This window comes from Haemorhous mexicanus, chromosome 2 (genome assembly GCF_027477595.1).
Source record: "Haemorhous mexicanus isolate bHaeMex1 chromosome 2, bHaeMex1.pri, whole genome shotgun sequence".
NCBI lineage: Eukaryota > Metazoa > Chordata > Aves > Passeriformes > Fringillidae > Haemorhous > Haemorhous mexicanus.
Window position 1 is genome coordinate 94,142,134 of NC_082342.1, and position 256,549 is coordinate 94,398,682.

The following is a 256,549-nucleotide window of genomic DNA, read 5'->3' on the forward strand; positions in this document are numbered from 1 at the left end:
TTCTGTTTTGTGGCTGGCTTCCTGTCAGTGGTCTAGCGTCTCGGATGTATTTTGTGCAGTTCCAGTTGCTAGGAGCATGTGTGTGTTGGTGTGTGTTAAGGAGGGGTATGCAGAACTGCACTGGAGTAATAGCATCATGCTGCTTTTGCTTGGTAGCAGTCCTGTTTCCAGGCTGGGATGCTTTCCAGCCTTCCATGTTTCACCTACCTTTCCCCAAAGCTGGAGCTGTTTTGCTATCCGTTGTAGCACGTGGGAGGCAAGGTGCAAGCTGTGGTGCTCCTACTGCCTTAGAATCATCAAGGCTGGGAAAATCTTCCAAGACCATCAAGTCCAACCTTCAACTGAATTCCACATGCACATTAATTGTATCACAAAGCACCATGTCTGTGGTTTTTGAACACTTCCAGGGGTGGTGGGTGACTCCACCATTCCCTGGGTGTCTGTTCCACTGCTTTACCACATCCAGTCAAGAAAATTTTCCTACTACGTGGCTTGAACTTCCCTTGTCAAAATTGAGGGCTGTTTCCCCTTGTCTTATCACAAGCTGCCTGAGAGAAGAGGCCAATCCCCACCTTGCTATGATCTCCTTTCAGGCAGTTGTAGAGAGCAGTAAGGTCTCACCTCAGCCTTCTTCAGGCTAAGCAACTCCCAGCTTCAGCAGCTTCCGTTGCCCTTCAGCTCCACTGCCCTTCTCTGGATGCACTCCAGCGCCTCTGTCCTGCTTTGTAGTGAGGGGCCTAAAACTGAGCACATGACTCAAAATGTGCCTTCTCATCAGTGCCAAGTACAGGGGCACTAGCCCTTTAGCTCAAAGGAATCTTTCTTCTCTCAGCAAAGCACTAGAGCAGAGTTGCAGTGTGCTGGGGGATTGGCAGACCCCTGAGGAGAGGGTGAGGTGTTTGCCCTCCTTTCTGAGGTGTGGATAAAGAGGGATTTTTGTGGCTATTGCTGCAGCTTTCAACATAGAATGAAATCACCAAGGAATAGAATTTAGTCATTCACTGAGTTCTGATTAGCACAGTGTGCACTTCAAAAATGTCAGCCAGCCAAGTTCTTCAAATGGTATGCAATAAACTAAATCTGATCTGATACATCTATTTAGATGGTTGAATTAGTGAGAGGGGAATGACCTGTGAGCACTTCACACTTGGTACTAAGAGACAAACTCAAGGAGCAAACTTTTCCCTACCCAGTAGCACACAAAGTATATTCCTAAATCTTAATTTCACATCTGAAGATTTCTGTAGGAGGTGTGACATATTTCTTTCCTCCTTTTTCTGAACATAAATTAATTCTATCTGGAAGGTGTACTGGGACTGTGCATGACATAACATGGCCATATTTCTCGCAGTTTGCTTTGGGAAAAGATTTATCTTCCTTTGTATTATTTCCTTTTGGTGTTACTGTTTTGCCAGCATGCTATTGCTGACAGTTGCTGCTGTAGCAAACATAGCAGAAATTATGCTACAAGAAAGAATATTACATATCCCAATAGAGAAGGAAATTAAAGGATGCCCTACTATAGAAGTTAAACTTCTGACTTTTGCAAAGATGGAAGGATGTCTATCGAGTTGTCTTGACCTTCTTGCTTGCTGAGAAGAAAAATATTCTGGGCTTGAGTTTAGAGCCTATGAATACATTTTTATCAGCTGCAGTTAGTAGAGTGTGTGGTTTCACAGACTTGTTCATTTTTGTTGGTAGTTTTCCCACTGACTTCAATTAGTAAAAGGCTATGTTGTACAGCAGGGCCCTTCTGAGACTTGTCTAAACTTCACACCCCCCAAAACTGGGTGCAAAAAGGGTTGTGTTTGTATGCATTGTGTTTCTTCAGAATGTGCAAACATTTTTATAAATATTCTGGAAATACAATTAAGCCACAATAGCAGTTTTCTTTTAAACAGTTTTATTTTGAAAAATACAATGTGCAGTGTATTGTCGACTAACTGTAATACTGACACTGTTGATCAGAACGTGTACTTCACACAATGATCAGCTAGACATGCAATAAGATATGTACCTGTCATGAAGCACTCCCACTTCCACTGTTTCATCATTATCTTTTTATGGCATGTCACAAATCCATGTACATTGAAACACACTCTACTTTTGCAGTCTTTCTACAGACTTGACAGCACACACTTGTCACATAGCTCAAGAACACAGGGGTCACACCAGCCTTATTGGAACTGAATGGCCTTTGCCATTGATTTCAGTGGGCAGAAGGCTTCATCCTGAATATCCACCTATTAATGTATTGTGTGCGGCTGTTGTCATCCTTGAACTGTATCACTTGCTTGTAACTGGAATATTTTTTAGGAAAGAAAAATCTTAAAAATGGTATGTTATGTCAAAAACAGCCAAATAGTTTTACATCATGGGTTTTGCGTTAGTTTTTGTTATTGGTAGAAATCTTAAACACTGACTCTGCTATTAGAGATTCTCAAGCTGTTTTCCCTCCAGATTTGGAGAGTATAAAGTAAAAAGTTAAGAAATGTTAATAGTACAATGAGACACAGAGTGGCAAAGCTAGCTCTGAACATCCATGTGTTTCAGACTATATATTGCAAGCACGGCTTTCCTCCCTTCTTCCTCACCCCTTAGTTTGAGCTTTAAATATCCTTTCCACATTCAGGACAAAGGATGTCATCCCTTTCTGTGAGGAAGCCACGACCCACCAATGAAAGGGAACACTTCTTACAGTTAAAGCAATCATTATGCCACTGCCGTTCTTCAAAAGAGATGTACTTGGTTCCTCCGAGTCCTGTTGGAAAAGCAAAATTGTTCTGTTACAAGAAAACAATAGCAGGTCAGCCATCAGATCATGCAGACTGACATGGGGATCTGACATACAGCAGTGAAAAAATGCCATTGTGACGAATCTGTTTGTTGCTGTGCTAATTTTGCCACCCTTATTCTGTAGTGACAGATATTTTCATCCTCAAATTCTTCTGTTTTTTTCAGCAAAGCTAATGAGCAAGGCTGTTATCCCTTGTGATAATGGCAGAAATGAACTTCCAAGGAACTTCTGCTACAACATGCAGCAGAAGAAAAGCGAAGCACCTGCCTCTGAACAGAATTCTGGTAGTTTTTTACAGAAAGTTTTATGGCACCTGAGCATATTAATTTATGTTTTGTAGAGGTGCAATTTAGATAATTAAAAAAGAAGTCTGTATGTGTCATGACTTGATTCATAGCTCTGAAGGAAGAATGCCTCAGGAAAAGAAGCAGGTTAGTAAAAAAGCATTCCAGAGTTTGAGGCTATGGCAGTTATCATCAGGTGCATTGAAGTTGTACAAACGGAAAAAAAGAAAGGGAAAAACGTCTCTTAGTAGTAATTGTCTTTTGCTTAACCTTGAAAATGACTAGCTGGAGTTCCATGAAAAGATTTAGTTGGGCATCTCTTGTACCAGGTCAGACTTTTTTAGTTTTGCCTTTAGTGGCAACTCAACACACAAAACAGCCACAAAATGTAAAAGCACCAGCCATGAGAGACCTACCACTGATTGGGTTGGTGCATCCAGCACACTTTTTGGCATAGAGGTTGCAGAAGCAGCTCAAGCAGTATGCAAACTCATCCCTGGAGGTAAAGCGCTGTCCAGACAACTGCTTCTTGCACGCAGTACACACAAAGCACTCCTTATGCCATGGTTGCTCCCGGTAGGTAACGCCTCCTGTGGTGATAGCCTGTTTTAGGGAAAAAAAAAAGACAAGAAAGTGTTTTCTTAAGAGTGGCAAGTTTGTATTTTGATTTGGTAAAAAGGAAGGTTGATGATTTTTTTGTGTGTGGGAGGAGGGGAAGAAGGCTTAGCAACAGCAATTTTGCTTGGAGTTGACCTTGAGAAAATCATGCAAGGGCTTTATTGTAATTTCCTTATTCATAAAAAGAGCTCCCATGCTAAAAGTACTTTATTCTGCATATATTGTAAAATCTTACTCTCAATTGTACTCTGTTTTTCAAGCTACTCTTTGTATGTTGCTTTTCATATGCATGTACCAGAGTTTGTCTCATCACTGCTCCTTCACCTGTCCCTTTCTTCATGGTGGGGGAATTACCTGATGTGTTTCAACTTCCTTTCTTTGGGAAAGACTGGTTTATTTCTTATTTTAGATGAAGTATTTACTTTCTGCTTCTCCTGACTTTGCCAGGGAGTTGTTTTTCACTTGTAAGTGGAACTGAAATGGTATCATCTCTTAAAACCAGTTAATTCCTAATATTTTTACACATACAAAAATGAGATATTCTTCCTACTTGGATATAAAATGGGAAGGACTTGAATCCCTGAAGTTTCACATAAGCAAAATAAGAGCACTACCTTCTTGCACTGGACACATTGCATGGCAAACTGCTTTTCATAGCAGGGTACACAAAAGTTTTGATTGTCCTTGGGGATGAAGCTCTTTGTCCCAATAGGCTGCTGGCAGTGGTAGCAGATAAAGCAGGTCTCGTGCCAGCTGTTGCCCTTGTATTCCATCTTCCGGGTACCTGTAATGAGAGCAGAGCACAAAGTGAACTTCTGGATGAGATAGATGCAGTTCGTAGCTCTGGTTTGCCTGGCAGCTGTCTGTCAGTCAGGAAGCATTGAGCTAGAGGCTATTTGTTCCTACCAGCTTTGCATGACATTTGGTACCATTTTAGGTTTTTGGAGATCTCTCCTCCTGCAAAGAAAAGAAACACTTATTGCAAATAGCTACAGCCTAGAGCAGTTTTTTGTGGTATTATTAGGCAAATAAATAATTCCAATGCACAGGAAGATTCAAGGGAATTGGACAGACACCAATATAAGTTGCTGTTGGTGCTGAGTGGAGGTCAGGCCATTCCTCATTAAAGACTGACTTCATTAATTCCATGTCTGTTTTGTATCTTTTTCAAATAGCAGCAAAGTACCTGGTTAATTTCAGACTCATAGAATGGTTTGGGCTGAAATACACCTTAAAGATCATTTAGTTTTAAACTCCCTGCCATGGACAGGGACAACTCTCACTAGACCTGGTTCTCAGGGCCTGATCCAACCTGGCTTTGAACACTGTCAAGGATGGGGCACACAATTCCTTTCCTCCCTTTCCCAATGAAATACAGTCTCTGTCTGAGACAAAGGATTATTTCATATCTGCTCAGGAGCCTTTTTCTTGTTCTCATTGAGGTGTATTATAAGTTTGCAATTGTTTCCAGCTCAACAGAACCTATCCTCAATGTTTTTCTGTCTCTTGAACCTTCCAGTAAGAAAAGAGCTTTCTCTCTGTTTTCAGTTGAATTGAAAATATGGTTGAAATGTGGAATTTAAACAATCTTTTTGTTGGAAAGCAGAAAAGTGGTATGGTAGTTAGGAAATAAACACACTTCTCTAGAACAAAGTTTTAGGGTTCCGATAGTGTTCTTTGGAGATTCAGTCCACTGTATGGCAGGTGGACTCAGCCCCTCCAGGAAACTGGAGATGCCTGATTATACAGATAAATTTATTTGCACACAGTATGATTTCTATGTATCAGTTTGAGTCAGAGTATTTGATACTGGCCAGAAGGGTAAACAAACAAATGTTATTCCTACAGTTCTGCATCACTCTTGGAGCCTGTAACAGCAAACATGAAGTCAAATACTTGGAAGACTGACAAGCTGATTGAGTTGGCTAATGATAAAGAACCACACTAATGCCTTTGATGCCAATTCTCTCTGCCTCTATTACTGCAGGGTGAAGTTTAACCATTTTTCCCCTTCTCAAGCATTAATTCATCTTTGTTTACTAGTTGCATATTTTTCTTCTTTTATGATCTCATTAAATTCTGCTGAGAGGCATACTTCAGGATTTATTTGGCGGGTTTTTTTGTTCTTTTAAATTGACTTGCATCAGTACTAAGTGAACTGTAAGCATCTTTCTGATGCTTACATTCTTGAATATTTTTGTTCAATTTTATTAGCAGATACCTTCTAAAAAATATGCCCTCTCTATACTGGTAACTTCCTATATCATGTCAAGGAGCAAATAAATCAGTCCTTGAAAGAATAATATTCTGGAAAAAGAAGATGTGGATAATTTTTTTTAATTGTCCAGAAATGTATTTTTACATTTGCAGCTGTGCTCTCTTTGGGATGGTGTTGTCATTGAAACTCAAAGCAGGGAGAGCCCTGTTTGGTTAGCTGCTAGACTGAAGTCAGTGTGAGTTGGGTTTGCAGAAGGACTGAAAGAACAGACTTGTAATCACTTAAATGGGCACATCTTGGTAAAGTTTCCATGGCTTGGGCAGGAGCACTCTTGGCTGGGTTAGGAACTGGCTGGATGGCCAGGCCCAGAGAGTGGTGGTGAGTGGTGCTGCATCCAGCTGGGGCCAGTCAGCAGTGGTGTCCCTCAGGGGTCTGTGCTGGGGCCAGATCTGTTTCATATTTTTATTGATGACATGGATGAGGGAATTGAGTCTTTCATTAGTAAGTTTGTGGATGACACTAAGCTGGGAGCATGTGTCAATCTGCTGGAAGGTAGGAGGGCTCTGCAGAGAGACCTGGAATGGTTGGATGGATGGGCAGAGTCCAATGGGATGAAGTTTAATAAGTCCAAGTGCCGAGTCCTGCATTTTGGCCACAACAACCCCCTTGCAATGTTACAGGCTGGGGAGGGTGTGGCTGGACAGTGCCCGGGTGGAAAAGGACCTGGGGGTACTGATGGCCGGCTGAACATGAGCCAGCAGTGTGCCCTGGTGGCCAAGAAGGCCAAAGGCATCCTGGCCTGCATCAGGAATAGCGGGGCCAGCAGGAGCAGGGAGGTCATCCTTCCCCTGTACTGGGCACTGGTGAGGCCACGCTTTGAGTGCTGTGTCCAGTTCTGGCCCCTCAGTTTGGGAAGGACATTGAGACACTTGAGTGCATCCAGAGGAGAGCAGCAAGGTTGGTGAGGGGCTTGGAACACAAGCCTTGTGAGGAATTGCTGAGGGAGCTGGGGGTGTTTAGCCGGGAGAAAAGGAGACTCAGGGGTGACCTTATCACTCTCTACAACTCCCTGAAAGGTGAGTGTAATCAGGTGGGGGTTGGTCTCTTTCTCCAGGTAGCAGCTGACAGAACGAGAGGACACTGCCTTAAGCTGCACCAAGGGAAATACAGGTTGGCTGTTAGGGAAAAGTTTTTTGCAGAAAGAGTGATAAAGTACTGGAGTTGTCTGCCCAGGAAGGTGGTGGAGTCATCGTCCCTGGATGTGTTTAAAAAAAGACTGGATGTGGCACTTGGTGCCACGGTTTAATTGAGGTGTTAGGGCATGGTTGGACTTGATGATCTTGAAGGTCTCTCCCAACCTAGTGATTCTGTGATCTACATTTTACATTTAGTGGCTCAAAGCAAAGGGCAAGTTTAGCACAAACAGTCTCCACAAAAGATAGCCAATCACTTGCTGGTTCTTTCAAAATAAATTATGCTTTCACTGGTGACTATACTCTTCTGCTGTAGCTCCTGTACTACCACAGTGTGCTGTGTAAGCAGAAAAAGCATGGTGAGTGTACTGCTCTTCCAGTGTGGGGACATCTCAGCTATCTTGGGTAAGCAGCTAGAGACCAGTGGGTAGCTGAAAAGCTTACAAAAATTAATTTCTTCTCTTCTGGATTATAAGAGAAGCAGGGATTCTGTGTCCAGCCCCCATTACTACATATCAATGCAATCAAAATCAATTAGCTGGCATAACAGACAAAAAGAGATCTGTTCAGTAAATCACTGATAATGGCAATGAATCTGATGAGCAGTACTAAAAATATATATACACATAACATTATAGAATCATAGATTCATAGAACAGTTTTGGTTGAAAGAAACCTTTAAATGTCATCTAGTCCAAGGCCCTTGCAGTAAACAGGGACATGTTGATCAGGTTGCTCAGAACCCCACCCAAACTGACCTTCAATTTTTCCAGGCATGGAGAATCCACCACCTCTGTGGGCAATCTGTTTCAGTACTTTACCTTTCCCCCTCATTGTAGAAAACTTATTCTTTATACTAATCTAAATCAACCCTCTTTTACTTTAAAAAAAGTTACATGTTGTTCTCTTGCAACAGGCCCTGCTGAAAAGTTTGTCCCTGTCTTTGTTACAGGTCCCCTTTCAGTACTGAAAGGCTGCAAACAGGCTTCCCCAGAGCCTTCTCCAGGCTGAACAATCCCAGCTCCCTCAGCTTGTCTTTATAAGCAAAGTGTTTCAGCCCTCTTTGTGGCCCTCCTCTGGACCTCCTCCAACAGTTCCATGTTCTTCTTATATTGGGGTTCCCAGAGCTGGATGCAGCACTCCAGGTGGGATCTCTCAGCAGCAAAGGGGCAGAACCACCTCCCTTGACCTGCTGCCCACGCTGCTTTGGATGCAGCCCAGGATACAACTGGCTTTCTGGGATGTGAATGGGCTTCCTGTGTCATGGAGTTCCAGCTTTAAAACTAGCACTGGCTACTCCCAAGCATGTCAGTTTTTATTTCTGTGTCAGCAAAATGGCTGCACATGGAATAATAGAAGATGTTTAAACTCAGAATAGATAGGGTTGTCTGCTTTTAAATATTGTTGTTCTATTTCATCATCAAGCCTTCATTTTCACACCCAAGGAGCAAAATGTGGTTTCCTCTTTTATCTGAGATGTCCAATGTCTGAACCAGCTGACAAAATAACTAGTAATCATTACGGAGTGTGTATTCTTCAAATTGTCTTTTAATATTTTATTTCTGCACTGATAGCACTTCAACATTAAAGCCCTCAAATCATCATAGAATGCTATAGTATTGTTGTAAGAAGAACAGGTTTTAGCAATCTAATACTATAACCTCGTGGTTCATGTTAAAAAAAAAAAAAAAAATCTCTCTTTCCTGTTCCTTCATATCTTTGTGCTCAAGGAAGACCTCACAGGCACTTTGACCAATTTTTCATCTGTCTTAATAGAAGCTAAATTTTGAGTAATTAGACAAAACTCTCATGTGAATGAAAGTTCTTCCATGACCCATTATGGACATTACATGTTCTGGTCATGGAAGTGGACTAGAATGCATCATCACCAATTTTTTACATAGTTCAGCATGACCTAGTAGAGACAGTCAAGGAGAGACATTTCTCACAAATATTGCTGAGTTTGTGCTTGATATTTAGTCCAAAAAGTGAGCATCCTAACCTGGCATAATGGTTTTCTTGCACTCATTACATTTGGAAGAGTATTCATTGGAGTAGCAGTCAGTACAAAGTAGATGTTCCTCTTTTGCAGCAAAAGGTTTGTCCACCAAGGAATTCTTGCACTGGAAGCAGTGGAAGCAGGTTTCGTGCCAGTGGCGGTCCTTATAAGACAGATCCTGTAGAAATCCAAAACCACAGAGTAAGTGGAATGAATAGTTTGCACAACAGGAAGCTCAGAGAATGCAAACACATCCAAATCTGAACTCCAGCCAGGAGCTGGGGCTGCTTTGAGGAAAACAAAATGTTCTGAAAAAGGTGAACTCATTTTGCTGCAATAGCCAAGAGCAGCTCATGACAACTGTCAACCCTTTTTCAGTTCAAGGTAACCCTTTTTGTTGGTGATGGAGGAGCAGCTAATTTCACCTAGGTACTTCCTTTGAGAATAAAGACCCACTTTTGAGTTGGATTAAAACTTGTTAATCTGATAGGTATGATAGTCTTCCCCTATCTGCCTTATCTATTGCTGATTTCTAGCTCATTTCAGAGATATTTGCTCCTGAAGAGAAATATTTTTTCACAATTGCATTCTGGTATTTTTGGACAGATTTACACCGAGAGTGGAATGAGCCTGATCTCTTTTGGGTTTTTTCCACTACGACAAATTTTTACTGACTCTTGTGTTTTGGTTTACCTGTATATCAGATGTGGATTGTACTGAAAGATACAAGACCACATTATACCTGCATCCCATGATCCGGAGTACTGGCCAAGAGATTAGTGGAGGCATGTTAGTACTTAAAATACTCTTCACAGTGGTTCCTTTTATTATTTTAAAAGAAACAGTCCTTCTCAAAATTGTGACCTAAAACAGTGGATTTTTAAAATTTAAATTAGGTGGCCTGTACATGTAACACTTGAACAGTGTCTTTGGACTTTGAACAAAATAGAGCTTGGATGATTACAAGAAATAGTGTCTACCCCAAAATATAAAGGCTCTGGTATGGGCTGGGAATGTGAAAGGCTAGAATTGTCATGAATAGGGAGCATAAAAGTTCAGCTGAAATAAGTTCTCAGGTTCTAGCTCAAGATCTGCTGTGTATTTATTGCAGGCACTAAACTAATCAGATTAACTGAAGGAAAAGAGCAAGTGGTAGAATAATGAGTTCCAATTTTGCAGTTGTGTGAAGCATCACAAAGGACTCATACCTGATCTGGCATAAGCTGTGCTGTGTCAGTCAGTACAGTCACAGGTAACTCCAAATGTGCAGTCTTAGGCCAGAGCAAGATACCACAGATTTAGGTTAATCTAAAATAACAGTTTGACTTTGGGAACCTTGTTCTTATAAACAGCTAGCTGGAAACACTGAAACAGTTTCATCTAGCTCAGCTGATACGTGGTTGCTTGTTAAACTTTAGTAATTTGTGTCAAAATTTGACTATGCAATTAAACATTTCTGTTTGAACATCTGTGCCACTCACCTAATTTTTTTGAATCACTGTGAGTAACAATTTTTATCTCTGAGATTGGACTCCATGGTAGAATATCTTAGACTTCCACTTCACAGCTTTCAGACAGTTGTTTATCCAGCTTATCTACTCATTTCAGCTAAATCCTTTTGAAACAACACACATTTCTGACTGTAATATTTTAATCTCTTCTGATAGCAAATGCAAAACAATCTTCTTTGGACGTTACTTACATTTCTTTTCTTCTCTTTGGGAGAAGTCTAATAGCCTAAATCTGGTCTCATATTATATTTTCAACAGAAAAAATACAATATACAGTGCTTTCCAAAATAACTGAAATTTGACTTTTAGAAAGTAGAACAACAGATCTGATCTTCTGTCTCTTGTAACATGATGTATTCAATTATTTTTCCTCACTACCTATCATGTCCTGTTTTTGCAATTTTCAACAAGCTATTTTTAACACCCAAAATTCATGTGGTGATGTATGCATATTTTATCAATGAAATGATACCCTGAAGATGGTGCATGCTTTTTAGAAGAGGGGTAATGAAGACAAAGATTAGGTGTCAAAGATGAAAGATTTGATCCCAGAGTCAGTTATGATGGCAAGATTTTATAGGCAGTAGCTGGATAGATGACAGTAGCAGATTTTTAATCATGACAAAGTCATGAAGAAAAACGACAACAAAAAGTACCCAAGATAAAAAGTGGATTGAATATTCTTTAGCTTCTCTGGATTACTATAACTCTACATTGAAGGTAGAGAGAGTCTAAGATGTCTGACTTTGACAGTAGAATATTAGACTGATGAAATGGATATTGCTTTCTCTCTCTGAATCTGTCACATCGGAAAGCAAGGAAGCCCAAGGTACTGATGAAACCATTTATGCATCATGAATGGTCTTAGGTCACTGACAAGGAGGTTTGATATATTTCCGCATGTTGTATATATTGCTGGAGCCTTTGACTTGTTCATAAGCTGTGGATGTATTGATCTGGAGCAAATTCTAGCCTGGAAAAGCATGTACAAAACCTGCCTTAAAGCTTTCTGAATATCAGGCTGCTCCTCTGTTAAGCTGAAAGAACATCAGATTTAGTCTAGGCATGTGAATTCTAGTCTATGCTAGCTGATTGTAACCCAAATAAATCTGTTCCAGCAGAAGGTACAAGTGATATACAACTAATTCCTGCTGTATTTTCACTTATTTTCATTACGACACCCACAAAGAAAACTTTGACAAGATAACTGTTAACATTGGCAAGATCAAGTTTTACAGCTTCTCCACAGCTCCGTACAGTTTTGCTCCAGCATGGTTTATTTGGCCTCTAGAGGGGGACTGCATGTGACTTAGAAAAGTGTGGTTTTTAAAAAACAACCCAGAAGACCCCCTTAGACTAGGGTTACCAGTTAACTGGGTTAAGCTTGGGCTCCTCATACCCTGCATTTATATTGTCTTCTCCTCAGGCTTTTTAAGTCTATGCAAACTGAAGCCATTAATGCAGAACCATTTCTCTTGAATGACAGGGTTTCAACTTCTCTGGGTTTCAACAGGGACCCAGTAGGAAGAAGGAGATTAGAGAGTTTATTACCAGAACAATACCTGTATATGCTGTTCAGGGCTTTTTTTACCACAGTGGTCTTTTCAGAAGGTTGAATGTAGGAATGGGCTATGCCAACTAAATGCTGTGCAGGTTTTAGCTACACATACCCTGTAGCAAAACACTTAAGTATGTTAGTTTGGCACATACCTATAAAAGTATGTTGAGAAAAGGTAAAAACAAGTGATATTGTGCTGTACTCAGCCCCTTACATGTATGAGAAGATATTAAGGTATCCACCTCCTTTACCATTTCACTGTACAAAAACTAGCCTGAGATTCAATAATGAGCTGAAAAAGTGTTGCATGTTGGGACAGGGTTTAAATATTAAAAATGAGAAAAATGATTATTTTTTCTCTTTCCTGATCCTCATTACTGGTGGGTTTATTCTTTGTTTAGTTTATGTGTGAGAATGACCCTTTTGAGCCATTTTTGGCCTGTGTGCTGACACAGTAGCTGTATCTCACAATCCACTCATAATTTAATTTGCACATTTCACAGGGAGAGTTTTCACCCCCTTCTGCCTGCCAAGGCCAACTTGTGGACTGCATTAAACATAGGATTACCAGAGGTATTTCCTGTATTTGCAATGGTTTCCATACCATAGGATCTGCAAGGAAAGTATTAAAAAAGCCAAAGTCAACCAAAACTAACCCTTCAGCAGTTAAGCAAATGGGTGCAAGATGTATGGATTTACAGAAACAGGCATGAAACTGTAGGTGTGGTGAGCATTCACCAGGGACTTAGCCATTAAAATGCCTTTTTTTTTTTAGAAAAGTAAATTTCTCCCATAACCTGTTGGCATATGGATAATGTGTAATAGGTGTGAGAGAAATGACTCAAGAAATTTCTCCCCTGACTTGAATTCAAGGTAAGTTTCTCTACAGAATTGTTGTCTTCTGGGCTCTCTGTGCTATAGCTAATGCACAGTGTGAAAATCCAGCACCACTTTCATCCTCTCAGAGTCTAGTGCTGTCAGAATTCGAGCTTTACAAGTGTCCTCTTCTCAGCATCTGTACTTTCACTTTGTTGTAACCCTGTCTGTTATAGGAGGTTTGTTTGTAATTGGGAGGGTGGGAAAGAAGAAAATTAAGAGCATCTGGTTCTCAGTGCAGCTTTTATAAGTGAAGAGAAATAATGGTGGCCAAGAAGGGACTTGTGAAGGAAAATCTGATGTGAGAACTTTGTGGGACTTTCCAGGTTGTAATGTGGATGTAAGTGTGGACACTGCTGCCAGATGCAGAGGCCTGGATGTGACCTTTTCTCATGACACTGTCACTCTGTTATATTTTTTATTCCAAATTTTACAGTTTTAGGTTATGTCAAGCATACAAACAAACTGGAGTCCGTTTCTTACATGTAGAAAACACACTAGTGTAATTCCCAAACAGTACAGTTTATCTTTTTTGTTCAGGTGAAAAAGCAAATGCTATGTGTAAAAAGATTTATGTAAAATGCATATATATATGTGAGTGAATGTGTATGTCTTATGTATTTATATACCTACATATTAATACAGTTTAATGAGGAGAAGCCTGATTTTTTTGTGACGGTTTCATGGCTGAATTATGCTCAGACACAGTGCACACGCTTCATCTGAAACTTATCTTGTGGCTGAAGCACTTGTAAGGGCTCTCTCAAATGTGTTCTCTAGTGTCTATTATTGTCATTGAAAAACTACTTTAGTTTTATTCTCAGTGAGAACATTCATAGGATCTCTTTTTCTACCCAAACACTTTTTTTTTTCAGAAAACTTGCAGGAATTTAAGTTTGAACTTTAATCCATCTATCAGAATTTGCTAAAATTGCTCAACAGCTTCAAAAGCTACATCATGAACAGGCACAAACAGCAGTCACAGAAACAAAAAAAGGACATGTTTGTTTCTGGCATGCTTTATAGCTCTTTGAGAAATCTTTATTTACTATCTCTTAGTTGTGTTTTCCACATATAGTTCTGGTTTTTACATAGATAAAATATTCTAAATATTCTTAGACTGCAAACAGTTGGGGCTTTTTCTTTTTTTTCCCTATCTGTTATTAGAGTGTGCTTCACTTAAAAGAAAAGAGAAGCAGTATATTGGATAACACCCACACTCCCTAAATACATAAATCTGGGTTGAAAAGTTCAGCCTGATTAATTCCTGAATACTTTGACCAAGATTTGTTGAAGCTGGTCCAAGTTTTTAAATTCTTGACTATCAACACATGGAAATATCTTCTCAGGGGATTAGAAAGGGACCTTAAAACAAAAGCACATTCTGGAACGGGGCAGGAATATTTTGCTTTTTCAGGTCAGGCCAGGCCAGCTGTATCTCATCTCTAACCTGAATATTTATGAGCTGTAGGAAAGCTGGCAATTTTATACCTTCTTACAGATTATTGCCAGTTCCCAGTCTTGGTGGTGAAAAATTTTTACCTTTTTAAGGCTTCTGAAAGGGACTTTCCTACTGATTTGCCAATAGGGTGTTGTAGATCAATTTGGAAGGCATAAGACATTTGTTTTTTCCAATCTGAGTAAGCATATATTTTTATATCTCTGAACTAGGGATTGGGTGGTAGTATCACTGATGGGAATTAGTTTATCTTTGTAAAGGTATGGACCAGCAGTGGGAAATCAAAAATCAGATCTCCTTGCGTCAGTGAAGAATCCTATGGCCATGCAAAACAAATTGCAGTTCTATGGCAATATCATTCTGTCAGTGAAAATTTGAACAGGCCAATTTTATGCAAAGAGGATGTATATCAGATGAAGTCTGTTGGTAGCTGTGTAACAGACACTTCACTGAATGGCTCCTCTGTCCTCATACAGGCGGGTTGGAACCGGCATGAACTCCAGTTGTTTTAATTAATTTAAAAGAAATACAACTGTATTTCTTTCAAATAACTAATTTAAAAGAACTAATCTGTACCAGGCAGGTGTTTCCATGTGTTGTAGCAGTGCATAATTCAAGCAAGCAAGGCCTCTGCTCTGTCCATCCCATTCTTTAATTAGACTCCACTATCATCATTCTGTATTTAAAAGGCTAATTTTTCTAACTCTGATTTATTGCTTGTGTCAGCATTAGCTGGATTTCTGTGACCTCCAAGTTAGCACCTTGAGTTTGTGTCTCTTGATGACCGCAGAAATGTGGTCACTGCAAAGCCAGCAGTGGCTTAGCTCCCTCTGACCCAAAAGTAGGCACAATCAGCTTCTGTCACCCTTTCAGATTCCAGCTGGCCCTGAGGAAAGGCTCACCCAATGAATTAAAGAGAATTTCTTACATCAGAGCATTGGATCATTCTGTGCTTTACAGGAGTGCATTTCTGTTACCATGCCAGGTAAAGAAGGGTTTGACAAGTGAAATGATACAGGACAGATACAGGGGTCCAGAAAACATGCTCTCCCATCAAAAGAAACCCCTGTGTAGCTGTCAGGATCTTTCTAGATCTCAGAGCTCTGTATCCAGGCTGCTGTCAAGATTTCTCTAACAAGACACAAATCCAACATACCTTGCAGTCAGCGCCAATAGGTTTTTTGCACTCCTCGCAGGTGTTGGAATAAAGATTTTCATAACATTTCACACAGTAGGGGCTGTCCTCCTTCAGGATGTACTTCTTACCAAAAAGAGACTCTTTGCAGTAGTGGCAATCAAAGCGTTCAGTCATGTTGGTGTCTGGAGTCCAGCTATCCTGCCACAAAGACAGGAACAGGCACACGTCAGACTGAGCTGCACTTGACCCAATCCCCCAAGAAAGGTTTAGCAATTCTTGTTTTTCACATTGTACCTCAGTTTTAATCCGACTTTCAGTCAAATAAATTAACACAATAGGAAAAAACTGGGCTATAAATTTTGCAGTGCTGCCCATCTAAATTAGCCATCTGTTGATCCATCTTTGGCCAGACCTAGTGCTAGAGATGAGAGGAAGGATTAAACTCCGAGTGTGAAGAATTCTCATGGGATTTGTAAATTGAATTTGACCTATAGGTTTGCAACAAGAAGGTGTTTCTCTAGGGGATGGAGGGAGTCAAGTCCATTAAGAGGATGAGCCAGCTAATCTTCCTTCAGAAGCAACATCTCTTGGATAAGGCAAGAGAAAGGTTTCCATTGCTAGTAGACTTCAGTCATGCACAGACTATCAGGCACCTCAGTTATGTGCTTCTGCACCTTCCTTCTCTGCATTCTCAGTAGACCAGTGTCTCTGGCAGTCATTCCCCCACAGGCAGACACCAACCCTCCACCTCTGCTTGTGCATGGGACTATGGGGGTGGTAGGTGACTGTGTATCTCATTCTCCTCTGATGCACCTGAAGAAGTTATCCCTTAGCTGTAGTGTATTGGGACACAAATGGGAGCTGGCTCCTGGGTGTTCTGGCTCAGACAAATTTAAAAAAAATATTATGGAAGGGAAAAATCAAGTAGAATAAACTGTATATGGTGTTTCATCTTGTCTGAATTAGGGGCAATTGATGTTTGCTCCTCAGGTCTTGTTACATCTCTATCATTTTCTGGATGCACACACAAGCAAAGATGACACAAATGCCTTTGATGAATATTTATTATTGCCTGGGACAAGTTATTTTGGATTTCTTTACAGTCATCACCTTCTTTCTTAACCTGAGGCTTGAAGAGTGTTGCACCTGAAATCTGTTTGGAAGTTACAGCTGGAGCAGGGCATACCTGCCTGCTCAGGAAAGGGAATTTCCCAAGCAGAAAGTACATGCCACCTGGACTGCATGATCTTAACTGCCTGCCAGGCTGCATCTCCTCTTTAAGGCACATCTCATCTATAAATCCTTAAATGTTTTGAGTACTAATAGCTTAAGTGTCTACCTCTCTCTCTCATGTACAAGTGACATTTACAGCATCTGCAGTCCTTTTGCCAACTTCAGCTCTCAGTTTTAAACAAAATGTTACTTGCTTAGTGTTCTTGGCACTGGTTGATGATTTCTGGAGTTTGTCCTCTCCCTCTGGCAGTGGGAGCCACCCACAGGGCATTCTGAAATCCTGAGTTCTCCTCAGGATTTCAGTTTTTACTATTATCGTTCATTCTGTCTAGCTGGGATGTGATTAAGGCTTTAGGGCTGTCTGAATGGACAAACTTTATTTTGATGGCTAGAAAATGTTTGTTTTTTTTTTTTTTTTTTTTAAATGGCCAATCCACTGCTGAATTTTGTGGTGCACAGACTGAGGGGTGAGTGTGTGAAGTAGGTAAGTGATGTCTCAACTGCTGAAAAGTCTTATGAATTCCAAGTAACTACTAAAGAAGAGAGACAAACCAGCAAGCCCCAAAATGTGTCTGGAGAAAGAACAAATCCTGGCAGCTGGTCATCAGTGCTTCTGACAACCCAGGACTAGCAGGGCAACTTGCTTTGGCCTTCAAAATGATCTAGGAACTAATTAACTTTCTTATCCCATAGGGGAACTGGGAGTATGTGGGGTGCCCTTTGTCCTTAAGGAGTAGAGAGGATCATAGGACTGATAAGAAGACAGAAAGTAAGAAGATGTGCTGGAGAGAGAAGTGCAATGACCACCCAAAGCTCCCCTGTAGCCCATTTCCAGCAGCAGCAGTGAGCAATGGAAGTATAAGGCAGGAGAATAGGGACAATACATAGGGACATTTCCTTAACAATTACTTCCAGCAAGTTAGTCTTCTCTTGAAGTACACCTGCAGTCTTTACCAGAACATTTAATAGATGATCATGGATTTTCCTCTCTGTTTTGAGCCTGTTTACACCCCTAACCTATTAACAGGTTTGGACTTTCCCAGGAAAGAACTAGTCAGGACTTAATTTCCTTCTGGAGTAATCTCAGCAAAATGCAGTCAGGCCAATATACACTGAGTTATATGTGTAGATGTATGACTAAGTCTGAGAGGCATAGCTTTTGTTCAAATAATCTGTATTTAGGACAAAAATATGTACTTTGTCCTTGACTATATTAGGGTTTTTTTTTTCCAAACGATAGGATTTTGTTGCCCATTTAATGTGCATTATTGCTAAGTTAAAATGTGAGCAGAAACCACTCATGAACTTGCATTTTTCACCCTTCTTCAGAATTATTTCTTTCTAACCCTGATTTAAAAGTAGATGTGAGATACTGAAGAGTAAAAAATTTCTCTGCAGTCTTGATGTGTAAAAGCAAAAGATATAGAGTGTGATTCTTTTACAGGTTTATAGCTTTTCATCCAAAGCTGCTAAATGTAAAATATAGAAGTGCTTTGTGACTGGGAGAAGGACTGTTCCCTTAGAACTGGGCATTCCTGTCTCTTGGTCACAGGACTTCCCTCTTGAGTGCTGTATTGTCTTCTGGGTGCATTTCACTGGAGCAGAGGCAAGCATCATGTGATAGATGTATTTAATAATTCATATAATAATTCAACAATTCAAAATAATTCAGCAATTGTTTAATAGTTGCTGCCGCTATTTCAGAACATACCAGGGCACAGCCCTGCAAACCTGAAAGAGATTTAGTTTTGTTAACTGTGCTCTAAGACAGTCCCAGGGGATTGTGCCCCTCACCCTGAGCAGGGAGAGGCAGTCCTCATTTCTACATCTCAAACAGATTTAGGGATGAACTCTGGTCTATGAAGACAGTGCAGGAACAGCTCTGGATGAGATTTAAGGAACAGCTCTAGAGATCTGAGAAACTGAAAGACAAGATCTGCATTTTGGCTTTTGTTATGTGAATCTTTTATTGGATCTGGGACCAATTTTGGATCTTTAAATATCTTTTAAAGTTAGCAATTCACGTTCATGTGGTTTCATTCAGTAAGCTGGAATTAAGGTTGAAGCATCCCAAAATTTCAGGCTGTTTAAATCTAGGTCTTGGACTGAATCTCATGATCTACTGTGTGGTATTTTGAGCATATTGTACAGAGTTTTTTCTGCTCCAGAGAGAATTAAGTGTGAGGTAATAATGGGTCATATCTACTAAATACTAGAAGGAATTTCAAACAAATAATTTCACTGTTGTCTTACAATCAAGGAATGTAAAATCATACTGAGCAGTATTTTTGCCAGTCACTGTGTACACATGGTCCTTTACATTGCCAGCCCATTAATTCCTGTTATATAAAATCCCCTCCTGTTTAGCTTAGTGCAGCCTTTATGCACTGTTTTGGACTTTAAGGGGAAAAAAACCAAAACTGTTTTGGACTTTAGGGAAAAAAACTTGCACAGCTGTGGATGAACACAAATTGCAATTCAACCTCCTTGCCATTGATCTATTTCTTTCTCTTGTGTTTGATACTTGTTGACCATAAAGTGCCGTGGGACAGAGGCTCATCATTATTATAGCTCTTTGTGGTTAAAGATCTTTAGATTTTATTACCATAGTCATTCTATACTTATGCTTTTTCAGATTGCTCTAAACATAATCATGATGAAGAAATTGATTTTTTTCTGCCATTCAATCTCCCTCCTACAGCATCAGACATAGCAAGTACATCTCCAAAAGGAAAAGAGCTTTCTGTTGCCTGCCCAAAAGAGAAGCTACAGCTTATGCCAAATGTTAGTACTACCCACACTGTGTCTCACAGGAAGAAAGAATTGGCAGGAAAATTAACAAAAAGTTAGTAGACTGACTCAAAATCTATGCTTCTTTCCTCTTCTTTCCCTGTTGGCTCAGTCTCATTTTACTGGCAGCAATTCCTAAAGTTGTCATATAATTGCATAAATATTAAGGCTCATCATGTCATTAAAAAATTATCCAGTGTTCCCCCATCCCATGATACTACTGACTTCTGAAAAAGCAGACCTTGCCTGCTTCTTCAGCTGTCACTATGGGACACGAAAGAATACAAGTGCACACTGCTGTTCTCAAGGTGAATAGAAAAGGGAAGTTTATTTTCTGACTCCAACATTTATAGTTTTCCAAAAGTGACAGTGTATTAGAGGGTGACAGTGCCACCTCTCCAATGACACTGGACAAACCAACAGTCCATCAAATTTCTCCTCCTCCATAAAAGAATGTAAAACAATGAGGTATTTACAGAAAGTGTGTGAGAAAGTTCTCTACAAGAATGTCAACATCAGATGACTTAGAAAATCTTCAAAAATCAGAGCAACATCCAGCTATGTCTGCAAGCCTAAGAAATGCTGTCGTGTCCATCTCTTATTTCAACTTTTCATAGGGGGTGTTGAGCACAGAGATGTGCAGATGCACACACACAAGAGAGAGAAAGAGGCCAAGGGAAACTGTCTAAACCATGTAGGAGTTGTTCAGTTTATTCAGTGAAGTTCTGACCTCTTGTAGCAGCACCTGGAGACAGAGAATTAAGCCCCTGTAGATGCCAGAGGGGGCCTTGCTGTTGGCTGAATTAGCTGAGGAGTGCTGGGGCTTTGCCCGTGCCCCTGGATCAGTGTGTTGTGTTAGCCACCTGCACAGGAAACAAGAAGCCTTCCTTCAAGATGTACAGGCATTTCTCCCACCTGGCTATTTTTCCAGAAGAACAGTACACATGGAGAATTTTCTATCTGTTTATTTCTCTTCCCCTGAGGAAGGAAGATTTGTGTCTGGCAACTCCAGTGACATGAGCCATGCAGGTCTAGAGCATTTGGAAAAATTTAAGTTAATGCTCCAAAGGCTAAAATGAAAAGATTTATTTACAACCATGAACTGACAGTTCAAACTATGCTGGTCTTTTTGGCAAGAGGTGATTTTTTTCCCTGCAACTCAGCTGCTCTTACCACATTCATTATCTATCATCTTGTTGCAGCAACAGGAAAACACTCTTGGAAGACCTAAGAATCTTTCCAAACTAGAGCATAAGGCCATGCAAGGGGAAAAGATGAAATCCTAATTTTATTTATTTTTTAATTACTTTAGAAAAATCAGGAATGACCATTTTCTCTTCATCAAAAACCAGGAAAATTGGTTTAATATTTGAAAATAATAGTAATAATTAAAAAAAAGTTTCTTTTTTTAAAGAAAAAAAATAATTTTTAATAAAGTTACCTTGCAATATTCTTCAAAATTACACTTGGATTTTTCCAAGGACTCACCTTCCTTGGAAATGGCTGACTTATTTTGTATATGGTATAGCATTCTGATCTCTTTTTTAGAGTTTTTTTTAAATCTCTGTAGTGTAATTTTCTGACCAGACAGACTGCACTAACATATGCAGATAACTATAGAATACCTGGTTCCTGTCTGGATTGCACAGTCAGCCTGTCATGAACTGGAAAGTGGATAATGTGCTGGGTAAGATTGTATTCCTTAGCAGAACATAAATAATAATAATAATAAAAAAAAGAAATAGAAAATGTTTCTTGTGTGGCAAGGTTCCTCATGCATCTGGCTAAAGTAATCCCAGTTACAGCAGTGGAGAAGGAACTCTCCACTTGTGGTTTCTGTGTGGTTTATTGTGTTTGGCAGTCAATAAAGATCTGCTACAGTCTAGAGCCACTCCAGGAGAGCAAGGGCCAGTAGTAATATCTACAAATGCCAGAGAGGAACTGAGCACTGACACTTGGAAATTGTGCCCCACAGAGTTTGCTCTATGGTTATCTCAGGCTGATACTGAAATGACTGGAGGGTCTATGGTCTTACCCATATTCCTGCACACAATTCAGTTACAAAAGAAGAGCGTTGAAATAACATGGAACTTGACTTAAATCTCCCACAGCAAGGAGGAGCACAGTTCAAGTGGGATGGCTTGCTTTTATTTTCTGTTTTAAAGCCTTTTGAAATTGCTGTCCTCCTTCTTTTGCTTGCAAAATAAGCAAATGCTTGTTCAGAGGAAAGGTCAAGGACTTGATCCTGCTTAAGAATAAAAATTTATATTCCTAATAAAAGCATTTAAGCAGATAACAGAAAATTATAGTGGAGAAAAATATATAAGATTAATAAACCTTTTTATTATTTCTGGCACTATCCTGCAAAAGTAGTGTATAAGTTAAATGTCTGCAGACACTAAACTCCAACAAAGGTTTGTTTTTCCAGAAAAGGATTGCTTTCTCTTATTGTCAGGAACACTGCTAATCTCGGAGAAATTAGACAGAACAATGTCCCAAATAGCCTGTGTTTCCCTCTTTAAAGAGAGGATAGAAGAAAAATTGGGATGATTCCGTGGAAGAAGAATGCTTTGTTTTTTGTTCTGTCCTCCAGCAGCACGGCTCTGGCTCTGCTGGCTGAGGTAAGACCACAAAGCTCCCTTGTGTCTAAGACGATTGGCACACCTGGTTTGGGGGATCAGATAATGCAGGTCTTACAGCTGCTGGATAAAACTGCTGTGGCACTGAATGCCTCAGGGCTGTGAGGTATCCCCACTTCCCTGCCCAGCTGCCATGCCATGGCCTTCCAAAATGTGACAAAGGAGGCTGCATAAACCTTGGGGACACCCATTCAGCTGGGCACATCTTAGCAAACCAGATTGATTGCACCTGCATGAAACCAGTTAGGCCCAGTTTGGGGGGCTGTGGCTGAAGACTGGACACAGAGAGCAGAGAGAGCATCGACTAAGGTTGAGCCAAAGTACCTGTGGTGTGTGAGAGGTACAGAAGAAAGCACAAAGACATAGAGAGCCTGTTGACATGGACGTAGGCAATCTTTTTGTGGGCAAGATTATTTGCTGCTGAAGAAGGAAGATGTTGAATCCACCATGGAGAGCTGCATGGCATGGTAGGGAAAGGTGGAATTCATCAAAGGCAAGATCCTGGACTCTGAAGACACTTCTGCTCTAAATCTCAAGGGTGCTTCAGAGCAATGACAAAACACATCTATGTAAATGATCGCAGGTATTTCATGGCTTTATGCAATTTGCTGCTTTTATTATGCAAGATAAGTGAAGAAACAGTGGTGGGTTTTGAGCCCTTACACTTATGCTTGCTGAGAGTCTAGAACTAACATCATCAGAGTGATTCCTTAGACCTTTCTCTGTAGTGGTTGATATATTTGAAACTTTAAATTCAGGAATTTTCTGTGAAAGGGAATGGTGAATATGCTTATGTCAGTGTTATGCTCACCTGCATTCTCCTTATGGCATATTATTATATGTACAGTAACCATTCAGCATTCTAGTTGATATAATCCAGCATAATATAGAAGGGTAAGTGAAAAGGAACAAAATTAACTTTATCACCTGGCATGAATATTTTGATATTCATTCTTAGGAGAAGGCTCTACTGGTTTATAATCAAATTCTGTCTATATATAGCTAATTAATATTGTTGAAATGTTAATGCTTCAGTGGCTGTCAATGTATCCAAGATTTATTTTCATGAAACCTGTCATTACCCTGCCATTTCACACTCTCACTTGTGGTGAATCTGCATCACAAATAACTGTGCATATGTAAATTAAATATTAAAACTAAACCATTAGAATTAATCAGTCTAAAAATGCAAATTATGAGATTCCCCCGGTCTCTGAAGCAGTACCCAAGTGAGGGAAGATGATTGCCTACAACACTACACCATTCAGAGTTTGTCCAGAGATGCTCAGGACAGATTTATGCATCAGAGAAACATGGATGAGACTTAAATCTGAATGTTCCTGGTCCCTGGGGACCCTGAAAGACTGTGAGCATGCTGGCCAGCAGCAACAGGAATTGCTTGTGGCTGATAGTGTTAACACTTATCTGACCTTCCCTTAACTGAATATCCTGGCCCCTGTGAGATGAGGCAAGGCAGGGAGGTGAGGACATCAGCAAGTAACACATTGCTTGGCTCTAAGGCTCAGAGCTCAATGCCCTGGAGAACTAAGCCAGGGGTCTCTCATGAATAGAGGTCTTTGCAACCCTCCTTATCCTTTTTTTTTGGAATGAAAGCTTGAATTTGCAGTGCAGTGCAGCAGAAACTGTCATTAACCTTTACAATTATAGGAGTTGTACTTTGTCACCAATGTTTTGAGGTTGTTTTCTTTTTTTGGCTTCTGACATTCAAAGCGTGATGGAATCCTGGCAGACTGTGTTGTATGTGATCAAAGGAGTTATCTGATCTCTTTTCTAATGCAAGGTGTGCCATCTGGGAGAGCTGGTGCCTGTATGGACAGGAAAGATGTCATTTCAGGGACAGTGTTATCTAGACTTCTCTAAGGAGTGGGAAACAGATCATTATTTGTTCCTGAGTTCTTCAGTTGGGAATCACCATTACACGCTCTATGTGGTAGGAACTTCACATGGACAAACAGTATCTGACACAATATAGCCACTGCTGGGAGATAACTGTGATTTCACAAAAACTAGTAGCATTTTCCTGTAAATCCAAACCACCTGGAAGTGGCTATTTGGTGCTTGCATATGTAGCACTGCCGCTATCTGTGGGAGGACATTCAGCAGAATGGTGAGAACCAAAAATAACTGCATTTTATCCCAGCACTTTTGCCATCTTGGGCTTTTTCAAAAGACCACAAGAACTGGTGTTCTAGCCTCAGGCGTGTTAGTTAGATGGATATGTCAGGTGGGAACCCCAGGTAACTTTTACAAGTTTGAATCTTCAACAACATCATTTTATGTCTTTTCAGCTGCCCCACTCACCTCAACCACATGTTGGTTCACAAGCCAGAGATCATCTTACCCTATGTCTAGGGTAAAAGACAGTTTTATTGGTGCTCTGATCAGATTTTGATAGCAAAGCTATGCTGTGTCAAGAACTGAGTTTTCAATACAGCAACTCATATCCTTTTAAAAAAACTTTTCTCCATATGTCCCCAAGAATTGGTCAGGTTTTATTGAAAAAGCAACATTTAGAATCCATCTTTTCCCAGTTATGTCTACAGGTGCGCAAAGCAGACCTAAATTTTTGTAAAATAAACAAACACATGTTTTTGTTTTGTTTTGTTTTATTTTTGTTTTTTTTTTCTTTTTGGCCTTCCATATCCAAATGCCTGAAGCAATCATGTTCAAAGTTTACCATCTGGCTCATAAAAGGCAAGGAAGATTTTGGCCAGAAAGCTGGAAGTCCCATAAATTGATGTACTGATGAAAATAGGGTTCACAGCAGAAACCCAGAGACAACCTTAATTGTAGCATTCTTTCACATTTGGATGAATTTGCATATCTAATAACATAGATGGGACCAGCAGATAGATGTTGGTCCCTTTTAGAGCAATTCCTTTTCAAGACAACATATAAATACACATAACCATCAATAAATGTTGCAGCTACTGACCCTGACAATCTCAATGTCAATTAGCAATCTTAGTTAATATACCTCCAGACTGGAGTCAGGGGAGTGGCAATCACAGACTGACTTGCTGGTATCTATATTTTTATGACATTTGCTGTACTCAGCAAAGCTGTGTGTGTCTCCAGACAGAGCTAAGCTGGAATATGCAGGTATTTGGTCAACTAAATAAAAGCCATATCCCCTGGAGTAAAAAGTTTGGAACAGCCATGAATGCAGACAAAGTTAGTATTTCCTTTATTACATACACAGAGAAATCCACGTTAGCATACAGTAAGGACTGGGTTATTGTGGCTGCACACACATGCACACGGAGAGAAGCACAGAAAGAAGGAATGCTAAGCTAATAATTGGGATTTGTATTCTAATTTATTCTCTCCACATAAAAAGAAGAAATACAACGCTGACGGCCCCGTTTTTCCCATACACAATCTATCCACGCTCTCCGCCTGCAAAGAGGAGAGGCTACCTTTGTTTCATGTGCATCTGCTCTTGCTACAGTACCAAAATGCTCCTTTGTTGAGATCGGCAGCAGGAGCGCACGGAGATGTAAGGAATCTAAGACCCCATCTTCTACTTTTTATCACCTTCCCGGTGGATTACACACGCAGCACAATGCAGTCATTAAAAACAGTTACACATGAAAAGAGCCGGTGCCTCATCAGCTCGCTGATGTGTCACTTTACTGACGGACATGCAGCAGTAATTGCTGCGATAAGGAATTTGTCTTTTTGTCCTCTTCACACCCCTGCCCGTGCGCTCAGGAGAAAGGGGGACCGGCAATCTCTCTCCTCGCATCCTTCCCCAGCAACCCCCAGGGATATTAAACAACCCTCTCCTCCTCTCTGCCCCCTTTGTTTAAAGCGACACCTCCAAAGATGTGTTCTGTGGGTAGTGGGGGGAAGGGGAAAAAAGGGATATTTACTTACAGAGCAGTAGCGGGCAGTTAATGCCACCTCCCGGACCGGGGACAGGGGGTCACATCCATTAACAAAAGTGCAAAGAGCACACTGGCCTGCCTGCAGCCGAGAGCTGGGCAGCCACTGGGGCTTTCCACTGCCGGCAAAGAGCGGCTCCGCCGAGTGCAGCTCTGCAGTCAGCGTGTGTGGAAAGAGGCTGCTGCCTTCCCCAGCCTAGTGAAACCCCTCGCTATCATTTTACCATATAAGGAGACAAAAGCATCGGAGACTCTCATTCTTTGAGGCGCTCTGCAGCTGGCATTCGACACTTTCTCTATTCCAAGGGTGTCAATACTTCCCCCTCCTAAACATCTTGTCTTTCTTGGCCCTCTTCCTAAAATAAGGCTCCCTCTCCCCTCCTCCAGCCTTTGTTTCTCTAAACCACTGAAGCTTATTAATAACATGGTTTTCTAAATCCTAGAGCTCGCTCTTTGCAGAAGGAGAGGTTTTACAGCAACTCAAGCCCAAACATTTGTAAGGTTCTTCACCTGGCTGAGAGAATAAAGTCCTTGGTTAAAATCAGTATGAGGCTTTATGTGCTTTGGTCATTTTGCCTGCTGAGTGTCTTGCCAAAGAAGAGTGAAACAACCTGTCCTTCTTCATCTTTATGGAGAGGTGCACATTTTTACAAAGACCACGTGTGCAGGCATTTCTTTATGAGCATCCAGACCCCAGTCTGGTTTCTCTCCACCCTTCTTTCTTGCCAAGCTTCCCCATAATCAGGAGGAAAACGAACAAAAGCAGGGGAAATCAATGAAACCAAAACCAACCATCTTTTTCTAAGAGAAAGCCAAAGGAGCAGATTGTCTCAGCACATGCTCAGTACCCAGTCGAGAGCCTTGCCAGTGTGCACATGGTAAGGAGAGGGGAAACGATTAATCCTACTATACCTGGAACTACTTTTTCTGCTACAAAATCCAATTTCATTTATCAACCATTCTAGCAGAGACACATTCTGCCAATCAAAACAATGAGGGTCCTGGGAAACCTCCTAGAGGGAAGAATTTGGATCAGAAGCACATGGGAGAGCTGCTGTCTGCAGCTTGAGGGGTAGGCTGGGGAGGCATTTCAGGGTAATTCTTCAGTAGTGTCTGGTGCTTGCCAAAGGGAGGTGCTTTAATATGAATGCTTTCAATCTTAAGGGAAAACAGAAGGATAAATATGTAAAGCCCATTGTCCCGAGAGAGCCTTGTTGTTGTTTTGCATCCAGAAGATGCCAGGCAGTCCAGTTTTGGGTACTGGGTTCTGGCATGTGCCTGAGCAGTGGTGTAGATGTGCACATGGGTTAGATCACAGCTTCTACTGCAAGACAAACTTGTGCCAGAACCATGCCCTGTACTTGCTGTCCTCTTACGCACCCAGATGTGGTCAGATTTGGAATGGGGGTGAAATGTGCTAGTTGGCCTCAGCGTTACTCCAAATCTAGAAAAGCAATGGTTTTAAAATAGTGGGAAAGGGCCATTCCTATTTCTTCTCTCAGAAGCCAACTTTCCTTTACAGATGTGAGTTATTTGGATGACCAGCAATGATCTGTTTGTCAGCTGATCCAGCCTTTGCTGTTGAGATTTCAAAACAGGCATCATGCCCTGGAGGGCTGACCATGAGCATACAGGATTAAGGATGCCATGGCAATTAAATCTTATTTAAATCAAAGCTGCTGCACTCCCCAGCCACATGGGGAGTCCCTGACTCTTCCCTTGAATTTGCAGTGGCACTGTAAAATGAATTAAACCAGGGAGTGAAAAATTTTCATTGAACCAATGAGCTACCTTGGATCTACACCTATATCTTGGGAGAGCTACTGGTTGGGTTTCCAGTCCCATCAGTGACTTCCTGGATGCCCTTGGACAGGAGATTTCATCTCTCTGTTTGTTAGCTTCATTGCCTGTAAATATAAAGCTCAGGACAGCCAAACTCATGTGTAAGTTGCTAGGAAGTTTTCCAAGGACTAGCTAGAGCATAAATATAATAGGAGTGATAGTTTCTCTCTTTTAGGTTAAACTATTGCACAGTGGCAACAATAATAATTTATTTCCATCTTAGTTACTGTTCTTACCTCAGCTCTGATTTAGTAGTGTACATAAAAAAGGAAAAAGGCCTTCAAGGTAATTAGAATTGGGCTATTTGGCTCCAAACTTTTCTAAACAAACTAAATATTCTGAATGTGTTGATTTTTCTCAATTTTCATGATATTTTTATTTTCCCATCTGTCCATTGACAGCTACTCAAGCAAGTCTGACAGAGATTTTTTTGGTGATCCCTGTGGTCATACAAGACAAGTGTTTCTCACAATTATGAGTTTAAATATATACTGGCTGCAGCTGAAATGATTTAGTTTATCTGTTGCAGGTCAGGGTTGACTTAAGGAAGATAAGGGAATTTTTGCATATTTTAATACAACACCTCTGACTCTTTGAAGGCAGAAGAGCCTCTGCTGATTTAAAACCCATTGATCTGTGGGCTCACTATGGGGCTGGACCCTCAGCAGTCACATCAAGACTGTGTGGGGTTGTGAAACGGATGAGGAAGGTGACCAGGCAGCACCTTTCCTCATCCCATGATGAGGGGTGTGCACTCCATCAAACACTACTAGGGAAGGTACAGGGAATTCAGACACCTTATCCCCCCCACGCCCCTTCAGGACCACTCATTCCACATTTATCTGGCAAATAAATATTCATCACTGATTGGCAGCCCTCCCCAGTCTCAGTTCCAACAGGTGTGGGTGGGTGGGAGATCCACAAATTTCATTAATTTTCAGAGGGATGGGGAGGAAAGGGCAGAGGTCCTTTCACTAACAAATGTAACCCACTTCATTATCAATAGGTATATTTTATATTTTATTTTTAGTTCGTTGGTTCTCTGAAGAACCCAGCAGAGATCAGGCATCTTCAAGGCTTCAGAGGAGTCATGGCAATGAAAACAGGGGCAGTGCTTCCAATAGGGGGCCTAAACCAAGAGTGGAAATGCAATTTCCATACAGTGATTTAGAGACTTATCCTATGGTTTATATTTTCCTCATGTGTATAGCATTTACATAGCATTTGCTGCTTGTTCTTCAGTGGCCTATGTGTTTAACAGGTTAATTCTATGTGTTGAATGCTGTACATCCATATGGGTAAAAAAGGTGGAAATAGTACCATTCTCATAGCAGGATTTCTCAATGATTTTACTAAGCCTCCATAAGTCTCACGTCAGCTACTGGGCTGATGCTGGAATAACTATAATTTCAGCACTTATCTCCTTTCCTGGCTGAAAAGAATGAACAAAGAAAAGTAGTGGAAAGAGACAGCTGGAAGTGGAATATTTTTACTTCCCCAGTTTGAGACATGAGAAATAAAATGTCTCTGAGAGAGTAGGGGAGGGGAAAATATACACTTTAAGGTTTGAAAATGGCTAAGCTACTGGCTGATTCCTTACTCCACCAATTTATCCTGGAAACTGTTAAGTTCATTTATCAGAATTCAACTAATCCCCTTTTTGATGCTGGAATCTGTGTAACACAAGCTTCAATTGAATATGAGAGGGTGCCTTTAGGAGAGCTGCTATTTTTGGCACTACGTCTTAGGAAGGAGTGTAGACTAATGCAGAGGTTGCATTTTAGTTCATTAAACCTAAAATAACAGCTAGGCAATATTAAATCTTCCTGAAATTTCATACTCATAAAATGCTCACAGACATGTATTTTCTCTAAGATTATGAAGAATTTGCAAAGGTTTAAAAGATATTTTCAGCATCTATTTTCTTTCCTAATTCAGTTTCCAAGTCACAAGATTTTGTGCAATATTCTGATCTTCCTTTCTTCCCCTAGGAGACTCAAACCTCAAGTAGAAAGACACTTCAGGTAAGAAATATCAGAATTTCACAGATTTTAATGGGGACATCTTTGGACAACCCAATAAAACCATCCCAGCCAAGGCAGAGAGAGAAAGTCTGTCTGCTTTTGGATGATTTAAGACTTCTATTACTGACGTTTAACCTAAATCAATGAGGAAACTTTAGTGATTTAGAAACTCCAATCTATTCTGTAAAAAAAACAAAAACCAAAAAACTTCCATGTTTATTTTCTTAATATGTTATAGTTTTCACATGCAGTGTTAAACAATTTTCTTCAGTAATTTAGAGAAAGGTGCCACGGTTTAGTAGCATCAAAGAACTCATGTTTTTCATAGGAAAAGTTATCTTTAGAAGGATAATATGATGCTATGTGGTAAGACAGATGACTGAGACTCAAATACAAGTGTGTCTCTGTGATAGCACAGTCTGGGATAGAGATGAAAGCATTTTAGACCATTATGGTCAGTTTGGACAAAGATTTCATTTTTTTTTTTTTTTAAGTTAGTCAGGACTTTTGATTCAGTTAATCCCAGTTTCATTCAGGAAAATCTATCTCCTGGAAGAGGTGTCCCAAAGTGAATATGGCAGTGAGACACCTGTGGTCTGTCCCTTTCTGTGTAATTGCTCCCATACCCTTCTCTCTGTGAACACCTAAGATATAGGAGAGGGCTTGCAATGGATGACCCAAGCAGAATGACAGCTGTGTCCCTTTTTTGGCTGCTTTCCTCTCTCCCAGCTGAGTAGACAAAGAGCTTTTATCACTGATGTGCAGAGGAACACAATTTGATCACGGAGGAGAAGTGCAGTGGTGCTTGAAGAAGCAGACAGAATACCAGAGGAAGCTTCAAGGATCAGCCCAGGGCTGAAAGGAATGGTATCTGCTAAGGAAAATCCTTCTTGTTGCCAGATGAGTTTCCAAAAGCTTGGAAAGCTGAGGCACCGTTACAGGACTGACAGGTCATTCACTGGACAAGCATTGTCAGAAAATCTATCCCAGGACCTCATGGATTAAAAAAAAGCCATACAGGCCCATTGCAGGATAAGGGCAGCCCATCAAACAACTCCCCAAGCAGTAGCTGCCTGTACCATGTGGGGCAGCCACGCTGAACAGCCCTCAACAGGCTGTGAACTGCGTGAAGAAATAATGAAGATTTACAACAAAGAGAGTGGAAGGCAACAATTCTTATGGAATACAGTCTTCTCCCTACTTTTCTTAGCATTCTTTCTCATTCTTTCCCCTGACTAAGGAGGGCCTTTCCTTTTAAGAAAACTATAGTGAAACATTCTGGTCTTTGCCATCTTCACACTTCTTTGGCTTCTAAGTGTTCACTAAACCCCTCAGCTCCACAGTTTGTTCATCTGTAACCAAGGGTAGAGACCTTGGTGGCATGTCTGCAGAAGTGCTTTGGGATAGAGAGATATCCTCTCTAACAACAGGTGGGGGGTCTTCATATGACTCTAAATGATAATAGTTCAGGGACCTCTGCAGAGGAGTTCTTGCTTCTTTCCTTTCCTCTGGATTCAACTTGGCTGCCATGTGGGCCCTGAATATGACTGATGGGAAGAGCCTTTTGGGTTTTCAACCCCTGCAGATGGAATCTGGGATGTCAAATTACTACAGAGGTTGCAGTAACTGCTGGTCTTCTGAGCTGGCAAACACTACCCCTTAATTTAGGATTTATTAATTCTCATAGAATCATGATTTATCTTTCCCTGTTCTAGATGCATGAAACAAACACCCTGTGATTGTTCCAAGAAATTAATGACTCTGTGTTTCTGAAAGCACCAGAGACCTGCTATTCTGTAAAAAATAGTTCCCATTACCTGTGGTGTTCCCAGCAGCACATTTCTGCATTTTTAGGCAAAATCCCCTTTCCATAGTCTTTCTCCCTCCCACTACTCCACTGCTCATGGCTTCTTTCCAAAACCTTACTTCTGGGTGTATAATTTGCTTCTGTTCCCCTTAGCACTTTTTCTGCCTGCACTCCTGATCACCCTGCACTGTTATCACCCTCTGGAAATAACCAGCAGCAACTTTTGAGTACCATTTCCCTTTATCAGACAGCCAGAGGCCTCAGGAACTCCTGAACAAAGACAGGTTTGAAAAACTGAGCAGTTGGCAGGCACCTTAAGAACTGACCTAACTAATTTAAAAGGCAGAAGTGACAATGTCCAAGTCATTCCTGGCAATCTCTGTCTAATTTGCCCCTAAGGAGTAACAGTAGGACTGTACAACCTCCAAAGAGGGAGGGAGGAAGGAAGTGGCGGAAGTGGCGGAATGGCAGAAGTGGCGGAATGGCGGAAGTGGCGGAATGGCGGAAGTGGCGGAAGTGGCGGAAGGAAGGAAGTGGCGGAAGGAAGTGGTAGAAGGAAGGAAGGGGTGGAAGGAAGGAAGGGGCGGAAGGAAGGGGCGGAAGGGGCGGAAGGAAGGGGCGGAAGGGGCGGAAGGAAGGGGCGGAAGGAAGGGGCGGAAGGAAGGGGCGGAAGGAAGGAAGGAAGGGGTGGAAGGAAGGAAGGGGCGGAAGGGGCGGAAGGAAGGGGTGGAAGGAAGGGGCGGAAGGAAGGGGCGGAAGGAAGGGGCGGAAGGAAGGGGCGGAAGGAAGGGGCGGAAGGAAGGAAGGAAGGAAGGAAGGAAGGAAGGAAGGAAGGAAGGAAGGAAGGAAGGAAGGAAGGAAGGAAGGAAGGAAGGGTGGTGTCAGGAGAACTTGTCATTTGTAGTTATTCAGATCACACCATAGCAATATGAGAATCACTGAAAGCAGGGCTCCTCCAATTTGTTATGCTGCTCTTGGGAAATATTTGGGAAGAAAGTGAGAAGAGAATGTAATGATATCTCTTCATAATACTCTGCCAGCCTCCAGCAACTTTTGGCTTGGGGATTTCTTAACCTGGGGGCAGTATTCATACTGAATATCACTTTCATGAACTTGCAGCTCCCTCCTGATTGCCTGAAAGGAAATTCACAGTTTCCAGCAGGCTAAGATCAAAGCTGATGAGTAGGTAGCTCTACTGTGTGTAGCTGAAGAACCAACTTCCTTGTGTTAATTTTGAACATATTACCCACAAGTTTCATCAGAGGGCTCCTAGGTCTCACCTTTGGAGATATAATGAGAAACTTTATTCATATGTTGCAGTCTGTTCATGTCTTTGTCAATCTTTATCATATCTCCCCTCAGCCACCTCTCCTAGGCCAGGGAGTCCCAGTCTGCCTGTTCAGTCTGTATGAAAGCTGCTTCTCATGTTTTATCATTCCTCCTCAAACTTTTTCAATATGACAATTTAGTTTTTCAGGTGATGTGGCCAAAATTTTCAACATTCAGTATGCATTTTGGCTGCATGTGTTCTGTTATTTCTGGGGTTTTTTTGTCAACTTATATAACCTCTAAATTTCACACCCAACTAAACATCTCAGAACCACTACTTTATAGCTAAAGTTCCATTTCCCCTGCCATGTTCACTGTTTTATGCTCATCTACATTTTGTATGAGATGCTGTTCTAGTGCCCACTCATCTTTTTGCTTAAGATCTTTTTCTCTCACCTGGTTTTTCAGTCTTAGAAGAATTCCCACTAATAATGTCCTATTAATCTCTTTACTGTAAAACCTATCTTTCAATTGTTTTTATGCCATACATGCAAATATCTTCCCTCTTATCCTATTACTGCTTGGGTGTTTTTAAGGTTTTGTGGTGAGAGCCCTTATTGAATACATGGGAAAGGACAAATAGGCAGATGCTGTCAACCAAAGATCTCCTGCATCTCCATGCAGTTTATCATCTCACAGGAACCTGATGGATTTGTAGGACATGGTTTCTTCTTACCAAGGTATATTGAATTTCTCCCAATGTATCATATTTACCCATCTTCTCTACCCTGCGTAGTGATTTCTACTAAATTTGTCAGTCTTACCAGGCTCTATTTCTCCCATTCTCTCTTGGAAGCATTTGAAAAGGCTGATGCTGTGTTGGATACATTCAGGTGTTCAGTTCTAAGTCTGTTTTAAATAAGAGGCCATGGACTATTATTATTATTATTATTATTTCAGCTAATCCATCCTTCAGTCCCTTTAAATCTGTTGGATGAACACCATCTGGTTCTAAAATTTTCTTCCTATTCATTTTGTTTATTTGCTCCATACCTCTTCTACAGACACTTCAGCTTGAAATAGATCCTCTGGAAATACCCATAAGGAAGCATTCTGTGCAGGAAGCTCTCCAAGTTCCTCCCAATGAATGCAGAAGCAAAAAAAAGAGATCATTTTGCCTCTTCTGTTACAGCCATCTCTTGCTCAAGGACTGGTTATCTGTTGGCCCAATCATTCCCCAAGCCCTTCAACTTGCCTAATATTCAAAAGAGACATACAGTTACAAATCACTTCCCAAATTACTTCAGACCCATAATATTTTGATGTTAGTAGAAACAGTCACCCTCTCCATTATGACCATGACTGGGGACATCCTGTTTTGTAGAAAGATCCTTCTGTATGGCAACAATTATTTTTCTTCTCAACTACTGTTTGTATATACTACAGATAAACTGAGAGGGTCTGAGATGTAGGCTCAGACATGTATTATGATTGAGTACATGAGCTTAGATTGTGCACTTTGAAGTAGAGTCCTTGCTGTTGATCTTCTTAGGCCCGTGCTTACTTTGAGCACTATAAGTGCTCAGGCCCTTTAAATAATAGGATTAAAGTAAACCTTTGGTTGCTGATGTGAATTTTACGTCTACCACTTCACACAGAGCTGAAAAAATATACCATCCATTGTCAGCCTGATAGCAATATGGATTGTGTTGGTTCCTGCCAAGTTCATATTCCCATGGCTGTCTAGTGGAGTTGCTGTCTTAATGTCAATAAAATTCAAATGTTGTGAGTAAAACAAAGGAAAAACTTGTACCAATGGCTTGTCTTGAACATCAAGTGTCTCTTGCTGGAAGATAAGTAACTTTTATGAATCATTAGAGAGGAGTCAGAACCCAAATTATGGAGCAGTGCTTATCCCTAATGCTTATCCTTTTGCATATCCATCATGTCTAACCATAAAGTCCAGTGAGTCCTGGCTGGGTTGGTACAATGTAAATGCCCGGCATGACTGAGCACTGCCCATCTGTGTGTCCCTGAAGAGCCCGTCCACAAGGATGCTGACTCTTCCTTGCATCCAGAAGGATTTCCAGGAACCCAGACTCCTTATTTGCAAGGAAGAGTTTCTAACACTTGAACATCCAGCAAAAAATGTGGGGAAGGGGCTGGCTTGTTTGGCAGCAAACACAGCACTGGCAGGCAGTGGGAATCACTTTCAGGAGAGGGCAGAAGACCTGTGAGGAAGGCAGACTGCTCTGCCTGAGTGCCTGCAGCCCTTCCACAGCCATGCCCCCACTGCCTCTCCTGCCAGCTTTCTCTGTGAGCATGCTCTGGGCCCAGCACTCTTTGCTTTTTCCTTCAGTAAGCTGCAGATCCACCCCACATTTGCACTAGTAAACACTGGGCAAAAAGGCAGAAAGGAAACATGGCTGCCCTCAGATCTGGTTCTTAGAAGGCCCTTACTTATTTTTTTTTCTGAATTAGGAAAAAGTGCTATTTCTCTCCCCTGAAAGGATGTTGAGAGAAGAAATATTCACCAGTGAATTGCAGGCCATGTGAGTGCATGACACACAATGTGTTCAACGTGTGCTCACACAAATTCCTGACTGGGGCTTTTGTGCTGGAGCTGAAAAGTACGACAGAGCTTGTTCTGAGAACTTCCTCTCTGTTGTTGTTCTGTACCAAAAGTGCCATGCTGTATCTCTCTCTGTCTTATATTTAGTGCTCTAAGCCCCTGAGTGCCCTGCTGCCTTCTACACCCAAGGCTGGAGGCAGGGAGATGTCTTGCAATGGAAACCATGCATAGGGAATTAGGATACCAAGCATTTAAAAAATGGAATAAATAACAGAATAATGGGCTTCTGTGTGATGGCATCTATGGCTTGCAGGTATTTCTGTTTTCATATGGTAATCTCTAGGCGTGTTGGGCTTTGCTTCCCTAGACACAGACTACCAAAAAGGAGCACTAGTCAATGCTGTCAATGCTTCCCTCCTACAGAAAGCATGCAAATTTCTAGGAAGACCTTGGTGAAAATCTGTTCAGTTTGACAGGAAATACACCGATCTGAAAGCCCACTAACTTTGTTTATGGAATCTGTGAGACAGCTTCTGTCCCCACTTATGTGCCCATTTTGTTCTCATGACAAAGCACTTATTTTCCTTTTTAAAGGAGAGTTTTACTCTAATTTGTTGTGATATGGGAGTTACACAGACACTGCAGGAAAAAGAAAGCATATTATAAAAGAAAACTTGCATAAATGGCTTCATAAAAAATATTACCGAAAATATGAAGTGAAATTGAGGGAAATATTTTTTCTTCTAGCTCTTTCAGTGTCACTAATTCTTGGTAAGTGTGTTTTAACAGTAGCCAGCAAATCAACCTGCAGCAGAAACATTTTGAGTTTTCTGGAGTTGATGGATCCCTTTGAAATATCTGTGGTAGTCCTCCTCCTATGTTGGTCAGAGGGAGTTGAGCAAAACCAGGCAAAATTGCTCCAGCTGCTTTTGGAAAAACTAGGACTCTGTGCAATATGACCTATGCTTCTCAAAGCTGATCAGTGTTGGATGATGAACGTTGTTGAAGCAGTCTGAGATTTATTAGCATGAAACTGTACTCACTGTGATATAAAGCCAAAGATAAAATATTGCAGTCAGTAATAATTCATCTCACTGAAAAACAACTGTGTCAGAGTGTCTGTGGTTTGGTTAGACAACAGACAAAGAAGGAAAAATGGTAAGGAAAAATATGCAAATGCAATTTTTTGGTACAAATCTACACGAGTTTGGTACTATTAAAATTAGGAGGAAAAGAAAGAGATCTGGGTTTTGTTAAAGTAATCTGTGGATGCATCTGAGAGAACTCCCATTGATATCTATGGGGCCAGGATTACACTCCCAAGTCTGTATTCACATCCACTTCCTCCTCTGGTTTTTTTCTTTATAAAATAGCCTTTTACATTTTCTGTATTAAAGAAGTGTTTGAATGAGGCTGCCCCCTCACAGCCTCTTGCCAGCTGCAGTCAAAGGTCTGCCTTGTTCTGATGGCTTGCTGTTTGCAAGGGAAAAAGTAAAGTTATTCATCCATTAATCATATTTTTAAATGCTAGGTAAGAACAAAGTATTATTGTTGGAGATAGCCTTGAGAATGGCTTCACTTTGGAAACAGGCTTTGGGTCTTTTTGTTTAATTTCACTTTAAATTCAAATCCTATAAAAAATCACAGCATTAGTATGTGTGTTCCTGTATTTTGTTCCAGCTAAAGACTTTTGGCCAACACAGTTTTTTTCAAAGCTAATGCTTTGCTGTACATGATTGGAATGCTGCTTCTGCTTCTTGTTTTTAAAGAGAACACTGTCAATACACCAGTGGCTGCAATATTTTAACACTAAGTCCCCAACCAGGATGATTTTCCCATTTTTATTGTTTTAGCCCGAGGCTTGGAAAATAGGCAGAGAATTTGAGGACATGAGAAAATTTCTAGCATGCCAGAAGTGAGACTACTCTATTAAAAAATACTAGTTTTGTACACGTTTTCTTTACTGCACAATTTACTGTGGAAGCACATCTGTTTAGCTTAATAGCAAGATCTCGTAATAACCAGATGAGTGAAGGCAGCTTCCATGTCCCACTGGTGTCCCTCTAAAACACTGCAATCTCTGGTGGGACACACTGCCTTTGGGCTCCAGGTAACAGGGGACTCATCTCACCAGTGCTGGGGAGCAGAAGGTGGAGCTCTGTGCAGGTCTGACCAGACCGTGGTGCAGTGGCCAGATGGTTATGGCTGGGAACAGGGAAATGTGTGAAGTGCTGGCTGCAGTGTCTGGAGCCTTCCGAGGCACCCACAAAGCTCCAAGATAAGTGCATGTGCAGATAATTTGGTATTTTACATTACTTTATTCTTCCACTTAGGCTATGTGCTGTTCTTGACATGAAAGTTGGAGCGAACATGTCCCTGTGCATGTTGTCTCAGCACTATCTACACTGCCTGTCACAGCCCACAGCAGCACAACCCTGGAAAGGTAAGCCAGACATGACATATTACCTGAGGACATCAGCCCTGGCAGTGAGTGCCTGTCACAGGTGAGGTAGGGGACAACCCCAGAGGCCATGTCTTTACTCATAAATCAAACAGGACACCAGGGTGCTCCCAGGCACTGAGGTTCACTCACCCATGCTGGTCTGCTGACCTGTGTAGGGCTCTCCCTCCTGGGCATGGCCTAAGAGCAAATCTTATCCCTAGGAAGTGTTTTGGATGTGATCACTTGATTTCAGAGACCATGGGTTGTAATGTCCTTGGCACAGCCCCAGGGCTGCATTCTCTGCAGGAGCACTGCCAGGCACATGTTGCCATGGCAGAGCCCAAGAGACAGCCCTGGGACCAGATCAAAGTGCTGCACCAATGGCACCAATGTGAACACCACCTCTCTTCTTCAGTCAGTGCGTCTCCATCAGCTTTAGACCAAGTAATCATCTGACCTCCTGCCTTTGAAATCCTCACCTAAGACCTGACCTCAATCCCAAACCCTTTGAAGCAGGCTGTCCTTTCCTACAAGCACTGGCTTTGGGTCAGGTCCAAGGAGTCCTGCTCCTCGGGGTACCAGGGACCTGAGATCCTGCCAAAGCCTGTGAAAGACTCAGCATCTGAAAAAAATCTTTCTTTCATTTAACTTCTTGAATAATGGAATAGTAAACAAACTCTAGTGCAATGTGTGATAGCTTTAGCTTTTAGGCTAAAAGTAAATTGATATTTCTTACCTTTGTGTCATATTTTGTGATCCTTGGATTTAAAAGCTTTTGGATATAAAAATATTTATAACAAAAATGTATCTGTAAATGCATCCAAACAAATGTATGCACATGAACAAATAATCTTATTTTTCCTAAGAGGTGTTCTTTTATTGGCTTCATTTGAAAATAAATGTTCCCATGAGATGAGGTTAAAAGTAATTTAATGTAACAATATCCTGATAATTGGCATTTGGCAGTTATTGCTACTGCTATTTTACAGGCTAGTTTTGATGAATTCCTGCTTTGACACATAGTTATGATTCAGTGCTTTGCTTTCTTTTTCCTTTTCCATCAACTGCTGTAATCCATAGCAAGTAATTGCTTAAAATATGAAATCAGCAAGCACCACCTCCAATTTTCCTTTTCTTCTTTCATTGCCTCATCTAAAAGACGAGAAAAAAGGAAAATGTTCCTTCTGCCTGTCCACTTTTTTTTTTCCCACTATCTCTTCATTTTCCAAACATTCAACATAAAGAAGAAGATGCTAATAGAGGGGGAAAAGCCTCCAAAAGCTAATGAAAAGTTTTCTGCCTGAAATAATTCAGTTTGCTATTCAAACCAGGGAAGTGTTTACACTATAGTTAGATATGGTTGTGTTCCTTGAGAACATGAAAACATGACAGTGTATTATTAGTGAAGAAACTAAAGAGCAGCTGTTAGTCAGCACCTGGTTCCCAACAGCAGACTGGGAATACAAAGAGACACTCTCTGTGTGTGCCCTGGCAGCAAGAGAGGAACAAACATCTTAAAGCCCGCTCTTCCCCTGAGAAAGCAGCACTCCCCTCAGGGGGTCAACAGAGCCCTGAGAAGTGATGGCAAATTGCAGGTGGAAAGGAGAAAAGGGCTCAAAAGACAGTGAAAACCAAAACAAGGCACTATCTTACCTTGTTGCAGCCCAGTGCTGCCTCTGCTCATGAGTCTGTGAACGAGAGAGGACAGGACAGCCTTGCCTCTCTGTTGGATTGCCCAAACTATATGTTTCGTAATTAGACAGTTGGGCATCTGTGCTGTGGGTGATCTATAAATATAATATCTCCAAAGCAGCAGCCATGGGCAGGAGATAAGGACTGCAGCATCTCTGGGCTCACCAGCCTTTTAAGGCATCACAGCTAGAGCTGCATGAGGGCCCCCATGGAAAGGGCTGTTGTGCTCTTGAGCAGTGCCAGCCCATCATTTTGCTGCATTTGGGAGTGCCTTCAGGAGGTGCTGCAAGGCACCCCGAGGAGATGGCGATATTTCAGGGCTCAGTATTTTGTCTGAGATATGAGCAACTCTAATTTATCAATTGGATTATTTGTCAGGCCTTTGGGATTGACAGAAACACCTTAAGAAACGCTGACTGCTCTGTGGATGTCACAAACCCCAACACTCCTTCATCCATCCATCTGTCCACCCCAGGTGTGCAGCCCTCTTGCAGTGTAGTTTGTGTCTTATGTCCTGCCTTGGTTTTGCCCTGCACCTCCTCCTGCAGGAAGCTGTAGTGCCACCTCACTACAAAAGACAGCAGCTTTAGAGATTAGCCTGAGATCACAAAGTAAGTCTGTGGTGGCAGCAGGACTGCAGCTCAGGGGTGAACTTTCTGCTTAGGGCTTGTCATACCCTTCTTGCTGCAAGGTAAATGTGGTGCTGGGTGAAGGGGACACTGGTACATTAAAAAAAAAAAAAAAAAAGGCAAGATGTTTGAGGTGGGAAAAACATCTTCTAGTAGCTCCCATGGGGACAATCTTGCTGGCTGGGGAGGAAAACCTGTCCAAGCAAGGCTCAGTGTAGAAGTGGGGTTACAATCTGCCTACCTCCTTGGCAATATTGGATCCATCTCTGCATTTCAATGTACTTCTGCAGAGAAAGGTGTAGCAGAGACATGGTCCTTGGTACAAAGTTGAGCTATTTTAAGGGGAGGAAAAGGAAAACCTCTCTGTAAGATGGTGTGGTGAAGAAACAACATCAGGCAGACTCTCTGTGCAGGCAAAAGACTCTCTACAGCAACATACTTATCTGGAGAAGTGCTGTGCTGTCGAAGTGAGGTTGCAGGTTGTTCCTCCCCCTGGCTGAAGCAGCAGTACTTTACAAGGGATTCAGCTCCTTTGCTGATTTATTTATTACTTCCACAGTGCTTCATTCCCTTCATCTCCTGTTTCTCTCTCTTTTCTTCAGAACTCTGATTGAGCAATAGTCCTTAGGAGAGAGCATCACCTCCCAGCTTGTCTCTGAGCAGTTGGGACAACAAGTGTAGATCAAGCTGCAGAGGCTGGATACTAACACAAACTGTGTGCCAGGCTTTTTGGCTTGACAAACTAATTTATGGCTTGACATGGAGCCCAGTCAAGTTTTATGGTTTTAACTCCAAACCAATGAGAAGTGGGCATCTGAGGCATTCATCCTACCAATTAAAAAGTTTGCAACAGCATGTCCTCAGCCTTTGCCAAGCAACATGATTTGACAGCCTGATTCAAGCCTCTGGCAGAAAATGACTTTCACACATCTCCTTTTATCCCTAGCTTCCAAGCACCACGGGTGAGGAGCATGGCCTAGAGACTTGGGTTAGAGAGATAAGAGAAATATACCACAGAATTCCTGGGGAAAGTATTGTTCATCCCAGATCTAGTGGCCTTTTGCCTCATATTTCTTTAGCTACCTTGTAAACAGCCCTTTCCTATTTCCCAGAACAATAAACAGTTCTGAAAAGCTGTTTAAGCAGCAAAAAGGGGGAAGTTAAGACATGTGTTTTGACAGCTCTGGAAAGCCTCAACTTTTTCAGGTTAGCCAATTTTTTTGTTTGCATGATTCAAAGGTGTGGCTGATGTTGTAGAAACAGCCTGGGTAAATGATGGTTGTCCCTGGCCCAAGCCCATGTTCTGGGCACTAATGGCATCTCTAATCCCCAGGTGTCAGTCTGACTGCAGAACATTTTTGCATCTGGTGTGCACATCCAGCAACCAGGGGACCAGCTTGAGGTAAACGGTGCCTTCCAGAACACTTAATCTAAAAACTTGAGAAGGTGGATTACAGATCTTCTAGTGCAAACTTTACTGCTTTTCTCTCTGATAAGAGCACATGCTGTCTAAAGCTGGTTACCCCACATTATCCTGCTGGTTAAACTGTCCCAGTTCCATTTTGGGTGTTGCTTTACTCTCGAGGACCCTCAGCAGGGAAAGGACTCCTTGAAAAAGGATGCTGCCAGAAAGCTAAATCATCAGCAATGTGTCAGGCCATGATCCTGTGCTCCTGGCAGCAGGTAACAGCTGAGACACTTCCTCGAGACAGGCAGGGGAATGCCCCCACACTGAGGGGACCAGCACTTCCAAGGCACAGAAAGACGGCAGGCTAACTGGAGAGGTATTCATGTGGATGTTGTCAGAGGCAGAGACACAGCCTTTATGAAAAAGAATGGAGGCTGAGGCTCTCTATCCCACAGCTGTGATGGCATTGCTTGGCACAGACCCCCTTGTCATTTCCACAGGGCTGTAGCCCCAGAGCCAGCCCTGCTGCTTCCATGACTGAGGCACAGCAGGAAGCAAAGAAAGAATTTCAACCAGTTCCCTATTCCAAGGCAATGGGATGTGTATGTACAATAACAGCTGCTTTATAATCATGGAATCATTTAGATTGGAAAAGATCTTTAAGATCATTGAGTCCAAATGTGTTTTAGAAATGGAAAGGAAATGCTGCAAGCTGTAAAGCACAGCTCCCTTGGAAAGCATACCAAGGTGCCATTAGCCATCCATTGTAGTGAGGTTAGAGGTTTTACCACTAATCCCTCACAATCAGGATTTGCCCTGCCATTCTCTGCAAGTCACAGAAGGTGCCAGAAATGTGGGCATCCAAGAAGAACATAAATGTTCAGGATAGGTTTAACAAACCAAAATCTATCCGGCTTGCACTGGTAGTGTGTTTACTAAAAGAAGAGCTCTACTAACAGATATTTATGGGAATCTGCCCTTGTTGTTCTGACATTTGTGTTCATGGTAGGTAGCACAGTGATTAAAACTGTGTTATGATGTTGTTGAGCCTTTAATCTAATTTGGGGTATTTAGACCTGGGTTCTGTACATATGATATTGACTGCCAGAAACTTAGCAGCAGAGCCAGAGGGGAAGAGGGCACCTGTGGAGATTGTGCTGGTAGTCAATATTTTGCCAACCCTTCAAAGTCAGGTTCTCACAGTGAGAAAGATGGGATTAACATTTGCTGGTATGAGCAGGGGATTTGGCTGTGCTAGCAAGATGTCAGCCTGCTGGCTTCTTCTAGCCCTTCACAGCCACAGGTCACACCAGTGCCTTCCAAATTAGACACCTTGTCCTAGGGTGATGTTGTGATGTTTGTATCCCCATTCAAGTGTGTTGTTTATTCTGGATATTATGTTCTGTGCCTTCAAGACTGGCTCTGAAGAGTGAATGTTTTGTTTTGGTTTCTTATCAGCCGCTCCCCCACGGCTGGCAGGACACAGAGACGGGACAGTACCTAGTGCGGTTTTTGCTTTTTGCCTGGCTTTTCGCTTTGCTCTCGCTCTTGCTTCTGCTTTGCTTCTGCTTGCTCTTGCTTTTTGCTTCTGCTCATTAGTTAGTTTAGCTAAACAGTCCAAATTTCTTCCTGGACTGTTACTCCTTTCCTTTTTTGGACCTACTTGAACCTGCTCCGGACTGGGACCTGGGAAACACCGAGAGTTTGCACCCTGTGGCTGCAGCAGCTGCCCCAGCATCAGAGGGACTGATAACAGCGACCACCCCCAGGAGAGACTTTCTGAATTTGTCATCTTTTTCAGAGCGGTGAAAGAGTGGTGTCATCTGGTCTTGTTCATTTTGTGCTGGGGGGTGCTGTGCTTGTCAAATAAACAGGTTCTTTCCACTTCCCTCCGAGGAATTCTTCCCGAAACGGTGGGGGGGGAGGGGCCATGTGGGTTTGCTTTCTGGAGGGGCCCCTTTTGGAGGTTTCATCCCAAATTTGCACGAAACCAGGACACACCTGCACATAAAACTCTACACTCAGCCCTCCCCACACCTAGGGAATACCTGGAGGATCCCAACCACACCTCCCTCCTGGTGGGCAGCTGTCCTCATTGCCACCATTGTGCCCAGACTGTGGAGCACAGGTGAGATGTAGGTGCTTTCATATGAAGCAGCAAAGCAGGGTGATTTCCAAAGGCCTCATGTCAGCTGAATTACCCTTCTGCTCTGTGCTTTGAGCTGAAGCTCCAAGAAGATGTCATTGCTGCAAAGATATGCTCAGACTTGAGAGCAGGTTGAAGTACTCAGAGCCCTGTGACATGTGTGTTTTCCATGGATGCTCTCATCAGCAGTTCACCTCTCACTGGTTTTGCCATCAAAAGCTGGCATCTGGTGTGAGCCAGTTATCTGTGTGCTTTCTGTGGGGCTGGAGGTGCCTATCTCTTGCTGCTGACTACCTGGTGAGAGAATATGGCTCACACCAGATTTTCCTTCAAATAAATTTTGTCACCAGCTAATTTCTGGTCACTGAATTTATGTGAACTATGCCTCACTCAGCATGAGATGCCTTTGCTTTGAGTAGTGTGCCACAAAAATGCCTCTGTTGGGTGAGATGTAAGTTGACCTAGCCTATTTTCTTGCCCCTAGCCAGTAGTTTGTGCTTGTGAATATATATATCCCAGAACAGTTTTTCTGAACTCCCACAGGTTTTGGGTTGGGAACTCTCGGAGACAGAAGCAAATTATATTTACTGACCTTGATGCATTATTTCTCTTTTCTTCCTGTGAATTTCCTGCTGTTTCTTATCCCAAGTGCTTGAGGTGTGTGCTCTGTCCCATGCCCGGTCACCACAGCTCGCACCCCTTGGGCGTGGTGGCTGTCAGAGCTCAGAGCACAGGCTCTGAGCCTGTGCCAGTTCTTCCCCTAGCAAACAATGTCACATTTGGGTAAATCATGAAGGTGAGCCTGAGTTTGAAAATTCAGACACCCAACTCTCTCCAAAACCTCTAAAACCAAACTTTGCATGGAAAACTTAGGAAGATTTTCCATTTCTCCCCTTCTTCATCCTGGGTCCCACTCACACTGAGGGAGATATATCCAGTCCCCAGGCTGCCTTTCTTTGCCTACTAAATGGTCCCATGTTTCAGGGTTCATTTTGCAGACCTGATGACACAGCACTGACAAATGAAGTGAAGAGAAACTGAGTGAAGAGAAACTGAGTGGTGACTCTTAAGCCAGAGGGAGTGCTGGATGTATTTTCAGAGCACAAACAAAGCTGGAAAAGCAGAAATCATTTCTTCTTCACTCCTCCACTTATATGCCAAGCAAATATCACAGCTCACAAAAGGCCACTGCTCTTAGCAGCTGTTTCATGGCCCCATCTCTGCCCTTTCCCATTTTGGCTGAAATACTCATTCAGTATACTTTAGCTGCTGGTTTTGGATCATGCTAAGGCTTCTTCAGTCCAAAACTAAATCTACCCTCATAATCCACCAAAATAAGTCCTTAAAAAGCTAAGCAGGCTTCACTTAACAACAATAAAACCTTTTGTGGTTTGTAGTGACAAAAGGATCCAAGTGAGCTGCCTGAGTTCGAAGCAGACTAGATACGCAGTCCTGGTAACACTGAATTTTGGTGCCCTGTTTGCCCACTTATCTGCCTGTTTGAACTAATGCCTTTACTCCACTCTACCTAACTCCACCAGTGAGTATATGTGCAAAAAATTCTTTCAGGACTCCTTTAGAAGAGAGGAATTTTCTCCTGAGGTAACTCTTATCTCGGAGAAGTACAGTGCTGTGACCCCAGCAGCAGGAGTCAGGAGTTGCCACTAGCAAAATGAAGAAATCAAGAGCCTAGCCCACTTCACCTGCCTCCAAGTATGAGGCTGCTTGTATGGGTCAGGAATTTTACACTAAGGAGTTTTATTTTGGCAAGGACAAACACAAAAGCAGACTTTTGTAATAGAAACTATAGATTGCCTTAAGCATAGGTGTACTGACCAGCCTGCCCATAGTAATAATAATCCCAGTATAATAATCCTGCCCAGTAATAATAATCCCAGCTCTGACATTAATTCATGGTATGACCTTGGACATGACATCCACATCCATGCTATCCAACCTGGCAAGTAAATGCAAGTCCCAGTGACAGACAGAGATGGTGCAAGTGCCAAGCACTTTGAAAAAAAAAAATCAAAATATTATCCCAAGGGCTCAGGTTTCCTGCTTGTAGGGGAAACTATGAGAGAAATCTTGCTGAAGAGCAAGATCTGAAAAATATACTGAGATGATAAAAAAACCCAGCCCCCAGCAGCCTTAGAGTTTTCCACACCTCCACAATAAAAGGATCTTTCTGTCAGGAGCCCATTTCCCAACCAAATCTCCCAAGACCAGCTGTGATAGCTCTTTCCTCACCTTTGACTCAAGTTTCATGCTGAGCGAGGGGTACACAAATAGAAGTGCTTCAGCACCTCAAAATCATCCTGTCTGCACCCATTACTACATTGCAATCAATAGATATTCTTAGGCTATATAAGGTAGGAGTTCAAATGTAAAATTCTATGACATTCTACTACCTTCAAAGGCACTTCCCAAAACATCATGCAAATAAAAACTAGGATAATGCAGCTGGAAATGATGATAAATCTAAAATCTTGCACAAAACTGTTTAAGCCCTGTATTGTGCCTGCACATTGTGGAGTCGGGCAGTAATCCCCTTTTTTGACAATGCCCTAATGCAAGCCTGGTGGCTCAGGTCAGCCTGCTGAAGGCCATCATGTTCAATTTGAAACAAGCCCAGCGATATTAAAAAGTTGTGTTTACAAAGAGCAGCTGTTGCTGTTACAGAATATATCCTTCCCCTGGCCACATAATAAACAGGTAACTCAATCTTTGCTAGAGCTTTGCTGACAGAAGCGCAGCCTAGGGCTGCCATGTACCTCTTAGGCTATTTGGCACAATGAGAAGAATTTCACTGTAAAGCCCAGATTGGCCTGGATGCCAGTGCTCAGATGAATGTCCAACCTGCCACCTGCCACTGCCCCTTACCCTGATCCTGCACGTGACTACAGTAAAGCTCAAATGCTTCTTTTCTCTTTATGTTGGGTCACCCATTTTCTCCTCCATGACTTAAAAACCTCTGAAGATGAGTGAATTAATGCTTCATCTGTTTCAGTGATGCCTTTTGTGAGAGCTCATAGTGATTTCACTGGTGGATTGAAAAAGTTACATATGTTATAACTGCCTTAATTTTATGGTCGAGTTTAAGAGAGAACATGACATTTACCAGGAGGACAGCTCTTTATGGCGCCTGAGTTAAACAATAGCTATTTCTGACATCATTGGGGCTGCTCAGACTTTTTGAAAACAATTCAAAGATGAATTATCAGCACTATGGACATGCATTAATTTGAAAGATTTGACAGACATGTTCAGCTATTAAGTTGTTGCAGCACAGAAATCAAAACCAAAGCATGCTGAGCAAACACATGACTTGTCTCTGCTACATAGGCCTTCTCAGCCAAGACTAGCTACATTTTTACATACTGATCAAAATGCACAAATAGCTCTGATATTAAATTTTTGGGGAAAAAAACCCCACAGTGTCTTTTTTTTATGTTTTAAAAAGATGCATTTACATTCAGTATGACTGAAGGACAGTGAGATTAGAGTCTTTATCATGCAAAATCTGCATTCTGTTTTTGCAGATATTCTGACTATGAATTTGCTGACCCTTTTCTGATGCTGCCTGTATGCACACCTCAGAAAACCATCATCCAATGTAATACTAGACCACCTTAGTATTACCATTATTTTCTGTGCATTTCATTCCATGTTCCACCACCTCTTTTCCTCTTACATGTTATGGCTGGCACACCATATGTCTCCTCTGCTTCCTTTCTGCCCCAAACATCTGCAGTATCAGCAGTGTGGCCTTCCAACCTCCCTCTCCGCTCAAGCCATGAAAACTGCAAAGTAATCCTTTCAATTTATGCCTCCTTAGCATTCTTGCCACCATTTCTTTCCCCTCAAGGATTAACAGATGTTTCCTCAAAACATCTGCTGTTTCTCACCTTCTCCTCATTCCCCTCACCTCCCCATTTAACCTTATTTCTCTAGAGCACTTTATTACTCTTTGTTTGCCGTTGACAAATGTCCTTGTGTTATTCCTCACCTATCCAGCACTACACAAGCATCACATCTGGCCCCGTTTTGGCAGGGTGTGCTAAACCAGGGCAGGAGCTGTGGCCATCCAAACCAGGGCAGGATCTGCGGCCATCCATCTATGGCAGCTGTTGTTTCATGGCTCCTTGCCGTGCTGGAGCAGCCCCAGTCTCTCAGGCAGGAGGGCTGCAGAGAGCAGTTGAAATCCATAAATCACCCAGACACGCCAGGTATGCCCAGGCACAGCAGTAAAGGCAGCTGCTGAGCACAACCCAAGCGCCTCTTGGAAAACTCTTCTGTAAACAAATCTGCCATTGAATTTTTGGGCACAAATATTAAACATTCTGGACAGCACCCTGCAGAGATAGAGATGAGAAGTTCACAGCTCTCTTTGATCTGTGATCATGCTAAACTTGGCTCCTGCTCAGCAGACAGCAATGCTTCTTTCTGTGTTTTAGGAAGAATCTGCTCTTTTGCTAGAGTGTATTGAGAAGGTGTTTTTCTGAGTCTCTGCATGAGCCATGGGCATCACCTCTCATTTGAAATTGAGCTTGGGCCTGAACATATTCAATAGTTGCCAAACCTAAAGAAATATGAAAAGAAAGACCTCCTGGCATTGAAGAGTCTAGAACTAAGAGGGATTAACAAGTAGAAAGAAAGAGAAGTTATTTTCTATGCCTTGCATGCTGAAATGCATTTAGAGCATTCAGTTCTACAAATCATTTCAACAAATCCTAAAGTAAGAGTGGATCCCAGACTGAGGACTCTCACTCTGATCCTGCTCTGGTCTTGATTTATTGTGTCAGGAAGGGCTCTGGGGACAACTTTGCCTTCTAGAAATCAAATTTTAAGAAAAACAGATATTGACTATTGACAGATATTGCTGATGATTTTGATTATGATGAGCAGGAGAAGGAGGATGAAAAGTAAGAGGAAAAGAAGAAGAAAGTGTGGTAAAGAAAGGCCAGGGGATCCCAGAAGCACAGCTCTCAAAGTACCCTTTCTGGCACAGTTGTGTTAGAGGACTGAATTGAGAAGCCTTTCCCATGTGGGACCTTTGCTGCCATGATGAAAAATGACTTGCATCATCTCTCAATGTGACTAGAGCAGTTCTGCTCCTTTTTAAACATGTCAACACCTCAAATTGCCCAGCTTTTTCTTGGTAGCTCTGTAAATAGGAATGCCAGGATCTTATTAAGGACAACCATTCTGTATAAAACTGTCCAGCCATCATTGTTTGTGCAAAAAAAAAAAAAAAAAGTTATTTTCTAAAGTTATTGTCTAAGTCAAAACCATTTTTCAGAGATGTGATCACATTAATGTCAAGCAACCCAAGATTATTCCTCATGTTCATGTGACCATTGCAAGGGTATCTACAGTACTCACAAAAGAAGTAAAAACTTTTGCCATCAGAGACCAGTTTTTAAACTTTGCAAATGAAGATTTTTACCACTGTCCCGTATGAAAATGAAACACAGGGACTGCTTGATGCTTTGGCTAATGTGACTCCAGGATTTTGGAGACCAGATGAAAAATAAATTTGTGTTAATAGAATATGGAGTATAAGGAATATAAATTACTTTTGGTTTTAATGTTTTCCAGAAGTCTCTCATCCAGTACATCCCCACCTTTGAAGGAAGAGGATGCCATCTTGGGGTACTGCACGGGCATAGTTCATGCCAAGCATGTTCATGTCATTTTCACCCTGAAATAATTAGATTGCCAGTAATTTTTATCGCAATACAGTCAAGATCTAATTAACTACATGTTTATACCTATGATTTTTAGCTGATTCATATGTACTAGCTGGTGTTTTCTCTATATAAAAAATTAATACAAGGAGGCCTGAATCTTGCTCTGCCTTTCAGGAGAAGCTCTCCTACACAATCAGCATGCATGAAGCTAAGCACCATGATATTTTGTCTGGGCTGAAGAACCCACCTATCCAGCAGGCACAAATGCTTCCCAGCCCAGGCAATGCCATGTGTAGGAGTGAAATAGCCCAGGGGAGAAAAGATGTGTGCAAGGACATGCATACCCCTTAATAAACATCCCTTCAATTAAATACATGCTGTGGACCAGGTCTTGCTTAAAGACAAGTTTCAAGCTGAAAGGTATGCAAGCGTGCTGAGAGCATTTCAACAGCATAACACAGATAACAGAATAATCTGTCTGCAGCTCTAAGTTTTCTTTTCTTTATGCACAGCTGCCTCCAAATAAGGAGATTGTAATGCTGATCTTTGGATTCCTGAATAAATTCATTCCTTACTTTATCTTCAAGCCTGTCTGGTGGTAGGGATGATTTAAGTGTAACTGGCAAGCCACTGTCATTCCATTCCCATATAAGCCACAATTCAGTAAAGGGGTGGACTGTTCTCCTACGAAACATACAAAACCAGAGGTAGCCAGATGCTTCTTCACAAGTTGCATGAGACATTGTGAAATTTGATAATGAGGCTTGTAAAGGAAGTCTTCTTGGGACACAGTCTTTATCTCTGGAAAGCTGGAGAAGTGCCTCAGCAAGGATCTCCATCAAGGTTAGGGTGCTAGAGCTGGCTGAACTACATGACCTTTAGGATGCAGGTGAGGCTGCTGCAGCTCTGTGTGCATGGGTCCAGCCTGTAGTGAGGCTGAGCATGTTCCTGATGGGCAAACACACACATGCACCCCAAATGCACATGGCTGGTTACATGGAGCAGCACAAAAGGAGCCATGGCTGTATTGGCATGGCTGACTCCACAGGGGATACCTAAACACAATAAAATTACTTAAGCACAGAGAAATAGCTGGATCTCCAATTCTGCTTGCATGTGTAAGACCAGGTTTCCACAAGTAATCTTGATGGATTCCATCTTGGAATAGCCAACTTGAAATACATAAAAGAAGCATGATTTCTAGAGAATTCAAATGTTGATGAAATTCAGTCCTCTGAAAGCTTCATGTTTCCACAGAACAGAATCTCTCCACTCCCTGGAAAGCACAAATGCTGTCTTTATCCTCAGCATCTCTGCCTCACATTCTCCTGGAACTGAAATAACCCTAATTGCCATAATTTAATTAAACTATCAGTTTGAAAAGTCTGAGTGTTGTATTGAGACTGCATGGAAAATATGAGCACAGATAATTGTGTTAGCTAGAAATAATCAAACAGCTTGAAGTAAGAAGGGGCTGACGTTAAATGTTATCCAAGCTGACCAATCCTGAGGCTATGGCTTTAGGCTGGTCCTGTTGTGGACTGCTGAAGAACTGAGGCTGTAAATGTTTATTTTAAAATGGGCATCCAAGGATGTGTTCCACATGATTTGTTACTCCTTACTGAGGTTGTGTGTATTCCCTCAATAACCATTATAGATATCAGCCCAGCCAGTGCTTGATACTGCATGAGCAAAGCCATTTGTAAGGGAGAAAGCACAAGACCTGGGCTTACTGTTGGCAACATCTGGATCATGGAGATGCTTAGAGATGCTCCCTCACAACAGCTAAGGAGGCTTTGGCCCCTTTAATTTATACTCAGATGGCTTTTTTCTTTACTGGCATTATTGAGAAAGAAGGGACATGGGGGCAGTTGCACAATACTCTCCACCTCTGAGAAAGGTTTATCAATCCCCTGTATCCCAGGTGGCAAGCTGTGCTGGGTGGCTTTCACTGAGCTTTCCACTGTGCTTTAGCAGCAGAGAATTCTGTGACAGGGCTGTAGCAATAACCTTCTGCTCCATCTTCCAGGCCACTTCAGCCCTACCAAGTGCTCTCCTCACCCTCAGCGCCTCCTGGCAGCTCCTGCCCAGGCAGGTGGGTGACACAGCAGATCTGATATTTGAAGTGGCACAGCTGGAGGTGGCTGTTAGTGGGGAGAAAGCAGCACCACTATGTTTGCTCATGCCTTATCAAAGCACTTTGAATAAAAGACCGTAATCCTTGTTGATTATATTGACATGCATTAAAAAGAGCCTCTACCAAGAGATTGGGAAGTCATGGCAGCTAATTAGTAGAAAAGCCATTAAAAGGCATTTTATCTTAAAAGTAGCAAGGTGTGAAAACTCATTTTTGTTTTTAAGGCTGATCAGTTGTGTGTTAGTTCTAAGGCAAGATCATAAAGCAGGCTGCTAGAGGCAATCATTAAAAAGGAAAAATCTTGATTTTCCTTCTCTTCTGAGGATTTTATTTTTAGAGTGCGTGTTAAGTGCATCTGTGTGCTTCTAAACTAAAAGCTGTGAAAGGAAACAAATGTGAGACTTGTTTCACATCAGCAGCTTGGCTCATAGGGCTTTCACAGCAGGAGGCTGCTCTTTGGGCTTTCTCAAAAATGGAAAAGCAAAGCTCAGCTCACTCTGAACACAGCCCACATTATAAAAGACTGACTTTGGACCAGGCCCAGACTAAAACAAATCACAGCTCTCATTAGCCCAAATCAAACCTCTGCCTTTCCTGGGATTTGCTCACCAGCTCCTGGGACAGTCACAAGGGCTGCCATGGGTTTGTAACTCCCCTGTGAGTGTGTGGGCTCAGGGGTCACCCCACTGCCTCATGCTGCTGCACCAGCTGCTGCTCACCTTCTGCCCCTCATGGCAGCATCTGCCCAGTGTGCACTGGAAAGGGGACATCTGAGACAGCTCTGCAACCCCATCCTGCCCCAGGGCTTCCTGCTTGCCCTGGCCCTTCAGCAGCCCTGGCTGACAGCTGAGTCATGGACCTCATTTCTCTGCAGGAGCTCCTGCTGCTCCATTCCAGCTGCCTGATGGGCCCTGCAGCCAAAGGCCCTGGGGGCTGTCCTCCTTACAAATCAAAACAGGAAGAGAAATGTAACATTAAAAATAATCCAGGCATTAGACTATGGGTTGCTATGGGGAATCGAAATCCAACCAAACAACAACAACAACAACAACCCCAAAATGCCCTCAATGCCACAGTATCCTAATTATCTCTGTTGAACTCTTTTCCTGGATCTCTCCAGCAGAAAGAGTCAGTTTATCTTTTGCCCTTCCAGGCTGTTGGGTAGCTTTTGGACATGACACAAAGTCCCCTGAAGTCAGTGAAAAGTTTCCAAGGTCTCTGAATCAAGCCCCAAAGGCAAGGTGGTGAAAAGTGTGAGTATCCTGCCTTGTACTCAGGTGAAAATACACACATTCTACAAGTGCCAAACATCAGAACTCAGTAAATAATTCTTTCCCTTTCCCTGTTTCTCCAGTGCATGAGCAAATATCTCTGATACAGTAGATGAACTTCTTCTCAGAAAGAAGGACAGGACTGGCTCCCTTCTAGCAGTGAAATTGCTGTTGGCAGTGGAGCTGCACATCACAGGAGTGGTCCTTCTCCGGTCCTTGATTGCATCATTTCACACAAAGCCCTGTTTCAGTCATTTTGTGTCCATATGAGACACTTTACCTGGTAACACTGTAGGTCTCTGAATAGTAACCCCCTGCTTCTGGTCAGGCTGAAGAATTGTGCACGATCTCTGAACAGTCACCCAACTGTCCACATGGCCCAGGCCACCTATGTTCTAAACAGCCAGCCTTTAAGTTACATTCTCCAATCAGCAAACAACCCTAGATAGCACAATTTCAGTGGCTGCCTAAGAGATGAGACACTGACTGATGCCACAAGCAGATAAACTTCTGCAGACCTGAGTGCCTACCAGTCTGACCCCTTGCACCAAGGTTTTTAAAGAGGACAGGTAAGGATCTGGCCATAAAATAGTTGCACAGGCAGAGAGACAGAGCAGTAGAGGATAAGAGGATGGGAAACATTTTAAATCCTCTAATTCATCCAAATTGCTGTGTGTTAGATCAACTCTGCTTGCAAATAGCTGAGGTGAATGCAAAAATCTTACCTGTGACTTCATAAGCTCTGTTCAGCACAGTTTGTGCCAAGCACAAAGACAAGGTTTGCCAAACTATCTCATGAGGGTCTATCATAAAGACATTGAATTTTGTAGCAAGGAATCCACACTCCCCTCCTCATTTAGCACCATCTTCTAGTGAAAATGAACATCACAGAGACGTGAAGATAACCCCACATCAAGCCACTACTTGCTGTATCAGCTTAGTTTTTCCAGAAGTGATGCCTCAGGCAAGTTTCAAAATTCAAATTTCTGCTACTCTTCATTTTCCCAAAGCTATCTTTTTTTTTCCTAGGCTGTTACAACTCCCTGAGAAATTCAAGTTCTGTGTGATTTCCTCCAGCTTTCCTCCTCCTGACCTTGGGACTCACTGAACACCACAGATTCACAGAAAAACAAAGTTGGCTCTTCTGCCCCTGGGCAAGATCAGCTGCAGACATACAATTTCTGACACATGTCCTGACAAAATGTTATCTTGTTCTTATTCAACAGCCTTTCTGAACTGTGTCAGCCTTTTCTGCTCATGCCTGACTCAGATCTTTAGCTCAATCCATAAGTAAAACTTCATGAGTCCTTCTGCAGTCAGTGGAGGCCTCCAGAAGGTGGGCCAGAGGCAGCTCAAGGAGGGGCAGAGGTGCCCTGGGCAGGTTAGACAGCATGAGCACCCTGCTATGTGCATTTCCATAATGTGCCAGGCTGACTTGGAATAAAACTCTTGCAAGGTTTTCCTCTCAACCCCTGTGTAGCGGTAAAGGCCAAAGGCGTGAAGAACATCTGGCCAGCTGTGTTGTAGGCACTCAGAGAGAAGAACCAGTGGTGGCAGCATAGATGGAGACATGCAAAGATAAGAAAGATTTTTTTTTTTTGTCCATGAAAGCTGGCAGCCATTGTCAAAATTCCTCTTCTTGGTACCAGTTATTTTGAAAGTTTCACATACACACACACCACAAGACAATGAGAGTGGTCTAGGCCTCATCCTCAATCCTTACATCTTCACTTCCCTGCTATGGGCAGCCCATCCCACACTGATTATTTATTGCTATTATTATTGTTATGATTATTGGTACTATTATCAAAACTGCTAACAATGGTAATAAATATAGCACCTGGTTTAGATTGGCTTCTATCAGCATCTCCCTTTGGAGTGGAGTAAGGTCCTTGTTGAAACTTCTTCCTGCCTAAAAAATATTATTCTGAACCCCTTCTTCCGTCATGCTCCCAACAGACACTTTCTAAATAATTTAGTTCACCAGTCACTCCTTGGAAATGTCAGATGTGTCTTTTGTGAGGAGCTTCTTTTTTAACAATAGATTCCTATTTCAAGCAAATACTTGGTGAGTCTCCAGGTTTTGCCAGTGGGTCCTGGCATCTTTTGAATGAAAAAAAAAGGATATTTATGAGCAGTGCTGGTGGGTGGAGGGGTGTACATCAGGCATGTAAAAAGCATACCTTGTGGTTTTAGTGCTGCATGAATTGTAATCATTGAAGGTAGTGAGGTGCATTCCAGTCACTGTGACAAAGATAAAAGGCAAAGATTTGCCTTCCTAATTATTTATGGAAGCTGGGTGCTCAACTATGCAATGCTGTCATGGATAGATTTCCTTTCAGAAATGCACTGCAACATTAGCTGTCCCTCAACACATCACTCAGTCATTTTTGCATAGATGAATGGTGACATGACAGGAGTGCTATTTGCTGTGCAGGTGTGACTGGAGTGTAGGGCACTTGGGAGCGGCTCCCTGTGCTCCCCAGGTGCAGCATGTCATACCTCAGAGACTCCATAAAGCAGGAGCATGTGTAGCTGCCCAAAAATGAGTGTCTCAGCCATCCTGGCTGAAACTCCAGATGGGTAGAAGTCTTCTCCCTCCTGCTCTTCCTTTTGGTTTTTCTCTCCTCCTTCTCTCTTCACTCCAGATTACACTCTGGTCAGTTTTAACATGACATCTGCCAGGTATCTTTTAGCTAACTATTATCAGATGGCTTAGATAAATACTGCCTTGTCCTGGTTTTGGCTGCTCATTCTTACCCACAAACTACCTCTCTTGCTAGGCTGAAATAATTTTTATTTTCAAAAATGTGTCCGATTTTTGTCTGAGTGAATCACCTTAGGCCCATGGGGCCCAAAGCACCATTCAGCTTACCTGAATGTGTAGGGACATCCTCACTTTTTAAATAGCCTCACTATTTTAGATAGTGAGCACTGCTAAAGAAAACAAGACAAAACCTCCCAGATATAAACCATAAAGACTACTTCAGAAAGTGTTGCTCCAAGTCAGCCTTCAAGTGGAAATCATCCCTGGTGGAGCTGGATTCAGAAAGGGAAAAAGGCAAGAGAGCCTATGATCCACAAATAACTTATAGTTTTCCCCTTTTGCCACTCAGGGCTTTTCACCCAGCTGTGGCAGCACAGCGCTTAAGAAACTACAACTCTGCCTGCTAAAGCAAAGCTAATCCATGCACATGCTGCTCTGAGCTGACATGGGATTGCAGCAGGAGGCTTTAAAGGAGATCTGCTTAAAGCCTGCTAGCGGCTGGCAGGTCATTTGCATGTCAGAGAACACTCCCGATGGAAACAAGCAAGCATAAACACCTACCCTTTACAAGCCTGCTTCCATGCTCAAAGAAACCTGATGCTCAGTCATGTGGAGAAATCATTTCTTTCCTCTCCACAGCATAAAGTTCACTGAAATGGGAAACAGCTCTTACAGCTGAGTGCTCCAACTGGAATGATTAAGTATTTTTAATAGCTAGCAAAATAAATGATGCATTCACTTTATCTGGTACCATGTAAATACTCTGTATTGAATACAGAGTATTCAGTCATTTTTTGCAAGATTAGTTTGGCTTAGACACATACTATAATAATTTTAATGAAAATGTTTAGGTCTGAAAAAGGATTTAAATATTATTTCCTATCACTTTAGTGCCTTTGCATAAAGGTGAATGTGATCCTCTATGTTTAAATGGTTTAAAGCACCCAGCTTAAACTGCATTATGCAGGAAGTTCCGTGTTGCTTAATTTGAGGTACAGAGGAAAAATAATAATCAAAACCTGAATTTCCAAGCATCATCTAGTTTGAACAAATCTCAATCTCACTTATATTAAAAATGTGATTTTTTTGCTAGGTTAGGAGAATCTTTAAAAAAAAGACACTGAAAGCAGAACTCATAAAGCATATAGCTTACCTGAGCTGTCTCAAGGAGTCTCTCTACAACACACGCTTGCCTGGGCTTATCCTTTAAAACTGAGTTAATAGGGATTTAATGGGAAAACAATGCCACACACTCACCAGACTGGCAGCCATGGCTCTCTGCAAGAATGCCCTCCTTCTGCATCCTTTTCACTGCTGTCCCTGCAGACAGTGGTGACCTCTTTCTCCACATAAGGCTCGCCCAGCACCAAAGCAGTATCAAGTGAGTGGGAGGAAATGTTTTCTGTCTGCAGGTCAAGGAGACCACTTTATTTTTAGTACCTGGATCCTTGCCTATCCCACTGCCCCTCTGGGATCAGCTCCCTACCTTGGATTTTGAGCCCATGATAGAACAGACCCAGGAAGAGACAAAAACCTGTTTTCAGCACTAAGAACTGTGCATGCTTATGGCATGTTTCAGCCAATAGGCATTTACACACATTTAAATATTTTTCTGGCCCGGGGTCTTAGGCACGTGCTAAGACTTTAGGAATTGGTTCCAGGGAAATCAGTTTCATAATTTGGAAGCCACTGCCCAGAAGAACTCGGACATTTGTTGTCCTTGAGCTATTGACACTCAGCCTGAGGACTCTCAAGTAAAAGTTTAGGGTGGTCTGAAAGATGAATCTGGGAGGGAGCCACTGAGTTGTTCACATTTGGTCACAACCCTTTTCTTTTCAGGCCAGAGGCAGGGGCTCTCCACAGTGAAGTTATGACCCCAGCAGGAGCTCTAGCACCCCCTCACCAGTGGGGTGACAGGATTTAACAACCCTCAGGCCTCTGCTGGAGGTTTTAGTGTTTTAGTGGGGATTCTTGTCACCCTTCAGTACATTTTATTCTGAAGTAAATTAAACCACTTCTATCTATATGCTTCAATGATTTTAAAATATGATTTTACATTATCTGAATGATTGGTTAATACTGTGCAAGACTTCATATCCCAAAAAAAAGTCTGCATTCTTCACCAGCTATCAGCCCTGCAATGACTAACTCCCCAGAGTTGAAACCACTTTATAGCCACCCAGCAAGGTGATAGGTGTGGCTCTTGCAGCAGGAGCCACCTGCATCCCTCTCTTCTGTAACCCTGGTAAGGCATGGCCAGCAGGGCTCAAGTGTTATGGCTGGGCCATCCCTGCTGGGTCTGCCAAGGACTGAGTCTGCCCTCACACTTCCTTCTCCTGTATGATAAACAGCCCTCTGTTTGCAGTTCTCCTCTACTGGAGAAGATGATTCTTGTTCCATCACCTTCAGTCTTCTATTAAGGGGTGGTACAGGAGAGCAGAAAACCTAAACTGTGTGAGTTGAGCGTGGGTGGCGAGGGCCACAACTGTGATGGAGGAGTGCCTGCTTCAGAAAAAGGAGCCAAGCATGTCTATCCTAAAAATAAACAACTTTGGGGCCCAGGCTTTCAGACACTTGTATATGTCACAGAAATGCCTGCTACAGCTCTTCAGCACTTCAGAACTGAAGTTAATAGCCACAGGCACATGATGGGGAGCCAGAGTGTAGAAGACCTGAGATGTAGAGCAGGTCACATATGACATTTGTAAATTATGATAGAGCAACTTTGCCCACACAGACAAATGAAAGAATTAGCAGGAAGTTACCCATGTCTAACCTGTCAGACTGCAGCTGTCTTATTTTGGGCCCACAGATACTGCCTCTTAAGGTGGTAGCTGTAACCTAGGCTACAGAAATCTGTCATACTCTAGCTGCCTCAGTTTCCCTGCTGTCTGCATGAAGAATGCAGCCCTGAGCACTCACAGTGATGACCACATTCCTGAGGGATCAGTCACTTTCCACAACTATCAGATAAAGAAAAAGGATGGGTTAAATTGTCACTAAAAAAATGCAGCAAAGGTCTGATTTTGTCATTTGTCAGCTCAGCCTCATGTGTAGAGACAAGCCTGAAGGTTAGATGGACTGCCAGTGCTAATTTCTCCAAGGGTGTGCTCGAGATGAAGCTGTCCTCTACATCATAATCTCCTTGGCCAATGTGTGAAAAGATGTCTGGGTTAAGCCAGCACAGGTATGCAGGCTCAGGTAAACCTCACACCTTCCCCTTGCACGAAGATTTACTACTAGAGAGTGCTGCCTGAAAGCTTGTATATCTTACTTGTTGGAGCTTAGACAGAATCACAGAATGACAGAATTATCAAGGCTGGAAGGGATCTCCAAGATCAGCCAGTCCAACCATCAACCTAACATCACTATTATCACCCCTAAACCATATTGCCAAGTGCCACACCTCCTATTTGGTGTGATTTCAGAAAGAAGGAAAAGCTCTGAGAAATTTTTCCTGAAGCAATTAATTTGCCTTTTTCCAGTCTCCTTAAGCCATTCCTGTGCTCACTGACAGATTCATTTCCATTCACAAAGCAGCATTCATAGGTGGCAAATCTAGCTGGTCTTTTCAGTGTGGTGCATGTTTCCATGGATAACTCTCCCCGTGGCTACACCACTGTCAGCAAAACCCACTCCACCTCTCCAAAACTCTCCTCCTGCGTGGGCTCCCAGATGCCCACCTCTGCTACCACAACACAGGACAGAGCTAGCTCAACTGAGTGAGTACATCTCTGCCTGGGTCTGCACTGAGACAACTAAGCCACCTTAAAATACTCTTTAAAAAATCTTAATAAACCCAGCTTGTTCCCCTGCTTGGTTCAGTGTGTGCTTACCCCCAAAAAAATGTAGCAGCACAAGTAAAGTGGGAATGTGGCATTGGAAACTACTAGGGAAAGGGGGAAGGTTGGCAGAGGATCTTCTAGCTGGAGTCACCATAGAAAGAAAATTTGTGGTATCACAGAAAGCTTCCTCCACCACTGGAAGCTGTCATGGTCAGAAAGTTTCAGGCTAAGTCTCTGTGTTTCCAACCATCTACTTCCAAGAGATTGTGAGAAAAATCAATACAGGCATTAAGAGAGGTGGCCGGAGAGCATGGTGCATATCTGTGGGTTTTTCCACAAAAAGATCTTGTCCAACACCACAGAGAGATCACAACTTACACTATAGAGCAGCATTATTTGGTGTGAGAAGGTGGAGAAATCACTCAAATAAACAGGACAGCTCAACAGAAACCTTCTGCTACATTTGGGGCATAAAATGATCTTTGTGGTTTTTTTTCTTGACAAGAGGGCATGAAATCTGCCTGAGAGACTCAAGTAACAAGAAGAGTTCAGTCTCATGATTAAGGGAAATAAAGTATTGGGACCAGTCTGTGCATGGGGAGTAGTACTATTTGGAGCACAGTTTGGGAGAGAGCTTGTTCAGTTCCATGGTTTAGGAATGGTACTCCCCAAATCAGTACCCCTGCCAAGACTTTCTCAAAAAACTGCTCTTTCTTGGTCCTACTTCCCCTCCTGCTTCCCACTTGTTGTGGGATGGAATTGAGAATTGCAGGCACAAAAGTTGAAGACAACAGCTTGAGGTAAGAACAATTTACTGGAAACAGCAATGAGATAAGAAAAATAAACAGCAAAAGTATTAATAACAAACTTACACAGAGACAACAATTCACATGCAAAAATGTTCACCATGAAGACTGCAACAATAAAGAATACCAAAGAAAAAAATACAGTCTTTCCTCTTTCCCTCATCATTTTAACAGAGGCATATAACAGGAGACATTTTTTAAACAAATGCAAACACAGAGTTACTACAGAGTAGTATTATCTCAATAACCAGTTATTATCTGATTATTGAGACATGCTTCTACCTCTATAAATGAACATTGGTTATCACTTTAAAGATTTCCATGTTAGCTAAATAATGAATTCCAGTACTCCTCATTTATTCCTTCAATATCTCATGTTTTCATGCATTAACAATGGAGAGGGCTGCATTAATCTGTGAAGCAGCTTTGTGCCTTTCAGGACTTGTGGCATCAGTGGATTGCTATCCCCTTTCACATCCTGACAAGTTCAGTTTAGGGAAGTGTACCATTTTGGACCCAGACTATTATTCTGCTTGCCATCATGGTCTCTGAACAGCTGGCATCACTTGTTCTTGTGGTCAAGTCCTTAGACTTCCTGGAGGCAGGCTCTGCTGTGCCATAGCCCTGTATCTTACAGCAGCCCCCTCAGCAGGAGAGCAGGGACTGTGGCCCCTGAAATGCCTCCTGACTGCTGCTGCAGAGCTCGGGGCTGCTCCTGCAGAGCCAACTTTTGCCATCCCTCCCCAGGAGCTGAGTTTCTGAGAACACTCTCTGCTGCCTACCAGCCCCACTTCAGAGGTGATGAATTGTTGTTGAGAGCCCTCTTCAAAAGAGCCAAACACACCAGGAGGAGCCCTGTGAAGCCTGACTTAGATTAAGGCAGGTAGTGGTTATCCATCATCATGTGTCTGTCATTAGCTATTAATTAAACTAAGTAAAAGATAAATATTGTCTTTAGGAACCATTTCCAGGTATTGAGAGTTTGCCCTCACTGTATATCCATACCCTAGCACCTGCCAAAGGCAAGTTAAGTAGCTCTTAAATTCTTTGAGTATATGTTTCACACAGTATTTACTCTTAATTTTAGAAATGCCATCCTGCTTTTGGAATGGCTGAAACTTTATGTAATGTTCAATTTTTAGCAACCTGCCTACTGTCAGTCTACACCAATGACAGCAGCTAAATCTGTCTGGGAACCTGAAAAGGATTTCCAGGAAAACCCTTGAAAAGATGATACAGTGCATTATTCAAGTTGGTGCTGGTCTATCTTCTTGGCTCCAAAGCCAAATGAATATTTTGGCTGATATGGGGCTTCCCCCATAGTCACTGCTTCTCATCCCTTCTGCAGCACATATGATGGCTCCTAGCAGTCCCTAGGCTGTGGCAACCTATGGGAATGGGCTAGACACATGCACACCCCCATGAGAACCTTCCAGTCCAGCTGCCTACTACTCTGATCCTCACATCCTCTGATCCATGCAGTCCCCAAACACAGGTGTGCCCATGGAAGCAGAAGCTCAGCCAGGATACGTGGGTGGCTGTTCTAGCACCACATGGACTTGTTTAGCTGCCTTAGATCTCCCTCAGCCCTCAGTTAGTGTGCCTCTGTTCATCCATCCCAGGAGCTGGAAGGTGGCTGGGGAGTTTTTGCAGGACACCACATGATCCATCTGTTTGCATCCAGACACAGAGGTGTATTCCTAGTCAGAACTTAGCCAAGGGCTTGGCTTTCTGCTGCTATGTCAGTGGGCTCCAGCACCCTTCTGGTAACACAGGCCATTATTCCAAAGTCTAAAAATTAAGCATCTCTTTCTGTGCTATGTGGTTTTTTTTCACTGAGGCATCAATATCAAAGTCAGATAGGGAGGAGACAGATCTTGGCCCAAAAAGCAGGAATATCTCCTGTTGTCTGCTATTTAGACAGCAGTCTCCGGTAGTGTAAGCTTAGTCTGTATTTTTGATACAGAAATTCTTGGAAAATTCCAAAACTGCAAAATCTGAAAAAAGCTTTCTATGGAAAGGAAATAGTTGCTGATTAAAAATTATGGTGTGTATTCAAATAAGGGCTACACTTTCAGGAGTCAACAGAGGATAATGCCATTGCCTTAAACCTGAGTGAACCTAAAAGAGGATACAAAGATACGCTTTAACTGGTGATGTTTGTCATCATAAAAATCATCCTAGTGATGTCTCAAAGGAAAAATTCTTCTGTGTCTTCCTTATTCTCTACTCTCATGTTCTTTCCCTGCTAATTACTAAGTGTTCCTACAAGTCTGAAGAGAGGAATGCAAAGAATAACTTTATTCTTAAGACACTGTTCTCTTCTTTATTCCTTTGCAATCCCCTTGCCTTTCTTCAGCACATACAGTCAATTGTTTAATGTGTTTACAGTCAGTTGTTTAATCTGTTTAGCATATAGAAAGAAAATATTTATAAAATTGAACCTAAAGGACATCTTCATTTCTACTATCTTGGCAGAGTCAAGATACCATATTTTTTAAGATACTAGATTTTGAAACATCTGTGCTCTGAATATCCTTGAGTCCTGGGTATGAAAGAAGTGAAGCTATAGATTTCATCTCAAAGGGATTTAGCAAAAATTATGTTCAGAGTTTTTTCTCAGCCTCTCACCTCATAGACTTTTTTTCTATATTCATCCACCATGAAAAAAATTTAAGCGGCCACCTAAACTAGCCTTATATATTTGTGGATCTCCTGGCTAAGGCTCACCAGGTGAAGTGGTGCTTGCTCAAGTCTAGCAAAGTCTCAGCAGTAGCCATGAACCATTTTGCAGTGCAGGTTCTGCCTCAGATGTGAATGAGTGAACTTTCAGCTTTGGGGTTTCATTACTGCCAAGACTCATGCACCTCCTCTGCCACTTTGCTAGTGGTGCCCAGGAAAGCAATACAGCTAGAAGGATTTTGTAAAAAAGAAGTAGCGTTAATTGTTTTGCTTGGCAAGTACATGAGCCTTTGATCTAATGTATGTGTGCCTGTCTCAACGCATGGTATCTACCCACCACTGTTTTCCTAGCTGTGCCTAGACACTCCCCTCTGAAACAATTCCTTTTTAGAGCGTCTCCTTGCTTTGTGCCAGGCACTTCGCTATCCGCCTGAGCAGATGGAAATATGCATGCCTCTAACAAATGTGACCTTGTTAAGCGGCTCATCCTTCATGTCTGAGCGAGAGAGAGCAGAAAAATGTTACACCCACCACCTTCCAGAGGGCAAAAAGCCTCCAACGACGTGGCTTGCCGTGCTGTGAGGTGTCTCCTGGTAACGCTGCCTTGATATGATCAACGTTGCAGCTACTGCTTCTCAGCATCTCAGCATTGCTATAAAGCATATGCTTGCCTGCACACCAACGCCTGCTCCCTCTTCAGCTCCTGGAAAACGCACCTGGGGGCTAAACGTGTGCTCTGGGAAGGAGCTGTGGCACAGCAGTAGCTGTCATTTTGGCAGCCCTTGAAAAGGTAACGTGAGAGATAAGCACAAAAATAGAAAGGTAAAGTGTGTATGGAAAAAGAGGATAAATGGAGGTTTGTAAATAGCTTTGATTTCTGACTTGATCCTAAAAGAAAATTCTAAAAAATGACTGCAACTGCTGCAGCATAAATGGGGTTTGTCTCGCTTCATACATGATATAAGAAAGGTGTAAGTCTAAAGTCTGTGAGCGTGACCAAAGAAGTAGAACACAAACCTCCAGAGAGTAATTCATCTGACCTCTCTTAGGTTGCTTGTCCTCTGGAGCAGCCTATTCATTCTTAGAAGAAGAAATTATATTATTCTTAGCCCTTGAGGGCTCCAGTCAGTTGCTCACAGGGAGCTGTTTCGAGCTACTGAATATACCCTGGGGTCTCTGGGACACCTGCGTGGGGCAGGAGGGAGGACACAGGAGCTGGAGGGGGCCTGTGCTGCTGTGGCTGCATGAAGGAGCCCAGGGCACCACACAGGGCATCAGCCAAGGTGTGGGCAGTGGAATGAACTCCCTAGCCTTCAGGTTCTTACATCAGGGCTGACGAATCTTCACAAAAATACAACACCACCACTCAGCCCATTGTCTTAATAAGGATAAAAAGTGTGCCTGTTATAACTCCATGAACTTCAGGCAACCAAGCCCCACCCCTGCTCCTCTGCCAAAGTGCTCTGCAGAATGTGAGGTCCAAGGGCTGCTCCCAGTGGGAGTCACAGCTGAGGGCCACATTTCAGTACCTTACAAGTTACCTTCTCACCTTAAGCATCATCCTAGTAGAGGAAGATTCTTGAAAAGTGGCAGGGGAATCCAAGGGAATGGCTTCAGAGATGTGAGGTTGGAGAGAGGGGAGGGTTGACAGTGAGCAAGGAAGGGGTTGCAATGACCTTTGGTCCATCCTAAGCCTTCTCTCCCCTCCTCCATGCCTCTTTATAGCTTTCATACCCTCTTTATCTACTACTGGCATTTCTTTCCAAGTTTTGTAGCAAGGGAAGGAAGAATATGCAATTAGAATATACTAATAGCATATATCATTAGGGACACATAGGAATTTTTGTCTCTGTATTCACATAAGATGCATCTGGCACCACAGTCATTTGAAATTGAATAAATCTAGGCCCTTCCAGCATATTTAAGACTGTTGAAGCCTGACAATTGGCAACAGAATGACTTGGCTTTCATCATTCACCCTTTGTCTTTGGTGGCAGGATCCCTCTGATGCAGTGAGGTAAGGAGTGAGCTACCAAAACCCCATGTCTGTTTTTCAGGCAGGGCAGTGTGGGTGAATGAGCAGCTCTTAAAAAGTATTGGCTCACTGAGCAGTTGCTAGAAATACACAAGAAAGTCTTAGCAGACAGACAGCCTAAAAATCAGAAACAAGTTCACTCTTGGGACAACTTAAAAGCAGCTACAGATACCCAAAATCTCTCCTTTGTTGGGGTAGTGAGGTGGCTGCCAGCCAAGTGTGTGTTCTCTCCTTTTAGAGTCTAGGTCCCTGCTATCAGCAAATTGTTTTCATGTTTGGTAAACTAGCCAACTTGTGACCTATTAGCTGCTGAGAAGTGAAGAGGGTGCTCTTCTGTCCCTGGTATAATCAAAAATTAACAGGCCAGATTATCAAATCTGGTCTGGTGCTTCTGTGGTGTTCACGAGATGAAAAGGAGCTGGCAAACATCCATCTGCAAATGACCAGCTAAAAATGCCTCTCCTTGTCACCCCAAATCACAAGAAGAACAAAAATTGAGAAGAAGCAGGTAGAGATGTTCCTCATGCAAGGCTAAGCTTAACCCAGGTCCCTGCATCAGTGTTAAGTGAGGTGTCTTACCCCACAGGTACAGACTGTTGAGAAAACACAACTGGACTTCTCCTGGTAGCATTCACTTTCTGAACCAACCAGATTAGACTGTAGGTCAAACAAGCAACTGACCACAGCTTTTTGCCAAGCAGTATTTCTGGGGTAATCCTTGGTGGTACAGTGCTGTGTCTGAAGAGGGGCAGAGAGAAGCTATCAGCAGCTTCTGAGTAATGTTTCAGAAGTGAAAAAGAGAAGACAGAAGAAAACAGAAGACTGCCCTAGATCCACAAAAAATTTATAAACTGTGATTTTTCCTTCCTTTCCTCTTGAAAACACCTCTCTTTAAAAGGGGCATGAGATTTTTGTCTCTTAGCTGCTCTCTCCATAGACAAGGGAGGAAAGGCAGCCTCAGAGTGGGAGGTACCTCCAGGCTCCACTGGAAAAAAACAAAAAAACCCCTTCTTTTCTGGCAAGGAAAACGTTGGCAGTGTTAATCATTGCCAGTGCCAAGTGTTAAGAAAAAGACAAACAATGTGGCAGATTTCAACAAACATAAGATTAAAAGCAGTGCCTCTGGCTTATGTTAATGGCCCCCTGATACTCAAGCTTGTGGTGTTAAGGAGAGGTTGCATATGTGTGGGATGGGAAAGATTAGATGTTACCCTTACAGGTTTGCTTTATCTATCACGTCTTGAAGGTGTCTTTTTAAAAAATGAAATCTGGGATTCTTACTCAGCCCGCTGGTTTCAGACTGTGAGGCTTGAAGTAAAAGATTAACTCATTGAACAAAATTATAATGGTCATCAGGTGCAACATGTTGTGGCCTTTTTCTCTTTCTAGGTGTTTCTGTTTAAAGTATCATAAAGTAATCCTCTGCCACAAGACCTAGACAAGGTTCTCTGCCTAAGACCTGGGACAAGCATGCAGTAATTGTCTCAGTTTTGGACCTTGTGGCTGTGTAGACTCTTGTTTCACCACAAACTCTACTTTTATAGAGACCAATACTCTACTATATGTTTAAATTATTCTCCTGGCTCCATCAGGACAGGTGCAATTTCTGCAGTAGCTGGGACGGGCCATGGTCAGTAGCTGGAGGTTGTTCTATGCCACCTCATCATTGCCAGTTGTGGGGAGAAGAGACTTTCTCTTCCTGGGAGAAAAGCTTCCTTCTGGTGAAGGCAGCATGGCAGGAGGAGCAGTGGGGTCACACTGGCTCTGAGCCAGAGGGGCAGTGGGGGTGGCATGGAGGAGGGGGCAGTTGGGTATTGTCTACTGTGGGGAGCAATAATGTCTGTTTTCTTCTACCCTCTGTCATCAGTATTGCTGTTCTTACTGTTTGTTTTCTTATCTCATTGCTGTTTCCAGTAAATTCTTCTTATCTTAACCCATGATCTTTATTTTCTGTGCTTCCAATTTTCCTCTCCAGCCCATCCCAGGGGAAGGGGGAGAGGGACAAGGAGGAGGGTACCAAGCAAGTAGCAGTGTGGTTTGGAGAGTCTCAGTGGGAACACTAAACTGGGGAGTACCATTCTTAAACCACAATAATTGTCCAGAATCTTCCTTCAAAACTGTTTTACCAAGGTAACATTTATTTTCCTAAGTGTTTGCTTTCCAAGATGAATATTTAATTTATTGAGAAAATAAATTTAATTAATTGAAACCTTGACCCTAGGACCTTGGCTGTGGTTCAGTGGTTCCCCTGCATCAGCTTGATTCCTACTGTGTTCCACTGCTTCCCCAGGGAACACCACTCTCTAGCAGCAGAGTTGCAAGGTCACAGGCATCACTTGCCCAGCAAGCCTGCTGTGTGTGGAAAGGATGTGGATGTGAGAGAGCTAATAAACAAATCTCAATAGTCACTGCAGAGATATTTCTAAAATACCTTAGTTCTTGGTGGAGAGATTTTTAAAAATATAAAAAAAATAACATAGATACTTCTGTTATTTTTTTTCACACAATCAGATTTTGCTTGCAAAGTGAGGAGGAAGCATTTGTTTTCTCTCAGCTGGTACAGACTATTTTTGCACCTGTGTAATTTGGCACTCGATGCATTAATTGTTTCTGTATTGCCATAGTGCCTGAGAGCCCTGACAGAGACCAGAACTTCAGAGAAACCAAAACATTTCTTTCTTGAAGCTGAGGTAGCAGATGTCTAGCTGACAAATAACAAATCCTTAAATTTATTTTTAAAAAATTCTTAGTATCTTTCAGACCACAATGAGAATTTAAAATACAGACAAACTAAAATAGGGATGTGTTGAGATTTCTGTCTATAAGATGACAAATTTTAAAAACTGCCAGTTTAGGTGCAACATGTACACCAGACATAACTAGAAGCAGAGACTTTTAAGCAATTAAATACAAGAGCAGAGTCCTACTGTTCTATGCAAATAAAAAGTTGAAAGTAGTTATTTATGAATTTGTGTTAGATTCAGCATTATCAAACAATACCTAAGCTCAACCCACAATTTCTCCTTTGTTTGGTGTCAATTCTCTGATGTCTAATGAGGAGATAACCTCAACCCTACATCCCTCTAGGGTTTTGTTCCTCTAGTTAATTGCTTATTTGCATGACTCCTGTGAGGAAAAAAAAAAAAAAAAAAGAGTTCTATTTGAGAGCACCACCCTTCTAACAATGTATATGGAAATTATCAGAGTCTTCAATGGTTGTTGGGTGATACACACACACAGTGTGACTGGACAGAAGGACATCTGCAACAATGTGCCCAACAGGATGTTTTCCCTCTTTCAGAATTTTGTGACATCCAGCAGCCTAAAAACCTTTCCTGTCAGGCTCCTCTCTATCAGTTTAAGTAGGAAAAGCACTTGAAAGTTAAGTTCCTATTTTTGCCTTTATGATGGCATTTCAAAACTTTCCCCAGAATCATCTCTCATATGTTAAAGAAACTCCTGTGTGGGAGGAGAGAAATAGTGCTGAGCAAGTCCATGAACAGCATGGGAAGGCTGTCTGCCAGATTTTGCCTCATCATCCTCAAATTCAGTTCTGAGGGAGTCCTGAGTCACTTTCATGGATATAAAAGTAGAATATTTGCACAAACCTAAGTAAAGATATGGGATTTTACTTCCACTTTTCTGCTGGCTTCTCAGCTCTATATTTTTCTTGCCCACTTTTCCGTTTCATCCTTGGATTTTCTCAGCCTTGATTTGCTCAGTAATTCTCTGGTTTATGTCCACAGCCTTGTTAGTGCTGTCACTCAGATGCTGCAGGAAAAGACAGCATGCTGATGTCCAGAGGAAAAAGAGGAGAGTGGGTAGGTCAGATCACACCTCTGCCACATTCATATCTTTGCTGTGGCTGACCTGTTATATTGTCTGGGGGTGTCTCCCTGCTGGGTAACCCAGAGAGTCCCAGCCACACCAGAGGAAAGGCTTTCATCTCTCTGACAGTGTGCAGGAGAGAGGGGAGAAGAAAAAGGAGGGAAGTCTTCAGGCAGAAGAGAAAATGAAATGGGAGATGTCCCTGTCTCTGGCAAAGAGAGGCAAGTAACCTGGTAAAGGTTAAGGCAAGTCCAGACAGGGACAGGAATCTCATTCAATTGTTGAGAGAAAGAGAGATAAGAAAAAGAGTAATACCTAATCTGATATGGTTGTTTGTGGTCCTTGAGTAAGGAAGGCTCAGCTGTTCCCAGTGCAGGTATAGATGGGCTAGGCAGAAGCACAGGCAGTGTTGGCCAAAAACTCCTCAGTCATCAAGAGACCCCAAGTCTCTTCCATGGCCAGGAAGAAGGGCAGTTCTCTCCCACCAGTGCCATTCCCAGCCTGTTTGACTTCCAAAAAAGGGTGGCTTGACCCTTACTCATTGCCCTGTTAGATAATAACATAAAGGTCACCTCTGGTTTTGACAGCCTTTTGAAATAAAAAAGTAAAAAGGTCACATGGACTCCAATATATGGTTAAACTTTGATCATTCTGCAGCGCTTTGCTGTGTCATGGGACAAAAGGAGGAAATGGCTGCTGGCCTTTTCTCTTTAAATTCATAAGGGAGGAGATGGAAGCTTTTCCTTCATCTACAGAAGTAACTTAAATGGTCTATCAGGAAAAAATTCTGTATAGAGATGGTTTCACTGTACTACTGGATCATATGAATAATCTCCTCCTGCTTTTAGCAGGTTTTATTTCAGGTTACAAAGCATGGTAACCAAGTTCTTTTTTTGTTGCTCTGGTTTTACTGATTTACCTTTTCTTTCTTTTTTCTTCCTCAAAGTTTACATAGCAGTCAGTCATCTGCATCACCTCACCTAATTATATGAGAATGTCCAAGTCTTCTGAAGAGAAGTAAAAAGTATTATTAGGGCATTCTTCTTATTTATTACTGATACCCATTTTAATACTTTAATTAACAAAGTAGAGGGAATACACTCAAAGGTCAATATGAAATTCAGAACTAAAGCAATAAGTCAATAATACATTTAAGGTTTTCAGGTGGTCGGTAGGACTGAATTTTAGACAGTAATTTCATTTAAGGAATGGTAGCTGATTGAAGATTATAAACTGAGTGGAGGTCATAAAAGTTCCTGCCATACCATGGCTGGTCATTGTGAAATAAAACCTTTTTGATCCACACATACCACTATTTCAGGATATCCACCTGGGAAATGTGGAATAAGGCTTACATGCTACTGATGTAAAATTACAGCTGCTTTAGAGAAGAATGTTCCACAACTACTTATAATCAGGATCTCTCCATCCTTGCCATTATTTAGAAAACAGCTTTCTTTTGGGGGGAGGAAATTACAATGACATAATCTGCCTCCTAAGGTGTCTGACAATAGATATAAAGATGTGAGTACAAGAACAATCCTCCCCCATAGTATCCTTCCAGTATCCATAAATGACTACAAACTGTTATTACATTGATCTTAAAAAAACCCCAGTATAATATGTCTAAACAATATTTTTAAAAAAAATAAGATGCTGTAGTTAGTTAAGTTTAGAAATGTTGCACTGTAGGAGTAGCAGCAAGAATGACAATTTAGCAAGAAATACCCCTGTGAGTTGCAATTTTGTGTATTTCTGACTACAGATGATGACAAGAAAAAAAAAAAAAAGTCTGTTGGAAGAAACCTGATTGGGATCAGATATTTATAACATTCCAAAAGGCACATCTCCCCCACCTCCCTCTCATCCTACAGCTCATTTCAACAATCAGAAGGCCATCCCCAAGCTCCTGCTGGACAGTCAACAGTGAGCATCATCCCTCTGGGCCTGCAGAGAGGCCAATTCCAAGTCAGCAAGCACATGTCCAGGAAAAACATCTTTATTTTTTCAGTGTGGCCACTGTCCCTTGGCCTCTTTTTTGAAGTTCACTGCTTTCAAGAGCTGTGAGCATCCAGATGTCTCTCATCTCAACTGAGAGAGCTTCCTGAGCAGTTTTCCTTCCCTGCCTTTCCATGGTTCATAATTTTGACATGAGCCATCTTTCCATGGTATAGAAAGTCACTTCATGAAATCAATAGGACAACATTTCGTGGATCATTAGGCACCCCAGCACAGGAGGATTGTTTGGAGGGACAAGGAAAAATGGACAGTACAGTGACAGACAATTTTACTCTGTCATATCCTAAAGCCTGAATGCTTGAATAATTTATGCTTGTGCACAGATTCCTTAGTGAGAAGACAAAACAAAATCTGATAATGTTTCTTTTAAGCAAGTCTCAACAAAATCAAAGATCTTGCTTGCCAGATAATGAGGTTGCTGTTTTTTCCTTCTCTTTTTTGAAGGCATTGTATGAATTTTTGTAGTCTTGGGTTATTGCCCTGGAGAATGGCCCATAATTTGAGTTACTGAACATACAGTCTTTGTTATGACTTTGAATGGGGTTGGTTCTAAATAAATCATGAATAACAAGAAAAAAACACAGCAAACAAATACAGAAGCATCCATGTGACCAGACCAGAAAGACTAGCCTTTTGTATCCAAGTAAATAATGTGGTGGGAAGTGGATCGGCTCCCACTGAAAATGACAATTAAAAGTCCTGGTAATGGCTGCAAACCTTGCGTGCCCATCACGGTGATGGTTCGTGTGCTCCCTTACACTTTTCATGGTGGGCTTTCTCAGGCACCAGAGAAATCCCTGCCTCAGTAGGAAGGTCACACAAGTTCAGAAGAGGAAGCCACATGAGGCCTTCAGCATGAGAGCAGGGAGCTCATGAAGGTTTGTAGGACATTCAGGCATATTCCCCACCTGGAGCAGTGAGATGAAGGTGGTCCAGGTCTAAGGCTAAATTCCTTAGGAAAAGTATCAGCAACAGACTATCTGGCAGTTGTGTAGGCACAGCACTATCCATGTAATGAGACAGATTCACTTTTCCCAGCTGGCATATCCAACATCCAAAGATAATTTGTGGGTTGCCATCATTTCATGTCTGTCAGTCAGACTGTCCTGGTCTAAGCATTGCTCATTGCTCAGCTGGTCATGTGTCATCTGCACAGAGACATGCTTCTCTTGGCCACTACAGATCATGCTTCTTGCCACCACTGCATGCGTGCCCAAAAATATGGCATGCTGGTCCTACATGGCTCTGTGAATGTTCTGGCCAACTTGAGGGACTGCTTCCCAGCTTTCCTCCCCCAGTTTTTGTACCAGGCTGGCAGCTGCAGAAGGAGAAGCTCCAGTGGTTTCCCACCTGGAGATACTTCTGGAGCCAATGTCTGGTATACAAAAACATTCAAGGGATTAAAAAAAACTTACTGTAATACAGAAAGAAATATTTCTTCATTAACTTTGGTAAAGGCCTACAGACTTCAAATTAATAAGAGCTTTATCCCTGTTTTCTGCTTTAGAACTGATCCAATTAGGGTTCAGACCTTTCCTGGTTTAAACAAACCCTGTGCTACAAATCCTAAAGTGTAGGCGATGTGCTGATATGTGGGAATGAAGGGATATGCTAAAAATATAAATACACTTAAGGGAATGAAAAAACAGGGGAGAAATACAGGATGAAACGATCACTTAAATGCTAAAAAAGTAAGCAATTATTTGGTTCACATAAAGTAGGAACAGAAAATAGTTCAAGTGTAATTTTTATCTTCGTAATATTTCTTTGAAAACTGTGAAAGTGTTTGTAGCTGGCTGAAGATCCTCTGGGAAAACATGTACATTCTAGCGGCATTATCTTCTCAGTCTGTTCCTATGACTGTTGTGTACTGCTGTTGTAGCAACAGATTAGCTGCAGCTATTCCAGTTTGCAATTGAATTTGGATTAATGGGTCATTTTAAGGTCTTCTCCAAATCTATTGCATACTCTACATAAATTATATGAGAGCTGGGGTATTTTGGAAGTAAAGAAAATGTTTTCAAAACCCCATAAATTGGTACAGTTTGGGTTTTTTTAGCCTCATGCCTTTGTCATTTTTCCAATGGAAAATGGAGAAAAATGCAGTCCAGGACAATGTACAAACTCTTTCTGTTTAGCTGTATGGTGTTAATATTTAATTCTAGTCCTTCACAGTGTATAAACTTGAAGCTCAGTGAAATAAATGGGGTAGCTGGAATTCACAAACATAGCTGCAAATTCTATTAGCAGTTAAACACAACAGGTCTGAAATGCACCCTAGTGTGCATGAAATCTCCTGTGCAAACACAAAATAATCACTTTGGGTTGAGTGACATTTGCAACTTATAGGTAAAAATATCAGAGAAATTAGTGTATTTAGCAAGTCTGCCCTTTCCTGAAAGCATCTACTAAGTCACTTGAAACTTAACATTTAATAGAAGGGAGAGAAAACCAGCCAAGGAGATGTCCTGGTCTAGTACAAGGTTGGATTGTGACAATAGAAGGGCCTGTTACATGGCAACTAAAGAAAAGCAGGAGGGTGTTTAGCTTCCAGCAGCACTAAAGTAAACAGGTTAGAGTGGGAGGCTGGATGGGGATGTGCCTCTGTTACGCACTGGAAACTGCTATCCAGGATATCTAAACACATTCCTGGTGCTCTTCCAGCCAGCACCTGTCTCTTACATCCCTGCCCAGGTCTAACACACTCATGTAAGCAACCTTGTTCCAGCTGCTCTAACTGTCGCCACGCAGGAAGAAATACAGTCCATTTTTAAAATTATCCATCAGTCCCAGAGGCTCAGCAGGAGACACTGCATGGCCATGAGCTGCTCAGTCTTTGTAGGACCAGCTCTTCCATTCCATCCTAATGTGAGGAGGGCAGGGCAGGAGAAAGGAGAAAGGAAAGGGAAAAAAAAGCCTTCCCACTAAAATACTTCCCCCGACTCAGAGGTGGCTAATGATGGCAAATGCAGCATTTACTTTTGTAACTTATTCCAACAATGAACAGCCTCACAGCCAAAGACATCTATTCCTGTTTCTGGTTCGAATGCCCTTGGATTTACCTTCCAGGTATTAAAGCATTCTCCTCTGCCCCTTACAGGAAATTACACCCAGGCACTCAACACACCTCCAGTCTGTTTTTGAAGAATTGACAGATTCTTCCTGCATCAGAGCACACGGCAGTTTTTCCAACCTTTAATTCATTTTGGTGGCTCTTTGCTGCAGTCTCGGTAGCCTTTCAAGTCCCTTTAAAAAGGGGCACACCAGAATTATGTGCTGGTATCTGGGTTGACAACAGAGCTAAATTTATCTCACTGCTCCTCTGATTTTATACTCAGGATCTCAGATGCCCTGGGTGACTGTGCTGGTCCTTCTACGCCATCACCTCTCAGACTGCTGTTGGAGGCTGATGTTTCTGAGGATACAGTTCCCCAGCCTGAGAGGATGGCCTGGCTCTTTTCCAGCTCTGGTTCTTCCAGGTCTGATCCCCACTTGGCACTGACACCAAAGCGTGTTTTGGCTGTGACACCTCACCCGAGGGAAGGTATATCCACAAGTGCTCATGGATGCCCTAGGCTGGAGGTAGATGTTGGAGCCCAGCTTCCTTGAGTGATCGAGGTCACTCAGTATCACCATCCTTCCCCCACCATTGTGTCCTGCTTCATAACCTACACCTGAAGATATTTTTTATTATTATTATTATTGTTATTATCTTCTAGAAATACTCTTATGTAAGCTTCTCAATTTGAAGTGATGAACAGAGTCAAATTCTAATACAAATGTCTGTGGGACATGACTAGAAATGACCATTTATGAGTACCCATGGGCAAACAATTTTTTGGTGTCTGTGGTACAGACAGTTTAGGGCATTTAGTGTATTATATTCATAGCACTAGCACATGTGTCAGGTAGGATATTTTTGAGGAGAATCTAAGTACACTTCTTATGCTGTCAAGCTCCTTTATGCCACAAACTTGTAATTTCATCAAAAAAGGAAAACAGACTTTCTTTATAAACAGATTGATTTTTTCATAAGGCCATGTTTATCAGAATTAATTTAATTCTCTACCTTTTTTTCTTTTTTAATTTTCAAGGCCTTTCATTATTTTGAATTTGCTAATGACTAATATCAGGCTTAATAGCCAGAGCAAGTCTGCTGTTGGCACAGAATCAGCATGTTCTAACACTTTTGGGATTTGCTTGGGGCTTCAAGACCTCTACAAAATTAGTGTCAGAATAGGCCATCTTGCTTTTTTTGCTAGCATTAATAGAAATTCTCAATAAATTATCATCTTAAATAGTTTGCCATCTCTCTGTAGCAATTGGCTGATATCACAGCGAATATTTTGCTCCTGGTAGAATTAAAATTCCTCTAACAGTCTGTGACTCAGGTAGAAGATAGGCTATGCCACTGATCAGAGAGGCAGCTAGCACAGCACTAGCTGCACAGAAAAGCAGATGCTGGGGAGAGATAATAAGAACAGGTAAATAGCCCTAGGTACTCTTCCAGCAGCCAGCCAGTGTACTTGTATTTTCTCTTGTTTGTCTACACTGCATATATTCTCATTTGTATTAGTTGTCTCTACACTCCCTATGTTCACCTCTCTATATATGCACAGGTATGTATGCTCTCACATATATATGTTGCCACCTTCAATATTAACAAGTGACACTTTGACCAAAGCTGTCTTGATTGCAAAAGAAATATTTTTAGCCTAGTCTAAAAGACCTCTGGGTATGCAAGTACTTTATCTGTTGATGGATCTTCCCTGTACTGACATACCTAGCTAGGTACTGCAAACCCCAGTTTAACCTAAATTATTAATTAATTGTCTCCTGTTGCTAGCTCCTTTAGGGGTCACATTCACATGATCCTTTCCTGTTTAATGGGTGAGAGTCCTTAGAATAACTTTGCGACAGCACTGTGCAATATACTGGTAAAGCACTCCCATTAATGTCTTGATTGTGCAGAGGTCTCTTAAAAGGAACAAGATGACTAATAGGTGATAAGTATGGTACTTATTTTATGCACTACAATAATCTAATTAAAGCATAAATTATTATATACTTGCAGACTAAATATGCATACCAAGGAGAGCATGTAAGAGGGTCTGAGATGGGCTTACCATTTGGTGAGCACACTGTGCAAGAGCATGTGTCACTCATTGAATTTAATGTATGATTAACAGCTCCTGAACATGATTAGCACTTCTCTAATTGTGATTGATGTGAGATATTCTGCAACAGCCTTTCCAAAAGTGAAAATTCATAGATTGCTAAAATGGAAAAGCAAATATATTTTATTTTCAGCCACCCAACATCTTGGAAAGTTCCAGAGTCTCTTCCAGCAATGTCCCAGTAAGTCTCTAATTATGTCTGACACGAGTGGCTTTAACTATATCCCTGTTTTTTTCAGAGTTGACATTCAGCTCCAAGATATTCTCCAACAGGTGGCCTTTAGCTGCATGGTTACCAAGTGACACTGGTGACAACAATATTCTGCCCCATACATAAAATACAAGGGATGTGACAGTGTCAGGAGATATCATAAAGCATAAGAGGAAAGCTTCCAGATAAACTGTGGCCAGTTCTCTTTTTCCCCCCTCATTTGCCTGTTTAAAGATGAGCTTTCCTGACCTTTGCTCTTTTAAAAAGCCTGGGTTTGCTAGTTCATTTGCTTGCTTCCACCTTTCTCCAAGGGCATTTGGAAGGTAAATACTGTATTCTTTTCTGCCTTCCCCAAAAGACTCTAGATGCTGAAAGAAAAATGTTTGAAAGAAAGTGTCTTTTCTCTCTTAAAAATTAAGTCTTTTGGTGCTCTTCAGAATTTCTAAGTTCCTTTTGGGTTTGGACCACTTGATGCACACACTGTGTGTCTTTATGTCATTGTATAAACCCATGCTTTTTTGTTTTGTTAAGTTATCAAACCATTACGGGAGAAGAGCATAATTCCTTCACCTTGGCTGAGTTGCTTACATTCCTCAGGAGAGTTATGAAGAAATTGCCTGGACTCCTCTGGCTGTGTGGTGAGCAGAGAAGCCAGCAGTGGTTTATGAGCCAAAGGAAAGGGGTGCAGTCTGTCCCTAGGGAATTAGCAGGCAGCAGCCAGCTCTCCTGGGAAGCAGAGTCCTGGCCATGGATTAAATATGGGAATTTAGGGAAGACCCTTGTCTTCCATGGAGTCTGAAAACTTCTCTGTGAATGAAACCTACACTCTGGGTCTCCTGGGTCTCATTTCAGTACCCAGGGCAAGCCTGGGCTGGGAATAGCCAACACTCTGGGTTCAGACACACTTCCCTTTCTCCTCAGGGAGGTTAAATTCGGGGGGTTAAACCACAATCAATCTTGCCAGCATCAAGCGATATTCCAAGGGAGCAGAGCAGAGGGGACAGCAAGCCACCCATGCTGGGGGTTCTGTTCCATGTCATGCAACATGACAGAGCCACACAGCCCCAGCCTGCCTTCAGGTCAGGGATATTTCCTCCCTGTCCAAAAACTTTTGAATGAAATCATTATAGTCAGTCAGCAGAGAGGGGTGGAAGCTGGTACCTGAGCTTCCAACATTGTGCAGGGGAAAATGGAGTAAAGGTGGGATGGACAGATTAAGAAAGCCACGTGTGAACTCTCCCCCTTCAGGCTTGCAAGTCAATTGCAAAAAGTTAGGTTCAGTGACCACGGTGACCATCTTATAAAGTAACATTTGTACCTGTGTACTTGTCACCCCCACAGGCATTGCTCTAGCAGTATAAAAGGCCTTTAGACCATCCCCGGATGGTATTGTCTATCGAGACTGAAAGACTGCCTTAAAGGCATGCTGTTCCCCTGACATCCAGCCCCAGACACCCAGCCGAAAGCAGAAGTACAAGGGACTGCCGATGGTGAAAGGAGAAGCAGATCTGCCCTCTGGTGTACATGGCATCTACTGCAACTTTTTCTAAATTAATATGAAGTTAATTTATTCCTTGTAGTAATAAATATGGAAAAAATATTAATGTTTTGAGTGTTTTAACCTCACTATAAAAAGAAAAAATAAGAAAATAAAGGATGAAGGATTGGGTTATTTCTTCTCAGGAATTGGTTTGTAGACCTGAAGGCAACCAATGTGTGTAGCATGATTAGGAGAAGCTGCTCTGAAAACTTAGGCTATCAAACTAGAGACTATGAAAATACAAGTAGTACAAAACCCCTAAGATAAATCTGATTGCTAGGGAAACGCAGCCATCTGCAAAATTATTACCCATTAAAACTAAGCTGTTTTGTTGTTGTTTTTTTTTTTGTTTTTATTGAGGATGTAAAGTAGCTTGAGTGTTTTGAGTGCATTCATCACAGCAGGAAGGACCAAGAGAGAAGATTTCGGCTGAGGCAAGAATATTTGGCCAGTCTTAATTAACCTAGAGAGGGACAGAGGGCAGCCAGCTTCATAGGGCTGGGAAGGTCAGACCTTCCATGTCCTCCTCCTTTCAGCTGTTTTCTTTTGAAGCTTCACAGCCAGTTCCTTTAGTCCCTAATATACCCAAATCTCATGCATTAGACATGACACTTGTAAGAAATTATAACCTGGACAGCTTCTCTGGACACACAGATCAAAAGTTCAGACTCTTAACAAAGAGAAAATGTAGCACAGGTTGTTTTGAGTGCAAAGCTCAGGCTTGTCTTGCCAGGGCACTGGCAGATCAACTGCCAGTTTATAACCAGCTGCTCATTTTCTATTTGCAAACAACTTAGTAATGTCTAGGGGTAAAGAGTAGAGCTTATCCTGGACTAGACTTCTGCAAACAGGGTTCCTTTCTTTTCCTTTTCCTTTTCCTTTTCCTTTTCCTTTTCCTTTTCCTTTTCCTTTTCCTTTTCCTTTTCCTTTTCCTTTTCCTTTTCCTTTTCCTTTTCCTTTTCCTTTTCCTTTTCCTTTTCCTGACAATAAGGAAAAAAAATCAGTCAAAGAAAAAAGAAAAAGAAGCCAGGGCACTACTACAGAAGAACCCATCAGTAGACAATGAATTTACAGCTGAACAGGCCAGATGTAAATGGAGTAAAATCCAGATGCAGCTTTAAAACACAGGCTACAGCAAAAGGTGCATTTTCAATTTGTTGTCACTGTTCTGATATGCTAAGTCCAATGGCATCAGTTTTTCACTTTACAAGGAAAAAGCAATTATATTCTAGGCCTGAGGATACAGTAATATATACCAAAATAAACAAATTCTTCAGCATATAAGAATTCCATCTTCCATAGAAGCAGTAAAAGCTGTTTAGGTGCATTTCCCCGCAATTTTCCTGATTCTCTTTAGAGTGTTTTTTTTTTTTTAAGAGTTCCAGTGAGATCAGCAATAAAGCAATCTCATGTGAATTAGCTGGGTTTTGTCTGAAGCAAAATTATACCAGCAATAAATGTGACATGGTGGATCCTATCTAACATAACCAATTTCCCTCCTTACCACTGGACAAACAAGAACAAAAGGTAAAATAAGTAATTTCTGCCATTAGAATAAAACCAATAATTATTATGGTTCCTTCTTCTCACTCTACCCTTTACCTATTTCAGACTCATTGTTGAAGATCTGGGGGATTTGTGGCCTTTTATGCTTGTTTATGCTAAAAAGTTGTGTCTAACATCTGGGCTTGCAGTTTGAAATGGTACTGGGGGCAAAACCATTTAACTGCATCATAAAGCAGGCTGCAAAATATTGAATGACAGGAAGATCAGGTGTTTTTTGTTAATTATTTCTCATTCAAAGAAAGGCCAAAATAAATATACCTTGTAAGTACTCTTTAAAAAAAGTACTATTTAAAAAAATATTTAAACACCTTGTTTTTGGTATCAGATCCATTCTTTCATTTGTGTGTGTGTGTGTGTGTGTGTGTGTGTGTGTGTGTATACACACATATATAAAAACCTCCCAAGTATCTTCTATTCTTTTACTATTTCTTTCTTCCCTTCCCAGAGGGCTGAAACCCATGCACAAGTAAAGGAAAACACACAGTATTTCCCTCCTTGTTTCTTCTTAGGACACAGCATGCTGGTGGATGTGAATAATCAGTTCCCAGAGAAGGGATGACCTTGAATCCAGGAGAACTGGAAGAATGTGGAGGTGCCCCTTCTCACCTTCTTTAATTGGCCATCCAGACTCAAACAGAAGCCAAGACATCCTCAAGAGGTCTTTGGGCAATCACAGCACTGACCTTATTTTTTGCCATTTTTGCAGAGATGTCTGTTTCAATTGCAGTCATTACATTGTGGATGTTTTAGTATAAATTTTAAGGTCTATATTTTAAAAATGGAAGGAATCTGCAACAGAGTCAGCAGTTGGCAATATCTGAATGACTATCAGCCAGCAGAGGTTAATGTCCCTTAACTTCCTCACAGGCCATCAACCCTGAGAGCTGATCATTAATTGCCTGCAGTAGCCTGTGCCATGGTCATTACTGCTTCGTTATTCAGATGAAATGAGTAATACCAATTTTAGGACTTCAGTTTTCATAAATGGAGAACTCAGTCTTTTTTACCCAACAGCAAATTCCACGTCCAACCTGACATTAATTTTCTCCCCACTTTAATAAACAATGCTCTATGCCTGTTAAGCTTTCATAAAAGTAAAGATTTTTCCTATGTATTAGCCTATAGAGCAGACAAATAGCTGGATTATATTCAGTTATTGATGCATCACTGAAAAAATAACCACAGAAATCAATCATGGTAAGTAATAAATGAATGAACTGGAAATTATAGGAAGAGTTGCATCCAAACTGCAGAGCAGAGGCAATATGTGACTTGGTTCTACTTTCTTTTCCCCTGTCACAGGGGAATCTTTGAGCTCAGACTCCTGGGCTTCCCTTCTGAGGAACCACAAGGCATGGGGCAGCTTTGTTTCATCAAGTTACACAAGTTGTACAGTGTAATCCTCCAAAATCCCCACTATTTCAGCCTCCTTGATTACACTGCAGTGTAATTCATAAGCCAAAGTTTGTCTTGATAAGGAAGCCTTGTAGAGAGTCTCAAAATCATGTGCCCTCATTTCTGTTCTGGAATACAATAACCCTACTTTCTCCACTATTTTTTTTTTCCCAACAGAGGGAAATGTGTGAGTGCAAGACTGTGGGGAGCTCCAGCTGATCCCTGCCAAGGATGTGTCAGGCATTTGGTATCACAGGTATGTCTTTCCTTCCCAGGGTAAAAGTTTACAGGCAGTCTTTGGGAAATCAAAGATAAATGCATATGTATTTGTTCTTAGCACTCAAGAAAGGTATTTAACCTCAAAATTACTGAGCCACAAAGTGCCAAATTCTTCCCATCCCAGATGAAACTTTGTGCAAGAAATGACACACCAGATCTGCCTTGCATGGATAACCACAAATAGTAATTACAGAATTACCTCCTGGGCATGTTTTTTATGGTGAAATTCTCTGGTGGGCAGAGTAGAAGAGGTCAAACTTGTCAGTCATAGCAGTTTCTCCTGCTTTGAAGATCAGTGAATTTGTCAGTTACAGAGTCAGGAGAAAAGAGGCACCAGAACCCATGTAGAGCAGTTCACAGGCAAAGATTCAGGGAGATTTAGATCCATGGTCTTGATACACTTCATCAGAGGCCACTTCTCAGCTAATCATTTTCCTACCCAATGCACACCCAGAGTCCTGAAGCTCGTTCTGACAGTGTATAGTACAGTGTGCCAAAAATTCTTTGCAATCTGATTGTCCATTATAAAGTACTCTTGTGACCATGTTTGCACACACTCAAAAGCAAACTTGTAAGACAGTTCTGAGTGCCTTGCTTCTGACAGCTCTTTTGCCCGAGGCAGGGGGCAGACCAGTACCCAGGCTTAGGAAAGAGAGTGGGGAAGAAGGGGCAGAAGAATGTGAGTCATCACTTCAGCTACTTTTGTTATAAACACCATTCTGACCACATGCCTCTGTTTCTGTTTGTGTTTGTATGCATTCGAGTCATGGGCTTGCAAATGGTATCAGACAGAGTCTGTCTTCAAAGGATGCTCCTGTTGGCTGGTTTGGGGACCTTGGCCTCATGCACTTGAGAATGCCTTCTTAGCCCGTTTGGAGAAGGTACAAGCAGTGTCCTGCAGAATTTTGTGTTACACAAGTCTTCTCAATGCAGCACTTCCTGCAGGTACTGCTGGACACAGTGGGATGGGAAGCTCTCGGTCTCTTTGCACAGCTGAATGCTGTCAGAGCTTGTCCAGAAAAAGCAAGGACAAGAAAAAGTATTTGCTAGGGAATGGATGTAATATGAGCATGCTTGCACAAGTAGATTAAACAGGGCCAGACCATAAGTTTGAGCACTGTTCCTCCATATGTCTGTGCATCAGTATACAGGCAGTCCTCTAGACAGCACCTAGATGGAACTCAGAGGTTAGGATGTGAAAGGACAACCGCAGCATGCCTGGGCATGACCACACTTGGGATTTTGGAAGGGAGAAGGAGTATAGAAAAAGCTTATGAGCCTAACAATTGCAGGATGGCAAATTGCAGAAATTGTAAATCTTGAAACTCCTCTGTTGGCTTTTTTTTTTGTCTGTTATTAGTTCCCTTCTAAGAACTCTCCAGTGATGGAAATAGAGTCCCTACTTAAAAGAGTTTACTGAGAAAATGAAGAAGCAATGTAAAAGCTGAAGTAAAGAAAAGAGAATGAGGATAAAGAAGAATGTCCTGTGTCTGTTTGGTTACAAGCTCCTGACAGGTGTCCTGCATTCATATATAGGAATGTATATCTACATATATATGCATATATGAATGCATATATGTATACACACACACACACACATATATACATATCTATATAGATACACAGATGTGTCCATCATGGTTATCTTGAAGATCTAGCATATTATTGTTATCATATTACTGCACTACTTGGCAGGTGCATGACAGATGTGAGCTTTTTGACAGGAAAGGATGAGAATGTAAAAACCTTTCTCTGGAGCTCATTTCATGCATGGAGAGCTGCAAAAGGGAGGGCAGCAGATTGAGAATGGGAAATGGAGAGTGAAAGGATGCCAAGGGCATTATCAGGATAAAGTGATAGGAAGAGATGATCAAAATATCAGGGACAGAGCTACTTAGGGGCTTGATCTTAAAAGAGGGATACATGTATTTTTTATGGAGTGAAGATAGGTTTGGAAAATGAGAGGGCATCAGTGGTGTGTACAGTGTGATGGAGGCTAATCCATTCTTAGAAAAGGAAAAGGAGCTAAGAAATAATTTTGGTCAAAATGTTTAGGTTCTTCCTTCTTAACAAATGCTGCTGCTGCTGCTGCTGTGAAAACCCATGGACTGTGGGATTCCTAAGATTTGCTTCTTGAAGCTCTTCTTACATTTAGAGTAATTGTCCACTCTTGCTCACACAGTCAGGTCTCACACAACTCATCTCTCGGCTGTTCCAAAGAGAGGTAAAGCCATGAATTTGGGGGTGAGGAGACAGCACCACAAATGGCTCCTGTCTGATCAGGCAAAAGCTGCCCACATCTTACATCACCTAACATGTCATGGCACAGATGGGACAGAGTTTTGACATGTCAGGCAGGTGTGTGTCACCCACACTCAAACAGGTCCTGACTGCTGGCAAGCTGCCCTGCTACAGCTCAGCATCCCAGTGTCTCCTGTGCCCTGGGACCTCTCCTTCTGGACATCACTCCTAATCCATTATTGTCCCTTGTATCAAGTAAAAAGAAATTTGACAGTATAAAGAAACCAGAAAAACTTTAGGCTTCTACCTTCTCCTTTGAATTAATCATCCCTGGCAGATTTGTGGCTTCCTATGACCCTTGAGTTTTACTGTCTGCTAGCACATCAGGCACTGATTTTCCTCTCTTTTTCCCCTACAGCAAGCATTACAGTGATCTTCTCAACACTGACAGGGACAGGGCTTATTTCCAGTAAAAGGGCACCATACTTAGCTGTGCGGGGTAAGTGAGGTTAGGGGGATAGGCGCATGGGAATAATAAAGGCACAGAGGGCAGCAGACTTTCAATATGTTTATGCAGTTAAATGTAACAAGTTCAGACACTATCACTTATTTTTTTCTACTGTTCACCAAAAAAATCTTTTTATGTTGTTTTCTCTCTGTGAGTGCTTTCGTATTTTTCTTAACCTCTGCATTGCAGTGCAGCTAGGCTGTGCACATGAAGATATGCTCCCTGCCCTGGGGAAGATCCCAGATAAGCAGAGAAGTGACATACAAATGGCAAGGGGGAGAGAGCGATCTAATCGACTGGCCGCAAGCTCTGTACATTAAGATAGCGAAAGCATACACAGAAGAGCTTTCTGCTGGGAGAGGTGTGCTTCTCTCCCCCTTCTCTTCCTTGTCCTTGTCTTTTATCCCTTGTCTCCCTTGTGCCCTTTTTGTACTTCCTGTGCTGAGATGGTGTTAGGCTTGTGAGGGCTGTGGAGTGGCCTGTGTACATACATTGGCCTCTTAGTTTGTTTTCTAATTTAGCTTGCTGCCTGTCTCTCAGCTCATGGCCTTCAGCGTGGCACAGGGGTGTCAGCTGTTCCTTGCTAAATTTGGCTCCATTCCTCTTGCTGTCTGGTGAATACCTAACACCTGCTGATGGTCTCTGAGTCTGAGAATTTTCCCATGTCTCCCATTTTGCACACAAAGATGGAAAATGAGCTATTTTTCCACGCCTCCCTTTCCCATGCCTAAAAAGTCTTTTCAGGTGTCAAATCTGAATTCAGCAATAACAAAGGATTTCCTGCACTTTTATTTCTTTATATTGTTCATCTGTGAGTGGAGCTTTTGAAACTCCTCTTCAAAACCATATGGCCGTGGTTGCACAGGGGACATCATGTAGGGCTCCTGTTGGTGTTACAACACACTCGGGCTGCTCTGCAATGTACCTGTGGAGCTGAGGTGACCAGTTCTGCTCCTGCACCTTGTAGGATGCTGTGGTGTGTGCCCAGGAGGAAGTAGGAGCTACTTTCCCTCTCATTACAGGTACTTTAAACATACAAAGCTTGTGAATCTCCTGGCACCAAGCTCTAGTGGGGTGATGATGCTGTAGATTTCAGAGGTGTAACACAAACACAGTAAACTTCCTCTACAGTGAATATCTTGGCTTTGGAAGTTCTGGCCAGGGGAAAGACTGACATTTGGCTTGACATCTCTGCTCTTCTGATGGCTTTTTTCATCCTCCTTTCTCACCAACACTTCTGAAAAGAGCTGTCAGATCACAGCTGCCTGTTTCACACCTCTCTGAGTGAGCAAGGACAAGGGCAGTGGAGCCAAGCACTCATCCCTGGCTGTCATCCAGACAGCCTGTGTGCACTTGGGCAAGTTGTCAAATCCTCCACCACCCCTCCCCACCATGCCACATTTAACAGAGCTCATTTCTGAGCCCTCCAGGATGTCTCCCCCTCTGAAACCACTGTAGAATCATCAGTCTGGATTCATGCTCCAAAACTTCATGCACATATCTGAAGATCCTGGTAAAAATCTCACCCCTATCATCACTTTTCTTTGTGGTCACAGGATGGCCAGAGACAGGCACTTACAAGTAAGACATGAGGTGGGATGTAGTCTGGCATGAGTCTGGGCTGCAACTCCCCTACTCTCATTTCACAGCACCTGGTGAAAAGGTGCTGAAGCTGGGGCATGGGTGTTTCAACATGCTGCCAAAGTGACTTCTGAGTTGGAGTGTCTTCAACGAAATGTATGAGACTTGATGGAGGCTTTTTATCCATTTGTTAGGAGGACTTTGTCTGCTATCTGTTACTGAGCTCTTCCCAAATGCAACTGAATTGCTTAGCCTTATAATAAATTGTATGTTCCTGACTTTTCAGAGAATAAAGTGTGTTTCTTCCTGTGACTGCCACAGGAACAGACACATTGGCACCTCATTTCACTAAATGCCATGTTGCCTTTCTCAGAATGCAGATAATATAAGATACAGATTTGTAAAGTAACTTCTGAAAAGGCTACTTCAAAACCATCTAGCCTCATTAATACAGACTGAGAGCTTTAAATAGCCTTTGCAAAGAGCTAGTCTTTGCTGACTTAGCTCATAGAAATGAAGAGATTTAAGCAAAGGAAATGTCCCAGTGAAGTCAATGGGCTTAAAACTAAGGACAGACTAGCAGGATCTACACTTACACAGGGGTAAAAGTAGGCTGACATGCTTTGGCAGGGTGAAGCCCTGCTGTCAGGCTCACTGCAGTGACCCAGTTTCTTTGCAGGCCTCTGCAGGGGAAATGCTCACTCCTGCAGTTCATCCCTTTCCTTCAGTGTCATTAGTTCTTATCCTTCCATGTCAAACTTTGCAGAGGAAGGATTTTGCTGCACTGCTGAGTGTCTGGGAAATGGCAGCTAATTTTTGCTTGTGGTTTAGGAGAGGCTTGTTTGATTCTAACAAAAAAACGTGTCCTGAGTTTTCCCATGCCATTTAAGGGCCGGAAGGGAGAGGGAGCCCTACTCAGTCCCTTTCTCAGTCAGTGAGCAACTTCATTAATGTGAAATTTTGGATAACTGCCCCTCAGGGAGGTGTCAGCTTGAGCTGCTGGAGAAAAGATGTCCTTCTTTTTTCCCTCAAGTAGAGCTTGAGGCTTAATCCACTGGACAACAGACACATGAGGATCCACCTCCATAGCATAAGCAGGTGATGGGGGCAACAGCTAGGGCTGATACAGAGGAGGAAAATGGTTTGGTAGCTGCGTTGAGCTGCCAGCTGTCTGAAGACAAGATTAGGTTTCAGATATCTTGGCCTGTATCCAGCATTGCCTTTCTTATGCAAATGTCTGTATGTTATTTGATTTCCATTTTCCACAACATCCCCCTCAGTAATACGTAGTTAATATTTCTGTATACTTAGCTAATGCACAGTTTGTATGTACACACTTGACTGCGGTTCTGCAGATTGGTTAACCAAACTCTGTCCGGATCCTGCCCAGCCTTCAGACTTGCATGGGTGCAAACAGGCTCACAATCTATCCCGTGCAAAGTGCTTGAGAAGTGAGAAAGAAATTGAACTTTACAAGCAAAGTATACAGTGCTAAATAAAGTGTATATATATTTTTTGTACATTAATTTAGAGAAGGAGATGCCATAAAATGAAGCATCAAGGAGCAAGGACACTCATGGAGAGCAAGCACTGGAGAAACAGGCAAGTACAGGTCCTGTGTTGCTTATAGTGTCTCTGCCAATGACACCGTTTGTGACAACTTTCATTCAACTGACTCACTATCATGCAAGGATGTACTTAAGGAAAATTCAGTGCTTGATGAGAAATCATGCCCAGCTAAGCCACAGCCTAATTCCTGATAAGAAACAAGGCTACCTGCTTTTTTTTCACAATTGTTTTTGTTGCAAATAAAGGAGTTGTAGAGTCTCCCTTTTACCACCAGAGGTCATAAGCAAAACACCGCAGTCCCTCAGTCACTCCGGCAGGGAAGGAAGTGGGAGAGTCAGCAGAAGTATTCCTATATTCTTGCTAAGTAAAATGCAGGCGGTAACCATAAGGATTCCCATCAACTGTGAGGGAAGATGCCCAGGTTAGCAGTGCGGCCATCAGTGTGCCAACACTGGAGCTGGGGGGCGGAGGGGCACTGCTCTCACACTGCTGGGTGCAACACAGATTTGTTGGAATATTTTGCCCTTTTGTATTTGCTGATTCATGAGCACTAATGCAGGAAACTTTCCATGTTTCGCAAGAGGTAAGAAGAATCTAAAATCCTTTTTGAAACTTGTGTGAATATTCAAGAAAGGCACTGGCATTTTCCCTCAAAATGAATTTTTCTTATTTGCAGACACATTTCAGGAATACTAGAAAGCATCTGAGCATAATCAGAAACCAGGAGAGGGAATTTTCCTGACCATAAAGCCTGGATCAGCTTGTGGACAAGAAATACAAGCACGTGATTTCTCTGACCAGCCATAAGACGTGAAAATTGGAAAGGCAGCAGAAAGCTGGGGAAGAAAATCAGCTGAAGTATATCCAACCTGTAAAATTTTAAACAGTTATAAAAGTCAGGGATTGTAAACAGTGTGCACATCATTTGCAAAAGAAAATGTGCTTTCAGACAAATTATTTACAACAAATACCTTAATCTCTTCTCCCAGCCCCTTTGAGCACAGCTCTGAGTAATGGATGTTGGAAGGAAAGGATCGGGGTGGCAAATAAAAATTGACATGTTTTTAAATCAGAAAATGTCAAGACAAGCAAGTCAGCTGTGCTGTAAAGCACCATCATGTCCCTTCTGGAGCTCTGTGTGCTCTCAGTTACTGGTGGCCAGGATTCGTTGTCTTCTCAGGAAGAGCACACATGAGGAAAGAGAAATGGTATGAGGCAGAAGTAATGGTACTGATGAGGCAGAATTTCTCTATTTCCTCCACTGTTTTGCAACTTTACAGCACACATATTTCCACTATAAGCAAAAATGAGTAATTACATTTACATGAAAAGAACCCTACCCTGTTGCTGTAGGAAAGTCTCACAGTTTGTTTTTACTGAGAGATAGGACTCTTGAAAAAGATGAGGTTTATTTCTCAAAATTGGTAAAGCACATTTCCAAGCAATGACTAAAAGTAAGCTTCATTTTCAGTGAGTTATCACTTACAACTCTGACTGAGAAGTTTATTACAGAAGTCTTGACAGCTCATTAACTACCTTACTGAAGAACACTCATGCTATAATGAAACTACCATCACTCCACCTTTGCAGCTTGGGAAAAAATGAACAGGCCATTTACATATTATATTCAATCAACAGCCACAGAAACACAAGCCTCCACGTCTCAAGTGAATTCTGTGGTGGGGTTTCAGCGGGCTGTGGGAAATGCCTGTCTCCTGCAGAGGGAGGCCACAAAACAGGGCTACTCCTCTGCTGCCCTTGGCCCAGCCCATTCAAGGTCTTTTCAGCCACTTGTCATCCACTTCCTCAACCCCTCAAGGTTTCTTTCTGTTTCCTTGTAGTAGGGGGTGTTGGAGTGAGCAATGGTTTCTGAGGCAGTTTTGCCATTTCTAGCACCTCCCCACAGAAAAGCTGTGGATCCACCTTCTGTTGCTTTGATGCTGTGTTAACCATCCCTTTTTGTCAAACCTGTTACTAAAAAATCTCTCATGAAAGGCTCCAGGATTTAAATACATCTCACTGTTGGAAATTATGCCAATTATATTGTGTGCTGCCCTCAGCAGACAGAGGAAGTTTGATCTCCCTCCCTTCTCATTATAACCTGATAAGCTGGAGGGCTTGTATGGGCTCCTGCCCGCCCCTCCCCCTGGGTCTTCCCCACAGGAAACACAGCAAAATTCTCTAATTTATACAGAAATAGTATTTTGTAGCTCTCCTGTCATACTTATTTGTCTCCTTCACTCTCTCTGCAGCTTGTCATGTTTTTCTTTAAAGTGTGGTTATCAGCCCTGGATAGAGTAACACTCTAGCAGGAAACTTATCATTATGGATCAGAGAATGTTAAATACTTCTGGTGTCTTGCACATGACACTCCTGCCAGTGAATCCAAGAATGGGAGTTGTCTTTTCTGCAGCACCATCACACACACATTTTTAGCTTGTGAATCACAGCAGTTGCTGAATTATTTTCCACTCTAATGGTGACTTTTAGTTCTTCATTGTGCATTTCTGTATTCACATCTTATGACTAACAGAAGCTTTTTGAATTTCTTTTTACTGAACACCCTGCAGACCTTGGAGCACTTCTGCAGCTTGTCAAAATAATTTAAAATGTTATCCCTGTCCTCCAAAGTACTTGCATCCCTTCCCAGTTAGCTGTCATCTGTGAACGGCAGAAAAAAATTGTTTTTCAGTTCTATTCTGCAATCTCTTAACGAAAAAAAATCTCTGGAAAACCCCTACTGTGAACATTATTTTAAACACATCCAAGTTTGACAAAACCTAAACCAACTCTAAGCATGTTTTTCCTTCAGTGTACATGTCCATCCATGAGCTAGATACCTAAGGTGCTGTTACAGTGGGTGGCAGTTGAAGACCTCTTTGGCTCTTTGCCAAATGGGCAATGAGTGGCCAGATGAATTTGTTGTCTGAACTGCAGTGGTGCCCTCAGGGCAGCCATACAGGGCAGGCAGACCTGACAAAAAAAGATTACTTTGGAGATTGGTTTGACATGATTCTTCTCAATAACTCAGGATTGCCAGGTTTCAATCACTGCATTATCCCTTGGGTGCTTCAGCATTGTTTGCTTAATAAGTTTGCTCAATAACTTGTTCTATGCACCAAGGTTACATTCCTTGAGATCTAGCTCCTCAGACTGCTCTCCACCTTCTAAAAATGTATGCCAGGTTGCCATTTTACCCTTCTCTAAGGCATTCCATACCTCTTGAAGACAATTGATAGAGAAACACAAATTGCTTCAGCAAGATCTGCAAGTTTTCCAGTGTGTATTTCATTGGGTGTTACCAATTTGAATGATTCTACTTATCTAAATGTTGTTTACACTGTTCTTTGAAAGTGCAGCCTGCATTTCTAATCCCTTATTAAAACAGTGATAAATATCTAGTCTTAATTAACCTGGTTTAGTGATGAGTGAGGCTGTTGAATTGCTTTGATCCTCATTGCTCTTCACCTTTGTGAGTTGGTGGAACACTGATTTTGTTTGTTCTTCTCTAGCTTTCCCTGTGTTCCTCCAGGTGCTCCCTGCTCCTTGCTCTTTGTAAGGCATTTTACAGCTTGGCCATTCTGCACCTAATATTACATATTGTGGATGTGAGGATTAATGGAGAAAGATTGTTTTTCCTTCCTGAGAACCAGATGCTATATTCAGTTACTATTAATATTATCTGACAACAGAATGAAAACCAATGATGTCAGGTTTTGGCTTTAGTGTATCAGTGCTATATTGCTGCTTGATTACTTCAGTCTTATGCATGAAATGGCGTATGATTGCTTTTTGTCAGGGTGTTTTGAACTAGTCTTTATGTAACAACCGATGATATGAGGCAAAACTGAAGGATACAGGCAATACCCCATATATAATCATATTTAGTTTTGGGCCTTTGCTTCCAGCATTTGCTTTCAGGTCTCTGAGATAATTTTGCTATCATATTTTTTCTTGTACTCACCTCAAATACAAATCTAGACATTAAGCTATTAAATAAGGTCATTTAGGAGAAATTATTTGGTTTTGTTGTGGGGTGTTTTTTTTTTTTTTTTTTTGTAGCGGTTGATTTGGTTTTTGATTATTTTTTAACAATTTCAAATGTTTATTAAAACTACAGAATTTCTGGACACATTGAGAATGTTGAGCAGCAAAGGGGAGACACATTTACTAATGGAAAGTAGCCCATCATTCAGCATGGTTGTGATTAAAGCTTAAAATGGTTGTGGATGCAATCTTTTGAACTCCAAATTATGGCTCACATGACAGGTTGATTCAGAAAAGGTTTACACTTCATTATGCTGTAAGATGATGGATAAGCTTGCAACTGCATTTGATCAGTGAAGTGTAGGAACAGGTCAGATGAAGTAGCAGATGGAGCAGGTTAAGAAATCAGGATAGAAAGTTAATTGTGGCCAAGATTAATTTCCTTTATTTGACTATGTGGGAGAAGGGTTTGAAATTGTTTCAAAGGTGCTTCTAATTTCAGAAGACAATAAAAGTATTTAGCACTGACTTTAGGCATTAAATTTAATCTGTAGATTTCAAAGCACTGCACAAGCACAGCTGTTAATCTATTCGCTTGCATCTAGAAGGAGCAGCGCAGACAATTTAGCGAACTGTTACTCCAGTCCAACTATTCCACAGCAGGTTTGATGCAGAGTCTGTCCCCAGTTAACACATCCTCAGACCACAGACCAGGCATAGAAAGTCAGCTCCTCTCTTAATGTCCCTGGAGAAAATTGTAAATGAGGTCTGTTCTTCCTGGAATATCCTTTTGAGTCCCAAGTGAAATCTGCATGTAATTGGTGGAGACTGGAGTGTCTTTGACCACAACTTGGTGCTGTGTCAGGATGGCATCCTAGTACTTAACAGCTAAATGAACCTGGTGGCACCTTCCAACCAGGGGCCCAGGCTGGACAGCTGGTTTGTCAGGATCTTAGAGGCATACACCTGGCATGCAATTTTCTTTGTGCCCCTGCTGCACCCAGAACATACAGCCATTTGTGCAAAAGTACTGTGAAAAAATTAATATTTCCCATTAGGTATGTGGAAACTAAATAATTTCTGTGCACTTTTCGTAAGTTATGCATTGCCTTCTTGTTGTTATACATTGCAAGTTTCCTGTATGTCACTGGAGTTCTCTGTGCTCTGTCACATAACTGTGCATGCAATGCCCAGTCATCCCAAGTGTAGTTTGCAGTCTCCTTGTGATCTTCTATGCCCCTTAGAAATCACTGACTGATTTCACCCATTGAAATCAAATGCCAAAATTCTGTAGACTTCAATGACCTCAGTGCTTTTCCCCTCTGTCTCTGAGATCATTGAGCAGAAGCCATTTGACTTTATGTGGTGGCTAACAGCTGGCCTGGAGGCCTCACAGTCATAGATAACCCTAATTACAACTTGACCAGTCCATGCCATCAGGGAAAAGAAGCAAACTGCCCTGGGAGGAAGGCATTGAGAAGCTGGGAGATTTAAATTCAAACAACACCAGCCAATCCCTGACAAGCATGGACACAGGCAGCTATTGGCCAGTGGGCTGGGTGGTAACCAAATTTAGCCAGTTAGGGTCAACTGCATGGGGTTTTTTGAAAACCCTATGAAAAGGAGATGCACCCAGTAAAATTTGCTGCATGAACTGCAGAGTGTCGTGTTGTGTCCATCTCAACTGCAACAACTTTACACACTGGGTGTGCCATCATTGTGAATAAGCTGCCAAAAGAAAGGGAATATGAATAATTTTTCAATCATTTTAGTTTTTCAGCAAATCTGGAGCCGTACACAGACCTTTTAGTTTTCTCAGTATGTGTCCTGTCAGTTTGTCTCCTCTTGAGAGAGTCTAATATCGTAGATGTCACAGTCATATTATAAAACAGCCATTTCACAAAATAACTGATTTCACAATGTGATTGAAACATATTAAAAATACCATTTGCTGTATTTACAAATCCTGGCAGCTAACAGGGGGAGTCACAAAGCAGATAGGAATCTCTTCAACTGGTGTTTACCAGTTTGGGGATACTCCACTAAATAAGATATTTTTGTAAAGGGTTTTTTTTTATGTAGGGGTAGCTGTGTACTGATGCAAAGTAGGAGAGTAGCTTTTCTTGAACAAAACAGTCAGATGTAGTCCTGATCATGACAACTAAATAGCACATCTCCTGGCACTTAGTAGTGGTGCAAAAATGGCAGATAGTACTTATTACATCAAAGGAACTGGAATTGGTATGGGGCACAGATCCCGCAGATGTTACAGAGGAAAAATGGCAGTGAAGTAAATAGGAATTTTGGCTGAGCTGTGCCTCTTGTCATTACATGGCTTTGAAATCTGAAAATGTAAGGCTTGAGTCCAATCATTCACACACAGAATGGGAAAATAAATGAACACATAAATAATGGCATAATGTAGTGGTTTCTTCTCATATAATCCTGACTTGTCTGTACCCTTCAGATTCTGTCCATTTAAACAAAAGAAAGTGTAAAAAAATTCAAAGTATTACTGTATCTAAGCCAAATTTTTTAAAAATTATTGAAGATATAGTTATTGCTATAGCAATAGCATCATATAACAACAGTTTTGACAACATTGTTGTTCTAGAACATTACTACATCACAGAACAGAGTAACCTATATGATATAACAATACATTACAGACTTCTATAGCACTTTTCGCCCAGAGATACCAACGTGCCTCACACAGAAGAGCAGTATAAGCATTGCTATTATAATTATCACTATTATCACTAGCCAACAAGAAATGTGCATGTCTGCACAGTGCAGATGAACCCAATCAATGTATGTGTAGAGAACAGAAATGCCTGTAAATATTAATCTGAAATATTATTTCAATAGCACATTTCATTGCATATCAACACAACTAACACTCTTTTTAGAAGGGCTAGAGAAAATTCTTTACTACCAGTTTATACACTTAATACAAATGACTGGAGAAAAGGACAATGACCATGAAACTAGCACTAATCTTCACATATAATTGATGATATAATTATAGTAGTCTTTCATGAAGCTAAATAATCACTATTTGATACAGAATTGTTCTCAAGATTTACAGAGTAAACACCCATCACATTTTAGACATCACAGAATGGTCCAAGCTATAATTATCAGTTCATCATTAGTATTGTTAAACATATCACGTAGACACTGGAAATCAATCCCAAAATACCAAAACCTCAACAGCATCCTAATTGATGTAAAACAACCTACATATTCAGGTTATTGACTGATTCAAAATTAGTGTATTTAGCCAGAACTCTGCTTCTGCATTTAAAAGCATGATCCAACATTTTGAGGTAAACTATCATGTTGCCATCAACTAAAAACTGTCAAGATAATAAAACATGGGAAGTAACAGAGAGATGAACTCCAGCAGCGGTAGTGTTAGAATGTGTTATTAATTTTGGATTAGGTGTCAGTGATGGGTTTAACATTTACACTGGAGATCAGGATGGAAGGATTTGTTCCTGTCCTTCTTTATCAAAAACTGGCCCCCTTTATGACCCCTCTGAAGAGTGATATACGAACAATTTATAACTAAACTATATAATGCTGCTAAAGCTCTGGCAAATAACAAAGGTTGTTGGCAATTATAAGTTGCAGCAGGCCATAGAGAAATCTTTGTAGGGAATTTGCCACCAACTTTGACAAGATGGTGGAAAAATCTTTATTGAAATGGGGAATATATTTGAGAGCAAAGCAAGTGATTACCTTGTTTAGCCAACATCTTGACCATAGTGCAGTTGGTAACCATCTGCCTTTGCACAATTTGTCTGTGGCTCTGGCTGTGCCTGACCTACATGTGACACTTCTGAGCAGATGTGCATCAGGATACAACAGATGAGAGAATGCCAGCCCCTGCCAAAAGGACTCCACACACATTGGGGAAGATGAATACCAATAAATCAGGATCAGATGGGATGCATTGTATGGCTTTTTCAGAGTAGAGAAACAGTTGAATTGTTTCATCTATTAAATGAATGGATAAAGGATTTAGTAGTAATATGTCTTCCTGATGTATTTGTCTTAAGCAGTAATATAACATTTGTGTCCATCCACGAACTTTTATTTTCAGGGTGTTAGAAACTGAAGCACAGGTTTGATATCTGGAAATCGAGATCCTCCAAAATTACATTAATTCCATCCTATTACCTTCCACTTACCTTCTATTCATACTTCATTTAACTTGTATGACTGACCAAGGCACATTATCAGAGTTCACAGGCTCAGAGTATATATTTAATATATTATAGGAAATGAATGGGGGGAGAAGAGAAAGAGGATACTTAAAAGAGTTCAACAGAAATGAGTTGAATGCAAGTATGTTGGAAGTGGGGCTTATGAAATCTATGCAACAGCCAGGGCAGGTAAAGTGCTATGCTGCCAACAAGCATCATGGAGAAATGGAGATAACCATGTGCTCAGCTAGTATGCCATATCTGATACAAAGTAGCCTGGAACCCTTTATTTAAATTGAAGGAAATGGCATTTTGTGCTAGACACTTGTCATTTGGAAGATGTGTTCAATTGATTAGCCAAGGAGGGCTCATCATGAGGAATTTTTGAGGAACAGGCTCATTGGTGTTGAGAATAACAGTTAGGGCTATGTATGGGACTGAAACTTCAGTTTTACCATCTTTTCAATATTAGCTTTACAGTTCTGCTAAGTTCTTCTCAACATAGTAGAGTCTTTAAATGCTACAGTAGTTTTAATGAAGACTCATCTTAAGATCTGTTTAAAACCAGACAATGCCTGTTAAAAATACTTTGTACAGTGACTTCTTTATACAAAGAATGAAATAGTTTTCTTATCTAATGTCTGCATGTCATCCATCATCAGTGGATATATCACAGGCAATTTATAGGCATTTTTAACAATGTAGTGAACTACATGATTCAAAATGCCAGAATTTTTCTTAAAAAGAACAAATGGGCAAAAATGAGATGCAAAATTGATGAGAAAACATAATAGATTAGATTTAATAAGGGCACATGCACCTTTTCAAAGGCAGAAGAATAAATTTAGACCAGAGGTATTTGTGCCTTTTCATATTCTGATGATTATTCATATCAATAGTATTAATTTAGCTCTATGTTATTTTAATCCCAATATATTTTCAGAATCAGATATAAGTTTTAGGTATCCTTGAATATACACTAAAGCTGCATACTTAGCAATAATGTTTTCCCTTGCAATATGCTCTTAGAGATCTCTTTGTTACCTGCTCCCAGTTCAGTTTTGCACCTGTTGCAGACATTACTGAGAGCCACAAATCTAAATGTTGTGATCTGAATGGTGACAATAAACTGTGTTACATTATAGTAAGCTGAATTAGGACCCTTTCCCTGAGGCATATGCTTTCCAGGGCTACCAGGTTTGCTGTGTGCTCTCAGTGTCCTTCCCCAGTGATGCATGGGAACTGAGGAGCAGTGTTTCTCTCCATGCATGTGTTCAAAGAGCAGAAGAGTTCTGTAAATTGTGTTGTTTGGCTCTCACCCACTTTATCTCTCTGAGTGCTGGCTGGCCATGCAGTTCTGGTTTAACCTTTCTGTTAACAGGTGACTAATCTGCAGTTAATACTTGAGTAACACCACAGGACCTGATCCCAGTTGGGCTAGTGACTATCTCCCAGAGGCTCAGCTCTTATAAAGGAATAAAACCAGGCCCTCTAGGGTGGCACACTGATGTTTGAGGGACTGTGCACTAGATGCACTAGAGATGTCCTTTGGTTTGCCATCTCAGTGGAGGTAGGGGATGGAGATCCATGTGGCAGCTAAGACACAAGGGATATTGATGTGGTCAAAACAACAGAAATGCCTGAGAATGGTCGTGTAAGAATTAGGGCTTCTTCCTCACAAAAGTAACAGGAGCAGTAGCCCAAATGAAGTCAATGCACACAGCATGGGCAACAGGAGGAGCTGGAAGCCATTGAACAGCAGGAAAACCATGTCATGGTTGCCCTCATGGAGACATGGTGAATGGCTCACATATCTGAAGTGCTGGACAGCTATAAACTGTTCAGAATGGATAGGCAAGGAAGATGTGGTGGAATAGCCCTATGTGTTCGGGAGTGGTTTGATTGTCTGGAGCTAATGATGGTGATGACAGAGTTGAATGTTTGTGGTTAAGAACCAGGGGAAAGGCCAACAGGGCATACATCTTGGTGGGAGTCTGTTATAAACCAGGATGAAGAGGCAGATAAAATATTGAATAAGCAGCTGGAAGCTGTCTCATGATTTCTGCCCTTGTTCTGGCAGGAGACTTCAACTTACCAGACATCTCCTGGAAATACAATACGGCAGAGAGGAAACTGTCCAGGAGAAATGCTGCCTCGGACTTCTGGAGTGGCAGACTTTGGCCTCTTTAGGAGATGGTTGAGGGAGTCCCTTGGGAGGCAGTTCTGAGGGGCTAAGGAGTCCAGGAGGGCTGTACATTCTTCAAGAAAGAAATCTTAAGGCACCAGAGAGCCCATCCCCATATGCCAAAAGACAAGCTGGTAGGCAAGAAAACTGGCCTGATTGAACAGAGTGGTTTGGCTGGAACTCTGGAAAAAAAAGGAGAGGAGTGTTTACAGCCTTTGGAAGAAGCAGCAGGCAGCTCAGGAGGATTGCAAAGATGTCATAAAGTTATGCAGGGAGAAAATTCAGAAGGGCTAAAGCTCAACTAGAATTTAATCTGGCTACTGCCATAAAAGATGATAAAAAATATGTCTATAAATACATCAGCAACACAAGGAGGGCTAAGGAGAATCTCCCTACTCTGCTGAGTGGAGAGAGAAACATAGTGACAAAGAATATGGAAAAGGCTGAGATGCCCAATGCCTTCTTCGCTTCAGTCTTTAATAGCAAAACAAATTGTTCTTCAGGCATCCAGCCCCCTGAGCTGGAAGACAGGGACAGAGAGCAGAACTCCCGTAATCCAAGGTGAAAGGTCAGAGACCTGATACACCACTTACACACACACACAAGCCTATGGGACCAGATGGGATCCACACACGGATACTTAGGGAGCTGGTGGAAATGCTGACTGAGACAGTCTCCCTCATTTATCAGCAGTCCTGGCTAACCAGGGAGATCCCAGGTGTTTGGAAGCTGGCAAATATGTTGTCCATCTACAAGAAGGGCTGGAAGGAGGATCTGGGTAACAAGAGGCCTGTCAGCCTCACCTCAGTGCTGGGGAAGGTCATAGAGCAGATCATCTTGAGTGCTGTCACGCAGCAGGTACGGGACAGCCAGGGGATCAGGCCCAGCCAACACCAACATGGGTTTGTCAAAGGCAGGTCCTGCTGGACCAACCTGATCTCCTCCTCTGACAAAGTGACCCATTTAGCAGATGAAGGAAAGACTGGATATTGTCTGCCTGAAGTTTGCTAAAGCCTTTGACACTGTCTCCCACAGAATTCTCCTGGAGAAACCGGCTGCTCATGTCTTGGACAGGTGCTCTGTTCTTTGGGTGAAAAACTGGCTGGATAGCTGAGCCCGGCGTGTGGGTGGTAGATGGAGTCAAATTCAGCTTGCTGTCAGGTGCCAGTGGTATTTCCTGGAGCTCAATACTGGGGCCAGTTCTGCTCAGTAGCTATTGATGACCTGGATGAGGGGAACAAGTGCTCCCTCAAGTAAGTTCACAGATGACACCAAGCTGGAGGGGAGTGTTGATCTGCTGGAGGACAGGAAGGTTCTGCAAAAGGATCTGGATAAGCCAGATTGATGGGCCAGGGCCAGTTGTATGAGGGTTAACAAGGCCAAGTGCCAAGTCCTGCACTTGGGTCACAACAATCCCAGGCAATGCTACAGGCTCAGAGAAGAGTGACTGGAATGCTGCCTGGCAGAAAAAGACCTGGGGGTGCTAGTCCACAGCTGCTGAACAAGAAGGCCAGTGGCATCCTGGCCTGTATGAGACAGCTGGACCAAGGCAGTAATTGTCCCCCTATACTCAGCACTGATGAGGCCACACCTCGAATCCTGCATTCAGTTTTGGGCCCTTCACTAGAAGACATTGAGGTGCTGGAGTCAAGCGAGTGAGTCCAGAGAAGGACAGTGGAGCTTATTAAGGTTCTGGATCACAAATCCTACAAGGAGCAGCTGAAGGAGAAGAAGGTGTTTAACCTGGAGAAAAGGAAATTCAGGGCCAACCTTATCACTTTCTACAACCACCTGAAAGGAGGCTGTAGCCAGATGGGGATCAGTCTCCCCTCCCAAGTAACAAGTGACAGAACACCGGAAAATTACCTGGAGTTACACCAGAGGAGATTTAGATATTAGGAAAAAAAATTTCACCAAAAGGGCAGTCAGACATTGAAACAGGTTGCCTGGGAAAGTGGCTGCATCACTATCTCTGGAGATTTTTAAAAGAGATATAGATGTGGTACTTTGGGACATGGTTTAGGGCTGAACTTGGCAGTGCCACGTTAACTGTTGGACTTGATGGTAATGAAGGTCTTTTCCAACCTAAATGATTCTAAGATTCAATGATTCTAAAAGGTGAGGTGAGAGGAATAACAGTGTCACATTCAAAATTCCCAGGCACTTTGCAGCTGAGACAGGACCTCATATTTTTATATGGACCATCAATATTTTTATCCTGCATTTTCCACAAATGCTACAAGGTCTTCTAGTCAACTTGATTTTTAACGTAAGCAGTAGCAATTTGCAGAACCCAGGAAGAAAACTACATCAGAATGACAATTTTTAAGGCTGATCAAGGAAAAATTGCTTTCTTATGCACTGATGATTTGAGATGTATACCTAGACTTTTGGGAATAAGGCTATAGAAATTAATTTTTTTGGTGGTTTTTTATTGGTGCAATCTTTTTGTAAGTTTTCATTACAGCATTTAAGCTCCAAGACTTCTTTTAGAATCACAAAACAATAGATTAACCTCAGCACTTAGAAATAACCCTTTTTTATCCTGGAAGTTTTTTTTTAATAGGCTAACTTTTGTCCTGTTAGGAGTAATACAGAGAAAACAAAGCCTTGCCCTAACAGAAAATCTTTGACAGACCTCCAGCAACAATGGTCAAACTGTCTAAATGGTCTCAGAAAAGTGGGTAGTCCTTGAGATTTTATGGAATGAATACCAGACACTAATTCTTGATCTTTCAGAGGCTGCAATTCCTGTCACCTAAATGCAGGCATCTATAAAAGAGATATCTCCATCTGAGCTATTTTTTCTTATCAGCAGAGAGAAATGAGCCCTTCTCCCTTGTGATTCATCTTGTCCTGAGGTAATCGTCCCAACCAGATCAGATGACTCATGAACTAGAAATGTATGTCTCTATCCATTAGTCTAGGAAGGGAACCCTGGTCTAGCTCAAGTGGAGACATCTACCTGGCAGATGCCTCAGGTTAGGCAAGATGAATGCTATCAAGTGTCTCTCCAGAGTTTCTGTCCTTGGTAGAGTAGACAGGAATAAAATTATTCAAAAGAAGCATTCAAAATAGGATCTTTCCATGTAATAGTTTGCTACAGGGCATGGTCCCTTTCTGAAAGGAAGAAAGAGCTGAAATAAGGCAGTTTCCCTGGAAGTGATAAAACATAAAACGCAGAAGTAGTCTCCATAAAAATTTAGGGATGCAATGAAATTGTACTTTGCTGGTCTAACACAGGAGCCATCTTTTGGAATTCTAGAAATAAATGAAAGACAGCATTATGGAGAACATGGAGATCCCTCATACTCTTCTCATCACCGTGCTCATTTAGGGGGTGGGGATTGGCAGGTTCATCATCAGGGATTGTGTTATTAGAGGGATCAGGAGGAAAAGGAATAACAATAAGGCATTTGAAATGGATTCAAAAATTCCAGGTATATCTTTGAAAAATACTAAAATACTCGATTTCCTTTTGTTTGCAGTATATATCTTATTCTAAAACAGGTCTGATGGGAAAAACAGAGCATAACTCCATATTTATTGCATTTCTGGAGATGTGCCTGTATTTATTACTGGCATCTGCTGTTAGTGACAGATCTTGAGTAGAATCCAGAAGTCCTGAATAACACTTGGCTTTCTTTATTATGGTAAAAAAACCTGCTCTCGCAATTAGCAAAGATTATATTTTGTTCTGCATGCCCTTTACTAGCAGTAATCCAATACTGAATTGCCTCAGAGGGTCTCAGCAATAACTGGGTCAAACTCTCTCATAACTTTCTGCTTGACCTGGAAAATTGACACTTCTATAGGAGTGCACAGTATATATTTATATGGTCAAATCAGCATGTGTATTTCAATCTTGCACTCAGTTCTTCATTTATTCACCTTCCTCTTATGATTTATTTGAAGTTTGTCCATATCTCAATTTTCTTCCCAACCTATTTAGCCTCTAGATAAAGACCACTTAGCTGCTAGCAGGAACAGAATTCATCCTCATACAGCATTTATACTGAGCATGTTCTAATTAAGTCAGTTAAAGCAGCTATCTGCAATTCAGAATGTCTGAGCAGCTCTCCATTCATCAGTGATCTCCTGTAAACACTTAGGACATCTTGACCTTGACTGGTTGTAAGCGTAGAAAAGGAAACATGACTGAGATTCACAGGCTGCTTCTTGGCAGCAGGGTGGCAGCATTTTAAACTGCTTCTCCAAGTTGTTCCTAGTCATGAATGCAAAGAACCAGGAAGAACAACTCACAGAGACCACTGAGGCCCCATGGCAGGAATGCAGGGTGCCAGGAAGGTGAAATCTCTTGGTGGGGTCAGAGACATGATGTGATATGATGGAGATTCTCTATTTAATACTCATGCAAGAAACTGGGTAAACCATATTTTTCTCCAATGTGAACGAAATATATTCTTACTTGATTTTGCAGAAATCCAGTATGTTAAAACTAGGCCCAGTTTCAAATGATATAATCTTTCCCCACCTACACCTGCTTTTTTTCCTTTTAGCTGACTCTCAGAAGCTGGTACAGATATCATCAAGGTTTCCTCATTACCACGGCCTGAATGTTTCACTGCTTCTGTGTACAACACCCATAAATATTTTCCGTTTTGGAAACTCCATACATAAAGTTAACATTTTAGTAAATGTTATTATCTAGGCTTTTGAACTAGCAGAACAGATTATATGGAAAAAATGTATGGTTTGCATGCATGAAGCCAGGACAGAGAAGTATTGCCTCTCACGTTCCTGTGTTTTGCCCAAAGTCCCGAGATTAAAGCAATCCACAGAATATGTGAAATCCAGTTCTTTCTCCTGTTGTAACCAAAGTGAATCTGAGTCCACACTCACCTCCCCAGAGTGCCTAAGTACCAGGCTCTGTAATATAAGGATCTTCTGTCAATGCCACTCCTCTTTCTTTCTAAAAGGTTATTGGGGAAGGAATGGGTTCCCTGGTATTACAAGTCCCGAATGAATGCCCTGACCTCTACTCCATCTGTCTTTCTCTCCTGCCTCTGGCTCAATTTATATTTAACCACAAAGCCTTTGTGTAAAACAAGCACTACATTCTTTACTTGCTTCCCTGCATTTTGAATGCCGTCTGTACTTTGCACTTCATTTCATGAGGGATTAAAATGCTTGAAATAGATTTGATATGTTTTCCTTCAGCCTGAAGTGATAATTGATATAATTTTCCTCTACAAGAGAAATTTTTTTAAGTTTTAATTTTGTCTCAGGTTTCATACTTCCTCTTTTTAACTTTTTCAGTTTGAGGGATGAGCTAAAGAAAATATATATATATTTTTTTTTTTAAATCCCAATTTCTCTTTGTTCTGTTCATTATACTATCTGCTGTCAACTGCCTTGAGGTTTTGGTAAGGTTTCAGACACTGAATGCCCTTGCCAGTGGATACTAAGCTTAATAATTTAACAGCATTTTCAGTTTTCAAAGCTGGGAGAGTTTGAGTTGTTAAGCCTGCTACTTGAAGTTGCTCAAAGTCCTATTACACAGTATAAAACACTCATAATTTTCAATCTATTAAACCAGTCTCATTGCATTTTGCTCTTCTTCCCCAATGTTAAAAAAAGTGCTAATTAAACAAAATGAGTGCAACTCCAGTTTTATTTAAGGGAATTTTGCCTAAATTCCCTAAATAAATTTTCTTAAACTACCCCAGATAAAAACTTTGGAGATGAGGTTAAGTAAGATAAATTTTAACTCTCAAGGAATGGATAAAGATATAATCAGGAGCTTATTATGACCTAGATATTTTTGGCACTCATATATAGATAGCAGATAGGTTTCCTGTATGCCATCCCTCTAGCAAAAGAGAGCTGAAGACAGGTGGATTTTATAATCCTATGCTTACTCCACTCCCGGAAAGATGAGGATCACAGTGAACAAAACATATTTTTCCCGCAGAGAAATCACAGTAAGATACTTCCTCTAGCAGCAGGCTTTGCCTCTCCTCAGTTGGCTGAGGATACATCTCCCCCTCAAGGGGTGAGGTTAGGAAACAATGGGGATCCAAAGAGAGCTAGCAGCTTCAGGCTCTTCTACAAAGAAGCCCTGATGAACATCCTGTGCTTTTCCTATTTTTATCTCCATTGTGCTCAAAAATTTCATAAAAGCCCCTATAAAACTTCAGCATAAGAGCAGCTATAGACAGGCACTGAAGGTTTGATGACTTAGGCTAAAGTTGTGACTACACTGGTGAGGTGAGGTAACCTGGATAAAGAGTGAGCCTTATATACAAAAATAAGAAACACATATTTATATGAGGCCAAAAACCCCTCAGTGACAACTATTTGCACAAGTGGGGTTCTTTCAAAAGAAAGAAGTGATGTGATTATGCTTTTGACCTCACTGAGAAGTAAAGGCTTTGGACAGCATCCTCTAAATGCAGTGAGAAAGTAGAAAAACACCCCCAAACAAATAGGAGATAAAGGCCTGGATGAAAAAGACATCTAGAAGCCACCTAGAAGCATGTCACTGCCAAAGGTGGTATTTTCTGCTGCTCATGTGGCTAAGACCACACCCTGACCATTGGCTACTAAGGAATTGATGTCCCAGCATATACTCCAAGGATTTTTTGCAATCTGAGAAGACCTGAGACCCCCAGCAGCTCCAGCTGCTGCTCCCTGTCTGATATCTCCCACCCCCACATTTTCTATCCATATGAATGATTCCAACAGTATTAGACAGTTGCATTTAGAATTCTAGAGAGGCCTAGACTGCCACTGGCTGCAATGGTACCTGTGTGTAACCAGTCACCTCCATAGACACCACCCCATGCAGTGGTTCTTAGGAATAGTCCAAACTTACTACAACTCCTAATCAATTGTGATGAAGCTAACAAAGAACAGCAAGATGTTAAGGGAGCTAATGCTGATTATATATTAAAGGGAATCCTATTTGACAGCTAAATCCTATTAAAGTAAGGATGTGGATTACAAACAGCATGGTTGATAATGAAATGGGCACGTGGAAAATGTTCTGTAGGCTAAAAACAAGAGAACACAGAACAATTTCTTAACACAGGATGAGTGTCACAGCTTATTAACAGTTCAATTCAGTTATTGTGATGGCTGGTGCTGCACATGATGATACAGGAGAAATGACATGGCATAGAAAGCAACCAGTCCTTGTATATGCTTTTATTTTCTTTGTGATGGCAGGAGCCTGCCCATTAATCACCAAATGTAAGACTTATCAAATGCCCATGCTGCAGACAACCGTATGCGATCTGGTCACCCCTGTCATAAACTGACATGTCAAGGATACAAGTTCCCTCCCTTGTTTTGGCTATTCCACTCAGGGTGGAAAGAAAGAGGCCAGTTCCTCTCTGGGAGCTATACTGGGTGGTCTGCTAAGGTGGGCAGGGGGGTCCCACTAGAGCTACCTGTGTGCTTCACAACTTGGTGCCCTCTTACACTGGCAAACACCAAGTCCAAGAGGACTGTTAAAGCTGGAGAACTGAACCTTTATGCTAATAAGGGGCATCTTATAAAATTTTGAGCTTAAGGCCTGTGCATTTTGGGCTCCTGGCTCCCCAAAACTGCTATGCTAGGTAAGCAGATCTGCAGAAGTGTTCCCTGAACCTACTTTGATCCAACTCAGGCTGTGAGTGTATAGCTGAAGTTTGGTGTGACACTCCAAGGCATCACCACGACCACTGTAAGTTCATGTTACTGGAGGTATTTTCACTGAGGAGCAGCTGGCTGTCCTGAGCTGAAGACCTGAACATGTGCCACCTTCCAGGGCTTTGTGGTGTGGTGAGTGCACACTGGTGTTCTGAGTGATACCACACTCTCACACTTTACAGACACCATCTGTCACAAACTACGTCCCACTACTGCGTAAAAATCAAATGCCACTTCCAACTCACCAGCAAAAAAGAAGCAAACCCAAACTCCAGCAGCCTGACCTTTTTACAACATCCTCACTTAAAAGCATGCAGCAGTAGACGAAAGGCAGGCTCAACAACTGGTATTAAAGCAAAGGGACATTTGCAATGCAGTGGGAAAGGAAGACAGATGGGATGTCTCACTGTGAAAGGGCCCTGCTATGACAGCACACAGCCATTTCACCGAGACAGACATCAGATGCTGAGGAGGAGGAGTTGCAGTCAGTGAAAGGGAAGTTACTTGCCATGCTAGAAGATATTTGTTACAGTATTTCCTGACTCTGTATGCACAGAAAGCAGTGTTGTGGGAAAAATTCATCCTTTCAGATTATCTACTTTTCAAACCAACAGAGATTCAACAAAGATGGAAAAAAATCCATAATATGTGTATTATGTATCTATGTTCCAAATCAATAATAGAGATGGGCTACCAGTGTGAAAAGCCAGAGATCCAGGCTAGAGATGCATGCAGTATTACAGGGACAGAGAGAAATCTATTGCTCAGTGTATTTCTCTACATTCTATGCCAATATTCAAGCTAGTTTACCCATGTGAAAAATTAGTGCTACATAGTTTGGAGGGGGAGAACACATCAATACTGTACTGTGGAAACGTGTGCTAAATAACAAAGATTGCCTTCATGCCCTGCCTATTGAGTGCATCTATTTTGTGAAGAGAAGTTCTACAGTCCCCCAAAATATTTAAGTTAAGCAGCTTTTTTGGGAGAAAGGTATTTACACTTTCCTGATAATTTTCGTCTAAACTTCATCCAGTGCTGGGAAAAATTACTTGCTCCACTTTGGTATTTTCTACAGCACTCATCAAGGTAGTCAGTGGCCTGGCTAAGCCTGAGTAGTGCAGCACTGCCTCCACAGGGGCCAGACCTTCCCTCTGTGTCTTGTTTCCTTCCCCTGTGATCAGCAGTGGCTTCCTCTTTCCACACTCCACTGCTTGCCCTGCCTTTGCTCCCTTTTACGCTGAGCCGTTGTGCTTTGCAGTTTTGCAGCACATGAAAAGGAGAGGCAGGTGAAGCCTGATCCACTATATCCAAAACTATGGGATTTGGTTGTTTACTACTAAAACTTTCTTCTTTTGCCAGCACTCTCTGCAGTATAGCTGGCACAGAGTAGGCACAGGGGGAAAAAAGCTCTTCTCCTTACATGAGGCTTGCCCGTTCCCAGGTTTCCTTATCTCTGACCCTTGCACCCCTCACCCACATGCAGATTTATTGCTGCTCTCACAAAGGCTGCCTTCTGTGAGCACCAGGCTTGCACAAGCTGCCCTGCCCTGCTGTTCTCTTTTATCCCTCCTCTGTCTTTGCAGACATTTTCTTCTTTTTAGCTTATCAGCACCAGGAGGGGCTGGCTGATCTGAGCCCTTACTCTTTCTATGGCTGCGGTCTCACCCCTATCAACACCTGTCTCTTTCATAAATGAATCCAAAATCAATCAATAACCCCATCAAATAAGCCATGTCCCTTCTTTTGCACACACTTTTATCTTGCTCTGATTAATATCCCAACAATGAGTCACCAGCTGTTTAGCTTAATTTTGGGAGCTCTACAATAGACCAGCCTGTTCAGCAGCTCACCATTTATTTTCCAGGTCAACAAAGGAGCCATGTCTTTAGGAAAAATTTACCCCAATGCCCCACTCAACATATTCAGATCCTGATGAATAACTATGCCCAAATAAGGCCCTTCCTTATTAAAACAACATATAATATGAACAGTTGAGGGCTGCTTATGAGTGTACCTTGCAATCTTGTACAATACCAGTAAATTGCAGCAAATCTGTAAGGGAGACGTATTCAAGCAGCCCTGGGAAACATTTCAGATATATATTGTTGGGTGTCTGATCTGGGCCTGGACTTGAGCCTGATAAAACTTGCTGAAGGTTCAGGTAATGATCTCCCCAGTTTGCCCCAAAAACCATTCTTATGCCTCTAAAAAATAATATGTAAATGAAGATAATCAAACTCCACTCTCTGCATGCCTCCTCTAAATCGTTTTTACAATTAATTTCTTCCTGAGAGGACTGTCAGATCTGTTGTCTGGCAATGTTGCAGCTGTGAAGCCAGGAAAACTGATTTCAAGACTCCGGAAGAACAGACTGTGTTTTTATGAGTGTGGGGAGATGTGATAATTTTTGTCAAGAACTATATGTAACAGGCAGGTAGTAGTTCATGTTTTCTGCCACAGGCACTGCAAGTAAGGATGGAGAGAAGTGGGATTTTGGAAAGTGTCAGACTCATGTATTACACGATTGCAAACGTGGTGAAGAAGAAAACATACACCACTTATATTCAGGAAACATCTTTTTGCTTGAAGTCTGTCTTCTGACTTCTGCCTTATCTGACCATATAGATCAGAAAACACCTCATTTTTAGTTTTGTTTGGAAAGTGTGTGATGGGTTCAGGCACTGGCCTGAGATCTGAACTCCTCAAGAGCAATTTCATGCCAGATTCTCATACTTGGTACCCCTGTGGCTTTGGGTGTGCCTGATCCTACAGGGTGCTCAGCATTGTGCAAGACCCAGGTCCCAGTCCACCAAAGATCTTAAACATATGATTAATTTTTAGTCCCTTGGACTTCATCAACTAAACTGCTTAGATGGATTCACTCCTAGGCATTTAATCTTCCCACTTGATTTTCAATATTAGCAAAATGAGGATAATTCTTTCTTTAATATAGATAGGTACAGTAAGCATTAATTCGTTAATATATGTGGAGTGCTTTGGAGATACAAAGGCTATCTACATGTTAATTTATGCAGCTATTGGAAGAAGTAGAGGGAAATAATTGCTGTATCTCACCTGTTCAGGGTTTCAGAACAGCATTCATTCCCTCACCCGCTGTAGAACAGAAACTAAATGCTGAGACAAGCCCACGCTTAGGAGACAATCAGAGCACGCTTATCAGATTTAACACACTTTCCCATTTAAGGGAAGGCAATCAGCTCTGTATTTGCATTTCCCTTGCAAATGAGCCTCACTGACTCCTTAGGCTGGCTTTGCACTAGCTGCTTCTTGTGTCTCAGTGCCCTGGTAGCCAACTGCCTCAGCACTGTAGCATGCTTTCATCTATTCCGTGTCTGTACTTAATAACGAGCCTGGCAAGGAGGCTCCAGCACTGGCGATTGGCAGATTCTCATCCTTTCTTGTTTTGAGATGCTGAACATGGGCCATGTGAGATCTTGGTTTGGCCAAATGATTACCTTGGATCTATAGATAAAAAAATAACATAAAAGGGACTGGTTTATCTCATGTCATTCTTTAAGTTGTTCATGCGAGGTTTTTTCCTAACAAGCTCTGTAAAGTGGCTGTGTTGAAGATGCCTTTACCATTGGCTCAGGAGGTTTGTGGATAGTATTGTTATCTCTCCAGAACTGGAAAGCCTTGGCAGCCCTTAGTTCCCTTTCCCACCTGTCAGAAGTAATAAACCACTTTTAACCATAGATCCAAGCCTCCTCTCTTATCAGCTGGAGAAAAGCTGAATGGCAGAGACCCTGGAGTTTCCATCGGGGTGCTGGTATTTCTGCCTGGGGTTTCAAGTACACCCTATCTGGCTGTGTTGTAAATTTGGTTGTTTTTCCACTGAGAAATTATTTCCCCAGCTAAGAAAGGAGCATGAACATAAATGCAAGGCTTTATACTCAGCTTGTGGACCTGTGGAAAGAAGGAAGAGTTTATCTGCTTGTGGACCTGAGGACAGTAGGAAGAGATTTAAACGGGGCTAAATAAACTATAAGAGAAAAAAGGGTCCAGGCAAATCCCTTGGAGATAAAAATATCAAGAAACTCATTCTAATCCTCGTGGAGTTAAGTCTGAAAGTACCTGCTGCCTGTCAGCTAGGGAACAGCTTGAAATGTGAGGCTGAGGGGTCAGGTCTGCCCCATCCATCCTGTGGGATCCAAACACTCAGCAGGGCTTCTGGCACCTAGGGGAAGCCCAGAGCTCGGACAGACATTGGAGGGGTCTGGCTGGGGGAGTACAGATACAGTGAGAGCCCTTCATACATCTCTGGGTGATGTGACAGCTCTCCTGAGTGCAGAAATAATTATAAAATTCACCTTAAGTAAAGCTGCTACTGCCTGGAAAATGTTCCTGATATGTCAGAATAATATCACATAAAACATCAACAGCAACTGTATGTACCCATACTCTCTGATTTATATCTTCTCTTTCCTCAATCAAGTTTTATTGCTAGGAAGCCTGTTGATAATAGAAAACAAACACTCTGGATGAAAATGAAGAGAGTATGTTTTGCTCATTTTTTTTCTCCCTTGTTTACCAATTCACGTTAGGTTCTGAGTAAACTTTTATTCTTTTCTAAGGTGAATGCCAAGTATTCTAAATTATATCAATCATGTAGAAAATTACATAAATAAGGCAGAAAATACATGAAACTTCTGACTGATACCTTGTAGCTTCCTGGAAACTTGGACCTTGCCAGGAAAAAGGCTGTCACCTGTGAGCCAATTGGTATCCAGCTCATGGAGATAACAGCCACATGTCTGGGATTATTGCTAACACAAGAATTTTACCGGCAGACAGCTCTGCTGACTGTTAGCGAAGTCAAGTTTTCAGTCCCTGTGCATGGGACTTTATTCAGATATTTAAATACAGCATACAGAGCCTACAACTTTAAAAACATGTAAAATATCCATATAGTAACACCATAGGAAAATGCCAGTTAGTGTTTGCTCTACAGCCAACGTGTTACACTGTTACAATGAGCCAGATTTTCTTAAAATTTATGACTGGTTTATCAGAAGCAAAGCACTTCAGTATTGTTTATTTTCTTTTAAACGCAGAAGCTTTCAAAAACTCAGCAGTGTATTTTGGTTTTGTTATGGTATCATCCATGGGCTCTGCTGGAGGTTGCTGGACACAATACAAACAGAAACAAATCAAATCAGAGACAATCAAATCCAGACAGGGAAAAATGAGAAATCAGGAATCAGAGCTGTCTGTACCTTGCAGAATTTATACTCTCAGCAGGTGAGGCAGATAGAGAGAGAGTAGTGCTGTAGGGGGGAAATCCATGAAATGATGGAGGAGCAGTGGCACAGAGAGATGAATTGACTTTGGCCAAGGTTATGTGAGAATCCTGAGCAGAGCCAGGAAATGAGGCCAGAGCTCCCGAGACCCTCAGCCACAAGGTAGTCCTTCCCACTCTGAACATATTTCTCTTCCTCTCTTTTTAAGGCAGAAAATGTTTCAGCTGAACATCTGCAGTTCCCCAAATTCCTTCTACTGTTTGCCAGTCTGGGATTTTGAAGCCAAGCAAACCCCTCTTTATCTGGGCACACCCTCACGTGTCTGCTTGTATTTGGCAGGTTTATTTTCAGGCACTGTCCTGATGATAATAATCATGACAGTGAGCTTTTCAAAGCAGGGCTGAGAGAATGACAATTTATTTGGCTCGGTTTCTCTGCCTAAACTAGTAAACAAATATTATCATTGCAGATGTGAATAGGAACAGGATAGCCTCCCGTTATGCAGCATGCAATTCCCCACCACAGAGACTCCTGCCTTTGGCAGCCTGCATGATTTCTACATTCCAATGTAAATGTCCATCACTGGGCCAGGTGACAGCGAAAAGCAGCCGGTACACTGGGTGGTGGGGGAAATCCACCATCCAGCACAGGAGGGATATTTCCAGCTCTGTTCATCCCTGCAGCCTCTGTGCTCTGTGAGCCTCAGCCCAGGCTCACAGATGAGCAGCCGATAGCAGGGCAAAGGCATCTAGTTCTGGTTGATGAGAGTGCCCGTGCTGTGGTGCAAATGAAAGAGGCAAGCAGCCACAGCTGGGAAGCCTGGAAGTGGGACCAGCTGAGTGAGGCTGACAGGTCTAGGGCTGTCTGGGAGCAAACCTGCACTACCACCTGATGCACAGCAGTGATGTGGGAGCAAGATGCCACCCAACCCAAACCATCTTGTAGATGACTTCTCAGCTTAGCTAAGCAGTTCAGAGGGAGCAATAGTGTAATGTAATTACAGTGATTCTGGGATCAAAGCTGCATTGCACCACTGAGACATATCAGCTCGTAGCCGGGAGAGCTCCAGCAAGGCACAGCATGCATTGGATAGAGCAGTCCCTGTCTTGCAGAAATGCATATGTATGTATGCACAGCAGATGATGCTGTGGAGCAAACCTTGTGAGTACCATACGTGCAGCCAACACAGCTCTGGATCCCAAACCATGCAGGTGGTGCAGTCATGTTGCAACATTCACTTTTGGGATAATTAAAGGCACCAAGTGTTTCAGCAACTTGCAAGTGACTGCAGACAAAGCCTTTAGGATTCATGTTACTCATCTGTTCTAAATGCAAAGGGATGGGGAGGATCAGCTCAACTAGAAAAGCAAGGCATTCTTGTGAGGCATGGGGGGAAGATATTCTAAATATGGCTAGGTAATATAGAAGAGCAGAAAAAAGATGTTTACATGAAATAACAACTTACAGTGATGTTAAGGAAAGAAAAGAAGCTTACTTCCAGATGCCATATTAGCAAACCTCTCTGAGCAGTGCTGTGTACAAGTTCACTATTGATATTTGCAGTACAGATGATGACGGATGTCAAAGCAAGGACATCTATTGATCCAATATTGAAAACCACTGGAAATGAGGATCAGTAAAGAGACCACAGTTCTTGGCTCCAATTACTTTTGGATGTCACCCATTTCCAGCCAGCCATTGGTGTGCATGTCTGTTTCCAGGAATGCCTCTGCCAACCTGTTTAAGCACTTGTGAGTGGAAAAGTACTCCACAGGGAATGCATTCAATGTTGCCAGTAAAAAGTTTGGGACAGTGTGGTTGAACAAACTCAGCCTAAAAGAATGTAATTTCTTAGGAATGTAGGTGTTCATTTGCCTCATCACAGTGTAGGTGTGTCACGATAAAGACCTCTTATGTTAGTAAATGTGACTACTTGGTTCTAACTTTATACATAGCCCTCTTGATAGAAGCCTGAAATCACTGAGGCCTCAAGCCATCAGATGAAGTCCTTGCACAAAATGACAGTCAACAGGGGCAGGAAGAGCACATGGCCCTGAGCTGAACAAGGTTGTTTGCACTTCCTTGGTGAATCACCTGAGCATCCACAGCAGTCATTCTAACGAAATCTCACACTTCAGAAGTTCACAGGCAGCCCCAGCAGACTGCAGTTAATTAATGCATTGCTGTCAGCATTACTATCATTTTGACCTCTCCTGAAATATGAGAAGACGATTTGCACAATGATGGCTGTAGGATGGGTAACAAGGCTGGTGAGCCACACACAGGAAATTTCTGTATGCACTCAGAGTCAACCAGTGGTCACAACTCAGTCTGTTCTGTGGGGCTGGTGCACACTGCCAAACTTTCAGAATGACTCCTTCACAAATGAACTGTATACAATTTTGCAAACACCTGCTTTGCACAGAAGGGATTATTTTGATACCAATTTTGAAGCTTCAAAAGTCAGGATGTGTCTACATAAACAGGTGTGGATGAATGCATGTGGTTTGCATATTCTCAAAGGCAGGTGCAAGAGGAGCACATCTGCCTGCACACAGCTGGGCTACTTATTCTTAGATGTGTTCAAACCACCTCCTTTCTCTTTTCCCCTCCAAAGAAGGTTGACCAAATCACTCAGTCAATGCTAGGTAAGTGGTTCACCCAGTTTATTTACTATTTCCCCCTGTTTTACCCCTAAAACAGCAAGGGGTTTACATTTTTTCCTAAAGCATCCCCAAAACCAAAATAAATTTTCAGATTAATTTTCAAGCCTTTAAGGGAATAGAACTGCAGGTGTTTGTTACACATGCAAAAATGGGAAGTTGTCTGGCAATTCTTCTGGCAGCCTTAAATTCTTGCTGTAAGACACAGTAAATAATGAGACAGCTGGTGAACTGTGGGAAATCTGTGGCTGACAAAACTTTGGTGCAAGAAAGCTGATTAAGTGATATTCACAGTGCTCCTAATCTTGACAGTGGCAGAAACACAGCAGCAGGCTCAGCTTGGAGCATGAGCCTCCCATCAGTGGTGACAGAGGAGCCCTTTCTGGACAGGCTATTGCCCTGTACTGCACGATCAACATGGATGGGGAATCTGAAAGTAACTATTTTCTTTCCTTGGTCAGATAAATTTGCAGGGAAATTATGCTCATTTTCAATTAGATAGGTATGAAGAGTGCAGTATCATATGATGACTAGACTTATCCTACCTTTCAGGCAATGAAACCTTATGTTAAAAGGTGAGATATGTTCTATTAACAAACCCCATTGAGAGAGAGGATACAGAGGGAAAGATGGAAAAATGCAGGAGAGTGCCATGCTTCAGACCTGTGCAATAGACTCTGCTTTCTAATAGCTTACAGTTCTGGAGCGAGCTGTATTTTGAGGTCTTTAGTTCAGACTACCAGATAACATGGAGGACTAAAAAACACATCCTGCTTTATAAAGAAGGTGCAAGGAGAGCTATGAAAATCCCATGGGCAAGTTATGATTTTGTTCCTGGGCTGCTTTTACTCCTGGGTAGTTTTTACTCTGTCATTTCTCTGAAACAAGGGCAGGGTACTGTGGTTCAATTCTGCTGCTGCTGAACTCCTAACTCAGTTCACATGACACAACACTGGGACACATAATGTGGTGCACAAGAGAGGGTTCTCACAGTGTCTGAACTGGATGAACTTCAATCTTAGATTGGAAAATTTAGTTTTGAAATGAGAATGTGGCTTGAATGAGAGAAGCAGGACCTAATCCAGACAAAAGAGATTCTTACCTTCTCACCAGTATTCTGAACACCCAAAGGTAGACTGGAGCAACCTCTTCTCTCAGTGAGCTATTACTGCAATTGGCCAGATGGGCTCTCTTTGAATAAAAGAGAACACAGTCTAAGTAAAAACTGAAAATTTACACTGTTTCTTCAAGTGCTGGCAAGTTAGGTACATTCCCAAAAGGTATGGAAAGTATAAAATCAGTCAAGTTTCATAATGAGTGGGTTTACTAATTTAGCAGACTATGGTTGAAGACTTTCCAGACTAATGTAATATCTTCTCCTTGTCAAAATCTTGAATGTATAAAAACAGTGATTTAGAAATAAAAAGTCTATTCAGCAAAGATGGCAAGCTACTGTGCTTCCAACTAGTAGAGGGAAGTAGTATAGGGAAAACATGGAAACCTTGTGAGAAAGGATTGCCTAACAGAACCAGTGAAATCCTTGTATAGATGTGAAATAATGCAGAGTGCCTGCAGGCAAAAAGAGTGGAGGATAAATACAGGGCTATTGCAAGGCACGGACTGCCCATCTGCACCTTCATGCCCCTTTTTGAATCACTACAGTGCCTTGGGGGTTAAACCAACAAATATGTCTATGTGCTTGTGAGCTCAGTTGGCATTTTAGAGCAGCTCTGCAAGCTTGCTTCCAACCTACACTCATAGATATTGGATAGTAAAGCCTGTCACATTAACTGTGTCTCTGGATGTTCTGTCCACAACGTGACCCGAAGCATTTTCTTCAGAGTGGCTGATACATTTCAACTCAATGCTGCAGCCCTCGGTGCCGTGGTTGATTGAACAACTTGTCTCCACTATTAAAATGCAGAGAGAACTTAGACAAGCATTTAGAAGCTTTGTCATTAAATAGTTTTCTTGTCAATTGATCTATCTTGTAGGGGAAAGACGACTACTAGATCCATCAACTGCCAGCAAAAAAACTAGGAACAGGTCTTAGTCAATTAAATGGGCAAGTATTGCTTGACAGCTCCCTTCGGGAGAGGGTTAATTTGGGGCCTGACTATTCAGCAGGATTGGCAACTTCAAGCACTGGAAGGCTGACCTTAACTGATGGTGAGCTCACGTCTGCAGTGTGTCTGTCGAGCACCACTGTGCAAAGGAGCAGCACAAACATCTCTCTGCTCCCCTGCTGAGGACTGTAAAATCTCTTTTTTATTCCTTTTTTCTACCCCCAAGAGTTTCATACAACTTTTAAGTGGTATAATTTTTTGCTGAAGCCTTGGTCTTTTTCTGTTGATTTTTTTATTATCACGCATTTCGTGGTATGGTGTTCATCTCAAGCCCTGGTAGCTCTTGCTCCTCCCTGGGTGCCAGATCTTGAACAAGCAGCAGCACATGTGGTTGGGGAGGTACACTGAGATAGAATTGGGCACAGACAGACAGCTCACTGAGTTGAACTCTCTATTCTAATTAATGAATGGCCAAAAATGACCATACACAGAGTGCAAGGGGAACACATGTTTACCTACAGCTGTGTCACACAGGGGCATCTCACTGAGCCATTCCCTGCCATTCCCACTCTTGATATGAGTTTTAAGCTTTCACTGTACACTGCCATTTTTTTTCCCAGAATCCCAGGTCTTCCAGATGTCCCAGGACACCTCTATATCAAAAAAGCCTGGTGTGGTTGTCACAGACACACCTCTGTCACTGTCCTACTCCTTGGGAAGCTGTTTCCATCTCCTTCAGCATTAGAAATTGTTTGCCCTGACATTTGCTGCTAGCAATGCTGCTCACAACCCCTGCTCAGCAAAGCCTCCTGGCTTGAAACCGGAGCAAACATCCTTCACCCATTTTACGAGTAAAAGACCCTAAAAGTTTCTCTGTCTCTTCACTCAGTACCAAAAACTTGCTTTCTTCATGGGATTTGCTTGTGCAGGTGTGTGCAGAATGTGCTCAAAAAAAGCCAAGTGCTGAGCAGGACTTCTTGATGCACAAATACTTGTAATATTTTCAACTCTGTCATCACTTTCCAGAGCTTGCCAAATCTGTTTTGCTTCTACTGCATGAAAGTAGAGTAACTCTCTCTTCCTGCCTGAGCTATGGCCCAAATGCTCTCAATTCACAACTACACTAATTATTACACTTAGAAGTAAGGCAGCAGACAGTCAGATACTGTACTTCAGGCAAAAATCCCTGCTGAGATTTAGCCACTGCATGAGAACATAGCAAAATTTAAAGTGCTCCCAATTTTTCAAAGCTACAAATTAATGCAAAAGCTCAGATGAAGATCATGCCTATTTAGAGATGTTAAAGATTGATAAATCATATTTGCCATCCTTGCAATCAGTTTGAGTTTCAATTTAAGTAGAACTGAATCACCCAAGCATTTATTTCCATTACAGATAGGTGGATTCAGGCTGTAAGGTTTTCATGTCTAGATTTATTTTCCTCATGTTCTGCATCAATTCATTCTCCAGACTAATAAAAGTTGCAGAAAATAGTATTCACAGTGGATGTGCTCTAAAAAATTTGAAGCTCTGATGTCCATGAATACTACCAAATAATTTTGAAAAGTGATTTTCTATGTCCTAAATTAAAACTAGATTTATGATGAAAGTTCAGTTGTCTTTCACTTAATGATGTCATCACAGATACTGAGGGACATGCTCAGCCACTAATTACAACCATTGAGTTTACAAAGAGCCTGGGTGGAGCTGAGAAATGCGATGGCCACTCTGTGGAAGGAATCACTGCTCATTTCCCCATTGCATTTATAGCAAGTGATGCCAATAAATTAAGCAAAATGCAGAATGCTTCACTGCAATCAGCCCTTTAACTTGTAACAGTTGCAATAAATCACCTTTCAGCCAGGGTAGCATCTTTTGATGTTTTTTTACCTCTTGCCCAGCACAGCATGGCCACACTCCAGCAGTGGGATTCCTCCAGCAACACCTGGAAGGGAGCAACAGCTGCCAAGTGGCTTCAACACTAGGGAGAACTTGGCTCCCTCCCACTCTGCACCTGTGGTGCTGCCAGAGGGATTCTTCCCACCCCTAGAGGCACAGCAGATTGCCCAGCATGAGAAGTTTTGCTGTACCTCTGCTGAGGACTGCTTTTCAGAAAACCTCAGGAGGTTTTTCAGGAGTTGTTTTTTGGGTTTTTTGCTTGTTTGTTTGTTTGTTTGGTTGGGTTTGGGTTTGCTTTTTTTTTTTATTTTGGTTGGGTTTAGTTGTTTGGGGGTTTTGCCATAGAAAAGGAAAGCTCAGTAGCACTGCAGTCCACAGTCAGAAGCTCTGTGGAATGTGATTGCATTCTCTGCTCTGGGATGCCTGGGAGACCAATGAATCCCATTGCATGGAGAAGATAGCCAGGCTGGGCTCAAGATCTGAACTAAAGCCAGTGGTGCCCCATTTTCTGCTGTCCTGCATTTGGGATGTGGATGAAGGGTGTCTTGCCACCTTTCAACCCATGGGGAGAAGTCCCCAGAGTGAACCTGGGAGAGGCAGCACCCCAGACTCTGTCTGTCAAAACCACTTCAGCCCTCAAGACCCATCTCCCAGGAGCTGCACATCCTGGTTGCTGGCAGCAGATGACCCCCAGGGAGGCTCAGTCACAGAAACAGAAATGTCCCTGCTTCTCATTCAATGTAAAATAATTGCCTGAATCCATGTGAGGAAATCCTCTCCCCGAAGCAGCTTTGGGGATATGACAGAAGGCATGCTCCACTTCTGGCAGAGATAAAGCAATTTATCCTTCTTTTTACTCTAAAAAGCCCTGAATTTCTTTCAAGAAATGACAGTGGTGTATATTAGTACATGATGAGGAAAGAAATTGCAAGAAATTGTCTGGGATGGTTTGGTAGACTATTTTTTTTGGACCACCGCGGGGCATTTTTATCTACAGAGTTGTGTCAGCGATTTCTGTGAGTTTATCCCCACTCTGTCATTGTTGATGTTGGTGGTGCTGTAAATCTGCCTGTAAGGCACTGCCTGCAAAAGCAGCATGTAAAGCAGAAATTTGTCCTTTATATTTTGAGCAAACTAGAGGCAGAAATTACATAAGCCAGCTCCCCAGTTCTATCAGTCAGTCAGAAGTCTGTTTCATTTGTCTCCTCCCCTTGCAAAAGTTTTGGGGTTGAGGTGGCATTTACATACCCCACATATATGCACTTTTATATTTGCATTGATACAAGCATGTATGAAAGTACAGATATATGCATATATGTGTGCGTATGCATATATATATATATATATATATATATATATATGCTTCTGTGTGTACATTTATATATATACAAGACAGAGATTTCAGATCAGGGGCTGTGTATCTATAATTATCTAGACTCTTTTAGTAAAACTTATTGAACACATCTTTATTACAGAGAAAATGACTGAACATGTATTCTACATATTTTGTCCTCTTTAATATCTATTTTGTTTTATTTTTGTATTTTGTTCCTTCTTTTCCTCTCTGCTTTTTTCCCCTTTCTGTCTAAATGTATTGGATGATAAACAGAGTCTAAAATTGGCTTTGCAGCAATAGTTTTGTGAGGTCTACTTAGGGAGGAAGAAACCTTCAGAATAATTGTATGCAATGAAGATGCATTTGAATATACACTCTGTGTCTCTCACGAGCAACGCTCATCCTGTGTTTGCAGCTTAAAGTAAAGATACCACTATGCTTACATGACATGTTATAGTAGGGTGGTACATAAGCACATAGAGAAACATACACTTGAAAAGAATGATGAAAATAATATGTTTGCATACTTAAAATTAATGCCTACATCTCAGCTCTAGCATGTTTCTGTATGGGTACACGTGCTTTGTTTCTATATGTATTAGCCAGCCTTCCTCTGAGTGCATGTGTGTGGGAGGAAAGGATATGATTATGGATTTGCATAACATCCTGCGTGAATGTAGACTAAAACTGAAAACATGGAGGAAATTATATAATCTATTTTTAAAGTCTACATTACTGCAAATGTTGCTTCATCAAGCTCTTATCATTGCTGATTAATTATGTAGAATGAATGAAGATGAGTTCTAGCCTTATCTTCCATGTCTGGATTGGAGAAGAAATTTAAGCAGGGACATTCGCAAAGAGCTGTTTCGGCAGACAGTGGAGTACCATAACCTTATTTTTCTGTCCCCTGGACATTCCAGTTACTGGTGTCTCTCCTCATGCATGAGATTATTGATCTCCATGGTAGTAATGAAAGACGAAAAGGTCAACTTTTAAATGTGAACAGTAGGGACCACTTGCTACTACAGTGGCTGGTGCAGGCAATGTGTGCCCTTGCCTTTTGCAAAGATCTCCATTATATAAATGATATTGATCTAATGCAGGAAGATCTTGCTCTCTTATACTTTTGTCTTCATACCACTTCTCTCCAGCACTTCCAGAATGAAACTTTTTATAGTTTTGATATCTCTCTGCTTCCTAATTTTCTTTTTTTCCAGCATGAGAGGCACTTGTATTAAGTGACCTGAAGCACAGGTCTTGGCTGTGCTGGTGCCCTCATGATGGCTGCTGGAGGAGGTGACCCATTTGGAGGGCACTTTTCCCAGTAGAGCACCCTAGCCTCTCCTTGCAGCCCCCAGTGGTGCCAAATGGTGCCAGCACAGGAGAGAGCCCCTATGGCTGTTCTTGTAGGCTGGCTGTGCAGATCCAGGCTGTGCCCCAGGAGACAGAGGTGGGATGGAGAGCACTGATGTAATTTAGTGCAATCAGATGGGGAAAAGGGTAGCAGGATACGGGGAGTTAGGTTACTATATTTTATTATTTAGGGAAATGAAGAATGGGTACCAGGGATGAGAGCTCAACAAAAGAACCTGAAAAATCCCAGGAGTAACAGTCCCACATCTTGGGAATACAGGGACCAGGGAGCATCCCACCCTCATATCTGTGGTATGACAGTTACTGCAAATATCAAAGCATTTCTAAGCTGCAGACACAACTTCATCATGCTTCAGATAAGAAACAGATCGAGTGCCTCAGTCTTGTCATCCACTTTTCCTTCCTTCCTTCCTTCCTTCCTTCCTTCCTTCCTTCCTTCCTTCCTTCCTTCCTTCCTTCCTTCCTTCCTTCCTTCCACTTCCGCGACTTCTGCCACTTCCTTCTCCCTCCCTCTTCCTCTCTTTCTCTCTCCCCCACTGTCTTTCCTCTCCTCTCCCTCACAGATGCAGTGAAAAGTATAAAAAGATGTCTGTCCCATGTGCTGAAAGAATTGAATAAAAAAAATCCTAACTTCTTTCCATGTTTTCTTGAACTCCCATGTTTCTTTTTTTTAAAAAAAATTAACAGTATCACACAGTTGTAGGCAGGAAAATTGATCTGCAATTTTCTGTTTTTTTAAGGGTTTAGTGCAGCTGTATTTCTGTCAAGGAAGATACTAGCCTGGATTTATTTCTGTTCAGCAAGGGGATGTATTAGATATGCAAGAAGAATAGGAAAGCTTGATGCTGGTATTCACAAGGATTCAAGTTCAAGCAAGCAAACCCAAAAAGGCATTGTAGAGGAGACTCTCACTAATAACCAGGAGTTTTGGATTAGATGTTTAGTACAGGAGGTAAGAGGCACAGAAGAACATTTAGAAGGAATGAAGACAACTAGTCACTATGATGCAGTGGAATACATCAACAAATAAGCCAACCAATGTTAGTTTCTGAGAAAGCTGGGGAACTCAAAAAGAAACCACAATTGCAGCATGTCTGTCTACATTCCCTACTACTCTTCATCCCTGAAATAGAAAACAGAATAGAGGAAGAAGTAGGCAGTGTGCCTTTGGAAATCCTGCTTGTCAGGCTCTGCTCAAGTCCCTGGGAAGAGATAAAACTAGCAAGAAAACAGAAGAAGTGAAGGGCAGCCAAAGGGGCATCAGATAAGATGAGTTCTGTGCTTAAGAAGAAGCAGACCCCATTCTAAAGAGAGAACAGAAATAAATTGTTGTGAAATGGCAATGAGGCAGAACTATATTTAAACATTGTTTTATGTAAACTAAAATGAAGATGGAGTGCTGGCAATTAGGATGCATCAACAAAACTTTATTTTTTGATAAAAAAGCACATGAGACAACATTTGGTAAATCAGCTGCCCTGACTAAATTAATCCATAATATTGAAGGGATTAATACTGAATTACATTTCATTTCTCATGTCTCAGAAAAATGGAAAAATATATTAAGATGGGGAAACAATATAAGGAAAGACTCAGCTTGCTGATTTAAGACACTCATAAGCAGGGAGGTACCTATGAAGCACGGAGGCATCAAATGTCCCATTATAATTGCTAGCAACATAGGGCTTTGCTCAGTTGCTTACACATAGGCATGACCTGATGGCCCCAGGGGACAGCAGACATGCACTGGGGACTAACAGTTGCATGACAGGAACTACAGGAAACCCACGTCTCTCTGGAGCACAGGACTGGAGGCCAGGCAGGAGAGGGCAGGCCTTGAGCATCTCAAAATAAACCAGGTTCACAGTCAAATCAGGAGCTGAGAGCAGGAGACAAGTCCAACTTAAGGCTTCAAATGCCTGTCACCCCAATTTAGCTAGATGTCAGATGTCCTACTGCATTCCTGTAGTGAAAAATAATTCAGTTTATCTCTTGGCATCTAAGCATCATACCTCAAGATTATGTCAGCTGATCTAAGGTATGGGGACCTAAGGCCCTTGAGTGAAAGATGCAGCAGAAAACATCAGCCCAGCAGCTGGGCAGTGTGATTACCTTCACTATCCTGGTATCACTTTGGACCTGTCCTTTAGAGAGGTTTATGATGGAGCAAGCTCCCCCTCCCCTGCTAATGAAGAGAGAGATGAATGGAGGTGCAATTCCTCTTGGCCCAAAGCAGACCTCTAAAATAAAAGGGATTCTCTTTCTCAAGTGTTTGTTATTCCTGAGAGAGTGATTTTTCTTAGCATTTAGAGCAATAAAGCCAGGTTCCTGATGGTGCATGCAAAAGGAAGGCAGCTTGTTTTTTCTTCCCTCTGGGATTTGGAAGTGATTTCTCCTGAAGATGCTAGGAGGGCTCATTATATATGGCAAAATCAAAACAGAACTGCAACATGCCTAATTTTCATCTGTGGTGTGTTGGCAACCGTGCTGCAAAGTGAGCAGAGGCCTTGACTCCCTCCCTGCAGAGCTGGATCTCTGCCCCATGTCTAGCTTGCTCTGGCACTCAGGGTCCCATGGGGAGAGGCACCCGCACCCATGGGGTTCTGCAAGGGTCCCTGGTGAGGATGGGACACCCCGAGTGAAGTGTGAGTCACAGTGATGGGCCTGACCCAGGAAATGAGTCAATAACTCACCTTCACCCCTGGCAGGGCCTCATTAGCTACAGGGAGTTTTATTTAAAAACAAACCCCCTTCAGCATGTAAATACTAACTTAAGTCCATGGCACACCAGCCCTTGCCCATGGCTTCCTCATTTGCTGCCTTCTCAGTGTGAAATGAATCCCAGATTCTTCTGGGTGAGAATTGCAGGAAATGTGCCCACAACAAAACAGTTGGATTGGGTGATGAGCTGGAAAAATGGGGAGTGATTTTTCAGAGGGGGTGTTGAGAATACTGACAGTTTTGTGCCCTGGTGAAATAGGGCATCACATCTCTACAACTGCAACTGCTGAAGAGGGCAAGTAAAATGCCAAGGGAAGGGAGGGGATTCCTACAACAAATATGTATATATATCTCATGCAACTGGAAGAGATTCAATTTGCAGAGATTAAGGTGAACATTAGAGCAGAAATTCCATAAGGATGACATCTATGAAATTACAGAGAGCAATTTGGGAAACTGTGCCTCTTAAGCACTAAGGGGAACAAGAGTGCATTGTAACACACAGGATCTCTCATAGTTAATAGCTGTATTACAGTGATGTAGTGTTCATGCTATAGTTTAACATGAATCACAATGCTGACTGATGCATAAATACCATATTATTTTATACAGGCTATATATGCACCATGACTATGACATTATTTTTATCTGCCCCTATAATGCAAGTTTAGAACTTCCCTGAGCTAGCCCATAAGAGTTATATACAACACTGGGCAAAACCCTTATGAAGTTTAATTTGACCAGTGCTTAAGGAGTGTGCTAATTAACTTTTTTTTTTTTTTTGCATTAGGAAGTAAATAAACCTCAGAAGTTTCCCTTGACAGTAAGCACAAGTTTATCTTCAAATGGTTTTGGACTATAATGAAGTACTTGTAAATGAAACTTGGGAGTTTCAGTAGTTATCTGGCAAGTGACACAGACTAGGGTTAAGAATGTGACCATCCACTATGAATAGTTCCCACTTACATCTTTAGTATGTGTATTTATAGAACTACTTATTTTATGCATTTAGTGGTGGGATCACTGGAATTTGTTCCTGGGCCCACTTTCCTCAAAGAAAGCAGCACAGACTGCTGTCTGCTGGGGGTTGGACAAGAGCTGGTATTTAACATTTATCTTGTTTACCTAAAATTGAGGAAAGAGCAAGCCTGGTATGCATAGATCTAAGCATTTGCCTGTCCATTTGCCAGCTGAACATTCAATCACAGAAGTTGCACAAACAAATTAGGCATACAGCTATACAAACCTAGTTTGAAAAATTGGGCCATGCGTGGGTGTGTGCATCTAAATATTTTACAAGCTGAACAATTACCCTGGAGTATTTTAGGTTCGAGATAGATAAATGAGATGTCCATTGAAATCTAAGCAAAGATTCAAAGATGAATATGCATAAAATCTTTCAGTTATCAGGTTTTCAGGCATTATGGGTGTCCTTCCTTCAGAACAGTGCTGGGGAGAGCTCCATGCTTATGCAATTCAGTTACGAGACACAGAAGTAGCAATAAGGCTACTGCCAGAATTCAGGTTAAGAAAAAATATTTCCAGTAATCTATTTCATTGCTTCAGTATAGCAGATGTTAACAGTGATGAAAGCACTCAAAAAGGTGAACAAATGGAATGGCTGAGAGAGGGGATGCCCAGTGCTACCACTCAGACACAGTGGGGACGGCTTACTGACAGGTTCAGGAGTTTGAGGGGAGTTTGTTGTCTCTCCACAGCATTACTTCAGTTCAGCCCACAGGTCTCCATGCAATGCCTGTAGCCTGGTGATGTGGGGCTTCTTGTGGATGGGCAGTCTGGAGCCTTGCCTTTTTATCTCAAACCTCCTGGGGGCAGGCAACAACGTCTGCTCCATGGGGTCATCTACATCCCTGCATGGCTGGACTTTGTCTTCTCTCAATGGCTTCACCTCCTCCTTGATGACAGTGCAGCTCCAGCAAGAAGAGTGACGAGCCTTACCCTCCTGAAGTTATCCAGCAAACTATTTTCTTTTCCGAATCCAGGACCTTCTTTTTATGTTTCATGTTGCAGTTATAGAATCTAGCTACTGGCCCATGAAGAGGTCTGTCAAAGGCAAGCCTATGGCTAAGTCATGAGCAGAATTTGGGAATGGATTTGGAAACAGGCACTGGCTTAGACCAAAGGACATTGTTTGTATTCCAGTAGTTCAGTCTCGCTGTTCAAGGGTGCTCCCAGGATTTCCCAGGTGACTAAGGTTACCTCCTGGCACCAAAGGCTTCCCTGCTGTATCCAGTCGTACTACAAGGCTTGTATCCCATATTCATTAAGTTAATTATTACTTGTATTGAAACACTCCCTTTTAATTAATGGGAGAGTTGATGATCTCATATGTTTATCTGTTAGCAGTTTTGTTACTTTTTAATAACTAGAACACTAGAATGACACAAACCCACTGCATCAAATGATGGTGGCTGATTGTCACCTCAAATGGTAGAGAGGTCTGTGGTTTGGGGAAAACCCTGCTATTCAGGGCCACGTTCTTCTATGTGGTGTTTGGTGTACACCATCAGCTAGCAACCACTCTGAGAGGTCCAGCAAGTCTCTTTGAGGGACAGGCAATGGAAAGGGAGAAAGAAAGTCAACAACAATAACCTAGCAGCCTTTTACGTGACACACCTACAAGTGAGCAGTGCTCATTCCCTAGAGGCTGGCAGATTACCACAGTAGCAGCTGACTGATCTGTCAAAAGTTATGATTTTCTCTTATTTTCTTTAATGGAGATATTTTTATTTTGTCTGCTGACTTAAAAAAGCATCCCAGAAATATATTTCCACTTCAATTTCTTGGTTGCTCATCAGCATGGGGATGCAAGTGAAGGGAAAGGAAAAAAAAAAAGGCAAACAACTCCCCACATGTATTTCCTGGTAATGTTGCCTGAACTGGTACATGTCAAGTCCAGAAATACAGAAGACAGAGCATACCAGAACTGTTTACAAACTATCACCTTAACCTCTTTTCCAGCAGCATTGCCAACATGACATTTCTCTGCCCAGAATGTTCCTTCACAACCAAGATTGGGAAAACCTGTGGGAAAAGTAGAGAAAGCCCAATCTACCTCCTTTGCCCACAGCAGTCCCTACAGACAGCACCTATGTGTGGGCTTCTCCTTCCCCATCCTCTGCCCTGAAATACTGAGGGTTGGTGCCCATGGGTCTGGAGGAATCTACTGAATGGGCACTGCAAAAAAGGCTCAGCCCACTTCTGGGTGTGGGACAAATGCAGACTGTCCAGAGAAGATCCCTTCTGGTACAGATTTCAGAAAGTATGTTTTCTTCATCAGTAAACAAACAATGAGTCATTGGCTGTCACATGGGAGAAAATGAGATTACAAAGGATGTATAAGTAAATAAATTAGTTCCCGTTAGTCATGGCAACAGCTCAGTGTTTCCACCCAAGTGTTTTATTCCAATTCATCTTTCTGTCTTTATTTTTGTAATACTGTTACTCTTCTACTTTGGGGAATGAAATTCTAATAAGATTCTCTTGTAAATACAGTTTTAAAAATTGCAGTTCTTGTATTAGACTACTTTTGAGGACACAGTCTTTATTTTTTCACATTTATGTTCAGGGATGGAGCTGTGGGGGAAGAAATGAAGCTGTACCCTCATCTGCCCTGATAGTGCTGCAGGTCTTGCATGTGGGCATTTGTAACTCAACCTGCAAAAGGAGCTTTTACCATACAGGCATCTGTTGCTCAGCCCCCTGCCCCAAATGTGGGGTGTATTATACTTTATCTCTTTTACAGATGCCATCCAATAGAGCTCTGGAGGTTTGCTGACCCCTGTCCCCAGGCATCAATGCCAGAACTGTGTCTCTCTGAGGAAATGTCTATCTTAAAACATGCTTCTGTTCCACTCCTTTCCTTTACATCTGCATCTCAGAGTAGTTGATTAAAACTTTTTGTGTTTACCTCAGATGCTGCAGAGATGGAAATCTTGCAGAAGAGCTGTGTTTTCATCTGTGGTTTTAACTATTTTTTTTTCAAAGACCTTGTTTTGCCATAGATACTAAATAGTCTACAAATCATATGTTTAAAATGTGTGTATTTATTACAATTCCTATAATCTCAGTCCATGCCAAAAGCATGCCCTCCAAAGTAGGAGAAGTTGGAAACTGTCAGCCACATCTTGATTTAAATGTCACAGTTCTCATCTCTAGGCAAAAGTGGTTGTTTCTGTTTTCACAAAGATGTGAAAAAGACTTCAGAAATTATTCCAGAGAACTGAATTATTTAAGTATTACCATTATTCACAGATTTCCCTAAAACTATTTTCCAACTAGTTTTGTCCCTTATTGCAAGATGTAGGAGAAATTTAGGGCAATAGTGCCTTTTCTGGTACATTCTTCAATATGTGCTACAAAGAAAATCACTTCCTTTAAAAAAATAACAAAAAGCATCTCTCTCTCGCTCTGAGTACATCTGTTTGTATACCTGCAGATGCTGTTAAATATATCTGTTTTAATTGTAAAATTCACTTCAATCTATAAAGGTGATAGCATTTTCTTGGGGCCACTGCTCAGGAGTGACTCAGGAGCCACCCAGCAGGACTACAGAATTATGCTCACAGCCAGCACTAGCAATATCAATCTCTTCATACTCTAAATGAATCAGCTTGACTTGGTTGGAATTTTTAGGTCAGTGGGCCAAATGTGTACTTGGACCCTTAGTTCCACTGTATTTCCTACATTTTCAATGACAATACTTTATTGAGAGTATTGTCTTTAATCACCCAGCAGACGTGATGAGTGAGGAGAGGAGGGAAAGACGTGTGGAAGGACTTTAGCCCCTGTATGTGCCAACAGGGGCTGCAAGGTTTGTGAATGCATCAGATAGACAGCCTGGAGCCATCCCTGCTGTTTATACAAGGACTCTTCTTACTCCTGTCTTGTAAACATGTTTAGGCTGCAATAAATTGAAACTTCTCTGTTAAATTCTCAAGGCTCTCAAAACTTGGAGGCAATGTTAATAAAAATTTTAAATAGGGAACTTCACAGATTATTCATGCCATCAGCTTAAAAGGCTGTGGGATTTGTTGCAGTACAGCAGAGATTTTTTCATTATTGGTGGTAGCAATAATCATAAGCTGAGGCCTGTGATTCAGTTTATGGTGGTCTTAATTTATGATGGAAAACTTTATATTTAACAACAAAAGTGAGAGGATAGCAAAATTCTGTTAAAGGTAATTAACTCCACAGATGCAGGGCTGAAGGCTGCTCTAAAGAGTGAAAAACACTCCAAGAAAATCTATATGGGTGATGTGTTTTATTCTCTTTCTTTCCAGCAGGTTAACTTTAAAGTATCTTTTTTTTTTTTTTAATTGACAGTCTTAGTGAAACAATTCAAGTACTACAAAACTATGTTTTGTTCCACTTATTGCTGTTGTCAAGGGCATTTCTACATGAAACCTGACCAAGAACAGGTCAGGTGGAGCAATGTGTGGGTGAAAGCACTTCCTCCACACAGAGTATAGCAAGACAGATTGTATGTAAACAAGTTCTGATTCATGGTCTTGTCTTTGAATGAAAGGGACAAATTTGTTTCTAAACTCTCCATCTTCATTTCTGACTGGAGAACTGATACTCTGATGCTGGACTGAATAAATCACAGTTTGAGTTCTGTTATTTTGATTTTTGCTTTTATTTAGAGGGTTTTTTTTTCAAGAATGGAAAGTAAATACATGAGTCTCACAGAGAAAAAAAATAAATTAATTTCTTTCAAGGTAATCCATTGGATTTGAGTTGTTCATTTAACAGATGAAAGTGAAAACCAACTCTCCAAAGGCTTGCTCTGACAGACCAAGAAGGCAAGAATTTACCCATCTCAACCTGTCAAGAGTTGACGCTATTAATCCCTACACTGCTGCATAACAAATGTGTAAGGTTAACAATTAGAGGATGGATATTTTCATTTGTTTAGATTATGGGTAAAGTAAGAAATTAAGGGATGGGTTTATTTTTTTCAATACTTTTGAGACATCAAAAGCCCTTGAAGCAAAATAATTTTGATTCTTATTTTATGAATATAAAAGTATTTGTATTTTTCTTGTTGAGACAGTGGGTGGGAGCAGTGGAATCGGGAGCAGTGGAATCAGGAGCTTTGTATTGAATTTCATCTCTGATAATGAATTCATTTTTGATCAAAGGCAAGTCTCCTAACAGCTGCACGCTATAATTTCTTTGTCCTAAATGTAGCTGTATATAAAGTATACCTGCCTTTTGGGAGATTTCAGCAATGAATAGAACTGTGTATGTTGAAAGTACTACATAATACCACTATAGCTGATATTTAGGTTGATGGTCTGCAGCCTGGGTGCCCTAAATACTTTTCTCATTACCGTTTATATGCAGCCTGTTCAGGTTGAACCCATTAAGCAGTGATAAGGAAAGATGTTTATAGTCAAGTCACCAAAATTTCCAGCATTTCTTTAGATATTTGAAATAATTGCAGCCACAATTGGAGGAGGAATGAGGAGGATGGAGTTTGGACTTTGGGGGTTTTGTTTGGGTTTTTTTAAGACTCTGGTATCTGCAAACATTTGGAACAATTTCATGGTTCCCAAGTGTTGCCTAGCTCAAGATGATACATAATATGTAAATGTACCATCTATTTTCTGAGATTCTTGGGAAGTTACAATTTAGACAAAGGTTACCACCAGAGCCACACAGGTAATGTAAAAACTTGTGCACCTGGAGCATTTATTTAGATAAGAAAAGTTTATGCAGCTTATGGAACAATTACTCTGCAAGAAAATTCAATTTCAATAACTTTTTAATCTCATTTCCTCAGGTCCTCTGTCATCCCCTGAGCTCAACCCTTTCTTTAGAAGCCCTGAGTGAGTGGGGAAAAATGTGTTGAATTTAATGGTTGGCTTGGGAAGTCTTCTCCAAAGGACTGTTTGTCCATTACAACTGGCTGTCTGCTGCACTTATTTTGTTTTACTGGCTATAAGGACACGAGTACTTACATTTGCTCTCTTTCTCAAAATATTGTGGTTTGGCTGAGTGGTTTAGACTAAACTGAAGAGATATATCAGTACTAGAGAGGATGGTTTATTTTGGTAGTTTTACCTGTGTGTTTTCATACTCCATCTGCACTGTGAGTATCGGGCTGTGTGTGGGAGAGGTGCTGCGGCAGGCGGGTATGCAGGATCACCATTCCTACACACACAGACACAGAGAAGGGTTTTCCCCAAATGCTACACTCTTTTATAGAGGGGAATTTGGAGATGGGAGCAAGGCCAGGGACCTGTGCACAGAAAGCTCAGTGTGCTGGGGGAAAGGCAGATTTCTCAGGGACTTAGTACCACATCCCTCACAAGCACTGTGCAATTTAGCTGTAGGCAAGGCAGGGTTGACCACGCTGTGACTTGCATTAATCACAGCACCTGGACCGAGCCAGAGGACAGACTGCCGTCAAGGTCAACCAGGGCTGTCCTTGCAGTCACCCTGGCCTAACCATGGTACAGAGTGGTTGAAGCCTCTCACTGTCCCTTCAGCTTGGCTGTGGTACACTGCTCTTCCTTGAGGACACTTTTCAGCTGCACTGCCTGGCTGTGCTGCTGTTCTGCTGAACAAAGGGACACCTACGTTTCACCATAATCAGCTTTGATAAAATGTTTTTTTCTGAGAGACAGTCAATATGCCAGGGCCCTTGCAGCTCCCCAGGGGTTTGGCCTCCACCCCCAGGCTGTGTCTCTGGCAGCCTGTCCCCTGCAGTCCCATGCCAGGACGCCTCCTCACCCACAGAGGGCTTGGCGCCTGAAGAAACCTGTTCGTGCTCTGGCTGCACCGAGTCCAGCAGCCTATTGCTCACTCCTTCTCTGGGAAACAGTGCACTTACAAGACAGCAAAGCAGCCCTGAGCACGCTCAAGTCAAGTGCAGAAAGGATTTGGATTACAAGTCTCCAGCTGCATGTGCAGCCCAAGCATTCTGGCCTTGTGCAAACGCAGTGGACTTTGCCTATTGAACTATTTTTCCTCTCCGACAGGACTTTCATATGAGACAGTTGTTCAGAAATTAATTTGTGCTACAATGGCGATTGTATTGTTATTGCTCCCATGTGGCTATGGATATAGATAATATTTTCCGGGAAATCATGAAGAAAAAACTATTGCTTTGAGCAAGGCTGTAATTTAAAGTTATGCAGAGGACGTGACCTATGCTTGTATTCTCACCTCTATAGCGTTGCAAGTGGTACAATGCCAGCTCTAGTCCAGCTGATGTTCTGACCTTGGTTTTCAACATGACCATGTTTATTCTAATTGATAGGTTTAACATTTTAGACCTGGTTCATCAGCTTTAAGTATGAATTAGTGAGCACTTAAACCTGAGGCAAAATTTTCTTGTGTATGAATAAGAGATGCAGGAGTCCCGTAGATGTACTCAATGTAGAAATGCCTTCTCTCTTTTCCTGCCTGGGATGCATGAGATGTGTCTGCAGTTCATGGTTTTATTTTACAGAAGGTATATTTTATTGCCTCAGATTTCATGAAAATGAAAAAATCAGTGATCATACTCAATTAGTCTAAATAGTATCACTTCATCATTTGTAACAGGAGACAAAATAACCTAAAAATATGCCCATGTAAATTACTCCTTGTATACATTCTATTTCTTTTATGTCATTCTAGTGTGAACATCTCCCTTGAACAATTTCCTGTATTGGACATACTGATTACACTGTTCATTTAGCAAGCAGAAAATGAATGGAAGTGCTATTAAAGACACCAAAATCATTTGGATCAGAATATATCCACTTCCTTGAAAAATGAAGGTTGGGAAGAGCATGTAGGAATAACAGCAAACACGTAAATGTAAAAGATGCAGTTCAGTCTGGGAGCTGAAAGTGGAGGTGATGCTCCAGTGTCTGGCTCTGCCTGGGCTGGCAGCAGCTGCAGGGCAGGGTGAGTCAGGGCTTCTCCTCTCTGGGGTCAGGGGTGTAACTGGGAGCAAAAGAAAATGGGTGGAGGGGATAGGATTACTGCCTGCTGTCTCTCCCAGCCAGAATGAGGGTCAACCACGTTCCACCGATTTATTTGTGGGAGAGGAGTTAGAGGAATTAATTTACTAATCCTGCACCCAGCCTCTCTCTTCCCTGACTGCAGTCTTCCACTAATTTCCCAATATAGATTCTGTCTTCCTCTCTGCAGCTGTTTGTTATTTGTAATTCCTAGTAACAAAATGCTGTTTCCTAAGACTTGGAGACTTTTAGTTCTTCATCAAATGTACATAAAGGATTTGTTCCTAATACACAAAAATCTGTAAAGTAAAGCACTTGTAGTAGATTTTTTTCTTGTCTAAATACATCTGTCAATTTAATCTGAAGAAATTAGACACCTGCTCTAACAGTAAATGAATGTTCATGAAAATTAGGGAGAATTAGAAGGCCAATTCTTCAATCACTTACTAATCATGAACATATACTTTTAGAGTAGCCCTGAAATAGCTTGCAGAAGTAGTTTTTAGGTGGCTAAAGGTGGCTCACTGCACTCCTGTAGTTGTTCAGGAGACACAGTGTGGGGGCAGAGGCTCTACATGACATTGCTTCAACTTCCTGATTGTATGACTGCAACTTAATGAGCTGCTTAGGCCTTGACCCAATGAAAGGTTTAAGTGACTAAAAAAAGGCTTATGTATTATTAAGATTCCTGTACTCAACATTGCAAATCCATACCTTCCTATTTGATTTCGTAAGTCTCTAAATGCTGCCAGCTCTGCACCTGCACGTGTCTGGGACCATCCCTGATACTCTTGTCATGTCTGGCTGTGATTGCAACCCAAAAATACATCACTTATTTGCCTTAAGGGCCTGTCACAGTAGGCTTGGCACACAACCATTGGACAGATCCATCACAGGAGGCAGCAGTGGTTATGGAGCAGCTTTGGCTATGAATATGCTCCACCTTTGTTTTTGAAGGTAAAGGCAAATTCGTGGGGTAGGAAGAAGGGTTTGTAGTGCCAGTGCGTAATATGTCAGGTACTTACATGGAAAAGAGGGAGTCAGTAAAATCCAGAGATCTCTATCTCCTAGTCAGCAAAGCAAGTTTCAGGATCCCTTCATCCTGGCCAGAGGAACAGGATGGGATTTCTAAGAGATGCTCATGCACCAAGTTTCTTGGTGCTAAGTTGCTTCCTGCAGAAGGTGCTGGCGGAGAGCGTTCATATTCTTATCCCTTTGCCCCAAGGGTTTTGTATCACAAATCCCGGGGGGCTTTGTGACCCCAAAAATGGAGGTCCCACCCATCTCTCACACCCCTGACACCACAGAGTTTCTCTCTGTATCTTACGGTGACACCAGCACTCACATGTTGGCTTTGTACTTGAGTCACCTCAGTTCAACAACCTGGAAGAAAACAAACAACAGCAAATCCTACATAGCTTTATGCCACACTAGTGAGTCAAAGGGAGGGTCCAGTTAGGGCCAGAGCTGGTATAAGCAGGATGCAGAACTGGGAAAGGAGGAGAGGCACATGTTGCCTCTCTTCTCTGTCCTTAGCTGAACACTTTGGTGCCTACAGGCTCTGTGTGTGCTCTGCCAGGAACACAACTGCCGAGCTCTAGGTTTGGGCCCTGCTTGCTCACAGTGACCACTAATGCTGGTGAAAACATTAGCAAAGATCTGAGAAAGAAGACCAGTAAAAATTAATTAGAAAAAGATTAAGTAATAAAAGAATAGACATCTGTACAAACAGTCACAGCTCAAATGGTTGTTCTTGGGGACATGTTTGTATTAGATACATGCTCTCCTAGCTTTGAATAAATGTTTTCTCTCAGAGCATAAACATTTATGATTTAATCTAGGAATTAGCCTTAGAGACACCACAAATGTCTAGGGTAATGTTAACCTTTGTCTCAGATAATCAATTTTTGTTGGTCAGCAAATAATGAATCTGATTTAAGGAGTTCTTAGGTGACACTGGTCAACCCCACACACTTCTGTACTGCTGCAGGCAAAGAACTGTGACCAAACCATTCTGCCCACCCTGCCCTTTAGAAGGCAAGGAACTGCCAGATGAGGGCTCATAAGTAGACCACAATTTGAGCTAGAGATATATAAAACCAATACAGCATTCATCTAACTGAAAGAAAATAATTGGTAGATATGTTCCTCAAGCTGCTTTATTCTGCTTGCAGAGAATGTTACATTGATTGAAGACATAAGCAGGAAGTACCTGAGAAATGACAACTGAAAAGCAGATTTGCCATGTGTTTTAATTTTACATTATAGCAAAAAAGGCATACAGGCTATTTGAGATTGAAACCCTTCTTTAATATGCATATTATTAAAGAGAAAGAAAAAGAGAGAAAAAAGAAATTAAAAGGAAAATAGGAAAAGGAAAAGCAGGAAGGAAAATTGCCTTTTGAGAGTTAATTCTTCAGCCATTTTCCTCTGTTTTTGAGCTGGCACTCCATGACAACATTTCCATTATATACTGTCTCTGGGGTATTGCTATCAAAGCATACAGGACTTTTCCATTGAGTGGAAAATTGGCGAGCCTTTCTTGTTTACAACTGCAAAGGTAACAACTCTGATAAAGTAACGGACATAATTATGACACTTTTAGCCAAATTGTGGGAAAAATAATGTAATGTTCCCTTAGCCTGGCCATTGCACCTGAATGTGTTATTCTTAAAGTCAACACTGATGTTGCTTGTTAACAGCATCCCTGCTCAGAGAGGGCTGTGCACACTCAGTGACCTCGTGGCTTCAACAAATCATGGTAAAAACACTCTCCTTGCAAGTGTAGCTTAAGGATTTTCACAGCAATTGGTGCTCTCAATAGGCTCAGCTTTGGAAAAAGAGTGTGAGATTGACTTCTAGAGGCAGCAAGTGAAGCTCCGGGCTAGAAGGGGACTGGGCAGTTGTATCCATCTCAGCAGAGTCCCTCTGCAGTCCTTGCAGGCTCCACTGTGAACTGCTGCTTCTTCCCAATCGCCCTTAAAATGTCAAGTCCCATCTAAGGCTGAAATATAGATGGGTAGATGCTACACACCACAGAATTATAAAATCATAAAATTGCAGTATAGGCTGAGTTGGAAAGAACCCATCAGGACCACTGAGTCCAACTCCTGGCCCTCTGCAGGATACCACAAGAATCCCACCAAGTGCCAGAGACATTGAGTCCCTTCCTCTCCATCTCATAGTGCCTCGGGTATTGTAGGCTCTCTCATCACACCACTCCCTCCCCATCCCCATCCTCACTCATCAAGTGCTCAGGGAGTCGAGCACTTGATGCTCACCTGAGCATCAAGCTCCAGACTCCAGCAAGTCCCTTGAATCCTCACCTTCTGAAGGCAATTCCCTAGCAAACGGCCTATTCTTTCAATGCTTTACCTTTGTGGTTCTCAAAGTGCTTTATGAATGTTCATCAAACTTATGTTGTAACACCTGTAAGGGGTTAAAACACTGCTATTTTCCCAAGGGTGGAAAACACCCACAACTACCAGTTTCTGATACACTTAACTTGTGACCCAAAATAAGCACTATTAAAAATGCAATGGTGGGCTTGCTTTTATTTACCTCCTAGTAAAAAAAGAGTATGGAAGTAAAAACATCTTCAAGTACGCCTCCACAGCTCAGAGAGCAAGAAACTTTTTATTTGCTTGTACTTTTTTGCCTGAAGGGAGCTGAGACAACTTAAGTAAAGATGCAATTCAGGCAGTTTGGTCTGTAAGTAAAACAAAGTACACACCATATTGGATGACTCATAGTGAAATTGCAAGAGCAGATGAAATCAGTGGGAGCCATGAGCTTTTCCTTAAACAATTTCAAAGTTACTGACACCAAAGCACAAGGCAGTGCAGTGTTAGGCACCTGTTAGGGGAAGATACAATTAAAATACACAACATTGTGATGTGATGTGTTGAACAGGCAAACAGCAGTGTGGGGACCAGCACAAAACAGCATTTGTAACATCTTTAGATTAACGTGAACAACAGCATGTCAACATAAAGGCACATTTCATTCCCTCTGGATTGGATACTTCCCAGGAATTCCCCTCCCGGGGGTATTTCAGCGGAGAGGACCCAATGACTAGGAGGTTTGGGACAGGAATGAGGAGAATGCAACCACTCCCCATTATCATTTTTCCCACCTACCCTCCCACAGTGAGGAGCTTTTCTCCCTCCCAAGGCTTTCACAGGAGCTCTGAAGCAGCTGGCAAGGGGAGGCGTGCCAGCTACAGCTGTGCTGGTAGGGGCCCTCAAGGGGAGCTGCAGAGGCAACTGACCTCAAGCTCTGACCCTCTACAGGGCTCCCTGTGGTTGGCTGGGAAACTCCTAAGGTAAATTAAACTGTTCTTCAGGGTGAGGGCAGAGGAAATGGTCTTTTCCTGAGTGATCTGCAAAAGGACTATCATGACCTACCAGTATCAATACAAAGTAAATTAGATGTGATTAAGTTTGCCTACATAATTTGCCCTGTCAGCTAGGGACCTCATCCATCAAATTTAAAATCCCATTGGAGCAGGTTACGGCAGTGTTGAGCTCAACAGAAAGTCAAAGTGTAGGTGATTTCAAACCTAGAACAGACATGATTGCTAGTATTGGGTCAAATAACTCATTGACTGGACTGCTACTTTTTTGTATGGCAGCTGGACAGCACTGTGCCTCCTGTCTGGCATGCATTCATAGCTATGGCAAGCAATCTCCACTCAGGAGAGGTTTGGCATTGAAAGAGCTGCAATATTTTAAGCTGGGATTTGAGGAACCATGCAGACCTTTGGTCTGGAACAGACTATTTCTGGCTGAGTAGAAATTGGTCCTGTATTTGGCCGATGTCAATGACTCAAGTGTTTATCCAGAGTGCTCTGATGCACATGTCCATCTATGTTCACAGACTACAGATAAACATGTAGTGAGTTAGGTTAGCATGACAAAGGTGTTTGGCAAATGAGTGTCAAAACTACAAACACAACTGATCCTCCCAAAATTTGTTGAAGAAAAAATAGCACCTGGTATATTTAAGTTGGGTACTGGATTTGTCAGCTAAATCAGGACTTTGCTGCTGCAAGCTGTAATGCTAAAATATACCACTTCTATAGGATGCCCTCTGTGCTTTACATTGACAAATTATCCCTCATCATCCCAGGGAACTATTATTATAATCGTATTAAACCAAGGAATACTAAACTATCAAAGCTTTCCTGACTAGGCCAAAGCTACACAGCACTTGAGTGACAGTGACAGTTGAAAAACAAAGACTAGGAACACTGACTTCTGAATTATTTTTCCTATCTCTAGACAATTCTTGTATGTAATAGAGATCAGGTAAAAGAATGGTAGTGATGCAGATCCGAGTTTACATATGCTCAGCCAGTTGTTATTGCCATGTTGTGGTCTTTGCAATAGCAGCTTAAAAAAGGGATTACTTTAAAAACCCCCACCCAAAACCAAGACACTCCTAATTGTATTTTGAAAGCTGACTAATTTTTCATAGCTCCTTTGTCATTACTAAAAATTTGTTCCTTAAAATAATTAATTGTGATACAATAATTAACTAAATTTTATTTTTCAATATTTAAAATGAATTTTATTTTATTTCAGTTATCAACCCATGGTAATGATTTTGTATAGTTAAAAATTTTCTTAATCTCTGATTTAAGAATTCAGTGTTTCCAGATTTTTTAAATTTAATATTTGTATTTGACCACTGATTTTTATAATGCTGTCTGGTATTCAGTTTTTCTGTTATGTATAATCATTCAGCAATTTCAATTATGACTGATGGAGTCAGGAAAATTTCACTTTCAACCATATTAGGTTCTTCACACTATTTTTCTCCCAGCTAATTGTAATTTTAATTAGATCGAGCAGCAATTGATTGTACTGATGTACTATTCAATTAATTCCACTGCGATGACTGAGGTTATTTGCTGAGTGACAGCAAAATACCAGAGCACACCAAATTTCACAATAATTATGTACTAGTTCTGTTAGAAACAGTGGTCCATCATCTTGTATACCCAAAATCTGATTTTAAAGTCACACCTATTTAGGTATTTTTAACCTATTTCTCATTAGAAAATGAGGATGACTTCAATTGTTAAATGTAGACATCATAAGCTCCGCAACATTAGGAAGGAACTTTAAAAACTGACTGCACAAAATATCTTGAATTTAAGTTTTTCGTCAGAGGCAGCTGGAGTCTTGGTTTATTGTTGTGTGCCCACTGTGTTTTGCCTCCCATTATTGTAGATCACATAGATACAGGGAAAATCATCTAGTGATCACACTATTTATGGTCTTGTCTTTTAATTCTGGATTGAAAAATAAAATACAGACTACACTTCTGTATTTTCTGAACTAGAAAAAAACAGATTAGACTATGACCATTGCAGATGATGTTTGATCTGCATGGATTGTACATCTGTCTAGACTGTAAACTAAAATCTCGTGCACTGATTGGTAAGAGTCTGCAATACCCATTCAAACAGGAAATGTTGCATGAAGGTAAAACTCAGGCTAGCATATAATAGCAGAAAATGACTTACACTGCCTGACCTAATTCAGAGTCGTCAACCTCCAACATTCAAAAATTCCATCACAACACCAATCATGGAACTAATGTAAAATCCTGATTTAAAAGCACATTGATTTTTCTTTTATCTACAGGTTTCTAAGTTCACAGAGAGCAGGCTTCCAGACTTTCCCTGGCAGTCATGAAGGACTGAAACATTGTTTTGAAGGTTGCATTTCTCAACATAGGCTTATGCTTCTTGGGATCAGTGCTCTGAGAGATATAATACATTTTGTATAACAATTAAAATAATTGGCAAAATAGTTTTCAAAGGCAGGGCCTATGATTAGTCACCAGTTATTAGAAAATAATTGGGAAGGCTAATGGGGAGCATTTGTTTCCTTCTCTGCAGTTAACTAGAGCATTGTCAGTTTGTGAAACTGACACCAGTCAGACCTCTAAAGGGCGAAGTCATCCCTTTGAAATTAAGTTGATAATTAAGGCTGTAGACACATAGTAGAGAGCCAAATAGGAAGTTAAACCTGAGTCAGCGTGATGTCACAGGATTGTCGTGCTGCCTTCACTCACAACCTGCAGATGCTTTTTCAACCTCTTGGCCCAACTTAGTCCCACCATCCCTCTGCTCCATTTGCCCAGGCTCTTGGTGTCACATGGTAATGTATCTGTGGATCTGCAGCATGTCACTTTGCCACTTTTTCAGACCATGGTTACTGTACCAAGCTGGGATGGGCAAAGAAGAAGTCCTGTCCAGGCACACAAAAGCTGCAAGGTTGTGGCTGTGGGTCCTCAAGGAAGCTGCCATGGAACTTGGCCCATGGATTTTGAAGGCCCATGGGATGAACTTCCCTGCATCAGTAAACAACTACATACACTTGGAAAATGTTCTTCCCAAGCAAAGAAAGCACTGGTCCCTGGCCTTATACAACTCACAGATTGGTAATGCAGCCTGCTGGATCTCCAGGTAAGAACTTCCTCAGTTTCTTTTCTGTTGCCTCTCCCTACACATTTTTTACTCATGAGAGGGGAGTATCAGCTTGCAGTCCTGAGCAAAGTCCAATGTGGGCAATCCCATTTTGCTGACATAACCTACCACAGCAGTGGAATGCTATATCTACACCACTGGCTCTGAACTGTTGCACAGCTGTGGCACATGTCAGGGGGTTGTGCTCCTCCCTTGAAATGGCTGTGCCTCATGGCTGGAAGATGCAATACCTGTGTCTCTGCACTAGGCAGAATTTGGTATTTAAGTGCAAAATGGAGATTACACAGCAGAGTCAAAACATTTAACAGCAGTATTTTGAATTTCAAAACTGTATGAAAGATCAGTTTTAACCTTTGAATAGAGTTCAAAAGATGTCCCTCAGCACACATCCACTTTTAAATAAACAGGAGAATCAAGGGCCCTGACATTTCCAAAGCCCAAAACACCGGTTTGTTTTCCTTACATAAATACTTTGAATCTCAGCAACTGTCTACAAAAGATAACAATAGAATTTGTCATAGTTAAATGTGATCTGCTGATAGATTTAGCTTGCAGTTTTACAGCACCTTTGGGGAGCTTTGGACCATTGAATAGAAGAATTTGGATGTGTTGTGAGCTCTAAGGACACGTTCTTCCCCTCAACGTTTTTCATAAATGTCATTGAAGATGCAGCAGCCATGCAGTAAGTGAGAAAAGCAGCTGCCTTACCATCAGGCTGAATTAGAATCATAGTGCAAATATACTTAAGTGACTCAGCAGTAACTAAGTGAGTATCTGGGATCTACTCTCCCCTGGTAGTGGTCATGTAATTCCCCTTCATCTGCATGGGAACTGAACACATGTTTTAAGCAGAAACTAAATATGTAGTGGTGTAAACCCTCCAAGATTTTTTTTTTTTTTTTTTGAGAAAGAAAATACACTGACAGAAGTTTTCTGTTATCTTCTGTTATTGTTGTTTGTTTTATTAAAATGCGCATTTTTTTGCCAGGTTAGGGAAAATTTAAAATCTCCTTTTTTCTTCCCCAAAGTGCCCAAGGTTTTTTTTACCTTTCCATTTGTTACTGACACAGTGGTAAAAACCCCATGTGTATAAATTGAGTTTATTAGACTACTGATATCTTTAAAAGGCAGTTTTGAAAGTCAGGAGTAGGGGCTTTTGAAAGAGGTTAATAACAGAATGAAAGAATAAATTATGTTTTGGAAAGACTTCTCAGATCATGGAGTCCAACCTATATTAACTTAGATTAGGTATATTTTCACCCCAATGGACTAACACAGAGTGACCAAACACCTTTGCTGTCCACCTCTGAACTGGACAATGCTGTTTTCCAGATTTTCAACTCACCAGTCCCTCTGTCTCACATCCCTGCTAAAATGTCTCCCTATGGGAGTAGGTATTAGCTCATACTCTAGATAAAGCAGCTGGTGAGAAAAAGTGATGCATCTGGAGAAAAGACCAGGTATTTGTGCAGAAGGAGCCACATCTGGGAGGTGGTTGTTGTCTCCTGCCACTGTGTGTGTAAATATATTAGCATGGTTTGGATCTGCATGGCTGGGATCCATACATTCCCATGCCCATCCTGTGGAAGCCACCGCTCTGCCAGGCCAGTGGGAAAGCACAAGCAGCAGCATGGAGGAGACAGAAAATGGGCAGTCATGAAAAAAGAAAGGTAGAAAAAAGAAAAAGAACTATAAACCAAAAGACATGCTATTGGTTTTTTTTTAGTCTCTTGTGCAAGACATGAACATCAAGATGAACTGGCAACCATTATGTAACTGCAAAATAGGTCTATCACACAACCTCTGGGCCTCTGGGCCTGGGGTTCGCATGTAGCCCTGCTTGAAGCAGCAGTATGAGGCATGCTGTTTCTTTGCCAAAGACATAGATACATATTTCTATTACTTACCCTTTTTTTTTTTTTTTTTTTTGGTATGTAGTTATGCCCTTAGGCTGGGAAAAATATTTATGCTCTTCTCTCCGGTGTATATATTTTCTAAGGACAGCACCACTCTTATGCATATGCAAAAGTGCATGCTTTACATATTTACTTTCTTTATACAAAAGTGTGCCTGCCACATCATGTACTGCTTTCACTTCTGTGCATATTCCCCCAAATGTATCATCTTCTCATATTTAGAATGTAATTCTCACTCAAATCACAAGCAGCCAGCTCTTCTTAATAACAGTTATTTCAGAGATAACAGCTAATTATGACATTTTAAAAGGCATACATTAATATTTCAGTAGGCTCAATGTTTTGAAATACTACTCAGGGCAACATCTTGGTTGTTTTTGCAGGGAAACCTAAGGATTCATTCAGCAAATAGGCAGTTAAAACATCCTTCAACATGCAAACCCTTGCAAACACTTTTCTACAATGTCTTCTGTTCATCATAAGCCACACTTTGGAAAAAAAAACAGCTTTAATAGATCACTTCTTAATATAATTAAGTATATTTAACAACAGTATGCTTCAGAGTCCTTAAAATAGTCCTTTGCCTCAAGACAATGTATTCATCTAAATCCCTCCCTAAAACACTCTTATTCTGTAAATCCTATTAGCATTAATCTGCTAAAGTTAGGTATGTTTTATAATTTTTTTTTCAGATACCAGTAAAGCTTTGAGAGCTATTGCTCATTCAGCAGCTTATGGTTCCTTCTGGAGGTCTAACTTAGCCTGGAAACTTTGAAGGGTTCATGCCACCTTGCCTTGGACATCCTCAACTCAACAGTGCTATAGGGGAAAGAACAAAGTGGAGAATTTACTGTAGGATGGCATTAGCAAGGGTGTGGTAAGAAGGGACAAAACCGAGACTGAAACCTAACCATGTACTATGAATGCAAAGGAGAGAAGGGATAATTCACCTCTCTTTTATCACTTCTACAGTGCATTTTGTTCTAGAAACAACAGAGACTTTTATCTGAAAGTCCTTGGATGACCGATCCCATTTAAATTCAGCCTAAGCCTCTGCAGGCTGGAGTGAGGCCTGACCATGCTGTGAGGTGGAGCCAGCAGGGACCCCAAATATTTTCCAGCTCTAAAAAAGCATGGTCAGATTATTGTTTCAAAAGGAAGATTAACACCTCTCTGAACTGAAATCAAATGCATGCACAAAAACCCAGGAAAGGGGATTTCTGTTCCTCCCTGAAGTGCATGCAAAGTCTCTCTTGGAAGAAAGAAGTGGCTGCATTTTCCTTTCAGGTTTATCTCACAGGCACGTGAAAGGCACTTGGAACTTCCCAAACCATCAATTAAGTGATGTGAGAATTTGTAAAAGTTAACAAGGGGAAGAGGGAGCTATTTGAGGATTTCTAAATCATTTTAAGCAGGAGCATGGAAAGATTGCTAAACACACATTTTTAAATCATCATATTTCAAGCTTCTAAAATTTTGTCCCAAGATCTCACTACTATATTAAGCTTGGTCACAGAAAACAAGACAGCAGGGCTGCTGACTTTAATTTGGATTCAGAAAGAGTAGTGTTGCCTAGCCTTGCCTCCCAAGCCAGGAAATGGCTCCTGAGGCGAACCAGTACAGTTTCAGAACCAGTACCTAACTCTCCAGCCTCCTCTCCCTCGAAACTGCCATGTTGTAAAGGATTTACAATATGTTTGAGTGGCTTCTCCCTTGCTCTCTGTCCACCCTGAGGGATGATCTTTCCCCATAGCTCAGGGACACTACTGGGGGAAGCATGCCAAGGGGAAAGCACGGGGGCTGGCAGGTTGGCTATTCCCACTAGAGAGCAGGGCCACCATGGGGGGGCTTCTGACCTCTGCCTTTAACCACTCGTGGAGGTATTTTCCGTGAGTGGAGGGGCACAGCGGCTGGCAAGGGATGGACATAAACCCAGCCACGGGGCTCTGTTTCGCAACTGGCTTACCCCAGGGACTGGCCTGAAGTGTGTCAGGGGAGGTTTAGGTTGGACATTAGAAAAAGGTTCTTCATAGGGCGTTTGGGCACTGGAACAGACGCCCCAAGGAAGTGGTCACAGCACCAAGCCTGACAGAGTTCAAGAAGCAGTTGGACAACGCTCTCAGTACATGGTGGAATTCTTGGAGTGTCCTGTGCTTGGCAAAGAGTTGGACTCGATGAACCTTCTGGGTCCCTTCCAACGGGATATTCTCTGATTCTGTGGCTTGGGGTGGCTGCCGTGCCCACCATCCTCTGCCGAGGGCACAACACCTACTAATCACCGCCCGACCGGGCTGATACACGGCGCGCCGAGGCTGAAACTTCGCCCCAAGCCGCCAGGAAAAAGAAGGGCCGGGAAGAGCGACGGCTGCGGCCGCCCCGCGGCTAATGGGCGGCGGCGGAAGCGCCCCGATACCGCGGCTGGAAAATACCCAGCGGCAGCGGCCCCGCAGAGCCCCCGGCCCGTGGCAGCCCCAGGGCGAATCCCGGAGCACCCCTCCCCGCTCCGGGGCACTTCCCCCGGCCCAGCCACGAAGAGCGCGCGTCCCTCCTATCCCCGGGTCTTTCAGCATTCGCCAGTACTTTTCCCGGGCGCTTTGGCTCCCAGCGGGGCAGCTTCTCCGGGAGCGCCGGGTCTCACGGGGATGGAACGGGAAGGAGGTGTCAGGGCGCTCCTGCCGGGCAGGGCCCCCTTTGCCCCGCCCCGCGGTCCCGGAGCGGTCCTCCAGCAGAAGGGAGGGAGCCACCCAGGCTGTCCCTGTTCGTCCTTCCTGCGCTGGGGCGGGGGAGCAGCGGCCCTCCCGGCGGGCAAGGGGGAGCCGGGAGAGCTCCTCCCGCGCGATCCCGGCAGCGGCAGCGGCAGGAAGGGCAGGGCGGGGGCGGGGGCTGTGCCTGTGCCGGGGGGGGCGGTTCGCGGAGGAGGGGCCGCCGCCGCCGCCGCCGGGCGCAGCAGGCAGAGGGAAGGCAGGGAGCGGAGCTGCCGTTGCCGCCGCCGAGGGCCGGGGCCTTGGACGCGTCCGGGAAAGAGCGCAGGAGGAGAAGGAAGGGGAAGCGGGGGGAGCCAGTCGGCCCCTCTCGGAGGACGCGGCCCGCATCCGCCCAGGGAAGGGCAGAGGGAAGCGGAGGGGGAGTGAGCGGGCGCCGCCGCCGAGGAGACAAAGAAGCGGAGCCCGCCTGGGCTGGGAGCCTCCCCGCCGCCGCCGCCCGCCCCGCTCCGCTCCCCGCCAGCCGGCCGGAGGTGAGCGCGGCCGCGGGCGGGACGGGGATGGGGCCGGGGCGGGGGTTGAGGCCCGCCGCAAACTTGTGGCGGCCGCGGGGGACGACGCGGGGAAGGGGCGTCGGGAGCGGGGAAAAGGCGGGTGTCACCTGTGCGGCCGAGGCTCCGCGGCCGCCCCGCGCAGGAGGGGGCCGGTACCTGCCGGGGGCGGCACGGGGGGCCCGCAGCGGGAGGAGTGTTCGTTGTGCCACGTCCAGTTGCGGGGGGGGCTCGGGGGCGGCTCCTCCTCATCCTCCCGAGTTGCTGCTCGTGTGCGTGTGACAGCCGCTGCTTTGTGCCGCCCGGCCGGGGGGCAGCGCCGGCCCGGGACGCCACCCCCCCGCACCCCTCGCGGGGCTCCGGTGAATGGAGGCGGCGTATCCGGCGGCCGCGGGGCAGCGCCGGGGGAAGGCGGGCAGCGCCTCCCGGCCGGAGAGCGGCGCAACCCGAAAGTTTCCCGGGCGGGAGCGGGAGCGCCGCCGCCCCGCACGGGGACCGGCGGGCGGGCACACCGGGCTGCGGCGGGGACATCGCCCTCGGTCCGCTCAGTTCGTTTTTCTTTCCGTCACCGACTTTCGACCTCAGTAGGGCTGAGGCCGGGAATTTTCTCAAGGAGCGCGGTGCGCTGTGGCCTCGGTCGATGCCAGTGTAGGTAAAGGACATAAAGGTAAAATTACATCTCACGTAACGAGTGTTCAGTGAAGCGCATCCCTGCGTGTTTTGGGAAGAAAATTACTGAAGTTTATGAGTCTTCTCGCCCTGTTCTTAATTAAAAATGTGCCCAGGCTAACAGCTATCCCTTGCTTGGCAGGGTAGGCACTTCGGCCTATCTAAGATCAGGTTGCCAGATCGGGATTCAGGTTTGTAGTTCAGGTCTGACCTGCGGCTGGCTGATCATGAGGGCTCTCGGCTCTAGTTTCTATGTTAATATCTTCCGCTGTTTTTTAACAGTGAATGTGGTTCTCTTTGTGCATCAGGGTTATTCCGTGAATTCTATGTAGTATTTCACTTGGAACTGTCATATTTTTGTAAAACAAAGAGAAACCTTTTGTTGTTTTAAAAGTTGTAAGGTGACTGGAAGTCGGCAAGAATTTAAAGCATTCTTCAGTTTGAACAGTGTTTCTTCCCATGAAGCTTTTTTGTTTCTGAGGAGCGTGCTGCTGCTGTTCTAGCAGCTTAACGTGGGAGAATTAGACTTCTCTTTCATGAAATGTGGTAGTGGCCTTTGTAAAAACAAATGTTCATGGCCTAACCACGCGTGGTTTGTATCATCGGGAGTTTGGACTGGTAACTTAATATGGAGGAATTTGAAAGGACTCACTGGGTAGGAGATTATGAAGAATTTCTGTTTGAAAGTACTTGTTTTGCCATTGCTTTTTAGGAATCTGAAGCAGTCAGCACCACATAGATGATGTTAATGGTACTGTGTTTTCATTTTTAGGATTATAATTTCTGATGTAATGTTGTTGCTTCTTTGAAATATTGATTTCACAACTCTGGAAATCGAAAGCCTCTGTCTCACCCAAGTGTGTTTAAGAAGTTAAGCAGATCGCTTTGTCTTTGTAACTGACTTTCTTCTTGTGACTTTGACAGAAGATGTCACATTTGGGAACAGTGAATAAATGTAGCATTAGAAGGCACCTGTACCATGAAGATCAAGGCTGTAATTAGCAAATATTTTTATATAGGCCATGAAACAGATACAGATTCATTATAATGTTAGCTCTTATTGCTGTTGTTCTGTCGTTCCAACATTAACTGTTGTGTTTTCCTCCTCCTTCTACCAGATTACATTTCCGATTGCTTTTGTGAAGAAAAAAAAAGATACACAAAATGTCTTTTGCAATATTTTTCCAAAACTAACAGCAGAGTTAGCCCTTAATAGTCTGGATGATCCTTTTTACTACATCTTGGCTACTGAACATATGATAAATTCAGAACTTCAGCCTTTGCCTTGTTGCATTACAGAAATGGAACTTACCTCCACTTCCTCTCTTTTCTTCTCTGTTTACCTGGCTAGCTGGGCTAGCTGTCTGAAAGCTTAAGGAAAGGTGTTTGCTCTCTTCCGTGTCACCTCACATCTTCTGTTAGCTAAACAAGGTCAGCAGTGTTTTCCAGCCTTTTTTTTTTTTTTTTTTTGTGCCTTGTGTTGCTGTTGGTATGTTAATCCTTTGCAGTGCTCATGGCTTTCCTCGGTAGAAACTATAACAGTAACGACTCGAAAAGTGATACCCAAATAGCTCTGTTTGCTGGTCGTGGTCTTGAACAGCAGCAAAACTACCCAGAGTATCTGCATTTTTCATGTTCCTTGAGCATAAAGGCTGCTTCCAGACTCATGGAGACAGGTGCTGTATCAATTTACTTGCAGCAGGTTTGAAATTAAAACCAAGGCATCTTTGAATGTAAAGCATAGGTTCTAGAAAAAATATTTTCTGTTTGTATTGAGGGACTGATGGTTTCTAAGCTGTGGGTATTCCCAAATCCCACTCCCACTGTGTTTTGAGGAATGGGGATTGCTCATGTGGATTTATTAGAGGTGTTTGAGGGAGTTTGAAAACTAAAGGAGGCGCTGCCATGTTAGGGGTAGTTCAGTCAGCCCAGGGTGAGATGCTGGTAGCTGGACACCCTGCTCCCCCAAAGTAGGTCATCTGGCTTGTGGAAGAGGCAGAGAGTTGAGGCACTCTGCAGGAGAGCTGCTTTCTGCTTCTCATCAAATAATGAACTTAAAGGTAGTAGGCTTTGTCCTTGTATTTACTAAGTATACAGAAATGTGGTAAAACAGTAGTTTCCAGGGAGTGAAAGTCAGGAATTCTTGCTAGTTCCTGAAGTGAACGATGTTTAGAGAGCTGGGATGGTGTTTGCAGTGGGGGAAATAGCATTGTTTTGTCATCCTGAGGTGAAGAAGTGAGGCCTGCACTAATCGTTTCACCTGTGCACCATTGTCCAGTCTTTACTACATGAGATTCCGGTACACCTTTTGAGGAATGACTTTTCTGTTTGTTTTGCTTTGCAGATTTCTGCATGTTGGCCCAGGAATCCAAAACTTTATTTCTGTTTTAGGTAGTTCCAATTTAAATTTTTTCTGCAAATTAATTAGGTCCATTAGTTTTCTCATAATAATGTAGTCAACAGTGTTCTGCCCAATTAAACTATTGCTCTGTTCGTTAGTGTGTAAAGTAGTTCTTCAAAATGGTAGGTTTTTGTTGGTTTGGTTTTTTTTTCCTTAAGGTAATCCTTTTTCCCCATTATAGGAATTCTTAACTGTTTCATAAATGCTAATGACATGAGTCAAGTTGAAAGTGCATTGCAATATGAAATATATAGTTTTTATATTCACTTAAGTATATGTGACACAGCAAATCAATTTGTTTCTCACTATTAATGAAGGGAGTTTATAGTTTAAACCAAACATAAATAATAACTTTGTATGCAATGAGGTGGCCTGACAGTGTACATTTTTAAGCTTTCATAGAGTATTGAGAATTTTAAGAATTGAGATGCAGAGGAATAAATCTTGATTAGAGAGAGTAGCAACCTATTGCATTTTAAATTACTGCAGCTATACACAAAATCCTGGTGTCAAGTAAAGTTTTAGAAATACTCATGCTATGAAAAACATTTGTTAGGATGGAAGCTTAGGCATGCTGGTATAGCCTGTATTTGTTCACAATTGTAGAAACAAACTTTGTGGCTTAGAGGCTTTTTTGCACTGTAGGTTTGCTATGCTGGTTTTGGTCCTGATCTCATTAGCCAGTATGAATATGGTGACATGTAACTACTGTTGATTATTTGGTGTAGCAGACAATGTGGTGAACAAGGGACACTTGGCAGATCCCTGAATTCTCAAAAGTGTTGATTCTCTCTTACAATTGTGACAAAATACAGGTGGAAAATAAAATGCTACACGGGTGGCTTTTTACCTACCCAGTTTTCCTTAACTCATATCAGTTACTGTATGCAGAGTACACACAACCATAGAAACAGACAAGAAAACAGGTAGTGAGATAAACCACAGATAGAATGTAGCAGAAATTTTGTTAGACAAAAAAAGGTAGTATTTTACAGAATCAGGTAGCAACTGTTTTTGGCAAATTCCTTTTAAAAATATTTTTTTAAAATTAGTTAAATTAAATGCAAACTTTGTTTCAAATAAGATGTTTTATCAGAAAAAGAAGTATAGTTAGGGAGCCTGTTGTGTTTCAGCAGTTGTGCTATTTGGATAGGTGGGGCATTAATAGCCAAAAACAAATGAGCAGGCCTTCAGTTTATTACTTTTTTGATAGAAAGGCAGATTTTAGCCTTCTGAGGTGTTTGAAGATTCTACATTCCAGAAATGATTAGAGTATTTATGAGGGCCTTAATAAAGAGAAGCGACACGAGTGTGAAAGCAGGTACTGAAGTTTATGGAGAAGCTGGAGGCTGTGGATGCTCTTCCTGATGCAGTCCTCCGAGTGTGGGTCATGTCCTCCTACAGAGTGAGAAGCTGCTTTTAGCTGAGTGCTGACTCTTGGCTGTCTTTCCCTGTGGGTTACACTGGGTCAGCTCTGTGCAAGTACAGAGGAGCCATCAGACACTGCAGGAGAACAGGAAGAGGGTTAACAAAGGCAGGTGCTTCTTGCTCGTGCTGGGGTGGGATTATTGGTTCTGCTGGCAGTGCATAATTTAAAAAGTTTGTGTTCTGTTTTTAAGAAAATAGAAGCGAGCTCTTGGAGAAAAAAATGGTCAGTTTCACTTTGGATTTAACTATATTGTTCTTATTTATATTATTTTCAAAAGATCATTAAACCTTTCCTTCAAAATAAGATCCTTGCAGGGGTGGGAAGGTTTAGAAAGGGATAATGGTATTCATTAAGCATATAAACTATAAATGAAGTATAGTAGGATTTTCTAACTCATCCTTATTAAATTTAAGTTGGCTGAAAGAATGCTTTTTGTATACAATTAAGTGTTAGTTAACTATATAGTAAAATAAAACACTTCATTCCTTCAGTGATTTCATAGGTTTGGGAGAGGAGCACTATGTCCTGGTAAAACCTAATCTGTATACGGAGAGTTAAACTGTTCTAAATTTTTCAGAGCATTCTGGACTAATAAGTGTTTCAGGGGACAGTAATAAGTGAAGCCTCCTGTTTAGCAAAACTTGGCACTGATACCAAAGCAGAGTCCCAAGCATTGATCATACTGATCTCTTGGTTTTAATGCAATAAGAACACCCTTAGCGTACCAGGGCTGCAAGGTTTTTCCTTCCTGTTATTACAATAGCAGTGTATCCCTCACACTTGCTTTCTCCCACATCTGTTGTGTGTTGGACTTGGCTCCCAGTGCCATCCTGGGCCACTGCTGTTTCAGGGGAGCTGACTTCTTAGTTGACATCCTAATGATGTTTAGGATGACGACAAGGAAAGTATTTTTCAACCTTTTAGTGCAGAAGGAGAGATGCTTGTGGCTCTCTGATATGCTCTCGGGCTGAATTTTGATAGCTGTCATGACAACAAATGGCACGTTCATTTCCCTGAATGGATGGTGTCCTTCCAGACACGCACTGAGTGATATCAGATTTGACAGGTCTTGAATGATGACATGTCAGGGATTCTGGATTCCACCACAGGAGACTTGGGCTGCTGCAAATGCACACTGCCACCTGGCTTAGCAAAACTTTAGGCTTTTTCCAGGTTTGATTCAGGGCTATTTTAGTTTGTTTTTACAAGTATCTTTTGAGTTTTCATTTTAAATAGATTTAATATTAGTTGAAAATTTAGTTGGTAATTTTAGATTGGAAATTTGTTTGCTAAATAGTAGAAGAAAAAAAAAAGGTAGTTGGACTTCATCCAGTCTCTTTAAAGATGCATGTGTTTTAAATACCTTCAGTATTTTCAGTAAAAATTTCAGCAAAACCAGAATGATAGGTTTTGAGTATTTGTTAGGTTGGAAGCAAGAACTCTGTTCACTGATTTTTTTTCATTTTGTGTTAGTACTGTCAGCCAGTGATGGTACAAACACTCCATGGTAGTTCAGCTGTAGAGTGCAGGGCCAGGAGCTGACACCTGTGTAGATGGGCTACAAACAGGGGCAGTCAGTGGCACAGATGGCTTATTTGGTTTATTTATAGGCTTGGCTTGTTTATTTGTAAGGTTGCAGTCTCAGTTGGCCAGGTGTTTCTGGCTTAACTGAAGAAGTCCTGAAAGTTGTTTTATGTGTGTTTTGTATTGGAATGTTAAGCTGGATTGCGATCTGTCAGTATCTAGTGCTCTGGTAACTGACTGAAATGACCTGCAAAAAGCATTTCTTCATGTGTGGTGATGTATTTATTTATTTATAGTTGTGAATTACTTTTGTTAACATTACTGTCTGGCTATACCTGTAACAAAAGTGAAATGATAACTGGTACCATTTAGGTGCTGGGAAAAAGGTACCATGTTTGTATCTTTAATTAGTCCTTCCTACCAGAACTTGGAATTCTGTGTATGTAGCAACTTTGGAAATGTAAGTGAAGACATAGAATTTTTCCCAGTAAGTATTGAAATTTTGTAAAAATCCCTGTTATTTTTTCACCTTTGTGGTTTTAATTGAGAATGTTTTTGTTCCAGTCATAAAGAAGTTGGTTATGGTATATCTTGTTTAATTGTGCTTTCTTTTAATCATTGCATGTTGAATGCAAAAAATGTAGGTGGCATTTATAGGTATAAAGATAGGCATTTTTACATCAAAAATAGGGTGAAGCCATTTAGAGTATAAACATCCTGAGCTTTACCTTTCCCATCTTTCAGAAAAAAGATGAAAAGAGAAATTGATGATCAATCTCCTTCCTTTGCATTTTCAGGTCTGTTGGCAGTCTTTCTGCTAGTGCTACAGGGATAATATAGAAATAATTATATTGTGGACTATTCATAAATTCACACTGTTTTGAATTCCATTTAATTCAAATAGAGAAAGAAATTAATGCTAATATCCCAAATAATTAATGCCATAATAAAGGATCTGCCTTCCACTTGACACTAAAGGACTTATGTTCCATTACATCAAAAGACCTAAATCATTTTGAGCATTCAATATTAAAATTCTAGTTCATGAATATTAGAAATTTAATCAGATACCTCAGTAAGGTCTGTGTGGATTGTGTTGAGTTTAAACACTGGTAATCACAAAGCTTGTGTTTAGTACAAGTATCAAAATATGACACATCATTTTTATGAGCTTTGAGGCTCTTAAGGGATGCATGGGGAATCATAATGAACTGAAATGTTATAGACTTCCTATGGCAAAAAACTGTTAAAGTGTGGGTAATGTCATTACTGGGACAATGTTTGTCTTCCTCCGTTAGTCTTGTCTTATAATACTCATGATTGTATTCCTTAAGGATCTTTTCTGGTTTTGCTGACCGGAGATTCTGGATGTTTATTTTATTCAGGTATATTTCTTTCACCACTCTGGAAGACACAGTGTCAAAGCTTTGCCACAGTTTCATTTTTTGTTTTGTATCCCAACTTCTGTCTCCGTTTTTGTGGCCCTGTGAAAATGCAAAGCATGGGCTCAGTACCACAAGTGGTCCTATTGGAGTGAACGTCTCTTATTTACAAACATGAAGCTGAGCCATATGCACATCTCTTCCAAGACAAGAACCACTGTTACATTGCAGGTCAATTCTTTCTTAGTTACACATTCTTTACTTGTCACAACATGTATATTGAATTATGGAACTTCTGCTGGAGTGTCATACAGCCAGCTTATTTTTAGAGACAGACTTTATGCCTATACATTGTGTATGAGGTGACTTTTCCAGCAGTCCCATAAAGTGTGGCTCCTAGTAGTTTAAGATTGTTTAATGAACAATCCAATTAATGAGTAATACTGAGCTGTTATAGAACAGGTGTGGATCAGGCAGTGCTTGATATAATGCCTGCTTAAGTTGATGGAAATAGAAGTTACTCCTTCAGGGGGAATACAAGGAATTAGTTTGTTTTGTGTTTTATTTAAAAACGTGGAAACCTAGAAGTTTAAACAGAAAAGCAGAATAAATGAAAACAGGAAAAAAAAAGGGAAAACTAAAATGTGATGCAAGAAAGGCTCTTGAATGCATTGAGGGTTGTTATTCCTGTTCTGGAGGAACCCAGGTTTGAAAATAAGTGTATTAATGTGGATCATGGAAATTCATAACTTTTGAAATACTTTACCCCCCCCCCCCCCCCCCATGTTTAACTGTATTAGCTTGTTTAATGGTACAGGTAGACCTGATTCCTGATTTCAGTGTTCTGTTATAAAAGTCTTTTCAGCTTGCCCTTGTGATTTGTCTGTTCTGTTCTTGTTCTGTTCTTTGATATTTTTTTCCTTCTTTCCAGATAGATAATTTTTGTGGTTAAGTAGCTGGTCATTTGGATTCCTTTGAGTTAATATAAGTGATATACTTGTGGTTAAAAGAAGATACCATACATAACTGCAATCTGAATTAATGGCCATTGACTTACTCTTCTGCAGCAATGGCATACATACCATTACTGAGTGTACAAAGCATTTGAAGCAGCTTGGTATTTAGTAGATTATACTGTGCTTGCTAAGCAGGTAGTGAAATTTTAAATGCTTCAGTCTTCAAAAGTAGCAAGAATCTGATGTCGGTGAGTCATGAATGCAGGTGAGTCAAGGGGGAGCTGTGCTAGAGAGGAGGTCATTTTTCCAATGCCGCTCCCTGGTCAGCTCTGCCTGCCTGTTGCCCGCCTGACTGGTAGCAGTCCTTGACTCTTGTTCCTGTGCTATTTTCCTGCCACAAGCTTTTTTTGAATGTGAGGGGTGTGCCTAGTTTGCAGGATGTCATGCCTGATGTTAAGCTGCTGGATTTCAGTGGATTTTTAAATTGTTGATACTATCGTTCTAAAATTGTGGCACCTGCTAGATATTAGGAAGACCACCACAAAACACAACAGTGACCAAAACTCCAAATCTCAGTATTAGTACTTGCACCTGGTATCAATGTAATTCATAGTTTTGGCAGTTGTGTACATGAATCTTTAGACTTTCTTAGGGAAGTGCCATTTTATTTTATGATTCTGTAAATACTTAATTCAAGAAAATCTTTGATTTAGTTGGTGCACACCTTGATTATTGTGCCGTCCAAACTGATGGTGATCATCTGTGTCTTTGCTTTGTTAATCTCTTCCCTCTGCCTTTTCCATTGCACAATATTTTGTAGATAATTAGGATTGGGAATAGCCTCGATTGTGGGTGGATGTGTTTTTGGGTTGTCTGTAATTCATTCATACGGCAGAAATATTTAAGCAAAGAAAATAAAAGATTAGATAAAACTAGAAAGAAATTTAATCTGTCTAGCATGATTACACATCATTTGGGAATGAGTAAGATTTGACTGGAACATTGCAGTTACATGATGTGCAGAAGTAGAGTTGATGAACTTTCTGAAATGAGGATACACTTGAACCCTTGCTTACAATATATCTGTATAATTGTTTTTAATGTCCTTCTTCTATTAATATATTCTTGTGTTAGGGTGTTGGGGTGAGCTCCCACATGGGTCAGTCAATATGCATCTTTCCTTAAATAAGAAGAAACATTTTTACATTGAGAAATGTAATAAATAAATGTTCTGCGTTGTTTTTCTAGAATTTTCAGTGGCATTGATTTCAAGTCCTGTAAATTCATGGAAGGCTAAAATGACCGTGTGCAACTGTTTTGCAGAGAAAGCTGTTTTCCCGCAGCTGCTGTGTGCGATATGTTGTCTTGCATCACGCAGCCCTTTGCTCTAATACCTCTCTCAAAGCATCCAAATCTGCCTCCTTACCCCATCTCCCTTCTGCTCCCTTTGCAGTACTGGGCAGCACCAGTCTGCCTCAGAAAGCCACATCCTGTGGTTAATGCACTCTTTCCAAGCAGCACAGGGCTGTCAGGTAGCTGAATGGCGTCCAGCTGCTGTGTTATGAAGCCCTTTGTCTAACGATCTGCTGTTAAAGTTCCCGTGGAGGCTATTACTCATGTATTCTTCATGCCGGAAGAGTCTTTCATTAAATTAACAGCTGTGAATAGGATTTGGATGAAGATATTTTTGTTAGTGTTTTGTTGGCTCTCTATTCTAACTAAATGTGGAGTTGCACACAGTCATGGAAATAAGGTTGTCTGATTGCTTATATCTGCTCAGGGTGGGAGAAAGTGTAGGGTGCTTTATAGGTTATTCTGCAGAATATTATATTCTCATTTTCTACCTTCATATGTAAATGCTTGCCACTTGGTATTTGAGAATGATTAATTAAATCTGAACTAAATGTGGTCCAAATTGGCATAGGATTTACCAGCATGAACTGTCTTTGGGCTAATATGAATTGTATAAAAACGATGCTGGACTTTCCTTCACTATACATCCTCCTCCTCCTGCTTGTCCACTCTTTGTAGTGTGGGAGAGCTGCTATAGTGGGAATTGTGTGATGAGGTTCTGCGCTGGATCCCAGTGTCATAGGGTGTTGTGGGAATGGTAGAAGCAATATTATTTCATTTTTTCTGTTTTCCAATACCTGGATATTCTCTTTTTTGTAATATTTCTTCAGAACATTGCTGTTCTGAAAACTCTGTGTTGTTCTGTACTGAAGTGAAATGTAGCCTGGGGTTTTCAGCTTGTAGATGTACTGTAATATACTTACTGACAGCTGCTGATTCTGAGGACTTTATATGCAACAGTGATCTGAAACTTACAAATTTTAAGGGTAGGTAAAGGAAAGAGAGTTGGAAAATAGAAATCTTGAGTTCAGGAAGGGTTAGACAAAGGATGTATGATTCACAGTTAGTAGCCTTAAATGTGTATGTACATTTAAAAAATTTTCATGTGGGCATACTTCCAAGATTGTTTTTTAAAGTAATTGTTTTGTGCTTATCAGCTTTTGCTGCAAAGTGGACATAATGCAGGTTGCTGAGTCATTGACCCTTGTAACCGACAATTTGTATATCTTCACCTTGTTTAGCTTCATACCAAGAAGCAGTAGAAATGTGATTTTTATATAAAATCACTAGGTGAATGTACTTGTTCACAAAGGAAAGATTTAAATTTTTCTCCAGTATGTCTAATTTTTTATCATTATGTATGGACTTACAGAATGTGCTCAGCTGAGATTGATCACTGGTGTGTGAAATGACCAAATTATAACAATGGAGGGTTTTCTGAGGTGGGTAATATATTTTCATATGTAGCTTCCAGCAATGACTTTAATACACTGAAGACCACACTTTCAATGCTTCTGTTATTGAAATGTAGTGCTCTGATCGTTTTTCTGCTGAGCTTCAATTTAGAGCTTCATCTGGAAAACATCCAAGGAAAAAAGCTTCAAAGCAAAATAATAATTGTGTCGGAATGCAGGAAGATCTTTAAGTATAGAATTAAAGCAGCAAGAGCTTGAAAAAGTGTACTGGACACCTTAAAGGCTAAATCTGTAAGTAAGAAAGGAAAAGAGTGGCATGTACCTTGTTGTTGTAACCTTGCATACAGGAAGTAAACTTCTGCATTCTTACTGTTTATAGCTTTGTTTCCCATCTTGAATCTTTTGGCTTTGCTTTACCTAAAGAATTGTTACCACTTTACTGATAGATCCTCAAGAAGTATATTGCCACTTGCTGAGCCCTGAATTGGTCCTCTGCTGCACTTCAAAGCCACCAGGTGAACTCTTCCAAATGTTTAATCAACTGAGTTATGATACTCAAGCCACTTATGAATGTGTTTAGTTAACTTTTCTGAGGTTTGGATTTGGGACTTTGTAAAGAAAAGCACTTATAGGAAAATGCACTTATAAGAAAATGATGATTAAAAGAAATGTATGCACAGTTGAGAATTGTTTTTGATTCTTCAGCTTTTTAGGTGTGCTAGTGCGAGAATGGTTTCTGTAGTTCTTCTGTCAGTGTAGTAATAGCTGTGGGAGGATGGTGGTGTGTGTGAGGCTTCAGTAGCTGACAGCTTTTTTGTTTCCTACAACTACGATTAAAAGTAACATAGAAGTTGAATTTCACACTGCTTTAATTGGAATAATGTTTAAAGAAAAAATGTAATCTGTATTATCCAGGAGCACCTTTATGTATCATGCTGAAGTCATTCAGATTTTCCTTTCTTTACAGTAGGTCTGGACCTGTCAAACACATATTTTGGTGGTTCCTGAATTGTTCTGGCAGCATCAGCAGATGGTTTCAATGCCATCTGCAAAATATATGGAAAGTTCTGTAAAGTGCAGATTTTTTAGGGTTTTGTTTAGTTTTACTATGCTTTGCAGTGAATATTAAAATGTTCAGGAAATTTAGCATACTTTGTCTGCTGGGTACAGTAAAATTTTGCTGTAGCATGTGGAAATCACTTTTCATCCCACCCACAATAATGGGGTTTTTCAGGTACACTCAGTGTACCTGAAAAACCCAGTTATTGGCTGTGGAATGTGCTGGGGGGAGATCTGCTCTTCAGCCTCAATCTTAACAGACCTAGGGATTTTCTTCACCTCTTGTATTGCTGGGAACTTTTCTGCTTGCTTTAGTTTCTACATTGTCTTTTCAGCTCAGCCTACGCATTTTTCTTGTTTTTCTAGGAATAGCTTCCCTAGATGGCAACACCAGTGGCTGGCAGCTCTGTGCTTGTTATGCCTGGGGAAAAAGCCCTGGCTTTTTCAAAGCTCACTGCCTCTAGCAGCAGTGAGCTGATAGGAGGTGCTCCTTAGGAGATCGTTAGGAGATGTGAGTGGCAGGTATGTGGTAGTCTTGTCTCTGCTGAAACCCTCATCAGCTGCAGCAGCTGAATGGATCCTGGTCTGGGATGAATTTGATGGATTAGTGTAATGGAAGAGTGTCTGTGCTGTCTTACATATCCCAGTCAATGCTGCCATGAGTTGTTTCAGGTGCTTGCAAATATGCTCCTCCCAGATATGGTCAAAATGCTCTTGATTTTCTTCTTTATTCATAGAAATGTTGCGGTAGGTCTAGATTGGCCTCTGATAGTCGAATCACCTGTATTTCCTTGCCATTTTTTTCCAAGTCACCTCTGCATACTTGGATAAATAGCACACATTCGCTCTCTCCAAAACAGGTATTTCTATGGAATGTGCACATGGGAAGTTTGCAGATTATAGCATCCACTCCCCTGGAGTAAGATTATTTTCTTGATTTCTGTGTGTGTTTGAAAACTTAGTATCATTCCTAAAGCACGTATTGTCAACAGTTACTGCTTGCTGTTAATGTTCATTTTAAGCGTAAAACTATGTGTGTTAGGATAACTTAGTTTCAAGATGCAATATGAGATGTGAAGATAGGAACAGTGTGTGCCTGCAAAAAGGGGAATGATTCTCTGTTTCTCTGAAACTGTGATTACATCCTTGGAAGAAAAAAAGCTAGGAGGAAAGTTGTTGTTGTCATGCAATGTTACTTAATTTCAGTTTGCTAGTCTGGGTTTTCTTTCTCAGAAAAGAAAGATCAGAGATTGCAAATAGTGAAAATTAGACAGCCCTGGAAAGTAGAAACGATAGTAGAGGGATGAATTAGTTATTTCTACCTACAGCACAGGATTCGCTCGTTTTGGCAACAGCAAGATGTTTAGTTCAGCTCCGCCAGTTTTTTTGGAAATCTCGCTCTAATTTGCTGAGCTTTGAGACCGTGTGATTATTTCAGCCAGCAGGAGAGCCTTATTTCTTTTGTCAGGTTGTTTTTTTTTTTTTTTTTAAATATGCTTATATGCTTCCTAATTCTTTGGGGTTTTGTTTGGGAGGTTTTTGGGGTTTTTTGAATGTTACTTCGTCATGTGCACCATTAAACATTTTATGTAGGAATGAGAAGTAATTATTTCTTCTTCAGTTGGTTCACACTGGAATAGCCATAAAACCCTTGATCCTGATTCTCCACTGTTCTGCAGCTTGTAAATCATTTACTTTGTGCTCCAAGTGCAATGTGTTTGTATAAATCTACTGTTGATGTTGATGTATCATTTCTACTTCAGTCTCACTTAAGGCAAGTGTAAATAACTTTACAGAGTTGCAAAACAGTAGGGAAATAAGCCTCCACAAGCTAAGGCATCAGATTTATTTTCTGGGGAAAATGAAGAGATTCTTTGAAGCCTGATCAAAGCCAGGCTCTCCAGTTGTGCGTAGTATAAACCTGGTGTAGTATTTGAGAAGAATTTGTTGGCTTCAGGAGTTTTGGTTTTGTTTTCTTTTTTCTTTTTTTTTTTTTTTTTTTTATTGAGACTTTATATCTCTGGAACCCATATTCAACATATTTCTGGAAATGACAAGTGTACTGCCATATGGCATACCAGATTTCAATCCACTCTGAGGTGCATGTGTGAATTTTAGAGTGCCTGGAAGAAATGAATGAAAACCACATTCTCAATTTTATCTATTGCTGAGCTCTGTAGGCAGAGGAATGAGAAAGCTTTGAAGTAAATTCTGCTGGAGGGATTGTGTGCTTATTTCTGAGCCACCATCCTAATGCAGCAAGGTGTAGATGTAATTTATGTTTCAAAATATGCACTAATTTCAGGAGGGCTGTCAGTTTATGTGCTGCTGTGCTATTCTGGGAGATGGTAAGAAATACTGAGCATCTTTTTGCTACTGGCAACTGTTACCATTTTCAGTTCTTCATTTCCAACCCTTTTTTGTGCCTAAACCTTTTTTTCAGACTTTAATGCCTGAATTTAATTTTTAAGTATTGTTGAACTGTTACTTCTGTATATGCTCTGCTTCCTTAAAAGGTTCTGTATTGATTATACTTTGAGAAGATTTCTTAAGCTTTTGGTGGTTAGTAAAAGCTGAGGAAGCATTAGTAAAGGTATTTGTACCGGGGTTATTTTTCATTCTGGAGACTTTATATAAACTTTTTAAATGCAGAAAAGATGTTTGGGGAAGTTGTGTCAGGTTTTGGTTATAAAAAGCATCTCCTCTTTGCAGAGGGCAAGCTATTAAGGTAGTTCTTTGTGATCAGTTGTGGGATCAGCTTACACATTTCTGTGAATTTTCTTCAGAATCAAAGACAAGTATTTTGAAGTTTTTTTAATGTAGAAAGGGGGAATGAAATGTACTTGTGAGATCACTAATTTGAGTGATTAATTTTTCCATGATAGTCGCTTAACTGGTAGAATTTGGTAAAATTAATTATTTCTTGCTCTAAGAATAACTGAATGTTCACTGGGGAAATCATGTTATACTTAATAATTTCCCCCAAATTTTTCTTTTAAAAAATGTACCTTGATACAATAATTGTTCATGACCACTTCCAACAAACAGCTTCAGCCTCATGCTTTTTGATTTGTGTGAAACCCTAAGGCTTTTCATAAAATTCTGAGTTTTCTCTGTGTTAGGTCATCTCCATGATTCGATTTAACTTGCTGTGTGCCAGTTAATTGCTGTTTCTGACATTGAATGAAAGAGTATGTTGTGTGTTCCAGTTGTTTCAAGAAGATGATGGCAAAGGAATGATGTTGCAGGGATGTAAAGCTGCAGTTTTACAGGTGTTTATAATTACCAATGTTTCTGATGTTCTCACAAACACAGTGGAAAAATGTTTTCCTTCTTCCTAGAAAATACTGATTGTTAGGTCTGTGTTATTTAATAAATCAGTTTGCTGAGGTTGCCTGTTCTGATGAGTTGAGAAGCAGGAAGCTGTGGTTCTTGCCAGTGGCAGCAGAAGGGCCAGGAACTGCCCTTGGGATCTGTGTGTGTGCAATCCTTCTCTAGGCCTTGGGACAGCCCTCCCTGGTAGGTCACAGTCAGGAGCCTGAACAGACACAGAGTGGGGCGTTCCTAATGCTGGGAGCATGTCCTCTTGAGTGACAGTGGGCAACTACTGGAAAATTCATGGAGTTTTCAAGGAGGAGAAAACTATATACCTTCTTTCGGAATGTTTTTTGGTTTTTTTTTTTTTTTTTTTTTTTTCCCTGGTGTGTGATAGGTTGTCAAATTATCTTCCTCTTTTTGACATGATGGTTTTTTTTAGTAATTTAAGCAAACTTTTTTTAATACAAAATTATAGTTTATATCTGTATTCCACTTAAAGACTTCTGGACTACAGAGATCCCCACAATAGTAATAAGTCATTGTTCTTTGCTTTTGAAATTCTGTGAAACCATATGTAGCACCAAGTATATTTTCAGTGAAAAATTTTTATTTGAAATCAAGAATTTGGAATTTTTGAAATGCAATTTCTGTGTTTTGGTAGGAATAAAATAAAAGACATTTTTGAGTTTTTAACTTCACCTGCTTTACACACAAACAGTTTTGAAACATAAGGTTTTGTGTCAGAATGGCAATACATTTCTCAAATTGCCATCCATATAGAAACTGGTTTTGGAATGGTTTAAGAGGGGTATTAGTACACTGTGAAATTGTTAGTCCTCTTTCTTTATAAGTTTGTTTCAAAACTCTTCTTCCAACTTTTCTAGAAAGTCTGTGTATATTCATGTCTTTGAAAAAATCTAGGTAAGAAACTCTTGGAAAAAATCACAAAATGGAACAGGTAGTCAGCCATTTGAAGAATCCCTGTATACTGAACTTTTCTTCATGTGTCTCTGACTTGGATCAGAATTAGCAACAAACATCTCCTCAGTTCTTCCCTTTCTGAAAGACTGACTTGAATTTGTTAGCATTTTGTTTTATCTTACAGAATGAGACTTTAAGCTGTCAAATACAAAACCCTAGCTAAAACCTGAGCTCTTTTGGTGTAATGGTCACTGCAGGTGGTATGTGTTTCCTCTATTGTGTATAAATGTTCTCAAATGTGTTATCTTGGAAATTTCAGTGTATCAAAACCAGTGTTTGTTCTGAGGCTATTACCAGCCAACTCTCATTTTCTATCAAATTGTTCTGAATACTGTAATAATTGGTGGCTGTTTGTCGTCAGGTGAAGTTAAAACTAAGCTTTGCATAGTTCTTCTGTGTGTATTTTTCCTTCCCTGTCTGTGAAGGGAATGACTGATTGCTTAAAACCTTTCTGCATCTCTTTCAGTGTTCCTCTAACATTTTAGCTGTTCTTGTCTTGTTTCTTCATCTTTTTCACTGCTTGACCTTCTCATGTGAGTTATCTTTACTGTCCACTTACTAAAAGATTATATCTGCTATCCATGTTCTTGTTTTGAAAACACCAGCAAAGAGCAATTCTGAAATAAAATTGTGATTGCACGCCCATCCAAGCTTTATTGCTTGGTAGATATGGCAGGTAATGGCACTAAGGAAGATATGATAGCATGTGTTAGCAATCAAGATATAGCCCTGGTAGATTTGTAATCTCGTTTATGTGTTGGTAGTGTTTGGAGAAGCTCTGTAGACCTGAAGCAGAATTCTTGCTGCCCTTAGGCCATCAATTTACACATACTTCTGGTTCTGCAAATTTTCTTTGAAATGATAGATGTGTGTGGTTGGCTTGTTTTGTTTTGCTTTGGGTTGGGTTTTTTTAGTGAAGAATTGTTTCATAACATTTGGTGGTAATTAGCCTGAGTCAGTCATTTGAGATGCAGGGACAGAAATCCTTCCCTGCTGAGAATAACAGAAATCTTGTGATTCTGATTTTTGAGGACCCCATGATCTCATTCCATTTTATGGTAAAGCTTTTGTATAGGTACACAAGATGCTATTCAAAATTTGTGGATATGTGTGTGTTAGTCTAATGGCTTGTTCTTAAAATTGACATTATAAATTTGACTAGCATGTGCCACTAGCTTTCCAAAGCTGGTGCTTAAGTTAGGGTTATCTACTCTTCTGCTCACCAGTGTAAATTGTCTTCAAGTAGCAGGTCCATGCAGTCCTCCTGCCTCTCTGCTCCAGGGAGAGCACTGATAGGAAAGAGAAGTGTTTTTGCCAGTAGGGACATTGAAAGGCTGGACAAAGAAGCAATACTATTCTCCTTTGAGGTGATTCTTCCTTCAGGCTTTATTCAAACAGGAGGCATTTTTGCCATGTGACAGTTTTGAGTTTGGTTCTCAGACCCAAAGTCCTCATTTTGAAGCTCCCATCAGGTTGTATTCTGCAGAAAAGAGGAGTCATGTTTCTGTGGTGAAGCCAGCCGGCTTTCTTAGGTGGCAAAGCTAAAACTGGCTTCTGAAACACAAGCTAAGCAAAGTGTGTAACATTTATCCTTACAGTTTATAATTGGGCACTATCTACTTCAAAAATTTATTACATAGGCATAGAAACCCATGCTAGAAATTTTGGTTGCTATGTCCTCTGTAGGGTTGCTCTTTTTTCTGTCTTCTGTTTCCTTTGTATCTCACAAAGTAAGATAGTAATATGTCTTTAATAAAAATAAATTGCCCTGAGTTGCTTTCTTTTGGATATTTTTTGAAATGTTGAATATTGATTGACTCTTCTTGAGCTCTTTAATGCCTGTCATCAGCAGGAAATATAAGAATTCTGATAGAAAGAAGTTTGCACATGTAAAGTTACTACAAGCTGGTAAAATACAAGGTGAGGATAATTTTTTTTTACAAAGGAATGAATGAATGGTGTATCCCATTTATGGCGTCAGAACCAGTACTAGATCATGCATCGTGCTTTTTATCCTTGATATTGTATTGTCATGGTAGTTTTATTTCTGATTCCTGGAGCATCACCAAAATTTTGAGTCCTGTTCACACAGCATGTCTGTTCCTGGGTTGATTTTTTTTTTTTTTTTTAAATTTTTGTTTGCCACCATATGTCAAATGTGCTAAGAACGTGAAGCTTGTTGTACTGCTTTCTTAAGGTGCCTAGTGCTTCTAAAAATTCAGTAGATATAATTTGAGCACTTGATATGTTCACAGTCTGTAGGTAGGTTCTAGTTTTGAAAAGACTTATTTTTTCTTGGGAACTGTTTCTTCGTATTTGTCAAGAAAAAAACACTTGTAGCATTTTGATATTGCTGATTTAAATGAAAGGTTGTTATAACTAGTTTTTTTGAGAAAAATCGTGTGTATGCTTTGGCAATTAACAGTGAGTTTTTGAGACTGTTGCTCTTAGGGTTCATGTCATAGACTTTGTGTTCTGAAGCATGTGGGATGGTTGTGCTCTTTTGCAGTTTGAGATGTGTAATGTCTCTAAAGGATCTGTTCTTGTTATTGGATTCATATTTGCCATCATAATCTACTGAAAGGAATGGTAAATCACGAAGAAAACCAATATAATTAAAATCCTGCAGAAAGGAGAGGAAATTGTTCTGCCTCCTTTGAAGTTAACCAGGAATTTTAAAATTATTTAAGTATAAAGTACAATTTAGTGTTTTCAGATCTTTATTAGTTTTAAAAAACTCAGAGATGAGTTCATCATTAGCTTCTTTTTTAGGCAAAAGATGTTCAGATCATGATGTCGGTGTCTTCATATTTCTGTTAGTGAAGCTTCTGTTCCTGCAGGTCAATAAAGCCATTTTAAAGTGTATGCAGAAAACCCCATGGAAATGCACCAGAGAAACCCATGCGATTGAGTAATATGCATGGAAAAATTCCTCCGCCTTTTGTTTCCTTTTGTCACAGAAAGGAAAAAAAACCCAAACTCCAACCTCATGTTATTGTCTTTTAATCTCCCCTGCACTGAGAAGGCTCTGGCCCAGATCTTCCCATTTTAATTGTGGAATTGGAGTACCAACCTTGAAATTACTTAATTACCCTCCCTTACCCCATCAGCATCCTCTCTCTGTCAGTCTGGAATTTATCTGTTTCTCAGGTTGTCAGTAGGCATGTAAAGGAGAAAATTTAATAAAACTGTAACTAGAATTGTTTAATGAAATGACTGAAATATTTACAAGTCTGTTTTTTGAGCCTTTCTGTACTAGAAACAAAGTGTTTGGCATCTGTGTTTGAAAGTGGACAGCATATGTTTTCTTGGCTTTTGTTTTTTAGCAACAGATCATGTGTTTAAATGGCAGCCTGACATTTTGATTTCTAGCCTCCATGAGGAAGATGATTTAGTCAGGTTAGCTATTGAGAAAGAGCTATTCAACAAGGCTCTTGTGTACTCTTCAGAGAGAGCTTTGACTGTTGTGATTGCCTGCTACAAATGAGGGATTTTTTATTTGTTTTCTTTTTTTTTTTTGTCCCCAAAAGAAAGGACAGACTTGGACATCTGTAAATGTTTGGGTAGTTGGATGAGCTTGGGAAATACTGTATGGAGAGAGGGACATTATTATTATGTATCTATAAATAAACTGCACCGAAGTGGTGAAGTATTCAGAGCTTCTGAAAGTTGTCTATAAATATTTAGGAATGATAATTTTGAAAATCCAGATAGGATGAGAGCTAATTTTTAAAATTTTCATCCTCTTTTCAGTACCCTTCAGAGTGGTGAGGTTTTGCTTTGATCTCCCCTCCCTGTTTTCCAACATGAAGTAACCCTGTGTCAAAGAGTTCCTTACCCAGGAAATCTTCAAAAAACAACAGACAAAATAAAACAAACCCTAACAAACAAGAAAATGAGAACTGGGACACCATTGGAGTAAAAGTTGAATTCACCTGGTGGTTGTTGTTGCGGTTAACATATGTTTTGAGCATTGGGACCAGGACAAATTTCTCTGCCACAAGCAAAAGGAACAGTTGTTTGAGAACTATGAAATAGCAACTGACTTCTTCAAGGGGTGTTGGGAAGAAGAGGCGTTTCCCAAGTGTTTCTGAAATGCCTGGCAGAAAAAGGTAGCTCTGAGTTTTCTTTCTTGTAAATGAAATTTTATTAAGCTGTGATTGCCATCTATGTCATACTATAAAGATGGTTGAAAAATGTGCTGATTCTCATTTCATTCAGTTTATTGTCATACCGTATGGGATTTAAATGAGACCTAATGGAGTAGTAATTGGATTTGATTGGATTTGCAGTGCCTGTGTGACATGAAGGAGGATTCATGGTACTGTGCTCAGTCTGTTGTAGAGAGCAAATGCAAAAATTAAATCTCATACAAAACTGTAAACAAATAGATTGATTGAATATATCCTTTAAAAAAAAAAAGGGGAAGTTGAGCTGAAGAATTTGTAGCTGTAAAATTTTGTTCTAGGCTTTCTCAAGGCTCATTGACTACATGATTCAGTTGGGAGATATTTTCAATTAACTGTATATTTTAATATATATATATATATAAACTATATATTTTCAGTATATTAACTGTATATTGTATGCAAATACAATAAAGTTATCATTAGTTTAGAAGTTTAGTTAAAATTATTGTGTCTGATATTGTCTGTTGTGCTTTAACAGCAGAAAACATGTGGATTACTGATTTGAATTTGGTTCAAACTGGTAATATCCAAAGTTGCTGCCTTGCAAAGTGATGTCTGTGAATACCTCTGAAATAGGGTTTTGAGACTAAATGCCTTAAGAAAATGGTAGGTGCTCTTCATTGGCACTGCTTTTGAATTAAGGCTATCTTGAGTTCTGGAGTGCAATACACCCTGCATTTGTGTATTAGGTGTTTCTTTGAATTTCTTTTAAAATTAGCTCCATGCTCTAGAATGTACCAGATTTTGACCAAGATAGTTTTTTTTTTTTTTTTTTTTCAGATTTTTCTGAATATTGCTAATGACTGTATTTAGGGGAAAAAAACCAAACAGAAACAAAAAATACCCACCTCTAATTGTGTGAGACTTGGTGTAAGAAGCACAGGCTTGGAATATACAGTCCTAAATATAGCCACATTAATAATGAATGCTTTGCTCTCTCCTGAATTTTGTGCTGTCTTGATACCAGAAGCACTTGCAATATATGTATAGTGAGTTATATCCTTACCACTGAAAATGTTCTGGACAGATAAGGGTAAGAAACTTGTATTTAAAGGTTTATTCATCTATTCATAATAGAGAGAAGGCTTTCTAGGTAGAATGCATTTACTAACCAACATATATTGCTTCAGTTATTTGGCACATGCAGTTTTTTTCTTTTGTTTCATAGCAGTCTCTTGAATAGCTTCATTTAAAAAACAGGTAAACTTACTTTTTAACATGCCTGCAAAGAAGGAAAAAAAATCCTTATTATTTCTTCATTGAATTAAAATACTATTTCCCTTTCTCCTTGATCCTTATCTGTTTTAAAACAACAAATAAACAGAATCCTGTTGCAGGGTTAGTAAATAGAATTTGCCCCATAATTAGGCAGTAACACATACTTCCAAAGAAAGAGGGAAATCAGAAGTTAAAATGATTTAAATAAAGCACCAGGAAGTCATACTCTTAAATTAAAATACCATTTGTCAATGAATACCATTTGTCAAAATGAGGGAGAATATTATTTTCTTCTGTGTAGACTTCAGGTAAATTTATTTTGTGCTTCTGGGAAGTTGGCATGATATACTACTGCTGTTAATATTTTGTTGGAAAAAGAAGTTTTTGAAAAACCAAAATGGTAGTTGAGGATGGAGAGGTAAGCAGAAATCTTTGTAATTACTTGAGTCAATATGTCTTTTTTCAAAGAAGTGGACCTGGAAGCTATTATCTTGGGGGCAAATTTGGACAAGGTAATTGGCTTTGACCTTTTGCCAGATGTCTAACAGTTCCTTTTCCCCTCTCCCTTGCATCCAGATAAATGTCATGCCTTTAGGTTTTTGTTCCCTTGTTCTGGTTTCAAGAGTGGAGCTGCTTATGTAGCTAATCTGCGCTTAAAATTATTTCCACTTCTAACCCCAGTAGGACACTCTTTTGGGGTATTCAGACAGAATTGACATAATTGGATTTCTGCCCAGATACTGTATTTAGATAGCTTTGGAGATGTCATTAATTTGACAGCTGCCATAGGAAGTCTTTGTTTTGACTATTGTTACAGGGCCTCCAATGTTTCTATTGCATTTTCATTTGTAGTCTGCCACTGAACTGCTGTGATTAAAATGAGTAGAATAAGACACCATCAAATGTGTACAAGACATGAAAGAGGAAAAAATCTAAAAATTTCAGAAGGTAGGCTGTTGCCAAATATTATTTAGGTATGATGAGATTCTGGAATACCGAGTTATCTTCCAAACACCAGTAACATCACAGCCTGTGGCTAGAGCTGCTGTGTTCTGTAATGGAACCAAAGCTGCATTAACACTTCTCCTGTTGCCAACCTAAAGCAAAGTTTCTGTGTGGTTCAGGCAAAAACTGCTTCAGTTGCTTTTCTGATGGTCAGCTTGGGAGAAAAAACAGGTTTTTGGGAGGACTGTGCTCTTAGGAAGTGGAGATCGTAGAAACTTGGCCATTATTTCCAAAAGGCAACATGGATCTAAGGATCTTTGCCCTGCACAGTGAAGGTGGAGATATTGGAGACTGCAGTTCTGCCATGTTCAAAGAGGATGGTCACTCTACCACCTACCAAGTTGTGTAAGTGGCAAAACCACTTCAAAGTTCCATGTGTTTGTCTTCCAGTTCCTTTTGGCTCTCAGATGTGAACCTCTAGTTTGGTAGTTTTGTACTTGAACCTTATGCAAGTTATTGCAACTTGAACTTTGTTATTTTTAATCAGTTACGTCATCAGTGGATGCTCAGAAAAACTTAAAATCTGAAATACCAGTTTTTCACAGCCTTTGATATTCAGATAGACTGTGACAAAAATACCTTACTCCTCCCAAAGAAGATAATTTTCATCCAAGCATTACTGAGTACTAAACCCAGATATTATTTGAGGCTATTCTGGTGTCAGTAAGGGATTTTTTGTTGAGTGGTCTCCCCCTGCCATAGCAGTAAAATGCAGTTTTACTGTGATATTCATTCTAGATTAGTGTCTGACTATGTGGGTTCTTCAGCCCTGCACTTTTTGGCATTGTAAATGAAATACTAAGTTCCAGTAAGCAGTAGATCATCTCTGCTTGGTTGGTGGTTTAGGGAGGTTTCTTCAACTTGCTCCCTCAGCTGAAGTTGTCATAGATTTCTTCACCTGAGGGCCAGGGAACCTGGCCTTGTTTCTGCTGTCCTGTCCAAGTCAAGTGGCTCATTCATGCTGACAGTACTTCAGATGCAGTTTGCCTTAACAGAGTAGGACAGAGCTTGCAAAGTCTTCAGTGTCAGATACTCTGCTTGGACAGTAATGCCTAGAGCATCCTTATACTTGGTGGCTGAGCATCTGGAGGAAGGATAAAACCCAGACACCTTCAGCAAATAGGCTCATGTGGGGAACGATGACTGTTGGTGATGGCAGCTTTTGCTGGGGAGTGCCCAAACCATGCCTTTTTTGTCAGCAGAAATTAAACGCTTGCCACTTTGCAGTTTGAGTTATCAAGAAGTTTCTGACAGTGGTTTACTTGAAGACATCAGTCACAATCTGCTCTGTGCGTTTCCTCTAGTTCTCTCTATCTGCCTGGTGGCTTCAAAGACAATCACTGACCTTGACCTATCCCTCTTAAAATCACCATTGCCGTATATTTTAGTACCAGTCAGCCTTTAATTTCGAATTGCCAGAGGGCTAAGTCTGCCTTACTTGTCTCACTGTGGCCCCTAGTACAGTCCATTTTCCATTACATCTCACCCCAAAACAAATCATCTCAAACTGTGTTACTGTGAGATCTATTTGCTTATTTTCAGTTTTAGTCATCTTAGCCATGAGTGGTAACCAGTTGTGTCTGCCTAGTGTTTCTCTGATACTGAGTTAATGTCACATTCTTCTGTGGTAGCTAATTCATTGGAATATGTGGTTTTCAGTTCTCTAAAAGGCATCTGTGAATCTTTTTCCAGTGGAGGTGCTAATTTTCAGTAATCTACATGTTCAGATTACTAGATTACTCCAAAGAATACGTTAACATGCTGTTTGTAGTCATCTTCCACTGTCCCGAAATCCACAGGTACTGAGTTAAAAGCTCTGACTCTAGTAGAGAGTTTGGAAGAACTGGTATAATTCAGTGGGTTGTATACATCTTTGCCTTTAAAATGTTTTACGTAAAGATGCAATAAGAAAAACAGATCTGTGAAGGAGCTGCTTGGGGCTGGTAAGTTGCTAACCACTGGGGTCATCCTCAAAAATTCTGAGCTGATTTTATATTTAATGGAAAAGACTGTTGTCATACAGTTTTTACAAACAAAGCATTAAATTATTGATAGGAATAAGGCTGAAGCTCATATGGAACCAGTTATTAAACTGTTTATCTTTAAAGCACTAGTTGATGAAATTCTTACTAATGATAGATGCTAAGATGTTTCTAAAAATGGTATCTGTAATTTGAATAATAAAGCATCCTATTAAGGAAACAAAAATAATTCTTATGCTCAAACCATGGCCTGAGAAGCTCACTTAGTGAAGTATTACCTAGGGCTGAAGTCTAATCCTTTTCCTAGAGACACTGTGAGACAAAGTTTAAGAACAGCCTTGATACATACAGTTCAGTTTCTGCTTATCTATTGGCAGTTATAACTGGCAATGCAGGTCTTTCCATGTATATTTGTAAGGCTTCTTGAAGTGGTTAGAGCTGTCCTGGGCATGAATCAAGATTTTTGTTGCTTCTCCTATGTGGGCTTTAGGGATATTTATCCATATCCTTACAGAGCCAGCTTGTAAACCCTTAAAAAAAGAAAATAAGAAAGAACACAGAGCTTGCAACCTTTCTGCAGATAAAGAAGAAAAAATAGGGGATTGATGTCAAATGGAGTTTGAATACTTCACTTTTTGCTGATTGTTCTTGAATAGGAATGCTAAAAAAACCGGAGCTGTGATAGTGGCACAGCACCTTTGCTGCGAGCTTCCTTCAGCTTGCAGAGTAACTGGTCACATCTTGCACTTATTTTGGTGCTTGATTTTTGGTCTGAGCAACAGATAATGTGGGATTTTGGTCATGGGGGTTATTTGGTTTTGAGACTGCAATATTGCATGTCTTCTCAAAGAGTTCATAGCCTTCCTGTCAGAGAAGCTTTCTGGCCACCCATTCATGATTTTTCGACTGTGCTTTATGGTTTTTGGTTTATTTTTTTCTTTTTCTCATGAAGGGGCTGCCACAGAGGTTTGCAGCTCGGCATAATCAAATATGAATTTAGATCATTAGGTGTAATTTAGATAATCAATTTAGATCATTTAGATCATCAGCAGGTATCAAGATAGAAAATCCTGCTTAATCCAGGAATTTTAAAATTTGCATTTTACAATGAGTTTAGGTGGTAATTTGTTATCAGTATTTAGGTTTTTTAATAGCTCGGACTTTTGGGGGAGAGCTAGAGAATGTAAAAAGCATGTGATTTCTCTTAAAATAATGTAAATTTGTACAATATATGTTGTAGAAATCTCAGCAGATGCATCCTCTAACAGATCCCTTCTCATTTCTTTCCAGTTTAAAAAGATGCTAGTCATGCAAGTGATTGGAGGTTATACATACAATAAATAGGAAGCTTGCAATGGTAGTTTGGTTTTGAAAGACAGTATTTATTTTAAATGCTAATATTATTTAAACTACCAACTACTTTTGTGTCATGAGTATATCAGGTGGTTGTGCAAATATGTGTAAAAAATATTCTTGTTTTTTGGAAACATATGTGTACTCCAGAGCATATGCATTTTATTGAAGGAGTTAAATGAGAATACGAGTCAGCATAGATTCTTTAATTGTGTGTGATTAAAATGAGAGCCATGCATGTTTTCTCTAGCTGCATTTCTTTTCCTATTCCCCCACAAGTATATGTTTATTTAAAGAAGGAGTTGTTTGAAGGACCAATGGTACGTGTCTAACTGCTTTCTCTTCGATACAGCCAGCATGGCCAGAGGTGCACGGCAGCTCTTGCATCCAGACAGGGGCATAGAGATGCCCAACCTCCTGCCTGTGTGCTGTTCCGTAGAGACATGAATTTCTTAGGGTAACCTGTGCAACCTCTGGTGATGGCTCCAAACCTGGCCTGCTTAAAAAAGGCCCTTTAAACACAGAAATTTGTCTTTGTTTCAAGGGCTAGTCCTGTTTTTATAGCTGGCATGCAAGCTCAAATCTTTCCCAGTGTTTTAAGTATCTCACAGTCGTTTCTGCAAGCAAGGCAGTGAACCTATTCTTGTGCCTCATTTCACTTGCTTCTTCACTATTAGGGAACCACAATCTTAAGAGAAGAAAAGCTTAGTTGTATAGACTGTATAGTATGAAAGGATTTTAACTCTTTTGTTTGTTTTTAAAGTGTTCTACACATTGCAATGCAGTGTTTTAATTTGCTGCCTTTTTGAAACCTGAAATATGATGTAAATTCACTTTTCTTTTTTCTTTTCTCCCTGTTTCATACTGACTCTGAAAGTGTATTTGTAGTTTAACATAACCATTTTCTTAGCTGTAGAAAACGGTAATATTAAGTGAGTTTTGAGACAATGTATATGACTAGGAGGTTTAAAATACAAAGCATATACTAGAGTATTAAAAAACTTGTCGGATTTCTTTTCCCTTTAAGCAAATTCAGGCACTGAGCTTTTGAGTGCTTAGGCTGATCTGTCTGCTGCTCTATGGAACTGGATTGTGCTTGCCCAAGTGTCTGCATAGTTAAAATATTTTGAACATAGCCTATTTTAATGTAACTTCTTTTGAAATATCTGCCTAATGGAGAAGTCTTAATGGAATACTTTAATAGCCCAAAGTGGTTACCTGCAATTGCTCCAGTGTATTTCAGTCAATTACAAAGGAAGGCAATATTTAATGTTGGAGTGAAACTAGATGGTGTAATGAACTGGCAGATTGCCAACTTGATCTTCTCCACAGGAGAATTTGTATTAATGTGATGCTTTTCATTTGTTCTCCAGAAGGTCACCAGTAATATGTCAACTGGAGTTAAAATTCCCACTCTGTGCGGTACAGGTTTATGGTCAGATCATTCCTGTGTATTAGCATATTAAGTATCAAAGAGATTATTTTAGCTATTTCATGTCAGAATTTAAATTGGAGGTAGTTGGGTTTTGGGAAGAGAGCCTGAGAGAATTGTCATGGAAATTGTTGCTGTAAGGCTGAATCTGGATTTTAGCCATGGAGATATAAAAATGGGGCACATTAGAGCTATTAGTGAAAGAAGAGGTGGTTAATAACTGTGGATGTTTCTTATAATGTAATCATTATAAGACCACTAATTTATTCTGTGAGGCAGTAACCTTTATAATAATGTTCTTATATTAGATGTTATTGATATTTACCTTCTGGTGCTTGTTTGCAAGCATCAAGTTCAAACTTTTATTTCTGACTATTGACAGAGGCTTTTTACTGTGGAAGTTTTATAGTCCTTGTGTTTGGAAGACCTTGATTTAGAAAGCAAATGAGTGACTGAAGTTATTGTTGAAGACTAGATAAATTTGTCTATTTGCTTTGTGTGTCTATAATCCTATGTCTGTCCAATTCCTATACTCTGCCATTCCTATTCCTTATCATAGTCTTCTGTTCCCCTGCTCTGGGCCTCAAGGGAAGTGTAGGGTATGAGGAGACTCATGAGTGGCAAGGAGCAGTGGCATTTTCCTGCGGCCAGGCTGACATTACTCCAGTAGTAGATGCATTGAGTGAGGTGTGGCAAATGGATATTGTGCTGAATGGTACAGAAGTGATGGGCACTGGGGATACCATGGGAGAAGACTGCCCACCTCTGTGCTTTCATTTGCTTTGCTGACTTCCAAAAAAAAGTTGTTGACTTGCTTTCCTGAGTTTTCCAGTGTTGCACCAGTTTGTCTTTTGGGTGAACACTAAGTCCTGTGTGCTGCAAGGCTTTTGAAGGTGATTGGGAACAATTTTGTACTCTCAAAATTTTAAAATTAATTCCCCAGAATGTCTGTGCTATCAAATATTTCTTTCTATTCCTGGCTAGTAGGACATAGCAGAAGAACCAGCAAGTCGTTGTGTAGTGCAAACTCTGCCTGGGGGCAGGTAGTCCCATACCCTAACTGCTGTTATAATTTTTTGACCCTTGAGAAGGAAGGTCCTGAACTTCTATAACTGAGGATTGTTTCAAGAAACACATTCTAAATGAACTTTTCAAATATAATTGAAATATTTGAGGTCTGGGTTTCCATCCTGAGTTTGTGTCACTTGGCAAATCACAGTGTTTTGGGCAAAGCTTTGGACTGTGGGGGTGTGTGATGGAAATTGGCTACTCCTCTGGGGAAGTGACTGTTAGTGTGACTCGTAGCAGAAAACTTCCTCTGGCTCTTCCAAAGCCAAGTGAAGTTTTTTATCATGAGAAAAATCATGAGAAAATGGGGTCACAGGATTGAACCCAAAGAGGACAGAGACCAGTCTGCATCTTGTGCTTGTGTGTCTGTTAGGTTTACAGAGTTTTTTTTCAATCTGAGTCTTGTTAGGAGTGATGGTTTTTTGTACATCTTCTTCCTTTGACTATTTGCACTATCACTATTAACATTCCAAACTACTTTCAATGTGTTTTAATTGAGCTGCCAAAATAAAACCATTCTTGCTCTACAGAAGGAAGTTAGTATTGTTATGTTGAGACAAACACATGACTCATTTTATTACGCATTTAGATGAAATTTGGACTCTTTTTTCTCCCAACTGTACTTCTCTATTTGACTAATAAATACAGGGCTCATTTTTCAGGTATTGATGATGAATAGTGCTGTTTTCCAGCTCACTTTCAAACATATGTTCTATTTGCAAGTGTGCATTTGTGAAGGTGGAAGCAATAATTAAGGGAGGTATTGTGTTTTTCTTTAAAGGAAACAAAAATGCCCTAGCAAAATCAGAGGCTTGGTACGGCACTTCAGTGATAGATGGTAATGAGCAGTAAATGATTTGTGAGGTAGGACAAGAAAAGATAGTACTATTCAGAAGATCTTGTACCAAAAAAATGAGGAGATTTCTATTTTCTCTTTTTTACCTCTTAATATTAAAAATATCCTTGTATTATTGACAGGAGAAGAAACTGTACTACAAAACATTCAGCCAGAAGGAAAGTAGATCTGCTCTGCCTTGAGGATTTAATGTTCCTTCATTTATTAAAGCCTCTCTCCCATTTACTTGATATCTGTCCTGCAATTTCAATAGTGCAGTCTTCAGTGTAGGTCTGTAATTGGTTAGAAAAATTGATACAGCAAAGTGTTGCCTGTGGTCTGAGTCTGCAGAACACTGCAAACTTAGGACAGCAGCTATTCCAGCCACCGCCTGGAAGAGGAGAAATGATTGGTCACCCTCGAGTCAGCTTTCTGCTCTCATAGGCAAGTCTTCATTCAGGTGGTGAACTGGATCAGGAGGCTCTTCTGTTGGAATAACATTTTTTCATTTGCCATCCTCCATTATTCATTTATTTTTTTGAATCTTGTGTGCTTTTCAGGGGGGCTGGCAACAGTTTGTTGTCCCTTGCAGTTGCTGGGGAGCAAAGGGTGAGCTTCCAGGAGCTGAGGGTCAGGGAGTCTTGTGTTCTTTACCCCCAACAATATGTTTAGGTTTTAATGTTTGTCAGACTGTGACTTTAATAGATGGAGTAACAGAACTACTAATGAATGGGAGAGTAAATCTCACTTTGAAACATTTGTGTAAGGTATTTATAATACCTTAGTCAATACTTTTTTATTCTCCCCTCACTTCGTTATCGTGCATGGGATCACTGGGTGACTTGCTTCTTTGTAGTTAATTTCTTCATAGGAGGCTTTTGTAGAGTCACAACTGCTTGGACTCTGTTCAGAAAAGACTTTGAACAGAAACATTTGTGCATGAGTGGCCTGGGGTTGTGCAGGAGTTTTAACACATCGTCCTTATGAGATAGAGGCTGCAGCACAAGAATTTGCTGAGAATTTTTTTCTTCTTTTTGAATTGGATCTTGATAGGTTGATATGGCCTGAATTTGTCAGACATCCTGTGGAGTTAGAAGGGTCATTAAAAATAGAAACAAGTGTTTAAGTACTTTGACCTCTCTTCTGGTGTGGCTCTTACTTTTGCGGCTAGAAATATTTCACAGAACAGTGGAGGCCAGAAGGGACCTCTGGACAAGCCATGCACATTCTGTCAAGGCTGAGGCTGCACCTTGTGGCAATGTACAGTAGAATTTGAGACTCTCCCAGGAAGAAGGCCCATCACTTCACAGAGTATATGTGGCTGTGCTTGGCCACCCTTGTGCCTTCTTTACATCCAGCAAGTATTTCCCTGAATGTGGTTCTATGACCCTTTGACAAGCTTCTCCACTGCTGTCAGAGCTCTCTCATTGGGTCACCATCTCTTGTGCCAGGAGGCTTCAAGGTACATGTGGTAGTAATCCAGCTGAATTACACATCTGTGTGTGTGTAAGGGCCTTCTGGATGGAAATACTTCACTGCCCCACAAAACTCCTGGCTATGCTTTTGTTGCTGTACCTCTTTTCCACATGTAGAGACATTTTCTTTTTCTTAAAAAGTACAGTCAAGTTAAACTGACTAATACAAGAGTGAAGGAAACAGTAAATAATGGTGCTTTGTAAAATATAATCTTTTTAAAACTAGGCTGAATTTTTAATTCCATTTCTTGATTGATTTTTCTCTGTATTATGAAGGCTTAACTTGTATGTAGTTTGGGTTGTTTGGGGTTAAAATCAGCTTGTATTCATTGAGGGAAGTTAAATATGAAGATGGGGTCTGTTTATGCTAAACAGGTGGATCAAGTTCAAGCCATTCTGCCTGCTCTTCAGCATCTCCTAGGAGGTTTTGACAGCCTGAAAGCTAAATTACATATTTGGAAGTGTTCTAAGTTTAGTGCTAGAACTAAAATATATGTTTGTTGTTTCAGGTGGTGCTGCATAGAACTTTGTTGGAGAGTCCTGCCTTTCACTGCCTGGGTCCTTTTAACAGTGTGTCAAAGGTGAGTGGTTCAAGTTTAGTGGTTATTTTCATAACTTAAGATAACAACTGAACTGGATGTATTGCTTGGTTTTGGCTTTTATGTAATAGCAGTGTAGTTGTGATTTTTTAATTTTTAAACTGCTGGATGAGTTATTAAATAGCCTGTGTTTTTCTGTCAGTGATCTGGGGCAAATCAGTTCTAGTTCTTACATTCAGAAAAAAAAAAAAAATCCAAGGAAAAGTGATAGGCTCAGACTATTAATTGAGAACTAGATATTGATTCCACTGTTTTATGACTGCTGTCTCCTGCAACCTGCTGTTTTGACTTGGGATGTGTTCCCCTGAAGGTGCTGCCTGAAAGCACAACATAATGGTGTGGGAAGTATGGAGGAAAAGCGTCATCCATAAACCATGGTGGAGCAGGCTTCATATTGTTCTTTGGTTGAATTCTAAAAACTAAGTAATAGCTTTGCAAGTGTTGGAAGTATTGAAAGTATTGGGTGTAAAGAAGGTTTTTGTGTTTTCTGTGAGAGCAGAAGAGAATTGCGTTTAGTGTATAGAGAGCATCTTCCTAGGCTGACTCTGAAGACCTGAAATAATCGAATGAAGCTGATGTTCCTGTAGAAGATCTTTTTGTGGTAGAGTTTGGCTAGCTGTTTTCTTTTAATTTGTGTACCCTATTGTCAGTTTCTAGTAGCTGTAGTTGGTCTCTGGCTTAGTAGGAATTTATTAACATTACTGCTCTACCAAAAAATAGAAGCAGAATGGCAGACCACTGAATAAGCATTCAGCACTGTAGTAGCGCAGCATGGAATCTTGGCCTTATTCAGTACTTTACCATGTGGATTTATTACTTCTTACTCAAATTCTCTGTTTAAAAATAATGTTGCCTTCTTCAGGGGGAAGTTATGGAGTCCATTTATTGACATTTTGGAACTTTCAAATGGAAAGCAATAAATTAAGGTCTTGTGTTCTTGATATTTGCTGTGAGTTCTATTAAAAACTTAGTTAATTGTTATGAGATGCTGAATTTAGATTTATTTATTTAATAAAATGAAGGCAAGCAACTTGGAATTAAAAATGCAATCCAGTCTTAACTATAATGTCTCCTTATGCTTTTGCAGATGATTGATTTTCCTTTAAACTGAAAAGGAAATTCTGAAGTAATACTGAGATAGTGGGCTTTTGCACTATATTTTCAAATTATCTGACATATGTCTTTAAATGTACTGAAAAAGATTTGTAACCCTGACATTTCTAATGGATCAGTGTAACCTTGAGCACTTAGCTGTTTAAAGACTGATAGTGAGAAACCTTTTGTATTAGTTTTCTTTAATAATTTTTCTATGATGTGTAAGTAGCAAAGTCAAAATATTCTTAAAGAGCTGTAAATGTGAAAACAAAATAAATATACAATCCTAAAGGAAATGATTAATCATGCTGTTGACTTATTCAGTGCAAAATTATTTTTCTGCAATAATTTCTTCTCAAAATTAGGCCAGTATTTTATTGGCTATGGACTAAATTATGTTTTTATTTCAAATGTGTAATCTAAAATGCAGAGTATTATCTTTGGAATCTCTTATTTGTCCTTTTTCATTAGAGTTTTAAGTTAAATATTCAGTGAAAATAATTCTAAAGTAATCCACTGCTCACTTAAAGGAAATAGTTGACTGAAGTCTTGGTTATGTACTTAGTCATCTTTATTTCTTGAGCTAGTTGCTGTGATATATGGAATATTGAGCAATTTTTCTTTTACTCTTGAATCCAATAAATGTGAAGGGTAACCAAACATGCCCAAAGTGGAGGTATTTATATCAGGTGAAGGTTTTGTTTATTTTGTCAAGAGGCAGTAAATAGATAACAGCTCACTGAAAGGAGCTGAGGAAGAACTACCTGGGCATGTCATTTGGTGGGGTTTGTAATGAGTGTCTCTCTTTTTGTATCTTTTTTTTCTCCTTTTTTATTGAAGAATGAGTACCAGGGATATTTGCTGTATATGATTGGACCACACTCAATTTCAGTGATAAAATTAAATCTAACTGTATTCATATTTTGCACCTTTTCCCATCATTTGTGTGGTTCTTTCTGATGGCCTATATTCAGCTTGGTAAATATGTGAATCTGCAAAACCTGCAGCATTCTAATGCTGTTCCCAAAAGGAAATGAATGTGTAGGTGTAAGTTCAGTAAAGCCTACTTTTCTAATTCTTTGTTGAACCAGGACCTAGTAAACCTTTTGCCCTTTGAAAAGGAAATGAAATTGGCAACAAAGTAAATTTTCAGAGATTACACTACAAGTCCTTAAACTTCACCAAACTGCAGGCAATCATGTATCCTTACAGGATTTTGTTGTGGCTGTCAAGGTCTGCCAGGTCTTCTTTTATGTAGCTGGGCAAACTGGCTTTTTTCAGTTGCTTGCTTTCCTCTCCTCCTCCTCTAACATCATATTTTATGTAGTGGTATTCCGTACTTTTGAACTTGGACCTCATTCACTTGCAGTTATTGAATCAAAACGAAGATCTCATATTGTATTTTCACAACAAAATATTTTGAAAAGTGATTGCAGTATTGATATGTGCATTGAGCATTTTGTATTTTAGATTAAAATCTTTTGGGAGATGTTCTGTGATTTTTTGATACTTAATGCACCTGTATGGAATGATTGGTTCTTTAGGGTTACCTCTGTACATGGGAGGGAGATTGTTAGATGAGATCAGAATCAAATCAGTACGAGTAAGGTTATCGATGTCTTCATACTCAGCAGATGTGTGAAAGGCTGCGGTACCACAGCAGAGAACAGAAATCCTTGTCTGTAAAGATTCTCAGAGCAACCATAGTAGAGATGAGCTCCTCATATTTTGAGACTGGGGACCTGCACACAGCTTCTGACTAATTGATCCTCCTCCTGTTCAAGAGGAAAAAGCACCACAGACATTTCAACTTGTTGGAACTGTTTGTGATACTGTATCAGAATATTTCTTGGTATTTTTCTGTGATTCAGCATGTTTGTAGTTGTTGATTTCGGATATTTTTTAATCCAAGGAAAATGATACCTATTCTTAGTGTTTCATATGAGTTGTGGGAAACTTAGATCCTGACAGTTATGAAGAGAATGAAAGGTATGTGCTGAGTGGATGTCTGGATTCCTGTCTCTTAAAAAACTATTCCTGTAATTACGTCAATTATCTCAGGTGCCCTAAGTGATTGTAAGACTTTGAATGCAACTTCAGAGTTACTTAAATGTATTTACAGACATTTAGTACAATAAATGAATTCATATAATACTGCCTGTTATGAGAGTGGCATAATACTTTCTAACCTATAATTGAGGATGGTGGGGAAGAACACTTTCAGCCCACTCTTACACTACCATTACCACAGGTATGTACCTCAAATAAATTGATCTTCCCTAAATTACATTATTTTAGTATTTATTTTTTAAATTTTTCTTTCCTGCATTTTTTCTGTTTCTCTTTGTAGTAATTGTAGCTCGTTGCTTGAACTATATGTTTTAATAATATAATATTGATAATAATATGAAAGTTAAGAATCAGTTGTCTAATTTTTTCCAGTTTTGATAGTTTCAGGTGCAACTCATGTTTGTAGGTATCGGCAGTACTTGTTACAGCCCACAAATGTCCTTTGCAGTGTGCTTTAACTGCAGTCCATATGGATTCCTCATCAGAGAACACTATACAGCTTTCCAGCATCAATGCAGGAAAACTAATTTCAGTAAAAATATAAAAATGACCATATTTCTTTCATGATGGAAGTAGTTTTGGCATATGATAGCCAGTGTGGACTTTGTCTGTCTTGTCATCCAGCTTGTCAGTTTTTCTGAGCCAAATGGTTTGGTGTGTCATCAGGATGTTGAAGTTGGTGAATTTCACAGAAGAAAGGAATATTTAAAAAGTTAGTGTGTTATATTTCTTGTGGAATTCCTTTTCTAATAATTTGTCTAATTAATCTTGGATTACTATTACTCTTTGCACTGCAGTAACAAAGCTTCAATTGTACTAAGCAGAGAGAACTGAGAAAATGAGCTTGTCCTGTTGTTTATTTTTTAAGCCAGTAGCAATGCAAAGCATAGAATACCATGCATACAGATGCAAACCTTTTACACTCTCTTTTTCCTTTCCCTGATTTTAAGCTTGAGAGCCTTATTTTAAGACATCACAGGCTCCTTGCCATCTTGTGGATTGAAGCCCCACTTTCCTTTGTACTGTCTTTTCCCATCCGTTTGTTTCAGGGATTGCTTGCAGCTCTCATACCTCCTTATTTTGGAGGCTGTTGTGTCAGCTGCTTACTCGTTCCCCACAGTAGAGCCTTGGTGTAGCCTGTTTTCTACCTGCCTCATCCTCTCTTTTATCCCCCCACCTTCTTTTAAAATCATCCTTCTCCTGATTTTTGATTCAGCAGCTTTATGCATAATCCTTCCAGGTACTGTTGTTGCCACTCAGACTGTTTTTTCCCTCACTGGTTTGGGTCCTTGAAGTTTTGTAGCACACCTTTTCCTTGTGACTGCTTGTTCCACTTTTTCCTGTTAATATTTAAAATTTACCAGTAGCCTGATTTTTTTTTTAATGTTCAATACCATCAGACATGTTCATATGCATGAGCTAGAAATCTGCCTTATGCAAGCAGCTACAGCAGGTGATGTCAGAGAGATTATTTCCCTGAAGCAGCAGGGTGTTGGGGGATCCAAATTTTCCCAAGAGGCTGATTTTGAATTCTCTGTCTTGCACCAAAATCCATAGCTCTTAGCACATTCCCTGATAAGCTCAGTTGTCTCATACCATTAGTTCTTAGGTTATCACATACCAGCCCCAAAAATGCTGTTGAATGAGGGTTAGACTTCTCTTTATATTTGATCTCTGAATTTGTTTTTCAAGATTAAACAGTCAGAGTATTAGTTTTCCTCGCTTATTTCTCCCTGAAGATTACTGAATGGTATTTTCTGCCAGCCTTAGATTTGCATGGGATCTGGAAGGGTCTGGAGAGAGGGCTGGTTTGTGATGGTGAAGATCAGGATGCATGGTGGCGTGAAACATTTGTCTCAAAATGAAAGGGTGTTGACATCCATGCATTTACTTGAATGTTTGGAGTAGAACTACAAAACTTGTGTGTATTTATGTTTATAAAATTGATTTTGAAACTACCTCATAAGCAAGGCTTTGACAGTTGTCCTCCATAGAATTTGAATTTACTGTCAAAGGGATGATGGAAGCTAGCGCTCTCAGCTGCTGACTTGCACTTCAGGCACTTTTTGGATGCATGGCTGCTGTGGCATACTTTCTGACTGCAGTGAAAAACGTGAAGTCTTGAGCTGTGAGCTCTAAGTCTTCTTCCATGTGACTGCTCACACACCGTTATGTGGCCAAAATGGGGGTGTCCTTTGTGTGCTGGGCTTATGTCCATTGTGTGAAGAGCAGCTGCTGCTTTGTATTCTTCAGGAAAAAAAGTGGTGGCAGAGAGATCTTAAGCCTGCTGGTTGTTGTGACCTGCTTCCTGCCTGTGGTTTAGGAGAAGGGGAGAAAAATGACAGCACAGAGTAGGTCACTGGTCAGCTAAAGATTCTGGCCAGTCGGTGGGTGGCTGTGCATTTTGGCATTTCCACATCCTGAGTCAGTACCCTAACTAATCCTGAAAAATTCTTGAAAATAAGAGAAACAAAACTGAGGGCAATATTTGATGAAATTACATAGTGCTACTTAGCTTTACAAGCTGTAGCTTGGTTTCGAAGTGGAGTTTTTTGAACTCAAATAACATTTCAGACCAAGACCTGTTCCTCAGAGTTTATTTTGCAAGAAGCTGAAGAACAAATAAAGTAAAACAGTCAGGGATTCTATGGTAGAGGAAAGGAAAAGGCATGTCTCTTCTATAAGTTCTTCCTGGGGTCTGGAGAAGGAAGGGATGAGTATGTCTTCCTACTTGTTCCTATTATCTTTTTTCTCTATTTTCTCTACATTCGGTTTTATTCTGTTACCTTGAGGTGATTTGTGAAATTTTACATACTGGCTCCTATTTCTGTTTAGTCATGGGATTGTAACTTGCTGCTCTGTTAATACACTGCACTACAGCTTCCAGTAAGTTGTGTGTTGGTTTTTGTCAGAATGCCTTTCATTGAGGCTTAATCCAGATTTGGTAACACTGTTGACTTGTTTGAGTAAGGTCTGAGTTACATAATGAAGAAATTGCCTACTTCTGTTGTACCATTACTTTTAATATGATTGTGGTGTGTCACTTCTGGATATTAACTGCAAGTAATGCTTAGTACTTGACAGTGTCTTGTAGTACTGTCCTATTTTGTATGGCTTCCAGCTGAACTGGTGTTTGAGAGCAATGGCATAGTCATTTTTATTGAAAATCAGTAGCAGTATAAATTTTTAAAATTGTATTGATCTAGAAGGAACAAGAACTCTGTGGTTAAAGGTCCACATTTCAGACCTGTGGTTTTGAACCTGTTCTTTTCTTTATTTAATCTTTGTTCTTGTATAGCTGTTAATCCTCACCATCTCTGTCCCTGTTTGGAAATCATTTGGCTGCTATTATTTCCCTTTCATTTTTGTTGATGTTATTGTTATCTGGCGGGAGTAGAGAAGAAAATGTGTCTGTGAGTGCGTGAGGGTAGAATGTCTCATCAGTGCAAGAGTACATAACATTTCTGGATGAAAGGGAATGTGATCTTGCAGCCAAAACCAAATGTTTAATTTTGAACCAAGTTATTGCAGGGAGGTTTTATTCAGGAAAAGCAAGCTTTGGAGAAATTTGACAGAAGATAAAAATAATAGGAGGCGATTTAAAGGCACTTGGAAGTACTACATTTTGTTCAAGCTCTGAAGGTGAGAGTAGTAATGAAGGAGTATGAGAGTCCGGCATCACAAGGCAGTGTTGGTCTCTCTTGAATGTATATTTTGCTCTTAGAAATGTAGACTTTTCTAATTGCTTATTTTTGGTTTGGGGTAAGTGTTTCTATGGAAGTCAGATATTCCTACAGTGAAAATTTACTTTCAAAAGCTTATCCTTTTGAGCAGCAGATCTGGTGCAGTGGAAAATTGTGCTGGGCTACTAGCAGTGGAACAACTTTTGAGATTGTCTGTGTAAGCTGTCTTAGAGCAGCTGGCACCTGAACTGCAACATAAGAGCTCAGAATAAGGAGCGTCTTCCTAACGTACTTACAGAAGCATGTGTTCTCTGGAGCACTCCTGGGGTTTTAGAAGAAGGGTTTTAGAAAATCCCCTTTCATCCTCTTCCCTCTTCTCTGAAAGGTGTTTCTCTCTTGGCTTTGTGTCCCTCTCCATCAACTGAGGAATTATCAATAGCTAGCTGCTGTAATTGTGTAGCAGAGCACTCGCAAAAACAGTTTTTTGGAAGAGGTCCTCATTTAAACTGGAGGAAGATATGTAAGAAATAATTGGATTGAAATAAATAAATGCTACCAAAAATTCAGACCAAAAATGTTGTCTTGGCTTTAAATTTAAAGCATTCTTTAAAGTTATAGGACAAGTCATTTTGAAACCTGTTTTGTTTAGGAAAGTTTGAGGGATAGTGTTTCCTCTACATTTGTGTTTTGGGAGCAGTAAGAAAGGATTCTTTTATTGACTCTGAAGTGCTGTTAGATGGAAGAATAAGTAATTTTAAGGGGAGGCTGGGATTGCCATTTCTTGCCTAGGCTTACACTTTCTTGGTTAGCACAGCAGTCAGAGTGACTGACAAAAGACTTGTGAAGCTGCAGCATTCACTCGCATCTCGTAAAAGATCCAGGAGTGTTTCTTTATTTAAATTGTGCTTTCACTGGGTGCATGTCCTATCAGGAAATTAAAAGCATAGCTTCCTGAGTAACTATCTCGTGTTCCAGTCATTTTTAGGAAGATGTACAGATTTTTACAGAAAGAAATTTAATACTATTAGCTGTCTCTGAATGAAATCTAGCGCTGCATCTGTCAAGCTTCCTCTTTGGTTACATGCATAAGCGCAGAATCAAGAATGGTATCTTGTGTCCAATGATTATTTTTACCTGAGCTGTACAAAGACCCTGTTTCTAGAAAGTAGATTTTTGCCTGAGAACGTCTCTTAGATATGAGAAATAGGTATTCATTAACCACAATTCAGCTTTGGAACTTTGCCTTGAGATTTAAATTGGTGAGTATCTTTTTCTTTTCCCCCACTGCTACATGCACCCTTTGATATTGGGTAAAAATTTTGGTCCAGGTGACTTGTAAAGAAACTCTAGAAATCTAAGAATTTATTCAGCATTCAAAATGACAGTAAACTGGGAAGTTTACAGGGGCAGAGTCTGAACAGTACCTTTAAATTAATTAGTACTCTGTGGACTAGAAAGTTTAAAATTATTATAACAATTACAATTGTTTTCTCATTTTCCTACTGTTATGAGATAGATTGATGTGGCAGTTTTTGGAAAAGCAAATGATAAATTGCTTAAGACTAAAGAGTGAATGTTGTCTAGGAATGGCCAATATATTCTTTTTTTTTGTCCCCTTAAAAACTTTGGAAATAAATGGATTTTTGAACTGAACAAACATCTCTTCCTCTTTCTAGTTAAAAAGTGAATATATGATTTTTCCATTGGGGAACAGAAGGTCAGCAGTTCAGTTTTATTTTCAGCATTTTATAGACAGTTTAAAGTGAAATCCCTTGAAAAGTAGGTAGCGGTGTTTCAAGGGATTAGCAGTAAAACGTAGCAATCCACAGTGATTCTGAGCTTTGTCCTTCTGTGTGAGATCAAGGTTAAACTTCTTATGTCTGAGAACTGTTCTTTGTTTATACAATACAGAAATGTACTAATACTTACTTCCAGTGAAGTATAACTCCTGCAGACCATTGAATGTTTCAACTATGGGAAAAGAAGCAGCAGTGGAAGCAAATCTTTCAAGCAGTTTATTATTTGCAATCTTGAAAGAAATTCAAGGATGTCTCCTTTATAAAATCTCATGGTGTTCACCATGTCCTGAGTGGCTGGCTGGTTTAATTTTGAGAAAGAAGGTTTACTGTTAGTAAGAATGAAAGTCTGTGAACAGGAGTATACCTAATTTCTTCTTTCACAGAGCATGGATCACCAGTCTGTCATATAGCTAAGTTTACCTAAATGTCTTCTCAGGGGAGTGTCTGGTTTTTGGTTTTTTTTTCCTGACCTTGTGTGCTTGGCTCCCTCCTACTCTGTTTTTGGAAAGAGCTGTGGAGAGGTTGTTAGGTGTGAAATGGTTTGTAATTTTGTCTTATGTAGACAGCAAAGGTATGTTTTATTCTTCCTGGACTTTCCCTTCTCTTTAGTCTTGTTTGCTTTTTGTTTCATGTGTTTCTTAATAGCGAGGTAAGTTTAAATGCTGTCTGCTGGGAGAAGTGGAGAGAGAGCCATCCAGAGCAACAGCAACAAACATTAAGCTTATCTGTGTCTCTGACTTTGTAGAAACACCAAAACACCCATAAACCAATGCAGAGATATGGTCATTAATCATTGCTGCTGATTTAGAGGTGAGATGAGGTCACCTTTACAAAAGTTTTCTTTAGGGCCCCAGAGTTTATTAACTGCATAATTTTTTCTGGAATTGCTTTTAAAAGAATTCAGGAAAAGGTGAGCCAATGCTCTTTTCTTGCCCTGTTGTTATATCTAAATGTGAGGCAGTTTGAGATTCTGTTCTGCAGCCAAGAAAAATGGACCAAAAAAGCTGCCATCTTTCTGTTTGTCTCATGTTGTTTGTAGTCAAAAGGTCTGAAGATATTCTCTCTGCACAGTCTGGGTATTCCCACTGCTGTCTAGAATGTACCATTGCTCTTGTACACTTCTTGCCTTCAGAATAAAGCAAGAAGACTTTTTGCACTAATAGTGGAAAAAGTCACCGCAGGTTGGGTCATTGACAGCCACTGCATTTGCATTAAGCTGCTGATGGAGGCAGAAAAAAGCCGTGCAGCTGCTGCCTGTACTTGCCTGAGCCCTGCCTGCTGCTGGGGATTGCAGCAGCAGGTGCAGGAAAGGGAGGTTGAGGGCAGATGGCACAAGCACAGGGAGGGCAAAGGCTGGAGGAAGGGCTGGCCAAGAAGAGGGATATTAGCCAACTGTCTGTTGTTGGAGTTGCTTTATATTCTCTCTTTTTTTTTTCCTCATCTTTCAACAAATTAAAATCAGCAAAGATGACAGTTCACATTCCCTGTGTTTTCTGGTAAGTATATGATAAAAGAGCGTGGAAAAATATATAGTCTTCAAGATAGAAGGAAATACCTTCTTCCAAAAATACGGTCTGAGATGAAACAGTACAAATCATCTAACTGCAAAAATCCTTTTGTTGTTTTTTGGGTTTTTTGATTTCTAGGAGGTTGCCAATACTGTCTGTTAATCTTTGTCCTGTTTTCTGAATGACACTTTCCTTAAAAACATCATACATCCCAAACAAACTGAAACATATTTGTTTGGTTTTCCTAATCCCTTAAGGTTGTCATCCCATATTTATGGAAAGATTTGAAAAAGGTTTCTTTCACAAGCCCTTTGCCTTGTCTTTTGGTGACTATACTAAGCTTAGTTGAAGATGTAATGAAGTATTTTCTCTGTAATTTGTATTACTATTGCTATTTATCTTATAAACATAGGTAAGTTATAAGGCTTGTAGCTAGTACTGTGTAACTGTAACATGAGCTGCTTGTTCCTGTAGAATACCAGCTTTTTGCCCTTTGAAATAGAACTTTAAATTTAAATCATCTTTCAGAAGCTGAAAGTGAACACTGCCTACTTTATAACAGTCATACTGTTCCAAAAAAGGCTATAGAAATATCCTTTTCAAGTAAAACATCAAAAGACTTTTAAAAACTCAGCATCCTGAAACAGCAGAGCGCTTATCCCGTAAATAGAAAAGATTAGACTTAGTATTATGTGTTTTAAAGTCTGCCACACTGATTAAGCATTTGTTTCTTGAGCTGCACCAGATGAGGAAATTTTGTGGTATAGCAGTATTACCAATGAATATCTTAAAAAAAAATATTGAACTGGGAGAGTTAGCTTGTGTGAAAGTCACGACATAAAACAGGAGCGCATAAAATTAGAGTGGTATTGCATGATTAGTAGGCCAGAACTCAGATTTGCGTTCTGATGCTGCAGCAGCCTACCTTAAACAGCCTGGATGGCTTTCTCTTTGTACCACCAGAGAGTTAGCAGCCCAAAGTATCTGCTACTTTTCATAGAATCGTAGAATATTTAGGGTTGGAAGGGACCTGTAAAGGTCATCTAGTCCAACGCCTCCTGCAGTGAGGAGGGACATCTTCAAGTAGATCAGGTTGGTCAGAGCCCTTTCTAATCTGACCTTGAATATTTCCAGGGATGGAGCATCTACCACACCTCCAGGCAACCTGTTCCAGTGTTTCACCACTCATAGTAAAAAAAAAAAAAATTTTTTTTATATCTAGTCTAAATCTACGGTCTTTTAGTATAAAACCATTGCCCCTTGTCCTATCCCAATAGGCCGTGCTAAAAAGTCTGTCCCCATCTTTCTTATAGGCCCCCTTTATGCACTAGAAGATTCTATACAGTTGTCTCTTCTCCAGGCTGAACAACCCCAACTCAGAGCCTGTCTTCATAGAAGAGGTGCTCGAGCCCACTGATCATCTTGGTGGCCCTCCTTTGGACCTGTTCCAACAGTCCCATTCTTTCTGTGCTGAGGGCCCCAGGTCTGGATGCAGTATTCTGGGTGGGGTCTCACCAGAGCAGAGTAAAGGGGCAGAAGCACCTTTGACCTGCTGGCCATGCTGCTTTTGGTACAGCCCAAGATGCAGTTGGATTTCTGGGCTGCAAGAAGCATTGCTGGGTCATGTCCAGGCTTTCATCTACCAATGCTCCACAGTCCTTCTCTATAGGGTTGCTCTCAATCCCTGAATCCCCCAGCCTGTACTGATACAGAGTTGCCCTGACCCAGGCATAGTACCTTATATTTGGCCCTTTTGAACATCCTCAGGTGAGCATGGGCCCAGTTCTTGAGCTTGTCCTTGTCCCTCTGGATGGCAACCCATCCTTCAGTTTTGTCAGCTGTAGTTTGGTGTTACATGTAGACTTGCTGAGGATGTGCTCAATTCCCCCATCTGTGTCACTGATGAAGACATTGAACAGTGCCGATCCCAGTATGGACTCCACTTGCCTCTGATCTCTATCCAGACACTGAGCTATTGATCGATGTTCAAATACCCTCTGGATGTGACTATCCAGCCAATTCCACTGAGTAATCTATGCATTAAATCCATATCTCTCCAATAGAGAGAGAAGGGTGTTGTGAGGGACTGTGTCAGAGGCCTTACTGGAGTCCAGACAGACATCTGTATCCTTTCCCTTATCCACAGTTGTAGTCACTCCATCCCAAGAAGGTCACTAAGTTGGTCAGGTAAGGCTTGCATTTGTTGAAGCCACTTTCTTACATAACCATTAGCAATTTATTCCTATTTGGTATTTTCCAAAGTCTTATGTTGTGTTTTTTCTTGGAGCTTTTGACATTGTATGCCTCAAAATATGAATCTGTATTAGTCTGAATAGTGGGCAGCTGTGACTGTGAGGTGACTTTGACTTTCAAGAAAGGAAGAAAAATGTGAGCTGGAAAATTTGCCCTGACTGCATTCATTGTGCTGGGCAGCCTCTTCTTTTGAGGGCATCCTTGTCTTGTACAACAGACACTTGTGCTACACCTTCCTGTTGAAGTGGAGCTTAGAGAGCTGGAAAAACCTACAGCCATCAGATATTGAATCACTAAGAATCTGGACTGCAAGCAAAACATAAGTGGGTCTTGCTTAGAAGTTGCAACCTTTTTGTTTAACACTATTCCTTTTCCTTTAATTTTGAGTTTACATTTGAAGCACTCCCTGCTTGCTTATTTCACCTGAGCAGACTCATTTGTATGATAGACATCATGAAAACTTTGGATGAGAAATTTTCTTGCTAACATCTTTTTATACGTTCTTAGATAACCACACAAAGATTTTGTTTTTGTTGAATGGTAAAATGCTGTACTGACTCCTTAGCAGGAAAGATGTATTTCTGGGTGTTTCTAACATATATTCCACTTTATTTCTTTGTCAGCCTTTTTAAAAGACTTCTAAGCCGCTTACAAGACAAAAAAAAAGTGTTTAAGCTCTGTGCTCTCTTGGAGCTATGCAGAAATTCGTTACCACTCAACTATTCTTGAGGTTTCCTGTTTTCAGTTGTTCTGCAATGCAAGATACAAGGTGCCGGTGTGTAGCTGCAGCTGTATTAGAGATTGGGTTATCAGATCTGTTGTGGGGCTGGGAGAGGCCAACCTTGCCTGGCAGCTGTCACAGGCATTTGGCTGCAGAAACAAGCTCCAGTCCTCACACCACTATGCCTGTAAACAGTGGCTGGCCACACCAAGGGGACAGGGTCTGAGGTGTGTACGTAGCAAGGTCAAGTTAGTACAGCTCTAGACTACTGGTTAGTTAGGAGTGATCCTTCACCCTTTTTGGAGATATACCACCTGATTATGTTAGCCCCATCCTTTCTGTGCCTGTAGAAGGGGACTGTGGCAGGGCTGTCCTGCCTGGGTGCACGAGCTATAGCACCCCTGGTGCCATTAAGTGTTGCACCAGCCTGGATCGCCTTCACCATTTCATTTATAATTATGCCTTTCTGGTTGTTTTTTAATTTTTTTTCCCCCCTAAGCGACTTGAAAGGAAACCAAGCATTTTTCGTGCTTTAGAACAAATGTCTCAGTGCTGCCAGAAAAGCTCATGGCACCTACTGAGCCTGCCTTTGAGTCACTGCTGCATTATGGCTGGGGGTATCCCTCAGCTGGTTGATAAATCTGTCCAGCTTGGGTGGATGGGTCGACCTAAACCAGGATCTCAAAAGAAGTGGGAAAATCAAAATTAAGGGAATAGCTAAAACTGTAATAGCTTTGTGGATGTTTCTGATATCTTGGGGTACATTTGAACATTAAAAGTGTTTTAATTTTTCTTATTACTTTTATATGCTAGTTAATGACAAGAAGAAAATGGTTGTCTCTGAAAAATAATCCCATATGTAGAAATAAGTATTAAACCTTTTTTCCCTGCATCATGTGCAGTCAACTTAATATTCTATCTAATTCTGTACTTATACTTTTGCTAATATTTAAGTTATTCCAAGGCAGTTTTAATTCATTTTTTATAGTTCTTTATGAGCTGAATTTTACTTCTTTCAATACTTTCAGTTTGCATTTCTGGACTTGAGCTTATTACTGTTAGTTTTTCCTTTTCATGGAAAGGACCAGGGAGAGGGGACACAGAAAACGTCCAGAGCTTTATATTTCACTTTGTTAACACATTATTTTTTTAAACAGTTCTTCTTTTGTAAATGCTAAATTGTGAGAGTAGGTTGCAAATTATAATAAATCATTCCTCCTTTGCAGTGGATGAATTTCTTTACATCTTTGTTTACATTTATTTTTTACAGCCTTTCACTCATCTTTGTTTTCAGCTTTGGAAAACTGACCCCCTAAAATACAGACAGCAGCATCTATTGATTGTGACTGTGTCTTCAGTTTGCACATCAAAGTAAATTAGATAATAATTGCTTGCACTTACTCAGCTATCACTTTTAGTTCTGTAATCAATGTATCCTAATGAGACCTAATAGTGAAATCCCCCAAATTAATTGTCAAGCTTGTGCTAAAACGGTCAACTATTTTAGGTTGCCTGTGTGTGGGGGGTGGTTTTGCTCAGGTATGGGTTTGACACCTGAGAACCACATAGCTGGGTGATAAATGCTTATTCACCACAGCTATTTAGTTAACTTCCTTTAAAAGAGAGAGAGAGAGTAGTCTGATGCAGTGACCTCTTTCCAAAGAAATGTGTCTCTTGGGGTGGGTTGACACACATTATATGAAGTATTAAAGTGTTAAACTGCAAAAGCAGTTAGACAAAGTGGCCTTTATGTGTTCCATCTCTATTTGTCCAAGCACCAGCAAATAGCTCAAATAACAAAGCATGGAAATGATTTTGCTAGTTAAAACAAAGGTTATAATTTTAACAACTGGTAATAATTTGGGTCACTTTGTTTGCTCTTTTTAAACCTTTGCATTTTGAGATTTTCTTGTAACAATCTTTAGAAATATGTATTCCTTTGTTTAGGTTAACTTTGGCCTTTGAATGAAGGAGGTGATATTCTCCTGTTTCTACTGGAGATAGCTAAAAGTATATCCAAAAGGTGTACTCTTTTTCACAAATGTTTGTTTGAATTCACATTACTGGTTCTTTTTAATACCTTCTGAGTTCTGTATTTGTGTTAGTGTTTTACTGGTCCTTGAGAACTGAAAAAACAATTTCAAATGTAAAGATGTGTTTTTTTTAAATATTTCTATATGTCAAAACTATTAATCTTGGCTGATGTAAGAAAACTAACCACACACCCACTCATGCAATAAAGAAAAAACTGTAGGTGAAAACAAAACTTCAAATTTCCTGCAACTGTAGGCAGGCTTACCAGAGATTGCATCATCATAAACAAGAAAGCTTCAGATTTAGAGTGTACTTCAGATGAAGTGATCTAACAAAAGTTATTAATTGCAGAATACGGTAAGCACATGCAGGTACTGTGAAACAAGTCTGTATGAACACAGACTTTTTAAAATTTATTTTCTGCAACTGTATACCTTAGAGGACCAAATATTGCCTATTTGCCATAGCTTATGGAAGATTAAACAGTTGGGCACTAGATAGCCGGCCTGTCAGCAACAAATGCTGCATGGTTCAAAACACGTTTTGATTTTTCAGAGTTTGGGGACAGGAGGAGAGGTTGTTCAGCCTTCAAATCTTAGAGAAAACCATGATACATCATTAGTTAGTTTTCCATTCTTCCTATGTAGTTAACTAAATATCATATAGTAATTAAATTTTACTTAATATAGTAGTTAGATGGTTTATGTACATCAGTGTCATGTAAAAGCCTCTGTATCAATTCTGTCCCTTTCCTTCCATGTGTCTTAAGAAGACATCCAATTCCAGAACAGTCTGTTATATCAATTGGTGCTGCCTATTATTAGAATTTTTGCTTGTTCCCTTGGTGAGGGATTACATTTCAGGCATTACTGTCAGTCATTTTTCAGTGATGTTCCTTTTTGCAAAACAAATTGTGAACAAGGAGAGCAACTGCTTCATTTCTCACTGCATCTTTACCTTCTGTTTGTACTGTCCTAACTAACCCTGACATAACTGTGAGCCTTCCTCTTGAGCCCAAGAAAAGATGCTGCTTTTCTACCCACTGGACTAGGGCATTAAACTAGTCATGGTGATAACTTATGTCAGTCTATAGGAGAAGATTGCAGTTCGGTTGGCATGCTGATGAGAGTCCTTTCCTATTGGTCATTGTGGGAGAAATATATTAGTCCTGTATGGGGAGGGGGAGAGAGTGAGCATTGGAATCCCAGCCTGGTAAAAAGAGAATGGGATCTGCATAACAATTCTTTGTATTTTGGTATTTAAAATGACACCAACTGAATAAATTTTTCACATGAAGAATCACTAGTAGATTTACAAGGTTGTTGGAGCAAATTCTCTTAAGCTCCTCTATCTTCAAATTTCCATTATCTCAAATATTACTTGTATGGTTAAGGATGGCTTCAAAATGGCATAGGTGTTTCTTTGTTTAGTTTGTTTTTCCTGTCATTGCTAAGTTGTTGGATTGCTGATAGTTTATTGAACATAACCTTTTCCTTTCTGGACTTCCTTCTCATAAAGACATACAGAAGCTACAGTACTAGATACTCCACCAATGTCTGCATTTATTCTGCCATATGGTTAGTTAATGTTCCTCTGCTCTGTCTGAGCAGATTTTTAGTACAGCCATAACTGTCTTGACTGTGAGTTTTTGTTCATTGCCTTCTTGGCAATTGTTTAGTTTTTGCCCTCTTTCCCAAGGATAATTTTTTGTAGAAAAATTTTCATGTGCACTTTTGCAGTAGGGCAGCTTCCATTGAAGACAGGACTCCTTTCCTAACAAAACCTAAGCTGAAGGGAAGTAACTAAGTGGCTGAAAATACATGAGCTCAATCTAAGCTATATTAGTTTAACATTTCAGCAAAAATGCGGTGTTGGTAAAATAAATTAGTTCTTTGAGACTGATAGCAGTGAAAGAATTGCTGGATTAAAAGGAGTTGGAGTTGTGTATTAGTATTGCAAGAATTAACTTCTGAAGGTCTGGGTTGTGGAGTTCTGTTTGCTCTCATTTAATGTGGTGTCTTCATTTCGGGTTGTTTCTGGTTTTTGAGGTTGGAAGTTGGATTGCCATAGAAGTGAAGCAAATGACCACTTGATGTGGTAAGGTAAAAGCCAGAGTCATGTGAAACAATATTGTATGGAGGAAAGACTGTTACAGGTTCCTTGCAGACCTGTATTATATCTGTATTTCCAAGCTTTTCACTGCTCCTTTCTATGTGGAATGTTGTTCTGTCAGGTTGGAGAAGACAACTCAGTATTTCAGTGCTAGGACTTCTAAACTTTTGAGAAGGAATTTTCCAAAATGTTGTACACTTTTAGCAGTAACAGATTTTCATTTCTTGATGTGAAGGAATCTTATGTTGCCATTAAAATCTTTGGGAACTGTGATATGTTTTATTTTGCAGTATGTAAGCAGTACGCTGAAGAAATTTCATGCTTTCAGTCTGTGTCAAGTTTCTACAGTACTCTCAGACACTTTGGGAGCCTTGTCTTATTGTGTTTTCTTTTCATTTTCCCCCAAATCTTGTTATGTTGTCTGCTTATAATCTTTTATTTGGCACATGGCTGTGTTGCAGAAGCATTTCAAAACTATTACCTCTAAGCCTGCCTTCTGGGAAACAAATATGTCCTTATTTACATACTAGGAAATCTTAGCTCTGCAGATGTCACAGGAAGAGCCATATTGTCCTTGATGGATACATCTAATGATGTAATCATAAGAAAATAATTTAAAGAACTTTAATATATTTCCCCACATTAAAAACAAAATAAAACAAAACAAGCAAACAACCCCAAAACACGAAACAAAGTTCGCTCCCTCAGAATGAACAAACCTAAAACTAAAAAAATAACCCAGCACAATTGAATTGTACACAAATGTACACACCTTTAAATAGACAAATGTTTAGCTGCAATTACATTATGCATTTTGACTTTAAATCCTGTCTCCACTTGGGAAGGAGAGCTTGTGCCAGTAAACATTTAGTAAAACCTGTGGACTACTTTACTGAAAGGGATTATGTGTGGGCATGGTGCTCAGGAAAGTTGGCTTCTCTATTCCAGAATACTTCTGTCAAAATTGCATCATGCAAGGGGTCTGCTTGTGAAATGACAGCATTTCTCAGGCATAGTGACAGTTTTGCATGTCTACACAAATGGGAATTTAAGAAATTGAGAAGTTTGAGCACCCTGTCCTGGGTGGTTTCAGAGGACTACAGTTGATGTTGTCAGCCCTGGTAAATAGTTTCTTCTTGTGCTTCTGTCCTTGCCCAACACTGTGGGGAAATACTTGATGACTCTTACAATAGGGGTCAATTTAAATTGGATTTTTCTTTAGAGATATAGGAAGAGTTTAATAGTTTTCCACTAGTCACTACTCAAATATTATTCCTAATGTGGGGGGTTTTATTATTAATATGCTGTTATATTGATAATTTTAACTTGCCTGTATTGTGAAAATAACCTTTTTTAGAAGGGGAGCCTATGTAGTGGCAACATCATCAACCAACTGCACTGATGATGTCCTATTTCTTCATGTTCTCCATGTCCCCAGGAATAGTAAGAATTGACCATTTTACAATTGCTGAGATAAAATAAACCAACCTAAATTGGAGAGATAGATTATATTGACAACACCAGCCTCCAGAACATGTTTGCTTGCAGTCCCCTGTGGCTGCATCAGCTTATCGACCTGTAGGCTCTCTGTCCATTTTATGTCAGTCAGAAAGCAGGGCAGTTCATTGGAGACTGAGGTCCAAAGTTCAGGCTCTTCTCTATCATTGTCAGATGGGATTATTATTTTAGGGGAAAAAATGGTTGAATGGTTACTGACTTATTTCTTGTAAAACTATCAGTTCCACTGCATAAGTCACAGCCTGTTTGAGCTGTAAGGATTGTGCTTCTCAGCTATTCAAAGCATCATAGCTCCTTTTTAAATTCATCTTGGGGACCTCAGCCATGAAAATGCATATTTGAATAATGTTTTAATTGTTGTATGTTCTTTCTAGTTTTTGATTGGAAAATGAGAACTTAAACCTGTTCAACTCAGCTTCAGATTTTCAAAAATCATGTCCTGCCTTGGCCATGAGGGGTGAATTTGCTGGTGTTTGCCAGCAAAAGGCAAGCACAACTTTTTGCCGTCAAATGGTTTAGCAATTGTAGCTCAGGCCTATGTGATGTTCTCCTGGAAACAAAATTCATGATAAGAAGAGGCTATTAATTTGTAATAGGGTTCACTATTATGTTTAATGATTATAGATTAAATAAGTAAAGCACTTATTTTTCCTATAGTAGATAAATTGGGTTGTCTGGCATGCAGTTTTCAGTTTGTACTGTAGCTAAAGGGGGAAGTGTGTGTGTGTTTGTGTGTGTATTTACAGACTGAAAAAGGAACCCTTTTGGAATATAGGTGATATAATTTACATGCTGAACAGAATTTCTGAATGAAGTTTGGTTTTTAATTACCTTTCTCTCACATAAACTACTAAGTATCAGAGAAGATAGGGTTGTTGACTTCCGAGACCTAGGCAACAAAGTAAAATATTTCAGAAGTCTTTGGACATTAATAGTTTGAAGTACTTTTGAACCTTTTTCTACTAATCTGTAGTTTAAATGAAATCTACACCTTTTCTTTAAAAAAACCCAGAATCAGACACGTTGATTTTCAAATATGTTCTCACCTCCTACTCTCTCTGTCCTCCTCCACTTCCCTCTCCCCCAAGCTCCACGGCAGCAATTAGAACATTTTAGGTGACTTGTCAGAATTTAGAAGGTAAAATCAACATGTCTCAGTTGGCATTAGAACGTATTTGAATGTCATTGGTACTAGTATTGGTCTTATCCTTGCACACTTTTGTGCTGCCTCACATTGTTCCCGGTAATTGCTGGGATGCGTAGGAAAACGTGGAGGCATGCATCTGTCTTTGTGCAGCTGACAAATAGCTTTGTAAAAATATAATTGTTCTTATAGGTAAGTGAGAGAAAGACAACTGATTCAGTCTTAATGGAATTCTGGATATGTTTCAGGTAGGGAAGAAGTGAAATCCAGTGTGTGCTCTTTTCCACCCCACTGACTAATGCCTGGTGCATGACTATGCCGAGCTGGGATCTTCCTGGGAACAAAGGGGGAGTTAAGACTCTTAAATGCAATTTTGTTCTGCCTGCACAAAATGGTGAACAAAGACTTGCTAAAGACAATACCCAGTTACTGATGGTAGATTTCCCTGCTGGGTTGCATTGCTTCCTGAATTATTTCTTAACTTTCTATTATATAAAGATGGTCAACTTTGTTTAAATGCAGAAAACTTTTATGTGTGAAATTAGTACGAGGATGTGGAACTAGTGCAGAGGGAAAATACATTTTTCAAATGCTGCTCTTTTTTTTTTCTCAGATCAGAACTTGGAATGCCACATGTGGAATACTTTTATAATGCTATATGAAAAAATTAAACAGATTTTTTAAATAAGTTTCTGTTAATATATATCCATGTGATATTTTATATTCATTTAGAGGAAGTGAATGTAATACATTATGACTATGATTTACTATCAAGATGTTGCCATATTTTAGTGGCTGAAAAATCAAGAAAAGTCATTATGACTTCCCTTATTTTTAAGAGGGTTTTTCCTATATGACATTCTCATTTTCTCCTAGCTGTTTTCCTACTTATTTTAGAAGAATTCAAAGGAAAAAATGAGTAAGAATTATATGACAAAATTTATGGGGATAATGTTTTATTATTTTGTTGCAGAAGGACTCCATGAAAGATGACAGAAGAAGTTATTGTTATTGCAAAGTGGGATTACACTGCACAGCAGGACCAAGAACTTGACATCAAGAAAAATGAGCGTCTTTGGCTATTAGATGATTCTAAGACATGGTGGAGGGTAAGAAACGCGGCCAACAAAACGGGATATGTGCCATCAAATTATGTGGAACGAAAAAACAGCTTGAAGAAAGGTTCTCTGGTTAAAAATCTAAAAGACACATTGGGTAAGTCCTTTTGTATTTTGGAGTAAATTTAGTAGACTTGATGAGTTTCAGGTTGGGAGTGTAATGTGGATATAAATAATTTTAATGTGCGTGTTTGGTCTTTATGCTTGCTTAGTTTGAGTTGACATGATGGGTAGATGATTGAGGGAGGGAGAGACAGAGAGAGTGGGTGTGCGTGGAGAATCATGTGTAAAAATCTGTACTATGTTTCCTTCCATCACATCCAGAAGAAAAAGATGTTACTTTTGTTCCAGTTTTCAAAGGTTCTGTAATTTCAGTGGCTGAAGAACTGAGTGTCATACACAAATCAACTGCTGAATCCTTTCCTTTCACGCTAACTCTTCTCACTTGAAAGATGAAGGATGTAAACTGGATTGTTCAGCATAGGTATCATAGCCAAAGCTAAATCACTCTATGAATGGGATTTTACAGTTTGGCTATATACAGTTAAGTTTTTGTGGTCTGTGAGATGTTCTGTCAACTTCCAAGTCCTTAAATATGTATTCTATTTTCAACTTGCACATAAAGTCTTCACAACAGTATCTCATACACGTAAAATAATCTAGCTTTGAAAAATTTTGTGTGTATTTTAAATAAATCTATTTGAAAGTCAAGTTAAATGGGTTTTTTTTCTCTTTGATTTTTAAAGACTGATTAAAAAGGGCTTTGTATAGGAAAGGTTAGAAAAGGCTGCAAACATAATGATAAGTTGTTGTTTTATGCCAGGAAGACCTACTAGCGATATTTCAAGATGTTATGAATAAAACAGAAACAGGCACATTAAAAGTGTTTTGAGGGGTTTTCTTTTGGTTTTTTTTTTTTGGTTTTTTGCCTGTGTTTTATGAAGTCTTACATAGAGAAAATGTATTCTGCTGCAGACTGCTGTACAAAATGACTCTGCAATAGAAAAATTAGGATTCAGGGATTGGACTTCAAAAGTTAAAAGGTTCACTTAAAAATAACATGGCAGTAGCTGATGCAGGATAATCCTGTGCCAGTGTTGTTTCTAACAGGCTTTGTTTCTTAGTCACTCCTTCATTACCATGTCTTCCACTTCTGAGTTGCCATAAAGTACATGGAAGTTGGGGACTAGAGGATAGCTGGCAGGCAAACAAGGTTATAATAAAATTTACCGTGGTAACATTTAGAACCGCAGTCCTTTCTACAGAAACTCTTGGAACATATTGATTATAGTGCCAGGAAATGTGATTATGCCTTTTCAAAGACGGAAGTCCCAGTTGTGATATTAAGCTCCTTTTATATAGAGATTTATGTTGTTTAAGACATGATGTATGTATTTTGTCTGAAAGATACCTTAGGAAAGGATTGCAGTCCTGTTGTAATAATATTTCAAGTGTTCATGTAAAATGTGGGCAATATTTGCTTGATGCAAACACATTTTTATATATGTCCAACAGAAATCTATTTAAATGAAGGAATAGAGGTGTGTCCTAGCCTATGTGTGTGTTTATTTTCAGTCTTAGCAAAACTGCATGGTGCAGGGTGCTTCCCTTCACTCTAGTGGTGAGTGATGAAAAGGTGTGAGAAAAAAGCTTGGTGGTTTCTTGGCTGAGCCATCCTTGGGCATCACATCTCCCAAGCCTTAGCCCTTTGTGCACACCTGCACGGGTTTTTAAGTTCTGAAGCACTGTTATGACAAGTTACACGTTCCCTGTTCCCTTTCTAATGGTTTCTCTGTGTGTTTGTTCGGCTGAGGCAGAAAGTGCTTTATGATGGAGTCTGGTCTTTGTGTGCTGTGACCACACTTACCTGGTGAGCATCTAGAGTGTAAAGCACTTCTCATGCTCTTTTAAGCTCATATACCCTGTGACAGTGAGAAACTGCCTAAGGCATACCTTACTCACTAATGGATTCAGAATATACTTTATATCCACCCAAAGGAGCTGGTGCTTAAGAGTATTCTTTTTTAAAAGTTTAGGTGCTGTGAACTCCTTACCATAATGAAACATGTATGTGCTGTGCACCACATATCTGTACAACTTTTTTTACTTTTCATGAATCAGTGTCCTCAACTAAACTATAGTATTTAAGCCTTTCCTGTCTTGCTGTACAGTAATTTCCCATTCAGAACAAGCAGAGCATGTGTCCTTCCTTAGAGGATCCATTGTTTTGAGAGGCCATCAAAAATGCACTCCTTCTTTTTAAACAAAGGCTTGCAAATTGCAAGACTGATGCTTCATCTAGTGAAACAGCTTTTGAAAGTTTTGCTTAGCCCAGTGAAGCAAGTTCTGAAGTTCTCTTTATACAGATATGTCTAATGTATCATCATGCCTGCCTCTCCAAGGATCACAAGAAAATTTTCATTAAAATACCTCCTAACCCAGCACTGTTGTGAATGGTGGTCATGAGTATTAGTCCTTAAACCAAATTGGTTTCCAACTTTGATCTTGAAGCTGCTGTCAAAATATCAGGTACTGAACTTAAAAAAACCCCAACAAAATGTCACTTAATAGTCTGTCAATAATTAATCATGAATCTTAGGAAATCTCAGGAGAGAAGCAGCAGACTCATAGCTGCTTCCAGTGACGTACCTGTACCCCCCCTTTTCATGCTTGTGTCACTCAAGCAAATGGTTGTTCCCATGGAGATGCACTTTTCCATGCCTCTTCCTTAATAGATTATATTTCCTTGTGTTAAAAAATAATTCATCTGAAAGCATCGTTATCATGCAAATGATGTCATGTGTTGTCTATGTGATTACCTGTAGCTATCTGCCACTCTTATGCTTATCCACAGTAATTACTGGTGCTTGATTTATATTTTTATATTCAATAAATATGAAAAGTGCCAGCCATAGCTCAAATTGTGGCAGACCCCGTAGGAGCTATAACTATTTAATTAATAGTTCCCCTCATTTTCTGTTGAAGATGCATCATCAGAATAGTTGTTCATCTTTGGCAATCTGTGTTCTAATGAAATTTTATGCCACCAGTTATGTTGGTGTCTTGTACACAAAAACTTATAATATCATCAAAGAGTTAATTCATGCCTATTTGATGCTAAAAACTAATTTTCCATGAACTGTTGACTGTCATTAATTATATCTCAACCCTTGAATATTTTATTAATAGAGTCCTATCAGCTTTGCAGTTTTTTGGCTCAGGGTTGGTGGAACGTTGATGGACATATGGCTACCTAGAATAGGCAGCTTGTTGTTTTAAAATATCAGCCCATTTTTAGCAATGTCTTAAGGCTTTCTTGAGCTTCCATTTTATTTTGGCATTTTTTGCAAAAAATATTAATTAAAATGTGTTCAGAGACAGCTCTCCTAAATGTGTTGGGTTCTTATTAAAACACTGATTAATGCTTGTTTAGCATATATTCTTTAAATCAGTTCCTTGTGAGCTGAAAAACAGCTCACCCAAAATCTCAAATGACCCCCAGTACTTTCTGAAGAGATACTTTAGAATCATCCTATGCCTTTTCACAAAACAACAGCCTTTTCTACATCATTCACTTTGTCTTTGCCTTTAAGGGCATGCTCTCTTCTGTTGTATCTTCTTTTAGTCCTGACACCAGGGAATTTTCCATAACTTTTAACTTTTCATAAATTACTTGGAGGAACTTGGAGTCTTGTAATTCTTTGATTGATGGATGTCTGCTTTTGTCATTTTTCTGCTTGATATATACTACTTGTGTCTTCTTAAATCTCTTTCTTGAGTGAGGTCTAATGAATACTCAGCTACAATGGCCTAGTTTTAATTATGGAAATATAGTGTATAGGCCACCTATTGAGTATTTTAAATGATTCATCTTCTTATTCCCTTTTTTGTCTTAGCTGAGTGATACTGCAAGTAAAACATTAATGGTAATTTGGCCATTTCAAATTGCTGTCTTCTGTTTGCTCATATTGAATGAAATCCGGTAATTATAACTATTCTTAAGGCAAAAGCCAGCTTCCATGCCTGTGATTAAAATTTCATCTTCATTCATTATGATGAAGCTTAAAATAGTTTCCTTTTACAGTATTTCTTTTGCAGGGAGGGTATTTTCTATACATTTTGAATAAGTCTTACTAAGCAAGAGACCTCCAGCATGCATCTTTTAAACTGTAATTTTCTGTAATGTAATTCTTCCCATGTGCTGGGGGGTGGAAAGGAATTCCCATATCCATTTGGTTGGAGTGGGTGTTTGCCAGCACCACCCCCAGAGCTGCCTCTGAGTGCAACTCCACGGGTTTCCCCGTCTGCAGCAAAGATGATCTATGCCTGCTGGCTCATCTCTGTCATGCCAACCAGAAACCTTATCTGAAGGAAGCCAAAATAATTGAGAAGTCAGTTGTTTGTGTACTCAAAATAAAACTTCTACATTTTTTCCATCCCTTTGCAAGTCATTTTCCTGGCAGCAGCACAACTCCCCAGGCAGCAGCGTGCCATTAGTGACTGAAGCGTGTGATCCAACAGCAGGGTGCCATTTTCATGGGAATCCATGATTTTCTGAATGTTTTTGCTGTTTTTGCTGCTTTTGCTTCACATCCAGTACTGCATATAGGCTTTTCTTACAGGTTTCTGGTCTTGTTCCCTTTAGTGAGCAACTACGTAAGAAACCTTGAGGATACTTCTGCTCTGCTCTTCGTGTGGGTTTTTGAACAGATGCCCTGCAAAAGAAAAAGGTTTAATAAAATGTGTATTGAAAAGGAGATTGGACACCAAGAATGCAGGAGAGGTGTTTGCAAATCTGTAGGAACAACAGAAATAGTTGAGTTTTTGTGGTGATGGCAAGTGACAGTAACCTTGATAACATTTCACAGACATGTTGGAGTTGCATGAGAGACTTTTTAAATGGCTCCTGTATTGGGCTTCTGGAAGTCTGCAAAACTTTTCAGTAACTTCACTCATTGTACCAGATTTGGAAAGTAAGAATTGCCAAGCAAGATATAATGTAAGAAGCCAAGTTTTGCTTGTATCAGTGTTCCTAGCAAGTTATTTCACAAGTGTTATGAGCATCCAGGAGTATTTCCTGTGTTTTTCAACTTCTGTGGTGTGTGTCTACTTGGGTTAGTCTGTAGATCTGCACCAGTCCCTAAATGCCATAAATTCTGGTGCTTCCAGGAATCAACAGTTTTCTATCTCTCTCCTCTCCTCAGTTATTTTTATGAAAATGCTGGGTTTTTTTCAAATTTATGACTTCATGTTTTCTCATTTGAGGGCTAGTTAGTACTGCTTTCTCAGTGCTCATTTGGAAATTGACGGGGAAGTTAGCCCTTCTTTCTTTGCAGAGTCACTGCCTAGTAAGAAGCAGAAATGAGGAATTACTCATTCTTTAATGCAATGGTTTTTTTAGCAATGGAAAACTGTTCCTCATAACTGTTGGTTAAGAGGCTTGGTGTACTTCCTTTTTACCTATAAATATTTCACTCAGATTTAAAAAATTATCATCACAGTTCTGTATAATATGGTTATGAAATCTCATTCTCCAGTGAAGTTATCAACATTTAAGTTCTGTTGTGTATGTTACTGCCCTTTTTTTTTTTTTTTTTTTTTTGCTTGTTTTGGTTGGTTTTGAGGACTTTCAAAAAATATCTTAGTGGTCCAATTTTGGTAGCTCTGATGTGATGTGTGTGGCAGATTTAACTTACAAGGTGGTATTTTGACGTTCATCAGATTGCTTCTAAATCTTGTTTTAAGTATTGAAATTTGATTACTAAGGTCTTTCACTCATAAAAGTTACTTGTATGACTCTAACATTGCAGGTTTTAGCTAAATATTTTCCAGTTCTTCCACACTAATTTTTAAAAGTGTAATCATACGAAGTCTGTCCAGTATTTTTGGCACAGTCAGAGCACTAAATTGAGTCTTCAGTACTCTTTGCTTGATGAATTTGTTTGTTTATCAGTGGCCTGTCTGAGCCCTACCTGCAAGATCACAGAAAACATATTAAATTCTTAATAGAAACAAGTACCAGTTTGGAAATATTTCTGTTAGTTCTTAATTAGTTATTTCCAATTCTAGTCTTCTCTGGACACCGTAAAAGCATAAAATTTGCTATGGAATGAAAGAATGATAGAAATAAAAGTAAATATGGTATCATTTTATAATAAGTGTATTGTTGTATAGCACAGCCTCTTATACAACTCTTGTAATAAAAACAGGTCACCCCTACAATACAAACAGAGTTATTTTAATCTCTCTAGAACTCCAAGCTTCCAGTGTTTTTGGCCTTCCTTGTCACAGACCTGTAAGAAATGCTAGTCTTCCCATTCAAAAACCAGCATTTAATAAAGTTGATTTTAAAAGACCAATAACTCCTTAAAGCATATGGCTACTTGTCAAATTATTATCACATATAAAAATTCCTAAGAAGGAATTATATGAAATTTTTGTTTAGCCAAACATCTCTAGCTGAAATTAGTGATAAAATCAATCCCCTTGTAAGAATTCAGTAAAAAGTATTTTTTCTGTGTCACTTATTGTTGCTTTGAAGCTTTCTAGCTTGTCAGAAAATGTGGGCATGACAGTAGTGGCATGTCTGTTGTGCTTCTTGGAGGATTGGATGAGAGTAAGTCATCTCTATTTGCACTTTAAAGGAGTTCGCACACAGGACTTTAAGTTCAAATTTAGGGAGAGGAAGTAGTGGAAGTGTTTATATACAGCACAAATTCTTGCTCAATTTCCTGGAATCCTTCAGTAGCTCATTTCATGGTTGATTTTGTTTAACAGAAGCACTTTCTCTGCAGTGCTTCATCCTGCTTTGTAGTTGCGTTGCTCAGAGTAAGCATGTTTGTTTGTGAGACAGTGTGGCAACGGTGGTGGCTCTGCACCAGTGATGAAACTGAGGAGAACATGGTTTTGTGGTAGTGGAGAAGTGATGGGAACTCCTTTTAGGTGGTGCTGTCTTGAGTTTCGGGGGAAAAATAAGCAGGAACAACTACATTTCTTCCATGTTCACAGTAATAATAGATGATTGTGGTTACATAGATTGCTGAGGAAGGAGGAATGGAAGATCTTCACAATTATTTCAAACACAGAAGAGATTTCTTCTAGATTCCCGTCTAGAGCATGTGGAGTTAGGTGCTGGCAGTGCTGATGCCACTGGAGTGGTAGCAGATGATTTGTATAATATGTAATTGAAATACTTTGCTGCTTTCTGGAAATATATCTGCCTCACAATCATCATTAAAACCTAGACTTGATTAAAGTAGTAATTTTCACTTTATTGGTGATCTTTGAAGGTATGGAGACATACCCAATAGCAGTCATTTTGCACATGGAAAATGACATAAGAACACTGATGACAGGGCAGGGTCTGCCTTCTGACTATCAATTAGATACATAATTGCAAAAAATACATTAATTTTGAATTAGTGTTACTATAAAACATTTAAATATTTATTTAGAATGCAAAACAAACTCACGAATTTATGGTTTTGGACCTGTTGTATACCCACAAACATTTAACTAATTTTTATGTGCCTATCAACTGTGTCCACTGAAAGTAACATGAAAGAAATACAAGTCTCTGCTTGGTGAAACTAAAATCAGGCTTTCTGAAACATACTGTGTTGTAATTTCTAAGGAAACATCTGCTTGAGAAGGAAAAAAATCTGAAGTTGCAGAGCAGACTAATGCAAAACAAACAAACAAACAAAACCACAACAAAAATCCCCAATGAAAATTGAACACAAACTTCATGCTTTTTAAAGAGCTGAAAGCAAAGCATTTTTGGTGAATATTCTGGAGAACTCATGGTATAGAATAATGCTTCTTTTATTGCTTGGTAAGAGTTTCTCTGCTGAATGTATGCACCAGGCCCTTTATTTACTCCAAAGTAAAAAGCCAAATGCAGCAGTGAATGCAGAACCTGAAGCTTGTTGCTGTGCTAGCTTGTAATGGTTCAGAAGTTTGCTTTTTTCAGTTTACAATTGTATATATTGTGTTCTGTTGAAGTTTTAGCTTTATTGGGGTAGATTATTTATTCGAGTAGATAATTTAAAGGATGTGCTGCTTCAAGAATTTAAAACAAAAATATAATGGAAACCATGATGTGTTCTACCTTTCAGCAAATTTTTCTACTGTAACGGTTGCAGTAAAACGTTGTAAGGCTGAAGGCATAAAGAAGTCCTCCTATTTTTAGTTCTATATTGAGTAAATAAATTTCTTCGTTGTATTAGAAGTTTTATCTAATAGGTATATACTTTTTCCCCCTTTCTGATGCAGAATGTCTGTGTGTACTTGGAGGTACATTGGCATTTACAGATCAAAGAACGAGCCTTTATTGTATTCATAATTATGTGTGAAAAGATAAAAGGATCACCTCAACTCAGTGTGGCTATGTGTACTGTCTTTGGTATTATTTCCTTCAATTGTCACCTTGGAGGACCCTTGGTTTTGACCCTCTCTGAGCCAGTTGTTTCAACCTGTAAAGTCTCGCCTTAGAGCAAGCCCAAAAATTAGCTCCCGAGGTAGTTTCACAGCTCACTATTAAAGAGAGTCACTCCGTTGCCGGTAGCTCCTCCTACGCCCTGTTCCAGTGTGGAGACAGTCTTTTACTTTCTTAGTCTTAAAAGTTTGTGTCTGAACCCTCAACTCTTTTGATGTTTCGTTTTTTATGTAGAATAAAATACTTAAAGCATTCTGCTAATTATGTCTCTTCTTCTGAACCGGTGAAAATAAGAGTGTGGTTTTTTCCCAAGTACTGTCTTGTTCTGGATTCATTGCACAGTGTTCCCTTCTGTCTTCCTTTCCATCAGGTTCCTGGGAGAACTGAAGTTGACTGAGGTGGCAGAACTGGGGCTGCAGTGAGGGTCACTGCATGGCACTTCTCTGCCTAGGTTGGACTTTTTCCATAAGCACATGTTTATAGGAGTACATATATTTGTATGTTCTGCATACTGTCATCCCCTTTGGCTTCATGTCCTAGCACATGAAGGTGGTAGCAGAGAGAAGAAACAGATGACAGGAGCTGAGGTATTAGGGGTATTGTGTGCCTTGTTTGGTGTGTGGAGCTGGGTCACCGTTCTAAAGACAAAGACCAAGCTAAGGTAACTGGCAAAAATCAGTAGCCTCTGTATGTACTCTGAGGGACTCCATTTTCCAAGGAATTACAGTGACTCAAAGGACAAGAGATTTTTCAATACATAGGTGACGGTGGCTGTTCCTTCTCCCACCTTAGAATCATTGGGGAATTTTTCTCTTTCAGATGTGGCTATTTCCTTCAATATGCAACTTTAAGTAATTCTTTTGGTATTACTGGATGGATATCTTATTTTGTGTGTGTGTCCTTGGGCTGTCTTGAGGTTTCATATTTCAGAGTATTTTTAAGCATTTATTTGTTTCTTTTTCCACTTGGGTTCCATTGCTTTCTGTTTCTCTGGTTTTTCGAAGACTGTGACACGTGACTCGTTCTCATACCATGCAAACAGAATTTGTAAATTAGCATTCACGCTAAAAGAAAACTGAGGTTTGTCTTAGAATGTGTAAGGAAAGGTTTCCTTCCATTTTCTGAGTCTCAAAAGTGTTTTGTTTTGTGGAGTCTGTCCATAAAACAGGAATTGACATGCGTGGAGTGTTTGTAGACATAAAGCACAAAGCTGCAGTGCTGGAGAGAATGCCCACCTCTGTTGTTTCAAGGGGAAAGGTTCCAGCACACATTGCTTTTTTTAAGAGTTAATTCACTTGTGAATGTGATTGTTTATTGACAAGTTATTTTTGTGGTCTCAGCAAGTTCATTTGGACAGACACCTGTCTTAATAGATGATCAGCTTGGACTGGTGGGCATTTAAGGTTGCTCTTTCTAATAGATGGCTATTTGTAGCTGTATTTTGCACTATAAATTGATTTAGGAATTAGGCTGTAGACTGTCTAAATTGTATGCAGTCATTGCTATAATGCCTGTTTGCAGTCTTTGGGATTTTGTAAATTAAAGGATATGGAAAGTGAAAGAAAACAGAAAGGACAAATGTATTTTGATGGGGTGGAAAGGTCGTTCTTCTTGTATATGGGCTCTACAAGTTTCCTGACCAACCTGATATTTTTTTCAATTGTTCATTCAGGAAATTGTTCTCTGGAATAGGAGATAAATGTGTTTATTAATACTCTGTAGCTACTGAGTTTATATGTACAGAAGAAATTGTTCTGGTTTGTGTGTCAGTCCTGGGGTTTTGTGTTTTGGCTGTGAGGACTAAACCTCAGAGGAGGTGGGCTGTTTCTTAAGTGAGCCATTTCAGCCTGTTACTTACCCTTCAGAGATGGAGAGGCCTGATTTTGTGTATGCAATTGCAAATAACCTGAGAGCCCTTGATTAACAAAGCTATGTGCATTGAAATTCAGAAAGGAAGTTAGTACAGAAAAGATGATATTTAGTTTGCTTTCCCCTTCTGAATAGGAGTTTGCAATAAAACTGCAGTATCAATGACAGGCTTCTGAGGAATTTTGAGGTTTCTAAAAAGAAAATGTAATAAACATCTTGTATTTTCTTTTAACACTTACTTAATGTTGGGAAACGTTAGTATAGTATAACATGGGCGTTCTGGCCTTACATCAGGCTTTACATCCTGCTTGGTGTTGGTATGGGTCAACTGGAGTAAAACATTGTAAGCTCAAAGGGTAGGGGTGACTGTTGTACTTTCAGGAGGGACTGTCTTGGGCTTTTTGATGCTGAGATACTGCCCTTTAGTCAGTATTTGGATCATTGTCTTCTAAAGCATTTCTTTGAGTTGAGGGGCTGTAGAATTGCTGCTTTGTAGTTTGTCTGTTCAGGTTTAGGCTTGGTGATCCAAACTTCAGCCTCTATCTGTAACATCTGTTACATCTTTGCTTTTCAGATACAGAATTGAGAGTAAATTTGAGCGTACAGGAAGTGAAATGACTAAGTTAGAACCATAGTTACGTGTATCTAAAATAGAAGAATTCCATCTTGGTTATTTGGAAGGGTCTTTAAATTGGAGGGTTGTCATCTTGCATTCAGGATAGTCTACTTTGTACCTTGCTGTATTTTTTTCCCCCAGTTTTTTTTTAATTGAGTGGGTTAGTGTTAGGAAGTCAAATTTGTATCCTGAGCTGTCATGTGCATCTCTTTCACTTCATATAAATGTGAGATAGCTAAATATAAATCATCTTTCTACCAAGTGCTGGAAGGAGAGAGGGAACACAAGCTATGATACACTTCCTGAGGGACAGGAGTATGCATTGAGGTAGACAGTTTGGAGCATCTCATGCATATTAGTGATTTCTTTGGTCAATATCCTCTGTTGGTGTTTGTGAAAGAGAGGCAAAACAGTGTAGCTTTTCTTCTCTGCATCAAGGGAACAGAAAGCAATGGGAAGTCCTACATGGCTACCGTGCCTTCTCCCAACACTTTATAGGTATGCTCTTAGAATTACAGGGCTGCTTTAGATTTAAGGCTTTTCTGGTTATATTCTCTTATCAGGACATCTTTCAAAGTCAAGATAGCATAATTTATAAGATTAAAAATTTAAGTGGAAGTATTTTTGTGTTTGAAAGCAGAGACTGCCTATTTAAAGCAAGCAAGCTTCAATTTAAGTATGTATAGGGAAATTGGAATGGTAGGTCTTGAGAAACCCTGTTCATTTTATATGCCTTATATTTGAGACCAAGCCTGCTATTTTCCTGTTATATAGAGGATTTTAAATCCTAAGACCATTTAAATTTGCTTAATGAGTCTTCCACTTCACCTTGCCACTGGGGTAAGAACATACATGAGGCAGTTTATGGAAGCCTGCAGATTGTGCATTTGTCTCTGTTCAGTGTGTCCCTATATTACATCTTAATAATTTTAACCTTTTGTTCTAAGATGCTTTGGGTACAGAAAACTCAGTACCTGATACTGGAATTTGAGTGTACCTTTCCTAATCACAAATAGGCATGTGTAGCACAGTGTAAATTACAGGAATTAATGCAGTAGTTGTTCTCAATATAGTTGTTGAGTTGATTTATTTGCAGAAGCCTCCTTGACTGAATAGTGTTAATGCATGGAAAACTTTTTTGTGTATTTGAAGAGCAGTGATAAAGCAGCCTGGTTGTTGAAATGTCAGAGTTTCACTTTGACATTTAGAGAAGAGTTTCCATTTTCTGATTTGTTCTAGTGTGGCTTTTTTTCGATATTGAGCTTCTTAGAGAAGATACAAAAAGTCATTAATTGAGCTGTAAAGCTTTATTTCTCTATTACAAATGCAGTTGAAGGTTTCTGGAATTTATAGCAGTGTCCTTTAAAGAGTGCTGTTGATGGATATGTTGCTTCTAAAACACTGACTATCCCATATGGATCTTAGCCTTTGAACATTTTCTTGGAAACTGGACGTGTCAGTGGAGGGGGAGAAGAAGGAGTGGGAGGTTGCAGTCTGAAAATGTACAGAAATGTGTGGCTTTTCTTTCTGTGTAACAGAAGAAACTTTGGTCTGCTGAATTCTTTAGTAATAAAGAAGCAAAGACAAGTTAATTTGAAATTATAAAAGTAATAATAAATAACAAAACTACATGAATGTCTGATTTGAATATTCCAGTTGACAAGAAGTTGTGTTTAGCTCTGTATTGAGTGGATGAATTACTTAATTTACATTGCATTGTGGTGGGTTTTTTCCTGAAGAATTTCCTGAAAAGTTAATTGCTTCTTTCTTAATGCAATTTTTAGTTTATTTCAAAACAGACACTGTACACTTTGCAGTCTTATTAAATGTATGCATTAATATGCAATCTAATTCATTGCTGTAATATTCAGAGATGAATAACTTATTTGTTAAACAAGAAAGGATCATTGTTTTTAACTGCATCTGTATGAAGTCAGATGGAATTTCAATTTTGTTAGAATACACAAGAAAAATAATTTTAGGTATCTTAAAAAATAGCTAAAATGTTGAAGAAATATTACTTCTAAATTAAAAATTAATTTTGAGGTATTTGCTTGTTTCTCTTACATCTAACAGAAAACACTAGATTAGTAAATGGAATGAAAATTTATGGTTGCCTTGCCTTTGAAGATTTTTAAAATAAGGAGGGCTGTTCTGTAAAATTTGATTTAATGTTTAAGGGAACTAAAACATATCTTAATTTCATATGAAATTTATTTCTTAACTTTTTATAGAACTCAGAAATTAGCAGAAATTATGTTAATTTTTTTTTCCCCGCACTGGATATTTATACTGGGAGTTCTCCTAGTTCATTTGTTTGACTTCCTCGAATTTATCAGCTTCAAACTTGTTTATCTTGCATCTTTTAGCTCTTTAATGGAAGTCATTGTTTTCAAATATTATAATAAGGTTAAATTTTTCAGCACTCAGAAGTGCTTTCAGTTTGAATTGTAAATAACAAAACTCACTGCTATAAAAAATTTGTTAAAATGAAAATATTTCCATTAAAATTGTACTGTGCTCATGTTCTTTGTGGCTTCTATAATTTTGTAGGGTTCTTTGGGAGTGTTTTATAACCATAAAGCAAGTGGTACTGTTAAAAGCATTTTACTCTAGAGTGAGGGTGGCTAAATTAAAATGCATTAAAATTAGTATGAAGAATTTTACAAGTAATTACTTTGTTGGTTTGGGGGGGTTTTGTTGTGTTTGGTTTTTTGTTGGTTTTGTTTTGTTTTTTGGGTTTTTTTAAATTCAGATGGTAATGGTCACTAGTATTTTTAAAAATTGAGTTGCTGGTTAATTCATATTTCCCATGGAAGATTTTTTTTTAAATTGGTTTTTCCCATAATTAAATTCTCAACTATTTATGTGAAGTTTAAAACCCATGCTTTGACAGCCTGTGTGTGAGTTGTGCATGTATGTGTGTCCTTTTCAGCTCTAGTATCAGTTTCTGTGTTTTTTTTGGATGATACAGCATATTTTAATTTTTTAATTGAGTGAAAAGCTTGTTGTGTTTGTAAATAGACTGTGAAAGAGAGTACCTGTTGGTATTTGATGCTATATTAATTCAAGCTATCTCTTTGACTCTTTTCTTGCTCAAGTTACTTTTTTGCCAACTTACAGCTTTGTAGTAATATATATTAACTGATCAAAAACTAATTTCAGACATAAAGAGTTGAATACATTATGGAAAAATTAGTTCCAACTTGTTATGATAAAAAATCTATTAAAATATGTAAATACAGCAATAGATGAAAATGCACAAATGGTTGTCTTTCTAATTGCCATGGGGAGAACTGACAGCTTTACTTTATAGCAGCCTCCATTTTTATATTTCCAGCTGCATATTTAGACTTAAAACTGGCTTCTCCAACATTGATAGAGGGTATTTGAAGAACACCATTTTATAGAACTCTAGTCCCTTCAAGAGGAAGTAGTTTTCAAAACTCAGTTGTACTGAGACCCTTTTGTTAGTTTTGCAGTGTGTTCCATAGTTTAAAGGTCATTTTTGGAGGAGAGTGTCCTTCGTTAATTGTTCCTGATGTGTGAATAAGAAGCTATTGGAGGATTCTTAAGGAGTTGTATCTATTTATTCTTTTTCACTGAGTTCTGAATTGAGGAATTCTGCTTTGGAAATTTGGTATCTCACAATTTCTCAAAGCAGTAGTTTCTTGTATTGCAATGTTTTTCTGAAAGGGTTTTTGGGGTTTTTTTTTGTCCTGTGATTTTGATTTCATATGCAGGTGAGCTGCAAAAAATATCTTTGCCCATTATTTGTATATTAAAATTATTTATTAAAATCAGAGACAATTTCTCCGATCACTTTCTCAGAAATTGTCATTTGGTACTGAATAATGATTTTTGCATACAGAAGGGGGAAAAATATAAAAGGCTGTAATATCAAATCAAAAGACAGTAATAGCAAATCAACTTTAGAAAAAGTCAGGTATCAAATCAACTTAAAATTCCTTCAAAAAAGAAATGCAACTGTATTTAGTCTAAAGTTAAGCTACGTACAAGATTTTACAAATTTAGTGAGCAGTCTTGGGAAGAGGATCCTAGAGAATTTGACTGCAAATACCTTTAATGTTTGGTTCATGTTATTCTTAAGCAGAAGTTAATAACTGTGAGTATGGATAAGCCTGTGGAGATGTTCTTTCATCTCTAGGGATGATCAAATGCAGTTAAAATACAAGATGTGGTCGCTCATCAGTTTCAGACAAGGATACCAGCTTGCAGGAACGTGGAAAGACTTGTCAAATAAATCTTTGTAAAGTTAGGAAGTTCTCTGTTTTGTAAGTAGGTTTTTCCTAGTAAAGGTAGTTTCGAGTATTAAACCATAATTAGCAAATGGAATACAAACCTATGCTAGTGGCAAGAATCCCTTTCTATGCCATTGTTATGTGTGTGTTTGATAAGGTATGTTTTACAATCATGTTTTAAATGTAGTTAAACTTGTTTATCTTATGAACCAATTTTCATAGAGGTTGTAGCTCTGCAGCTTTGTGTCAGTGCCTTCTCTGAAGGTAGAAGAGGGAGAGAAATTCTTTTGTTTTTAGCAGGAGCACCTGGGCAATTGGGGCATCTGTGCTGACAGGCAGCCAAGCTTTGGCCCAGGAGTGTGGCCAGCGTGGCAGGAGACACACCTGGGGGATAGGGGAAATGGCACTGCCCACCATCAGGCCAAAGGGGATGGACCACAGGGAAATTCCACCACTTTGAGCTTTGGGGCTTGGGGGAGCTCAAGACATTTCCTAGGGAAGTTTAGGGAGGATGAGGTGGGAAGGCTGGAAATGCTGTGGGGAGAGGGAATTGGATGTGCAAGGTCAAGGACCTTATAGGTACAGTGGAAAGACTGTATCAGGGACAAGCTGATAATGAAGGGGTGCTTGCACAATGGAAACTTAAGTGACAGGAAGCAAATTCATAGGAAACTGGTCTTCAGCCTGCTGCTCAAAAAACAAGCTATTCTTTAGAGCCACAGCTGAGCTAGGAAAGGAAGACAGCACATAGAGATGCGACAGGCACGTTTCTGGGTTTTCCTAGGACTAACTGTGGGGCCAGTGGATTTCTTTCACTGCAGAGAGATGGAGGATTTGCAGTGGGTGCCTTATCTGGAAATATTGCTAACCAGTTGATTTTTTTTTTTTGGTCTCAGTAATATATCCTAAGATTTATACCAGCTCACATCACTTGGGAATGTATTTATAAGAGTGAAAATGAAGTAATTTACTGTGGGTTATTGTAGATTGTAAACAGTATTGCTTCCTACAAATTGCAGTAGCAAAACAGGCTTTCCAATGCTTCTTTTCCTTCCTCACTTTTCCTCTCACTTGAAAGCTAACCTCTTGCTTTACTCCTTACAACCATTTGTCTTAGAAAGGATTGTGGCTTCCACAGTTTACAGATGAACTGTAACCAGTGAATCAGAATAGGAAAAGCACAGTTGTAGTAGATAGGTAGATAGATCAGTAAGATAGGTTTTCATTAGAACAAAGACAATAAAACACATCAAAACTATGACTGCAATTGCAAGAATATTCAACTTTTCTACATGTGACTCCCAAAGTGCTTGAATGTTTTGTTTTCCATGAAATCCTTTATGTGTTTCATTCCATTCAGACATAAGAATCCCTTACAAATAGTAGTAAGTGAACATTTCTGTTAGCAGAATGGGAGTGCTTACTCTGCTAGAGATGACTCTTGTAGATTGTACTTTTCTTTTTTTAATGGAGTTGTGGTTTTTTGTTATAGATGCATATGCAAAGTTTATAATTGACCTGACTTTATTCTTGCTTAGCTGTGATGAGCCATCCCACTAAACTGTATTTTTAGACTTTCCTAAGGAAATGAAGCTTACACTAGTCATGCTGTCACAGTCAGCTGTCATATTCCGTCCATCTGTCCATCCTTGATAACTCAGCCAATTTTAGGCAAACTTGACAGACTGGCAGAGATAAACTAACTAGTTTTCTCCAAGTCTGTGCCTGGGAGAGTCATTACTGATGTCCCTCACTGGAGGAGAAGCCTGAGCAACCCCAGCTCTTTGCTCAGTCCAGGCAGGGCTGAGAGGCAAGGGGGCACCAGGCGCTGTGCTTGGCCAACCCGCCCAACAAAGGTAGGAGGAGGGCAGCACCAGGGGAGATGGAGTATGCTTTGAAGGTATTTTGGAGATTGCAGTGGGGACCTAGAGGTATGAGAATGACCTGGGAATGTGAAAGCAGTCATATAGTAGGGGGACTTACTGTGAATCCTGCAGGAGAAGGGGGAGGAAGAGGAGGAATAGTTCAGCAGGAGGTATAAAGAGAAAAACAGGAACAGATTTCCTTCATTCTGCTCATGGAACAACTTGTTTCCTCTTCAGTCATGGGCACAGTTATGAATGTTGCAACCTCACATTAAAAACTCTTCTTAGATAATTTGCATTCCCTTTGCTGTGCCTGACTGCAGATGAGTGTCTGCGTAGTTTGTTCCTTTGGTCAAACCAACTGGAAAGCCTTTGGTGCACATTGCTGCTATTGCAAAATGTTAATCATTACCATGCTGTCAGCCTTAAAAAGTTTGTTCACATGAAATGTTAAGTTTAAACCAAAGAACTCCAGTTGTCTTTATTGATAAAAATTAGAAAATTTACTATGTTTGTTTTTTATTATTATTTTCCCAAATTTGTAATGATTTATGTTTAATGGGCATGATAGGAAGCAATATTTGAGATGTCAGATGCACTATTGGAAGGTCTGTGGAAAAAGAGGGAACTTCTTCAACTCCAAATGAAAGACAGTGCTTGAATGATAACTTTTCCCTAAATGTTCAGATACTTTTATCAGATTTCAGAAGGGTTTTTGAAAAATTTTGGATTTTTACCTGTTTGTAAACAGGTTTTTTCCTTAGATACTTAAGTTTAAGGCATTTTCCTGCCACTCTGCATCCCCATTTCTCACAGTTATCTCTGTGCTCTGAGTTTCAACTAGGTAGGACAGCTGCTTCACCATCTACTGCTTTTTTCATTAGTTCTTTTGCTGTAGTTCCAAGAAGTGGACTGCATATCTTCATTAGTGAGCCATAAAAGTCTAAGTTTTTAATCTGGAAGGCTTAGTCTCAGTGGAGGGCTTTATGTAGAGTGAATCTATTGAAATGAAGTTGCTTGTTTTCCATGAATTTATAAAAGTAATTTCCCCCTTTTCTTAACGACCTTTAAGTTGTGTTTGTTTATATCACTGTAATTTAATGCTCATTAGTTCTGAAACATCCTTGTCTTTTTGGTTAAAAAGGATCTCTAAACTGATGAAAATTTCCAGTCATGGCAGAGATCAGAGCCTGACCAGCTTCTGATTAGTACTTGCTTGTACACTCTTTTCCTGTGATTGTCTCCCCTAGAACAATAAGCTGCCTCCCTCATTTTGCCTGAAAGTGCAGCCACTGGCTCTTGGCTGGAGTGATGTAGTTAGAATGACAATAGGATGTAGCAGGCTACAGCAGGAAACAAGGCCCTGCTGGGGAAGGTCAGGAAACACTTCAGGATCATCAGAATTTTCTGCCATCTTCTGAGACCATAAGACCACGTATTAATTAATGTATTTTTAACCCATGCAGAGACAGCAATCTCTGCATGGTTATGTGCTCACAGTTAGTCTGTGCTGTGCAGATAACTGTGAAATAAGCATGAAGTTTTGGGGTGAACAAACAGTTATGCTGAAGATGCTCATTGTATATGCAAGTACATATATATCTAAATATATTAAAGCACACTTTTTGGCAGTGGAGTGGCTGGATTGAATAGGCCTGAATAGTTAAAAATAAAATAGCATGCATGTCCTTATTTCAGATTATTTGAAGAAATAAAAACAAAATACCTTTATTTATTTTTCTTCCATTAAGTATTCTATAATCAGCCTGTGTGCTCTCATGTCTCAACTAAATCTCTCGCCTGCCACCCAGGCTCTATGAGTATGGAGAAAAGTATAAATGCTCCTATTTCTGTGATGGTTTTGCTTTCTGTCCCTTGCATGACATTTTGGGTGTTGCTTGGTTGTGCTATACTGTGACGTAATCTTTTGTTTTTCAGAAATTTTATAAGTGAATTTCACAAGAGAGGGCTACTTGTTCACTTTATTTATTATTTTGTTCATATATAAGCTTAAGGAGGGATTGCTGCAAAAGTTTGAAAAGTACATCAAATGTGTTGTGCAATTTTTCTGTATTTAAACAAACATTAGTATGGTTTCTCTAATTTAAAAAAAAAGGTGATGTGTTCAATGTAATTGTTGTTTCTTCTGTACATTGTATTGAACACTATAATTAAAGCCGTGACAGGACACCTGAATTTACAGATCATAGGGAAACACATGCAAATGGTCTTCCTCACCATCAGATTTCTACTGTTACAGTATGTGATGAAATGTATGTGGTGTGGGTTTTGGAAGGGGGGCTGCAGCTGGAAGGAATTGCAGCAGTGCCTGCCTGGGTACTGCCAGAGCAAAGAGGGCAATACAGTCTGCAGAGAAACTTTAGCTTTTATTTCTGTGCTCAATAATTTTTGTAGGTTTTCTTTCACTTTTTGTTTGAGCCAAATTGAAGTCATATCCAAAATTAAAAGGCATGGTCATTTGGCTGGAATTTAAAGATACATTTCAGTGATTACCTGTTCTGCCAGTGAAGAAATCACTGTGTTTAAGTGTGCTTAAACTCTGCTCCTTCTGAGAAGAGAATAGAAGTCATTATAACACAAATTGCTCTTTACCTAATGGTGCATCAGCTGGATGTTAAGGAGAATCTCCTAAAGCTATTTCCTGACTATGTAGTATTAGAGCAGAGATCTCCATTTAGCAGTGTTGTTGAAGTGAGGGTACAGCATGTCACCTCATCCAGCTTTTGCAGTCTGGGGACAATCATTCCAAGTGACCACTTTACGTTTCTGTCTTTAACAGGCTTGGGAAAAACCAAGAGAAAGACGAGTGCAAGAGATGCCTCCCCCACTCCCAGCACAGACGCAGAGTACCCTTCCAACGGCAGCAGCGCTGACCGGATTTACGATCTTAACATTCCTGCCTACGTGAAATTTGCCTATGTTGCCGAGAGGGAGGATGAGCTGTCCCTCGTTAAAGGGTCCCGGGTGATTGTCATGGAGAAGTGCAGCGACGGCTGGTGGAGAGGGAGCTACAATGGACAGATCGGCTGGTTCCCTTCGAACTATGTGGTAGAGGAGGTTGAGGAGGCAACTGCAGATTCACCCAGCTTTCTCAGCCTTAGGAAAGGCGCTTCCATGAGTAACGGCCAGGGCACCAAAGTACTCCACATCGTTCAGACACTGTACCCATTCAGCTCGGTCACAGATGAAGAGCTCAATTTTGAAAAAGGGGAAACGATGGAAGTCATTGAAAAGCCAGAAAATGACCCAGAATGGTGGAAATGTAAAAATTCCAGAGGTCAAATTGGTCTTGTTCCTAAAAACTATGTAGTAATCATTAGTGATGGTCCTTCCATGAACACTTCCCATCCGCCTCAGATAAGCTACACGGGACCATCTTCTACCGGACGATTTGCTGGAAGAGAGTGGTATTACGGGAACGTTACCCGGCACCAAGCAGAATGTGCCCTGAACGAACGGGGAGTGGAAGGAGATTTCCTTGTTAGAGACAGTGAATCTTCGGTAAGTGGTGCTCAGCCCGCAGGTTTGTAACCCCCGTGCATGGGTTAGCAAGCACAGCACTTAACAGACTCCCTGTCTTCTCACCCTTAAAGCGAGCAGGGCGTCAGCATTGCCAACCAATACCCTCCCTCCTCGTGAGAATTGGTCTGTCAGTGAAATGCAGTGACATTTACACTGAAATTTAACAGCTGTGGTCTGTATTATCCAGGGGTTTTTTAAATTTGTGGACAATCGAGTAAATATTTCAGGCTTCCATTTAGCTTTTTATGTGTTTCTCATGCAATCCTCAAATTTAAAGCACTGCAAGATAAAATAATTCTAGGTGATTGAAAATTTGGTCATTGATTTGATCTTAAAGCTATTTTCAAATAGAATCTTTGCATTGGTATGTTCTGTTCTGCTTATAATTTAATAATTACATAGTTTCTTTATTAGTTAAAACTCCTTTTTAATGTATTTTTGATCCACTTAGATAATTTAGTTTGTAATAAGATAAAGTTATTGTTATATCTAGTTGTTAAGGTTTTTACATACAACAGGGAGGGTCAAGCCAGCAGCTCATATGCCTTGTAACTTGAGCCTTGATGGCATCAGGGGGATCTGAGTAATGCTGATTATGGTTCATGTCATTCTGAAAGTTCAGATTTAAAATTCAGCTGAAAGGACTTTCATGTGTGCTGAGGCCAGAGAATTTGCAGTTAAAGCACTAAAATTTAATTATCCTTTGAGATTTTGAAAAGGTGACAGATTTTAATCTTACATCGTACATAGCATTGAGAAAATTGACAAAGTACAACTTTGTAATAGTCCCAGATATTTTTATCTGAAGACACAATTGTCTGATTAAATTTCAGGCACCTCTCCTTGATGAATTTGCTCTGCAAAAAACATGATAGCCATCAAACTACCCTTTCTTTGAAGCTCCGTGTCATTGAATTCCTATTCCTATTCCTGCTTAATTGTAATCACTAAACAAAGGCAAATGCAAATAAACCACAGGTGAATAGGAAAAAAGAAATTAAATAAAAATAAGCTAAAGGAAGATAAGGGGAAAAATAGGAATTTAGAAATCATGACTGACAGAGGTTGAGAGGAATCAAGTTGGTTTAGTCAACAGAAGGAAAGACTGATGTGGGATACACAGTCTTATAAAATGTAGAAAGCCACTGGAGGATTATGGTAATCATTAAATTACAGTAATTCGGTTTTTTTCAACATACTTTTTCTATCAACATCCTGTCAGAGGCATACTGGATGTGGTGGATTCTTGGCATGTCAGTCCAGCAGGTAGAAACTCACTTTCAGATCTAGAGGCTGCATTGTGATTTATCCTGAGACTGTTGCTATCAATTTCACTTTCCCAATCTCTTGGGAAAGTGCCAGAAGGAGAGTTTGAAAATTAATACATTATTTAAAATACAAAAATGCTTGCCCATTTCTCAGGACATAGTATGCCACAGTGACCACTATGCTACAGCTTGGTTTTTTAGCTCTTAAGAGTCTGCCTCTATCTCTGGAGTAAACAAACTACCTTGAAAGAAGACAGTAACCTTTTTATTTAATGTGACATCATAACACTAAATTCTTGCATTCGAAGCGGTTTCAAACTTTTTGCCTGCATTGTTGCTGGAAATCATTGCTTTGGAGTACAAAAAGATTAATTCAGAATGTGGTCTTCAAACTTTTTCTAGCATCTAGCACTTATTGGGATAACAGAAAATGTATTCAGTTCATATCACAGCAAGTTTTCTGCACACCTGCAGGAAAAAAAAAGAAAAGCACTGAACTGAGAAACTTAGCTTTTCCCCTTCTTTTTGTACTCTTTATCTGGTCTTGCAAACCCTGTATTTGAGACTTTTTTTAGCAATGAGAATACTGCAGTTATGCACGAAAATACCTCTGTGTATTAGTACTGCATGTGGGTTTTAGTTTTTATTAGGTTTATAGAAATAATTTACTACATCTCAAACTTTGATCTGCCCTAATCTTTATGTATCATTCCATCATATAGTGTGTTTATATATGTGAATTATAAAACACTGGGGATTGCTAGTTTTTTCCCTGGAGTGCCACAAGTGGTACAATAAGTGAATTGGCATATTTGGTAGCATTGAGAAAAGGATCGTAAAAATCTATTTCAAACTTATTATATATGGAATAAAGAAAGAGTTTAGCAATGACTCATGAATTTCTGTCAGTTGCTGTATTTCACACATGTGACTACAGAGGTTGTTCATGCTGTGTCTAAAAGTCACCAGGAGTGTCTTCACAATCTGAGCAGATGGTCTTGATTAGAGAGAACAGACTGAGCAGAGCCAAGTTGTCAGCTCTCTGATTTGCTCATCTGACCACCAGATCAGCACTTCCCACTATGCTGTGTTGTTAACTCACCTTTAATGCTAGGAATGCAGGGGTTATTCCTTTCTAGAAAGGTCCATAGATAAAACGGTGAGTCATACTACTAATCCTGTGCCTGATTTTTGACCTCTTTTAGAGTTTTCTGTAGTCTTCCATCACCATAGTTACAAAAATTGGTCTGCATAAAAGTTTTCATTAGATTTCAATTTTGCTCTTGTTACTGAGCTATGAAAAGCTGTCCTTGGATAGATGAAGGTTTGTATTACTCTGTATTCACTAGATGAGACTGTCATGTTTTTGCATTTCAAGTCTTAGTAGTTGCAAGATTTTACAATATTTCTCTAGGTTTAACTTGCCAGATGTTTATCTCACAGCCAGATTCCTTTAGCCAGAAATATTTTCCTCGGTAACACTTAGACCTAGAGGATGCTACCATAGAGGAGAATAACCTGAGATGAACTCTGTAAGGTAGCTAGGAGGCTGATTATCTTCATTAATTACGAAATACTATTATTGGAACCATAAACTTGTTTGAACCATTTAAGCCTATAGTTTATGTAACAGGCACAGTTCCCTACTGATAATGTTTTTGCCAACTATGTTATGCCTAGGTAATGTCACCTTAGTTTTGGAGATCTAAAAGAACTGGGTACTTGCTTAGTTAGAAATGCTGCTAACTAGTTGTTCTTTCTGTTGCAGACTGCTAGTTTAATGAAACCTGCAGTTCAAGCAGATTTAACCTGTGCAGTCTCCGTAGAGCCACTTTTTTTATTGCAGGCTCTTCAGCAGTCAGAGTTTTGCTCTCTCTGTGTAGTTCCTAACCCAAGACAAACAGGTCTTGGCTGATACTGGTAGTCTTGGTTGGGTGGTTTCTTGTCATGCTTTGAAGATCTCAGACTTCACTGAGTACTTGAACCAAATTTGGGTGGGAGAGTGTTGTTTTGTTCAGGTTCACACCAGGAAACAAGTGTGCTAACTAGTACTGCAGCTAACAGGAAGCAGTAGTGTGTCACCTCCAGCTTCTGAGCAGAGCCTTTGCTGCAGACACCCTTAAACTTCAAAGGGAGCTTTTGTCAGAACTTGTGGGCCCCTTGCAGTCCTCTGCACGTGGCTGTGAAACTGGTGATCAGCAAACACCAGTGCTTTGTAGTCCTATGAGGTCTTCTCATGAAGCAGAGAAGGTGTTATTTTTCTCAGCCTATGCTAGTGAGTGAGCTATGCAAGTTTTTGGATGATTTCAGGAGCAGTTACTCATTAGGAAGTAATGGCTACCTTCTGCTGGTAGGGTCACGGCATTCAAATGACAGTAACCTATCCTAAAGAGAGTTGCAGAGTATAGTTTTAAGATGATGATTTTAGGCATATTAAAATGATACTGAGGATTGTATGTGTGACTGGATTTGTCAGTTTTTGAGATCATATTTAACTTCTCTGTTCTTGTCTAGCAATAATGATAATAGAAGGAGAAGGCAGAGGTTCAGAGTTTGTATGTTTTTTGAGATGCTAATTCTGTAGCATTCAGTGTCGCATGTTTTCCTGGGGTTTTAATCCTGCAGCTGTTGGATAGAAGCAATGAAATATGGTAACTGTTTAAAAAGTGAACACTGGTCATGTCTGTGACATACAGTGATTGGTAAGTACAGCAGACATGAGGAGAAAATTTTTCTTTGAAAACAGGCGTAAGGAAATATCCTAGAGGCTTATTTTAAATGGAAGAACAGAAATCTTATTAAAGCTGTAGTTGAAGATCGATGAAACCAATTCATATTTGTGACTTGTGTAATATTGATTTTGGAATGTGACCATTACACAGGGAGGAGAATGGTATTTACTTATATCCAAATGAAACAGAAGGGGTAGAAAAAGGAATTAACTCTCTCAGATGGCTCTTTCCAGCCTGACCTTAGATCTTTGAGCCATGACTGTGAGTTTTTTGGCTGGGTGATAGAGTAAGAGGAGAAATGGGGGAAAACTTGGGTATGGAAATGGGAGGAGTTGGGGAGCCCCAGGGGAGGCTCACTGAGGGGAGCTCAAAGGGCCTGGAATAGTTTGAAGAATGAGTGTGTGAGAATATCTTTCTTGGAGAAAGAGCATTGGCAAACAGAATTGGATTGAAAGGGAAAATTTAAAATAAGTTACAGGATCAGTAAAAGATTTTCAGAGGGAACTGTTTTTCACAACCTTGCCATTTATAAATGATAAAATTAAAATTTAAATCTCAAATTGAGGATGTGAAGAGGTAACTCTGTTTTTCGTGTTTCACCTGTTTGTTTTTCCTTATATTGCTTTATCACTTGTTTTCGTGGTAGTTTTTAATTGGTTGTGTTTTTTTTTAAAAGATCATTCAGTTCTTCACCAAAGAAATAAAGAAACAACTTCCTACCATTTGTTTTCCACATGCCATAGGCACCAGCTAGCTCATGGTCATCTCTGGATATAAGCAGGTGTTAAAGGAATTGAAAACAATTCAAGGTACTACTACACCCGGACTGTAGGTGCATTCAACCTGATATTTAATTTTGTGATTTAGGAATTGATTTAACTTCAGGTTAGGTTTTTCAGGTTTAGGTCTTTCCAGTTATGGTGGTGCAGAAATATTCATAGTTTCCCTGCCTCAAAGCTGTGCTCTGTAACTCTGTTGCAGAATCATCAACTGTTCTATAGACTTAAGGGATTAAAGCTTACTTCTTACTTACTCACATACACCTTTATTTGGTGTATGTGAGTCTTTTTTTCCTGGAAAAGTTAGTGTGTAAACATCCAAATGTAGCAATTAATTTAAGAGGGAGAAGAGAGAAAAATTGGCCAGCAATTTGAACAAAATAGCTTAAACAGTAAATAAAATAAACAGACTTGGAGCACATCCAAGGAGGACAGCAGGGAACCAATTCAAACTGCATCGAACCAGCATACTTTGAAATGGAAGTATTAAGAGCAATAGTTTTAGATATTTTTTTTTAAATAGTGTTTTTAATGAATTTGCATTTGTTAGGGCAAGAAGGAACCAAAATAAAAGCAAAAACAAGTCAAATTGCTTTTGCTGTTCATTCTTGAGTCCTGTGTAAGTTACTACTCTGAGACCAATGAAGGGTTTCAGGATTTTTGCAACAGCTGTTTGAGCTCTTCCATCTCTTCGCACCGGATGATGACTCTCAAAAGAGTTAGATCAGCCCTTCCGCTTTTTACATTTTTTAAAATTAAATCAGATAATGAAAAAATAAACTTTTTAACATATTCTGCAGAAAATATGATAACGCCTTCCACTTATGTGTCAATCTAACTAGCAGGCTCCAGGGCTGTGGAGAATAGACAATAGTTCATGAGAAATGTTCATTCACTAAGGTTATAATTAAACTGGCAGAAAGAGTATTTAACATATTGTGTGGATCAGCTCACAAAGAAAGAAGTATGACCAGTGCCTGGGTCACAGGACAGTAGGTCAGAGGTGCAGCATCTTTCTGCGTGTCATTAGCACATCCTTTATGGCCTAGAAATAATGTTTCTTATCAGATACAAGGAGCTTTGAAAACTCATAATTTTGACATGCTAAAAACAACTACTTTGTCAGAAAATAGTAAAAGATTTTTGAGAGCAAAGTGATTGTTTAAAGTTATTTTTAAACTTTTGCTATAAAATTGTTTCCTGTTGCTAAAACAAACAAACAAGTTTAGTTCAGATTATGAACTTCCCATTCGTAAGTTCTTCTGTTTTAATTGAGGGCCTTTTGGTTAATGGTTTTTGTTTGGTGTAGGCATCACCCATGGAAGCAGCAGAAATTGGTCAGCAAGATTTGATACTGTTTTTGGAATCCTGACTGGCTAATCTGTACTTGCTGCCTCAGTCTGTCCTTGGTGAGACCCTACAGACCTGCCTGTGTTCAGGGCACAGCAATCAGCACAATACCCATGCCCTAAACTTCTCCTCCCTGAGCCCAGGGTCCCAAAGCTTCTGGAGAGCTTTGTGCAGGCCTGTGCTTTCTCCCTGTTTAATGGCTGCTGCTTGGAACTATGGAGATTCCACTGGAACCAGGCCTGTGTGGCTATGGCTGCTGGAAGGTTTGTCCACACTGCATTCAGGACTTTAACCACAGCAAAGTGTTTGTACAGCCAGGTTAGCTTTAACTCAGTGGGGTAGGTGCTGAAAATAAGCCAGTTTTGGTGTGAGTTCTGTGCAGTCTTTATGATGCTGCTGAGGCAGGGGCTTAATATCAGAGATATCTGGCTTTTAAAATAGCAGTTTTCATATTTGGAGTTAGGGATGGACAACAGAGCACAAAATGTATCTTGGGTGGAGCACTGGAAATCTCAAAGATACACTCTTATGCACATTTCTTTCCATCACTTTCTCCCACCCTTCCCAGTCCCCTCTTGGCAGTCACAGAGAGTGTTCCGTGTATTTTGAGCCAGTGGCTGCTCAATGCCAGAGGAAGCCTTCCTGATGGAGCCTGTGCTGACCTGGTCAAGGCCTGGTGACCCTGGATTGTAGATGGAACAAGTAATTATCCTATGGGTGTTACATAAAATAATTTTTAAAGAAGTGATGCCTGTTGATCTGGAATGTAGTGGCTTGGGGTAGAAGAGGGTTAGGCCAAGGGTGTGTGGAAGTTGTTGCTGCCTTTAGCAGTACAAAAGGAGAAGAGCTGCTGCCCAAAGCTGAGCCTCGGGTCTGAGTTGGACCAGATCAGCAGGCATGGCAGGAGCTTTGTTTGCTGTGGGCAGAGTGCATGGAGTCAGAGGGAAGGCAGGAAAAGCTAAGGCAGGTGAGGGGGAGATGCAAGAGATGAGATTTTTGGGACAGGCAGGACATGAGGGATGTGTGGGCAGAGACCTGTTTTATTGCAGGAATAAAGACAGCATATCAGAGAAAATGCTCTCCTCCAGCTTATTTGGGTATGTACTCGGTGTGTGTTTGATCCCTCACAAATGCAGTGTAGAGGTCTCAGGGTGTGGTTTTGTGAAGTTTGGTGTCAGCAGTAACATGTGAGGGCTCCTTACCCCCCCAGTTGGTCCTCTGCTGTGCCACAGCTGTGCTCAGGATTGTTCCCAAGGCAGTGCTGTGAACCAGGTGGGTTTTGTTTAACCTGGGCAAGCACAGGTTTGCAGTGCTGGCCCAGCCAAAGCCGTGGCGTGGTGGGGAGAGACCAAGGGACACAGTAAGGTTGTGTCAAAAGCCTGGCATGTGCCTTCAGTGGTTTGTGCTTGAAGCCATGCCTTCAGTGAGCTGGGACACTGCAGCAGTACCTCCAGAGTAGCACCAGGCATTACTTAACTCCACTAAGTGCTTTTTGCAAACTCCAATGTGTACTTTTTATTCGTTTTCCTGCTGGCTGGTGTCACCAACTTAAATACACCTCTCACAGGACAAACCCATCCTCCCATCTGTCATATCCCCCTCCTACATGGAAGGGAGCATCCAAGATTCATCAAAGAATGGCAAAAACCGCAAGGGTTCAAAAGAAGCTCATGAAGTTTTATTAGCAAACTACACAGCTGGCGTAGAAATTCATGTTTTGTCCCCAGTCTCTAATAGTAAGAGCAATAATAAAAGAAAAGAGGGAAGAAAGAGAAAGTGAAAGGGAGATCAGATTGCAGAGGAAAGGAGATCTGCAGTCCTGGATCCAGGATCAATCCAACCAACAGGGTATCCAGGGCCTGGGCAGCACATCACCAAGGCTTTGTGGGGCTCCCTGGTTATAGGTAAGTTTCCCTCTCCCTGGGATTAGGTTTCTTGCTCTTCAGGTAAATGAATCAGCATGGGTGCTCTTCTGGACCTTTATGGAAATGGGGGAAGCTTTGAGGGTCTTTTGGTAGTCTTGATCCCCCTCTACTGGACTTGCCTGTTCCTTGACCCCATCCTCATGCCTGCATTGTGTTGGGTGGTCTCTATGAACCAGAACAGAAAAATTGGTAGGTGTTGCCCTACCTCTGCCCATTTCCCCCTTTCCAGCCATATCCTTTTCTAACTTGCCTGGTTGAATGGTCATTGATATTTGAGGCATAGATAGCAGCACATTAAATCCTTATTGCCCAGGCTCCTACACCATCTCTGTTACAGCCAGCAGCAGTAGGTGGCTGGAGGCAGAGTTCATCTGGAAACAAGGGACACTCTGTCCTTTCTAGCCTCCTATGGTGGCATGTGGTGAAGGAAGTGAAATGGTCTCATTCTGGCTGTTTGGATGACAGCACTCTCCTTGTTAAAGCAACTGATTGCCAGGATGAAGAGATTTATCATTAGAAATTGTTATGTCCTGAGTAACTTAATTAGTGTATAAATTTTGTCTTTTGTGGGTAGTGGTGTGATGGTGAGATTTGTACGGTGTTTTTCTTCTATAACTTTATCTTTTTTTACAAAGAAAATGTACTCAATGGGAGAAATTATTCCCCATACATGTGGTAATGAAGATAAAAGGTGCATGTGTTTTTGTCTTTTGCAATGCAAAGCAAGAATGGCCCTCTAGTGGTCACGGCTTTAAAAAAAGCGAAATGGGGAATTTTCTTCATCTCGCCCAAGCAATATTGCAGTAATTGTTTTCTCCAGGGCACTCTAGTGAAGAGGACATGCATGATAAAAATTCTTCCCTTCTCCCTGACATTCTTGTGCTTCTAGATTGAGTAACTAAGATAATATTTGCAGTTTAGTCATGTAATTGTCAGCTTCAGACTGTGCATCTGGGGAGCTTTCACTTAACTGACTTAACTGCTCACGTTAATAACAATGGTAATTATTTATTGAATAATAGGCAATTGGGTTTCTTAAGAAGCTAAAGCACCGAGCTGTGGCTAATGTAAATTACTGTCAACTATATGACACAGTTTGTTCCTGAAACTGCGAAATTATGCTGTCATTTTGTTCTCTTCTATGTAATTTTTTCTCTTTCTTTCTCAATTCTTCTCAACAGCCCAGTGACTTCTCAGTATCTCTAAAGGCATCGGGGAAGAACAAACATTTCAAGGTGCAGCTCGTGGACAATGTCTATTGTATTGGGCAGCGGCGATTTAATACTATGGATGAGTTGGTGGAACACTACAAAAAGGCTCCCATCTTCACCAGTGAACACGGGGAAAAGCTATATCTTGTGAAAGCACTTCAGTGACGTTGAAGATGGACTTGGCCACCTGGGCCTCTTATAACTTACAAGCCTTAGGTCCTAAATTCACTTTTATAGAGCAGAGCAATATCTGAAGCAGGCTTAAGGAATAGGCTCTTTCTAAAGTGTTTGCTCTGTCAGTTGCTGTTTGTCCTTTTTTTTTTGTTTGCCTCTCTTTGTGTTCCAGTTTTGTTAACCTCTGACCACCTCTCTTCAGGTTGAGAGTTTCCCTCGGGTGGCCATGGCGAGCACTCACCTTCCCAGCAGAGTTCAAAACGCCCCTCTCCTGTGTACGTTTACATAGTTAGCTCAGATCAAGGAGGGGCGTTTTCAATTCAAACCAGTGTTAATCTGTTCAGACTGCTCATGCAGGCAGAACTCTCCATTCAGAGACATTGGGCACAGTTTGAATGCACTGAAGCTGCAGCTGCTTAAGTGAGAGAGAGTAGACATAACAGTTGTGGCTGTGAGTTCTGTAGCTATATCGCTTACCGAGTAGGATAATACAAAACCTCCTAGTTCCTAGAAGCACTCTTTACACTGTACTCTGCTGTTACATTGCCTCTCTGACTCTTTGTAAAGAGTACACTAATTAAAAGCATTTTGTAATAGTACTTCTTAAACTACTATGGTAAGATTGTAGTAAAAGAAAACTAGTGTATTTTGGTCTGTAATTGCAACAAAGAGAAATTTTATTTGAAAGTTGATTACTAGAGAAAGAATAATTGAATTGTAAAGGCTGAATGTTTCGGTAATCTACAACCAAATGTGCCATCCACATAATGCTTTTTCCTCTTGCCCTTCTGCTTGTTTGAATTAAACGATTATGTATTTAATTCTCAAAGTAATATGTATCTGTAGCTGATTGTTGACACTAATACAGAAGATTAATAAAAACTGATCTTGGGACAGGGTGGGGCGGGCTACCAACACTATATATATATATTTGCTTTACAGAAAGAAATCTTCGGGTTTTACAGAGGATGGTGTGGTTGGTAGGAAGAGACACACAGAATGTTTATGAAGAAAATGCATTTTTCTCTTTTCTTTACATTTAAACTCCTTTATGGTTTAAATATACAGTCTTTAGATGGCACATTCCTGAGATTGAAGAACGGATCATGAGATCTCAAAATCTTGCATACTCAGTTTTTTGGATATTGTAATAAAAAAGGTATTACGTCATGATGGAGTACTGGATTTATCCTTGGGTGGTAGTCCTGGTGTTATTTTAGCAAGGTGAAATAGAGTGAATAATGAATTTGTTTGTCTTGGAATTTGTGTGGCCTAAAAAGAAATAATCTGCAGCTGCAGAGGACAGTTTTGATATGAGGCAGTGTCTAATGAGCTCTGTGTTTCTTGTTTCTGTGATAATTAAGTCCATTTGTAGCTTTAATGATATCTGCAAGATGGACCTATTTCCTGGTACCTCTTTGCTATTAAAACACATTTCTTACCTATTCTGTGTTTCAGCCAGTAGTAGTGCAGCTACCTCTGTGTATTACTAGAGCAGGTTAAGCAGATACCAGCACTGTCTGACTTGCTTTGGGGTAAATCATGACACTGCCAGGAGACTGCACTGGCACCTTTGCCAATGAGCTGCAGTCTTGCTCAGATCCAAGAGGCAAGTACAGTTTCTGAAGTTCTATGCACATACTATTTTTCCACCACTCTTGAAATCTTATTTCTGCAAGGTTTTCTGAATTGTACTGTGACTAAAAAATGTATTTTTCTGTATGTGCATTAACTAAAAATTGGGCAGTGACACTTGTGCTTGGTAAAGCTTAATGAAAGAAAGCAGTGATACAGAGCAATCCAATATGATCATACATTATCCTGAAGAGCACCTACCCACAACTGTCTTCTAAGAAGATAAAAGTTTTCCTTAGGAAGTTGGTGAGAATTACCAGTTGTTTACAACTTACCTACAGAAAGACTCCACAGTGGGCTTCTTAAACCTCATGAGTGAATTCTGCAGAGAATGTAGGGATTTGCCTTCTAATACCTAGTTTTTTCTTTAGATGAATCAAAGCATGTACCGGGTATGGCAATAATAGTAAGAAAGTCAGCTATATGTTGTATGAGCATTTTCAGGTTTGAGTGAATTGCTTTTCAGTCTTTTGTCTCTTGGTAGTATTTGCAAAAATTATATTTGGGAATGGTTTACTTTTTCAGTAAACAAAATACTCTGTGTTCATTTTTTTGTGAAATATTCCCTATGTTTCCTGTTTCAGGAACCTTCATATGCCTCTTGCAATCTTTTTTCACTTTTTCCTAGAGTCCATTTTTACAAGCTCTCTTAGTTCCTAACTCCTTTCTAGTCTTAGTAGCTTAGAACTAAATCAAATAGACATCTGAATGAAGGTTTTACTATATGTTTTATATTTTAATGGATTTATCAAATTTTCTTTGCTTGTTTTTGTTACCTGATCGTCTGTAAACAGCTTCTCTGTCTTGAGGTGTAAATTGTAAAGTACTTTGTTTTGGAAGCAGTTAGTTTATGGCCTGTAAATTACTAGCTTGAGTAATTTCTTTCCTTTTTTTTCAAGTCTCACCTTGGTTTTTCCCATGCTGTATTTTATCAGCATGCTTTCCTTTCAACAGGCTCATTAATAGCTCTTCAGTTGTTCCCATCATTATTGAGATATGTTCATACAAATTTTGCCACCTTTTCCTGCCCTTTTGATCTCATTTGTTGGACTTGGCTTAAGCATTAATAATCTTCAGTGCTATGTGCTTCATAAAGGGGCAATAGATGTGGATTTTATTATTATTTTCCTATTTTATACTCACCTTTCAATTATTGGACAAAATCTCACCTTTATTTTTGACTACTTAGGGCCTCTTTGTCAAAGCTTGTGGTGGGGGTGGGATTTTTTTTTTTTTAAATATGAGCGGAGTCATGGTGACCTGAATTTCTTTGCTTACAATATTCATTAAAGGCTCAAATAATTTCTGATGGAGTAGAAGTTGTGATTTTTCTTTATGGTGTTTTTGCCATCCTACCTGATTCATACAGGTGCATAAGTTATACTTCTACATACTATTCCTGTACAGCTGTTAATGTTTTCTTGCCTTGCTGGTGTCTTTGGAGGAATTTGAATGACTTGTGAATCCATAACAGTTGCTGTACTTTCCACACAGTGGCAGAAATTTTAGATCCATGTTTATAAGCTCTGGGAGCTTGATGACAAGTTCACACTTGATGTTATCTTGACTGTTTGTGGTGTCACATATTAAGTGGGGACAAATTAGTAAAGGATTAATATACGAGTGCACTGAGAACATGCCAGGTAAACTCACGTGGACCTACTGTGTTACAAAAGCCACTTTATTTACTTTTTGCTTTTGAGGGGAGAGGAGGCAATGAACACATGCACTTGGGTATTTAATGTCTTTGACTGCATGAACAAACTCTGAAGTCCCACACTTCAATGGTTCTGCTTAGTGTTCTCCATTCAGATCTTCATGTCTCATGAATGTATATTAAATCCTTAAAGTTTACAGCTGTTCCTCCAAGCCTTTATTGCAGCTTTTCTGTACTGTGAAGTTTGGTGTCTAGTTTAATGGTTTTACTATGGGGAAATAGAGATCTTCCACACTTACAACGATAACTTCTGTTATAACACAAAGTTGAAGTACTTTCAAAATGCCACCATACAATATCACCTATAAAAATGAGTCAGATTTTTGTCTAAATTATAAATAAAAAGACTAGAAAATGGATTACAGGTCCTTTGAACTAGGTCTGACAATTTATTTGGCAAAAGCTACTAAATAACTGTAAGGGCTTTGATTTCTTCTTGGTCTTAAGATGGTTTAATTCAGTGCTTCAGAGGTAAATGAAACTTGGGCAATTGCTACAATTTGAATCTGACAGGTTCTGTTTTCTTACTCCAGTGGGATGGGATGACTCATTTTTAAATGGAAAACTTGTTAACTTATAAAAGCTGTGAAAATGGTATTGCTGAAGTAACACTGATCTCTTAAAATGCTCTAGGAACTGTGAACTTTCCTATTAATTTATTTTCAGTACATTCAAAATTCAGTGCCTTTTTTATGAAGTGGAAAAGTGCAAGCCAGCAAGAGTACAGCATGCACAGTCCTGAAGGGCATTACCTGTACCACGTGAATGAAAGGCTGCAAGTAAATGCTGCCATTCATTCACTATTTTGACTAACAAGTAAATCAGGTGTGCAATACTCTTCTAGAAGGTATACTGCAATTGCAGCCCAAATGTGCACCAGCTTTAGTATGTGATAACAAGGCCTAATGTATGTTCTTGTGCTATTGTCTTTCAAAAGCAATAGCTTGCTGTCTTTTTTTTTAGGTGGGCATTCATGTTGTTGGATATAGTTAAAATTTGTTGGAGAAATCAACACATGTTTTTTGACCTAAATTGACTTAATGTGAAAAATAATTTATATATACTATACTTAAAACTGTAGTATTTTCTGGTCTTTTGTGTGCTGCTGGAACCCTTTGCTCTTTTTGTATTTTAAAATGTAATTTTTTTTCTGGCATATTCTTAGTGTGTCTTTTCTTGTTAGAAAATAGAATGTTTCCCCTGTTGTTACTTGAACTATCCACCCAGGCTGATACAGAAGCTGACTAATAGAAGTGGCATGTAGCCATTGACACATTAGACAAGTTTTTCCTTGCATTTTCTTTCCCATGTGGTAATATTAAATGGTTTAAGAGTGGGAGGTTAAACAAAAAGAAAGAAGAAAGAAGCCTCTTAACTTGACAGATTCTCTTCAGCAGTGGGAGTCCACAGTTTTGAGGAAAGAGTAACAGGTAAGAAATGTTCTTTTCTGTTTTCTTAAATGGATTTTGTTTGAAATTTAGCTTGACATCATATTGCATGAGTACATGAAGTAATACAAAGATTAACAAATCAATGCTGATTTAGTCCATTTTATTGAAGGAATGGGTGGATAAAGTTGTTGATCTCAATGTCTTACTATAGAAAATAGTCATCTTAAAAAAGGGAGGACTGGGATTTTGGGGACTGCTTTGTTGGTGGTGGGGCTTTTTGTTTTGATTTTTGAGGTAAGACTTCAAAAGAGGTGCCTTGCTCCAGTTTTCAAGCCAGATTTTGCTTCTAAGCTTCTTCCCAAAAAACATCTCTTGAGTGTGGGCCAGGCCACAGGGAATGTATTAAGTGGAATTATTCTCCCACCTGTAATTGAAACTGGTGGTGAATAATGGGTTACTTTTTTTTTTTTTTAATGTTGATCTCCATTAGATTGGATACATACATCTCTATGTTAATTAATTAGTGGGTTCTGTGGGTTACTGACTTAGTTTTTCACCTGGGTTCAACTCTCTCAAGTTGAAATAAGCTTGATGAGGTATTTTTTTTTAATTCCTTTTTATGTCACAGAGCCAGTAGTGCATTCAGTGCAATTATAATTGGTAATGCAAAGAAGCCCTTCAGTTGTGGGCAGCTGGTATGTTTGGAATACTAAGTCCAGAGATGATGGTGATGATAATACAGCCATAAAGAATTGCAGGTAAGGGCACCAGTGCAGAGTTAGAGAGAACAGGCTCTGGCATCATTAACCAAGTGTCTTAATGGTTTCTCTTTGTAGAATTAGGAAGTTTATTTTCATTTATATACATAGCTAATTTGTAGAAGTTAAACTTAACCCTTTTTAGGTGTACAGTGTGTTTATACATAAGTAAATTTGCAGGAATTAACTGCAGGAGAGAATGTGAATGTTGAAGCCCCAGGAAAATTAAGCGTTCTGGTGTTTGGGACAGTTTTCCTAAGGAAAATCCTTGCAGATTTATGTCCCAGTGAAAAGCGGGGTGTTAATTCATGTTCCTTGGTTTTGCACTGGCATTGGCTTGTCTTTGTGCTGCCAAAACCTGTCTCCACCAAAGACAGGGCAACTGTGATTATGTTAGAAGAGATTTCCATAGTGTCAGGGCACTTGTGTAACTGGCTTGGGCTGAGTGCAGACTGCAGTGTGAAAAGAACAAGGTGTTGAAGAGCCCACCAGGAATGGGTGGATGACACAGAACTCATTAGACCTAGTTATGTTTGTCCTTTGCCCTTACTAATTCAGCAGTGAATGCTGACATTATCAGTGCTGGATGTTTTGTGCTAATATGTCTCAGGGTTGTTTCTTGTGCTAACAGAGTTCAGGTGTACCATTTCTCTGGCTTGTCTCTGTGTAATCATTCTGCTATGAAGTTCAAATTGGTTTAAGACAAATTATATCTTCATTTTAGCTGGCATTTCTGGTGTGGTATGTAACCATACCTATATTGTCAGCCTTCTGATGCTCTTTAGTATTACATTTTGTGTAAAAATTAGAAGCCTGAGCATGTTTCAAAAGTTATCATTCTCAACTCAATCCTTTGCCATGTGATGAGCATTAGATTAGCAGTCATGGGCCCCTCCATATTGTTTAACAGTGGCATTGGAGACTTGTCTCCTTCAATTAACACCAAATTTGTCTTTTTTTTTTTTTTCTCCAATATTTTTTCTTAGAAATACATGTGCATCTGTCTTTACAGTCTTTTTAATTCCTGGAAAGTCTTCTGGTCCTTGGCTGCCGTTCTGGAACTTTGTGGATCATTTGGAACAATGGCCTTTCCATCCAGTGTTGGCTTCTTGGGCAATAATACTCTTCATGATGAATTGCATTATCCTCTGTTGTGGAAATAAGAGCCAAAGGTGCTTTCCTCCTTCATGATAGTTCTGGGAAGCACTTTGTCCTAATAGAATGAACTCTGGATGTTCTTTAGGAAAGAAACAAAGAAAAAGAGGGAACAGGTTACCCTTCTGGTTTAAATCAAATGCTCTGTAGTAAAAGCTTGCAAATCATTTAAAACTGTAATAATGGAGGAGCTCATTTTATAATACAATGTCAGGAACTACTTGGGCTACTCATGGAAGGAGGAGATTGCTTTCTTCAGCAGTAGCAGGATGTTAATTCTGCAATAGTCTTAGAATTTCTGAAGAACAAACCAAACCACCTTCAGAAATATATCTGAAATCAAGCTGTGCATATTACAGATCTGAATCTTTGAGGGTAGGGCACCACACAGTCACCTCACTTGAATTTTTATTATTTTACTGTTAACTGCAATGATTTTACTTTTATGATGACTCAGATGTACAATTTTTCTTGTGTTTTTCCTAGTGCAGTTGCATGTGGTCCGGCATAATTTTCATTGAACTGGCTGAGCTTCCAGGAATCCTGCTTGTCCTGTGCTTTATTCATCTGCCTTGTCTTCCTGCCTCATTTGTGCTTGGTCTCCTGCTCTGCTTTTTTGCTTTTCTCACCTGTTTTCTCTTGTGCCCCAGAGCTTCTTCAGTTTTTCATCTCCTCCTTCTTGTGTTCAAGTATTTCTACTCTCCCTTCATTTAGAACCTTTAATATTCAGAGCCTGCCTAATGAAGAGGAATGATTCCTTTGCTCCACGCTTCTCCTTTACACCTTCAGATTGCAGAGGAGCAGGCCCACTTCCCTGCATGGAGCTGTATTTGTGGGAACATCAGGGAACAGATAATCAAGCAATTAACTATATGGCCTGAGCAAACCTGTTCTTGCCCACAGAGGTGGTTATTGGATGGTGCAATGCCCACTTGAATCAGCAGCTTGACTTCAGTGCATGTGTTCTCACTGTGGAAGGTGCTCAAACAGGCTAAGCATCTGCAATTCTGAAATGAGGGGTGGGAAAATACATGGCCAGTGTTTCTGCATATTTACCACAAATGCCACACAGCATGCTCATCAAAACAGGGGCAGTGAAATTCTTATGTTGGTATTTGGGGATGTTGGCCTATCCCTTCTTTCTTCCTTGCTGAAGTTTCTTCTTGACCTACTGGCTGGTATTTTCCAGCACGGAACAGAGAGAATAGCAAGGATTCCTCCAAGAGAGTTGCAATTCAGCAGTAGCAGCTTTTGAGATGTGATTTGCTTGAATGCATCAATCCATATTTAGGCTGATATAGTGGAGTTGTTACACTGGCATATAACTATAACACTGTGTTAAAGCTGTAAATGCCAGTTTGTGCTGTTTATTGGGACTGTTACAATTATGGTGTGTGCTATAAAATCTTCATTCAAAACCTGATATCATAAACAAAGCCCTTTAATTGAAAAGAAAAAAATAGCCTCCAGCCCACGTACAAAAGGAAGGAACAGCTCAAACTGAAAAGAGGAGCCAAAGTAATTGTTATTCACTGTACAGTGATGAGGGAGAGCAGACAAAGAGCATACACCAAGGAGCCATGGAGATGAAGCAGCATGAAAGGACTGGTGACAGCACCATTGGGAGTGTGCTCACCCACACGAATGGAGTGATGTATGTGTTTGCATCAGTGAGCTGCAGTGGAGTCCAAAATGATTTCACAAGGCATTTGCTAAGGGACTGGGCTCAGCAGGCCCAGACCAGAGGAACTTCAGTTTCATTCTAAAGAAGTTTGTGCTTTTTCTCTCAAGATACAGAGGCGGGCTATAAATAGCAGTGGGCTTGAATAAGCAGTCAGCCTCTGCAGCAGAGGAAATGAAGACATCTAAGAAATCCCCTTTGTCCCAGATAGTTGTGTATGTGTGCATGTTTACTTTCCCTCCATTTAAAAGACTGCTTCAGATTTTATTTGTTTCAGAACGGACTCAGTTCTCCATTCAGAATCAGTGCAAGCCGTTCCATAGCAGACTAGTCAGCAGGGAAAGGTTTGATTACCCTTGAGCATGAGTGTAATCCACATTGTCCTAGACTGTACGTGGTTGCCTCAATCCTTGGTGAGCTCAATACCTTAGGAAGGGAGAACCAGTACATCAACCATTTTAGTAGGGTACATAATTGCATTAAAACTCTGCTCTTCCTCCTTCTCCACCATACCAATGGCTTGGGCACACATACCCATTTGGCTTCCATGATGTGTTTTGCAGCCCTGATACTTGAGCAAGTTGTTGTAAGTCTGATACTTGGAAAAAAAACCACCTTGAACTTTCTTCTCACACCAGCCTTTCCCACTGAATATGGGAAACATCTGCACTTATGTAGGCATACCCATGCCAGGGAACCTCATTGCCCACTGCCGTAAGAGGAGCGAGAAGAATGTGTTGCCTGCCATCAGTACACAGAAAATACAGGACTGCCCCATCCCTGGTGGACGAGCAGTAGGAGGCTATCTGTCAATACTAAGTTATTTGACATCAGCATGGATATGAGTTGGATTGAGAACTGCTGATGCATAAAACTTGATGAGGAGAGGTAAAATATGGTGTGTGTCAATTCTGAATCATTTCTTTTTCAGTGAAGAGGTCTTAATGTCTGTGCTGGCCCTCCTATTTATGCAGTTGTAACAGCAGACTTACCAGTACACATACATGAGGGGGATGCAGGCCTTAAAAACACTGACTGACTGTGATTCTTGTTTTTAAAGCAAGAGAGCATGTGAATCTGAGCTAAAAAACACCTTTCTTGTTAGTGATACTGGCTGACCTGGTCTCTTTGCTGGTTCCTCATCAGTCCTTGTGAGGCCTTGTACGTTTGAATGCGACCCATCTCTTCCTAGTCAGGATGAGAGTGAGTGAGTTATGAACTCTTAACAGGGTGCTCTGAACTAATCCCCCCCTGGGCTTTCAGCTGCTGTGCTTCCCAGTCATGAAAGCTGTCTTTTACTGGCCTGAAAAAGAAAGCAGAGAGATTTTTTCCAGGAGGTTTTATCTGTGTCAGCAGACATTAGGAAGAACAGTATTGAAATTAAGTCATGGTAAATTGTGATCTAGAGAGCTATAGATTTTTTATGCTCATCTAAGATGATAGACAGGTACTAAAAAAAAAAGGAAAAATTAATGAAGATGTTATTTTTCTATGAATATCATTCACCCTTCCTGTAATCCTTATCCTTTCCAGCTGATAGAGAAGTTTGACAGTACTTCCCCAACCCCCCCCCCGAATTTCTTCCCCTAGAACTCAGGAAACTGGCCAGGCTTGGTACTGTCTTCTGGTAAATGATTACAATTTACACTTGCCACATGTTTTGAATATATACATTTGTTAAGCAAGCATGGCATACAGGCATGTTTCAGCAAGATTTGTCTGTCATTATGTGAGCACAGACAAAATTCACTATTCCTCAGTGATGCTGCCTACCCTGGGAAGCACACATGTACATTATCTGGCACCCTGATTGTTAGTTTGAGAATGCTTTTGTTTTTAATGGACAGTGGCCACAAACTAAGATGCAGGAAAAGGAAATTATTTTGAAAGAACCTCGCAACATTATGCAATAACCACAAAGAGCATCAACATTTACTTTACATGTTCTCTAAGGGCTTATACTAAGGCAGGCTGAAATTTAATGGAAAGATCAAAATGACTGGACTTGGCTTTGGCTCAAACTCTAATACAATTCATTTCTTCCTGACTTCTGTTTGATATAAGAAGGTATTAAGGCACTTACACTTATGATTTTAAGAGGACTAATTTTATAAGATCTAGGGGATCAGAAATGTTAATTTGTACTAATTTGTATTTGTGACTAAATTATATATCCATGTTTTTTAAACTATCTTAGGCGAGGCATATTTACTTTACCAATCTTGCAAAAAGTATAAAGAGTGAAGATAATGCCAAATCTGCAAAGAGAATGTTATATGAAAGGGGATTTCATGCTTACTTCAGTATGAACTATTGCACTGTTCTTTATCTGAATCTGACTTCCTAAGTTTTCTGCTGTAGAATTACTGTGGCTTTTCTCAGATTTTCTGGTTATTAAAATTCAGCCCTCCAACTTCAGAGCTCCCTTGTCTAATGTTATCTGATCCTACCTAGGGGAATATGTTTTAAGTGTTAGTTATTTTGAATGGATAGAACCTTAATAGTAAGAATTTAAAGAATTTTATACCTTGAGACTTAAAAACCTCAATCTGGAGAAAAAAAAGAATGTTAGTTTTCTCAGTTTATTTCACCTTTCAAATAATGTTCCAGCTCTTCAAGGAACACTATGATATAACTATGCCTATGCACTTGCACCTTACATTCCTATTCCATAGAGATTTTGCAAGTTTTCTTCATCTATAATAAGCCAATATTAAAAATAAATTCTGGATGTCTCAAAGAATCACATAATGGTTTTGGTTGGAAGGGACCTTAGAGATCATCTAGTTCCAACCCCTTCCAACCCCCCTGCCATGGGCAGGGATGCCTTCCTTTAGACCAGTTTGCTCAAAACCCCATCCAGTCTGGTCTTAGATACTTGCTGGGATCCACAGCTTCTCTGGAGGAGCCTGTTGCAGTGCCCCACCACCCTCACAAGTAAATAACTTCTTCCTAATATCTAATCTAAATCTACCATCCTTCAGTTTATAGCCATTTCCCCTTTGTCCTGTCACTGCATGCCCTTGTGAGAAGTCCCTCTGCAGCTCTCTTGTCAGCTCCCTTTAGGTACTGGAAGGAGCTATAATGTCTCCCTAGAGCCTTCTCTTCTCCAGGCTGAACAATCCAGATTCTCTCAGCCCGTTTTCCTAGGAGAGGTCTTCCAGCCCTCTGATTGTGTTTGCAGCCCTCCTCTGAACTCCAGTAGGTCCACATCTTTCCTGTGCTGGATGCAGCCCTCCAGGCAGGGTCTCATAGGAGCACAGTAGAGGGGCAGAATCCCCTCCCTTGCCCTGCTGCCTACACTGCTTTTGATGCAGCCCAGAACCATCAATTTTCTGAGCTGCAATGTGCATGTTACCAGGTCATGCCTGGCCTGTATTTGTGTAGAAACATATTTTTCTCCATGCCTTTTGGAATCTTTTGAATTTAAAGAGAAGACAGTGTCACATATATTCCCAGTTTCAGGACTTGCCTTTGAGATCATCACTTGTTGCACCATTGTAGTGAAAATTTTTTTTCAATGTATGAAAGAGCTTAAAAAGTCAATTAGGAATGATTGCTTTCAATTCCTTCATCTCATGGATTCTGATGTTTATCTTTGTGGTGGCATAGCAATACAGCACAACTGTAGCTGAAGTTTGACAGTTTGTTCCTCTTGAGTTCTCTTTCAGCTTCTCTGTAAGAAGAAGCATTAAGCTTGCTCCTTAATGATGTCCCTTTCTTCCCTACTGCTTGGAACTGGCTAGCTTCACAAGCTTCATGTTGCAATAATCATTATAAAATGTTTAGTATTGGGGGCTGGATACTTACAAAAGCAGGTAGTTTCCAGGCAGGGATCAGATCCTGACAACTGCTTTAGTTTGACAAGGATTTTAGTAGACAAGGATTTCGTGACGCTTCACCTGTTTATCTGCTGCAAACTGGTCTTTTTTTTCTTTCTCTTGCTGCCATTTTCCCATGTCTTCAGTGATTCACAGCCTCCTACACAGCAATCCACTGGGACTGCCAGAGATGACTTTGTTATTAGTTGATGTTTCTTGAATGACCCAAGTCTTCCTTGTCATCTGATTCCTTCAAGGGTATGGTGTTAGGCCTCTGGGATTTTCAGGAATGACTTGCATTGCACACACTTAAAGGAAGCTTGTTCAAAGTGACCTAAAAACTTTAAAGTCTCAAAGGAATCACCATTTTTCAGTTCTGGGCTCAAAAACATGACTTCCTCAAATGCCTGTTCTCTTTTGGACGAGTGTGTTTACTCCATGCCAAACTCTCCTTTTTGCTTTCCTCTAGTCCTAAGTTTCTCTGTGCAAGCAGGGTCACAGTCCTGCTTGGATGTGAGGCACCCATGTCAAATGAGCCCCTGTGACCCCAATTCTTCCACTGTTGTGCCCTCCTCTTGTCTCTGTGTGCTCAGGTTGTGATATTGCTCAACCACATACGAAGCTGAAAGCTCAACCTTGGGCCCTACTTATGAAACACCATTTTAAAAGCCTCTACAAACTTCAGCTTGTCTTGAATGTGTGAAGGTCCATCCACTTTCTTGACAGAGTGGTGCATTTCCATTTTCTATTTATGAAAGCAATAATGAATCACAAATATCATAAGATTACTTCTGTACACTCTATACATGCTTTGTGTACAACCCCAAAAATAGAACTAAATAAGGAATTAGAAAAATTAAATGGTACTGTGCATTTTCTGCCATTGGCTTGTTAGAGCTCCTGTTCTTCCACATCCTTTGTAGCCCTGAGAAGTGTAAACACAGCTAGTCTCTTCCTTTTTCAGCACTGCTTAGACAGTGTATCCCTCTACTACTCGAATTTATTGCCAGAGTTGCCAAGTGGCAAATCACATGGATTCATCACGTGAATGGACATTTGTTCATGTAGAATTGCTTTGGTGATGCAAAACAGTTTCCTATAGGTCTCTGATTTGCTGCCATTCAGGTGCTCAGCAATGTTATTCATCATTTATTTTTGCTGTTGTTCAGAGCCACACTTCAGCCTGTGAAGAAGGGTACAGAGGGTGCACACATCCAATATAAATCTGAACTGTGCAATTCTCTCTTAAGGTACATGTGGTAAAGAAGGCAGGGAATCAATTCCCCTGCTGCTTCTGCCACAAGTGGGATTTAAGGTGAGTTTAGAAACTTCAGCGGATGCTCCATATTTTATTGTGTGTCAGGCAAGCCTGGAAACTTTATCCATGAGGGCTGTGCATGCTCTTGGCTGATGAAATATTTCACTCACTTTTGCAGTGGGAGGTTGTTTAATTAAAGGGAATAAGTAGCATGTGCTATATCAAACACTTTAATTCTGAAAACTTGGAAATGAGAATTAATAGATTCATGCAGAAGTGTGCTTACAGGGGATTAATGACTGTTGTTAAGCTGGTGATTATTCATTTCCATTTTGAATACATTGGTCTGAGAATATTCTTGGGATCCAGAAAATTTTAAAATGGAGACTTGGGGCCTCGGGGATGGGAACTGGGGCTGAAATGTGTTTCCCTTCAGTGCCACAGCATTGAAACCCACAGGCTGGTGCTTCAGGTGCCTGTCATTTCCACCATTCACGTGGCCTTGAGACTTTCTGCTCAGTTATCAATCATGCCATAATACTGAGGGTAAGGTTTAAAGAGAGCAATGAAAATAAAGGTGTGAAATACTAGTAAAAGCCCAATTTCATGCCACTGGTTGAGGGGAACCACAGTGCAGGTTTGTAAGATGGTCACATGGGATGCGTGCCATCGCTGACATCCACAGTCCTCCAACAGTCTCTGAGACTTGAATCAGACCTACCTTTGCCTGGATTATGTTTTCTCCCATCTTGCTTCATCCAGAACTAAAGAATCTGCTTCACAGTTCTAGAACTGGGATTTAAAACAAATGGATGGTATTAAGAGTAAGTATTAAGAGTTGGCCCTTTTTAAAAAGGTGCCCTGTAGAATGGTATTTGAAGAAAAACTGATCACAGGGAAGAAAAAGAGAAAGCGGAGGTACACAAGTGTGAGTTTTTCATGCAGCAAGCATGGGGTGGAGGATGAGCAAAAAAGATCAGGATGAGCAATGAGCCTCCACTGATATTCACACAGAAAGGGAAGAGCATTAAATCAGGTCTATTGATTGGCACTGATACAAAAGTAATGCTTTTCTCTTAAGCACAACTCTGCTGTCACAGCTTTTTGGTTACTGACGTGTGCTCCCAACAAAAGACATTACCTTAACACAGAGAGGTCGCTGTGAGCTGCAGGCATAACTGAGGCTGTGGCATATTCTCAAGCATGGTTACGCAGACAATTTTTTTTCTAGTGCATTTTTACATCTGTATTTTTCTCTCCTGAATGCTTCTGTTGATAGTCTAACTTTCTCAATTGTTATTGCTCACGTTAAGTGGTAAGAGGAGGGAAGAGTAAAAACCTGAATGCTTATAATGTTGCTTCACTGTTGCAGAATCATTATCAACATCAAACATTGACAACAAGTTACATCAACATGGGGGATTAGAGAAACACAGAAATAGTACATGAGGGGTTAAAAAGACAATGTAAGTGGCTGTGAAACATCATTTTCCCTTTCTCAAATAAAATGCTGTCATCCACTAACTCATCTATCTCAGTCCTCATTAAAGTCAGTGGGAGCCTTTCCATTAACTTAAAAGGGTATTGGATCAACCCCAGATCCTCCGTGCTGGGTGTAACGGGCACAGTTGTTAAGCTCAGAGGTGAGCAGAGGGAATTTTATGACTGAAGAGTCAGTGTGAAATTTCAGCCCTCTTGAATCCACTGGTGAAACTCCCATTAACTTCATTAGTGCTGGGATTTTGCCACTAGACTCAGCACGGAGTGAAATCAGTGTGGCAAGAGACAGCAGGATGTTTGACAACAGAGATGCTAGCTGTGTTTTATCTGTGGCTGGAATGCTGAAGTGTAAACAGTTTTCTCTGCTAAAGTTTCATGCTGCCATTTCAGTGGCAATAGGAGAATTGAGCCTGACTGCAGCTTCCTGTCTCACAAGGAGAGAAATTCTGGCATGGCACCTGGCATGGGCTTTCCTTCAGAAAGGCTCCCTTGGGAGATTTCCAGTTTATCCAGAGATGGTTGTATCTAATATGCAGCAGACTGGAATATAGTACACTTCCATCCAGCAGCAGAGATCATGCCCATAATCCCTTCCCAGGCAGAAGAAAGCATAAAGCTAGGGTTCAAATAAAAATAGGGAATTTGGAAGAAAAAAAGCTTCTTAGAAAGTAATGAGCTGTACCCATCCAGCTGTGCTATCTGCAGGGAAATGATATATTTTAGAATTGGAAAGAGTTGCGTGTGTGTAAGAAGGAGGAAAAAATGATTGAAAACACATGAGAATAGGAAGGATTTTCACCACGCTCTCCCCGAATCTGAAGAGAAAGATGTCCATTATAATAATTGCAGTGTAAGCCCCAGAAATATGCTGCAGTGTGAGGCCAGATACATCCCTGGAGGGCTTGCAGGCGGAGAGGAATACAAAAAAGTCACAGGAGTTCAGGGGTAGGTCAATACAATGATTTCAGTTTTAAAGCTGCTAGTACAGGGTTTCTAGAAAGGGGTGGAAATCTTATTTTCCTTAAGCAGTTGTAGCTGAACTCAAAGGCTCTTGAAACACTGGTTGCTTTCCCAGATGTTGGTGGCTATCAGTATCTAATTCTAGCCTGTTTCCCAGCCTGGAGCTGCCTTTGAAGTATCACTACTGAGAACTGCTCTGTGGTCCTCTCTGCCCTGGCCTACTCCCTGAGCAGGCTCTGAATGAAAGGGTTTGTTGTAGGCATGTGCTTCACCTTTTACTTCTACATGCTGTAGACTGGTATTAGCAGTACCTTCCTCAAAAGAGATGAGAATGATAACGAGGTGGTGCTTAACTGAGGCCCTTGAGAGGACCTCATTGGCTTTAGGCTCTGTCTGCAGCTACCAAAGATCTGTCCTTGGGGAGAACATGTAGGTGCTGCATTGTAGTGCCTGCATTTAGATGTGCTGCCTGTAAGTCTGACTCCTCCTGGGGTTAAATGCTTGATTCCTTCAAATACTATCTTATTGGTAATGCCAGCATGTCATTAATGTAGTGAATCATTAAATGAAGAACATTTTTCCTGTCTACTTTTCTATGTGGTAATGTTAAATATGGTCCCCCACTCCTGCCTCCAGCACCCACCCTCCACAGCCCCCATCTATTTCTCTTTCTGGAGCATTCAGAGTGCATGACTTCATCTGCTTGATTATCTCCAGCCTTGGGAATGCTGGCTTTGTCTCTGAAACCACCAGAATGTGCTGAGCAAACACCGCTCCCAGTCAGGCTGCATCAGGGCTGGCAGTTAGAGCCTCCCATGCAAGAAAACTTGCTGGGAGCTGCTTTTCGATGAGATCATCTCTAATGATAGGGGGCTGTCTTATTCTGGATTGTACACGAGGGCAGTCTCAGGGCCAAATAAAAGAGCTGTTGTTTCTGAATGTTTTTGTAGCTTTCTAGGATTGCATTTTTGCACAAAAGTGGGCATTCATTCTTAGTTACGTTGCAGTTTCATCTTTCTTACTGACAATGTGGTTTCTGTCATTGGCAGCAGTGCCAGTAAAATCTACAATGGATTTTTGAGATGTAATTGGGGAGGGAGTGTTTTTTCTCCAAGAGGCATGAAGAGCTGTATCTTTGACAAGGCAAACTTCTTAAGAGCTGTGCTGTTCACTCAAGTCTGCCTGGCTATAGAGCATTGTTTTTCTTGTGCATTAAGCAGTGGGAGTAGGGAATGAAAAGGGAAGGATTGCTGACAGGTATCTCACAGGAGCCATTTCATGGGAACTCCCATGATTGGAGTGCAGGAGCTCTCTGTGCAGCATCTCCAACTTGTTGAGGGGTGTATTTGCTGCCACAGATGTTCTGATGGGCAGAACAGGAAATTAGGATGGGTTAGATATTACTGGGATACAAGGAAGAATATTATGTTTCCATGTTAGCTGATAATATCTAAGCTATGCAAATGCAATCTTTTATGGTCTGCAGATATCTCCTTCTGCCCTTCATGAGGAAGATAAGTTTTTAGAGCTTGCTCAGAACTCAAGCTGTGGCATTGCATTGTCAGAAGTGATCCAAAGGAGGGGAGGTAGTGTGTGAAAAGAAATGGACAATGTGAGTTGCATGCCCTGACCCCACAGTCTGTGAAGGCAGGTCTTGACATCTTGAAATTCCTCCTTGAATATTCAAAAAATGTGGGCCTGCCACTGTTTTTACACAGCAGAGGCAAATAATGCAGATGGCAATTACAACCACTGTTCAAATCTTAGTCAAGCGTGTGCTTATTAGTTTGAGCAGTGTCAAGGTCCCAGCTTTCTCCCTGTCAGGCAGCACAACCCCCGCAGGTTTAGGAGCTGCCAGTGCATGTGAGGACATTTGCTGTTTCCTGTCACTGTTCTTGCATGTATATGAAGTTGAGTGTTACCCTGGTGTTACAGTGATTGCTTCCAGCACAGCTTTCTGGGTGAAATAAATAATGCCAGTCAAATTAGGAAGTGATCCAGTATCTTGCTCATAACCCAAATTAAGTAAAACAAAGCTTGTATTTTGTTTTGGTTTCAAAGAGGTTTAACTCTTTGGCATGAAGCCCTCTATAGTCTTTTCTAGTCCATCACACAAGCATCAAAGAAATTGTTATAGCTTGGCTAGAAATGCTTAAAGATGTTCTAGAAAAGAGCTTATTCTCACTGATCTGAGAAGATAAGCTTATGCAGAGCTGAAAACAGCTTTCAGGAGCCTTTCAAATGGAAGCTTTGACTGTGCAGCCAATAAGCTGGCTCAGTTTTGATTGTTTCTTTTAAGATTAGTTCTCAAGACAGTGTCAATATACAGTTTTGCATGGCCTAACAAATAGAAGATGCAGCTTTATCACAGATAATGAAATTTAAGTATTTTCCATTGAGAGAGAAGCTAGAGAAGGTGACTGTGGACAACTGCTGACTCTGAACATTTTAGAATTCTCAAATCCAACATATTCTTATCCATGAAATTTTAAAGACCTGGAGATAGGAGCTCAGTTGATCTCTGTATTTTGATTTTTAGTCAGTGAGTGGAAAAAAGTGTGCAGATAACAGGAAAATTGATTGCTGATCTATCAGCTTGACATTGATCCAAAGCAAAACAATGGAACTACTGAAATTGGAGCCCTTTATTAACAAATATAGGGAGCAGCACTTCCTTAGCTTCTCTCTACCTGAGCCTAAGGAAAATGGATCTTACCAAATCAGCCTGATGTATTTTGCTTTACCAAGAGCACAAGCTTGCCTGGTGAAAGTTGCAGTAGTCCCCCAAGTGGGTCTTCTTCACATCTTGACCCAGAGAGAAAATGAGCAGTGTCCAACAGAAAGTGGTTTTGATCCTGATAGATCCTCAGGTGGAGGTGGATGGAGAGAATCATCTCTGAGCTGTTGGTGTGTATCATAGGGGTCCTCAGGGGTCATTTGCTGGCTTTTTACTATTTAACCCTTGTGTCAGTAGCTTGCTAGAGAACATGAAATGATTGCTGCTACTGTTTGTAGATGTGCATGCAGACCAGACACAACTGAGGGAATAACTAAGTCAGCTCACTGTAAGAGCCACCCACATTATGTGATAAACTGTGAGAATGTAAGAAACACTCTTATATTATTTGCCTGGTACAGGGTCTTCTGTTTAAACTCAAGATTGCAGGTCGTGAAGGGGCCTGAGGCTTTGGTCCAGCAGAGCAGCGACCAGGAGGCCCTTGTGGATGGAAAAGGGAGTATAAATCCCAACACCCTGCCAGGTTGTGGGGTTTGATAAGGCACCATTGTGGATGTGGAAGGAAACATTAGAAAACTAAACTCAGTACTGGTAAAAAGGAAGTGGGTTGTTTACAAAGTCACTGTACGTTGGAATAAATCCACTTTTGTGCAGAGGGCTAGCACAGATGATATCAGGGCTTGGAATGAGATTTTCATCTTGGTCTGCCTTTCAGTGCAGGGGTGGAGTTTACCCTCAGTATGTTATTGTGCTGCATCAGGATTTAAATTTCTTATTTGCTGTTTTCTGGCAAACATTTAGGTAAATGTTGCATTAAGTAGACATTTCTTTTTAATAACATTGACATTTATCTCACTTTTCTCCTGACATTTTTAGCATCTTCACAGATACCTGGACAGCTATTTCTGTTCTAAAATTTGCAGTTATTAATTGCTTTTCTGCATATCTGTGGGAGCAGCAATCAGCAAAGAGAAAGGGAGGCACTCTAGTTTCACATCCTTTGATTAAAAGTAAATTGAAATAATTAAAGGTGTGGTATTTAATGTAGAGGCTTTAGGGCTGGAAACCAGCATCCTGATACCTGCTGAGAAATACCTCACTCCACAAATAATCTCTGTTCTAGTCACTCCTGCCATGGCTAAGGCTAGCATTGGAATGTGGCCCACAGTAATTACTGGTTTGAGACAAAGCGGACGCTTTCTGTTCACCCAGAAATAAATCACTTTGATTGCTTTTCTCCTATGGCACAGTGCTGTGTGTATAATTAAAAATGTACAGTGCAGCAGTGGAGCCTTTTAGAACTGGATCATCCCACTGGTCAGCAGTAAGAAAGCTGATGCAAGTGATGGGTGAGCAGATAAACACTTAACAGTTCTGGGAGCTGGCACGTGCCAAGGATGCTGCACGTAGAGCTAAGAGCACTGCATGTGTTCCAGTCTCTGGTGTCAGCCTGCCTGGAGGTGAGACCCAGCTTGCCCACGTGTGGCTGAGCTGCAGGAATGTCTCAGGATTGCTCTTGGGGGATTGACTGAGTGCTGAGTGGAACTGCAGTCCTGTCAAGAAAACCAGTCCATCATGTCAAGTGCTAATAACAGGAATTAGGTAGTTTTGTAAACACATTTTATGAACAAGTGTAATCAATTTGGTGTCTCTTAACCGGCTGGTATGTGGTGACTCTGGAGAGCCTAGGAACAGCTTTAGGAAGGGGAGGTAAGGCAGAGCATTGTCCTCTCTGAGAAGGTATTTGCTGAAAGTGTGGGACTTTCTTGTAGCTGTGAGTGGGGGTGCTCCATGCACAATGGGGTCTGACCTCACAAATGCAGGATTGGTTGTTGTTATTGTGGTAACCAGCCACCTGGGAAAGGCTTCTAAAACCAGTTCTTTTTATTACTTGGTGAGCACTCAAAACAATTATAACTATGGCAGAAATTGCTGATGGGCTTCTATCAATTTTCTTTTGATTGTTGTCTTTTCTTTCTTTGCTCTGGGGTCTGAGATGTTTTCAGAATACCAGGATCTTTGTCCCTCTCTTCCATGGCTCCAGCTCCTCTCCAGGCTGTGAAATCAGCTTCAGTGTCTCTGTGTCTCATCCTGCTGTGAAGCTGTTGAACTTTTAACCAGTTCTGTAGTCAAACAGCCCCTTCTCCCAGTGTCACAAATGCACATCTCGCTCTACATGCCCCAAGTTTCTGTACTGGAGGACAGCAAGAACTGGAGGAATTGCCTCTGCCAGCAGCCACCCACCTCTTCCAGGGCCTTCCACCTGGGCAGGCATTTCTTGGTGCTTGGTGTCATCCCTGCTCTGGCTGAGAGGAGAGGTGAACGGTGAACATCAAGGGTCTGGGTCACAGAGCATCTGGCAAAGTCAGTGAACCTGGCCTTGATACCATGCTTTGTCTTCAGGCTCAGCTGAAAGGCTGGCACAGAAATTTTGGTAAAACACCTTGAGTAGGCACCCAGAACCTGCTACAGACAAGATCACTTCATTGCCTTGCATGTGTTCATCTGCAAAAGCAAATTATTTAATTTGCATGTCTGATGCAACTAGAAGAGACAGAAAAAGATCAGAGAAGAGGTTGTTCTATTTCATTTCTAGCCATTCTACTTTTGTGTAAAATCAGCATTGTGATTGAGGCATTCTTATTATAATTTTGCCGATACTTGTTTGTAATGGGAGGCATTGCCATGTGGTATTCTTACACCCCCTTTTTGTTTTGTCCTTTATGAAATCTTGTGTTTTCAGTTCTGAGTAAATGAAAGGAGTTGGATTGGCAGTTCCAGATGTAGATGCTGTCTGTTCATAAAGCAGATCCTGTACCGTAACTGAAGAATTAAACTGCCAGTTTAGGTGTGCTTGAGCACCTCTGATTTGCTCTGAAGAAACCTCCATGCCAGCAGAGAAAGTCAGCAATTTTGTTTTCAGCACAAGCATGAACTTTCATGATGCAGAAGTTATGCAGCTGACTGAAGTGAACTGACTGGTGGTATTGCTTCTCTTCCATCCATGTCACTTCTTACTGATTATAAAACCCTGCCTCTTTCTCCTGTTGATAGCAGGTTTTGTACTTTCTGCATCTGCTGGGCTTCAGTAGAATGTTTGCTGAGAAAATGTCCTGTTGTGTAATCTTGAGCCCGGTGCGTTTTTTCTACATTTTCTTTTTAATTACATTAAAAAGAAAAGAAGCTGGTGGGGGAGCACTTGGATCCTAACAATGTACTTAAGCAATGAGTCCAGTTTGGAGGCTAAACCAGACCTTCTGCTTTTGAATCACTCTGTGGGTGGTGCTGCTTCTGTAAAAGCACAAGATGACCTTACTACATTTGTGATTCAAAATAATTTCCAGCAATATGAGTGCAGATGGAGCCAATAATTTGTGCTTATTTCTACACTCTTTCTACCTTCTCATGGACTAAAAAAAGGTCTTTCTTATGCTCTTTTGAAGCTGAACTTCAGGCAAAAATCAGGCAGACCTTTCATCTTCCTCTCTGCTGATGCTTACCATCTTCTCTGTTGAAGCATGGGGACAGTGGCATGTGTCTAGCATATGAATCAAGTCTCCCTCACACTGGGCTGGAGACAGACCATGGCTGTCTCTGTGGAGGGTGCCAACAAGGTACTTGTCCCTGCCCCAAACTGTGGAACAGTTTCCTGCACCTATCCCTTTTGCAGGCCTGGATCCCCATCTCTCTCTGGTCCAGGCAGAAGATGAGCTGGGCTGTGTTCACACAAGGACAACAGCACCAGGGTGAGCAGCCCTTGCCTGCACCAGTGACTGTTAAAACATGGGGGAGACTCCTTTTCCAGAAGCCTAAAGGGAGATGTTTCAGTCTCTTCTAACTCAGCAGTGCTGCGATACAAAATGCTATTTGAAAATCAGCGTGCCTTTGTACACAGCTCTTCTCTTTCACCTCTCTCACCATGACCAAGGCATGGAGTTGAATGACAAGCCCTGCAGCAGCTGGGTATGGCTGACAACAGGACGCTCTCACAAAGGGCCAAAGTTTGGTCTAGACTGAGGAGCAGGCATAGGGAATCTACTCAGCATCTCCTGTAAGGAAATCTGGCAGCTCCAACAGACTGGCACAGTTCCTCTGCCCCTCATCCAGACCATGGTTAGCCACTGCTCTGGCACACCAGCAGCATGCTCCCCACACCCATCCTCTCTCTGCCAGGCACAGTCTGTCCCTCTATGCTGACCACTGGAAAAGCTTGTAGGGGTTATGCAACAAAGGTTTCCCTGTCCAGCTGGTGAAGCAAGAAGCGCTCGCTTTTGGATAGAAACAGCAACAGCTTTTTTTTTTAAACCAAATTATTTATTTGAATAGATGAAACAGTAACTGTGCACTGTATTGAGAGTAATTTAAAACCAAATTAATGCCATGCACTCATAAGCCAAGGCATAGGGAGGCAAGTAAATCCTTCTTCCTAGTCTCAGGGGAGTTGCTTTTGCCCTGCAGCACAGGAGAAGGGCTCATGCATGCTTAAAATGCCATGTATCTGTTACAGAGCCCGTGCTGCTGTTCAGATGACACCACTGGCAAGCACACAGTTTTCTTCCCTCTCGACCTACTAATGTGTGTGCCCTCTCATCATCATCCCCCATTTTATTTCAATAGGGAGCAGGCTACACCAGCAGCATAACAATTTGTTTCACAGGGTTCTTCCTCATCTCAGGATGATCATTAGGAAAAAAAGCTGGGGTTGCATTGACACATGGGAAATTTTTATACTAAAGCTGGAATGCATAAGGAGTATAGCCTAGACCATCTCCATTTAAAGGTAATGATGTTCTTGGTTTTTTAGGATTTTTAGGATGGAAAAAGTCAAGGCTGGATGCAGCAGTGCTGCTCTTTGCAGCTGGAGGTGCAGGGAGAGGTTTGCTGCTCCATTATGTACCATCTGCTGTTGGGCTGCTGGAGAAGCAGCAAGTAGCTCCAGATAACCACCTGGGTAGGGCATTTTCCAGAAACTGCTTCTGGGATTGTTCTCAACCCAAAGATCTATTAAAATCAGTGTTAGGCTGATGAACAGGGATTTCTGCACATTGCCATAAGGGCTGAAATGACTGGATAGAGAAAGTTATCAGTTTCCAGTTCTCCTTGAGCAGATATTTCTGCCCGGGATAATGCCCCTCTGGGGGTGGAGAATGAATGGAAATTAGTTATAGGGAGTTCCAAGGGAAGGCAAAAATGAAAGCAATTTAATCATAAGGTAAGCATTTATGTTGCAGAAATAACTAATCAGTATTCAGCAATAAAGATCTTAGGATATAAAACAGAAAAATGAAATATTTTATGCATGGAAGTACTTTTGATGGATTCTGAATACTAGATTCTATACAGGAGTAAATTTATACCATGAGTTCTGTGCAGAAAAAATAAGATTTTTGTAAGGGAAACAGTAGCAGGACATTGTCTCAGAGAAAGAGAAGAAGGGCTTTCTCTCACCTTACATTTACATCCAGAAAATTTGGGTTTTTTTCCTGTTAGTATCTTGATCAAAACCCCAAACATTTTTTTTAATGCATACTCTGAATGCTGCTTTGCACTGTACTGCACAGAGTAGAGGCAAGTGACTGAAACAGACTGATGGGGAAAACATAAAAATTACTGTACAAAGAGAGATTGTTTAGATATCTTTATTTAGCAAGTAAAGTACATTGCCAATAGGAAGGAGGAAAATGGAGACTCAGCTGTGTTTACCAAGGCAACAGAAATATTCCTGAAGTGAGGCCAACGTTGATATGAGCTATTAATTTTGCTTGATTTTTGCAGGGCTACTTCTGAATAGGACTTGAATGTCATGTTTTTGTGTGAGGGCATAAACATCTTTCTTTCAGCTCATATTAGTATTGCATCTGTATGTCTAAAAACTGATGGCTGGTCTGGCACTTGAAGGCCCATAACATGGCTGAGGTTGTAGCATGACCCGAAACAAGTTGTGCCCTCTGTGCTCTTGGGAAGGGCTGGGATCCTTGTGGCACCAAAACAGGCTCTTGAAATAGAGCCAAGTGCATTGTGTTAATCCTGTATTTTTTGCCCTTCTCTTCTTCCATCTCAGCAAAGCTTTTCCTTGTGGCCCTGGTCCAACAAGCCGTTTAACTGTGTGCAGGTGCAGGCACAGGATGGGACCTCCTGGCACGTCTCACTGTGTGCTGAACTGCATTTTCAAGGAACAAACAAGACAACTTCTGGGGCCACCTGCCCCTGCCAGGCCCAGTCTTTGTTAGTGCTGAGAACAGACATCTTCCCAGAGCACCAAGGTCAGGGTGACAAACCAGGAAATACCAAGTGAAGGTCCAAGTCCCTGCATTTCACCCGCTGACCTTCAAAGATGGGTGCAGCTGCCGGGATTTACCTGCAGCACTCTGGCCCAGTTTTTCTGGGCAGCACAGCAGGCTGTGCCTGGGTCTCACTGCTCCCTGAACACACTTGTCTGAGCACAGGTTGGCTCGTCATGCAAGGCCACCTGCAGCTCTTGCACCACCAGTGACCCACTTTGTGCCAATTGTCAGTGGCCAGCACAGGTGGTGATGTCCTGGAGATTGCCATCTGTGAAACACTAGAGGAGAGTGAACATTTTTCTGCAGGGTTTCCTATGGATCACATTTTTTAGTGTTCCCTAGGCACAGCTATTAGTTGGTGGTTTTGATACCAGCAAGCCTATGAGCTGTAAAGTCAATTTCTGCCTTCATCCTGCCTCAGGTAAGTGCCAGGCATGAGTGCCAATACATGAATGTCCTTTTGCATCCCACTAGCCCACTCACATTCCTGACCCATTGACCATAAGCCAAGTCTTGCTCCTTGGCCCCTTTTCTACTGCAGATGTGAGAAGGAGCTCTGAGGGATCTCCTGGATCTCACACCCACACTGATAACTACCCTTCCCCATTAACAGGAGCCCTCAGCCTTCTCTTGCCCACTGATAATTTCCTCACAATTTCATCCTATTATTCCCCCATTTTCCCTTAGTTTCTGCCAAGAATTTGTTTAGCTTCAAGTGTTTTCTAGATTTCTCACTGGACTCAAGTTGCAGTGCCTCAGAGTGAGCTTGCCCTTCCTCATCACCCTCTTAGCAGACCCAGGTTGTAAGAGCATACCATTACTTTACTTCCTTCTACTCCCTGGGTGAAGAGTACATTTTGTTGGTATTGTTCAGGTTTTGGGCATGCTGAACTGGCCCACTGATTCTGTTGAGAAAAAGAGAAGAATTGAAGGCTAGAAATTTTCTTGGCCTGCCCAAGCATGTGTACTGTGCCCCATTTGCCTGAGCTCTTGCACGTGTGACTGCCCCCCAAAGAGCTCAATTGTTTTGGGAATACAGTGTTGAATTGGCCATATCCCAGTAGGGAATTACTTGGTGCTACTTAAGTGGAAATGTCAACAGGCTTGCAAGTATGAGGTTATGACCAGAATCTACCTATGAGCAAGTTCTGGTAGACTTCTATCCACTTCAAGAAAATTATGAATTTGTCTGTGGATCATATCCACAACTGGCTTGCACAACTGAGCAGTGTCAGTCTCATTGAGTTATTTTTGGTGTTCACCTCATAATAATATTTTCCTCCTTTTGAGCACTGTGAACAGTCATTTTGTACAGCCAAGTTTGTGAGATTTGGGAGTTTTATTTTTAATGACTTCTAGGTAACATCTAGAATAAGATTTGATTTTAACCCTCAGGAGGAAAATAAAACTAATGGGCATGACCAAATTCCCACTTACTTAGAAAAAAATTTATGAACATCCTTTGACAAATGGACTTGAGTGAGGCTTAGTCAAGGACCCTAAGCCATGGGCCTGGATGAAGGGGTTCCCAGATAAGTCTTTATGCATCTTGTTCTTTCTGTTGGCAACCCCAGGCTTCCTAGGCAAATGAGAGCTCCAAACATTGTTCCTTTCCCAACCCAAACTCTAACCCTAGGCACAGACTAAACCCTTTTCCAAGGACCACAAGCTGTAGCAGAAATCAAAAAGCTATCATGGGAGAAATATTTTTACATTCTCCCTTGTCAGCCACAACACAACAGGAGTTCAAGGGTTTTCCCTCTCCTAACCCTAAACATTGGCCTTGGCTGGATTACCACAAGCCACACCAACGATGAAATTTTCAGAGACAAAATCCTAATGTATCCATTCCCTCCCTCTGAGGGAGTGCCTTGGCAGTTCCACATCACATGCAGTTCTAGGCTTTGACATTGCCCTGAACTAACCCTAGCCCTAAGCCTTCTGTGTGAACTGAGCATTTGCCAAAGAGACTAAGCCTTGCCCAAGATAACAAACTTGTGAGGGGAGAAAGCTCTTTGCAGCCTCTCCTTTGCCTTTGGCAGTACATTAACAACCCCGAGCCAGCTGGAGCTGTAGGACCTCTAAGTGCTCAAACTGTAACCCTAAGCTCAGGTGTGGGCTGCTTCACAGGTAAGAACACCCAGCTGTGCCTGAGATGGAAAGTGTAGCAGGGAGTTAATTTTTTTACTGTTCATTCCAGCCTTTTTCCAAACACTTTGCAGACCTTGCTATTTAGAGTGCTAGGCTCTGTCCCTCTTCCATCCATAGCCCTAAGCCCTGAGGACAGCTGATCCTCAGTCAGGCACACAGAGCAATGGTCCAGATGAAAAACCAATCAGAGAAGAAATATTTCTGTGACCTGCACTTCCCTGCAGAAATCTCTCACCAGTGCCATGCTGTTACTGTAGGCTTTTCCCTTTCCCAACACTGAACTCAGCTCTAGGGCTGTGCATGGGGTAATCCTTTGCAGAGGAACTCAAGCCCAAATCAAGCAATTATCAAAGGAATGACCTTCTAGGAGACTGCTGCTTCTCCTTGCAGCCTGCAGGAAATGCAACATCTACTGAAGTTTCAGGGCATCTCCCTCCTAAAGCAAAAGCCTGACCTTGAGTTCACTATAATTAGGGATAACCTGCTGGGGTCCCAACAAAGATGTTAGAGGAGCAATCTTCCAGGAAACCCAAACTGTAACCCTAACACTAAATGTGAAATGAGTCCTGGGCAATCATTTAAATGAAGAAGTGTAGAGAAGAAACATTTTTCTTTCCTCCTTCTCACTTTGGAATCCCCTTGGCAGCCCCATGCCAACAGAGCTGCTGTCCCAAATTTCTCCCTGTTTGTCTCCCAAACCTAACCCTCCCCAGACTCTCAACTCAGCTTACCTAGAGCCCAGGGAAAAAGGTTGTCCAGGGGTAATTTTTTTCAGCCTATACACTGCTTTGGCAGTCCAGTGCCAACTGGGGCTTTAGGCTTTGTCCCGTTCCTAAACAATGTTACTGTAACCTGAGTTTTATCCCTGTCCCTAGGGATAAAAAAAGTGGGCTTTTCAAGTGGTAATCACATAACTCCAGTGTTGAAGTGCTGACAGTCTCTAGCCTTCCTTCCAGCTACAGTGACTCGCTTTTACAGTTTAAGCCCTGTGCCCCTTTTGAGTCTTAATGCCACAGCCAGGCTCAGCACAATTAAAGATTAGTAACAGACATGTATTGCCAGTGTGTTTGTGGGCCCCATCTAGAGTTCTTCCTCTCTAATGGAAAAAACAAACCAAACCCAAACATCTCTGCCAGGTAGCACTGTTGGGTCTGTGGTTAATTATAGGGAGGATTGAAGACCAGATGAGCACATTTGCCCACTAACCTGTGTGGACTGTGTGATGAAGTGGTAGGGACAATAGCTTCAGACACCAGCTATTTTCCTGCCTGTTCTGGGTACAGGCCCTGCACTGTTTGCCCCCATGCTGAAGACTCTCCCCTGGCATCCAGCTGGAAGAACAGAAGGATCAAACCAGCTCCCTGTTCTTTTGCATCCGGCTCTTGCTGTTCCTGTCAACAGCACCCAGAGAAAGACCACGTGTTTATTTTCATGTAGTCTCCCACCCATCTGCTGGAGCAAGCCATGGATCCCTGTCATTTAATCCTGCAGGCATTTTCCTCTCCTTCCACCCCCTTCAAATCTGTGTGCCCATTTGGAAAGTCTCTCATTAATAAAATAAAAAACTTCCCATATTAGAAAAGATTATTTCTGTGACTTCTGCTATGTGCTCCAATATTCTCAAAGACCTCTGCATCTTCCTTATTTTGCTTTAATGCTGGGAAGGATGGGGCATTCGCCCCCCAGAAATATTTTCCATCAGGAAAAGGAATGAGCCATGTGTGTCTGGAAAATGGAACAATGAATGTTAACAGGTCCTCACCCTGAGGTGTTCTTCCTGGTAATTATTTTTTCAGATGGCTCTGAGTGAGAGTTATCTTGTGTAGCTTCTCAGATCTTTAGCAAAAGAATAAAATCTGCTCCTTGAGATCAGCCCAACTGCATCTAAAGCTGTGACTGTACCACAACTCAGAGCTGTAGGGTTGAATTTAGACTGGTGCTGTGGAAATCAAGGTAAATGTGCAGCACGTGTGTTTGCTTTCTCAGAGAGCTTGAGGGTTTGAGGGCAGAAAGGGAGGATGACTCTGAAAGTTGGAAGGAAAAACGGAAAGAGACACTGATAGGAAAGAAAATTGCTGTACTAAAGATTTCTGAAGGTAAATACCAGGTTGAGTGCTGATGAATGGTAACTGCCCAAACATAACTCATGAGTTATTTTGTGGTGGAAACTAATACACTCCACTGAGCATCCTCATTCAGCAGAAAGAGACCTGCTGCATGTTCATGTGATACACAAAGGCTTACCTGCACGTTTTGGTAGTGCTGTAACTCCATCTGTAGCAATTAAATCAGGACATCCCTCTGGTGTGGGTTCAGTCAGACTGATGGGACCCAATTCCCACACATTTAATAGGGAAGGCTGTGTGGATGTGAAAAACTCCAAGCTGATAGAGTCATCACCTGTACAAAGGTTTGAGCATTGTGATGACACTGCCACTCAGTCACAACTCCCTACCCAAAGGTAGAGTAAATCACTAAAAAACCCAAACCAAACCCCTGTAACAAAACTGAAAAAAAAAAAAAGCTTTGTTTTGCTGCATGTTCATCTTCCCAGTTCCTTGACATCCAAGAGCAGAGGGATACATGGATCTGCAGGCAGAAGAGGTGAAAGG

General features: G+C 40.7%; 2 protein-coding genes across 8 annotated transcripts; one reads left to right on the forward strand and one right to left on the reverse strand.

The window, feature by feature from the left end:
- Nucleotides 1–1,886: 1,886 nt before the first annotated feature.
- FHL2 (four and a half LIM domains 2) lies at nt 1,887–144,422 on the reverse strand. 6 transcript variants are annotated; one of them, XM_059839579.1, is made up of 6 exons: nt 144,270–144,422; nt 15,670–15,849; nt 9,113–9,287; nt 4,314–4,483; nt 3,498–3,684; nt 1,887–2,761 (listed from the first exon to the last, which is right to left on the reverse strand). In XM_059839579.1, the coding sequence occupies exons 2-6, from the start codon at nt 15,823–15,825 to the stop codon at nt 2,610–2,612; spliced, it is 840 nt and encodes a 279-aa protein (XP_059695562.1). In that variant the 5' UTR covers nt 15,826–15,849; nt 144,270–144,422; the 3' UTR covers nt 1,887–2,609. The 6 variants fall into 6 exon arrangements, with proteins under 6 accessions (XP_059695562.1, XP_059695563.1, XP_059695561.1 ...); XM_059839580.1 differs by lacking the exon at nt 144,270–144,422 and adding an exon at nt 40,939–41,188; XM_059839578.1 differs by lacking the exon at nt 144,270–144,422 and adding an exon at nt 39,832–39,969.
- On the forward strand, nt 143,820–228,059 carry NCK2 (NCK adaptor protein 2). 2 transcript variants are annotated; one of them, XM_059839573.1, is made up of 5 exons: nt 143,820–144,141; nt 175,714–175,785; nt 196,714–196,955; nt 216,708–217,429; nt 226,686–228,059. In XM_059839573.1, exons 3-5 carry the CDS (start codon nt 196,730–196,732, stop codon nt 226,878–226,880), a joined length of 1,143 nt encoding a protein of 380 aa, XP_059695556.1. In that variant the 5' UTR covers nt 143,820–144,141; nt 175,714–175,785; nt 196,714–196,729; the 3' UTR covers nt 226,881–228,059. The 2 variants fall into 2 exon arrangements, with proteins under 2 accessions (XP_059695556.1, XP_059695557.1); XM_059839574.1 differs by having other exon boundaries at nt 196,717–196,955.
- Nucleotides 228,060–256,549: the final 28,490 nt, after the last annotated feature.

Bases quoted from the DNA above. Each gene is read 5' to 3' on its own strand.
- FHL2 (XM_059839579.1), bottom strand. From the start codon at position 15,825: ATGACTGAACGCTTTGATTGCCACTACTGCAAAGAGTCTCTTTTTGGT. The intron at 3,685-4,313 runs GTAGTGCTCTTA...TCCCTAAAACAG, and splicing joins AATGTGTCCAGTGCAAGAAG to GCTATCACCACAGGAGGCGT. The intron at 2,762-3,497 runs GTAGGTCTCTCA...CTTTTCCAACAG, and splicing joins ATGCACCAACCCAATCAGTG to GACTCGGAGGAACCAAGTAC.
- NCK2 (XM_059839573.1), top strand. From the start codon at position 196,730: ATGACAGAAGAAGTTATTGTTATTGCAAAGTGGGATTACACTGCACAG. The intron at 196,956-216,707 runs GTAAGTCCTTTT...TGTCTTTAACAG, and splicing joins AAATCTAAAAGACACATTGG to GCTTGGGAAAAACCAAGAGA. The intron at 217,430-226,685 runs GTAAGTGGTGCT...TCTTCTCAACAG, and splicing joins TTAGAGACAGTGAATCTTCG to CCCAGTGACTTCTCAGTATC.